The sequence below is a fragment of the Chrysemys picta genome, chromosome 14 (genome assembly GCF_011386835.1).
Source record: "Chrysemys picta bellii isolate R12L10 chromosome 14, ASM1138683v2, whole genome shotgun sequence".
Lineage (NCBI taxonomy): Eukaryota > Metazoa > Chordata > Testudines > Emydidae > Chrysemys > Chrysemys picta.
Genome location: NC_088804.1, coordinates 28,804,457 through 29,070,785, shown reverse-complemented (window position 1 = coordinate 29,070,785; position 266,329 = coordinate 28,804,457). Strand labels below are relative to the sequence as shown.

Sequence of the window (266,329 nt, the reverse complement as noted above, 5' to 3'; positions counted from 1 at the left end):
ATGGCATAGCAGAAAGGAGCTCCATCACACCCCCCCAACACAACTACTCTCTCTCCCGCCATGAGCTATATGCTGGAGGGAGGGGTAGCACAAAGAATAGATCCTGTTGTGCCCAAAAGAAAGTTTTCTCTATCGCAGGGGAATTTTCTGCTTGAAATTTGCAGCCTGATTATAACTCCTTTATTCTGCCTGAGCAAAGGGGCCATAGTGCACTACAGAATCTGGCCCATTGCCTAAAATATTCGGAATCACTGAAAATCTAGAATGTCAGCACACCCACTGCAAACAAAAAGAACAAAGGAAAAAAATCCCAGTCCCATTAAAATTTGTGGCAAAATTTCCATTCACTTCACGGGGGCCAGGATTTCACCACTTGCGTATATTTGATCAAGGAAATCCATTCTTTCTTGGGTCTCTTGTTTTCCAATAGGGAAGTACCATCCTCAGTCTTGTAATAAATCAAAAATTTGTTCTTAAAAGTTCACAGTAATCAATCCAGAATTTTAAGACAAATTGGCTTTCAGATATTGTAGTAATATTTTCTTAAAATTAAAGGGATAAACTGCATACATTACCTGGACTAATGAGCATTTCAGTGAAAAACAATAATAGTGCTTTATAAAGAGACCTCAGTGTCAAGGGCCTTTGTCAAGTTCTTTTGTAGATTATAATTATTTATTATTTTAAGGTTTTACTTTTTCACACTAGAGTTTTAGAAACGTAAAACTAACATTTCTGTCACAGTAATCAATTTTCCTTTTCCATTTTCTAAAAGTTGTGCCATTTTCAGAAAAGCAAGCACAAAAAATTGTAAATTACCCCCCCTTGTACCTCTCCTAGAGTACCATCATCCTGGTAGAGGGCGGGCAATGGAACTGCCTCCTCCGTCCCATAGGATTTGCCATAGGGAGAGAGAAAATGTAGACCTTCATTTTCAGAAGGATGACCACTAATTTGGGAGGCATCAGCTTTTGGATGCTCCACTTGAAACACTCAGGGCCAGATTTTCATAGCCACCTGCAGTTCTAACTCAGGCTTAGTGCCTCTGAAAACTAGGCCGTAGGACAGAGATGGCAATCTTTTGCATGCGGCCCATCCGGGTAATCTGCTGGCGGGCCGCAAGACATTTTGTTTACATTGACTGTCCGCAGGCACGGCCCCCTGCAGCTCCCAGTGCTCGCGGTTCACTGTTCCCAGCCAATGGGAGCTGCGGGAAGCAGCGGCCAGCACGTCCCTGCAGCCTGCGCTGCTTCCCACAACTCCCATTGGCTGGAAACGGTGAACAACGGCCACTGGGAGCTGCGGGCAGTCATGCAAATGTAAACAAACTGTCTAGTGGCCTGCCAGCAGATTACCCTGATGGGCCCATGGGCCACAGGTTGCCCACCATTGGTTTACACAGATACATTTAAATTAATGTTACTGATTTCTGAACATAGAAGTTTTTTTAAAGAATACATAGAACTCATAAGCGATAGCCAGCAGGTAATTCTACTACAGCTCCATTATATTTTTAAAAATAACTTGCCCTCTATTTTGACAGAACTCCCACAGAGTAGCTGAATAACAGAAAAAAGACATATAAATATCTTCTATACTTTCTGTCGATGAATATTGTTTTCTGTCATCACAATTGCACCATGAAATATGAAAGTTCAATTTCCTCTTCATTTCCTTTTAATAAAACTTCTGTTCATTTCATTTTTGAAAAGAGATTGGATCTAAATTACTTTGACTTCTTCTGGCCTAACTTTGGTGAATGTTCTAAAAAGAATCGAAACGCTTTTAAAATCCACCATGGAGATTAAGGGCTATATGCTGGCTTTTTTGAATTTACCTTCTCATATCTCTTTCAGTCCAGATCATTTATATTTAGAGATGACAGTATTGACAGTACCATGTTATTGCGAAAAAGCATAATGTTATGCTGGTGCAGTAGTTGCCATTTAAAAATTAATGTTTACAAACAGATACCATGCAATTATTTCTTATTCTAAATAGGGGGGAAAGGGATACTGTGGTGGTAAATCATCCAATATCTTGACAAATGTTAACTTTTAAATGACATCGGCTGTACTTTCTGGTAATTATTTGGTTCCCTTTATATGCAACATGATGTAAGCTTTTTACCATGTTCAGATACCAATAGGCCATCAACATTATGGAAGTCAATAGAATTAAACCAGGGATAAATGTAGCTCACTCAGTGTGCAAATGCAAATTTCACATGCTGGATCGTCACTGATGTGTATTTGTAAAGCTACGTGGGCTGTTTTCACTTGAAAAGGAAGATGCTCTGAGGTACGTAAAGCAATAGACTTTTCAGACTTCTTTGTCAACAGCATGGAGGCTGTGATCAGAATTATAGCAGTGACTTTTAGCATGTCCAGTAGTATTTTGAATACTTCACACTCACATATAGTGGGGGAGCCTTACATAATTAAAAAGAAAGGTCTTCCCCCCCCCACACACACAATTAGCACAAATTAATATATTCAGCAGTAAAGGCAATTTTGGTAGCCTCTACAGTTAAGGCAAGGACTGATTGGGCCAGGACAGTGGATTTCCCTGTCACTTCCAGAAGTGGTCTCTCATAGGTTAGGATAGTGTGGGAGAAGTTTACACTGATGCTCACATTATACCTGATCTGTGGATAAATGTGAAGACTTTAGTCTCCAGGTCTGGCATAGATAAATCCAGAAGGAAGGAGCTTGGCCATGGGGTGACACTTCATAACTACAAGGATGTATTCCTTGCCCATATCCTACAGGGAGTTTTATTGGGTGGCATCCACAGACACCCTTAATCTTTTCAGAATGTGAATTTAAGACTGGTGTTCTTTGGATGAACTGACCTGCATAATATCTATGAGATTCCATCCCAGAGTAGTAACTTTTTTCTTTACTGTACAAGATTGCAATCAATACATCTCTCTTTAGGCAGGTGTACTGCATGTACAAAAACATGTTTTGTATTAATATTACACTATAAAGCTTTAAACACAAGTATTCAATAAAGAATGTCATCCACTTACTCTATTAAATTATTTATATCAGTTCAGATTTAGCAAAATATCATGTAATATGATATATCCTCTCTGCAAGGATGTAATTATGCTGATGTTATGCCATTCCAGCAACTCTCATGTGCACATGGAATCAAACAAATTTGGAACAATATTCCATATCTAATTTCCAGTGTGTAATTAAGAAATGTACTCTTAATTTTCTTTGTTCCTTGTTGGCAAAATATTATAGAAACATTCATCTGAAACACCTGTTTTTTTTTTTTAAAGGACAGAAAGAAAAGCAATCAGATCTCAATTTCACTTATTATAATAAATCAATTTCATACTCATTTGTGCTTAATCACTATTGGAAATTTCCATTATCCAATCAGAACTGAACAAGTCCCTAAGGGGAGATCAAGTGTCACATAACAAATTCAACAGCAAATTCATGCAATAAATCAGTGAAAGTAGGACTGCATGTATGGAGATTTTTAAGCCCATCTAAATTCTATTAAAAGCCTCTAAATCCTGTTTTAGACAGACCAAGAAGGAAGCTTGGGAACAGTAACATCCCTAAGAGGCCCTCCAGAGTGCACCTAATATTTAATCATTGAAAAATCTTTATACATCCAAAATTAAGTAATTTAACTTTGGTGTGTATCACACATTAATTTTATATATTTTCTTGTTCTGACAAGGGGCAGTTTACATAACATCGATGAAGTTATGTCTGCAACGTTCTTCCAATATTAGCCCTTCACCAAATATTAATTCTGAATATCATAGCTGATCATGAGATAACTTCAGATGACTCCAGAATGGTCAACATAAAAAGAAATGCATCAGAAATATAAATTTTTAATGCCTTGAGTAATCTGGTATGTCTAACAACAAAGCTGTTATGATGTGCACTGGGTTTGTATTAGATGCCAGGAGTACTCTGTGAAAAAATGGATATGCCTTAAAGTTAATAGGCCTTGTACAAAAGATAAAAAGCAAGTTTTAAAAAAATAGGAACACACCTGCTGCGTGGCATACATTCCGTTTTACTTCTGTGAGCAGTCACAGCTGCTTTTCAAAGCAGCCTAAGGGGTTTAGGCACCTGCCTTTCAATTTCAATGGGAATAGGATGCCCAGCTTCCACAGGCGCCTGTGAAAATCACAGACACTAATTACTATTTTAATTTAATTTTCATCTTTGAGGTAAGAGTTAAGAACATAATTCAGTAATATTATAAAATCTTCCTTCCCAAAAGATCCCCATAGCATTTTTAAAAAGACAGTAAATAAACTCCATGAACCACTAGAATGTTGCCACCTCTGAGATGAAATTTGCGATATTGCTATGTTAAAAATTATATATGATATATTATGCCATACTTATTTGTCCTATTGAAAATACCTAAAATTAGATATAGTATTCTTTCATCTTTAATAATCTGTTTTCCACCACATGTGTAGTTTGGTTTCTTTTTGCAGTTTGTTCAGCTCAGTCATTAACTAGACTAGTCCATTTTATGTTCTGGGTCTTATGCAGCAGCACAATCCTGCAGTCCAGGAGAATGGTTAAAAGCAAACAAAAATAAAATGAAAAGGGTGTCAATCAATAGTAGGCTGAATACCATTTTTGAATATACCTTGTAACGTTATCTGATTAAAATATGACCATAGATGGATCATTGTTGCAACCACTGTTATATATTTGCAACAAATCTTGTACAAAGGTTGTCAAGTAAGGTGTCTATGGAAAGGGCATGATTTGCTAAATATGATTATACTATTTGTATTCATGTATCATTTTTTTATTTGAAGCTATGAGTATTGGCTCTATACCTGGATTTCAATTGTTTGTTCCTGGGGTAACACGCAGAAGGTATTTAGCCTGCATATCTTGAAGGGACTATTCAAATTAAGTGGCTCATCAAGGGACACTTAACTCACAATTGACCATCTACACTGAATGGACTTTCCTGTGGATATTCCTGAAGTATAGGTAATGGCTTCCTGCTATGACTAAGCGAATTCAGGCATGGACATGTGACTTGCCCATGTGACTCCAAACACTATCTTGTCACCTGTGATTTTCCAGTAGCTGTGCTGAGGGCTTTGTTTGGAACAATGGGTTTCCCTCCACATGATAGAAGCTATAAAAGGCCATGGAAACACTTCCATTTTGCCTCTTTCCTGCTCCAGTCTCTTTCTTTCCTGCTCAAGCCTTTGGACTTTTACTAATGGGAGCATTCTAACCAAGGAACTGAGGACCTTCCAATGATTTGGAAGCAACCAGAGACTGACTTAAGCCAGCAGTTTATTTGATCACTGCTACAAGCCTGAACCAAGAACTTTGCAACTGTTGTATGTATTTGATTCCTTTAACCAATTTTAACTCTTACCTTTCTTTCTTTCTTTTTTTATAAATAAACCTTTAGATTTTAGATACTAAAGGATTGGCATCAGTGTGTTTTTGGTTGAGATCTGTTCTATATTGACCTGGGTGTGTGGCTGGTCCTTTGGGATCAGAAGAACCTTTTGTTTGATGAGACTGGTTTTAAAGAACACCTGGAAGTAGTTGAATTTCCATTAATGCCTGTGTAGTCATGTTGTCCAACATAAGGTAATATGTGATCACTGGCCAATGCAATTCCCACTCCAGTCAATGACAAAACTCCCATTGAATTCAATGACACCAGGATTAGAGTACATCTTTCATCAGTCTACTTTTAATTTAGATACAAAGTGAATTTATTTTCTATACTAGCTAAATCCACCCTCCTTACATACTGTATTACTTCCTTTTCTATACTAGCTAAATCCACCCTCCTTACATACTGTATTACTTCCTAGCAAAGACACAGATGTTAATAACCTCAATTAAAAATGCATTTATCATACAGAAAAAGATGGCAAATGAGTGCCTAAAGGCTCTAATATAAAACTTTGAACAATATATACAATGCAATATGTGCTGAAAATAAAATACTGATATGAACAAAACAACTGCAATTTTATAATATGACTGCCAAAATTCAGATATAGTAAATAATTAACTTAATACAAATATTAAAATCTGAGGAGAAAGATGTGTATAAAACCTTAGAAATAATGTGTTTGTTATAAGCCATCTTGTACCATGCAACAAGCTGAGCCTCAATGTCTGTAGCAAGGATCCTAGTAGACAATATTCTGCGACACATCAAATAAATTAAAAATGAAGGATTTTAGTTAATTATATATGAAAATGAATAATTCACTTAATATCCTATGTTGAAAATAAATGCAATGTAATTTAGGATGCCCAATTCTACATCTTGTCCTGACCTGCCACCATGATATACGACCTTCCTCAGGCATCAGTATGTTGGTGACACTTGAGGGGTAATACTCCTCCAACCCAATACCTGCCCAAATCAGCCCATATCTGCCCTTTCTCAGGAACAACATCTACCACATGCAGGTAGGGTAATTGTGAGTATTAATTTGTATTTCTATAGTGCCTTCCATTTGAGAATCTCAAAGAGCTCTCAGTGCTGTTTCATATGTTGTTACTATATTTTGAAACTGTCTGAGTTAAACACATGAATACAAAAGATCCAAGATTTGTAAAGTTCTATAACATGGAGGGTTCCTGTTCATATGGAATCATGTCTTTAGCAGATGGAGAAAGGAACTTTGTTTTGTTTTCTTTGAGACCATTCTGCTTGGATTCTGGATAAAAAGGATAGTCTTATGGTTAAAGCCTGGATCTAGTTGACTCTGTAGCAGACTGCCTGTGCAGCCTTGACCAAACTGCATGCAGGCAAATGTTCAAAAGTGGCCAGTGAAACTTCTCCAGATCACGAAAGTTAATGAGAGTTAGGTGGCTAATTCTCTTAGGTGCTTGTCTAAATCCCACTAGGCTCCTATCAGCATCTGTAGACACCTAAATATGTTTGAAAATCTACCATAAGCATTAATGAAAATCTAGGCCTCAAGCTCTTTTTCTTGTCTTAGTTGCCTCAATTGCAAAATTAGGTTAATACCTACCAACCTCACAGGAGTGTTGTAAGTCTATCACTTCATTAATGTACATAATTAATTTTGAAATTCTTGGAAGGAAGGCACTGTACAAATGAAATATGTTATGTTGTTATTCTTTTTGGTTAATGAGAGGTCAGGGGTCAGTCACTACTCACTAATTGCTATGCAACTACTGAGTGGCTGGGTTTATAGGATTGGTCTCCCTGAGATCCTGCCTGTGATCATAAGTCCCAGCATAGCTGGAACTGTTGACTGTCCAAAGGTGTAATATTGTGAAGGTCAGAGGGGAGCATGTCATCTTTTGTCAAGGTCATGAGAGAAGACGGTGACTGAAATTCAATTATTTGGTTTCCTTTTCATACTTATGAACCAGTTCCTTTGTTTGGAGGATGGTTTTTTTTTCAGACTTCTCTTTCTTTGTGTACAGAATTTATAGGGTCATGTGGCCTTTTTTATTGAGCTGTGGTTATAGTTGTATTTTGTTAGGCGCCTAGATGCCTTCAGGACAGGTATGGATACCTTATAAACAAACAGTTTAGACTTACATTAGCAAAATATGATGCAGAGATGGAGAGAAAATTTTACAGGAGAAGAGTTCATATTTTCTGGTGAGGTATGCAATTTTATTGTTAGTGGGGGTCTCATGCAAGCTTAAGGGGGTGCTTTTTTATAGATAATCTCTTCGTAAAAAGCTCTGTTGTGTTTTCCCACACACACACACTCTTAAAATAAAAAGTGATCCCTTTGTTTGATTTAGGCCCTGATCCAACAATGTGTTGCGCCTCATTTCAATAGGGCTCAGTGCGGGGTCAGGAGGCATCTTTAGTGCAATGTGTCACAAAAGCAGGGCGTCAGGGATTCGCCTAGGTCTGAAAAGTGGATCTTTAAGTGCCCCACTTTTTAGAAATAGCTGTATAAATTTCTTCAGCACTTTAAATCACTTAGTATTATATTTTGATTATGCTGTTTCATGAGTTACAGTGGAGTCAGAGATGGGGTTGCCCTCCTACAATGAGCTCCATGCAGACAGATGCCTACAACCATTCAGAGTTCATTGCAAGATTGTGCCTGAGTTTGTGTTGAGCTGACCTCTGGGTTTCTAAGTAGTTTCTCACCTGTCACCCTGCTTGGCAAGAAAAGTCAGAATGAGACCATAGAAAAACTGTGGCATATTTCTTTTAATATAAAAAAGTGATGCTGGCAAATATCTCTGCAGCCGTACATTTAGAAACATCTTTGGATGATTGATACAGCCTTGACTCTGTCTAATAAGACTTCTGATTTATAGCCTTGGATTTAAGGTCAAGCCACGGTCTTTTTATTTCTCATCCAAAGCCTCCTTAGTTATTAGGTACATTCTTTGAAGACATCCCTGCAAAGCAGAAAACAGATACAACATAAAATCAGTAAGCCACCATAGCTAAAGGACTCTATACATGTGCACTATTTGGCTTTTATGGTGAGTGTGGTAAAGGACACAGTAGACTCATAATTTTAGCAAAGAATGATAGTTTAACTATGAACATATCATAGAAGAAAAAAGGCATAATTTAAAACACATTACTTGGACTAATTTGCATAGATTCAGTCTGAAGGACAAGACTGCAATACAATTAACCTCCTGGTCTCTGAATATTTACATCATTTAGTAATAAAAACAACCTGTAAATTAGTTTCATTTTCACTGTAGAGGAAGTTATTACAGTGAAGGCTCACGGTAATTGACACATGTGTGCTGCCACCGTTTGTTCATTATTTCCTGAAAGGTAAGTCACATGTAGTCAAATAGTAAGTTTGTTTGAGGAGACCAGGGGTGAACTAGAATATGTTAAAAAGAAAGCAGGAGATGCTATCAGTTGAGCTACTCAGACAGGGAATGGAGGCAATTGTAAATGTTAACATTTCACTGGAGACATACAATCTTTGGGGGTAGATCTTATGTTGCTGTGTGAGGGTTTAGGACCATAGCTAATTTGATTAATGGGATCTATGGCCCTGATTCCAAGAAAGCACTTATGGATGTTTTTAACTTTAAGCCCATGTTTAAGTCCCATTGAAATGAATATGTTTTAAGCACATGCTTAAGCATGTATTTAGAGGTTTTCTTGAATCAGTGCCTATGCAAATAAGCCCCTATATATTTAGCACCAGATGAGAATACTGTATACCTTGGTCACTTAGAACACTGTATTTGCTTAGTGAAAGAATATTTACTCAGCTTTCCGAGGTTCCCCCACAGGAAATCCAATCTTTATAACTCTTCCATCTCATTTATACACTTACCATCTCTCTTACTCTCTCCCATCCTTCTTATTTCCCCTCAGAATTCTTGCATTGCTCACAAAAGGAATTCTTGCATTGCTATTTCTGCTGGTTAGAATGAGAGAAACAGTACTGAATGGAATGTGCTTGTTTTGAGAAATCTGTTCTTGTCTGCTGATACAAAGCACCCACTGGAACTATGTCTGTTATATTGTACGTAGTGTGTACTGTGTAGAAAATTTGATCTAAATTGCTATTTTATTTTAATGCAAATGAACTGAATCTCCAAAGAACAAAATCAACAAGCAACACAAATTAATATTTCATTTTTGTTGTTCCAGCTTCATTTAAAAAAAAACATAATAAGCTTGACAGATAGCAGAATCACATTATTCTGATTTATTTACAGTGCACCCATTTTGTTAACTTGGCAATAAGTGATGATAAAGGGAAGTGAGTTACAGTAGACTGTAATCTGAGACAGTTATAATACAACCCCTTTTCTTTTTATCTCATGCTGTGAGTGAAAGTCTGCCAGGAGTGATAACAACGTTATGTTCATTTGAATCTTTTGACATGGTATTTTGAAATATATAGCAGCAGAATACTTGTGACAGAGATTTTTGATTTGGTGCAGATATTTCATATAAAACAATTATCTGTAATAGGGTTTAAACATTAGTAAAATAGTCATTAAGTTAATAAAATAATCTCTTTTTTTAATCTAGTAAAACCACTTCTATTGACAAGTAGAAATAGATTTGTGCCAAGAGAAAAGTTGACTATGAAAGAATGATGTATACAATGCCTTTTTAACAACCTGAGGATTTATAATCCTTCAATAGGCAAATTCTAAACTGCCTGTAATAGAACTCTCTAATCTATCACTTGTATGTAGGATTTAAAATTCAGACTACCTCAGGCTTAAAGCACACTAATATTACACTTGGCAGAGGCCAATGAAGCCGGATACTAGCAACAGATAAGTGGCCAAGTGGCTGGAGGGTACTAATAAATAAATAATGGACGTTTACACCAATTGTACATTTTAAGAGAGGCTGGGAAATTTAATTTTTCTCTGGCACTAAGCAAAACCAAACATTAACTTTTTCCCCCCAACTGGCTCAACCAAATTAATTGCATCTTGGAATTTTATTTTAAGATGAAAATGTTCAAATGAGTACAAAGAAGTTCTCTGACTAGTTTTTGTTTTATTTGTGTTTTTTTAATTGACAATTTAACAAGAAAATAATTAGCTAACTCTTCAAAGACTGTGTTTCAAGATAATTTTATACTTATAGGAGAATACATCCATTAATGGATGCAGAGGACAAACTTATTAGTAAAAAACTTATCTTCAGGATTGTAGATGAATAGATTTTAATTTGCCCAATGTTTTTATTCTGTATATTCAATAACTGTGAAATACTTGCTCGGGTTTACATCTTTTTTTCTGTATATCCGCTTTTTTCTCCATTGTGAGTGTATTCCTAGTATGCCATTATGTCATGCCTGGTGATTTTTTTTTCTTTCCAGTCTGCTACATTGTACCACATACATTTTTGGAAAATAGAAAATATAGAGTCCCAAGATTCTCCATCTACAATAGAGCATTACATTACTGCCTTTGTGCACAGAAATTGGGGAGTTCTATGTGCAATATTAGGCAAACAACATACAAATTTCTATGCACGAACATCAGGCTTTCCTTTCTGAAAACACATCCATATCTGTCAATATATGTGCAGAATAGTATAAAAAGGTCAACATTCCATACTGTTACATGAGTGAAGTTCTACCAGTTTGATCTCACTGAGGTTGTCAAAGAGTTCATCTTTATTTACCATATGTCTGTTTGCACCTCCTGAAAATGAGATATGCTATGAAACTATTCCAGTGAGCAAAACATTAAGTAATCATGCTTGGTTGTGCTAGAGGTCCTCTAAAAATGCCTGTCTTGAGTATCTCTTAATGCTGAGACTTTTCATTCCCTTGAAATTAAAGCCAAAGTTTTCAGGGACTTGAAGTGGAAGATTTGAAAAAGAAAATGATTTGCAGTGAAAGATTAACTTTAATATTTGCCATTTTACTCATCCAAGAGAGTAGAGCATTATTCCAACTTTCCAGGTGTTTTAAAATTGTTTCATCATAGGAACATATTTTAATTTAAAAATGTGGTCAATATTTGCTGGGTTATTAAATCCCAGATATTCTAGAGTTCTGGAAAATGCCCATCTAAAACTAAAATTAGACTGCACTTCTATTTGCTCCATCTGTTCTACTTTTATTACTGCCACAATGAAAAAAAAAAGAAGTATTAGGTTAGCTGTAAAAATCCTTATAAAAAGCACTAATTATTAGCTTTGGTAGTATGTCAGCGGGATAGTAGGCTGCTATGCAAAAAGAATCTTCTGTTTAGAAAGGAATTTAATTCAGACTATTGTCAAATAGATTCTGTAAATCTGATAGCCTGTCTGACTGATCCAGGTTGTGGTGCTCAGACCCCAATCATGAAAGGTGCCCTATAAGAACCCAGATAGAATTAGCATTTCTTTGCATTTATTTAATTTTGTTTTCCAAATATAGGAATTCCTCCTGTAGACCTTCTGCAGGCAAAACTCTCACAGAAATGATCTCCCATAAGAATACAGAATTGGCCACGCATCTTAGTCTGTGCCTCTTGTAAATGGTCAGTTGGCCATCCATGCTTTATAAACTATGCCCGTCAGTCCAGTGCACAAGTGTGTGTGCTGACTGGTGCATACTTTATATAGCATGCAGGATTGTATCCATGGATCAATAGGTGGTTCCTCATTCACTGTGTGACTTGTGTCGTCATGATTTTCCTGGACACTGTTTTACCCACATAGTTGCGGGGCATGTTATTAGAGTTAGTCAAAAATGTTCTGTCAAAAGATTTATTTATGAATGGAAAATGGCTTTTTGAAAAAATGGAACTTCTCACAAAAATAGTCAAACTGCACTTCACCCTTTTTGGGATTGTCCTCTCTCCTTTACGTTCCCAGGCACTTAAAATGAAACATGCATTTTCTCTGTAGGACACCTCATAGATTAATGAATCCCAGTTTGTGCCAATTCCTATTTTACATACTCTGCCACTTTAAACTTCATCTTCTTTAAAAATGTGCAAGATAATTAGTATCTGATGGCAGTTCAAAGGCTCTGTGTGACATGTGTTGGTGGTTATAAGCTATTCCTGCTGGAAGTGTATTGTTCGCATCGTAAGACATACAGCCAAACCTGGCACTAAGTGGCACTGTTGTTGACAGTCTCACTAGATAGACCAAGGAGTCAGTAAGTGTAGAAAATAATTTATCCCCTCATCTCACGCTCTGAAGATTAGTATCTAAAAATCACAGGAAAGGGGTTAACTTGTACTCTCAATGCCTCTTTGGTAAGTAGAGGATTTGAGTCTCCAGAGCTGTCAAACTAGCACTTTCCCTGAGAATTCCATTATTTCATTTGTTTTTAAATGAAGTAATATAATAAAGTTTAAGTGGTGCCTTCATCTGGTTTCTTCCTTGGCATCTGTTCTGCTGCTTAACTGTTCTGTGCTATGCTAATAGCCCGGTAGCCATATCATGGGAAATTTCACCCCCTGACTCCTTTGGCCTCATCTTGTTTGTCCCTGCAATGTTGCTGCCAACCTCCTATTCTTTGTAACCCTATGGGCTATTCCATCAAGGCTCTCAATTAAGTTCATTTGACTGTTCACTCAACAAGCTGTGTATATGCTCTCTCCCCTTGTACTTGGAAATCTAAAAATACCCAAAGACATTCAATTGCCTTTAAAAAAAAACAAAAAACCTTATTTTAAACTTCCTTGACTGGTGTGGCAAAGACACAGACTTAAAAGCTGTGAAGAAAATGTACTCTAATTTGTATTAAGTATATGGCCCCATACCATAGTTAAGCTTTTCTCTGCTGTTCACTACCATTGAGCTGAGATACTGCTATTTTGCATTTAAAAAAAAATCATTCGTAGTTATAGATCAGTCGTTCTCAAACTAGGGCTGCCGCTTGTTCGGGGAAAGCCCCTGGCGGGCTGGGCCAGTTTGTTTACCTGCCGTGTCTGCAGGTTCGGCCGATCACAGCTCCCAGTGGCCGTGGTTCATGGCAGGTAAACAAACCGGCCAGGCCCGCCAGCGGCTTTCCCTGAACACATGGTGGCCCAAGTTTGAGAACCACTGTTATAGATTATTTTTGTTGTCGATCAGGTTAGATTTGTTAGAGTTGAAATCTGTCATAGTTCAGGTCGCTACAATTCATGGGTTAGCAAAGGATCTGGGTAATCAATATGTTAATGCTCTGCACTATTAAATCGTATACATTTCTGACACCATCATTACTATTGGTTATCACAAAGTGTGGATTTAAGAATTTCAACAGTGACTTTCACCTTGAAAAAATATTTATAATAAGATGTAAAATGTTCAACATATACAGTAGTGAAAAGACAACTGTTTTCAATTGGGGGAGTGGGAGGGAAGAAGGAAAAAAGCATACTGCTTAGTCTTACTTGGCTTGAGATTACAAAAATGCTGTAAAAACTAATTTCGGGACTGCTCATTTGTTCCAATTCACATTAACTGGTATAACTGTAGAAAAACTAGTTAAAGATAAATTTAGTATTCTAAAGAAAAATGGATATGGCTGAGTCTTCCGCAAGTTTATAAAGGAAAAAAGTCTTTCTGAAATATTACTTTGTTGCAGTTATATGTCATTCTGGATGAAACCAAGATCATTTTAAACATATTATTCATAGGCATTTCTGGTATCCTATTAATAGCTATTAGAATGGAAGTTCTTTTTCTCCACTGGATTGCACGCTGTTTCATTTTTCTACAGGAAGAGACACTGCTATAAAGATATAGTGAACTTCTAATGTTGATAATTTCAGTTATTATGATAATCCATTGCATTATAGCATGCACAAATTTCCCTGAGTTTTGATGTCTATTAAACGTCAGTTTGGATGACCAAAGAGAGAATCTCACATCATTATCAAGACACAGGCCTACTATTCCATTAAAAAATGTAAATGCAACATATCAATTGTGGAAAATATGCCATACAAAGTCTTGAAATAATAGTATGCCAAAAAGCGCCTTCCTACTATTTCAGATATTTTTTTAAAAAATCATTACAGGTGCAAAACCAACATGCAAAGATTTGTGAAAAAGTTTTATGGATGGTAGCATTTTATTATCACTTATATCTTAAGCTCCATATTATAACACCAACCCTACACATTTTTTATTACAGTACCTTATGTCTGATAGTTCCAAAGAATTGCAATTACTTACCAAATGCAATACAAATGGTATCACATGTTCCATGCTTTTTCCATTGTCCGGCTATTTTGAAACAAGGACAGGAGACAATATATAGGGTTTTAATTAGGCCACAACTTTACTCTTAAATATTGGGGAGGGTCCGGTATATAAGATTGTACAGTGCAGGTAATTCCATCATCATTTCCATAAACTCAGGGGCTTAATCAGCCCTCCCCATTTTTTCCTTCAGGTCCCAGCCAACCCACTGCTGGGACCCTGCTATTCCTTCCCCTTGTATGATGGTTAAGGGAGGGACTATAAAGGAAGGGGAGTCCCGAACCAGTCAGAGGAGCCCTGAATCTCCTTTCTTCATTCCTTTACAGAATGCCTATTTTAAATCCTTTATCAATCCATTTTAATCTGATCACTGTACCCATTCCCTACAGAGTACCTGCACTGGATATCTGCCCCAAGCTTACATAATGTGTTGTGACCTCATAGCCTAACCCCCCTTTGCCTAGCCCTCTAGCACCCCCGCCCCAACTTGCTGTGAAAATCCCCACCTTGCCTTGGCCAATCTAGCTGTGAGGGAAAAGTTCCTTCACAGCCCCCGGAGAAAGGAGCGACTAGCATACTGCCTAAGCGGACTATGACAAAACTGGTATTTAACCATGGTGGGGGGTGCTGCTTGCCTAATCTGGGTAAAGGGGCTTCTGCTGGCACAGCTTTGGGTATAAGTAGCCACCTACTTTTCCAGTCACCTCTGAGGGAGTGGGGCAAGTCCTCCCATCAACCTGGTGTGGCTAAAGTGTTTCTGCATCTTCCGCAGATCAGGTACCCTCTTGGGGGAGAAAAGGGCCATGAAGGGGCAATGATCCCTTTCCTTACAGCCTGCTGGCCCTATCCTTCCAATTGAGGAGGCAATTCCCTTTTTCCATTAAGCCGGACAAAGGTCCCCCCAAATACTTCATAGAGGTGAGAACATTTTAATGTACAAATACCTGTAACAGAAGATTTTGCAGGTTTAGATTCTTAGAATTATATGTAGCCCACTGAAACATGCTAAAACTATACAGTACTAGAGTCCATTGTAGGATGACTTTATATCAAAGATTAATTATGTCCTAATTCTTTAATTGTTTGGGTGGAATTAAAATACTTGGTGATTTTGCTGCTGTTTTTTTCCCTCTATATAGTTCAGTGCAGGGTGACAATGAGCTATTGTAACTGGAGACAGTTGATTGGAGGAGGGGCAATACATGTAAGAAGGAAGGTAGCTTAGAGAAAGAGGGATTACCTGACATATGAGAGAGAGCAATGTAAAAACTAGAGGAAAACAACAGGATTATTTACTGATGCACCTATATGAGTGGGTCCATTTTATCCTTGCAGCCTTGACTTTATTTTTTTACATAGCTCTTGCGACATCTGATACGCATCACTGTAATTTCATTTCACAAACTGTTCTACTCTAGTCATTTTTCTTAACAGTTGCTTAGCATGGCTGGTCTGTTGTCTCACTGGTAATGCATCATATCCCTGGCCCAGGGAAGTCCACATGCCCTGGAGTAACAGACACAGGAAGCCCTGGATTCCCCAACCCCAGTGCAGCCTCCCTGGAGGGGCTGCCCAGGAGAGACAGACGCTGGAAACCTGTTCCCAAATCTCCAGGCTCCCAGTTTTGCACTGGAAGGACGGTGCACCCCCAACAGGGATTCCACCTGGAGAGCCAAGACACAAGCCCTAGCGATAGGCATAGCAGCCCTGTTCAATCCTCTTGCATTGCCCCTCAGCCAAAGGGTGTGCCTGGGCAGGGGTGGGGATAGTCAGCCACCACTATGGTCCAGCTGTTTTGGGCTTGTGGGGCAGCCAATAGGTAGCTTTTAAAGGCTGCTGCAACTTGGATCAACCTTTTGGCTCCTGTGAATTATACTAGGGTCCACACAGGCTCCAGCAAAACCAGCATTCAGAGGAAGCAAAGTTGGCTTAAAGAACACATGTGTGTCAAATAATTCAATTACCATAGTCCCTGATAGAGGCATCCTCACGGAAGAATATCCACAAGTTACGATGAAGTTTTTTAATATAGCTTCTCTGACCAATTCAGCCCATCTTCTGGTTATGTTTTGTCCAATTTGATTTTTAAATGTACCTCATTTGATAGAGTCCTTGAGTAAATCCAGCTTCTTAGTCTCAAAGGCAGCACAGATGGTTTCAGAGATCAAGCACAAGCCTGGGCTATAGAGAAACTAGCTTCAATTCCTGACTCAGCCACAAGCTTCCTTTGTGACGTTGGGCAAATTATACACATCAAATGGAGATAAAAGCCAATTAACGATTTTGAGGTGGTAGTGTAAGTACCTAGGTAGAATAGAAATCTACTGCATAAAAACCTCATATTTTCAAATGTATGCAGGTTTAAACATATGGACTTTGGTAACACTCCATATTTAGGACATTCAATAAAAGTGGCCCTGTTTCCAGATGTGCTGAGCTTATGCATCTCCTGTTGATTCAGTTTCAGATGAATATGGATGAAAGTGCCTAATTTTACATACACAATTGTGAAAATGTGGGTTATGTTTTTCACAATTTATCTTGTCATGTATACCAGTTAACACAGCAATTTATGTTTTAACAAAGATATGATCCTCCACAGCCCATAATTTCCTCAATAGCTGGTTTGAAAAGGGGGGGGGGGGAGGGGAAGTGAAAAAAATATTTGTTTCTGTTTTTCACCCAAATGTCGTTTTCACAGACTTGTTTTTTCACTCAGCTCTCATTTCCTTCTGTTTAATCCTGCAGCGAGGCCCCAATTCAATAACTTGTAACACATGAGCAGACCCCTGCCTTCACTCCAGTGGGGCACAGAGGTTTGCCCATAGGCAACAAGTTACAGCTTTGGGACCTAAAATCCCACTGATGTTGAATTTGTAATACCCCAGCCATTCACTTGCATAGCAACAGACTCAGTTCAAAAACTTCATTATGGATTATGACTTCATTGCAGGATAAAGTAGAAGCTGGCCTATGTAGAAGAAAGCCCTCCTTAAAATACAAATAAGTGCATAGGGCACACAGAACACTTACTGTCCAAGTATATTTGTATTTTTGCAAACAGCTTTTCTTCAAGCTGACTCCATAGTGTTTGCATTTTTTAAAGTATATCGTATTGGTGGAATAAATATAAAAGAAATAAAGTACATACTAGTAAGGTGCTACCACCCGTTTTATTATTTTATGTTTGTTAAAAAAATCTCTGATATTTAACCTGAAGAACATTATTATTTATAGTTTGTATTACAGTAGCACCTAGATATTTTAATGGAGATCATGGCCCCATTGTGCTAGGCACTGTACAAACATTTAGTGAGAGACAGTCCCTGATCCTAAGAGTTTACAATCTAAATAGTCAAGACAGACAGTGAGTGTGAGGGGAGAGTCACAGGGAGGTGAAATGCCTTGCCCAAGGTCAAGCAGCAAGACAGTGGCAGTGCCAGGAATAGAACCCTCATCTCCTGAGTCCTCTGTGCCACACTGCCTCTTTAATAGTCATGACTTCTTTTTAATCACAATTTAAAGGTAAGAGAGAGCTTTTCACTTGTGTAAGGAAATAAAATGTAAAAGGGATTATGAGGCAAATCTGACAGGTTTTATAACTGCAGATTAGTGAAGCTAAAAATGTCAGAAGAATTTCACAGGAAGTGAATGAAAATAATAAAAGAAGAGATCAAGAGGGGAAGCTATTGGACAAGTAAGATATAGTGGTAGGAAATTAACACAGGCTTGGAAAATAGCTGAAAAGTCAAACCAGTTTTTAGTGCTCATGAGGGAGTTGAGATAAGATGCCTAAAACAGAAACATTTTTTTTTAGAGGATGATGCTGTAAAACCACAGGCAGGTGCAATCAGACCTGAACATGTCTTTTGTAAGTTGAAATCACTAGAGAACAGACACAGCTTCAGAGTCTTCCCGGATACTCTGTAGAGTCCTACAACAGCAAGAGATTTTTAGTAGCTCCTCGGACAGAAATTGATATACTGAAGGCTTGGAGGAAAACAAATTCAAGAGAATCAGGAAATTAGAAAACAATAAGCTTAAACTCAGTTGTAGGCAAGATCCTACAGACTATTAATAAGGGATGAGATCACAAATTATCTGGAGCTATCGAGTATGTGCGAATAAAAACTAGCTTGCTTAGTTTCAGAATCAGATCCATCTTTTAAGCCATTTTTAGTCACATTTTGTTGACAAGATAATGTAAAGATCAGGCAGTGATAAAATGGTAGGTCTGATGGCCCAAATTTTCTTAAAAGTGCACATGCAAAAATGAACATGCATAATTTGCATGTTCAGTTCACCGGTAAGAATATGATTTGTGAACACAGATAACACACACTTCTATGCTCACAATTACTCATGCAAAATTATGGAAGCCTGATGTGATATACTAAGATTTTTTTTTAAAAAAAGAATATGTCAAATAGTAGAACTGCATAGCACAAACTAATACACAAGGCCACAATTTTCAGATGAGGGGGGAATGATTTGGGTGCCTCAGTGTTTGAGTGTCCAAACTGAGTCCAGCTTTCAGCACTTTCTGAAACCCAAGGCTATTTAAGGTATCTCAAATTGGATACCTCCAAACAGAGGCACCTAAATTCCCTAGTAACTTTTAACTGTTGGCCAGTGTCAGCATGTGCACCATAGAAGGGACCCATTATTTTCTTTTGTCAAAAACTGTGGAGGTGAATTTATTGTTCAAGAAAGTAAGGGGTAATCTGATTAGTTAGCCCTACCCAAAGTGCTGATAGCTGCCATTCGAACACCCCCAAACACATCAGTCCTGCTCACTGCAATTCTAGTCTCATCTCTATCTTGAGAAAACACCGATGTTTCTGATCCATAATGTGGATGTTTTATGATCTAGACAAATGCCCACTGGGGGATCAGGATGAGGTCACCAAACACATTTTTCTGTCTTGCCCTAACCAAGGTTTGTTTGAACCATGGTCTTCAGAGATACAACTAATGCTCTTATGTACTGAGTCCCTAAGGACACTCTTCCCGGAAACGGAGATTGTAGTTGTTAGGCAAATCATTCTGAAGAATCAGCAAAGTGATTTAAGCTAATGAAGGCAGGGCTGAACATTCATGTGTATTTTACTTTCAAGGCTACCGTGCTCTGCACTGAGTGAGTTAATTTTTAAAAAGTTTCTACATGCTGTCATACTTAATCTTGCAAGTCGATTTCTGTTGCTTCCTTTAAAACTGTGAAATATGTTTAATTCAACAGAGTCATAAGTATGGTGCAACTTGGGGACTTGTATTCATTTATTCATTTAATGCATATAAAATAAACCTCAATTCTACAAAGTGTTTGCAAATTTTTATTAATTTACTCCATGTCATTAGTTGTAGCCAGAACTGCTATTTTAAATGATTAAGCATAATGTTTGATATTTACTCTTGGACTGCACAAAAGCCAAAGAGAACAATTTGTCAGCTAGTTCATATTTTGCTTCTGAAGTCAGTTAACTAATCAGTCTAACAGAAAAAGAACTAAGATAAATTGAGGCCATTTTATTATGTAGAAAACTGTACATGAAGATAAATTTTGCACATTTTGCTTCATTTCCTTTGCAGTTATCATTGCCATAATTGTTTCTGAATACTCAAGGTGCTCTTCATATATTTGGTATATTATAAACATTTTAAGCTGTCTTGGTAGACTAGTAGGCTGTAACGATGAATTTTTCTTGACTCTGTTGTGCACATAATACCCTAATCCAATAAGAAAATCTATCATTGAAATGAAAGTTAATTTGGCAGCTATAAAATACAGAGACCATTGACTAGGGCTATGCAACAATAGGCTTCACGCATTTATGCATTCAAGAAATCTAGAGATTTTTTGCAAGTTTTTATAAAACTTGTTGCAATTTCCAACAGCATGTTCTATTTTTCGTAGTGAAAAATGATGACAATTCAACCTCAAACAGATCCCACTATTTTTTTTCCAAACTATTGACTTTAATAGGGTTGGGATTTCAACCTTTGCCTTATCTAAATCAAACTGGCTAAAACCATTTGGAGTTAGACAGTTGTTAAGAGTTTATCACAGCAATATAGTGTTAATCAATGGTAGAAAAAGACCTGAGAACTGCAGAAGAGGAAGCTCTGAAAAGCCAAAATGCATTCAGAAAGGACTGTGTATAGGAAAAAAGAATAGAGGTGAGATTTTCAAAGTTAAAGTCCTTGGGTTGCATGGGGTGCACAAATCACTACCAAAGAGGACCCTGACTATTGTAAAGTGCATTTCTAAATCCGCTGTTGTCCTACCTTGATTCTTTCAGCTTGACCAGAACTGAGAATTCCCTTTTAAAGCCTAACAGATGGGCTATAAAAGATATTTGTAATTTATCCAATTATGTCATGGTTTTGTGAATATTATACTTGAGTATATGGAAAAATACCCATCAGTCTTTGTATTATGGCTGAGATCTGTGTGATCCTGTGATTGATAAGAATTCATATGAAGAAATAGGCCTAATGTGCCTGAATTAAAGTTGTTTTATGGGTTTATTAGTTTTTTTTAGTAAGCCAGATTTCTTCTGATATAAGTCTGTGAAATTCTTAAATAGACCTACTCATCTTGGCACCCTGCATATATATATATTTTTTTTAAATCTCGTTCTAACAAAACCCAATTGTGTGCCAGAAAAATCACAAGAGTGGGGCTGGATTTCTTTTTCTCTTGTTTGTCAGAAATTTAATGTAGTTTTAGAACATTTTAATTTTCAGCTACTCCAGCTGTTGTAGGAAATATGTAGCTAAACAATAACTTCAGAAAGGTAAATGCACACGTGATGGTCTTAAATACTAAAGCCAACTGGGCTTAGTTCAGAATTTCTGATCCTACATCATTTGGGATGATTTAGGCACTGCAGGACTTTGTTTAAAAAGTTGCCATGAATTTAAATCAATATATTCCACTGGTAGTAGAGTTCATGCTATTAGCCAAAAATGTATGGGTCATCAAATACTTTTATAGCCACATAATGAAATTAATTAATCAATTATTATAAATATTTTTTTAAGTTTAATTTAATTATCAATAATTTAGTTCCACTTTTACTTCTTCTATCACTTAGTAACTATTATATTTTTCAGGTGCCTCTTTTTTCTGAAAAAAAAAATCACAATTTGGATTCAAGTTTCTATTTAATTATTTTTGTCCAATTTTAAGTAATCTAATTTATAATGAATCAAAATTAAAAAAAAGTGAAATTACAGTCCTGGAAAATGTGACACACTCAAGAATAGCAGGTCCCATGGAAAAAAAAATATAATTATAACATTCCAACTTACATACATGCCTAATGTTAAGCATTTGAGTCGTTCTGCTAAAGTCTAATGGAAGTCCAATGGGGCTATTCAGATGCTTAAAGCTAGACATATGCTTAAGCATCCTGTTGAATCAGAGCCCTTGATGCTGGTATGATGATTTCTTCATTGGCTCCTGTTCCGCATCCGACCACTGAAAGTGTCATGTTCATATTTGGTGTTAATTATGTGAAGAGTAAGTACCAATAGTAGTCAGAAGAGTGAAGAAACAACTGCCTTATTTTAAGTTGTATTATAACTGATAGATCTATTCATCATTTATCATATTTATGACTAATTTAGCCCCCTTTTGGTTAGTAAATTGTTCACAAACCGAGCTTGGTTTTTCCTTAAAATATTCACTGAATAGTTGGGACAAATAATTTTCAAACTATGGATTGTTCACAAACTCTTAGCTTCAATAGAAGTTAGTGCAATGAAAGATATTATCTAAGCCCCTGTCTCTGTCTAATATCCTGGGACCAACGTATCTACAACAACACCGCATCTAGCTTCAACTATTGGCAGTTCATGTTATGTGATTGGTTAGCTCTGTTGCACAATTTTATTTCTGTTCTTGGATTGGATAGCAAACAAAGCTTTTCCTATATGAAATTTCAGCTGGCTATGAATAATCATTTGTGCTGAAATTCATGTGTGGATATGTTAATATGTAGTGGTTACCTGAATCCCTATGACTAATAAGACCCCTATATATGATGATAAACTGAACTTGTCCATTTTATGTATTTATGGAGGTGTAAACAAGTCCAATCACTGTAAGGTGCCCCCTCATGGGCAGTCATGGTGCAGCAGCACTCTCACTTCTCTAGTGCCCACCTACCAATGGTTACTCCAGCTCTGGTGGCTTCGCTTCCAGTGTCTCAGCCCTCCGGCTAGGTCACCACCTTCAGTCCATCCTTCTGGGGTCACAGTTGTCCAAATTAAAAGTCCCAACATGTCTTTACAAACAATATCTTTTCACACTCTCTGGGGCTAATACTCAGCTTGTCTTCAGGGCTTAGCCTGCAGCACTGCTGCTGGGTTTGATAACACTTGCAATGGGCTTGTCCACCCACTTTGTTGGGGGCCACCCTTTGCTCTGGGTTCTGGCCCAGGACCCTGTACTGAAAAACTAGGTCTGCTCCTTCCCTTACACTGTGTCTTCTATGCTTTAATCAGGGCCTGTTCAGGTATATTTAAACTGTAATAAAAGACCCATGGCATGGCTCAGCCCAGGTCAGCTGACTCAGCCTCGGAGGTCTCAGATTGGGGGCTAAAAATTACAGTGTAAATGTTTGGGCTCAGGCTGTAGCCCCAGGTCTGAGACACTGCAAGGGGGAGGGTCTCAAAGACAAGGCTCCAGCTCAAGCCAGTACTTCTACACTGTAAGTTTTATCCCCACAGCCCAAGCCTTGTGAGCCTGAGTTGACTGACCTGGGGTCTGAGACTTGGTGCCGTGGGTTTTTTTTACTGAATTGTAGACAGAACCTCCCAGGCCTCTCTTACTGGAGAGCTTTCCTTCCTGCTCTGAGCTTCCGACCTGGCTCTCAGTCCAGCTCTTTCTCCAAATAGTCTTTGTCACAACTTTAGCCTGGCGCTTCCAATTTACTGCAGCTGCGTTCCACTCTTTATAGGGAATTGTCCGATTTCCCTATAATAGGCTCATTCTGGAATCAGTTTGGCTTAGCTCCAGGCTTTCCAGCCTATGGGACAGGCCACCCTGTTACAAGAGAATTTCTTTTATATGGCAGTCTTTAGTGGCTTAGCCTGTAGTGGAACTGACCCCTTAGTCCTGCAAAACACAGCATAATGTTTTCATATACATAGGCTCATGCTTTCTAATATATGGCTATCTCTAGACCCAGAATTTTCAGCAATCTGTATGGCAAGCTGCCACTTTCCCAGTGGGCTAGCCAAACATAATAGCTTATGAATGCATGGAAACTGAGCTAGTTCTGCACAGTTTTGTCCATGCATGGCACTGTTACAATTAATTACACTAGACACATATGTAATACTTCTAGGAAAACTCAGAAAAGATATTTTTTAAAGAAGGGAATTTGTTCTTTTGGATACAGGCAAGTATGGGCTGCTTTTTCTTTTCCCAAGAAATATGGTCCCTTTCAAGTAAGTTACATTTCTCTTTTGTGTCCTTTAGCCTACCCCAAGTGGCTTGCAGTGTTTATCAACTTTAATCAACATGACTGACAGGAAACCTGATAATAGAGAATAGCTGTCTTCGCTGGTGGGACAAAAATCTTTTGAAATGTCAGCAGTGAATACGTTGTATTTACATTTCTTTGGGACTCCAGGTCTTAAAAGATTTTCATCTTTTACACTGGAGGGATGAAAGGAAAGGTTATTTAACTATCCATTAGAAACTGTATCTTATGACAGCGTGACAAAATATTCTTGCTTTCAAATGTATAGAATGCCTGTCTCACACCTCCAGTGGCCCTCTCATTGGTGTAGCAAGTTCGTGGCCACTTTTTGTTCTCTGATAAAGGAAGCTGTTCATCATCCCATTACTGCCAGGCCTGAACTTTCCTTTTAAAACCCATTTTGTTTTTGTACATGATCAACATTTTAATTCCTACATAGAAAGTTATGGTAAAAGAAGCAAAGCAAGTAAGACATATCACAGGGCACTGTGAACATTTCCAGATTAGAACAAGATGCAGCATCTGTGAAATGAGGTTTTTAAAGAGAAATCTTGGGAAATGTATGATTATTTATCTCTGGAGCTAAGTTAAAGCAACTAAGCTCTCCAGGGCTTTCCCCCACCCCAAGCTTAGAGAAGCTGCAGAGCTCCTAATCCATAAATGTTCTTGGTCTCAGTCGATCCTAGAGCTGGCCAGGGTCCCTGACCAGCTTTTATTAGTCGCCAAATGCCATAGCCTTAAGTATATCTCAGATTTTATACTGTACCTTAGTTCCTGTTCCATAGTCTGAAGTAAGCCTCGCTTTGGGCTTCAATCCACATCAGGCCCACAGTTCTAGCTGACATAACCTCAGAAGCTCCTGAACAGTATGGGATTGTGTGCATGGATCAAGATATGCAACCTGAAGGAGTACTGGGAGCTGCGACGATGTTGTAAGTAGCTGATTTCTAAATGAGAGCACGTTTCCTAATCTCCATAGAATTGCTGTTGTGTGCTTCCTCATAGTCCTCATTATCCTATAAAGCTGCTCAATTACTGGGTCTCCCGGTCCTGCCAATGCCAAGCAGAGTTGAGAAGCTCAACAGCAGAGCCGGCCAAACAGGGGAAACAAGCAGCTAACAAATTGCAAAATTTGAAAGCTATTTTCCTTTCACATGGTTCAAAATGGATCCATTTTCTGTTCTGCTGTGAATTTCCTTCCAGATTTTGTTTACTGAAACTTTTACCAAAATCTGTTTTGAAATTTTTCTTTTACTGAAAAATCAGGTTTTCTGCACACCAAAAATGTTTAAATGTGATTTTGATAAAAAATATTACAGAAAATTTTGTAAAAACCTGAAAAATTCAGTAATGTTGAAAATTGTTCATACTTTTTTCAGTGAAAAAAACTTCAAGTGCGAAAAATTTCTGCTTGAGATTCTTATCCAGGGCAAAATTGCTTTCACAACTGAAGAGCCCTTAGAAACTGCAGTTTACCAGTTATTCACAATCATGTATGCTTTTTTTCTTTTTGATTCCTGAGGTGATATACAGTCAGTTTCAGCCAGCTATATCTACCCATTCCCAAGGAGTGGAGTCATAAAGGTTGCCACACACATCTGCTATATATGCCAATCACCATCTGGAGAATGAATTCCCAGAAGCCACTGAACATCCTTCAATTACTTCTTGAGCAATTCCACTGACAGCTTAGGTGCAGGAGGAGGAATTTTGCTAACTGTCTAATAGACAGCTGTTGAAGTCTTAAAGGGCCAAGGAGTCAGTAACTGATCTCTTTTGGCAACTGACAACTGTTGATAAGAGCTCAGCCTGGCAGAGGAAATGAAAGCTGGGCACATTGGACTGCAGAACTTTCCACAAAACACAAGTCTCAAGTTACCCACCAACTGGTGCCAAACACTCCCCACACTTTGGAAGTGTTTCTATCACATCCTTATCCACCAGAATATCTTCCCTTTATTCCAGACAAGTTGTGTCTACCCAGAAAACATCACTGATCATCAGAAATAATATGTTTTCAAGCCATGTCCTGCCTTTTGAATGCACACCTCTACAGGATAGAAAACAGGCACTTGGACAAGAAGAAGTGAAGAGAGATAATCTATTAAAGGAAAAAAAGGACTGTGGATGTGCATTCTGACATGGAAAAATTGGACCCTCTCAACCACTCTACATAAACTAATGTGGAGTCTTTAGTGAAGATGAATCATCACCCTGTTTACGTATGCTACCCATAGGAAGATTTAGGATGCCCAGAGTTGTTTCACAAATTCAGCCTTATTCCATTTAATCTTCATCAGTGCGTCTGTCTTCCATCTTCACTTCAAAATGTTTAATGAAAAAGAAAATGTATAATCAGATAATTTTCAAGAATTATTTTTGCTATTAAGCAGGCTTTCTGTTGACAACCGTGTTAACTATACCGTGGCATATATGCTGGGATTAAATGTGCAGTGCTTGGCAAATCAGGTACAGTGAGGTTTTTTTTTTTTAATAAATGTAGCCATCCTCATTTTCTCATTTAACAGTCAAAATTGTTCTTATGTGCAGCTATGTTTTTTTATCCTGAAGCCTTTGTAACTGCATACTAGTGTGGATTTATATGTGACCGTTTTTTGAACCACTTTCAATATGTCTGTAGTACTTTCCACAAAGAAAGCAGGAGACCTAGAGTTATGTGCAAGATAAAGATTAAATGGCAAAAAAGTCATTAATGTGGAGTTAAGGTTGCCCGGTGATAGTTTATGCCCTTCCAGGACAAAACTTGAAACAGATTTAAGGTAAATATAGAGTTAGCGTAAGCAACCTTAACTCTGCTCCCCTTGAGCTAGCAAGAGCCACTGGGAATCATTTGCATGCATTCCAGCTGCAAATTATTTTTAGGTGTAGCTGTGTTGAATGGTGGAGAAATAATAATAATAATAGAGAAAAGGATGAGTAAAGCATGTTTGTTGTGGAGTATTGCTTAAAGAGGGCAGAGTTAAGGTTGTGTTTATTCTAACCCTCCCTCTTGGTGCATATCAGAGTATGGGCTCCAGTCTGAGTGGGATATCTACACTGTCATTTTCACCCCATACACAAATCCCATAAGCCTGAGTCAGTTGACCGAGGTCCTGAGACTTGCTACTATGTCCCCTCCTCCTCCCCCTCCACACTGTGAAGACATATGCAAAATTTCCTGGTTTTCAAAAGTTTGAGTTTTGCTGACCTTCAAATTGGAAAGGCGCAAGCTACCACTGGGCTACCAGTGTGTTAATGAATGTTTTGCCATTTAAATCCCTAGCTTTTAAAACATAAAGAGAAATCTTTATTGCTAGGAGTTAGTGGTCATTCAAGCAGTTGTAGTCCTCACAGAGGTTTGCAGTTGACATGTTACTGTGGCTAGGTAATAGTCAAAAGACTTGTCTGTGTCTACACATCAGAGATCACTTGGCTTAGCTATGCAGGCATAACCAGTGGTGTAGAAGCCTACACCAACTGAAGGGATTTTTCTGTCAGTGTAGGAACATTACCTCCTCGAACAAGTTTAGTGGTGTCGACAGAAGCCTTCTTCCATCCATATAGCTGCATCTACGCTGGGGATTAGGTCGGCATAGCTATGCTAGGGAGATATTTTTTCACACCTCACACTGAAGTGCCTATCTTGACCTAACTTTTAAGTGTAGCCTTTTTAAGCCCTAGCTTTTATGTAGTAATTTTTGTCATTAGATATCAAATAACTTTACGTTATTATCCTCATTTTACAGATGGGAAACTGAGGCACAGAGAGCTGACATGACTTGCCCAATGTCACAAAGCAGGCCAGTGGCAGAAGTAGAAATAGTCCCAGTCCAGTAGTCTTTCCACTAGGCCACACGGTAGCTATGGGATTCCTAAGTGCTGCTCCCTCTCCTGTACATTTTGTTGTAGCAGAATGGGGAGAATGGTAATGCTTTGAATTGTTTGGGATGTATAGTTGCTAACAGAGCTGGTGAGTGAAATCTCATCTAGGAGCTATATCCCCTTGACAGTTTTTTTAGAGTAGATGTTTCCTACATCTATGGATTTTTTTCCCCATTGATGAAGTTAATCTACGCCCTGAGAGGCAGTACCTAGACTGATGGAAGAACTCTTTTGTTACCTACCCATGTCTACACAGGGAGTTAGACCTAACTGCCACACACAGGGTGTGAAATTTTTCACTGACCTGAGTGACTTAGCTAGGTTGATCCAATTTTTAAGTGTAGACCTGGCCTTTAATTGTGAGACGCGTGTGTCTCTCCTCATCCACCCGTTTATCCCATCATTCCGCACAACATGTAGGCCCCTGCCAACATTTCCAGCTCCCCCAGTCCATCCTGTCCCATTAAGCCATTAGTTGGCACTGTAGAAGCCAGTAACATATAATAAGTTGTTCCTTGCTGACTCCTGCCTTATGCTGCTGTGTACACATTTTGCAGGCAGCAGGCACAGGCCTTCATTATGTAATCCAAGCTATATACTGAGCTGGCTGAGCTATATGCTGAGTCGTGCCCTTGCTTCAGACAGGCTTCCCCAGCCATTCCCCAGGTCCACCCAGTCTATTCCTCTTCCAAACCGGGCCCTCCCCGTCAAACACACGCGGGCCAGCCCAGTTCACCGCATGCAGGGGTGATGTTTATCTTAACTATTCATTTTCTGGATTTCAGATGGCGGGGCCGGGAGAAGGGCTCAGATACCCCAAGAGAAGCAAGGTTCCCCAGATCACACAGTGGGCAGGAGGGAGATTCAGACCCCTGCAGAGAGGTAGTGCTCCCCCAGTTCCCAGTACACACGTGGAAGGGGAGAATTCAAGGCTGACAACCCCATCTTCCTCTGCTACCCCTCATATTCTTCAACCCATCCTATCTTCTACCTTTCCACCCCCCCCCGCCCCCAATTCTTCCCCTTACCAGCACCTCTTCTTTCCCTCACTATGAGCCCATTCCCATTTATCTTACCCACTCCTCTCTGCAAACACAAAATCCAATTACCACCTACTCTTGCATGCCTAATCATCCTCAGCTCCCAATGAGCCGTAGCATGTGCAATTTATTTTCTTTTCAATATCTTCTGAATATTCTGCTGTACTCGGACGATGTCACTAAAAAATCAACCAACCAAAAAAAAAAAACCCAACACAACCTTGACCTAAGCAGATGTTTACAGGTCATTCTTAGACTTCTATCCAGGGTGGGTTTCAGACTTTAAAGTTGCTGCAACCTGTGAATTTAATGAAATGCTGGTTTGTTTCTGGGACGATATCTCAGATGACCCCCATATTTTGGTCAGTGGCCCTAACCCAGGGGTCAGCAACGTTCGGCACGCGGCTCACCAGGGTAAGCACCCTGGCGGGCCGGGCCAGTTTTATTTACCTGCTGACGTGGCAGGTTTGGCCGATCACAGCCTCCACTGGCCGCGGTTCGCCATCCCGGGCCAATGGGGGGGGCAAGAAGCGGCGCAAGCGAGCGATGTGCTGGCTGCGGCTTCTCGCAAATTGGAAAGAATAAGGAAGAAGCAGAGTGGTGCTAATTGGTGATTGTAATTACCCAGATCTTCCTTCAACAGAGTACATAGGGTGGAAGAAATAAGGCTAGAGAATTGTCTGTGGAACAGCGCAGGAATAATTTAAGGTATATCAGCTGACAGTGAAAGAAGCAATGTTACAGTCAGTGCTAAGTGCCACATTTGAAGAAAATTAAGCTAAGGAAGATTAGGTTACAGTTTAGTTTGTTTTGTGATTGACAAAAAAATTTGATAATCTTAAATCTTAAATTTAAAAATCTTCCTTATGGAGACGTAATTTTTTGAAGTTTAATATAAAGTAAATATAAAATGAAAGCCAAAAGAAAAAAAAGTATTAAATTTTAAGAATGAAAAATGTGGGTAAGAAGCAGGAAACATTGAGCAAAATCATTAATAACAGTATAATAGTTTGTACTTACATAGCAAATTTTTCTCAGAATCTCAAAGCACTTTACAGATATTAAATAGCCTCCCACTCCTCTGTAAGGTAAGTATTATTTTTGTGCCCATTTTAATAAAAGGGTGCATTGAGGCACAGAGGTCACAGAAAGAGTCAAATTACTGGGGAAGAGAACCCAGTTCCCCTCTATCACCAATAAATAAACTTTATTCATTAGATGAGATATAATGGAAAAGCTGCACAGATTAATTGTACTGTAGCACATGTATAAGTCAAGAGTGAAATCAAATATAAATTAAATCCCTGAGCTCTGTGTTGATGTGGAAAGGCAGGTTCACACAGTGATTGAAGAGAAAAACAGTATAAGGAAGTTTTTCTTTTTTATTGCTCTTAAGTATGACCCAGGGCAAACTATTCTTTGACTTGGCACCTAATGTTCTTAAGTGAAAATGGTTTGTATTTCTAGTTGTGACTCTGATAAAGTAAAGAAAAATACTGGCCTATGATGAAAAGGTACTATGCAGAGTAGAATGTGATGAGCAAGAAAGAGTTACTTTAGGGGTTGGAGAATAAGACTGAGACATAAGACTGTAGGTATGTCTACACTTAAAACTTTACAGCATAGACACTATCTACAATGATTTTCACATCCCTCACTGAAGTAGTTAAGTTGACCTTATTTTCTAGTGTAGATTATGCCTTTGTCTTCCAGTTCTCTTACTGTCTTTCTTGGAGACCTTCATCCAGTCAGCTTGGGGAAAATTATCTCCCCAGCATTCAATACAGTTAGCTTGGCTAGGTGCTGAACATCTGCACCGGAAGAAACAATAAACTCTAGAATGGGGGCATAGTCACTCTATCAATGATACTCTAGTGCCCTCAATCACCTTTTCTGAGGGCAAGAACCATCTGATTCACTTGGTAGCAAATCCTCCATCCCCAAACACACCACTGCCTCATCCCCAACAATTCTGTGTCCAGCTGCACAGATGATTGCAACCCCACAGGGTCTCCCTAAATCTGGACCGCAATATACAGAGAAGAACCACAGCAGTACTTCTGGTGGCAATGTGGGGGGAGGGCTCTGAACCCACTGAGGAGGGTGTTTGTGCCTCAGTCTTCCCATCTATAATATGGGTAGAATAGTACACCAAACAAATTGAATATAGAAACGTAATAAGAAAAGTAAAAGTACCCAATTAAGTAAGTTCATTTAACAGCCAGACGAGACTGACATAATAACTGACCAAATATTATGTTTTTGCAATTGCAGCAGAGCAGATGAGGCAATTAGAACTATTAGGAATTGACAGTTCCCCAGCCCCGATAAATTACTACCCAGAATGCTGAAAGACACAAAGGGAAAGAGGAAGGCCTTTGATAGCTTGCTGCAGATGGCCCTAGGGCAAGCAGAGAGCTATACATTTTATTTAAGAAAGGGCAGCCCAGGAAATGACGATGAAGAAAATATAAGGGCAAGATCAGAAAACATTTACAAATGTGCATCTGAGAAGAAACATTTAGGGAAGGTCTATAATTGTACATAATATTTACCAATTTTTCAAAAAAGAGTCCTGTGGCACCTTAAAGACTAACAGATGTATTGCGAAGTGGGTATTCACCCATGAAAGCTTATGCTCCAATACAGGGGTTGGCAACATTTGGCCAGCACATCGCTCGCCTGCGCCGCTTCCCGCCGTCCCCATTGGCCCGGGACGGCGAACCGTGGCCAGTGGGGGCCGCGATCGGCCGAACCTGCCGCGTCAGCAGGCAAATAAAATTGGCCCGGCCCGCCAGGGTGCTTACCCTGGCGAGCCGCATGCCAAACGTTGCCGACCCCTGCTCCAATACATCTGTTAGTCTTTAAGGTGCCACAGGACTCTTTGTTGCTTTTTACAGATCCAGACTAACACGGCTAACCCTCTGATTCTTGACACCAATTTTTCAGTTTCTTCCAGAAGTCTTTGCAAAAGTAATCCTTGCAGCACCCCATGGTATTTGTCACAGAGAAAATTAAACAGAGAGGTTAAGTGACTTTCCCAAGGCTACAGAGGGTATCTGTGTCAGGGCTGGAATGAGAGTTCCAGAATCTGAGACTGCCAATTCTTCCTCTCTCTTGAAGAGTATGATAATGCTTACTCAACTGGTGAAAAAGAGGAAACTTAGTACTTATTTTAGCTGTATTTCAGGAGAAATGTCTTCGCTACAAAGAAAGTATGCTATTCTGGAGAGCTATAGCAATTCCTGGGAAATTGTTTTAGGGTGTGAGTAGAAAAGAATCCAGGAGAGAGTTAAATCAGACATCGGAAAGCACAGTATTAGGGCCACTTGTGTTTTCTTTGTAACTTACTGACCTAAATTTGCCAATGACATAAAATTAGAGAAGGAGGATAAAGCCAGTACAGAGCAAATAAATTCAAAATGATCTGGATAGATTCAGCTTAGAGTCTGGTAAGTAGCTTAGTCAGTTCACTTGTACAGAAGTGCAGAGTAATAAGATTAAGAACCAAAAATAACCAGAGAGCATAGAGCCAAAATAAAACACAACAAAAATAATTCAAAAAAGACTAGTGTAGATACTTTTCACTGTATATGGGGGAACAGAGGCAGCCTCATTAGGTACCACTGTACAAGAACTGTTTAGCTTTATAGAACAGTGGAGGAGAAATCCTCAACTTACTTTCCTTCCTTATCCACTGAGGCCTGCATTCAGAAGGATGTTTAAGCATATGGATAACTTTAAGCATAGGAGCAGTCCCATTGACTGCAACAGGATTTAATGGGACTGCTTGAACGATTAAAGCTCTGCACATGCTGAAGTATCTGAGTTAGGGCCTTACCATCTGATCCACAGTATGTGAAAGAGGACAGGAGATCTGCATAGCTATTGATCTTCTGTTCCCACAACTTTCCCATCTCCCCTCTACACCTCAGCCCAGTATGTTACTGTGAAGGCAGATTTTTTTCCCTGTTCCATAGGCAGGGGATGAGAAGGTCCAATACAACCCATTGAAGTATGTAGGCCAGATTCAGCAGTTGACTTGTACACTGGAAGTGTTATGTAATGAACAGCTGTAGGAGAAAGACAAAGAATAGCCATGTGCAGTGATTAGGGTGACCAGATGTCCCGATTTTAGAGGGATAGTCCTGATTTTTGGGTCTTTTTCTTGTATAAGCTCCTATTACCCTCCCACTCCCTGTCCCGATTTTTCACACTTGCTGTCTGGTCACCCTAGCAGTGACGCATTTACCTGGGGTTAGAGGGCTCGTAGCATGAGGCAACAGTAAATTAGGGGAACACCCAGAGTTCAAAAGAGGGAGAAAATGAATATCCAGATGATTTATTATTTGTTAACAAACAGGACAGCCTCTGCCCAAAATAGCTTACGAGTTTCATAACATTTTTCAATTCTCATTACAATTTGACTTCATAATGTGATGTTATGAGGCACTAATAGCTTTCTGATTACTAGAACATTGTGACCAATGCATTCTCGCATATCCTTGATGATCTGTTTGCCAAAATTGATGCCAGTATGATACGGAGCCAACAGAGGTTGAGGCAAACATTTTATTACTTACTACTGTCCCTACTGTACTACTGGAGTAGGCAGTTTGCAATAAGTTTTTATCCTTAGCAAAGGGAGTTAATTTGTCTCTGTCTCTATCCCTTCATAGGATTAAGCCCTTTCCAATGCAGATGAGATGCAGTTATAAGTTGTGAAGAGTGGTTGGTTCCTCTAGCAACTTTTAAAACATCTTTTTATGTTTCGGCTATTAGAAGTCTGAGTCAGCTTCAAGTCGGATAAAAGTCTCCTCATTGAATTATTGGGGCATTCAAAGATAGATGACACTATTACACATCAGTTTTCTTGACCAACAATCCTTTATCCAAATGATTAAAGAACCAGTTAGCCTCAGTGGTGTTCAAGTTTGGTTTATTACTTATATATTTGAGAGAGACTTTCTACAGGGTGGAGGAATTATACCAAGCATTTCCGGCCTATTATGTATTGGCAAAATAACACTTTGATTGGACTTGTTCAAGTAATGACAGCAAGATTTAAAACAGGGTTGACACAAGACAATGTAGTGTAAGAAGACCATTCTCTGTCTTCATCTGTCAACTAAAAGTATATTGAATTTTGCAGAGCAAATTCAAAAAAAAGTGCTGAGATTAAAAGTGATAAAGCACAACAGCGAGATCAGAATCCCTCCTAAAATTAGATTAATCCTCCTCAGGGCCAGAAAACCTTATTATCTTGATATGGTTTGATCAATCATTGCAAGACAATTATTTTAACAAGTTAAACTAGTGCGTTTGATTTGATACAGAGAAAGTTAGACCATTTGTTTTTTTCCCTTTGATTGTTATGAAAATAGAGTGTATGAGGTCCAGACAGTATAGAGCATAAAGTGAAACAGACGCATTACAACTTTCATTGTGACAAACAAGCCATAAAGTCTATCTATAAACTTCAATAAAGTCCTCATTTGAGCAAGCAAAGTTTGCATTATATTGAATTGTGAAGTACAACAGTAACTCTTGTCATTTTTTAGCTTATTGACTCTGAACATATTTACCACTGGTTTTATTTTTTTTACTTCCAGGTACTTAATTCCAGGTACCATTTTTCTTACGGCAATAATAATACTTTGCATTTCAGTAGTGCCTACTTTCTGAGGATCTCAATGCATTTTCTGAATATTTACAAGTTGCACATCATCTCTGTGAAGTAGGTAAGAGTATTAACCTTTTGGTGGCTTATTTCCACATCTGTACAATAAAGATAATACTGATTTAAGAATGGTCAGAGAAGAACTCTGTGGCAGAACTAGAAATGGACCCCAGATCTCTGGACACCCCATTCCAATCTGTTAGCCTAGACAATAATATTCTCAATGCTCAAAATGAACATATGTTTTGTTCATTTAATAGCTTTTAAACATACTTATTTATTTTTCATTTGAGGGTTTGTTTCCCTTAAATACCTAAAACATTTCTTTGCATTTTTTATGGTTTCTATTTAGGCTTTTGTGAAGCAAAATTTCTCAAATTTGCAACCATTTTATAAGTGTTTGCAACCATTTTGAAGTGTCAGTAATTTGGCTTTGAATACAATTTTTTTTGCACAGGTCCTTTGCCTAGAAATGTAATTCTAAGAGAAACCATAGTCTTGTGTCAAAGAAACTATCACATATGTACTCTAGATTCCAAGTGGTAATCTTACAAAAGGGAGAGCAAATCTAAGCATAATATCCAAATAAAATAAGTGTGATTTGTATTGTATGTCTTCCAAGAGCCTTACTAGACAGGTAGTTCTGCTTTAAAAAAAACAACACCATTTGAAAGTATCACATTACTTTCAATGGGGAGTTCTGATTAAAAATTGATGATATAGTATGGAATCAATATAGAAGCCAATTGGGAGTTCTGCTTAAAAAATTATGGATAATATGGCCCCAAGTGAGTGAATACAATTACTCTCTACCATAATTGCCTTCAAGTGATCATTACAAAAAATGAAGACTTTTTTAAGTTACAGTGTAAGAGCATGTAACTTTAACAATTTCAATAAAATAAAATAAAACACACTCTTCATATCAAATTTAATTTGAAAATTAATCCTGTGTTGGGCTATTGCAGGATATATTTTTCCTTGAGCATATTATCAAGTTATAAATTCTTGAAAACTGGGGTTTCATACACTGAAACCATTAAACAATTGTGGTAGTAGAGACAGTACTGAAATAAATGGCTTCATAGAGCCATGAAGGACCACTGGTATCAGATAACCATATATAAATAATAAATTTAACATTCTGTATTGGTACAATTCCCACATAGTTCTTCAGGTTTTATTAACCCAGGCAACTCAGAATAATTATGATAAACAGACATTGTCATTACAAATCAGCAGAAATTTGATAAGATTAAATATAATGCAATACATATTTCTTGCCAGCAGATTCAGTATAATAAATTACCCTTAAGTTTCAGAATGAGGCTTTGCTCAATTATACAAAATGGATCAATTTTTAAGGGTGCTTATTTAAATGCAAAACAGACTTTATGAGAATGGTAAACTTGATTAAAATCTCTCTTTAAGAGTAAATAACAAACAACAATATAAAATACTCACAGGCCATAACTATCCTATTAATAATACACTTTATTGTTCAGATGTAATTGTAAGATCTTAATGATATGGTAGCTCTAATCGACTTTAAAAAATTAGAAATTAACTCTGAAGCCTGCCAATGTGACTGAAATACACACTCTCATGTGCAACTTGCATTTCTTACTGAAAAACTTTGCATCAGATTTTGAAGGTTAATGCTTTTAATATGTGACACATATCCATTTCTCCATCCTTGATTTCATCTTCTCTAGATTTTGTTGTTGTTATTTTATTTATTATTATTGTATTATAGTAGTGCCTAGATACTCCAACTAGTACTGGGGACCCATGAGTTATACTCTGTACAAAATAAGAGACAGTCCCTGTCCCAAAGAGCTCGAACTCTAAGCAGGAAATTTTCAAAGGAACAATTGAGAATTGGGTGTCCAACTACCCATTTTGTAGGATGACCATATTTCCCTATGCTGAATACGGGACACCTGGTAAAATTACTCATATTCAAGCGAGTTTAATGGCAATCAGTTAGAACTATGCAGTACAAACATTCAAATTAACATTAAGTTGACTGAGTCCATGTTAAAAAGAAATATTGCGTAGTTGGATTCTTTTTATTTACCTTCTTATCTTTGAGGCTTTAGGGTTCACAATGGGAGGGGTGACACACACACTCCCATATACCTCTCTCACATGGTGTGGGGGGGCAGACTCTCCCTTCCCTGCCCAGTGCTCTCCACCCTCCATGCCTGGCTGGGCCCCCTGGATGGACCCGCCTCTCCTGGTACCTGGTGCTGCGTCTTCCCGAGGCAACATGGGCAGGGGGGATGCAGGGTCACATGCCTCTCCCCCCCCCCCAGATTTCTGCCAGGGTTCACATCAGAATGTGGCCAGCAGCAGCCTTTCGGCACTGTGCAGGAGGGAAGGGAAGGGAAGGGAAGGGAAGGGAAGGGATGGGAGATGCTTCCAGCCGCACGAGGAGTGGGGAAAGGATGGCCTGGCCCCTGTCTTTGCAGAGTTCATCTCTTCCCTCTCCTGGCCCCTGCTCCCTTGTGGCTGGAAGCAGCTTATTCCTTCCTGCCTGTACAGTGTCCAAAGGCAGCTAACACTTCTAGGCTGCTGCTGGCCACTGACATAACCCAGCCGCCTCCGGTCCCCCAGCTACAGCGCCTGCAAGGGGGTTAAGACGTAAGGACACATTGTGAACCAGGGACCACGGAACCTGATTGCAGGGGCTTCAGTGAACCCGGACAGAGAGGTGACTCAGCAGGGGAAGGTGTCTAGGGGATGGAGCAGGCCCGTGCTCCCTGGGGGCAGGACCTGGGTGAGGGGGGCTGAACAGGGTGCTAAGCCCTGGCCCGGGGGCTGCTTTGGATCCTGCAGGTTTGGGGCATGAATAGGCTGGAAATTGCTTCCTCCCCCACTCCAGACCTTAACTGAGGGGCGGAGAGGCTTCCCCATGCCAGGAACTGAAATCTAATCTCCCGAGTCCCAGTCCAGTCCCTGAACCACAAGATCATCCTTAATCTCTTTGTATATTTTTCTGTACCTGTCAGGCCATTTTTTCATTCTCTTGAGAACAAAATCTAACCCACAGTCCTTGGTTTCTCTAATGTTGGGAAGAGAGGAAACACTTAAAACATGATGCACCTGTGCAGCAGTTGTACCGGATTCCAATCCATGTGTTCTTATCATCACTACCGAGGGAAGATCTAAATGCATCCATCAGTTCACAACAGCCCCACTGGGGCATGACCTGCTGAACTGGGAGTGTAATTAGGCACAACAGACTGCTTGTGCATCTAGCTCCCGGTTTAGCAAAGCACGGTAACTCATGCTTAAGTGTTTTGCTCAAATGGGACCAGAATGACTTTGGCAATAGGACCTAGGGGAGTCTGTATGGCCACATGCTAACAAAAGACAAAGATCAAACAGAAGACATAAGATGTACAACGATCATTCAAAATCCAGCAAAAGGTACATGAAATGATCATCTTCCATTCATGGTCACTGCACTTTGACCCGTAATGGATGCATTAGTGTACATTGCCCCAGAACCCTAATTTATCCTGTCTTATACTGGCCCCATGTATTCTTCCATGGCTCAGTATAGCACAGGCAGGATTTAGCCCAGCTCTTTACCAACTGTAATATAGTAGGACTTAACTATTTCCCTTAAAACTCAGCATAATGTATTTATATGGAAATGTCATTAAAATCAGAAATGTGTGTTGATATATATTAAAACAGAAGTTTAGAGTTATTTACCTTATGGTATCCATAACTCCTATTGTGTTTGGTAAATCCTACTGCCTACTAGCAACTCCACAATTGTGCTGTTGCACATTTAGTCCAACAGCCTGCCACTTTCCATGAGTACTAAAATTACCTGATTTTTTTTTCAAAACCAGCGTTAATAGGTAAATTTAAGAAAAGTTGAGCAAGATAGGTAAGCTATGTGTCTCCCACTTTAATTAGATATGCAGGTTTTTTTTTTAAAAAGTGAGACTTTGAAAGCTTGGCCCTAAGGTTATAACAGGAAAGAAAAGCTTTGTATGTTCTCCCATGAAAGATATTGTGAAAGAAATTGAACATCAAAAGCTATATTTAAGTTATATTGTCATTAAGCTTCTTCTAAGAACAGACAGATGTCTGGAAATTCAACATTAACACTGACAATCCATCTTCAACTCAATCCCATATGAAATATAAAGAAAGGGCCTGGAGTATCAGTTTAATTCAGAATGTCTAGGCTTTTCTTCTTTTATATTATAACCTTAATGTTATTTAAATGTATATCTTGTATTTCATTTCCTTTATAATCTTCCATTAAAGTGTGTTATTAATTCACTAGACTGAAATAGCTCGAAAGGTTTGTGGATATACATATTTGGGATCCGCTAAATTCATATAGAGTTTTTACAGATTAGCCTGTTTAAACACATTTTTCCTATGTGAATTGTATGTAGCTCAAGAGGCACAATTCATACTCAGATGCCAAACACTCCAATGGTCAGAAATGGGGCTTGTCTTAAGGCGTGGCTCAGATGTTTAGCCACCACGGCAGTTCATGGGGATCAGATTTGTGATTTTCACCACAATAGGGCAGACCTTTATCGATTCAATTGAAGAACTCTTTTACCTGTCAGAAAGTAGTAGGCTATTATACTTGCTGGACTTAGACATTAAAGGGAAATGTATACCAAGCCAGTATATTACATTTGGATTCTGTCTCCAATAGTTAAACATTATCAATCATATTTTTAGAGGCAGCTTCTAATCTAGCTTACCCAGTTTTACATATTTGATATTTGTTAATACTGATTAGGGCATGCAAAAACATGAAACTCAGAGATAGATTTTAAAAGGCAGACCTTGTTTTAATTAAGTCAACCTTTATGGGAGAGGCTAATCTCGTCCCTAAACACCAAGTTTTTATTCATGTTAAATGGCCTCATGCCATACCAATATTCATGGTCACTCCACTTCAGCATAGCCCCTAGGATTCAGATCCCCTTTCAATCCTCTCACCCTCCCCTCTTTAAATGGAATGAGAATACACATGCAGGGTACCTCAGTCTGCAAAGACTAACAGTCTCCCTTCCTCCCTACAGGTTAATAAGATCCACTAGTCATCACCCTAGTCTCATGTCTACCTCAGGGAGCCAATCCCTTTGAGCCTCTCACCCGTGCTGGACACTGGACCCAAGTTGCAGTGAAAGTACAACCTCTGCTTATTAAACTTACTATAGCACTCTCCAGGGAGCTTGAAGAATAGAGCACAAGCTGCAGGAGGGAAGAGACTGGAGGAGGCACCAGGAAGTCAGTTTCTGTGCACAAGGCTAGAATGCTAGCTGCGGTTGCACCACTTCTGCACTTCTCTTTAGAGCTCATACACACGATCATTTACGCCTGGTTTACGCTACAAAGTTAGGTTGACGTAAGACAGCTTATGTCGAGCTAACTGTGTAAGCATCTTCACTGAAGTGTACCTCCTGCGGATTTAACTCCCCCATTACACTGACCTAATAACTCCACCTCCACAAGAGGTGTCTGAATTAGGATGATGTAGTTAGGTCAACACAGTTTCCATGTAGACACAACATTGTCTATGTCGCCTGTGGCTGCCTTTGACAGCCAGAACCCTGCTCCCCAGGGCTGACAGCTGGAGCCCCACTGCCCCAGCCTTGACAGCTCAAGCTGTCCGACCTTGGCAGTGGGGCTCCAGCTGTCAGTGCCCCCTTAAGTCTATGCAAGCACTAGGGTGACCAGATTACATGAACAAAATATTGGGACACATGGGGGGGCAGGCCCGGAGCACCTCTGAAGCAAAAAAAAAATAAAAAAAAGCCAGAATAGCAGGATAAATGGCATCCCGACCATACATCTTTCGGAACGTGGGACAAATGACTGAATATCAGGATGGTCCTGATTTTATCGGGACGTCTGGTCACCATAAAGCACACCTGGTAAGGACACACACCACTGACAGAAGGAGCATAGTGTCGACCTAACTTAAGTTGACTTAATTATATAGTATAGACATGCCCTTAGTCTATACCTGCACTGTAAGCTAGAGATGTGATTCTGCTGCTTGTGTACACAAGTTCACGCTAGCTCTCTTCGAGCTAGCACGGCTTTTAAAAAGCAGTGTAGAGACAGTAGCACGAGTAGCAACAGAGGAGGCATGGCTGAGCTGTGCCAAGTAGAAACCCACCTGACACTGGTGAATATGTACTTAGCGCAACTCAGCCAAGCCTCTGCTACCGCTACTCATGCTGCAGCATCTACACTGCTATTTACACATGCGTTAGCTCAGTGAGAGCTAACATGAGTGTGTAGACATGAGCAGGGGAACCAAACTCCTAGCTCATAGTGCAGATGTAGCCTTAGTTCATGGCACGCCAAGTTGTGAATTAACTCCGCACTAGCCTGCTGCTCAGTAAGTGCCCATGTGGACCCTGCTGCCTAGGATTGCCATCTGTCTGGGATCATCCCTTTTTTGAGGTAGCTGTCCCAGGAAATCTGAAAGACAGCTCAGGGTGAACTACCAGCTGTCCAGTTGTATGGGCTCAGGATTATCCCCCATGTCCCTTTTTTATACCTCAGAGGTGTCAAATCTACTGCTGCCACACACTAAAATTTCCTTAGTGGGCTTTGATCCACCCTACTTTGGAACAAGATCAGGTTAAACGCACTAGGGAATTTTTAGTGAGCAGCTGCATGGTCCACACAGACGCTTAGTGTGCTACAGGCTAGCAGTTAGCATGGGCTCATGTTCTTACCCAGCAGGTACTACGTAAAACACTAATTTTAAATACCTGTCCTTACATCTTACTAACCTAAAACCAGGCCATCAGGATGCTCTGAGGAAGGTAACACTTTCCAAAGGGAAACATTACTACTTGATCTCCAAAAATGTGGTCTGACCCACAACCTCTTATAAAACCCATTCAAACTGTATCTCAACTATACGACATAGAACAGCAACAGTAGCAGGGTGGCTGTGTCCCTAGAAGGGCTTTCATACAGCGGGGAGGAAGGGGGCACATGCACAAGAGCGAATCAGCTCTCCCCTTCTTTACTGTCTCCCTACCACGGCAGGAGAAGATGGAGACATTCTGTAATACATTCTGGGCAGGTGTGGAGAGGAAGGTGCTGGAGCAGCCAATCCTGCATCTTAATCCAGGAGTTATCCCTATTGGTCCAGTCAAACTGTACTCCCAACCCCTCTGCTGAACCGCAGAGAGGGGGCAGGGGATATTGTGGAAGTGCTCTGAAGTTGTAGTTAGTAGTGGGGCTCCATCACACAGAACTTGCATAGACCCATAGGTAGATATTGCACCAGCCCACTCACAGACAAGACACAGCAAATGAGGGCAAAAAAGAGTAGGAGGCAAGGGGGACAAAGCAGAAATGGGTCTTGAGAAATATGAAGGAGAAGCAGGTAGTGACTTTTCAGGTCAGTTCATGGAAACTCTCAGGGTGAAATCCTAGCCCAATGGAAGTTTTGCTATTGACTTCAATTAGGGTAGGATTTCACTGTCTCCGCGTAGGGGCAACAAGGGAGGTACTACAAAGATGATTGTGGCAGAAGTGACAAATCCTGCCTTGTTGTTAAAATGATGAAAGTAAGATTGGACTCAGGCTCATGGGTATGTAGGCATCTAACTACTTGACTTTTATAAATAAATGCCCAGGTTTGAAATTGTACAAATATATTTGTTCATGTTGGGAGGCCAGATTGAAGTCAGTTGGAAAATGTGGCCCGGAAATTATGGAAATCCAGAGAGATGATCAAAAAATGGAAATAATTTTCCATGAAATGTTTTGAATTAAAAAAAAAATAATTTCAATAGAAATTTCACAAGATTTTTTTCCAATTTTGATAAAATGTCTTGAAATATTTCATTTCCATTGGATTCAAAACAAAAATGTTAATTTCAGTTCAAATTCAACAGACTCATTTTTTCTTTTTCTTTTCAGTTTTTGAGACAGGAATCAAAAAACAATCTTGAAAAATTTCTATTCAAACAGTGAACAAAACAATTCATTTTAAGTAGCGTCACAGAACCATTGAACATTTTGAATTTTTTACATTTTTTGCATGTTTGAATCATTTGAAAAGTCAATTTTCATCAAAAAATCTCATTTGAAACATGTTGGTGATCTGTAGTAATCAGCTCTTTAATTGAAAAAAAACATTATTGCCTTTCGCTTGTAAATTTTAGTGCATCCTATTCCGTTTGATGTGTGTACTTTAGGCTTTGCCAAAGCCCATAAAAATCAATGGAAAGGTTCCTACTGACTTTAATGGATTTTGGATTAGGCCTAATTAAAAATGACAATGTTGCCACTTTGCTCAATAACGTAAAATAGAATCAACAGAATTTTGATTATTCCATTTTTTGATCAGCTCTCTGGATTTCCATAATTTCCAAATTTACCATGGTTTATTTTCTGTACTTGGGGAAAAAATAAGTACACATAATTTTAAATAAAGCTATTTATAAATGTGTATATATTTTTATATTTAAAATTAAACATCTTTTTAATTTACTACTTCCCTATTCCTTCTTTTAGTGATGATAATCTTTTTTTCTTGGAGTATTTTATAGCAGGTTTCCTCATTTCACCACTGGCACTGAGTGATCCTTTCTGTCTTCATTCAACAATCACATATGATTGGATACAAGAGAATATAACTGTTACAGCACTCCTCACACAGACAGGGCCATATTCATGTAAAAGCAGACTCAAACACACTAGGGAATTGTTAGTGCGTGGCAGCAGACTCCATACAGATATATAGAGGGTGGCAAGCTAGTGTGGGGTAGATTTGCTATGAACTAAAGTATTTGTGTAGACAAGCCCTTTGTTATCTGAGTTATCTGTTGTATTAACAGTAACAATGAAGTTAGTTTGACTTCATTTACACTGGTAAAAGTGAAAGAAGAACTTGTCCCGTTGTGTAGAATTCAAAAAGTTATGTTCTGAAAATTCATCTCTGAATTGATTTTATATCGCTGTCTCTAAATAATAGGGGTTTCTTTTAATAAAAATGACAACCTAAATGCCTGCTATGGATGATTAAATTTTTATTTCTATCACCTAATTAGTTTTTGAAGGAAAAAGGCTGTGATACCTCATTAAAACCCATAGAAGATATACAAGAAAAACTAAAAGAAAAATAAAGGCCAGTTGCATAGAAGTGTGATATCTGCAAAAAGTGCCAAATTACAAGCAGGTTTACCCATTTAAGTGGCCAAGTTAAACAGCTCCCTTTGGGTTTTGACTGACTGGGGCCCAGGTTGGCACCAGCTGTGTTTTGAAGTAGAAGAGCATTTATAGGGTAACCCTGTAACTATTTTTGCTGCTGTCACACTTCTCTATGGCTGACCTGCTTCGGTTTTATTTTGTTTTGTTTTTCATTTCCTAGCATGTAGGTTTTGTACAGATTGAATGTTTGTCACAGTTTATAGATACATAACTAACATTTCCAGAGGCCTGGCAATGATGTGTCTGGCATGTGATTTCACAAAACATTGAAGGATATGAATTTTTTTTATTAGTTGGTATGTCACTGTGAGAGATTGACTTTAATTTGTCAATAATCCACTCCTGATACAAAGCAGAAATGCAGGTAAGAGGCAGCTATGCAATATAATGTAAATACAGTCACTTTAAAGACAGAGCAATCTTGCTCAATCCAATAGCTACAGTCAAGGACAACGGCTAAGCCAGGAGCCAGTTACCTTAACCCTTTAAACTGACTAAAGTGTGGGAAAAAATAAAGGGGACTTTGAAATGCTAGGTTTTTGAGAGAGGAAATTGAAAAATGCCCCCAGAGTTAGATTGGCAGAGGAGATGAACAACTTGGAGGACAACAAACATTGTAAGGAGAACAAAGACTATTACCCTTCCAGTCAGCTAGTCTATTTGATCAAATGTGACATTGCAGAAAAGCTGACGTAATATTTTTCTGATACAGTAATTAAGCCTGTCACACATTTGCATTCAAAACGGATCACAGAGGTGTGTGTATGGGAGACACCAAAAATCAGAAGATGTCATTTTTCACAGGCTGGGTGGCTCAGAATTGAACTGTATCTAATTCTTTGGTGTCACACTTTAGAAAAGATGTGGATAAATTCAAGAGAGTCCAGAGGAGAGCAATAAAAATGATAAAACAGAAAACCTGATCTATGAGAAAAGATTTAAAAACTGGGCATTTTTAGTCGGGGGAGGAGGGGCGGAGATGGGGGGGTACCTGATAGTCTACAGGTATGCTAAGGGCTCTTATAAAGAGAATGGTGAGCAGTTGTTCTCCATGTCCACTGAAGATAGGATGAAAAGAAAAGGCTTTAATCTGCAGCAAGGAAGATTTAGGTTAGATATTAGGAAAAGCTTTCTAACTATAAAGGTGGTTAAGTTCTGGAATAGGCATCCACAGGTAATTGTGGAATCTCCATCACAGGTTTTTAAGAAGAGGTGGGACAAACACCCGTCAGGGATGGCCTAAGTTTACTTTGTCCTGCCTCAGTGCAGGGAGCTGGAATTGGTGACCTCTCAAGGTCCCTCCCAGCCCTACATGTCTATGATTCTATGAAAAAGAAAGGAGAAAAACAAGAGCACATTTTAGAAATATATAGTCCTTGTAAGTAAATCTAAGGGAACCCAGTGAGATGAGCATTGCAGAGAGCCAGTCTCACTAAGTCATGAATATTTCTTTTGTTTTTTAATTTGATTGTCACTTTCTGATCTTAATAAATCTCACGTCTTAATTAGACCACTTGAGTCCTAAGCTATTAGGCAATTTCATGCAGACCACCTTGGAGAGATGAAAAAACCTTCAACTTCTACAAAGAGATAGCAAAGAAGTTATCTGGAGTGTACATGGTCAAAGGAGCATGGTGAAATGAAGGAAGCCTGTCCCATAAGGAATGATGTTCCCATGGCTCGGGTCCATCAGAAAGGCATAAAAGACCACTGGTGAGACCCAAGTTTAAGAAGCAAATGATACCCATTGTGTACTTAAACTAAGTTATTGCTACAATGTCATTTCTAAACTGCAAGCATCTATCCAAGGATCTAAGTTATTTCTGATGTAGCAGCATCAGAAAAGCAGATGTACTTGGTTTTTTTAAAGAAGAGAGGCACTTTGGTGTTTCAAGTTTATATTCTGAAATCCTATGCACAAGCAAAATTTTGTTTAATGTAAAAAAATAAATGCATAGTAGTATTCTGTCCTATCCCCTTTCATTTAATACTTGCCAAGATGGGGGTAGAGGCTGTCAAACTGAAGAGCATTTTTTTCTCAACAGCCTTGTCTTTCACAAATCACAATGTTGTTGATAATCCCCTATCAGCTGCATAAATCTCCTCTCTTATATTTGGAAAACTAACTCGCTTAATAAGTATATTCTAGGTGTTTGGGGAAACATCTCACAGTGGAAAATAGATGACGAGCACTTGGATCCTGGGCTTTACAAAAAAATACAGGCGGTTCTTTTATTGCTACTAAACCCAGGATTATTTTTCAGTAAACAGCAATACTAATACCAGAGCTAAGGAAACCAATGTTTAAGCATATAATCCATTCGGTTTATGAGTCAGAAATCTGATAGAATCAAACACATGGCAGTTACTGCTCATTTTAACCCTTTCAGTGACTTGTGTGCTGTATGCATTGGTAAAGAACAGTATAAATAATGTGAACAGGAATTCATAAATTCTACTAAGAAAGGAAGGGGGCTATCTCAAAGGGTTTTTTTATAGCATTATGTTAATATAATAGACCGTTGCAGACAAATAGGTTAAATAAAACACCATTTTGGAGTACAAATCTACAATGCATTTCCTTTTTGGAATGTTAGTACCTCCTTCCAAATGTACATAGATCATATATATTTACAAACCATGGAGCAGATCATCCTGTCAGACAGATACGAGATGAAATCTGGACTTGGATTTTTCAAAAAGAGGATTCTAAAGGCTCCTAAAACTATGCTCCTCAGTAAATGGCCTGATGTTTAAAAGTGCTCAGCACTCAAGTGGGAGTTGCTGGGTGCTCATAATTTTCAAAATCGAGTTACTTCTTTAGGCCCAGCATTAGGTACCTCATTTCTGAAACCCTTGACCCTGGCTAGTATGTGTAGTGGAACATAGCTTATGAGATATCATCCTTCTTTCTGCTAAGGCTCCCAATGCTCTTCTGTGCACTCATTGTGCAGCTGAGCTCAACAGACTTACACAAGCAGCTACCTGATGAAGGCAGAAGGATTGAGCTAATTCCCATTTAATTCAATGGGATTTGAATGGGACTCAGAGTCAGAAGATAGCTCCTTTTTGATAATTTCCAGTGGCAATTCAAGCAGGAGCTGATACTCAGCGTTTCAGCACAAATAACCATTTCATAGCTTCCATCACCTTCAGAAAGGGAAGCTGTGTCCTGGGGGAAGCAGAGAAGGAGGGAGAAGTGTAGAGAGGCAGAACCCCTCTATTAATGGCTGGTCTATGTCCCATGCATAAGGTTTCAAACCCTTCCCCTGAGAATTGAGCTTGGTTATTGTTGGCTTCAGACTGATATAAGTGTGCTTGCTTCCCATTGATTTTGCACAGGAAATGATGATTTAACCTCATGCATCAGTAAAGCACATGACTATAAATGATTAATCTTAATTCCTCATTGACTTTCCCTTATTAATTCCCTATAGATTCTGGTTAAAAGACTTTTCAACCTTGTTAAATTATTTTAAACCTTTTAAATATCTGTTTTCATAAAAGAGACAAATCAGTTTCCTTTGTAATTAAATACATTTTAATTCTAATAATGAAGACTTCACTTCAGTTTGCTTTGAAAGTTTCACTCTTATTTTTTGTGACCTTGTTTGGTTGGGTGCCATTGATATGAACAAGAAGATTCAATACTTATAGTACAGAAAGTGACAGGTTGGAAGCAAGCAGAAAACATATTTCTTTAGACTTACCAGAGGTCCAGTTATTCATAGCTAGCTAGTAATAGGACCAGCTCTACAAACAATGGTAGAGCAATCAATACACAGAATCACTTAAGGCAGAAGGTTGTAAAGAAAGCCCCCATCCTGGTTCATAGTCCCTCACTGTACCTGTCATATGACAAGGATAATGAATCATTACTCTCTTTTCCCATTTTCACATTACTGGATTTTGCTATTATCTCTGATACTGAGGCTTTTATTGATCTCTCAAATCATAGCCCTTCAAAAATTATCCTCTTTTATTTCATTGAAGGAAAGGCTGCAAATTAGAAGTGTGAGAAAACATTCATAAAGCAGTCTTAATTAATAATAGAGGATTCAATGCTGAGGTGATGTGTAAGGAGGTGTAGCCGGGGTAACCTTACGGGTGCTTTTGGAATCCAAGGTGGCAGCTGTGACTTGTACTACTTATTTTCTTCTGTGATTAGCAAGGATGTTACAGGTTTTCCTTGTTTGTGCTGACCTCACCACAGTCATCCATGCCACGGTCACCTCCAGGTTGGATTACTGTCATGTACTCTTCTTTGGGCTGTTCTGAAGAATCAATGAGATGTTCCAGATAGAGATGGGAACTTCTGAGACTTCAACAATTTTCCCATTCCCTGCTGGGATAAAACAGAGGCCTTTAGAGATTGTTTTTCATGAAGAGAGAAAGACACCCCATACCAGAAGAGTTTAATGGGATGTTTTAGAGCTAGGTTCAAGCCCTGCTTTGGATCAGGGATTTGAATCCTGGTGAGCCTAGGTGAGTATGCTGGCCACAAGGCTATGTTGTATCCTGGGCTAGGTTTCCCTTGTTGGAGCAGTCCCACTTTGTATAAATAGTTAAATATGAATCAGGGCAGGGAGAGAACATGTCATTATAGCTCAGTATTAGGGCACTCACCTGTGCTGTGTGAGATCCAGGTTCAAGTCCCTGCTCCCATGCATAGTTATTTATACAAAGTGGAACAGCTCCAACAGGAGACAGTGAAAGAGACCTACCCCAGAATAGCTCATAATATGTTGGTTAAGGATGTGGGAGACTGAGGTTCAAGTTCCTGGTCTGAATCAGGCAAGAGGAGGAATTTTAAGCAGAATAATTCACATCCCTGACAAGTGTCCTAGTCACTGAGTTATTCCGAGTTGCAGAAGGGTGTGTCTCTTTGGTTTTGACTAGCAATTCTATCCGAACCAGAGAAACCTTTCCCAGTTAAAGCATTATTGAAACTCATATAATTCCACAAAAAGGTTTGGTTACAACTAATTGACATTTTCTGATGAAATATTTTTTGTTGGAAAACTCCCAACCAGGTACTGCATATTCCGTGGACGTTTGGTTTATGGGCAACAAGTGGGGGTTGAGATCAGGCCCCTATTTTTTTTTTTGCTATAACTGTGCAAGTACATCATTTACATGTACAATTAGCCATCCAATCGGCAATCTGTGCATTCATCAACTGCACATACAAATCATACATGTAATGGCGCATGTATTTTTTGTAAGATAATTTTGCAAATCAGGCCCACTGTGCCAATTCTCTACAAGAAAAATCTATTTTATCAGTTGTATGGGACATTTTGGGGGGCAATTAAAGCAAATCCTCTATGGTACTATTTTAAAAGTGAACAAGAATGAAATGCATTTTCCTTGTTAAATAACTAAAATCTACTCTAACATACTCATGTTATAACTATTTTAATGGCTTTAATTTGTTTCTATTGTTCTGTATGTCAAAAGCATATTACTGCTGGCTTACGCCTCTTTGGGGATAGATATTTTCCCCAGTGAGTTGCATGTTTTTCAATTCATTTTGACAGAAGCTTGTTGAATTTGTAGATGGTGGCATAATATCTATTTACTTCTTATTGTTAAGGTCAGCATCAAGATTTCATGTCTTCAATAGCTTGTTAGTATTGATATTACAGGCTTCTCACTGTAAAATATCACATACTTTGCTGTTAATGACTTTTTCTCCTAGCTGATACCATAAATATTCCAATCAAAAGAGGATGACAAGCATGTTGGCAGCCAGTATATCAGTCTTCATTTAAAATTTTAATTAGGCTTCTTCCAATCAGTTTTCTCCAATATTCTGGTAGTGCAATGGGCATACTGATAAATGTAGCCCAATTTTGAACAGTAACCATGTTCTAATTAAAAGTTTGGAGGGTTTTTTGGGGGGTGGGGGATATTTTTTTTTTTTGTCTTTTGCGGTGTTGACTTTTTTCACTTTAGTTGGAATTGTTTTCATCAAAAAAGCATTAAAACTGGTCCCTATGCCTGATTATTGCCTTCAACCTTATCTTATAAATGAGGAAAACAAGCAATCAGCAGTAAATCTCAGAATCCCCATAATATGTGATTTGTTGCCTATTAGATACACAGATGCTCCAAGTATTGTAGAAGAAAATAAAAAAGCTACTGATTAATCATTCAAAAGATAAAGGCATAAAAGATGGAAGTTCTGTCTTATCTGAATGCTGGTAAGTAAAGTAAATCAGATTAAAGAAGGAATGTTCGCCTCTTATCCCTTAGACTTGGTGAAATCTGGGTTTATCTGTAGAGAGTCAGCTATATTTCTGCTTCAAAATCCAAACATCTGTTTTCAGAGAATGTTTTCTTTTTTTATTAACTTCCATCACAACCTTTCATCTGTGCAGTAATTCTGTATCAGAGTTCTAAAGATTTTAAACATATAACATATGACAGAGATCAACCCAATAGCAAGGTTCAGTGGTCATTTCTGAATATGAAGGAAAAAACAGATAAAGCAAGAACAGAATATTAGCGGAGAGTAAAATTACATGCACTGCATGTTTCTTAATTTCTATAGGGGACATGTCCCTTTAATGTCTACGTGAGATAATGTGGATGCATCTTCATGATATCATGGTACTTCATGTCACTTTCATTGGAAACAATGGCATATGGCATGCAACGGTAAACAAAGACTTATACCACAATATGGCCCACGGGCAATGTGATAATTTGGGGAATCTATGAGCAATTTATGAATTCTATTTGAGATTATGAATGTCTTGAATATGTCTATGTCAGACTGCAAACTCCATTGTGATTGTAAAGTTGGTCTTTACCTTCTTGCTGTCTTTTTCTTTCATCTTGGCCTAAAATTCTAAGGGGTGGTGGCACAGGGCTAACAATTCTGAGGCATTAAACTTTGTCCATTGTCCATTTAATGGAGTACTCTTGGACAAAGAGATGGTTACTGCTGAGGGGAAAACAGTTTTTCAAACCTGTATTGCAAGGGAGTGGTAGCTAAACAATGGATCACCTGGGAAAGGATCTTTGAACACCAGATAAGGCTGATCAGCCATGTCACCTGCCAAAGGGGACTGGAGGTTATAAAAGAGAGGGTATCCCACCAGCCATTTTAGAGAGAGAAGGAGAAGAGAGACCAGAGAGACTCTGTGTTTGGAGGAGAAGCCAGAGGGCAAGAGGACAGGGGGTGGAGGAGTGATCCTGGAACTTTTGAGGACTCTGACATAAGCCTAAAGAATGTCAGGAGTGGTGAGGGAAATGTGTACAGGTGTGTTTATTGTTTTGCTTAGATCTGTGTATGTCTCACACTATCTAAGAGTAATTGTGTTTAGAAGCCTTTGCAAAGCCTATCTGTGTGTCTGTTTGCTTCACCTATCACATGCCCCTGAAGTATTAAACTGTAAACCCATAGTGCCCACAAGTTTGGAATTCTGGGAGAAGTGTGCTTAAGTAACTGGAGGGTCAGTACTGGTCCTGGGAGCCTAAGGCAGCTGGACTGCATAGTCCCATTTCAGTGAAGGGATAACAGGGTATGTGCTAAGGAAGTATGACAGAGGCCCGGGGGAGAGAGAGTGGTGCAGCTTATTGAATCCCAGGGAAGCATGAAAGCACATGGATGCAGCCTATGGAATCTCAGTCACAACAGCCTGGTGAGTGTCCAGCAGAGGGAGGACACGGCAGGCAAATAATGGCTCTTGCTGGCTAAAGACAAACCTAATTTCTGTAATTATGTAAAATGATTCATTTTCCAGAGAGAAAGCTCAAAAACATAAACCAAAGTAGAAAGAATGAATTGTCACTGAGATGAAACAAACAGCTTTTTAAGACCAAGTAAGTATTATAACATGGATTTATGTCTGAGGGTCATTAAACATGTGGGCGATATTTCCTTTTTTAAACCCTTTTCTGTTGTGATCTATGTAATACATTTTTAGATAATCCTGTATGCAAAAAAATTACAAATCTAATTTTCATGGACTCAGTGAGGAATATTTGCCTTCAAGTTAAAATGAACATAATAATAAGTTGCAAGGCTGTGGAGGTTCAGGCACAATATCTCAAAGAAACTGAAATATTGCTTGTAGTTATTGGCTTTGTGAAAGGGCTATAATTATGCCAGTATTTTTAAACATGGGTTCTAATTTAACAAATAGTTAAGCCCATGCTTAACTTTATGAACTCGGAATAGTCCCAGTGAGCTCTATGCCATTGGTGCCAAATATATGCACCTAATTCCATAGTTAGGCAGCTAATAAAAATGGCCTGATTCTCTGAAATGTTGATCACTCACAGCTCCCATGGATCTAGGTGCCTAACTTCAAGCACTGAAGTTTGAACATTTTGATTTTGGCTCCGTTGAAGTCAATGGGAGTTTGGGACTTCAATGGAGACAATGGTGCTAATTCTTTTCACTTTAATTTTCAGCTGACTAATTTTCTTTGTATTTGGTTTATGTTTCCCTGGTGCACTAAAATATGCTTATTGATGAGGTATTTTATTATTGTATGTCACCAGCATGAGGCAAAGAAGCGAAGAGACTCCTTACCCTGAAGGTCTTCCAAGTCTAAAAGGCAGACAAAGAAGACAGGAAAATCAAGGGCAGGGAATAGCTTAGTGAATGTAGTGCTTATTGCTATTACAGCAAAAGAGAGATTTGGAGAGAGATTTGAAAGAGGGAATTGGCGGTTGCTTGGCAAACGGGGACTGAGAGGTTACTACCTTAAAATATATATTTGCACATGGTATAGTAAAATATGGACTGTCCTTCTAATGGAAATATTTCATGGCAAGTAAGTACACAAGAGAAGTGCCAAAAAAGGATTGTATTTAGAAATTTGGTCACCCTTTTTAGTGTACTCAGAAGAGTGGGGCTCTCCAACAAGCAAGCCAGAATCTTTAGCTAGGTTATTTGAATATTAACTTGATCCTGAATAAGTAATAAGTAATGTACGATGTAGAATGTTAACGTTTTATTGTGACTTTGCCTTAATAAAAAAAGAAAAGAAAAAAGCAGGTAGGTCCTGATTGCTGAATTGTATCAACTGGGAGAAGAGATGTCTCCTAAGAAATATGTCAACCTATCTTATTAATTATTTGAAAACATAAAGTTACTAGGTTTACTAGGTTCCTTCAGTTTCATACAATGTTTGGAGATGAGGTTTGGGCATATTAGTTTCACTTTCTAATATGTTCTTTCTTTTATTTCATTCTTCTCTTTATTTATACTATTGATTATGTTTATTTCATCTGCCTGCAGGATCTTCCACTGTTTGGTCTTATTATTATTATCTGTGACAGGGAATAACACTGTTTGTAAGCCAGGATTTAGTTAGTTAGTTAGCTTGTTTGTTCATTGGCTGTATATCTCTGAGCACATTATTTGCTGCCCAGATATGTATATTTTTATTTGAAAATACAATAACAATTAAATTATCCAAATGTTAACCTATAACAAAGTTCAGTTTTAAAAAAAATCAAACTAAGTCAGAAAAAAGCATAACTTGGTGACCCTTCACTTAGACATATATGGACTAGGACAGAGGGTCTCATATTACGATTCTTGGACCACTGGTGATTCATGGAAAACTGACTGGTCATATGGAGCTGGCTATTCTCCTTATTTTCACATGCTATATTAAATTAAGACTTTCATAATGTTACTTTTCCATGTAAGAAACTGTAGTTGACCCAGGGAACATGTGTTTGCAAATGGGAGAGGAGATGGTTCACAACATCATTAATGGAAAGGAAGGTGTTTCATGAGATGATCTCCCTACACTTTCTACTCTACACTATGAAAATCCTGAGAAAATCCTGGCTGGTATAAGTACTTGTTAACCCTTATAATCTCGGCTTGATATGTAACTCTGTTCCATTGTAAGCCTTTTCTCTTATTTCCATGGCTGATGCTGATCATTCTTCTGATACTCTTAACTGATTACTCTTTTCCTCTCATAATATCTTCCTCAGCTACTCTTTGTGTATTTTTTGTGGGATTGGGGGTTGTTTAATGCTGTCCATTGTGGGGGATTTGGCTCCTCTGAATACTATATGGGTGAGAGCAAAAAAGATGAAGGAAATAGCTATCCTGTCCATTGTCAATGGGAACCTACTTTCCAAAGGTATTTAGTGCCTAAAAGAGCAGATAGTTGCCTAGTGGGATTTTCAAAAGTAGTTAAGCAGATGAGGTGTTTAACTCCCATTGAAAATCTGGCCCTAGAACAGCACCTAAAAGAATGTAAAGTGTTGGTGCAGGCTGGCAAATGAGGCAAGAAGTCATAGCAGAGAATTCCAAGAACCCTTTGTCCTTTATTCCTCTCCCTTCATACCAAAGCCTCTGAGAACCAGTCATCCTGCAGTAGTAACTAATGCTATGCTTAGTTTAACTGCAGTCCAAACAACCTGCCTCTAACTTCTATAGAGAGTGTAATAGTGCCTCCGAATTGGGACGGAAGTGGGAAGGGTGCCCCTCCTGCAATCACTGATCCAGTTTTGGAAGAGGATTTATTACTGTAGTTTGTGCAAGTGGGCATGTCAACACTTCACTATAAGACATGTGAGGATAATCTCCACAAAAGATATCTGGTTGTCTATCTAGCAGATACAAATGCCTATGTGTCAGACCTACACAGCTGTACTCCAGATGGAATGAGACATAGGTTCTTATGCTTAGCAACCTGTATGTTGCTTTATTGTTGGTAGGTTGGGGTGGAGAGGACAAAGAGAAAGAAATGATACCTAGTAACTGGAAAAAAAATAAAATTCTACCCCTATTTCTGTGCATTTAATCTTTTTTATGTTATGGTGATTCTGCTGAATGCTGATGAGATGATATGTTGTGTGATGACAGTCTTTGTTTTCTTTTATATCAGCTAGCTCACTAATTAAACATAGAGTTCATGTGTGCAAAAATAATGCAAACCCCTGCTCAGGTTCATTCGCTAGGGATTGTCAGTATTACAATCCTGACTTCCTTGATTACTGAAAGCATTGCTATAGATACCAACGATAATAAATGACCTCTGCAGTACTGTATATCCCAGTGTAGCCATGACTGTGCTAGCTAAAGAGCTTAGTAACGGGAGACGGGATTAACTCATGAGAGGGCAAAGTTCTGAGCCTTTAAACTTTCAGAAAATGTTTTCTTTTGGAGGTTTAGTGGAATATCAAAGTGATGGAGTTGTACATTGTTCTTTCTTTTCAAGTGGATTTAAAAAGAATTGGGGAAAAGTCAAAACCTTTGACTTGAGGGGGAGGAGGATATTCTGGGATGTTTTCACTTATTTAGCTTCTCAGTGTGGTATCAAAAGTATTCCAATAATTTCTATGGTGTTTAAGTAGAGGTGCTTCTGACAACCTCACATCCACGGCATACAGTACTTCTGCCTCCACACAGGGAAAATAGCAGTGTTCCATGGGTAATTTCCCACTTCTACCTGCTGTTAGCAAAACTGGCCGTTTCTTTAAAGCTGAAGCCACATCAGATTGCATTGTATTCTCATTGTTACTTTATGACACATGATGACAGGTAACCCACAGCAATAAGACAGGCATGTTATTCTAAAAACAGACCCCATGCTGTTTTCTTCTAACTGCATGTGAGGTATTCTGCAGTATGAAGTCTCTGCTGCCTGGAGTTAGGTGAAGTGGTTCCTAAAAATGTGGCACATTTGCAAGTTTAGGCATATGATAGAGTAGTACTTTTTTGGGCCACCAAATGAAATTAATAGGCAGCAGGTTTAAAACGAATAAAAGGAAGTTCTTCTTCACACAGCGCACAGTCAACTTGTGGAACTCCTTGTCTGAGGAGGTTGTGAAGGCTAGGACTATAAGAGGGTTTAAAAGAGAACTGGATAAATTCATGGAGGTTAAGTCCATTAATGGCTACTAACCAGGATGGGTAAGGAATGGTGTCCTTAGCCTCTGTTTATCAGAGTGTGGTGATGGACAGACGGCAGGAGAGGTCACTTGATCATTACCTGTTAGGTTCATTCCCTCTGGGACACCTGGCATTGGCCACTCTCTGTAGATAGGATACTGGGATGGATGGACCTTTGGTCTGACCCAGTATGGCCATTCTTATGTTCTTATCTATAGTAACCCTCCCCGTTTTAAATATAGCGAAGACTGGATTCTAGCACTCTTACTTGCACTCTGGTACCTTACTCTGCAAATAATGCCACTGAAATCAATGATGTTACTCACATAGTAAGGTAATAGCATGAATAAGGGTAGCAAAATATGGCCCTAAATTATTTTTCTGGTGCCATCTTGCTTTGGGCCCAGTTGTGGAACCAGTACTCAGAGTGAGGAGCACTCTCATTCATATTAGTCCCAAAGACTTGAATTTAATGGTACATCTCATACTAATGTTTGCTAATGTGAGGAAGGGTTGAACAATCTAGACATTGTGGTCTATTACACTTATTACTAAGTAACTGACATGAAAGATTATATTTAATTAGGGCTTAGTCCAGCATAATTTAGCACATTCTATATCTGTTTATTTCAATGAATTTTAAACATACATAGACACTACAGGATCAAGCCTTAAAAGATAAGTTGATTTCAAACTACTTACATCAGTGGTGGGCAACCTGCGGCCCATGAGTGGTTCACCATTGCCAGCCAATGGCAGCTGTGGGAAGCAGTGGGCCGCAGGGATGTGCTGGCTGCCGCTTCCCGGAGCTCCCATTGGCTGGGTACAGCTAGCTGCAGCCACTGGGAGCTGCGGGGGGGCCATGCCTACGGACAGTCAATGTCAGCAAAATATTTCGCGGCCAGTAATCAAGTTACCCTGATGGGCAGCAGGTTGTCCACCACTGCCTTACATGTAACTTTCATGTCTCTTTGCAATTAATTATATTGAGCTGTGCCACATCATGTAATATAGCACTACTCAGGGACAATTCCAACTTGCTTCATTCACACTAGTATCCTTACTAAAGTTAACGGGACTATTTGTACAAGGTGAACAGAATTTGGTCATGGGTGTCATACAGCACTGATCCACTGTATAGAAGATGTAGAGAAAATTGAAAGGTTTTACCAGCAGCAATGGAGTTTTTACATTGTTCAATAAAAAAATCACATGAGACATTTTTCTCTGAGTAGGATCAGCAGAACATTAAGTAGAGTAGCTTTTATTACCACTACCCACCATCTAATATGTGATCTCTAATCAGGCTTCTTTATTTTATATTTTTGTAAGCTCAAGAACTATTCAAACTACCATCACTAGATGAAGAATTTCATGCCCTTTAAGACTCTTACTCTACTCATTTAAAGATAAAGAACTTCTCCAGGAAGTTTTCCAAATTTGCAAAAGCCTCTAGATAGCTGTAATTTTAATGAGTGGCTGGGCAGATGGAACACTTCTATATTTTTTCACCTCTTTGTAGCTACATGTTAAATAGAGTCTTTTATATTATGTTTGAATTTCTTTCATATTTGAAACTAACTCCACATGAAATTCTAGCCTTCTCAAGCTACTTTACCATTCGGACTCAAAGCAGAGTAATTTTTACTGCCGCTGCTTCCTTTGTTCACTTGTCTTTCCATCAGGCTCTCCATTAGTTTGATAGGACTGCTATGATTTTTACTGCTGGTATTATATATGGACTGATTAAATAATTTGTGATTCTGCAAAACATATTTGCACATATTTTTAAATGTTAAAAACTCATCTCATATAAGTAATTGCACAAAATAATCCTGGGTAAAATGCACAGTAATTCAGTTTTGGGAATGTAATCCATTTTGCAGTTATAAAAAAATATTTGTTGGTAAGGTTGGTTATTTTTTTCTCTGTGCATACGTGGACATTTTCTCAGTGTGGAAATGAAGAGGAGACCAAAATGTAATATACCAGATACATACTTTATTAGACATTAATAATTAAATTGAGATATTGCAATAAATTTTATATGGACAAATCTTGATTACCTGGGTTGTGCACTGATGAATTCCATGGAATCCTCCCCTCAGACCACAGGTTAGTGGCAAATATACAACTGCTGCAAACCTGACCTACTAAGCTGAAGACCCAGTAGAGACTCAACTGTGCTTCTAGCCACAAAACTTCCATCTTCAGACAAATGAAAGGAATCCCTGTAGATTTGGAAATCCAGAATGGTGCCTTTCCATCCTATAACATTCCACAACAAACAAGGCCATTCATAACCATGGAGTTTGCTGGTAAGATTTTCCCCTATGCTAATAAACAATGAATTAAAGTTTTCTATGAACCAATAGTATAAAATTATGAAAGATGGTTGTATGTTTCGTACTTTGTACATTGACTATCTAGAAGGTTCTAAATAAGAACGTCACATTATTTTCAAATGACTATTTAACTGGCTCTTTTGAAACATTTGTGGTGAAAGCAGAATACTTGTTGAAAGTTTTGTCTCTTCAATTGGTGGAATTACTCTGTTGTCCATAGTCAGGCAAAACTCCCATTCAAGTCAAAATGGGAGAAAAAATTACTTAATTAGTTCAGATCCTAAATATCACTTCTACTTAAGATTGGTTTTAGAACAAGGATAATGTTCAAAGTGGTGCAAAGGAAGAGGGGATATTATCTTATAGGGATGAATTCATTTATGCCTAGTTGAACCAGTCTTCCTATTTCTAATTAGAATAACCAGTGAAAATTTATTAAAGGTCATGGGAAAAATTCTGTGCAATCCTCTTGACCCTAGAAAGATCACACAGGTCATACATTGCAAAATTGGGCACAATGTGATAGAACATGTCTGGATTTGTATGTTCATTGTAAATGGTATGTCCTATCCTTTTACCCAGTGCCTTATTTTACTTTTCAGTCCATAGAATCTCAATGGGACATAGCTACATGATAAACTAATTCTTTAGCACAAATGCTCAGGTTTCATTGGCACATATAAAAGAAGTTTACATCGCCTGCTCATATTCATATCAGCCTCATGAACAGTCAAGATCAAAAGTATTGTAGTTTTGCAGTTAATTCCTTGTGACACCTTGGAAATGTAAGAAGAAGCTTCAATACAATACAACCATTATCCACAATCCGAAGTAATGCATAGCATTTTACATTGTTAAGCCATGAGATGCAACTCAGCATAATACATCTTTAACTGGATGAGATTGTTTGATGTGTGATACTATCATAACAAAATAAAACAAACCAGTTCTATCAACCAATGTTTACTGGTTTAATGGTTGTAAAATCTCTACTTAAATCATATTCTAAAGTAAAAGATTAGGCATTATAGCTTTTATACATGAAAAATATTTCTTCTGTATTCTGTAGGCTTAAGAGGAAAGCCACTATCAAGGCCTGTTTTACGTTCTATTATACTTGCTGAGGCTATCAAGAGTCTTAATTTTTTTCAGGCCCCCGTTCATAGATTATAAAATCAGAATGGATCACTGTGATCATCTAGTCTGATCTCCTGCATAACGGTTCATTCCCTGAATTAGTTTCTGTTTGAACTAGAAAATCAAGCAATTTTGTTTTAAAAATTGCCAGTGATAGAGAATCTACCACAACTCTAGGTAAGCTGTTCCAGTAGTTAATTACTCTCTCTCTTGACAACTGGCACCTTATTTCCAATCTGAGTTTGCCAGTTTTACAAGGTAATTTATTCACATACTTAAAGTTAGGCACATTTATCTTGTTGAGGTGAAAATGCTTAATGTTTGCCATATATTAAGTACCTTGCAGAATCAGGGCCTTTGCCCCTTTGATTTTATATTTCTGAACGGCACAAGCATTCTTTTCACAAATGTTCTATCTACAATATATACAGCATGAGCAAAATTTTACCTTTGATTGAACACACAGGCTTCTTATTGATTTGTCCGATTATTCATGAAAAGATAGTGGCCCATATACGATACTCAGTTACTTCATAGCAACTCTCTTGAGGTCAGTTGAGTTACTCTGTGACTTTACAATGTTGTGCGCATGAGAAAAAATTGGTCTTCTCTATATGTTTCTGCTAGAGACAGGCTAAATTATCTATGGGAGATAGAGATCTCTCTAAATATTAGTATGTCTAAATACAATCAAAAGTTGTTCCTTGTCCAAAGAACAGATATTTGTTAGGGTTAGGTAGCTTGCATATTCCACCTACTTATAAAGTGTCATGTAGTATAGTCTTGGGTTTGATCTGCTTTCCATTAATAATGTACAGTACTTACACATTATGGTATCTCACCAAAGAGCTAACATTCTAAACTTGATTTCTTTAGCAATAAGATAATACAAAAACCCTGAGAACTTCCCGTACCACTGATGAGTAGGTTTGGATATTAGAAGCTACCAACATTTTAATCCAAAATTATTTTGGCAAGAAAAAGCAGAGTAGATCAAGGATTTATAATGTTTCTGAACTGCCAAGCTTATACTAGCTGCTGCTTTTATTAATTAGTTTGGGATAGACTGGATATGTTTTAATTTTCTCTAATGTTGTAGCATATATGAGGTAAGAACCTGCACCATGTAAGTCAGTGGCAAAATCACCGTTTACTTCAAAGGTAGAGTGGAAGATTGAGTGTATGTTTACTAGTGAAATATAAATACACCTCTACCTCGATATAACGCTGTCCCCGGGAGCCAAAAAAATCTTACCGCATAATAGGTGAAACCGCGTTATATTGAACTTGTTTTGATCCACCGGAGTGCGCAGCCCTGCCCCCCCGAGCACTGCTTTACCGTGTTATATCCGAATTTGTGTTATATCGGGTCGCGTTATATCGAGGTAGCAGTGTATAAATAGAGAGAGAGATGTTTTCCTAGATTCATTAACAGGAAAAGCTGCAAATCTACCATCTAGTTTTAATACCAGCCTTAAAATAGAGTATTTTCCTGTGCTTGCACCATATATTTCCTGAGTAGGAGATAATGATGATAAGCTTGTTTTCGAGCCAAATACAATGTATACTGGCTGTTTGTCACACAGTGAAAACATGTAGAAATATCAACAAAATTATTAATATTTTTAATTTAATTAACAGAAACTGGATGAACTCCTCCCACTGGGGAAGGTTAAAAAAATGAGGCCATGATTTTAAATGTCATCATTTTAGAGTAAATACTGAATTTAGGCAGACGTTTATAAAAGAGTAATTGACATAAGTTGACAATTGAATTATAAGCACAGTACAAATGATGCTAAGGGACAAATAGACATTTCACTCAAGAGAAATAGAGTTGAAATGTATAGGCCAGGGGTCGGCAACGTTTGGCACGCGGCTTGCCAGGGTAAGCACCCTAGCGGGCCGGGCCAGTTTATTTACCTGCTGCCGCGCCAGGTTCGGCCGATCGCGGCCCCCACTGGCTGCGGTTCACCGTCCCAGGCCAATGGGGGCGGTGGGAAGCCGCGACCAGCACATCCCTCGCCCGCGCTGCTTCCCGCCGCCTCCATTGGCCCGGGACGGCGAACCGCGGCCAGTGGGGGCCACGATCGGCCGAACCTGCCGCGGCAGCAGGTAAATAAACTGGCCCAGCCTGATAGGGTGCTTACCCTGGTGAGCCGCGTGCCAAACGTTGCCGACCCCTGGTGTAGGGTAAAGCTGGAAATGGCAATGTGGCTTTAGTTTGTCTGAATCAGTTAACATAGATGAATATTGGGTTAATTGGTTAAAGAGATGAATTAAAACAGATGTTTGTGGATGTCAATAGATAGATTTACAATTGCAGTATTTTGCAGCATTCAGGGAAATTACATTGCAGCATCAGCCAATATTAACAGTCTTGCACCTTGAGAGGCCTTGTCTATACTGTAACATAACAGTGTTTTTATAATCAGGTTGTGACATTTCCATCGATCTTGACAATACAACAAACATGGTTGAGTTGAGTCACACAACAGCTTTTTTCCTAATGGTTATGTGTCAGATGTATTTGTGTATCCATGTCTACCACTTCTGCCTAGTTATGTTTGAATCAGTCCATTCTAGGAAACCTGGGCAGCTACCTTATAATGCCTCAGCATGTGAAAAAGTGCCCAGAGGACATGCATAGAGTGGCACTAGCAGCATATAGGTCAATGCACTGCGTAATATTCAGACATCATGGTGATGATAAGAATCTAGGTAGATATCACAGAGAATGCTGGGAGAAAGGAGGACAGGCCAACCTAGTTACCCAGCAAGGGCTGCAACTGTGAATTTTCATCCTGCTAGAATACTGGGGAAAATACAATGTTGACTGTTTACAGGAAAAACTGGTTGCATTCATACACCTTAAAAAGAATATTCTTTAATTTATTCACTCAACATTTTCCTTTATATCAATCTAGACCACTTTTTTCTGTTGATATCATCCCAGCTGAGGATCTCTTTTTTCTGTCTACCAGCATAATAACAGTGTTGTGACAAGGCTGCTGGAAGACAAGCATGTGCCAGACTAACCTGCTGGCAGGTATTTATTACACATGGTTAGCTGCCATGATTGCTAAACTTTTGTTGCCAGTGGTCACAAACTGAGTTTAATACCAGCGTGTTATTAGCCAGTTACCAACTTGGTTATAATGCAGAAAGGTCAATATGCAGAGGCAATAGTTCTGGTTGTACTTTGCAGTTGCAGTATTGCCCCATGCTTTGGGGGCAGTACCCTTCGGCAGCTGGATGCATTGAAGTATGTTTTAGTCACATCTCATCTAAACCTAAACAGGGAAGATTAATCTTTTCAATGCTGAAAAAGTGGAATTTACTGAATACTAAAAGATTATTCTACTTTTCGCAAAAGTACAATTCAAATCTAAGGCAATGAAAAGGTACTGTAGCAGGATAGCAGGATCTCTGACTTTATATAAGGATGAAAGGATTTTTTTGTGTGTCCAGTGCTGTCGGCTGGGGTTAGAATCCTGACTAAGGAAGCTGAGTAAATTCTGCTAACTGTGGCAGGAGTGGCTTTTTAAGTCGAGGATATAAGACAAGTGTGAGTGACTTTGGTCAGTGGAAACTAGGGGCAGAGACCAGAAGCTCCTGCAGGAAGCATGAAGAACAGTCAAGCTTGGGCAGAAAGCTAGGCTGTGAATTCTGTTCTGTAGTTTTCATTTGCATTAGCAATAAAGCTAAACACCAAGAAGGGGGATAGTTTGAGATTATACAGCATGAGCACATTTTATTTGGAGAAGAGGGCCATCTGCTCAAAGGTACCCATATATCAATTGTAGATTAATATAACAGTAAGTTCACTTCAGACTTCACAGCTGCTTTAGTGAAATTCACATTGTTTATAATAAATGATAATATCCAAATAAGGCTAAACTTTAAGGCTAGAACTGTGCAAAACATGGTGGTATCAATTTCCATTTGTTCTTGCAAACATTTTCATTTCTTTGAAATTTTATACTATTCCACTTAAGATGATGTGGAATTTCCTCTTCATAACCATTTCTAAATACTAATTGTATTATGGTTGCCTCTCAGTCTGTCTCCAATGTCATCTCTTGAATCAACTTCTTCTTAGGTTGCGGCTAACAATAGATGCTTATGTATATGTTCTAAGTCATGTTAAAGTGAAATTGAAATGTTGAGTCTGAAGACAGTCAACCAGGAATGTTAAGGATGGTGGTGCTTCATTACACGCCCTTTGAAGTAGCAGAGGTACCGCAGAATGACTGTTGTTGAAAGTTTTCCTTGATTATTATTTCTACTGCCAGACTTTTAAACCATACAATATCAGCTTTCTTCAGATTTTGCTTCTTAGTTCCTTTTATGGTAAAGCTTAATACTGCGAACATATGGAGTAGTTGAAGGGCTGCCAAATATTTAAATGACAAGGTTATAAATATACAGCGAGCAAGGATTTTTTCCCTTCCCTTAATGTATAGTTTTGTTGGTTTGAGCCAAAGCAGACAATAAATCAGAATGTATAACTTGTTCAGTCATTAACTTCATAGATTTATGGAGTTTCATGGTACTGTAGTTTACCAAGACTGAAATAGTTTTTCTGAGTCCATGTTAACTATGAGGGAATTCTAGGGTAATTTTCATGCAGGGAGATTGATGTTCAGAGACAACAGAAAAACGTTTTCCAATGGGTTCTATGCAAATTCCGGAGGCCAGGATCAGATTCTTTTCTCCCTTGTACCCTCACCCTGATCTGTGCACAGAGAACAATTTCCATCTGCTGACATTCCCCTCTGTCTTCTCTGTGTTGCTGTCTCTGTTCCAAACCTGTGGAAGATGTTCCAAACTCTGTGGGCCAGGGGAGGAGGCTCTGTGGGCCAGGGGACTGGGCAATGCCCCAGGGGCACATTTCCCCCTCTGGAATTGTATTATCTTTTCCACGGAACAGCTCCTCTTCCCCCCCCCCCCACCATTCTTCCTCCCAAGTGTTCATAACCCAGGAGGGTTCCCTGATAGAGTACGTCCCTGGAGCCATTGTTCTCACATATCCCCTGGGATTTGCCAGATTTGAAAGGGGGCCCCACAAACCTGGCACCCAAAACAGGAGAGCCAAGAAGGAATTCCACAAGGGAGTCCTCAAGAGACTTCCTCCTTTACAGCATCCCTCTCCCTTCCCCTCCCCCCCACACACATGCACCGGCTTTCCATGTCAAGGGAGTTGTTAGCCATAGAACCTAGGTCACTAGGGACCTGATTCTTGTTTATACTGAGGTCACTTGAAGCAGCCTTAGTGCAGCTGAGAATCAGATTTGGATGGTGCCATTAATTTCAATGGGATGGCCCATGGAGTAAAGTACTAGTCCATGTGAATAAGGGTGGCACACTTGAGCCCAAAGACAGTCAACAGGGACTAGTTTCAGAAACAACTGTTATACAAAACTTCACTCCAGCTGTAGGCTATGTGTACTTCGGAAAGCAATAAAGTCTGCTTAGTAAAATCCAGCATATGTGATCTGCACTTTTGCTCTCATAATGCACTATACTATTTTGGACATCAGATTTTGTGATTACGTTTAATCAAAATATTGGGATTGTAAGGCTCTTACATTTTATCATCAGGATGTTTTAGAAGTGGAGGGAGTTTTTGTTTACATGTGTCTACCACTTGCCAATGTTTTTTGTGTCCCCTCATTACTAGCACTGCTACTACTATTACAATTACTAGTGTAGTAAGCTCATGCCATTGCCATGAAGAGCTAAAATAGAGCTGTGCTCCATCCAGGAACATAGGTATGCTAGAACCAGTTCTCAAAAAAAAAAAAGGATTATTATTTGCAAACAAATGGCTAAAAATGCATACATTTTAGCTTACAATTGTTACTTGTCCCGTCGACTGCCAATCCTCCGCTGCACAGGTCTTCGTTGCTGCATGCTAATATCCATTGAAATCAGTTGGAATGTCAGCATGTACCTGGTACACTCAGCAATTACACTATACGAAGGAGCAAGACTGGTCTTGTGGCTAAGGCATCGGGTTAGGATTCAGGAGACTTGGGGTCAATGTGTGGGTCTACTACAGATTTCCTGCATGACCCTGAGCAAGTCATGTTCTCAATTGCCTGTCTGTACAATAGGGGTGCTCATCCTTCCTTTACATCATAAGAATGTTGCAAGCCTAAATTAATTAATAGTGTTTTTCCTTTGGCAGAGTCGTAGCTGAAATTCAGGGCCTTGTAAGGTGGTTTCCATGTGGATGAGAAACTAGTGACCCAGAGGAAGTTTATTTTCTTAGTGCAATCTGTTTATTTACCAAAATATACAGCAGTCTTCTTTCCTAAACAGCAGCAGGATGCTTCTGTCCTGGCACCTCTGCCTTATCCCTTGAAACAGCCCTCTTGCCTTTACTTCTCTCCAGGGATCCACACAGACTCACTGGAAAACATAGACTGTGCTGACTCACAATAGCTTTGTCACAGCCCGGGCCTTGAAGTTTGAAACATAGCAAACCCCTTTAGTTGCCCTGTGGTCTGCCTGGTCTTTCCAGGGGATCCTGGGTATTAGCTCCCTTCTTTAGCCAAGGGTATTTTTTTGTTTGTTTGTTTGTTTACACACAGGAGTTTCACCGAGTACCTAATACGCCCATGTACTTTAGTGAGATCTTTGATTGCCTGTGTTTCCGGCCTCTTTCCTAACCATGTATTTGTGAGATGCTGGGAAAGCATGGTATTTTAATTATCAGTAATTGCACTGTTTCTGCATAAAGAAACATTTCCAACCCCCAACCTCCCTCCAACCCCCAACCTTCCTGCAGTCCAGCCACCCAGAGAGAGGTGAAAATATTATTTTCAATTTATGTAGAAACTGGTTGAAAAAAAAACATACATTAAAAGGCATTGGGTGAAATCCTCATCCTGCTCTCGTCCCTTTGTGCCAAAGTTAAGGGCTGGGACAGCATAAAAGGGCTCCTAAAAACCTTGGTTGTGGCTGAAGGAGCTCTCCCCCTTCCCCCGTGCAGGAACTGGAGGGATTAGGACCAGGGCCAGCTCTAGGCACCAGCATTCCAAGCATGTGCTTGGGGTGGCCCTTTTCAAGGTGCGGCATTCTGGCTCTTTGGGGGTGGCACTTTTCAAGGGGCAGCACTCTGACCTTTTTTTTTTTTTTTTTTGCTTTGGCGGTGGCACTCTGGTCTTTTTTTTTTTTTGCTTGGGGTGGCAAAAAACCTGGAGCCGGCCCTGACTGGGGCATTCCTTCAGTCAGCACTATAGAGATTCTGGGCCGTGGTATATCTCCCAGGGCAGCCTCAGAGATGTTCAAGTTATTCTGGGGGGCCTCTCCAGCCACCTCCCTCCGCCAAGCAGCCCAGGATCAAAGATGTCTTTAAAGCCAGGGTAAACACACCTCCTCTTGTGCTGTGAGTTCTGTATGGTGCACAGCACAGAACCTCAGCCATTGTTCTTTCAGTAGGTTGCCGTGTGATTAGTGTTACCATTAGAAGTTTTGTCAGCATTTTATGTTCCATTTTTGTATGTAAGGGAATGATAAAAGAGTTAAGGGTTATGTGCCTGTGTGGATTATGTGCTTATAGGACTGTAACTAGATCTGTGTGCAATTTGGATTTGGTTTGCAAGTGGGTTAGCAATTTTGGGGAAGGCAGGTCTGCATGTATCCGTCCGGCCTGAGTTTTGCTTGGAGTTTCAGATTCAAACAAAACTGAGAACTCAGCTCAGACTGCCAACTCTTCCTGTCTTGGGGATGAAACTATGCAAAACGTCCACATTTAGTTTAGTTTTGACTGCCTACTATAAATCCCTACTCATATTCCAGGAGGAGCTTTAAGATTCATTCCACTCTTGGCCCAGCTTCCTTTGAAACATTTATTAATTTCAAACCCTTTTGTACCTCATGCCAAGAGTTAGCTTGTAACAAAACTTGATATGAGGAAAGAAAAGGGCAGTTTTGCTTCTTTTTATGTTCCATGATGAAAGTCTGAGAAAGCTCTTATTGTGACAATGGAACAGCCAGAATAAGTAAGAGTGAAGTTTGATTTTTTTGTTTTTTGTTTAAAGAAGTCAAATCACTTTGAGCCAAATCTTGAAAACCTGCCTCAGGTACTCCCATTTCCCTTCAGGCAAACTCCCACTGATTTCAATGGACTTTTCTTGAGTAAATGCTAATGAAAAACTCACTCAGTACTGCAGGATTTGTCTCTTAGAAGCTTTTGTCGAGACGAGTGTATATAGAACTGTATCACAAACCAGATTACAGTGTAAATAACCTTTAGAATGCTTTGCCGGAGAAAGACCTCACCGCATGCGCATATATTACCTACCGCAAGACACACACATTACTAAAAATAATAGCCTCAAACTATACTCGTGTCATTTGTTCATTATTTAGTCTATTACCTCTGAAATGAGGCTGCCGCTCTCAGTCCTTTCTTGTGCGACTCTGAACATGCACAGAGCTGTTTATTAATGGCTCTTTTGTTTAAGAGGGATGACAGTGTAAGCTTAGTCGAAGACTTGAAGCTGCTCTGCAGCTAGGAAACAGCTACTTGGTGGTGTTTAACATTTGAAATCACTCCATGACCAAAGCTCGGCTACCTATAAATTATAGTGAATGCTGAAAAGCAGTCCTCAGCCCAATAGATCTCTGTGCTTGTAAATGTAAATTCTGTTTGTTAACACTCAATGGCTGTAGCTGTATTTTCAGGCTACAGAAAAATGTTATATTCCATTAATCATTTTGGCCTGGATCCACCCTTCCTGCAATAAAATCTACAGGAGGAGCGTCAATCTGGGGAACAGGTTTCAGAGTAGCAGCCGTGTTAGTCTGTATCCGCAAAAAGAACAGGAGTACTTGTGGCACCTTAGAGACTAACACATTTATTTCAGCATAAGCTTTCGTGGGCTGCAGCCCACTTCTTCAGATGCAACTGGGGAAGGAATTCTCTCTGAGGAAGCCCATCACAGAATTCCTTTTCTGTCTGTTGGGATTCGCTCGTTGGAATAAATTGTGTGGCCATCCCTAGACCTGAAGAAGGGAATTCAGGGCATCTTATGAAGGCTGTTTGTTTGCCTCTGCTCCAGTTTTGGCCCCTGTCACATCCTGATCCCTGGTTAACTAGCTGAAATGATGCCATGCTACCTGTGGCTACCGCAGTCCCCACTCCAGCTCTACCGAAAAGAGTGCAACTGGAGACTTTGCTATATCGTCTGGGCTTAGTTCCTTGGGCTCAGAGAAGGGAATAAGGCTCAGTCCTCAAAGATATTTAGAGGCCTAACTCCCATTAATTTCAATGGGAGTTAGGTGCCTAAATATCTTAGAGGATCTGGGCCTAAGTGCATATCCCCTACTCTACCATTGTTTTCTTCTTCTCTCCTCAGTCCTACCCCATCACTCTGCATGGACCTGGACCTATGGAACAACTTCCACAACAGCCAGAGGAGAAGGCAGAATGGTACTATGGAAGAGACCGATTTCTCACCCCCATTCCTCTATTGGGATGGGGGAAGGGAGATCTTTACAAGGAGAGGACCCTTCACAAGCAAATCTAGGGGAAATTATTTGGATCATTATTTTGAGCCTGTTTTATCTTGGTTAAAAAGTGTCTCTGAATTTGTGAATTATTCCATTGTGCAGAGTTGATAAGTTATTAGCCGAGTCACCAGCAATAGAATATATTGCAACAGAGAGAAAGAAAAAAGCAAAGAGGCAAAGTGAACAAAAGAGTACTGGAATCTTATTGTTGTCATGCTCTTGGGAATCCATTTTTTTAACTTAAAGAGCTACTAGTCAGAAATGTAACTCTGCAGGATCTTAGGTTCCAAATTTATTCTCTTTCAGTGATTTCCAGTTCAAATTCTCTATTTAAGATTTAAAAGATGAAATCCCAACCTGGTATCTAAATATCAAGCTGTGTTCTTTCCTTCCTGCTATATTTCCTTGGTAAGACAGATTCTGCAACTCAATATTTTTGGAATCATGAAATGGGATAGAATCCATTTTACTTTTTCTATCACTGCACTGGCTCTGCAGTGCAAACCATAATAAAAGTGATTTAAGAAACTATGACTTGAAGACACATGGGGAGCGTATAATCTTATGGTTAAAGCACAGGATGAGGGCTCAAGATTTGGGTTCAATTCCCTGCTCTGCTGCAGACTTCTTGGGTGTCCTTAGGCTCACAACTTGGGGACAGATTTCGTAAAGCTATTTAGGTGCCTAAGGAAGGAGATAGGCATCTAGTGGGATTTTCAAAAGCATCTAGCTCAGGGGTCGGCAACGTTTTGCACACGGCTCGCCAGGGTTAGCACCCTAGTGGGTCGGGCTAGTTTATTTACCTGCTGACGCGGCAGGTTCGGCTGATTGCGGCCCCTACTGGCCGCAATTCACCGTCCCGGGCCAATGGGGGCGGCGAGAAGCGGCGCGGGCGAGGGATGTGCTTGCCACGGCTTCCCCCCACCCCCATTGGCCCAGGACGGCGAACCACGGCGAGTGGGGGCCGCGATCGGCCGAACCTGCCGCGTCAGCAGGTAAATAAACTGGCTCGGCCCGCCAGGGTACTTACTCTGGTGAGCTGCATGCCAAACGTTGCTGATCCCTGATCTAGCTGTCTCACTTCCATTGATATAGTAGTTAGGTGCCTATCTGCATATTTAGGTACCTCAATACCTTTAAAAATCTAGCCCGTTATCTCTCTGCCTCAGTCCCCAATCTGTGAAATGGCAATAATAATGTTACCCCTTCTTCGCCTGAGTGGCTAGCCAGAGTTCAGGGCCCTGCATGTTGTTTCCATTAGGAGGAGACAGTGATGATGGAGTCGGGTATCTTTGCAATCCTGTTTATTTCTAAAGAATGTACAAATCCGGTTTCTGCTCTCGTGCTTCTCTCTCATACACAGACAAACACACCTCTGCCAAACAATCGCCATTGAAAACCCTAGTGCAGATTCCTGAACGGCCTCACAAGTGCCTTTGTTTTGGGTGCTGATATGTGTGACAAAATTTACTGAATTAAGTTAAACCTTATGGAATTCATCTTAAGTATTTTAGGAGTTCATTGTATTAAGAGTACAAATGTTTATCTATTATTGTGGGATCGTGTGTAACTTCTCTAGGGGGGAAACATGACTAATGTAAACCCTGGGAAGTGCTAGGAGTTTCAAAGGACTATTTGAAACAATGGTCCCACTCTGATTAAGCAAGAACTCAGCCTTTTGAAGCTTTGCCTGAGGAGGGACCATTGTCTGATGATCACCTGTTACATGAGGACATGATCAGAGGCCCAAACTGTCTAAAAGCAGTGACTCACACATTCATGGGTGTGCTTGTTCTGAGCTAACAGGTATGAACTTGTGATTGTTAGGATCACAACTGGGATGTGGTTGGTCTGGCCTAATGGTCAGAACCCTGAGGACATCCAGGGCTGGAGATTAGTATGGAGCCGAGCTTAGCTCGAGTCAAGAATCAAGGACATTGGGGGCGTAGTTGAAAGCAAGGCTGAGGGTCAGAAGTTGAAGGCTAGAACCAGTGGGTGAGCCAGATGCATGGTTGGAAAGCAGAGCCAAGGGTCAGAGCCAGAGGTGTCAAAGATGAGGAAAGGCAAGAACTGAAGCTGACACAAGAGTGAGCAGAGGCTGGATGGGAGCTAGAGCAGGCCCAGGAAGCAGGATCAAGTGCAGCTGCAGCATGAAACACATCAAGAAGCTCCACCACTCAGGAAGTTTAGTCAATCAGGCACCCCCTGCCAGGGTCATCTATGCCCAGAATATTGTTAGGAGACAGACCCTGTTGCAGCTGGCTCCCTGACAGAGACCACAGAAAAATCCCTTGGTGGGTTTGAAGGACTGACTCCATCAGAGCCCTTGTTGGAGTTGGGGTGATCTCTTATTAGCATGTGTGTAGGTTCTTCTATTGTTTTTAATAGGCTTTATTGGTATTGCTTTTACCTCTTAAGAATAACTGAGCTTGTTTAGGAAAAGCTGTGTGGTAACTTATAGCTATGGGCAATTATGCTTTTGAGCCCTCTGAGGAGAAGGCAAAGCAGGCCCACTGAAGCAGTCAGACGTGCTCAGGAATTCTCAGTGTAGACAAATAATTGTGCAGCCTCGAAATACCCCAGTCAGGGGTATGTCTCTGCCTGAGAGAGGTGACAGCTGGAGAGCCTGAGAGTGGGTGTCTATGGTGTACCGTAGAGGAGCATTGCATGTGCAGTTACCGGAACTGTGGCAACATGTTCCTGTGTTTTGTTTCGAGGTCCCCATTGTCTCTTACATTTATCCCAAATGAAGGCTTGTCTGTTACACTTAGCAGTTTCAATGAGGTTTAACCCCACCTATAATAATACTTCCTTTCTCCTACCTTTTGTCTATTTATTTAGAGTGTGAACTTTTTTTTGGATAGTGAGTGTCTTATTGTGTGTCTGAACAGCGCCAAGCATAATGGGGCTCTGATCTTGGTCGGTCTTTCTAGAGACTAATGTAATAAAAAGAATTAATAAAACAACAAGTATTTGTCAATTAGTTCACCAGACATCCATGAAATGCATTTCACTCTATTTTATGGATTTCTACACATACATGTCCTTTATATTCATAGAAGATTAGGGTTGGAAGAGACCTCAGGAGGTCATCTTGTCCAGTCCCCTGATCAAAGCAGGACCAACAATCATCCCAGCCAGGGCTTTGTCAAGCCGGGCCTTAAAAACCTCTAAAGATGGGAGATTCCAGCACCTCCCTAGGTAATGCATGTGACGGGTTGGATCACAGAAACCCCCTTGGGAGCTGCCACCTGACGTACCAAGACTACCCCTGCTTCTGTTTTCCCTGCTAGCTCAGGACTCCAGCACCCTGTCTTGTTAAGCCAGACACTCCCGTCTGCTCCAACACAGACCCAGGGTCTGAATCACTTGCCCCAAAGCTGCAAGTTTGCCTGAAAACAGCTCACAGAAGTGTGCTTGTCTTTAGCACTCAGATGCCCAACTCCCAATGGGGTCTAAACCCAAATAAATCCGTTTTACCCTGTATAAAGCTTATGCAGGGCAAACTCATAAATTGTTCGCCCTCTATAACACTGATAGAGAGATATGCACAGCTGTTTGCTCCCCCAGGTATTAATACATACTCTGAGTAAATTACTAAATAAAAAGTGATTTTATTAAATACAGACAGTAGGATTTAAGTGGTTCCAAGTAGTAACAGAAAGAACAAAGTAAGTCACCAAGCAAAATAAAATAAAATGCGCAAATCTATGTCTAATCAAACTGAATACAGATAATCTCACCCTCAGAGATGCTTCAGTAAGTTTTTTTCTCAGGCTGGACACCTTCCAGGCCTGGGCACAATTCTTTCCCCTGGTACAGCTCTTGTTCCAGCTCAAGTGATAGCTAGGGGATTCTTCATGATTGCTCCTCTCTCCCCTTGTTCTCTTCCACCCCTTTATATATCTTTTGCATAAGGCGGGAACCCTTTGTCCCTCTGAACCCCCCCTCACTGGAAAAGCACCAGGTTAAAGATGGATTCCAGTTCAGGTGACATGATCACATGTCACTGCAAGACTTCATTGCCCACTTGCCAGCACACACATATACAGGAAGACTAACAGTAAACACAGCCATTTGCAGACAATGGTCCTGGTTAATGGGAGTCATCAAGATTCCAAACCATCCTTAATGGCCCACACACATAATTACAATAGGTCCTCAGAGTTATGTTTTATATTTCTAGTTTTAGATACAAGAGTGGTACATTTCTACAAATAGGATGATCACACTCAGTAGATTATGAGCTTTGTAATGATACCTTACAAGAGACCTTTTGCACGAAGCATATCCCAGTTGCATTATATTCACTTATTATCAAATCTTTATAAAACTATCCCAGTTACATTATATTCACTTATTATCATGTTTTTATAAAACCATATAGACTACACAATGTCACAACGCATTCCAGTGCTTTACCACCCTCCTATTTCATATGTAAAACACATGGAAATAAATGTGGTTGATATGGTGAAAATCTTTTTCAAAAACTTTTGAACTTTTTCTTTGTTATTTTTCCCTTTATGTTTAGAGATATTCCTAAACTGCTAAATTTGGATCTGAACCTTCTTTCAGTCCAAACTCTTACTCAGTTAAGCTCCATCTTTAGTTGTGACAGTATCAGCCTTTTTTCTTCGTAAAGTGCAAAAGAAATTCTGCCACATAATGGTATTTTACTGTAAAGAAAATATATCAACAGTTTAAAAAAATCACATTCAAGTTTTCCCTGAGCTACTACTGTATTTGTTAAAATAATGCTGAAACAGATAATTGTCTTGATTTGAATGGCACTGTAGCTGTCTTAGCAATAGGGATAAACATTTGAATACCTCTTTTCTGAAAATATCTGTTGGAAAAGTATAAAAAAACCTACATTGCAGAATTAATTAAATGGAAATGGGAAAGAAAAGAAAACTTAAGAGGGAAACAAATGTTAATATTCTAGTTATCAGCCTCTACAAGGAGAAGGAAGCTTGTAGAAAGGTAATTAACACCCACTCATCACATTCTGCCAGAAGATTAAAAAACAGGTCCTAGCCCCAATACTTACCTTTACAAATATAATCTCTTCAATTAATCTAATTCAGTAGAGAACAAGATTTTTCTTTCAACTCACTTTGCCAGGTTTTTTTTCCCTCAACAAATTGTTTTTCTCATTTACCACACATGAATTCATATTTCATTCAGGGGTGAAAATTTCCTGACCTTGAAATGCACTCAGCTAAGCCCTTGGAAAAATAGATTGAGATTTCACAGATGTAGGAATTATGAAATCAGGGTAATGATGTATGGTAGACAAACCTCAGCCTGAGAAAATCTTCATAGGACAACCATTGGTTACTCAAACACAGGAAGAGCGGATGTTGTCTGGACCAATGTGGGTAAAAATATTCAATACATGGGAGATGAGACAGGCAAACAAACCCCTGAAGGTGCCAGAGGTAATCTTGGCTGTAGCTCTATGTGTTTTGTACACAAAACAGTCTTAACCAGGGGATTGAGATCTCTGCTACTGGTGTAATTTGTTCGGATTGTCAACTGGTTGGTAGAAAAATGGCAGTAGGAATGGGTGGCATAGAACAATTCACGCTATAAAACTCTGGATTTCCCAGTTTGGCTTGGATTTCTAGCCATCTACTGGCAGATATAATGAGACCGACAAATAGCTGCTATTAGAGTGTACCTATAATATCCATTTCTGAATAGAAATGCAGTGCAATGTTGTTGTGAATTTTTTCGTGAGTGATGGGATTTCAGAGAGTGCAGGAGATCATCTTGTGATGACGTGAGGAGCTGCAGCCTCCTCGTGAGGTTCAGCCCTGCCAGACGCTGACAGAGACTCTCTTGTGCTTGCTGTTTTCACAGGAAGGGAGGAAAGAGGAGGGTCCTGGGGGAGGGGGATGAAAAACCCCAGAAGGAGCAGAGATGAGACAGGATGAAGGTTGATGGGGAGATTAGGAAATGATGGGGGAGGGGGCACTGAAATAAGGGGGTAAGAGTTTATGGAATAGGGGGCTAAAATGAAGGGGATGATGGGGACAAAACTGATGGTGGATTGGGGGGCAGGATTAATTGCTGGACAATTGATTGGCAGATGTGGGAGGTCAGAGTTCCTGCAGCAGGGGCCAAAATCACCTCTCTCAAAATTTGAGAGAGTGGGTGACACTAATTGTCTCACCCCCACACACTGGAGATTAGAAAGGGGAGTTAAAAATCAGACAGACCTATATCAATCTCATCGTTTTGGAGACCAATCTCATGATTTTTAGGAGTGCGACATGATGTTTGATCTTTTGAGACTGGCAAAACTGTAGACTCACTGTATGTAATTCAGACTTCCCCCTTTATATTGGATATGCCTTACTGGCTACTTGAAATAGCAATAACAATACATAAACCTCAGGCTAAACTATCTCCCAAATCTTAACTGTTGCTGGAGTTTCCTTGCAGAACTTCTTCTCTGCAAGATCCATAGTTCCTTGTGCTCGCCACACCGTTCCTCTTATATCCTGGTTGGAGCTAGCACGAGCCATCTGCATGAACCAGCAGTAATTACTTTGCAGGTTATGTGGAGTTGTGGCACCACAGTGGCTCATCAGAGAAGTCCTGCATTCCTATGTAATGCAAACATGGAGATGGCTAGCTTCCGGAGCTCTGAACTGAGCCTCTAGAGGGCCCTGCCAAAAGGACTACAACTAAGATGGCTCCCAGCATGCTTGGAGTCAAGGATGGAGGCAGAAGGAGAGAGAGAGAATTTAGTTCCAGTTTGGAAGCTGGATGGGGGAGAGCAGGAGAGCGAGTGCTCAGCAAATCCCTGTTAAACTCCCACTCCCCTCCAAAGTAGTTTTTGTACTGCCCTGAGACTCTGCTGCATGCATAGGGCAGCTCTAGCGCTGCCGTGGCCAGTATCCAGAGAGCAAGAGATTGGACCTGGCACTGGCTATAGAGAGATAGTCAAGACCCGCAGGGGATTCCAGACCCACAAACCAGCAAGTCTGGTTAGAGTCAGGAGGGGACCCAGCCCCATCCAGGGGTGAAGATAAAGTCAGATGACCTGTTATGCCCCATCTCAGGAGACACAACTCCTGACATGCTATTTGCCTTGGTAAGGTGCCAGGAAGGAAGCTGGAGTTTGAGGAACTTGTGAGTGCTTAGAGATGGGGACCTGTCCTATTTATATGTCCTTATTACTTACTAGTTAACCTTAACCCTTTCCTTCCCCAGATCCTAGTTTCCTATTTGCAGGCAAGACCCTTGTCTTTATAGTGTTGTTTGGGGGGGGGGCAGTCTTTTGTTTTATATACTTTATTTTCCTGTGTATACTGGGCTTTATCCTCTTAGCCAGCTTGTAGTATTATCATTGATTTTTCAAGGGACAGCACCCCGGTGTATAAGACACAATGAGAAGCACTGCGTGGAAGCACTGAGCACCAGAAAAGAAGCCAGGATCCACCCTATGTGAGGAGAAGGGAGAAGCCACTATTAGTGATAGCAAACCCCAGGGAGAGAAAACGGAGGCGGCTAAATACATACTTTGGGGAGAGGCTACAGTTATGTAGGAGAAATGGAGTGGAACTTGGCAGTGGGGATTCATTCTGGCAATGATTCAGGCTTTTCTTACCTCCATCCTAGTTTCCAATCATCTTCACTAAGTAACCTCGTCACTATCCTCGCTGAGTCTAGTTTGGGAATTCACTTTTATTTTCGGTGGCAGATTGGTAAGCTCACTTACCAACTTCGGTGTAGAAAAGACCCCATACTCCTTCTATGGTTTTGATATGTCTTGTTGCTTTAAAATTAAAAAAAAAACACTTTGGGATTCACTTGCAGAGTCTGAAATCACAGCACATGCTTTCTCCTTCAGAGCGTTACCCTCATTCAGTCACCTGCTAAGGGTTTAGCTCATCCAGGTATTGTGGCTCCATCTAGATTTCAGATACTTTTGTTTATATGAACAGAACGGAAATCAAACTTCTCTGGTGCACCACTGAATGTAATTTGGTGCTTACACTCCTTGAACTGGGATGGATTGATTCTTGGCTGGTGAGGTTTTAGCTGAATAATAGCAAAAGCAGATATAAGAGGGGAATGAAGCTGATCATTAATGATACTATATACATTTGCTGGAGCAAAAATGAAAATTTCAATTTCCACATCATTACGAGCTTGAAGAACTATAAAAATGCCTTTTGAAATCTTCGCACAGGTAAATGATTGATGGTCCCAAAGACTTGACTGGAGTTTTAAAAAATAATTATTCGCTGGATCCCAGTTTTGGACCTTGCCTTTAGCAAAACCATTTTTTAAGCACATGAACATAAACTATTATTGAAACTACTCTTTGTATCCATTGCACATTACAATTGCTGATATAAAACATTTGGTTGAAAATGTCTAGAAAATAGACTGTCATAGGACAGGTTCTTTAATCTCTCTATTCTGGTGGATTTATAGATATGCTCATGTTGATTTATTATTGAAATTTCTTTTCCTAAAAGCAGCTTTATTGCGGAGCTAGATTGACACATGAAATAGCAAATTAAAGTACTCAAACAGTAAAATACAAAGAAGTGAGTAGTTATCATCTGATTATAACTGAGTGCGTTAGACAGCTCAGTATCCTTGTAAACACTTAATATATTAAGACGATCAGTCATCAGTACAGTTCTGAGAGTTTTGCTGCTATTATGAATCACTACTATAAGAAAATGAGCTCTTGAGTTCTGTCTAGATAGGGACAGAAAGCAGAAAGGAACGGTGAATGCTATGCATACTAAGCCATCCATGCCCTGATTCCTTCTCCCTGACATGGGTGTGAACTGGGGATAATTCCATTGGTGCTACAGGTGTAACTGCTGTGTAATGAGGGGTAAATTGGGATGCTACAATTGTGAGTGTATGAAGTTTGTTGCATGTTCATAATCAAAAAGAAGTAAGAGTGTTTCAAGCTAAAGGTTAGGTAATGCCCAGCTGCTCCACAAAAGCAAAAACAATGGGTGGGAGGATGTGTGAAAATTGCAGAGCAGCAGAGCACAGTTTCAGTCCCTGGATGGGCATGCCAAGGGCACAAGGATATAGCTTCAGATGCACTCTCTGAGTGTGCAGGGAAATTCAGATCTCTCCTGGAGCACCCCATGGTGCAAATATGACATATCTGGGTAACTGCCACAATAGCAGTTTTAAAGCAATATAAGATACGTATACTGAATCTCTGCCCCCATTGAAATCAATGGCAAAACACCCATTGATTTTGATGAGGCCAGGTTGTCACCCTTGGATGAGAAGTGTTATATTCATGTAGATGGTTATAGTATTATCATTTGTTAGTTTACTATTTGGGCATTCAAGATAACACTAGACCCCAAGAAACAGATTTTTCCAATGCATTTTTTAGTAACCAACACACATAAAACACGAACATACACTGGTGTTTGACAGGAGGAATGCAATTTCATTTCAAGATCAGAGACCATATGCTTCAGGATATGTCCTCTATTTAAAAAATAAAAGACCATGCCTTCTATTTCTCCATCAGCATTCAAACTCAGTGAAGCAAAACCATTGGACACCACACAAACAACACAGACACAAACTAATGTGAATGCCTTTACATACACTGAGCTCTTAACAGACATACAAGGAACAATATGCTATTAGTCACAGATAAGACACACATTTCAGCTATGGAGTATCCCAGAAAACTGCAAAGGATGGGGAGGGAAGGAAATGCTGAGCCAGAGAATCAGAAGATGTAAATCCGAGCAAGACATTTGACATCAATGGCGCTGTGATACTTTACACCAGCTGAGAATCTCGTGTTTACTCTGCATGAAAAGTAGGAGAGGATCTCGGCTTGGAATTACTGTTGAAATCTTTTGTTAGGCTGTCCACCATTTTGAATGATAATCAGATTTCCAGATTTGTCAGACTACCTCCAGTGAAGAACATAATAAAAAATGGAAGGGTAGGGGGTTTAGCTAATGTAAATTGGCTTCAGTTATACACCAGCTGAAGAACTGGCCCATTTTCTGAGCCGACAACTGTAAAATTGCAAAACTACAATAAAATAGTTTTTTTTGTAAATTATGCTTAGTTGAATGGAAAATAGGGAAAAGAAGGTCAATAGGGCGTAAAACTTATGTTTGACTTCTAAAAAGAAGATTAAAGCATTGAAAATAAAATTTTAGATGGCAACAGGAAATATCAGGAATTAATTTTTTTTAGAGGGTGGGAGTTAAATGAGGGATAGCTCAGTGGTTTGAGCATTAGCCTGCTAAAGCCAGGCTTGTGAGTTTAATCCTTGAGGAGGATCTGGGGCAAAAATCTGTATGGGGATTAGTCCTGCTTTGAGCAGGGGGTTGCACTAGATGACCGCCTGAGGTCCCTTCCAACCCTGATATTCTATTCTATATAATGGGCATCTTGGACTTGTTTTAGAATCAAAACTCTAAGGAAAAATCAAGGACCAGATCTTCAGATGGTATGAATTAGCAAAGCTGCACTGATGATTTTCACCTGCTAAGGATCTGTTTGCAAGTCTAATTTACAACAGAATCTCTTGGAATTCCAGTGTTACACTGGGCAATGCTGTATTATCTTTTCTGTTTTGATCGGGAATTAAAGTGTAGTGGAAACCAGTAACTATACTGTTCATTTAGTAATGACCTGTTTCAATGGATACATTCTTTTAAGACAGAATTTCCATTCCATTCTGTTCCACTTGAAAAATGTCATTCACAATTGCATCATAAAATGTGGGGTAAATGTAGTTTAAATGAATGCGTGCTTTGTTCAATCAACATACAACTTTCATGCTTTCTCAGGTATTAGACACATAATCCAGGGGAAGTGGGAGAAAAGGAAACTGTTATCTGGTTATAATGAATTTCTGCTGTAGTGATTATATTTTATGTCTAATAGGAATTAAGTAAAAATATATATATCGCCTTAGGGAAGGACAGTCATATTGCATACATGATTAAGGCCCCAATTTAGCAAAGGATTTAAGTATGGGTTTAACATTAAGCAAGTGAGTAATCTCATCTTTATTCTGCAGAACACACTGAATTGGGACCTTAAAGAGGACAATTGTCTACAAAAGCCTGGACATTAGCAGTGCCTTATCAGACTTAAAAGGTCTAATTACACATTGTTTGTGAACATAATCAGGTGTCATACTATATCAACCATAAAAAGTCACTTATGTTTTCTATACATCTCTGTATCTTAAATAATATTTCTAATTTTGATCAGAGATTTAGATAATTCCTGATAACATATTTTAAAATTCTAAGGTGACACATTATGTATTAGCATTATGTTTTTTTCCAACATTGCCTTTGATTTAACTTAATCAATTTTATTTAATTCCTATAGCAGGTGCCTTCCCTCTTTGCTTTAATATAGTTCCAGGACATAACAGAAGAAATACTTACCAGGAGAGAGAAAAGCAAGACAGAATATCCTGTATCACGTTTAACATTAGAGTGCCACTTTTATAGGTACTGTAATAGCATCAATGCTAGTTAATCATAGATACACATTGCTGATTTGCACTTTGCTATTCCATGTAAATTATAATTTACAAAACAAAATTAGTGGGTTTCTGCCCACTTATCGGGAGAGAAGATTCAATAACAGAGACCTGTCAGAAAGTTGCAGATTACCAAGGCTTCATTAGGTTTGTCAGATACACTATGGTACATTATTGTCAATAATTTAAACTTCAGTTATCAAAATACAAGGCCAACATATATTTTTGGCATGCACTGTCCTCATTTTTTATTGTGTTTGCTAATTCACAATCAGGCTGTCAGCCATTAGGGTGAATTAGCAATGTTGTACTGTTATTTGAATTCATTGTCAAGGAAAGTTGCCTCAAACTCTCAAGGTCCAAAGCTCTTCAGATAGTATGAAGATGACACAGCCTGAACAGATATGTGCTTTGAATAGCATGTTAATATAGAAACTAAAGTGTTTGTTATCTTTCAGGGACTAAACTGAAATCTGTGTGAGTTACTGTTTTCCTGTTGGCTAGAAGCACCTGGGGACAAACAAAATATGATATGTTTTTGCAACATGTGCACTGCCTTCATTTGTTTAATGAGTTTGGAGTCAGAGAATGCTGCTGGAGAGAGATCTGTGCAGGTTGTTCTGACTTTTTTGAGTGTTACGCAGTGGGAGCATTTAGTTAAGAAACCCTAAGTAGGTGTTTTGTGGTTCTGCAGCACACAGCAAATCCCTTCCATGTGTACCAGTGCATATATTAGGGCCCTATTCAGAACTGAAGATACGTAACATTAGTTGTGAAGCAGACAGCTCAGCCTGCTGGATGGGATTGCGGGGAGCAAACCCACAAGTTGCACGAATAGGAGTGATGTTATTGCCCAGAGGTGTGTAGTATACGTGAATGAGCTGCTGACCCCAGCATCACCACTATTCCATATTTTTGGCTTAATAGCTCCCTCCCGTAGGGCTTGCACAGGAGTTGATAATTACCACTAACATCTCTATGCTTCTCCAGCCAGGACTCAGTACTCCTCCCCCTGCCCCCGTTTCTTTTGTTTTTTTTAAATCATTTGGCAGTTGAATGACACTTGCTTCCATCCTTGATCCTGCAGGGAGTGGTTGGTGAGGACCTGTACCCTGTTTGCTTTTCAAGATATATGGGGCTTCTGCCCCAGTTCCTGGCACAAGAACTCTCCCAACATCTTGAAGCAGCAAGGAATCCGCATCCTAATGGGCCCTCTCCTTAGCTGTTAGGCTGTGAAATGATAGAATATCAGAGAAATCTAGACTGTCAACAGAGACACTGAGTCTCTTCTATGCACCTTCTTCCCCTGACAGTTGAGCGAGATGATGTCTGTAATTCTGGGATAAGGGGGAGGGGAGGGGAGCTATGTAAGGATGTCACCCGTAGAAGTGGCACCTTGCTCCATAACTGTTTAGCAGGAGGTGCTCAGAGCTACTGTGGAGAAGTAGCTGCAGAGGCAGCTGTAAGAGGAGTTGAGCACTAAAATATTATTCTTAATTCCTCTCTTTCTAACACACATTACCAGAGAGCAGTAAGCTCTCTGCATTTCTCAAAATTGCTAAAAAATGCCAAGTTTAGTATTAAGAAATCAACAAAACACTAGAAACCCTTCTTTACTTGAATTTTTCTCAGATGAACAATCCACATCTACTGCACTAGGCACATGGCTAATCCCTTACTATAATAATATGAACAGTTACTAAATGGAAGAAATAAGTAACCTCTATCCTTTCTTCCAAGTGGATTAGTAGAGTAGATGCAAGATCTAAAACAAGAGGCACCATCAGTTCATAAATCATGACTGGAAGAATATACACCTCTACCCCAATATAACGCAACCCGATATAACACGAATTTGGATATAACGCAGTAAAGCAATGCTCCGGGGGGGGGGGGGGGGAGGAAAGAGGGGGGCTGTGCACTCCAGTGGATCAAAGCAAGTTTGATATAATGCGCTTTCACGTATAATGCGGTAAGATTTTTTGGCTCCCGAGGACAGTGTTATATCGAGGTAGAGATGTAGTTGGTAATGGCTGTGCACAGAACTTCCCAACTAGGATTGCTTTAATCTCAGTCTGAAAGCCTTTCTTTTCTTTTCTTTTCTTTTCTTTTCTTTTCTTTTCCAAAGCGAGCAGTTCTACATCCTGGTCAGGCAGACTTCTTCAAACTTACAGATCCCTCTGACCTAGACTTGACCATTTCTTTGAATGGGTACAAAATGAACATTAATTGACAAAATGACTACAACCTAAGAACATCAGATGAATTTAAGCAGTCAACCATCCAAGAAAGAGATTTTCATGAATATATGCAGTACTTAGAGTGCAGTCGAGCAGATATGCAAAGTGATACTGATCTTAATCTGACAGAGAAGAAGTGTTCTGACACACTTAAGGAAGAAAGGAGAGGATTATTTTCCCTGCTTTTTTTTTTTCTCTCCTCCCTTGGATTGGGGATGTGGACATTTTATACTGTATAGTCTTTGGAATGATGCGGGCAGCTCTCATAAATTATCTTGTAATAGCACCAGAAGGAACAGCATGTCGTTCACTTACATTTCTGGTAGGTCAAAAGAAATTTTGGGGTAAAAGAGGTCTATCTAGTGGGTTTCAGAGTGCTGTTTCTTAGTGGATTGCTTTCATTTTCAGTGATACTGAATTGATTTTTTGATTTCTGACTTTAAATTAAATGAGGGAAGGAGATAAGGTCAACAAAGGCAAAAGCATAATTGTCACAGGATGTGTGGGAAGGAAAACTATGAATGGTTCTATGGCAGACCCAACACTCAATTGATGGAGAGTTTAAATTCAGAAAATATGGACAACTAAGATGACACACAGAAACTCTTATTAAGACCCCCAAAACATCCTTATGACATTAATATATAGGAGGCAGTCCTATAAATATTTATATGTGTATCTTAAAAAATGTGGGGTCACAGTTGTAGTCTGACAATGGGGCCGAGAGTTTTCAGTGAGCAGACTAACTTGGGAATTTTAGAGATGGGCAAAATGTCAAATAAAATTCTTTTTGAACCACTCAGCCTAAGCAATATTTTATTTGAATCAGTTTCCCCATCTTTAGCTAGAATTAGTCTCCCCCTTCTACCTATAGTTGTGCTGCTTGTCTGAACCACGATCTTCTCTGCAGATCACATAAGATGATGCGTGCCTTCAACTTCCACTGACTTCATCCCTCGTCTTCTCATTGTGGGTCATTACCTCACAGGACCAAGCCCATACACATAAACATTCAAAGGACTTTCAGTAAAAGCGAGTTACATAAACATTTTTTTTTTCCTTCTGAGAGGAACTGACAAATTGATGTTCTGGATAAACCGGCTCCAAAATATTCTTAAGCAAACTCTTTAAACTCCCTCCCCATGTACGGTGCTAGAAGGATACCTTGTTAGACTGTTTTTGGAATCTAGGATTTTCAGTGTCAGATCAGACACCAAGGCCTCTTCTGCTGTTTACTGACTCTAACTGATCATAGCTCTGGGCCTATTTTATTAAATGTCCGTCTAGCAAGGTGACCTCTTTCTATGATGTACTGGAGCAGTTGTGCAGCTATTAATGCAAAAGTGTAGATGCAGAATTGGTTTGAGAAGATAGAAATCAAATGGCATGAACAATAAAATATGTGCAGTGTTTCCAGCAGCGCATGCCATAGATAAACTGTCCTCTTATCACACCTTTAAAGCTCAGCAGACCACTAGAGAAGGTAATCAAGAAAGGATATTTTGGGGTGGAGGATTTGCATTTTTTGCCCCATTTTTTTAAAAAGGTTTCCATTTGCATTTTGATTGCTTCTTTCATAGCAGAAATGGTGTCATGACAGAGTACCAATGTGAAGCAAAGTTTTCCAGGTTGTTCAATGTTCCTTAGGTGGTTTGCTTAGATTTAACATACTTATTGATGTTCTCAAGTGAGCCTTCAACAGAACTGAACCATTTCAGGGTTCACCCTCATCTAGTTATAAATTAGTATTTGAATATCTATCAGTATGCAAAACATTCTTCTGCTACCAGAGTTAGAGCTCATTATTATATCAGGAAGAATTTGGGTTTTAATTAGCATTTCCTCTGGTGTACTAAATCCACTGAGATTACTACACTTAGTAAAATTTAATTAACTTGACAAAAGATCCTAATTGTTTTCATGCCACTGGTCCTTCGTGGGACTAAAAATAATACCCTTCAAATTAAGCAGCTACAACCAGCTTCCTTTTGGTTGTCCTATATTTAAAAAAAAAATACAAAATGATCTTTGGTAGGAAGTTTTGCACACTGGGGGAATCAGGTTTGTTTGCTCGCAGATGGAGAGTAGTAATGCAGAAATAATAAAAAGCTTGTTAGTCAAAAGATCCCAACCAACATTAATTCTTCCAGCCATTTTATTGGGATTTGCAAAGCAGGGAATAGGAGGCTGATTGATTTAAGTTGGTGCACAGAGCAATCACTAAGATATTCATTTAAATCAATAACAGTGATGTAATCGTGTGGCTGGGGAAGTGAGAGATGAATGTATCAATAGTGTAACAATGATAAACAACTGAAATGAACAACAGGTGCAAAATGCTTGAGAAGAATGTGGAATTAAAAAAAAAACACAAAAAACCTCTGCACCAATCAAGCTTTTTGTTGCATGTTTACCTCACTCTTCAATACAGCATGTAACATGGATGTAGTGAGGCTTAATTCCTTAATGTTTGCAAAGCACTTTGAGAGGCTTAGATTGGAAGAATTGTAGAAGAGAAAAGTACTACTGAGTAGAGGGGTTTTAAAATGTTGGAGGGCTCGAGTAGCCCAAGTGGTTCATTCTGTTAACCCCAAACATTACTTGCCGGATACAAATATTGAGAAGGCGACTGGGGTCCAGAGTTTCCTTTACTCCAGAATTTAAGATAATAGATTATGAATGAAAAGAGCCCAAGAACATTGCCACTATGTCTGGAAGGTTTAGGATTTACTCCTGGTTGTGTGCACACATCCTTTTGATGAGGATAATAAAATGCATTGGTTGTCATGTGCACATTTTCAATTTCTATCTCCAAATTTGCTTTGAATTCCATGGATTCAATCAGTTGTTGTTCCAGTTCCAAGCTTCTTAAGTTTTCTCAGGTTCCTTTATATCGCTGACATGCGTAGGCCTTGCCTACATGGGAAGGTTTTACCAGTTATATAGGTATAGTTATTAAATGTTGTGTAGACACACTCTTATTGCAGTATAATTGTCAGCCCCCCCAAGCAGCACAAACTATGAAAAAAGACCATATTATAGCAGAATAAGAGTCTACGCAGTGTGTGTGTGTTATACTGGTATTACTTTATCAATTTAAATTTACAACTTAACTCATACTTTTTTTCCCCCCTGTGTACACTAGACCTCCGTCTGTCTAGAATCCTCAACTCCTCTCTTTGTCTAAAAACTTGGATGCTTTATAATCTTGTTTATATTCACAGGTTATCTCAGAAGGTGATCCTGAGTGTTGAACAGTTATTGCAATCTTTTTTCTGTTTTTCTTGCCAAGTTCCTTCTGTTTCCTTCCCTCTCAATCTGACACAGAAAGTGCCCTTGCAAGCCTCCATCCTGCCTCAGTATTCACTGATGTAGGAACAGAACATACATCTCGTCTACTTAAATTATAAGTATCCTCTGAACATATTTGTAAGATAATTAACAAAATGTTATATATTAGTTTTAACAAATACACTAAGCTTAATGTGACCAAATGTTACCTTTTCACTAAACAAGATATAGGTGCTTTGCAGCAGCCTCTTGTAATGTAGAGATACACTTTGAGAACTGAGCTCCCAATAGTAACTCTCTGCAGGTATAATAGAAATAAATCTGAAGGCTGTCAGATACTATGACTTTATAGCTATAAGACACAGGGAGTGAGAGGCACAGTACATAGGAAGAGGCTATGGGAAAACTCCTAGAAATTTCAGTTTTCACAAAGGATTCACTACAAAAGACTGAGTATAATTGCCAGATTTTGATCAGAATATATTGTGGAGAAGAATTTACGCATTAAGTTTTTCCTATTACTGAAAATTAGAAACTAATTAAGAAGTTGGTTTGGACAAGAACCCACTTAGTGTTATCTTGAAGAGATTGGTTATTTGTATACAAATTTGTAGGGACTGCCATCTGGGAGAGAACATGTTTATTTTTGGTTCTAGTCCATTAACTCTAACTAAAGTGACAAAAATATCAGGAATACACTAAACTGTATATTGCTGCCCAGCCATTGTACTCATGGTATTCTGAAGAATTTCAGTGCAATATTAATCCTGATACTGCTGGAAATCACACTACAACATCAGCCAGCTTCAAGAAAATGGAAGGGAGGGGAGAGAGAAAGCATCTGAGGCTGTGAGGGGCTACAATTTTGGGGGGTTATAAGTTCTCAGGTTCTAGAACAGGGGTTGGCAACGTTCGGCACACGGCTCGCCAGGTAAGCACCCTGGCGGGCCGGGCCAATTTTATTTACCTGCTGACACGGCAGGTTCGGCCGATTGCGGCCACCACTGGGCGGCGAGAAGCCGCGGCCAGCACATCGCTCGCCCGATGCCTATTCTAGAATCTACTGGAATATGCCAAATTTATGACAGTATCCCATACAGCATCCCAGAATTTGGACAGCATAAAGGTAGTATATCGCCACCTTTCTCACCACCACTCCCCTCCCCATGTCCCTGAGATCCACCTTCTGTGCTGTCTCTCTCAAGTTGCAGCACAGAATCCTCCCCTTTCTCTCTGTTTGTGGGGTGTATGTATATACATTCCACTAATGCTTTCTTGGTTTAAAATAAGCCTGAATTCTAATGGTGATTTTCAGAATTATTAGAATACAGTGGAATGGCTGTTGAAGTTAGATAGGAAGCCTATAAGGAAGGGAAGATGTGGTTCCCATATAGGAATAGATGTGCTAGAAAACTACAGAGATCAATAGTTCAAAGGTCAATGAAATATCTGTTGTATTAAATTTCAGTATATCATCTGCTACTAATGAATGGGAAGTGAAAGAGTCCATTTGTCACATGTATTGGAATGAAACCTCTGTAGTCCTGGTTTGTGAACATAATCACATTGTAAATATGAAGGAAGCCCATGTTCCTTGTTTCCTAGTTTAAAAATATGGACTGGTTCAATTTTTTTCATCAGATAGCTAGACCATTCCAAGTACATATTTGACAATGCCATTTGAAAGACAATACTTTAAACAATGTATTTCCATTCACTTAGATTAAGACATACTAAAAAGGGCACTTGCCTGTACACTATAAGCACTGTTGATGTGACTTAAAATAACATACCAAGAAAAAACACAGCCAAACTGAACAGCAGTTGCACCATCCAATGTGAACTAAACCACCAAGCCAGACAAATTAAAAGCTAACATATCCTACCTCTCCATAAACTATATGTCAACTTCATGATCTCTCATCTCCCAATTCATTTTCAAATGGCTGTGAAAAAAAAAGAGTTTTGCAATATGCCCCGAAGGCCAACAGATTCAAGAGGCGGCTTACAGTGAAGAGATGGAGTGAATTCCAAAACTAAAGGTCCCTGACAGAGAATGCCCTACCAGCAGTCCCAGCCTGGGCTGTGGCTAGAGCACATCAGGACCGCCCGGGGGGGTGGAGCGGGGGGGGGGGGGGGGCAAGTGGGGAAATTTGCCTCAGGCCCCGGACCCCACAGGGGCCCCCACGAGAATATAGTATTCTATAGTATTGCAACTTTTTTTTTATGGAAGGGCTCCCCAAAATTGTTTTGCCCCAGGCCCCCTGAATCCTCTGGGCGGCCCTAGAGCACATCTGCTGTTCTGAACTGTGGCACTATGGCTCGGACAGAGGGGGGCCCTCTCAGAATGTAAGTCATAAGATAGGCCACACATCCTGGCCATGGATAGATGAAAAAAAGCTGCTCCGGCCATTGCTGCTGCCTCCTCTTCTAATGGGAAGTGAGAGTCTGACGAGAACCCTAGACTGTGACCACAAATGGAATGAACCATCTCAGCTTAAGCAGTAGATATTACTCTTGTCATGCCTTCCTAGTGCTATTACCACCAAAGCACCATCTCCTAAGTCTCCTCTGGATTGAGCCACAGCCAGCTCACTCTCATCATTACCCCCATCTCACCCAGTTATTGATCATTTTGGACAGGGTGGATGAAATGGAGACACAGTCGTGTGTCATCACCCCCACATAAGACACCACAGCCCATTTTTCCTCACTAATGCTCCCAGCGGCCTCATATACATGCTGAATAAGATGGCTGGCAAGGAAAGTTTGCCTGACAAAATTTCGGGATCACATCTCGAACTGGTTGAGCCACAGTCAAAATTCATCAGAGAAAGAGGTCACGTTTCAAATCAAGACTTTTTTTTGTTTATCTCACATCATTAGCTGCATGTTGTAGAACAAACAAGCTCTTTGGCTCAGAGATTGTCTTTTTGTTCAGTGCTTATACAATGACTCCCACAATAGGGTCCTTACTATGGTTCCTAGGCCTACCATAGTATAAAAAATAATCAGTAACAATACAAAAGTGATGGCAAAGTATTAAGTCTTGGATTTAAAAAAAACAACAAGAAATTAAACTTTTTATCATTATTCCTTACTCTGCTAAATGTCTTCAGCTATTGCAATAATTTCAGTGTACTAGTGCTCTAATGTCAGGCAGCAGCAGCCTAATAGGATGAGATCATACAAAAATATTTTTCTCCCATTCCTTCTTATTCTTTCTGAGAAGTTTGCTCTGATGGAGGTCACTTCTGATCTTGCAATGTTGTTGGAAACTCAAGCAGTAACAATACGTTCATGGTGGTTGCTTCATCCATTGCTCTGAACCCCTCACTATTAATCCTTTATTCCTTAAAAAAACAAAAAAAATCTAACAGCTTATATGTCAGAGCAGTTTATTTAAATTAGGAATTTGGATCAATGAAATGTGAAAATCCTCCCCTTTTCTTCAGATAGTCCTTGGTTTGATAGAGCATTTTAAACAGGAAGCCATCACACAAAGTCTCATCTGTATCTTGAAATGATTAGACACATAAGAGAAAGTGCTGTAATGGAAAAGACAGGGCTTTCTACAATCAATAATAGTTCTTGCATTTTTAAAACCATACTAAGAGGCTTTCCATCCTGAAAAATGTTGCTTGTATAAGTTTTCTTGTCATTGGGCATATGGTATACTGTATATTTTTGTCAGGCTTGACAATACATTTAAGAAAATCATATCCCTTAAATTTTAGAGTAAATTTTTTGCAAAAAGTGACCAGTCTTTATCTCTCTCTTTTTTTCGTTCCATTTGTCCTTTCTTTGTAGAGTTAATGAATCATTGATGACATTATATAAAGAACAGGAACTTTGTCACTGATTTAACAGTCAGGGAATAGCAGCTTGGAATACTCTAATATTCTCATCGTAATTTATTGGAATGCATTAGCTCATGAAAAAAAAACCCTGCTTTCAGCAATTTTCCATGACCTGACCCACTGTTCACCTCCAGCATTCAGTATTTAACATCTATATCAGAAAGGTGAGTATTCAATAAAATAATTAATCATGATACAGTTTTCCGATCCAGCATTTTCAGTCACCTTTGGAGCTTCACATTATACCATAATAATTTATTCATTTTGTAAATTAAAGCTTAATTGAAAAATATGATGTCTAAACGCAGTTCTTATTAGCATAAAGTACAGGCAATTAATAGGAATATTAAAGACTCAAGTAACAATCAAAATAAGCTCTTTGAAGACTCTGAAGTTTAAAATGCTGTAGCCAGAATACACTACACTGCTTTTGGAAAACACTGAAATAGTCTGTTTCTCATTATCTATGTGAATCCTGAAAGTTCTATTAGGATCCTGCTCTACTTATCTTGCACTATTCAAATATCCTTTCTTTCATTCATGTTTGGTGCATTTTCAAAAATGGAGTATTTTGACTGAGGCATATTTTATTTTAAAATTACATATTATTTATAAGGAGCTTTGGGAAAAGGAACAACTTAAAGGAACCAGTAATATTTTAGTCCTTTTCAACAGAAATCCTACATTAAGAGAATCTTTTAAATGAAGTTGAGTTTCTGAATATTCTTAGATTCAGTGTTGTTTTATTTTTTATCACACATTTAAGGTCTGATTCATTTTTTGCTGTTGATAACTTATTAAGGATTTATTTTTGCTAATACACTGTATTTATTTGGATGAGAGAATCTTTTTGGGGGGAAGTAGGGCATAATTTATTTTGGCGCAAGGAGGGATAGCTGCCTCTTCAAACTTGAATCCCCCCCACCACCGACTTTTCGTAGGTCTATATGCTCCATTATGTCTTCCACTCCTTTCCCTAATCCCGGCCATGCCTCTCAGACTTTTCAGGATATAATATAATCACATAGAATGTTTTATATGATGACACAGCTTTGCCCCTCCACAATTTTTCTTAAATGACCCCTGAGTCAGCATGCTTGGGGGAGAGGGGCATTAGCTAAATCCAAGGAGACAAAAAGTTAGTAATCTCTAATGTTTCATTATGAAGGATCTAAATACAAGTTATAGTGATAACCAATTTGAAATTTCTCCATTTTTTTGTAGCCTTCTTTCTTGGCTCCAAACAATAAAGATTTTTCACTTACAGCATCTGCAAAACAGAATAGGGGTCAGATCCTCAGATGATGTAAATGCAGTACCTCTGAAACCAGCAGAGCTATGCAGATTTACGCCAGCTAAAGATATTGCTCTATATTACTAAAATGGTACATTTTTGAAAGAAATCTGTTTATGTTATATTTAACCAGCTAATTACGCTGTTAGCCCACAGTGACAGATTTCTCTGTGAATACAGCATAGATATTACTTCCTCCTGGTACCAATTTTCTTCCAGTTTGATGCTGTTTCATAAAGTTTTGCCAATCATAAGCATTTCCTAGAAAACTGAAGAGGCAAGTTAATAGTTCACTAGGAAAACCCCCCACCAAACTGAGGGATAAAACAGCTGCAGCATTTAAAAATTGGTGGAGAATGTCAATGCAATAAAAAGAAGCAGTGCAATTAAAGAAAAGGGAAATGCTCAGAGAATGTAATTTGGGGAGAAACGTTATCAGATTTGTACATCTACTGAGGACCGTTTAAGCACTTTCTTTTGATCAACAAAAAATCTTGGTTGTGTTAGTGTTTTTAGTCAAGCTGAATGATTTCAACTGACAATCCACAAACTGGACAAGGTTGAAAATAAAGGAACTCAGGGCAAACCTTGTAACTCATGTGCTGCTGCAATAGGTTTTGATAGTAGTTTTGTTTTTGTTTTGTTTTTTTCCTGTAAGTAGAACTCTGCAAATAAAGTCATGGAAACTTGGTGCATATTTGTTATTTTCCAAGATAGTTCTCATGGATCATCCATACTGAAAAAGATAAAGGAATTGTGTAAATCCAATTTAATAGCAACAACTACCGAACAATAGAAATCTTCAGAAAAATGTTGGCCAAATCTACCGGGAATTTCTTCCAAACCCTGTGGAATTTTTGCCAATCGTTATGTGGTTCTTTGGGATTTTTGTTTGTTTGTTTTAATTTTCATAGGCCCTATCTTGGGCTTTTAGTACCATTTAAGATCCAAAATTCCTTATTCTGGTTATACTTTACTGTTTTTTCCATCATTGTAGCTATGTAGACTTTAGAGGGTTATGGAGGCGTGAGATCAGAGTCAAGCCTGGGAGAGGTGTTTGGAAACATGTTAGGCTAATAACCCTGACAATGGCTATGCTTAAGGCCCTGTGAAAATCACAGGTTATTTGTTGCTTGTTTTGGTTTTTTTACAGAAAATTCATGGCAATGTGATGGGTAACACTGAATTTCACAGAATAGGCACAGGGTGCAGTCAGCAAAAGGTCACTGCTGCATTCCTTTTCATAAAACCTACCACCAAATCAGCCTGAATTGCCATTTAAGTCTGTTATTAAGTGTCCAGGAAGACTGAAGTGTTCTCCGACTGGTTTTTGAATGTTATAATTATTGACGTCTGATTTGTGTTCATTTATTCTTTTACATAAAGACTGTCCGGTTTGGCCAATGTACATGGCAGAGGGACATTGTTGGCACATGATGACATACATCACATTGGTAGATGTGCAGGTAAACGAGCTCCTGATGGTGTGGTTGATGTGGTTAGGTCCTATGATGGTGTCCCTTGAATAGATATGTGGCCAGAGTTGGTAACGGGGTTTGTTGTAGGGATAGGTTCCTGGGTTAGTGTTTTTGTTATAACAGACTTAAAAGTGGCAATTCTTCAACAAAATAACTTCAGAAACAGACTCCAATGAGAAACTGAAGAATTGGAATTAATTTGCAAACTGGACACCATCAAATTAGGCCTGAATAAAGACTGGGAGTGGCTGGGTCACTGCAAAAACTAATTTCCCCATGCTAATTTCCCCCTACTGTTACTCACACCTTCTTGTCAGCTGTTTGAAATGGGCTACCCTGATTACATTGGCCTCATTACCACTACAAAAGTGATTTTTTCTCCTGTTGAGAATAGCCCACTTCCACTTTAATTGAATTGTCTTGTTAGCACTGACCCCCACCCCGCACACATACACTGGTAAGGCAACTCCCATCTTTTCATGTACTGTGTATATATACCTGCCTACTGTATTTTCCACTCCATGCCTCTGATGAAGTGGGTTTTAGCCCGTCAAAGCTTACGCCCAAATAAATTTGTTAGTCTCTAAGGTGCCACAAGTACTCCTAGTTGTTTTTGCTGATACAGACTAACATGGCTACCACTCTGAAACCGGTCTTTCTCTGAACAGCAACTCCATCTTGGGCCTTAGAAATCTCTTAAAAAATCAGCATTTTTCCAACCAAAAAACCCCAAAAAACCTTTTTATCAGAAGATTTTCAACTAGCTCTACTCCTGGTAAAAGCGAATAAGAATGCTGGTTCCTTCGCTCCTCAGCAAAACAGGGTCATAAAACAGGGGTATTAGAAGCTTACTGTAATTCATGTTTTGGTGTTTTGAGATGCTTAGGTAAAAGGCAAAATATAAATGCAAATTGTTATCTTCCTAGGAAGATAAGACTGTGTGTGCTTATGTTTATCTTTCTAGCTATCTAATCTGTCTGTATTCAAAAACAGTACACCACTGGAATTGAAATTTGAGCTCCCCAAAGTCAGGAAATAGAGATAATATTCTAGTTTATTCATCTCAATCTATGCTGGTTCTTCCAGTTGCCATTTCTTAAAAGCTACTGATCTCACAAGTTATGGTATTGGTGCCAGATTAGCTATTTCCCCCCCTAAGATATACATGCTCTAGGCCTTCATATGTCAAAGCAATGTGCATAGAATGTTGGAAGAAACAAGATGCAGATGGGGGGAGAGGGGTCTTAATGTATTGTGCATTGAAGAAGTTGTTCAGAACAGAAAAAAATACTTAATATTCTTAATATTAACTAGATCAGGGGTCGGCAACGTTTGGCACGCGGCTCGCCAGGTAAACACCGTCCCGGGCCAATGGGGGCAGCGGGAAGCGGCGCAGGTGAGGGATGTGCTGGCCGCAGCTTCCCGCCGCCCCCATTGGCCCGGGACGGCGAACTGTGGCCAGTCGGGGCCACGATCGGCCGAACCTGCCGCGTCAGCAGGTAAATAAACTGGCCCGGCCCGCCAGGGTGCTTACCCTGGCAAGCCGCATGCCAAACGTTGCCGACCCCTGAACTAGATTATGGGTAGTGAATGAAGGAAATGTGGATGAGAAAGTTAAATCTGGCTGGGGAGAGAGTTAATTTACATGCTTGATATTTCATAGATGTCTAGAGAAAAACACTTGCTCATATTGATTGAAATTAGCCCTTCAGAGACTCAGCACAACACCTATTCAACATACAAACTGGGCTTCAGTATGATTTATTTGCTGCATAAGCTTTCTGATGTCCCACTGCCCAGGGGAGAATTTGACGTATTTAACACTGTTCCTTTTCTCTGACTTTGTTTGGCTTTTGTAGGTCATATGGCCAAAATACTTTATATTTCTAGCTGGAGAGCAAAGGATTTCTCAATACAGTATGAATTAGAAAAATCAGGCTGTCCAGGAAAAGAAATTCTGACTCATTCTTAACAACTGACTCATTCCTGAAAGCCTAGCAGCTTCATTATTAAAAAAACCCAAACCCAAACCCAAACCCTAATGAGCCCCAAGCACTTCACAGTTTCTCGAGCAGAAAGATCTTACTTGGATCTCGACTAGAAACGATTTGCAGTATTTGTCCTAATATCTTGGACAGGTATCACTTAACCTTCTGTCACTGAAATGCTGCCACCTCTGGAGTGCAATGCCACAGCCATTTTAACAGCACACGACAACCACTTTACAACAGTTAAGGAAAGGAAGTGAAGAATAATATTCTATCTGGTTGTGACTGACTGCAATATTTAGGTAGAGAAAATGCAGTTCCCCAGATTGAAGTGCTCACATTAGTCAAACATCCCTTATGTTGTGAAAAGAAACATCGGATCTTTAATAAGCTAGGATTATATATCATCCATCCAACACACAGCACCTATAACAGCTCATTGCCCCTGGGGATTGGACTGACTTGCAAATAGCACTGTCTTCAGCGCTTAGGTTTATGTTGTACCAATAAGTCTGCATATTAATTGAACCTAATGATTACTTAGCTTTTTAGTGGGATCCAGTGAGATCATACCCCTAGATGACACGGCAGCTGTAAATTATTAATTATTATAATGGATATAGTGCCTGCTTTAGATGTGAGTGACAAGGTGGGTGAAGTAATATCTTTTATTGGACCAACTTCTATGGGTGAAAGAGACAAGCTTTTGAGCTATACAGAGCTCTTCTTCATATCTAGGAAAGGTAGTCAGGCTTGGTCTACATTAGAAAATTAGGTTGGTTTAACTATGTTGGTTAGGGGTGTGAAAAATCCACACCCCCGAGCAGCACTGTTAAGCCAAACTATGTAGACAGCACTAGGTTGCCAGAAGAATTCTTGACCTTGCTACCACCTCTTGGGGAGGTGGATTACCTACATGGATGGGAGAACTCCTCCCATCTGCGTAGTTAGAATATCTACACTGAAGCACTACAGCAACACTGCGGCAGTGGCACAATTGTACCACTGTAGCATTTTAAGAGTAGACAAGCCTTCTGAGCTTCACAACTGACTATAAGGTGGAACACATTGTTTAGCATAAAAAAGTAACATATATTCTAAGAGACCATTCAAGGTGAAGTTAACATCTCTCCAGTCATAGGCCAGCAAGGGGGCGGTTAGTAGGTCTATAATAAGTCATAAATCCAGTGTCTTTATTAAGACCATAATTTTTAGTGTCTAGCAAAGTTATGAATTTAAGGTCACAAGCTCATCTTTTGAAGGTGTTGTGCAGGTTTCTTTTGAGGATGAGTACTGAGAGGTCAGATATGGAGTGATCGTTTTGTAAAAAGTATTCGCCCACAGGTGATATGGTGGTTTTGCTTTTATCATTTTTTGTGTGAGTTTATTGAAGGTATGAAAGGTGTTTTACAGGGATGAAGCATGACAGATCCCTGCTCTGAAAGGTCTTACAATCTGAATAGACATACTGACAAGAAGGGGGACAGATTCCTCTTTTATTTTCTTGTTTCTGTTTTCTCATTTCCTGTGTTTTTTATCCTCTTTCAATTTTTCCTCTATAAAGGTGTGTTTTAAATTAAAATGTGTCTGAGTAAATCAATGTGGCATTTAGAGCAGCCCAATGCCCTTCCCCAAAATGTTATGAAAAGGCTCTTGCCAACAGTGAAGTTGTTCCTCCCATGTAAATTTAAAATATGTATTTCAATACCTTTCCAGGCCTCTAAGACATAAATGTTTAATTCTTAATATTGTCATCAATCAGGTTAGATGATGTATGAACGATGTCGCTGGTAAAAACTTCCTTGCATTGTTTGCACTAGACCTCTAAATGCACTGTGGGTGCAGGGAAAGCTTCTAAGAAACTGATGTCAGAGTGGGGCTGTTGATTAATGGTTCCTTGGGACATTCTGACACCTTTGTATGGATCAGAGAGATAGGAGACAGCTAGAGTCTGCCAGGGTGCATTGCTTTATAGAAGTAAGGCAAAGGTTAGAAGCATTGTAGCATTCCAGAGAGAAACATTAGATACAGAGTTTCCTCTGGGGGAGGATAATGGTCTGCAAAGGCTAGTAATAGAGTGAAAGATCATTTTGTAGTACTCAAGCAAAAACAAGAGACAAGACAGATGATGTTAAAGGGTAAGAATAAAAACAAGAATAAGAATCCACAGAGAAAGGAAGCTTAACGTATCAAGATTTTTAAAAATGACAACATGATTTAATTTGTCAGCAGTAAAAAGGGGCTTTTGTCATAAGTTTTCACTTGTTCATTTTTTGTTATAATAATCTACCACACATAATTAAAATGCACTTCACAGTTGTGAAAACTGTGGGCCTAGTGCTGCAGTTTATTAAGGTCATGTCTACACTCCAAAATTATGTTGACCTAGCTTACGTTGGCATACAGCCACCACTGTTATTAAATCGCTTGTGTATACACAGTTGGCTCCTTGTGTTCGTCGTGCATGTCCTCATCAGGAGCGCTTGTACCAATTGTATTGTCAGTGTGGGGCATTGTGGGATGGCTCCTGAAAGCCAGTAACGGTCAATGTAAGCAACACAGTGTTTACACTGACATTGAGTTGACCTAATTACATTGCCTGTGACTCTGTCCTGCTCAGGGAGGTGGAGTTACTAAATCTGCATAAAGAGACACTTACGTTGGCAGGAGCCAAATTTAAGGGAAGACACTTCCACAGCTATGTCGACACAAAGCAGCTTCCATTGACCTAACCGTGTACTGTAAACCAAGCCTCTGTCAAAGCTCCTGTTTACTACAATGGGAATTAAAATTGATTAAGGACTAAAGAATCTGCACTGCAGAATTCACAGCGCTATTTTTAACATGCTACCTTAAGCCCCACAAGTCTTCCTACCCTGGGTGGGAGGCTTGCTCCCACCTGCAGTCAGACATACCTTTATATTCCAGGGAACCTCACTTTGTGACATTGATAATAATCTACACATAGGACAGGTGTCTCAGCAAAGATTTAATAGCAGAGAGAGAGTGCAGCAAGCTATCTGAGCAACATAGTGAGGCCTCATTTAACACAATGCTGATGTTATAATTCCTGCCATGTAAACTGAAAATGTGTGTCTGAGCCTTCATTAGGAACATAGGAACAGCTCAGACCTCAGGTCCAGGTGCCTCTCTCTAGGAGTGACCAGTACCAGATGCTTCAGAGGAAGGTGTAAGAACCCCACAATACACAGATGTGGAATAATCTGTCCCATACACTAGGTCTTGCCCTGAGCTTTAGTAGTTAGAGATTGTCTTGAGCCCTGACCATGAGATTTAATATCCCTGCCAGAACACTTATCATTAATTATGACAACTCTGGATATTTTTGATATCCATAAAGCTGTCCAGTTTTGAATCCTGTACACTCTTGGCCTCAATGACTTCCTGTGAGCGTGAGTTCTTATTTAATTACGTGTTGTGTGAAAATGTATTTCCCTTTCATTAGTTTTAAATTTGCCACCTTTTAATTTTATAAAATGTCCTCTTGTTCATAGAAGACAAAGAGAACAGATGTTCCCAGTTTACCTTTTCTAGAACATCCATTATTTCATATACTTTTCTCATGTCCCCTTTTATTCAACTTCTTTCTAAGGTAAACAATCCAATCTTTTCAATCTCTTTTCATAGAAGAATTTTTCCATGCTTTTGATCATTCTCGTCATCCTTCTCTGACCCCCCACTTTTAGTTCTGCAATATCCTTACTCAGATAGGGACCACTATTGCACACAGTATTCTAGATAACACACCACTGATTCATATAAAGGCATTATAATCTCTGTATTATTCACCATCCCATTCTTTATGCAACCTCATATCTTGTTTGCTTTTTTGGCACATCTGCACATTGAGCAGAGGCCTTCATTGAGCTGCCTACAATGGCACTCAAGTCCTGTTCTTCATTAATTTAGACAGCTATAAGATGTAGGAGTCGTCTAAATGCATATCTCCATTACTTTAATCCATATTCTAAAGACAAATTACCTACCCATTAAATACAGTTAAAGTACTTAATGCGCTTTACTGCTTATTGTGAAATAGTGAAGTTCTATTGCATTCGTGTTTGAAACCAGTTTACTTTTTACTGCTTACCACACAACTGTAAAAATTTATTCTAAATTCTGGCTTGTCTTATTAAAGGCTTAATCCAGAATTCACTGTATTGAAGAAAAAAAATCCCATTAAGTCAATTGGCGGTTAACTGAAACCTCCTGTTGAAGTCAACAGAATGTTTTCTTGCATAAAGGGCACTAAATGGGTTACACGTCTCTGACAAGGAGAGAGTTTGTTATTTATGAGTCTGTGAAAAAACAAAGCCAAGGAAACCATAGAAACAAGTCTGGTCCTAAGATTGGCAGTTGTACAGAGGCTTCAAGCAGAATTCTGCAAATAGGGCCTGAATCTGAGACCATTGAGATCAGTGGGAAGACCTCCATTGACTTTAATGGGCTTGGATCAGGACCACAGACTAGTACAGTTTGACAGCTGAGAGATGGGGTGAGATTTTGCCCCATAGCAGGTGGGGCAGGATGCGCCTATTTTCAAGGGAAATAAATGTGATTTTTTTAATGGTGTTGGACTGGTATGCTTCTCACTTAGGAGACCTCACAGGAGTGGGTCCTAATATTTATCTTTTAAAATGAGAAAAGGTCAACCATCAGGTAAGTGGTGAGGTAGATGTGTGCTAGAAATGGGTGTTAACTGTCTAGGGCCACCAGAAATATAGAGCTTTCTGCAGCCTCATACTTCTCACATGCATAGCATGAGCACTGTGTAGTAATGAATGATCAGAGACACTTATCTCCTATTAATGCACATAGCTTTGTTATATAAAGTAGATTGCAAATGGTATATTGTAATGACCTTAGTTAGTTATAGAGAAATGAAAAAAATATCACATGCAGTTCTTGGCACAACTGTAAAAACAATATAAAAACAAAAATCAGATACAGAAACTTCAGAACAAAATTTGCATGGACCAAGAATAGATTTCAAGAAGATCCCAAAGAGCCATATTAGGAACAATCATTTGGAGATACTTAGTAAAGCTACAATAGTATTTAATTCAGATAAGTGACGTCTATTATTCATAAGCGACCATGCACAGCCCACATGTATTTTGGCATTGGCTGCAGTATAACAGGAAAGAAAACAACAAAAATAGACTTTGAAAACAGATTATCATGGTACTTTTGTTTTATTTCACTATAAGTTGCAGATGATTATACATTTCTCCTACAGGGACAAACTATGCATGAAGCAATAAAGTTACAAAATACTGTAGTGCTTTTCTTTCTTTCTTTCTTTCTTTCTTTCTTTCTTTCTTTCTTTCTTTCTTTCTTTCAAAAATAAATTAGTTTTTTTATTTAATTACTTAGAGATATTGACATTATTGAAATAAAAACATGAAACAAAATGGTGACAGGGTATAGAAATTGGAGGAGTTGTTACTTAAAGTGGTATAACTGAAAACAATTACACTCTGTGACACGCTTCCTTTCCTTGTTAGAGAGGCCTAGCTTTTATCAACATCTCCGAAGGAAAGAAGGTGGTTGAGGCCAGGCTTTTAAAGGTATTTAGACACCTAGAGATGGAGATAGGAGCCTGCTAGCATGATTTTTCAAAACCACCCAGATACCTAAGTCTGATTTAGTTCAGAGGGAGTTAGATGACTAGGGGGTTGTGTGAACTGGGGATCTCCTACATGAGACGAGCACCCACTCCAATAGGCATAGGGTTATAAGTGAGCTTCTTTTCTTCTTCTCCAACCCTCCACCCCCATTTTGTTTCAGGCCTCTCACATGATTTTAGGCAGACGAACACCTATCTTCCCCCCGGTTTGTGGACTGTAAGTAGAAATAATCATCTCCCCACAGCCTGGACTTAGGTACCTATCTCCAAAACAAGGGGCAGGACTTTGGACTCACCCCTCTGGTTAGCATCTCCCATTGGCTATCTTAGGCAAGGAGCCGCCTGGTGTGCTGGTTTTGTGGAGCGCAGCCTAAGGGCCATCACTCCCCCCTCATTGTCTAGGAACCTAGGTGTCAAACTCAGTCTTTGTGGATCACAGTGTTGTTCCTGTGATTTTTCTAGGTACCTAAAAGTTAGACACCACAATGCTCAGCATCACAATGTCCCTTTGTTGATCTGGGCCTAGGTGCTTTGAAAATCCCACTAGACTCCTAACTGCATCCTCAGACACCTACATATTTTAAAACATCTGGGCAACACTATCTTGGCCCAATTCTGTGAGGTGATGAACACCACCACCTAATAGAGAATCAAGCCTGTAATGTCAAGGCTGTAGTGGCTGAAATGCAAAGTTATTAGAGGAGTTTTACTACTTTAAAAAAAACAAACAAACACCTTATAAGTAAAATCCCACTAGGGAGAGGAGGTTAGGAAATAAAAGGGAAAGCTAATTAGTTTTAATTAGGTCAGAATGGGTAGGCTGATTGCCATAATTAACATAGCCTAATGATTGTCCTAAGGGATTGTACTTGGATGCACCAGGTGAAATCTGGTGAAAGTGGGGATTTGCTTGGCTCTTGTGGTGTGAGAACACTTGCAGCTTCTGACTAAGGCAAATGTGTAAGCAGAGAACGTGTGTGGGAGGCTGGGAGTTTTGAAGGCTCAGAACAGAGCCTGCTTTAAAGAGCTTAGGGAAAATGTAGGTTAGTGTGCTGAAAGGCTGCATGGGCTAGGTTAAAGGCATTCCCTCTGGAGGGAAATATGTGTGGGCTGGAGAAGCACTCATGGTCTAACAGCAAGGGAGCTGGGTGTAGCCTGTAAATGGTTAGAAATCTCTGTATCAAAGCAAATTGCAGTTTTACTTAATTTAAGCTGAATCCCCAGAAGCTAGCGGGAGAACATACGCTCATGCTTTGGCATCCAAAATCTGTAGATCCATCCTGAAGCCTTTCTTGCAGGCAGGTGTGAGTGAGTCTAATAAACCCATAAACCTGAGCATGTAAATAATTTTTTTACATATAGTGACTCCAGTGCATTAGAATTACCAGAAAAACACCCCACATGTGGTATAAGCTTAAACAGAATCCTACAATATTCTGTTGTGAGCCTGCTGACTCATGTGTCCTGGTTACCTATGTACCTCTATCATCTCTCTTTTAGAAAGTCTCCCACCTTTAGGTCAGCTGGTCTCTTTGACCTTGCAGTAATTTTGTGAAATGGGCATGGATGCTGGCCAAAAGGATAGAGGCAGCTAACAGTTAAGCTGGATGTGATCAAGGGACATAAAGTCTTCTCTACCCACTTGAGAAACAACTAAAGCTCTGCAGTGCTTTAAGCTCCTGATATCCTGAAAGGAAGGATGCACATTTGAGCCTCACTCTTGGCCTTACTCTGCTCACCCTGTTCAAATGAGCATTCCTACTGGAGGCAATAAGGGTACTTGCATGAGTAAGATACCATCAGACCTTGTACTGATTTCCTCCATTTTATTTTTTTAATTTAAATACAAAGGCTTAAGGTGCTTGACAATTCAATGTTATACCATAATACCCCCGTAACATTAAAAAAGCAAACAGTCTGTGAGGGACAAATGACTCAACTCAGCCAGCTCAACATTTCCTGCCAGTAGCCAAGAACAAAACATCTCCTTTCCACTCCCACAGCGTATATTAGCTTTGAAAACACCTCAACCTGCCCCAAATCCTGTCAAACAGATGGCTTTTCAGTGTGCCCAGATCGTTATCAAATTGGGGCCATATCAGACCAAGCTCCAGACCTCTTAAAGAGACCCCCGCCCCTACCAAAAGCCCCCTTATTTATAATGAGGATCTGACTTTGCTGACCAAAGCGCTAGTATCCAGTCCTTCCAGTGAGATACCCAGTTCAGTAAGCAAACCGCTGCATCTCCACCAGCATCAGTCTCTGAAAGATTTTAAGGTAAAGCCCTGTGTAGAGTGCATTACAGTAGCGTAATCTTGAGGTAACAAAAGCATGAATAACGGTAGCACGGGCCATCCAAAAGGAAAGTTTGGTAAGCTCTGGGCCAGACGCAGATGTTAACAATCTGACTGGGTTATTGCTGTATTTTGGTCATCCAATAGTGCTGGAGGTTTAAAATTACCCCTAAATTGTGGCAGATGCACGCCCTCAGACAAAGGAACTGATACTACGTCTGCCATTTCTTCCAGCAGCTTCTAACACCCCACCATCATCACTAAGTCTTCTCTTTGTTGAGATTCAGCCAGCTGATTCCCACCCATGCCCCAACTTGACTAAAGACTTGTGGCAGGATCAAGAATAAGGGATGTAGGCATTGTAGGGCCGAGCACCGCAACTTGTAGGCACCTAGCAAATAACAGGAACAGCACTACCACAACCCACACAGCCTGAATTAGTCATCTAGGCTCACTGTACAATACATGGGGGAGAGATAAGTGTCTCAGAATTTGATCAGCAAAGCTAGTATGCTAGGGATGGAGCAGCCTAAGCCAGCCAATGGGAGATGCTAACCAGCGAGGTGTGTCCTTCGCCTCACCAGTCAGTGTCTTGGAATTCACGGCCTAAGTCTGGGCTGCAGAAAGGCACTTCTCTCTGCTTGTGGTTTATGAAAAGGGGGAAAATAGGAATTTGACCACTTAAGTCATGTGTGGGGCCTGAGTCTGGTAGGCTGCCTATCAGATCGGGCTCCTCACACAAAACAGCCAAGGTATGGAGGAAGGAGGAGGCAGAGGTCTTCCCTTATAACCTTTAGTGGTTAGGGTACTCCCAGGATGTGGGAGACTCTGATTCAAGTCACCCCTCTGCCTGATAAGAAGGGATTTGAATGGGGAACTTCCCCTTCTTAGGTAAGTGCCATAACCACTAGCCATTAGAATCATTCTAACTCTTTCTCTGGCCCAATTAATAGTTAGTTATAGATGAACAAGTTCAACAGGAAAGATTGAGGGCGAGCCACATGACAATATTTTATTGCTTAGTATCTAGTGGTTAGGCCATTTAGCTAAAAGGTGGCAGACCCTTGTTCAAATCCCTTCATCCCTTCTCCTTGTAAGGCAGATGGGGAACTTGAATTGAGGGTCTCCCACATCCTGCATGAGAACCCTAAGCATTGGGCTAAAGATTATAAAGGAGCTTCCCCCCCCCTCAGGTGTTTTGTGTCAACATTCCTGAAGGTCCCAATCCAGTAGGCGACCGCTGAGCATGACTAGTGGATCGGGCCCATCAGGCATGCTAAGCAGTTGCCTACAGGATTGGGCCTCGCATGCAATTTAGGTGGTCAAATGCCTCTCTTCCCTGGTTTGTGAATTGCTCTGGGGCTTAGGCAAGGGACAGGTGCTTGAGCACCTAAAGTGATTCTACAGTGTATATGATTAAAGTCAGAAATATAGGTGCCTAGGTAAATTTTACTACAAAAATGTAGGCACTGAATTAGTTTAGGAACCTACAGGGTTTGTCAGAAGTTTTTTAGATCACAGGGGAGCTAAGAGTGGGACATAGGTACCTAAACTCAAGATTTAGATACCTTTAGATGCCTAAACACCTTTGTGAAGCCCAGCCTTTTAGCTCCCACCACATTACAAGCTTTCCTGCAAGAGTAGGCCCAAACTGGGCCCAAATTTTTTATTTGTATATTGAAAATTAAGACACACATGAAAAGCTATTTAGCAACACAAAGGAGGAGCACTGTGTGCATCTGCAGTCCATCGTCGGCGATTCCTTGAGGTCGAGTATGATCTCTTTCACAGATTTTATTTTTCATGGGTCCTTTGGTGACTGAGGAGTCTGATCCTTGAGCCAAAGGTTCATTGGCAGATATTGCAAGTGGTGTTGGCAGACAGGGTTGGGCTACGATTGCCGTGTGACAGTTTTCTTTCCTTTCTTTTCTGGCATTTTTCTGTGACAAGGGCAAGGCGATGTTCCCTCTCTGACAAGTCTCTGCCAGTTAACCCTATCCTGGGTTGCTGTCTCCCAGTGTGTGGTGTTGATGTCACATCTCTTGATGTTTATCTTGACGGTGTCTATAAAGCGTTTCTTTTGACCTCCCCATTTCCTTTCTCCTTTGGTGAGTTGGGCGTACAGTCGTTGTTTTGGTAAGCATACATCAGGCATGTGCACACAGTGTCCACTTCACCTCAGCTGGTGCTGGATAATCAGGGCCTCAACACTGAAGATGTTGGCTTCTGTGAGGCCCTGACATTAGTGCGATGATCCTCCCGCTTTATGTTGAGGATTTTCTGAAGAAAGTGCTGGTGCTGGCATTCGAGATTTTTCAGGTGTTTTCTATAGGTCACCCAAGTCTCTCAGCTGTAGAGGAATCTGGAGGTCCACAGAGGTGTTTGACAGGATGACAACCCCATGTTAAACTCAAGGAGGGTGCGGCGATCACTGAAGAAACTGAGAACTAACATTTAACTAGCATAAGATAGTTTATTATAACAAAATAGTACCTTCAAATTTTAAACTAATGATGTCTTTCAGGCACGGCATAATTATTGCACCAGTGGGATCCCATATGTTATGGAACTTTCAAATGTAAAGGTTGTACCTACAAAATGAAGCCATATATTCCTATTAATTGAAGCCATTGATTTCCAGTTACACAATATTAGTTCTAATGCTAAGCCTGTTAGGAAGTCTATGGATTTCTTTTTTATTATTGATTTGTAGTGTTAAGATTGCACATTTTAAAATGATCAAAGCTAGTGAGAGGGTGACATTCACGCCAGTAATATTATAAATAAAGGTGAGACTCTTCTATTTGTCCTCGGGACGTTAACAATAGAATAACCTTGGAGGGATGGTAGTTTTGTGCAATCAGCACTAGCACAGGCTAGATAGAAGAGGACTAGCCAGAGAAATTTTGACGTGGTTATTTATTAGCAACAACTGACTTCAAAATTGCCTTTATCTGAGGTTTTCAAAACAGTTTATATTCATTAAGCCTTACAAAATGTTTGTGAAATAGGTAAAGTGTAGAAAAATGCAGGTGATGTGTTGTGGAACATACAGCAGTACTGTGAAAGCACACAGCAACGCTACACAACAATTTGAAGAAGGAATTGCAGGATTCCAGCATGAGGATGTAATTATCTGAATTTGAATTTGACCAGGATCACAGGGTTAACATTCTCACTCTGTCTGAAAGTGCTACAGAATCTTCAGTGACCAGTGCTCAGAGCTTCTGTTTTACATCTCAGCTCATCTCTATAACGCAGTAGTATAAAATAACCAAGTCAAACACATTGGTGACGTCTGGTTTTTTTTATTGTAATGACAGCTGATGTGTAAGCTGCCAGCTCCAAGAATCCAAAAATCATGATCCAGGCCTTTGAAAATGATGAGTTTGAGTTTAAAACCCAGAGATTTAAAAACATAAGAATGTGCAGTTTTGTTTTTTGAGCATTTAGAATCACATTTATTTCCAAGTTTTCCTCTGCAACCATGAAACCTGAAATTCTTCTTTGAGTAGTGTCCCTATTGGTGCTCTACTTCAGATGCATACAAGCCTCTCAAGTCCTTGATTAGAGATTTTCTGTTAGTAGTGTCTTTTCAGCCTGCCATGCATCCTGTATATCTTCGTGCCAAGCAGCAAGGCCATATAGCGCTGCAAAGGTAAAACACCCCGGGTTCCTTCTAAACCATCTCAGTCTGAGCTGGCTGGAGCCCTAGAGTGTCTGCTTTGAGTGTGACTAGGCTAAATTTTTGTTTATAATTTAGTATTCTATGGATATATAGTAATTAGATAAGTAGTGAAAAGATTAATTTTGTTCCTCTCTCTCCCTCCCCTCTCTGGCAGTGCATGCCTGGCTCTCCAGGATTCAAACATTACCTTTCTTGCAGGGAAGCTATCTCAGTTAGTGATGCCCACTCTCAATGTGTACACTGCCTGGGAGAGTCACCTATCTCCCAGAAGTGTAATTTTTGCTTACCCCTTAAATCCAGGGCAAGGCAGAAGTAGGAGCTCACGTTGAGCTGCTGCTGATGGAGTGCTCCCTTCAGAGTCCCCTGGACATCTGTCTCCAGGAAGATCCAGAACCCCTTCGACCTTGGGGCAAATTTCTCCTAAGAAAGAGAAGACTCTTGAGACCTCAGTGAAGGCTCCAAAGAAGAGACGTTCTGACACCAATCATAAGGACTCTGCTCTCAAAAGATCTTGGTCCATGGTATTAGAAGCCATGATATTAGAAGCCTCATGGTATTAGAAGCCTCAACCTCTTGGGTGGTTCCATACAGCCAAAAGATTCCCTCTCTGGTATTGGCAGGACCAGAAAATCTCAGCATTCTAAGGAGAAACATGATTCTGACAGAACTCTGGTACCATCTACAAGGGTCAAGGAGAGTAATGATAAACATCTCCTCCAGAGTGGTACCACTGAGCACAGTTCTGTCATTGGTATCTCCCCGGTTGGACCCTAGGTACTGTGCAAACTGAAGTATCAAAGACCATTAGCGCTGCTTCAGTATGGTACTGTCTTCTTCAATTGCCAAGCATGCCACCACATTGGTACCGCCACTTAGTACCACTGGAATTTACAGTCAAAAGACTTATCACTGGCAGATGAACCAGGCTCTCCACTACTTATGGGTACCAAATGGTTCTCTGTACCGAGACCCCAGTCTCTGGACTACCATCACTCTCCAGTGCTGCCGGACTCTCCACCCTTTTCTGCTGTTTCTCCCACCCATGTTGAAGGTTACTGAGGAGGATGAGGGAGACCTCCATTCAGTATCTTCCATCTCAGTTCAGGGTTCTCCTACCTATCCATATAGGTACCCATTTTTTGACACCCATAGGGAAGCCCTTCATGCATGACATGAAGGATGGTGGGACCAACCCTGGATGCCACCCCTTCTCCTGCATGGGCACCCCGCAAAGGCCCTTCTGGGCTGATCTACTGGTGACCTTAAGCAAGTCACTTCGCTTGTCTGTGCCTCAGTTTCTCCATGTATAAAGTGTGTATAATGATGCTTACCCCATTTGTAAAGTGCTCTGAGATCTGCTTATGAAAAGCATTATATAAGAACTGGGTATTATTATTAAAGCCTAAAGTCATGTCTGCAAAATATTCTGTGGTGTATATATATATATATATATGGCCATAAATATGTGAGGTACCATAGCATCTGAGTACCTCACAGCTTTAACATCTAGGTGAGTACTATTTATCCTCATTTAACTGATGGGTAAAGGTGGCACAGTGATACTTAGGGCCAGAATTTTAAAGTTATTTAGCCATTTCTCCACTTGTAACGTCTGACTGGTATTATGAAGATAAATAATGAAAGATGGGCCCTAAATAATAGATAGCTGAAGCACCTTGTTGACCCATATGAACAAAGCCCTTTCAATGCTATTCTGTAACATCTGTTACATATGTTGGAAGGTAGATGAGTGATTTTGAAAAGTAGCCTCAAATAAAGTTAATTATGCTCATAGACTCATAGACTTTAAGGTCAGAAGGGACCATTATGATCATCTGGTCTGACCCCCTGCATGATGCAGGCCACAAAGCCATCCCTACCCTTTCCCTTGACTCTGCTGTTGAAGTCCCCAAATCCTGTGGCTTAGAGACTTCAATTGGCAGAGAATCCTCCAGCTAGCGATCCCTGCCCCATGCTGCGGAGGAAGGCGAAAAATCTCCAGGGCCTCTGCCAATCTGCCCTGGAGGAAAATTCCTTCCCAACCCCAAATATGGCGATCAGTAAAACCCCGAGCATGTAGGCAAGAGTCTCCAGCCTGACCCTTGTTAGCCATTATACTGTTTACTTGCCATGGCACGGTATTCCTTTGACTAAAATCATGTTTTTCCATTAAACCATTCCCTCCATAAACTTATCTAGCTTAATCTTAAAACCAGACAGGTCCTTCGCCCCCACCATTTCCCTCGGAAGGCTGTTCCAATATTTCACCCCTCTGACGGTCAGAAACCTTCGTCTAATTTCAAGCCTAAACTTCCCCACGGCCAGTTTATATCCATTCGTTCTCGTGTCCACATTAGTACTGAGCTGGAATAATTCCTCTTCCTCCCTGGTATTTATCCCTCTGATATATTTAAAGAGAACAATCATATCCCCCCTCAGCCTTCGTTTCGTCAGGCTAAACAACCCGAGCTCCTCTAGTCTCCTTTCATACGACAGATTTTCCATTCCTCTGATCATCCTAGTGGCCCTTCTCTGTACCCGTTCCAGTTTGAGTTCATCTTTTTTAAACATGGGAGACCAGAACTGCACACAGTACTCCAGATGAGGTCTCACCAGCGCCTTATACAACGGAAGCAGCACCTCCTTATCCCTACTAGATATACCTCGCCTAATGCATCCCAAGACCGCATTGGCTTTTTTCATCGCCACGTCACATTGTCGACTCATAGTCATCCTGTGGTCTACAAGGACCCCGAGGTCTTTCTCCTCCTCGGTTACTTCCAACCGATCCGTCCCCAGCTTGTAACTAAAATTGTTGTTGGTCATCTCTAAATGCATCACCTTACACTTTTCACTATTAAATTTCATCCTATTTCTGATACTCCAATTAACAAGGTCATCGTGTACTTGCCCTGCTTCCAAACCTTATTCTCCAAGAGATACCCTGTCATCAAGGACCGTTGCCAAACAAGCAAGATTCTTGCAACAATCCGTTTTTTTACAGCACTTTCCACAACTTGGAAATTGGTCTTTAATGTTGGAGTAAGTCATAGTGTTGCTGCCTAAATGTCCTGGGCCATTCAAATGCCATGGAAGCAGTTGCTAGAGGACCTGTGTTTAAGCAACATCCATACAATTAGTCAGTATTATAAAATGCAATTAATTTAATAGTATTTAAGCTGGGAAACTTAAATTATATGGGAGTTGATGGGCTGTTCATAAAAGCAGTAAAAGTAGCACATTTTTACTGAAAATAAATTCTAGAAAGTGCTTCAGAATAGAATAAATATTTTGAGAGAGGGAAATGCTACAAAAAATAACCCCCCCCCATTCAGATTCAGCTACACCCTGTGAGTAATAAATACAGGAATGTTCCTGACATCACAAGGTACCATTGTATCAATATCAATAATAATTTGCCCTGACGTAGCACTTTCCAGCCAACAATTTCCAAGGACTTTGTAAAAGTCAACGGGCAGAGTCTGCTACCCTTACAGTGAGTAGAACGTTTCTCTGTGAGCAGTCATATTGAAATCACTGAACTGCTTTGCCACCAGATCCTGAGTAGGGGACCATCCATAGTTGTGCTGCTCCAGGAGCAGTTCAGGAACCAAATTGTGGCTTGGTGAGTCTGGTTCTCCCCTTGCACTCAAGGAAAAGAAAGGGAAGTAATCTACACAAGCCCAGGCCCTAGTGCTAATGACTTCCCCTTGAGCACCAACTGGCCAGCGTATTGGGATGGAAAGTCTAGTTTCCTCCCACTTCCCAATCAATTCCTTGGTCAGATGTGCAGGATGGGAAGTAGCAGGCTGATAAAGGGGTAGTCTGTGAGACGGGATAGACTGCACCAGGCTCTAAGGGCCTTATGCCCGTCACTCTCCTGTGGCAGGGGCACCATCCAGCCCAGTGTAAGGTACTACACAGTGTGAGCAAGGGTATCGCAATCTGGCTTTCATTAGTAAGGTAGTAAATTTTGTATCCAGTTTATGGATTTATGGATTGGTAAGGAGGCTAAACTAGGGTGTAGGCTGAGCACATTGCACCTACCAAGGGCTCCTTGCATCCCTCCATCCCTCTCTGTGGAGCCCTTCCCCTCTCAGGGACTCCTACAACTCTCTGCACCCCATCCCTTATGCCTGGGGCTCTTGGAGACTTCATAGCCACCTCACTCCAGGGTGGTGCCCCATGTCCCCTGTATACCAGGGTTCCACACTCATGAGCATGTCTTTGTGTTCCCTACCATTCCCTCCTCCAGGTCCCTACTTCTCCCTCACCATCTTTATTCACCCCTCTCTGGGTCCCTGCTTCTTCGCCATCACTATGCGCCCTAATCTGTGACCCTACTTCCATGAGTTCCCATATCTCCCCCTCCTAGTCACTACTGCCCCCCCATTCCCAGTTCTTTGTGTCCCTGCTGCTTCCTGCCTCTACTACCCCACCAGTCCTTGCGTGCTTCCCCCCACTACTTGTCTCATCCTTCAACTTCCTGTTGCCACACTCCCAGTCTTGGCCTCTACCCCTCATGGTTCCCATTTCCTCCACCCATGCTGTGCTCCCCTGCCCGATTCTCTCCTACAGACTGTCCTCTTTTTTATTTTTTCCCTTGACAGAGTCCAAACTACAGACTCTCCTCACTCAGCAAGTTAAGCTGCTGCCTCTGATTTGTGTGGGTGACAGATTCTTCTTCCCAAAGCACCAGGCAGTCTGGGGACCCTGATTTTTCCTATGAATCAGGCTTTGCTAATGTTCCAATTTGTATCAAAACCAATAGGCTTGTGCCCACTGATGCCTAGAACATTCTATGCAGTTCAGTCATGGGTCAGATGCAGCATCCAAAGTGAAAGCATTACAAATAAACAGGCAAATGCCACCCAATAGAGCGCTTGTTGCTGGCGTTGCTCAGCCAGTGATGTATATATACTCACATAGGAGTTGCTGGCCCAACCAAAACGGCAAACTAGGAGCTTTAGCTCTTGGGTTGCTTGCTGTAGTATCCCCAATGGTGGGTCTATTTTGTGAGTGTTCTAAAGTAAGGAAAAAACTTCTCAAATGTCAAGTGTTACCATGCTTGCTCTCTTTTCTTTAATTGTTTTTCATTACTTTTAACTGCTGCTAGACTCGGGCTGGTGGGAAAGATGAACTTTCAAACTATTAGGTGCTGATTGGAATTGGCAGCATATCAGCCTGGGTAGCATATCAGCACTTGATAAAATTGACTAAGCTCTCACAGAGTAATCCATCACTTCCTTCCTGGGTTAATGTGCAAAGCAAGGAGCTTTACTAAAACCATTACGGCTGCATCTTTTATAGCTCACAGGGCCCAATTCCAGGAGGTCCTAAAAACTACCTATGAGGTGCTGAGCATTTGCATTTTATTATGCAACAGCGTATACTTTTGGCTTACAAAAATATTGTGTAGGGACAACTGCTGTGAAGATATTTTAGCAGAAATTGGGTGAGATACTGACAATATCAGGTGCAGATGTATAACCCATCAGTTAGTGTTCTGTTCTATGTACCCTTTATCCATTTATGATATGCAGCTCCTACAGCAGCCATCTTGGGGGGCTTATCTCTCTAGCTCAAACTGTAGAAGTTCATTCTTCAGCCCTGGAAAAAATGAGCTTAGTTCCCAGTACTGTCCAAAATACTTCTCATAACTATGTGGTGAAAATAAGAGAAATAAATTTTTGCATGCGTACATATATTACAGAGCAACTGTGTGTGCTTAGTATGATAATTGCATAATTTCTGCTGTTACACACACCTCCCGTGTGGTGGGCACATGGAAAACCCATTGCCATAGCTGAGATTTCCATGTGAAAAAGTCTATCACTAGTACACATGGATTAACATTTTCTAACTGTGTGTGCAGGTATTTGTGTGCCCAACTACACTAGCCAGTGTATACCCATCTTCACTAGTGAAGACATGGCTTCAAACCACAATGGAAATGTGGCCTTTAAAAGAAAATGCTGGTTAATCCTGTAGCTAAATTCAGATGTGAAATAAAATTGAGAAAAAATGGTAGGGTACAGGACGGAGAAGACACCAAACAGAAAGTGATCATATGTCTTCAGTTCTATATGGCATTGTGACCTTCTGTCCCAGTTCAGCAAGCACATATGTGTAGTGAATATGTGTAGTGACTATATGAAGAGTCACACTCAAGTCCTATTAGGTTCAATAAGACTACCTGCATGCTTAACATTAAGCATGTGTTGATGTAGTTTTATAGCAGGCAACCTTTTACTGTCCTGTGCTACAATATTCTAGCCTGCCTTGTGTATGCAACTTGTGGTGCCAAGAATGTTCCACACATCTTCCGTTGGTAGCATTACTTGTAAGTGCTTGTTAAGTTTACTTTCTTTCTTTTTTTTTTTCCTCCCATATGATTGTAATGTTAAGTAACAAATCAGGCTGAGAGGAAGCATTTTAGTTCCTGTCTAGCAATAGGCTGGATAGCAGTAAAATGAATTTCAGTTTGCAGTGGTCCTACTGAGTAAAATATTCTCATTCTGTAGAGTTAAGCTGTTTTATAATAGTCTGGTTCTGGATATTGAAATACACCATAAGACTTTTTTTTTTCAGTTTGATTCACAGCACTTTCAATTATTTAGATAAGAACCTGGTTAGTTTCACAATTAGGGGGAAACTTTCAAAGTGGTGCATAGAGGTACAAACTCAAATCCTGATAAAGGGAGAAACCTTGAGCAATGCTTTGAAAATACACCCCTCAGAGTTTGGTGGGCTTATTTAAAATCCTACAGTAGGCATCTGCAGAACGCCTTTGAGGGGCCTTTAATTCTTTCTTTATATATTCTTGGCACAGAGAACTTTTAAAGTGCACAACTAATTTTTAATCAGAGATACGAGAGCTGATATAATCGCCATGTGGATTTCTTTTACGAGACTTACCCAGTATAGGGAATCAGCTGATTGAGGAGTGACATTTGTAGTACTAAAAGTGGCACTTCAGTGACTATAATAAGTAGCTTGGCCACAAAGCATTACCTTGTTGTAGTTATTGTTTGTATTACCGCTGTGCCTGGGAGCCCCAGTTACGTACCAGGACCCCACCCATTGTTCTAGGCACTGTACAAACAGAGAACTACACTGGAGATTAGGGCTATGATTCCTAGCTCATGTAGACCTACTCATTCTAGCTGTCATCTAGCTAATGTGCTAAAAACAAGAGGGTACCTGGGATAGCCTGGGCAGTGGCAAATGGCCACACAGGCTAGCCATGCCAAGGTTCAAATGGATCTGTGTACTCATTGCTACCCCGTGCGACCATTGAGTTCTTATAATGGGAAGTGACAGTGGTAGCAGCTCTGCCTATAATGGATGACTCGCTATAAGGAGACTAAGGCTAGAGTTTGCAATGGCACCTAATGGAGTTAGCTACTCACATATTTGACTAGGAGATAGGCAACTGACTACATTAGTCCCTTTAAAAACACCAGCCTGATTGCATATGACTCAGTGTATTGTCTCAAATGTAAATGAAGCGCTTAATGACCTCTTTCACTCCAAAAGAATATGCAACATATATAAGAATATGATGGCAATATAATATGTACTGTTTATGTATTATTGCCTCCAACATATATCCTTTCCATATGGGCTTTTCTCATTGCACAGAGCACAGTATAATTCAATGAATACATACAATGAGTTACACCCCCCCCAATCTGCCCCACCCCAAACTATCATAATCATTTCAACAACCTACAATGAAAGGAAATTCCAGCTTGTGGGAGCAATCACTGCCAATCTAAATAAGGCAGAACATAGATGGCAGGGAAGTATCTGTACTAGTTGTATTAACAGAAGCCTTGACCCTTACACGTGCCAAATGAAGCCATATGGGCCTTGGATCACAGCAAGAGTTCAAGCAAAACCCCTGCATCATTTCTAGCATAGGCAAAATGTCCAGCTCAAGACCAGTGTTAAGACATACGCACAAGAAATCTTAGCCCATAATGTCCTCCATTTCTAAAGGAGGGGAGTGTAGGTTTTGAGGCAACTGCTCCTTAAAAGCTTCAAATCCTTGAACAAAATGTTTGTATAAATGTTGGCCTATCAGTTGTTTAGGATGGAAAACAGATGGTCTGCAGTTTACAATTCCATCAAGAGTTCAAATTAAATTCATTGGCTTGTTCTTAGTAGAATTAATAAAAGTTGAATAATATGAACTGGCAGCCCTTAAAGCCCTCTGATTGTTGGCAGTGTGAGAGTACCATGCATTAACTACACATTCTACCCTGGTGTTACTTAACTGAATACAGTGGCCTTACACCGGGGATGACTTTGCTAATCGTATTTCACCGCTCGGCCCACCATATGCTTGATGCTTATCTGTGAATGAGAAGGACTGGTGGAGCTGAGTGATGACATAGCACAGGGGCTGTTTATTCATTAATGCTAGAGAGGGGCAAATTGTACTGCTCCTTGACAACACTGATATCTAATTAAAACAAATTAACCTACTGCCATACATTTTCCTGATGGAGAGTAATACACTGACTTCTGAAAGCAGGTGGCAAAGCTATTGCTGGAGTATTCAAGGCAGTAGGGGTGGCAAATAGAATAAATTTTAAATGTAATCTACAAGCGATCAGAAAAGGGATCACATCTTTGGGGGCAAAACACAAAGAAAAGACCAAATCCAGTGTGTGTGAAATCTTTACTGTGACTAGCATAAGTAGAGCTAAAACCATGCTGAGCTATGCTCAAAGAATCTCAAATAGCTGTGTAGTTCTTGGGCCAGCAATTCAAGTCTAAGGAAAGAATCTGAACAATAAAGTCCACAAGATTTAAATTATGACGGTTTTGAAAACAACAGCCCAATGACCAATTTTAACGAGTCAAAGAAAAAGAATCTGAAGCCTTTTGTCAGATGAATAACTGACAGTTTTACCATTAATCAATGTTGATTCTTAACGCCTCAGCACACCACTTCCCTATTATTCAACTGTGCATCAGTTGAAAGGGTAGCTTAAGGACATCCAGTGTCTAGATCCACTAAAATGTTATGCCCCCCCACCGACACTTCCTCCCAGCAGCCCTCAGAATAGATGCTTCATAGCCAGCACCAAGGAACATTTTACACTCAAATGCATCTTTTTACCACTGCTGACTCTGTGTCTAGTGCCAGTGATGCCCTTTGTGACAGTGTATCCCAAAAGGCTTTATGGGGGAGGTGCTTATAAATGTATGTATGACATAACTGGAATATGTTTTGTGCTGCCTGTGCCATGTAATATATCTCCGTAAAGGTTATGGTCTACTATATCTATTAATCCTTTCGGTACATATATATCATTTTCTACTTGAGGTTAAGAATATGGGCTGTATACTTGCTTGGTTTCTAAGGCCTGGTCTACACTACCGGTTTAGGTCGACTTTAGCAGCGTTAAATCGAATTAAGCCTGGACACGTCCACACGACGAAGCCCTTTCTTTCGACTTAAAGGGCCCTTTAAACCGGTTTCTTTACACCACCTCCGACGAGGGGATTAGCGATAAAACCGGCCTTTGCGGGTCGGAATTGGGGTAGTGTGGACGGAATTCGACGTTATTGGCCTCCGGGAGCTATCCCACAGTGCTTCATTGTGACCGCTCTGGACAGCACTCTCAACTCAGATGCACTGACCAGGTAGACAGGAAAAGACCCGCGAATGTTTGAATTTCATGCACAGGTGACCACGCAGAGCTCATCAGCACAGGTAACCGTGATGCAGTCCCAGGATCGCAAAAGAGCTCCAGCATGGACCGAACGGGAGGTACGGGATCTGCTCGCCATATGGGGAGATGAAGCAGTGATAGCTGAACTCCGTAGCAGTAAAAGAAATGGCAAAGTATTAGAAAAGATCTCCAAGGCCATGAAGGACCGAGGCCATAACAGGGACACACAGCAGTGCCGCGTGAAAATTAAGGAGCTACGGCAAGCTTAACACAAAGCCAGAGAAGCAAACGGAAGGTCCGGGGCAGAGCCGCAAACTTGCCGCTTCTACGCGGAGCTGCATGCGATCCTAGGGGGTGCAGCCACCACTACCCCAACCGTGTGATATGACTCTCTCACTGGAGAAACACACAGGGAAGACGGTTCGGGGAACGAGGAAGATGAGGATGGAGGTACTGTAGGTAGCTCACAGCAGCAAGGAAGCGGAGAAACCGGTTTCCCCAACAGCCAGGATATGTTTGTGACCCTGGACCTGGAACCAGTAACCCCCGAACTCACCCAAGACCCTCAGGGCACACAGGAGACCTCTGGTGAGTGTACCTTTGTAAATATTTGTAAACATTACACATGGTTTAAAAGCAAGCATGTTTAATGATTAATTTGCCCTGGCAATCGCGGCCAGTACATCTACTGGAAAAGTCTGTTAATGTGTATGGGGATGGAGTGGAAATCCTCCAGGGACATCTCCAGAAAGCTCTCCTTTATGTACTCCCAAAGCGTTTGCAAAAGGTTTCTGGGGAGGGCTGCCTTATCCCGTCCGCCATGGTAGGACACTTTACCACGTCAGGCCAGTAGCATGTAGTCTGGAATCATTGCATAACAAAGCATGGCAGCGTATGGTCCCGGTGTTTGCTGGCATGCAGACAATATCCATTCCTTATCTCTCTTTGTTATCCTCAGGAGAGTGATATCATTCACAGTCACCTGGTTGAAATGGGGTGATTTTATTAAGGGGACATTCAGAGGCGCCTGTTCCTGCTCTTTTGAACAGAAATGTTCCCCGCTGTTAACCACGCGGTGGAGGGGAGGGGTGAAGTGATCATCCCAGAGAATCGTGTGTGGGGGGGGGGGGAGCGGGGGGGGGTTTACTTGGGTTTGTGCCGCATGTTAACCGGGAAACCGCAGCCCCTCCTTTTACATTGAAAACCCATTTTAAATGGACAACCCAATTCATCCTTGATATGGGAAATGTGCTGCTGTTTGCAACCTTTCCCGCATGTTAAGAAGGTTAAAAAAGCCAAAACACTGTGGCCTACCATGGCTGCCTGCAAGCCGAAATATGCGACCTTGTAATGAAAGAGTGTACCCATCGTTCTCTAAAATGTGTCTTTTTTAACCACCTCTCCCTTCTCCTCCACCAGCTGCAAATGTTTCTCCTTCGCAGAGGCTAGTGAACATTAGAATGAGAAAATATAGGACGAGGGACGATATGTTCACGGAGCTGCAGATGTCCTCTCACGCTGATAGAGCACAGCAGAATGCGTGGAGGCAGTCAATGTCGGACATGAGAAAAGCACAATATGAACAAGAGGAGAGGTGGCGGGCTGAATGGCGGGCTGAAAAGAGCAAGTGGCGGGCTGAAGATGATAGGTGGCGTCAGCTTGCAGACAGACGGCAAGAGTCAATGCTCCGTCTGCTGGAGCATCAAACTGATATGCTCAAGCGTATGGTTGAGCTGCAGGAAAGGCAGCAGGAGCAGAGACCGCCGCTACAGCCCCTGTGTAACCAACAGCCCTCCTCCCCAAGTTCCATAGCCTCCTCACCCAGACGCCCAAGAACACGGTGGGGGGGGGCCTCCGGCCACCCAGTCACTCCACCCCAAATGATCGCCCAAGCATCAGAAGGCTGGCCTTCAATAAGACTTAAAGTTTTAAAATGCAGTGTGTCCTTTTCCATCCCTCCTCCCCCACCCATCCCAGGCTACCTTGGCAATTATCCCCCTACTTCTGTGAGGAACTAATAAAGAATGCATGAATGTGAAAAAACAATGACTTTATTGCCTCTGCAAGAGGTGCTCGAATTGGGGAGGGGAGGGTGGGGTGGGGTGGTTGGTTTACAGGGAAGTAGAGTGAACCGGGTCGGGGGGGGGTTTGGAGGGTTCATCAAGGAGAAACAAACAGAAGTTTCACACAGTAGCCTGGCCAGTCACAAAACTCATTTTCAAAGCTTCTCTGATGCGCACCGCACCCTGCTGTGCTCCTCTAACCACCCTGGTGTCTGGCTGCGCGTAATCAGCGGCCAGGTGAGTTGCCTCAACCTCCCACCCCGCCATAAAGGTCTCCCCCTTACTCTCACAGATATTGTGGAGCGCACAGCAAGCAGCAATAACAATGGGGATATTCTTTTCGCTGAGGTCTGAGCGAGTCAGTAAGCTGCGCCAGCGCGCTTTTAAATGTCCAAATGCACATTCCACCACCATTCGGCACTTGCTCAGCCTGTAGTTGAACAGGTCCTGACTCCTGTCCAGGCTGCCTGTGTACGGCTTCATGAGCCATGGCATTAAGGGGTAGGCTGGGTCCCCAAGGATCACGATAGGCATTTCAACATCCCCAACGGTTACTTTCTGGTCCGGGAAGAAAGTCCCTTCCTCCAGCTTTCGAAACAGAGCAGAGTTCCTGAAGACGCGAGCATCATGTACCTTTCCCGGCCATCCCACGTTGATGTTGGTGAAATGTCCCTTGTGATCCACCAGGGCTTGCAGCAGCATTGAAAAGTACCCCTTGCGGTTTACGTAGTCGGTGGCTTGGTGCTCCGGTGACAAGATAGGTATATGGGTTCCGTCTATGGCCCCGCCACAGTTTGGGAATCCCATTTCAGCAAAACCATCCACTATTGACTGCACGTTGCCCAGAGTCACTACCGCTGATATCACCAGGTCTTTCATTGCCCTGGTAAATTGGATCACAGCAGCCCCCACCGTAGATTTGCCCACTCCAAATTGATTCCCGACTGACCGGTAGCTGTCTGGCATTGCAAGCTTCCACAGGGCTATCGCCACTCACTTCTCAACTGTGAGGGCTGCTCTCATCTTGGTATCCTGGCGTTTCAGGGCAGGGGAAAGCAAGTCACAAAGTTCCATGAAAGTGCCCTTACGCATGCGAAAGTTTCGCAGCCACTGGGAATAGTCCCATACCTGCAGCACGATGCGGTCCCACCAGTCTGTGCTTGTTTCCCGGGCCCAGAATCGGCGTTCCACGGCATGAACCTGCCCCAGTGACACCATGATTTCCACATTGCTGGGGCCTGTGCCTTGTGAGAGGTCTATGTCCATGTCAATTTCCTCATCACTCTCTTCGCCACGCTGCAATCGCCTCCTCGGGTGGTCCGGGTTTTGCCTTGGCATGTCCTGGCTCTGCATATACTCCAGGACAATGCGCGTGGTGTTCATAGTGCTCATAATTGCCGCGGTGATCTGAGTGGGCTCCATGATCCTAGTGCTAGCTATGGCGCCTGGTCAGAAAAAAGACGCGAAACTAGTATCTGATGGCCCAGGAGAAGGAGGGAGGGCGGGAGGGAGGGAGGGAGGGCCGAGTGACGACATGGTGTACAGGTACAGGAACAGGGAATTAAAATCAAGAAAGGTGGCTGTGCATCAGGGAGAAACACAAACAACTGTCACACAGAATGGTCCCCCCAAAGATTAAACTGAAAACCCTGGGCTTAGCAGGCCGTTGATTTCACGGAGGAAGGGGAAGCAAATGAACACAGAACAAATCTATTTTTTACATCTTAAGCTGGCAGCCGACGGTGCAGCATGAGTGATAGCCTCTGCAGTATGATGATGACGGATACCAATCATAAAATACCATCATCTGCCAAAAGGCAAGGGGCTGCTGCTGTGTAGCAATGCAGCCCCACGTCTGCCAGCCCCACGTCCGCCAGCACCCAGCATCGCCCTCGGCCTCTTCTGGGTGCTTAGCAGACAATACTGGGCAATTGGCAGAAAATAGTATACTACGACTGGTAGTCATCATCATCGAAACTGTAGCATGTCTGCCCAGGTGGCCATGATTGAAAGCCACTCCAGTACGACGATGATGGGTACCAGTCATAATATACCATCACCTACCAAAGGGCAAGGGGCTGGTGCAATGCAGCCCTACGGCTGCCAGCCCCACGGCTATTACTCATGCTACACCATCTACCGCCAAAAGGCAGTTAGCAGCTGCTGCTGTGTAGCAATGCAGTCCCAAGTCTGCCGGCACCCAGAGGACATATGGTGACGGTGAGCTCAGCTGAGCTGAGTGGGCTCCATGCTTGCCGTGGTATGTTGTCTGCACAGGTAACCCAGGTAAAAAGGTGCGAATCTATTGTCTGCCGTTGCTGTGACGGGGGGGAGGGGCCTGACGACATGTACCCAGAACCGCCCGCGACACTGTTTTGCATCATCCGGGCATTGGGATCTCAACCCAGAATTCAAAGAAAAGGCGCGAAAGTAGTATCTGACGGACTAGGGGAAGGAGGGAGGGCGGGCCGAGTGACGACATGGCGTACAGGTACAGGGAATTAAAATCAAGAACGGTGGCTGTGCATCAGGGAGAAACACAAACAACTGTCACACAGAATGGTCCCCCCAAAGATTAAACTGAAAACCCTGGGTTTAGCAGGCCGTTGATTTGACGGAGGGAGGGGGAAGCAAATGAATACAGAGCAAATCTATTTTTTACATCTTAAGACGACGGTGCAGCGTGACTGATAGCCCTCGGCATCTTTCTGGGTGCTTGGCAGCAAATACTGGGCGCTTGGCAGTTAGTGTATTACGATGGTCTTCAGGCCTATTGCACGATCTGCTGCTCGGGGAAGACTCTGCTAATGTGCGATGACCCAACTTGTAATAGGATGGTTAACAGTCGTAATACACCTTCTACTGCCAAAAGGCAAGGGGCTGGTGCAATGCAGCCCCACGGCTGCCAGCACCCAGATCGCCGATGAAGGCTACCAGTCTACTGCACCATCTACCGCCAAAAAGCAGTTAGCAGCTGCTGCTGTGTAGCAATGCAGTCCCACATCTGCCGGCACCCAGAGGACATATGGTGACGGTGAGCTCAGCTGAGCTGAGCGGGCTCCATGCTTGCCGTGGTATGTTGTCTGCACAGGTAACCCAGGTAAAAAGGCGCGAATCTATTGTCTGCCGTTGCTGTGACGGGGGGGAGGGGCCTGACGACATGTACCCAGAACCGCCCGCGACACTGTTTTGCATCATCCGGGCATTGGGATCGCAACCCAGAATTCCAAGGGGCGGCGGAGACTGAGGGAACTGTGGGATAGCTGTGGGATAGCTACCCATAGTGCAATGCTCCGGAAGTCGACGCTAGCCTCGTACTGTGGACGCGGTCCGCCGACTAGAGCACCTAGAGCATTTTATGTGGGGACACACACAATCGGCTGTATACAACCGATTTCAATAAAACCGGCTTCTATAAATTCAAACTAATTTTGTAGTGTAGACATACCCTAAGTAAGCTTTGTGAGGCATTTGATCAGTTTCTTTAGGACGGAATTTGCAGGGTTAAGTACCTGATCAGGAAGCACTTGGGGAACAATGCATCTTGGAATGCTCCAATCCACATAAGAAGTCTTCCTGGAGACATAAAAGATACCATGTGGACAATGGCTTCAGCCTGTAAAGACTGAGTCAGGCAGGGACATGTGACTTGCCCAGGTGACTCCAAAACTCCATCTTGAAGCTGGACTTTGCATAGGAGGGAGGAGGGTGGTCTCCACCCACAAGAGAAAGTCTATTTAAACCCGTGGGAGACCCCTCCGTTTTGTCTTCAGCTGGCTAAGGAAGGAGCCTCTCCACCCCCGCAGGATACTTGAAGGGAACTGGAACAAAGGACAGTAACTACAGGGGGTGTGAGTGATTGCTGGAACCCAGGCTAAAAGGAGATTAGCCTGTAAAAGGGAGCATTCTGGAACTGGTGAGGAACTTATCTGTATTTAGTTTGATTAGACATAGATTTGTGCATTTTATTTTATCTTACTTTGTTCTGTCTGTTACTACTTGGAACGACTTAAATCCTATTCTCTGCATTTAATAAAATCACTTTTTCCTTATTAATTAACTCAGAATATGTGTTAATATCTGGGGGAGCAAACAACTGTGCATATCTCTCTATTAGTGTTATAGAGGGCGAACAATTTATGAGTTTACCCTGTATAAGCTTTATACAGGGTAAAACAGATTTATTTGGGTTTAGACCCCATTGGGAGTTGGGCATCTGAGTGCTAAAGATGAGCACACTTCTGTGAACTGTTTTCAGGTAAACTTGCAGCTTTGGGGCAAGTTATTCAGATCCTGGGTCTGTGTTGGAGCAGACGGGAGTGTCTGGCTCAGCAAGACAGGGTGCTGGAGTCCTGAGCTGGCAGGGAAAACAGGAGCAGGGGTAGTCTTGGTACATCAGGTGGCAGCTCCCAAGGGGGTTTCTGTGATCCAACCCGTCACACCCTTATTGCTCTGTGAGGTGTGGCTGCCTCGCCCAAGTCACTGTGGTCATCATGGAGATGTGGTCACAGATGCCACTGCCAACATCTAACAGGCCCCCTACGGTCTTTTGTGTTCTTTATGCTGTGACCAGGTCTCCTCTTTGTCACTCTTTTAATGCAGCAAGCAGCTGTGAGGCACTATGCCTGCTCCTTTCCCCACTTCTCTCAACCAGCTCAGAACATGACATGAAACAAGGTGCATTGGTAGGAGGAGGTGGGGTGTCAGGAGTACTCCTTGCCTCCTCCCATCTTTGCCCTAGAGGGGTTATACAATATTGCAGGTCCCTTAGTCAGCTATGAGGTGCTCTGCGAGCTGCAACTCTTCCTCCATCTACTTGCTGGCTAACTGCAGTAAGTTCCTACAACCTCTGAGCTTGGAGCCTGAGGAGCCAAGAATATCACACTGCTTTTTCCATCAGGTGCTATTTGATTGGTTGCAAACTGTGCTAAGCAGTCCTCAGAATCCATCTAGGGAAGTCACAAAGAGGGGAAGAGACTGGGTTATGGTGGGCAAATTATTAGTACATGGCCTCCATGAACTCAGCTGCATTGGCATAAGCATGTGCGTCTGGATTGACTGCCACAGGACACTACAGTAATCAGTTTGCTTGCTGGGATGCAGGATCAGGCCTTTCACATGACAATTAATAATGATGAGCAAATCGCTAACTCTGTTGAGTTATTAATTGGCATGTGACGGACCTGACCCTGCATACCCCAGCAAGCGAACTGCTTTCTGTAGTGTCCTGTAGACATCAATCGAGGAGCACACCCTTTGATAGGCGGCTAATGTACTTTTATTAGCTCCAGCAGTGTGCTTCATACCACACTATCTTCCACCTAAAAGTTTGCGTTCTCTGATTACAAAGCCAGCCAGGGACTAATAAACATAAACCACCATCCTTTCCTTACTCCGCATTAAAAAACACACACTCTCTATTACAGTCCTCCACACCTTTTGTACTGGTTAGCTTCTTACTAAAGTCACATTCATAAGTCTCGTTTATGGGAAATGAGGTTAACAAGGTGGTTTGCTATCAAAAGGTTCTAATAAACGGCTATGATTTGGAGATGTTTTACAATCTCCCAGGATTTTTTATGGTTTTGTGGAACTTTGACATCCTTAAAGAACTTAATTTCCATGCTAGTATGGTGTCTCTGCCTGACCTGGAATGATGGGCTCAGCCCTTATTAGGATATTTACTTAGTGTAATCTGCCATAGAAATTGGTCCGTATTTTTCCTGGTATTTGTCTCACTTGCCTGAAGACAAATGTTTCAAATACCTCCTCCCCACGCCCACACTCCCCCAGAGGAATGTTATTTAGAACACTAAGGGTTTTTTTGGTTTGTTTGTTTGTTTTTTAAAGGGGAGCTTCATTTTTTGTAAGGTGGTTTGTTGGGCAAAAGATCGTAAATATCTTTTACCTCTTCACCCACACAACATGGCAACAGAGCCCTTGTCATGGTTTTCTCAGCTGAAGGGCAGCCAACGTATTTCTGAATATTCTTCTGCATTTCTGCCACCACTGAGCCTCTTGCTAGGAATGCATGTAACACAAATACCATGTTGCTTATGTATGTATGTAGCTACAGTTTTATTTTCTCGCCGTACACCATTGCCCACAAAGATGGCTGTCATATATTTGCTATTAGCATCTTTGGCCCTCAGGAAGACAGATGCTGCACATCCAACACTGTAGGTGCAGGCATGCAGCAAGGACCTTTAGTTTAGTAGCACAGTAGGGGAAAATAAAGAAATAGGTTATTTTTTTCATTAGTATGTTAAGGTAGCTTTGTGTGGGTGAACTGTCTGACTGCAGAGTTATGGTGCTTCCTGGTTACTGAATTTCTTCTGTTTAGTATTTTTTGTTTTACATTCTTTTGACTTTATTTTCTTTCCCTTTTGTTTGTTTGCTTTTCCTTTTCTTATCACAGATCCAATATCCCTGCTACCAGCTGTAGTGTCCTGCAGCCGTAAATCAGAGCACACACACACACACACAGGAACACTGTTCATGTGGTTGGTTTTTTTTGTTTTAATTTAGAAGAGCTTCAGCACATTGCACTATATGCTAACAGACAGTGCTCGAGACAATATTCCTGTAGTGTGGGCTTTTTGAATTACAGTACAGTAATTTTATAGATGCACCTCATTATGCTCATTACTACGAATACTCCCATTTATTCACAGCACTAAACATTATGCCTGAGAGTGGGTCTATAGAAAATAATATTAGAGTTACAAGTAATGAGCAAATCTCAAACATGTCTTCATGGAGCTGGACAACTAGCATTAGCAGGATCATGCCCTAAAGATGTTGAAACAAGGCAATATTTTCCCACATATGTTACAAGCTTTTCAATTTGAAATACAGCTCGGTCAACTAAAGTGAGAACAGAAATGATATTTTCCAAATAAGGTTACACTCGGCACTAGCAAAACTCTAGTAAGTTATTACAAATGCCCTAATATTATTTCACATTTATAAAAGCCCCAAACAATAAGAATGTGCAGAAAACTTGTTCAAGTCTATAAAATATTGTCATTTTTGCCATTTTTTCATACTCAAGAGTTAGTCAATAAGTGAAAAATATTACATGACATTTGGAATTTACCTCTAACCCTCAGTGTGGCCTGTGCTGCTAGGGACATGCAATACTGTTATTTTATACAAAACAGTTGTACTGGCAAAAAACATTTTTCACTTGTGGTGAAAGGAGTGAACTTACACTGATGAAAAGCAAATATTTTCTGTCATAAAACAAGCAAAAAGGCAAAACTTGCCTCATAAACTATGGTCCTCCAGCACTGAGCTTAAGGTTTTGCTTTACTGCCCCATAAATGTGTCTCATTCCTGACCAACTTTGCAACATTCTTCATCCATGTTCAGTCCTTGGTGGGCTGTGGCGTCTGTAAGCAAGGGAGCACATGTTGAGACCTTTGGAATGTAGATTCCTGTCCAACTCGCTAAACACAGGCCACCTAACATCCATTCGTTAGCTACAACTTTCATTTATTACTGACATAGCATGGATTCATGTGAGCAAATAAACTAGAGGGGCAAGGTGTCTTAATTCAGTTTCAATATCCTGAGCCACCCAGCTCTTCAGCCAAACATGCTTTGAATGCAAACACTGAGGCCTGGTTGTCTGTATGACAACTACACAGCTCCATGATCAATAGCAGAAAATGTTACTAAAATGTCCAGTAAAACCAGAACGAGATAATCTGAATCAGCCATTAACCAAAAGTCACTATAAAACTAATTAAGTGAAGTCTTGGTGCTGTCATACAACCTAAAGGTTGACATAAATTTTTCATACAAGTTGAACTTTGCTAAATGTGCTTCTAGTTGATTAATGATGACTTTCTTCAGTTCTCAAACAAGAAAATATGAGAGTGTGCTGTAGCTGGGAAAATAATCTACTGTAAAGGAGGACATCTTCAGCAGTAGAGGAACAATAAGACCTTTCAATAGAGCCCTGCTAAGCACAAGAGAACGTTTTCCTCCTTTTGAAATATTGCTCCAACCTACTCCATGACCAACTGCATGAAATATGAATAGTGCAGAGTGGAGCATAAAGACTCCAGAATTGTGGCAGTTATGGCCGTGAAACCATTAGGGCCAGTTAGATGTGAAGGCAAAATAACTTGTGAGTGTTTTGGGGGGGGGCCTTAACTGATGATTTTGTTCACAAAGGAATTTTTTAAATTACAAAAATGCTTTAGATTATTGATAAGTATTGTGAGCTGATTGTGTGCAAAAGCCTGCTGGTGACAGAACTGGGATTGGGGAAATTTGCCATGATAGGAAGGGGGAGGGAGAGAGGGAGATCTCATTTTCAGTTTTATAACCCAATTTTGCTGTTTAAAACTGCCGTTTGGAAGGCAGACAAACATGTCTGTGGCTATGTTCTTGAGCAAATGTGTGTACCTTTTTTTCACATGTGAAAAGTCATGAATGACGTCATGAAATGAATTATTTACATTGGTGTTCATGGCTGAGGATGTGAGGGAGATTCCCAAACCTGAGCCATTCTTTTTAGGTGACAAATCTGAGGAACCGTCGCAGATTGAGGTATCATTAGAGGAGGTATTGGAACAAGTTGATAAACTAAACAGTAATAGGTCACCAGGACCAGATGGTATTTGCCCAAGAGTTTGGAAGGAACTCAAATGTGAAACTGCAGAACTACTAACTGTTGTGTGTAATCAACCAAACGACTGGAGGATAGCTAATGTGACACCAATTTTTTAAAATGGCTACAGATTCTGGCAGTTGTAAGCTGGTAAACCTGACATCAGTACCGGGAAAACTGGTTGAAACTATAGTAAAGAAAAAAATTGTCAGACACAGTCATGAACATAATTTGTTGGGGACGAGTCCACATGGTTTTTGTAAAGGGAAAAATCTACTAGACTTCTTTTAGGGGGGTCAACAAGCAAGTGGACAAGGGGGAGCCAGTATATTTAGATTTTTTCAGAAAACCTTTGACAAGGTTCCCTCACCAAAGGTTCTTGAGCAAAGTAAGCTGTCATGGGATAAGAGGGAAAGTCCTCTCGTGGATTGGTAACTGGTTAAAGGATAGGAAACAAAGGGTAGGATTAAATGGTCAGTTTTCAGAATGGTGTGGTAAATAGTGGTGTCTCCCGGGCGTCTGTACTGGAACCAGGCCTGGTCAACATATTCCTAAATGATCTGGAAAAAGGGGTAAAGAGTGAGGTGGCAAAATTTGCAGATGATAACAATCTTGAGTAGTTTTGTAAGTCCCAAGCAGAATGTGAATAGCTACAAAAAGATCTTCTCAAAACTAGGTGACTGGGCAACAAAATGGCAGATGAAATTCAATGTTGATAAATGCAAAATAATACACATTGGAAAACATAATCCCAACTAGACATATAAAATGAAAGAGAGCTTGGAGTCATTGTGGATAATTTTCTGAAAACATCCACTCACTGTGCAGTGGCAGTCATAAAAGCTAACAGAATGTTGGGAAGCATTATGAAAGAGAAAGAGAAAATATCATATTGCCTCTATATAAATCCATAGTATGCCCACATCTTGAATACTGCATGCAGATGTGTTCGCCCCAGCTCAAAAAAGATATATTGGAATTGGAAAAGGTTCAGAAAGGGGCAACAAAAATTATTAAAGATATTGAAGGGCTTCCATATGAGGAGCGATTAAAAAGACTAGGTCTTTCAGCTTGGAAAAGAGACTACTAAGGGGGATAATATATATATATATATATATATATGGAGATATACCTATTTCATAGAACTGGAAGGGACCTTGAAAGGTCATTGTGTCCAGCCCCCTGCCTTCACTAGCAGGATCAAATATTGATTTTTGCCCCAGATCCCTAGGTGGCTCCCTCAAGGATTGAACTCACATCCCTGGGTGTAGCAGACCAATGCTCAAATCACTGAGCTATCCCTCCTCCCTAAATAATAGACATCTATAAAATCATGACTGGTATGGAGAAAGTAAATAAGGACATGTTATTTATGCCTTCTCAAACACAAGAACTAGGGGTCAAATGAAATTAATAATCAGCAGGTTTAAAACAAACAAAAGGAAGCATTTTTTTCCCACACACCACACAGTCAACCTGTGGAATTCTTTGTCAGAGGATGTTGCAAAGGCCAAGAATATAATAGGGTTCAAAAAGGAAATAGATAAGTTCATGGAAGAAACGTCCATCAATGGCTATTAGCCAGGATGGACAAGGGTGCAAAAACCACGCTGTGAAGTGTCCCTAGCCTCTGTTTGCTAGAAGCTGGGAATGGGTGACAGGGGATGGAGTACTTGATCATTAGCTGTTCTGTTCATTCTTTCTGAAACACCTAGCATTGGCCACTGTTGGAAGACAGGATATTGGGCTAGATGGACCTTTGGTCTGACCCAAAAGTATGGCTGTTTTCATATTCTTATGACATAGCTTGTTTCAGGAAGGGGGTTCTAAGTTTTACATAAGCTTTGGAATCTAGTTGTTGTCTGATGTGTGCCTCCTGTTTGATGAATTGGTTTCAAGGCTATGTACCATGAGGAAGAATCAGAAGAAGCCTTACTGCAAACCCCAAGGAGTCACAAATCATGCCAGACCTCTAAAAATCATCAGTGGCTTAAAAATCATGCAATTATTTTTTAATGCTGTTTGGGTTCCTTTTTTTGCAGAATTCTGGTTTTTGAGATTTTTTTTTTTAGGGTGAATGTTTTCACGCTCATCTCTGCCCCTATGAAGGCAAGAAACCTACTTTAAAAAAAGAATGAACACTGAGAGTCTCCTGAAATCACACAAATGCAGGTGTGACGTCTTTAAAAAACAATCAAATAGTGTTCAACTGTGATCAAATCATGAGTGTTGGCAACACTGAAGAAGTTGGATGCTCTCTCTTCTCAAAATGTATGTCCTCTAATCATAAGGGTCCCCTGGCTCATGTTGTGCTGTAACAGCTTGTCTGGCTTCTGCTCCTCTGCATGAATGCACGTTGCAGTTCTGGCAGGGTGGCAAGCCTGGTATGCTAGCACCGGGCTGGAGGCCTTTTAAAAATTAGTACATTATTCTACCTGCATATCTTAGTTGAAGGTTGATGAAGCAGTTGTTCTGATGGCAACATGCGGTATGGCAGAGCAGACAGGCAGAGTTTACAGACAGTGACTGAATTGCTAGATTTTGTAACATATGATGGGTTTAATTTCTACCAATGATCAAATTGGGGTGGGCTGAGGAGAGGACTTAAATCACGCTTGTGGACTGGTTGGTGAAGAGGCACTGATGTTCACATTGATGGTGGTGGAAGGTAGTCTCTCCCCGTGTGTGAATCAGCACTCCTTACCCAAGGACCTTTCAGAAGGAACAGGGGTCTAGATTCACAGAGGTACTCAGGGAAGTCATAGTTCCACATTAGGTACAATACACAGGAAAAGTTAAGTGCCTAAGCAAGTGATTGGCAGAAGCCAGCAAGCTGAGCAGTGAGCTGTCTAAGCTAGCCAGCAGAGAAATGCAGAGGAAAGGTCTGGGGCTTAGGGCCCAGATCCACTACTGGCTATAGGTATCTGACTAACAGGCCAGAGGGAGGTACCTAACTGCACAGAGATTGCCCACCCCCATCAATAGCCCAGTGGTCAGGGCACATACCTGGGATGGCAGGGAGCTTCTCTTTCTGATTTGTTGGAGGAACCTAACCACCAGCTTATTTGGAATTCTGGGTGGGGCTCTCTCTGCTGAAGATGTTCCACTTTGTATAAATAATTAAATAGTCATTGAGCCAGAGAAAGAGACAAAGTGAGAGGCTGACTCTGTAGTCCTGTGCTCAGGGCACTCACTTGGGATAGTGGAAAGCCAGGTACAAGTCGCTATTCCAACAGATATTTAATTAGTTATATACAAAGTGGTGCAGCATCAACAGGGGAGGTTGAGAGATGGCCATGTTGGAGTACCTGATAGTTTGTTGGTTAGGGCACTCTGCTGGAATGTGGGAGAGCTGGCTTCAAGTCTCTGCTCCAAATCAGGCAGAAGGACTCAAAGCTGGGTCTCCCGCAGGAGGGGGCCCAAATTACTGGGCAGACTGGGACACATGCATGCCACCCTCACCACCCAAATTCTCGCTCTGCTTACCCCTGCCAGTCTCCTGTACCCTGTACCACAGCTGGCCCTGCAGGCAACATAGGTGGGACAATGCCTACTCTGATAATCATTGTGGGGCCTGCGTGTGAGTTAGGGCTCCAAGCAGTTTGGTTGCATCAGGACTTTAGGCACCTTTGCAGATGCCTACTGGTGAAAACGTAGGCACCTACCGCATTAGATGGCAGCTGAGCAGGAGTTTTGTGAATGTCAGTAGCACTTGGACACCTCAATCTTCTTTGTGAATTGAGCCCAGGGTACCCGATTCTTTCCATGGCGGGGAAAAGCAGCAGTCACAGTGTGGGCTGGCAGCACTGCAGGGACTGATGCCTTCCCTCAGCAACAGCATTACCTCTCACCAGCTCCTCTCCTCTGTTCTGGTGACCTAAGGCAGCGACAATGGAGAGAACAGAGATGCTGCTGCCATACACATGCTTCTTGGAGCACTGGCAACTCAGGAAGGGATCGGCAGATGCATTATGTTCTCTCCTTAGTATGGGCAGAGAGGGGGGTTCCCTGCCTCTCCTAAACAATCTTTTTCTGTCGGGGGGGCGGGGTTTGCTTTTGTTTAAATGGTTAAAGCCTGTGATTAACTCCACTGCCAGTAGGACAGATGTTTCAGGAATCCCATAGCATCAGGAAGCTTTCAGGTAGCCTGATGGGTCTCCTGACTTCCTTTCAGCGTGTGGCTGTCCCTCCCCCTCCTTCACACCAATTGCAGAATTCTGTTTCTCTCAACAGACCTCTGTGCCCTGGCAGAGTGATGGGAATGTGTTACCTTTGATAGTCTCCCTAATACTACCCCGGGAATATTTTCTATCTGTTCTCCGTTTTTCTAGCGCAGAGAGAATAACTCCAATGAATCTAACCCAGTGTTTCTCAAACTGGGGTCGTTGCTTGTGCAGGGAAAGCCCCTGGCGGGCTGGGCTGGTTTGTTTACCTGCCCCGTCCGCAGGTCCAGGCAATCATGGCTCCCACTGGCCACAGTTCACTGCTGCAGGCCAATGGGAGCTGCTGGAAGCGGCGGCCAGGAAGTCCCTCAGCCCGTGCCGCTTCCAGCAGCTCCCATTGGCCTGGAGCAGCGAACAGCGACCAGTGGGAGCCGCGATCGGCCGGACCTGTGGACGGAGCAGGTAAACAAACCGGCCCAGACTGCCAGGGGCTTTCCCTACACAAGCGGCGACCCCAGTTTGAGAAACACTGATCTAACCTGTTTCTCTTCTAAAACAATCTGCTGGAGATGTTATACTACATGGCAAAAGAGCAATATGTGAGGGGAAGTACAAAGAATGATTAATCACATAGGAGTTAGGGCCTTCTGTTTAAGTGGACTTATTAGGCCTTGGACAGTTGAGATGCTTTGAACAAGTGGCAAGTTTGGGAAGAGACTGAGGTGGGTGTCATTTCCCCATTTTTACTCCAGCCAAGATATGTTGCCTTTTGGAGTTTGTGTTGGTTGTTGAAGCTGTAATAAAGTTTTGGACACACAGACAAAATTATAACAGTAGTGTCCCTCATAAATCAGACTGAAATCAATGGCAAAACTCCTATTGACTGTAATGGGAAGAGTATTAATAGCACTAGAAACTTAGAAAGATTCAGCTCCAGTAAATTCAAATTCGTTACTCTAGCAACCAAGGTTTCTGAACATTCAAGTCATTCATTCAAATTTAAAAGTGATTTTTTTCTTCAGCTCTGATTGTGTCCCTTTTGCATTCATTTGCTGAGAGCATTTGAATAATCTCACTTAAATGTGCCCAGAAAGCAAATATTTAGGCACGTGCAAGTTTGAGTATTCACATCTGAAGTAGTATCCTTTACATGGTAACAGGAGGTCAGGGCTCCCAAATCCATTCACCAGAACCCTGACATGAAGCAATTAAAGCAAGCAGCCTAGGGTCTCATCGCTCCCTTAGCAACTAGCACTATCCTGGCATACACAATTACTTTGTGCTGTTGCTGACAGGAGGGGACAGACCTCTGCATGGCATGCACTATGGATATTTTATCATCAGAATAATACCTGACATAGCTGGCATTCAGTTTTTCTGAAAGACCTCATCAGAACTTGGGCACAAGCACAATCACAGCAGCCAGACAAAGATCTGGCTGCACCCTTTGTCAACAGGAGAACACATGCATGTGCTTAGGTGACTGCGATGAAGGAAAATTAAATGTAAACACTGCACGTGGCTAATGGATGTTACAGTAGCCTGTTTTTCTAGGAATGATGGGTCAGGCAAGGTTTGTGTGAATTAAAGGGTTAACATTTTCTAAAATGACCTAATCCAGTATATCTGCTATGCTTCCTGCATCATTCACTCTCTCTAAAATACTCACAGCCACACTGATTTCTTCAATCCCTCTTCTAGACTGAGACTCCAATCCAATGCTCATGGAAGTCAATGGGAATCTTTCCACTGACTTCGATGGATGTTGGGTTGGGCCCTCTGAGAATGTATACACACCACACTGTGCATATCATGTAAGTAACTACAACTAATGCCCATGTTCCTCAGCTCCTTACGGCCATTGTCACAAATTGCAGTAGCCCACAGTCTGCTCCAGTACATCAGGAACTCCAACCCAATCTACAGTCACCTCAGGACTGAGGAAACCGATAGGCATGAGCTGCACAAGCTCTAAGACACAGCCAGCAAGCATCTGGGCTTGAGAGTCACGATTTTTCCCCACAAATGAACCATTTGTGGGAGTTCTGCAATTGTTAGCTAATTAAACACCATTCCCAGAATTATATAGGTAGCATCAGTTAACCAATAAAGAACTATGCTAATTTCATATTCACTCGAAGGGGTGGGGGAAGAGGCCAAATGAAAAAGGACAAAAATCAGCAGGGAAAGAAAATTTATTTCCAAGCTTCTAAGAGAGAGCTACAAACAACAGAGACTAAAAACCAAACACTTAAAACTATTTTTTTAAAAATTAGTTGACAATGTCCTTTTAAAAAAAATTAAACATAAATGTAGAAAATGCAGTTATTAATTCTAAAACTTGCCCAATAGTGAAATAAAAACACCAATGATAAGGATGGAAACTTACCAATAGTTTTATTTTTTTCTATGTTAATTTGTAAATTGCTATTTATTATTAATTATTATTATTATTTAAATTTATGTTGGAGAAATGTGCAAATCTAGCAAAATATTCTTTGGATTATAAACATAGAAAAAATCAACAAAAAAGGAAATTTGAACCAAGTTAAGAAGTAATAAACTATGTAATTATATAGAATGCATATGCATATAATAAAGTGAAATATTACAATAAAACATTTTATAGTGAATTTGCTCCTTCAGCAAACTAAAATAGGGTTATAATGGGAAAAATGAATATTTTATGAATATATGCCTGAAAATATATATATTTTTTAATTTTTAATAGTTAGATTTAAATTTAACTACATATGGGGATTTCAGTTAAGGAGTACATCAAAAAAATAAGATTTCCTCTAAGGTTATGCAGTTTGGTACCTGACTGCAATTCAAGGATGGGATTTCTAAAATTAAAGATGGAAAAATTTATATCATTGCTATTTATTGCCTCTTCTCATATTGCAGTTGCTGATCGCTGACCCTTACCAGCAAACTATATTAAATTTAGCAGAATTACAGCTGCACACAGATGTTGAAAATGTTGATGCACAGAACATATTTTTGTCCCTTGCCCATTCCAAACTAATATAAAAAAAGTTATAGATCAATTTTATTAGATTAAAAACATACATTACAAAGACCAACTCTGAAAATACTCAATATTTCGCTTATTAAAAATTAAAATATCTTGTTAGCTGTAGATGAGGCAATTCTACTGAAGTAAACTAAAAACATTTCTAAGTACCAGAACCATAATTAATGCTCAGGTAAGGTAATTGTCAGGTAGAACAGTCTTTAGGGAATTACTAACTAAAGTGGGTCAGATTTAAGTCTTTAGCAACTCGCAGAGCTTAGTAAAGATATTATAATTAACAAGTGTGGAGTATACTGTAAGCACAGTGCACTCCTGTTCATGTATGAAGTTGTTTCTGAGATCCATGGACTTTCTAGGCTATAAGATAAATGCATATTACATGGGAAATATTTAAAAGGATTAAATTTAATTTACTCCCAGAGTACAATAATTTTGTATGAAAGGTATTACTGTACTCTGGGAGCAGCCACAAGCTGTAGATAGAGAGGGTACAAAATGTTCACCAGACACTACAGATTCTTATCTAAAAACATTTGTAAAACATCTTTGATTTTAAATAATCACTTAACAAGGCAATAAACCAACTACAAACACATAATAAATAGGGCTATTAAAAGGTCACAATCGTAGTAAATTAGTTAGAACTATAAATGGAACATTAGAAACACTACATGTTTTCTTAAATGCTTAATAACCAAAACAAGAATTAAAAAAAGAATCATTTTATTTCGAAGTCTGCTTCTTATATTGAAGCACATATTAAAGCAACAGTACAATGTTCATAAAATATAAGTGTGATGCTGTAACATTTCTTACATGTCAGAATACTGATATTTGTATGTATACTAAAATAAGAACTTTAAAATTGTACAAATAGATACATTAAAAATGACATAGAAATAGGGCGCCTCCCACTGCAACAAGACAGAGTTTTATATCTGGCACGTATTAGTTCAAGATGAAAGTATAAGCAAAAAGATTTACAAGAATCAGCAGTAACAAGTTTGATGCTCAAGAGACATTATAATTGTACATTGTACTGTACATACATCATATGGGTTTAAGCTGGCTGAATATTATATATTTCAAGTTTAAAAATGCACTACATATACGAGTGTCCATAGTTTAAGGCGAAATTACAGCTCAGAACTGTTATCTTTTTCTAACGTGTGGAAGCTTCTTTGACATAAAAGATTTAGATGTTCATAATACATAAAAGATTTCCCTCATTTGTAGGTTCACTTTTAGAATTTTCCTTCCCTTAAATATTTTGTACTTCACAAGTGGTTTTTTTCTCTAGTGAAGTTGATAACCAACTTCTATATTTGCCTTTTGTAAGAAAAGGTACTTCACAGTATTTACCACTTTTATGTCCTTTTCATTATTATTAAAGGAATCCTCTTTGTCAAACTTAAATGTTTTAATGAGCCTTTTCTTGATTTTTAAAAAAATACCTGCTTACATTTCTTCTGGATTCTTCAAAACATCAGACACAGTTCTTAAGGCCAAATTTGTAACTTTATTGTTAAGAATCATCATCAAAAGTGTCTTTGGAACCATACAAGTCTGCTAGTTTCTTAAAACGAGGTCCCCAGTTTTGTAGATAGTCATAGTCCAAATCAGAATCTGTTGTCGCCGATTCTAACGAGCTAAGTGAACCAGCCACTGAGCCTCTTCCTTCATAGCCATAGATCTGAATAGAGTCATAAGGAGGAGCAGTTGGATCATTATCAGCCTCTTGTATTCTTGTGTTGATGAAATCATCAACATCAACACTGTTAGGAGCTGGCCGAAGCCCTGGTCTTGGCATATATTGATACTCGGGTTTTATGTCTTTACGAGGAATAAACCCATTGATGCCATCAGGGTTCTGCAAAGTAGCAATGTCAAAGGCTTCAGTGTCTTCCTCTCCACCACCTTCATCATCATAAGTTATAATGTTCTCTCTGACATCTTCTTCTTCAAAAACAATTAAAGGTTCTTTCTTCTGCCTTTTCAGTGTTACAAATAACACTACAATGACTACAGAAAAAATAAGAAAGAATGTAAGTTAGGTTAATTTCCAAACAAAGTCTATTTTTATAAATGATTTTTCTCTAAAGAGAAAGATCATGCAGTGACTAAAGCATATCACATTCTTGTCATAATTATTATGTTTACTATTAGCTACTCTTGATGGCTGCGAGACACAAAGTTTGGATACAGATGGGATATTTCCCTAGTTCTGAGGGGTTTCAGATCCAAGGTTTTGGACCGGGTCCATTTGTTGCTGGATACCAGTGCTTATTACGTGATTACTTTAAGGCTTTGATTTGGGTACCACACTGATGGATTCCTAGTCTGCACAGATCTCAGATCGCAGATCTGTGACTGTATGGGAAGCCAACTATTCAGAAGAAAGGTGAACCTGCTTGAGATATGAAGCCCAATCAGCTGCATGACTGCAAGGTAGAAATGAACCTTTGCTGTCCTGCAACATGCAACACTGAATTCTAATTCCACACCCTGGTGCCACAATGAAATAGGAATTATTCTAGCTCCAGATTTCAATAACTTTTCTTTGATGACATGAATAGGTGAAGGGGCAAAGGCAAACATGACCTGTTCTTTGTCACTCATTTTTTAAAAATAAATGTTGCCTTGTAGAGTCATCTAGTGATTTATATAGATACTTTTAAATACTCAGGACATTTATGATGCTTTACAGCTCTTCTCTCAATGGCAGGTCTTCTAAGTCATCAGTTTGTCTTTATTTCTCCTTCAACAGTAGGGAAGTTAAAGGCAAAGAGCTGGCATGAATTATTATTCCAGGCTGACCTCAATAAGCAATGGGTCATCCAGCAAAGGGCACAAAACCAAAAACTTTGTGTCATGGAGTTAGTATAACTCTCTCAAGCTGTTATATAGAGTACTTTAGCTGGGCTTACTCAGGGTCTCAGCTCTAGTGAAAGGGAAGTGAAGAATACTAAATAAATTCATCTTTATGAGGGAACATATAGTATGTCAAATGTGGCCAAGTCAGGGTTAACATTGCAATATAATCAAAAGCAGATACATAGGTAGGGAATTTCCTTACCTAACAAAATCACAATGCAAGCGAGAATGGCAATTAAAGCTCCGGTGCTAAGTCCAGCATTGAGGATGTAAGCTTCAGCATTACATGAGAGCATGGAACCATTGCTGTCACAGCCACAGACTCTAATAGTGAGGGTATTGGTGCTGCTCATTGGAGGGATTCCACCATCACTTATTACAATAGGAAGAAGGTATAAATCCTGCTTTTGTCGACTAAAGCCACCACGTCTAGCATAAATACCCGCTGTATTATCTGTTTAAACAAACAAGACAATCTTTAATCATCCAGTTTCTTCTCAGACTCATCATCTTCATAAATACTGAGAAACTACATTTTGCTACAATTGCTTTCACTGTTTTAATGCTGTATTTATGTACAGTAAATTGATTGTCCCATTTCTAATGACATGAGAAATTAAATATCATAGTTCCTATATACAGTAGTGCCCTATTTATTTAAATTATTCCAGGGCGGGATATGGAATACAAGGAGTACAATACACCCCCGGCCTTTTTTGGTTGCATTTCACATTTCTTTTCCTGCATAAATTACTCTCATTTACAATTTCTGTATATTTCTGTTCACCTTTTAATTGTCGACCATAAGGGAATACAGCACCACAAGGAAAATCAAAGCATTTATTTATAAGGCAAAAGTATTTATGACAGTTTTAAAAGAGGTTGCTGCTGAATGCTTAGATTATTAGGAACATATACACCAGCAATTCACAGTGGGTACTGGCTAAAAACAGTGTAACAAACAAGTACTACTGGTTGTGGTGCTCAGTATAAAGAGAAGCCGTAATGGACCCCATTGGGCAATTCACAGTACTAAGCACTAAGGCAAGTAGTAAACATCTGTAGATTTAGGCCTTGACATTGTACCTATGCTGATTCTGGGCCTGACCCAAAACCAATGGAGTCAGTGGAAAGCAAATTGACTTCCAGGACCTTAGGATCAGGTCCTTTGTACTCAGACTATCCCCTTAAAAAATTATAAGGATTAGATTTTATATAGATATTGCCCAAAGATATTCTTATAAGAGTGCAATTCCCACTGAAATCAAAGGAAAATGCACACAATATATCATGGCAGAATTGGTCCCTGATATTCCACATGGCCATTTCACTAGAACATATTTAAGTAAACAATATTCTGACAATCAATATCTCCTCAGCACTCTTTGATCCCAGAAACCAGAAAGCTTGAAAGTGTATATTGATATAAGATGCTTCTTAGTGTATGTGCAATGTGCCTTGGGTGGCACATGATCAAGGTTCACCACTGAATTTGGTCTGCTACTTGGATCATTAGTTTCCCTGCTTGGGTCGGATACTGATGGGGAGTGCAACATGACCACTGAGCCGTGCTCCCTTATAAGATGCCTGAACACACACAATGAATTACACAATGATGCTCAAAAATTAACAATTTTAAGTGGGTTTGGAGCTATACTTTACACTGAAAACTTGCTCTTTATCCAAGTTTCAGTTTGAATAAGTACCCCAGCGTTTGGATGTTTATTCAAATTCCTTAGGACAAAAAAAATTAGGCAGGAGAGTATGTAAAAGGAGACCTTCTGATGAGATTTCCAGTGTTTCCTGTTTCTGGTCAGACAGGAAATACTAAGAAAAACAAAAACAGTGCTTCTTTGTGGCATTTCTTGTGCTTCCAGACCCAGGACACTCAAAACTCAAAAACACTGCGGTGAGTGGAAGAAGCAATTTTATCCAGCTTTTTCAGATCCTCAGAAAAGTTTAGTTTGGCTAATGTTCAGTTCAGATCTCACTTTACCCAAACTTCGCTTTCTTTTTCTCACTTTTCCAAAAGGAAAGAAAAAGGAAAATAGGATGATTCTTTTAGTCTTCTTTCTTAATCAAGACAGGTTAGTCACCTTCTGTGGCATCCATTTTGCTGCTGCTTTGGGATACAGCAGAACGGAACAAAGACTAATCCTTTCCTATTGAAAACTCAGCATAAATTCCAGAATAATGCCATTCATAAAACTTCTTTTAATGATCTGACCAACGTTATTTCCAGAGAAACCTGTGAATAAATTAGACCTAATGGGGCAGAATCTTGCTTTCTACATGCAGAGGGAATTTTTGGAAGAAAATCTTCATGAGGACTTCCTTGTGGAAATCACCCCACATTGTCCCACGTGTTGGACAATGTTTGCTGCAACCCCAAACCTGGTAGATATGTAGGGATCTGTGAGAGATTAGAAACATATCTGGACCTGATATGGACCTCACCCCAGCTCTCTGGAAGTCTGACTGCATTACAAAACAGCATGATACATTTGAATTTTGACAGTAACTGGGTGATAATGTTTTGCTTGAGATGGAGAATATCATAGAATCATAGTCACATAGGGATAGAAGGGACCACTAGGGTCATATAGTTTAACCTCCTGCCAAGATGCAGGATTTTGTTGTGTCTAAACCCTCCAAGAAAATGGCTATCCAGCCTCCTTTTGAAAACCATCAGTGAAGGAGATTCCATGACTTCCCTAGGCAGTCTGTTCCACTGTCCTACTGTTCTTACTTTTAGGAAGCTTTTCCTGAGATTTAATCTAAATCGCCTATGCTGTAGTTTGAAACCATTACCTCTTGTTCTGCCCTCTGTGGCAAGGGAAAACAATTTTCATCCATCTTTTTTATGGCAGCCTTTTAAGTATTTGAAGACCACTATCATGTCCCCCTTAATCTCCTCTTTTCCAAACTAAACATACAGAGCTCCTTCAGTCTGTGCTCATGCGGCTTGCATTCCATCCCTCTGATCATCTTTGTCACTTGCCCCTGGATCCTTTCCAGTTTCTCTACATCCTTTCTATACATTGATGAGCAAAATTGGACTCAGTATTCCAGCTGAGTCCTAACCAGTACTGAACAGAGTGGTATTACCACCTCCTATGACTTGCACACTATTTCTCTGTTAATGTGATTCAACATTGCATTTGCCCTTTTTGCAACAGCATCACACTGTTGACTCATGTTGAGGTTGTGATCCACCACAACTCCCAAAGCCTTCTCAGCTGTGCTGCTGCCAAGTCAGCTATCCCCTGTTCTGTATTTATGCATTTTTCTTCCCAAAATGTAGCACCTTACATTTGTCTGTAGCCCAGTTCTCCAATTTATCAAGATCCCTTTGAATTTTAGCTCTATCATCTAAAATGTTGGCAACCCCATCTAGCTATGTGTCATCTGCAAATCTGATCAGTATGCTCTCTATTCCTACATCCAGGACGTTAACAAAGACACTAAACAACACCAGACCCAGAATAGATCCCTGTGGAACCCCACTCGAGACGGCCTTCCAATCTGCTATCGTTCCATTCTGCCATCGCTCCTTGTTTATGGTTGTTTATCCAATTATGTATCCACTTAATGGTAGTTCCACTGAGCCCACATTTCTCCAGCTTTCTTATCAGAACGTCCTGTGGGACTGTGTCAAAAGCCTTGCTAAAGTCCAGGTATATTATGTCCACCATATTCCCCCTATCCACAGTTACCCTGTCAAAGAAGAAAATCATGAACAAAAATGTACAAATACAAGGTCTGATTTTTTTAGTATTTGTAGCTTTGGCAGATACTGTTTAATCCATTTCAAAACCCATTTGTGCTGCTAAATATTTACACTTTTATCATTTTATAGGTGGCAGTGTCTGTGTAACAGTCTTTAAATTTCAGGGGGTTAGAATGTGGTCATAACAATTTGCTGTCAGTTGAAATGTGGCATCCAATGTGTATCAGCCTTGTTTAACTCCTTTTTACATTTTTTAGTCTAAAAAAGTATCCACTAATATTAGTCTAATGTACAATATTTTCCACATTAGGAATAATAGTCCATTTCTTCTCAAACAACCAAATAAAAGCTCACAAGATGTCAGATCATTTTTATGGTGAAAGAGCTTGCAGACTGATGGACGCAGGGCTACCTTTCCTGCAGTGGACGCAGTTGCTCGGAGATTCCAGAAACAGGACAGAAGAGATTTTAAGAGCCCTGCTTCCAACCCCAACAAATGCCAAAATGGTACTCTGTAGACAATCTAAACTCTGACAACTGATAACACCCGACTGTCCCGTTACTTTTCTGATTTGATTATCTTATGCCAAGATCACAACAATTTAATTACCAAACAGATCTGCCTAACCCCAAGCAAGCCTAAATCTCCTTTCCCTAGTATGTCATAATGTGAATTGCTTAGACTTGTTTGCTTGTTTTCTGCTAAGTAAGAAGTAAGTAAGTTTAAGACAATTTAGGCAATCTTGTATGTTTTTCCATATTTGACCAGTGATCAAGGGCAAAGATTTGGAATTTGCAAGTTTCATAAAAGAATTGGGTGAATGCTTAAAATAACTCAAAGATACAGTAATGCCTCAGCAAAATAGTTTTCAAAACTATACTGGAAGCCACACGGTAGGGATTTAGGAAAACTCTGATGCTCATTTAAATGACAGATAAAAAGGGAAGCCACTCAAAAACACCATGTGAAATATTATTAAGTCCACTACCTGTCACTTCTTCCTCTGCTCTAGTTGTGACCAACTCTCAAATCCAGTATATAATGCCTTGGAGACAACAAAACCTTAACCTCTCAGGATAAAGGTAACATGTAATCCAGGGTAATATTTTCATCCTTGCTTTTTCATCATTTTCATGCCCTTTGATTCCAAAACAGAGCCTAACTGTAATCCGGGTACACAGTATTAGAAACAGACGTTAAATATCCATGCTGGTTAAAGTTGGATTCTTTAATCATTCCGCAAGAACCATACTGCAGCTGCTTGGCTGGCAATTTCAAGGACTACAATGTGCCATAACACATTACAGAAGGAGGAAAACATCCATCCCAAATATCTTTGCAGTCCATTCTGGAATATACATGTTTTCATTTTCCCAGTTGCTATTCCCTGGAGAATCCCTCTAGCTAGATATTACTTCAGGTGACTAGATGACCAATGCTCTTTGTGAAATGGCTGGTATTCACAGATAAAATTGGATCATATCCACCAATATTTATTTTTCCATTTTTGATTTTCTTCTTTGCTTCTTGCAGTCTTACCAAAGCTTTCCAAATTTCTTTCTCCATGAAGGTAGCTGTTGCTTGGTTTCTATTATGTTGTTTATATGCACACGCAGAAAAGCAAATAGTTGTTTGACAACAGAAGCTTATTGCAGAGTGAGCATTACGAGCTGCTGCACCAGAGGTGAAAGTGTTGACAGAGCAGGGAAGACCAAACAGACTTCTGGTTGTAACTGCCTAGAATCTGCATCAGGCAGTGATTATTACTGGGTAAAATTCCATGGTAAGAACAAGGAGAATTGCACTGGAGACCATGTCTTTTACGAGGGCCTCAAAACTCATTGATCAGACATGTGGCACTGAAGATCAGAACATGTTGCCATTGAAATAAAAGCAGCAGAACTGGACCATGAGTCTTCCAAAAGTCTTCTCTTATATTTGGGCATTCCAGAACATTATATTCCATCAGTGACAAGCATTAAGAGGAAATTCCCCCACATGTAAAGGGCCCAACATAAGGCCAATGCACCAGTTTCAGACCAACTGGCTTTGTGCTTGACTCTGCACAGGGTGAATCTCTGCCTAACAGTATCTCAGTGCAGGATGGAGCGGGGATGAAAATAAGGAAACATGTCTATTAATAATCTGTCACTCTTTTCTTTTTATAAATATTGTGGACTGGCTACTGCTCTTTTTGAAGTCAATTTCAAAACACACACTGACTTCAGCGGAAGTAGGATTGGACACCAAACATATACGTAGTCTGGGAAAATAAAGTACTGTTTATTTACATGGTATAATGTAAGTAAACACTCAGAGCAAAAGTAATTTGATGCTTTATCACAGCATGAGATACCCCATTATCTCATGTTTTCTATGGAAAATACCCTGAGCTGAAAAACTTGGTAACACAGAAGGCTTTTAATAGGATGTAGAATGTGATTACTTTTTCTGGATTACTGCAATATGTAATTACTTTTAGGAGTCAGGAGAAAGAAACTCTATTAAATGATAATTATAGGACTGTATTCACTTTAAAGTTCTGTAATAGACCTAAACATTGGAGTTTTCATTAACTGTTCTCCAAAAGTTAATAAAGCCATTTTTTCTTTGAAACTAGCAATTCCCTGTGAAAGAGGTGGCATGATACAAAGATTACTCTGATTTACAAATGAAAAAAGAAACTTTAAATGATTACATAAGTTATTTGACTTGCAAATTGTAACACACTCTGAAAAGGTTCACTATCTAGAAGTACCTACAATTTTAACCTTTTCACTTTCATCTCTAACTCCACCTTTTTTAATCAGAAAAGAGTTACATTAACCACTCTGTTCAATTTGTCTTATAAAATGTACATGAATATATTAAGGAATGTATGAAAATGATGGAGAGACAGTAAAGTATGAAAAAGAAAAAATGAAGGAAAGATTTCAATATACTATGTATCCTTTCTAAAAGAAAATTATATGGACAGAGATTCAAGTGACCTAAAACAACATTGTCTTGTTGAAATAATGTATTGCAGTGGTGTCATATAAAAACACTGTATTCAGTGGACTATCTGCATTTCCATTATAAAAACCTTTTTTATCTGGGTTAACTTTTTCATTAAAAGACAAAAAAAGAAAGAAAGATGACTTTGATGCTTGTAGAAATGAAGGACTAATAGAACTGGCTCAAACCAGAGACTATGCTAGCTTCCCCCTGAAGCTGTTTCAATGTAGCTCAGTTCTGACATGAGATGCCCCTGCTATATTAGTCCTGAACCTCTCTTGAATAGACTGCAAGTTATGCCAAATGGTGCCAAACTCTGTGGTGGGTTTCTGATGCACACGAATATCCATTAGAGATTTAGCTGATATTACCAAACTCACTGCTAATCTCAGTTTGCAGCTAGGTCTCCAAAGGTGAAAGGCTAGTCCATTATCTTTCTATGCACTCTAGCCTCTGTTGATATACTGCCCCTAGAATATCTTTCAAGGTGAAACACAGCCTAGAAGGAAAAGAGCACATTTTCAATTTCTTTTTAATGATGTTCTTATTTTTCTTTAAAATATATGCTTCAAACTAATTTTACATTCCTTTTTTTTTCTTTCTTTTTTTAAATAAAGGAAAGTAAATACATACTTTCTATGGGGTCCTTTACCCACTTCGTTTGAATGTACAATTGCTATGTTGAGGAACCTTGCTGTAGATATCCATATTACTTTTTTTTTAATGCATCAGAAATTTGGCCAGGGAGTTCTGATAGTTCTGATAATTTTCTTCAGTGTTCAGAAAGGAAGAAATCATGCCAAAATAATACAGGACGTTTTGTAAATGTCATAATATTTGAGATAAAAAGTTCATGTTGGATGTAAGTAATCAGATCCTGTTCTCTTTTATCCTGATGTCAATCTGGAGTAATTCCGCTGGCTTCATGATTTAAACCAGTGCAACTGAGATCAGAATTTGGAATGCAAGCAAGTTTCTTCTCGAGTATTAAAGCTCATTTTTAATAAACAGTTTCCTGTAAGTTTGAAGAATTTTGCTTTTACAGGGAAATTACCATGTTAAAATGAATTTGCTAAATACTTATTATTACAATGTATTATGCTCTATGCACTATTGTAATTAAGCAATTAGCATAGAGATATTTATAAAGACTGGATATGTCTTTGTTCTGTTTCTCTCTCCCCTCCATCCACAACCTTCCCATGGAGTTTTTGCTAGGGGTCACATTGCTAGTCCAGGATTGATGGTGTCACACTCAGAGATTAAGTGGGATTGTGGAAAGACTGGTCCTGAGGATTTCTCTCATTTTATTGTGGCTAATGTGGATACAAGAACATCCCACATTTTGTGCATTGGAAGTTGGAAGTAAAAGGTGGATTTTTGTGACTGGTCCTCATCTAGATAATGGATCAGACTGAAAATCTGGATCTGCACTCCCCTCCCCTCAGATAACCTTGCAGTGGCAGGCTTTTTACTCCAGATTTAAATCCCAGGAAATCCACAAATTGACAAACACAACTGAATCAAAAAATCATCCCATACCTTCCCTCACAACTGAGCCTAGGGCCCATGCCAAGCCCAGTATGGGTCACAGTGAACTCCTAAAGTTGTGGTCTACCTATTACCTTTAACTAAGTAGAATTGTGAATCTTCGGTTTATTGCCTGTTCTTGTGGCTGTAATGCCAATGCATTTATCATATAGAGTATCATGTAATTTACAAAATATATTTATGAATCTGAAGGCCAGTGAACATGCACTAAATTATTCCAAAGAATATCTCCGACTGTCAGTTATATTTTCTGCCTTTTTTGCAAAACTCAAAAGCAATCAATCAGTCAAGGTTAATGAAAATACTGTATGAAATTATAATACCCATATGTTTTCTACTTTCGCTGATCTGAACACTAATATATGGTGAACTTTCATACAAACCTCTGTTGTCTATGAGCGTAAAATTTGGATTGTGAATAATTTCAGGTGGTAAACTGAAGATAAATCTCGGTCCATTGGCTGCATCATCCTTGTCATCAGCAGTAATTGTAATAAATGCCTGTATAAAAAAGGTAGCTTGTAAACAAATAGTGCCTTTCTTGGGTACATAATATTGCATTCAAATAGGGTTTTTTTCAATATTGTGAATTTTGAGAGCCAAAGGGAAAAGAAAGAAAAAACATCATTTACTCTTATAAATATACTATGGGTATAAAGCTCAAATAGACAACTATTTCTGTTACTATATTTAGTCAATACAAATGTTTTTATAATATTATATAATAATATAACATTGTATATAATATTGAACTTAAATTTGGTAGGTCTGAGGAAATAGCATAACCTCGCCCCTCCCTTCCCCCCAAACTGGCAAACATATAGGCAACAAAAGTAGTGTTAATAAAATAATTTAAACTCCCAATTGGAAGTAATCCTTTGCTCCAGCTACTCCTAGCAGTAGGAATATCTGCACTAGGATAATACATACACAGGGTATGATTGGATACATTTGTGGGCTACACCCTGTAAGCACCACTCTATGCTTCCTGTTATAGAAGGCAGAGTGTCTCTCCAATATTTGATGTGTGCACATGATTTTGAAAACTAACTCCTACCCTTGCTTCTACTGTAAATTTGCTGGTATACACCTGCGGCCATGGCCAGCCAAAACTCAAACCTTGAAATGTTGTGTGTGCATGTGCGTGCACCCACCCATTAATTTAGTTCAATTTTGATGTCAAATTAAAAAAAAAGTGCCTCTCTATTGGCCCTAGACACCTTTGCCAAAACTTAAAAATAGCAACCCAGCTTCCAACTTCCTAACAAAACTGAACTCCAACCCAGGAATAAGGAACTTCCCCCATCAGGGTAATGTAACAGATAGAAGATACCTTGTTGCTCTGACCATTTTCACAAATAAATGCTTCATAGGTTGATGCAAATTTTGGAGCATTGTCATTGACATCAAGGACCTTAATTGCTACAGGAACTTTGGCTTCCTGATGTCGGTTGTCTATAAGAATAAATGAAAAACAAAACAAAATGGAGACAAAACAAAACTATAATACTTTTATTAAAGTTAAAAAAGAAACAACCAAAAACAAAGTATTCCTGCTATGTATTATTCCAGCTGTTATACCCCACGTAAACAATGTGAGGAGTGTAGTATTTATATCACTGAGTTGTAATCCTCTGTGGAATACTTACAGACTTCAGTTGCAAAGACAGAGATATTATGCCAAGCAATTTCTTCCCTATCCAGAGTTTTTATGGTCTTAATGTAACCATCTTCTGGACTGATACTAAAATATCTTTCAAGGTCAGTGTGACGATCAATTGAATACCTTGAAGGAGATGAAAATTGAGTATTAGACAAAAGAATTACATTGCAGCCTGATGTTTCAGTGTTTGTTCAACAGTATATTTCATATTATTTTAATATAGTTTTTCAGTAGCATGCTTGCAAGATGGACATATTAATGGAAATGTATTTCCATTATTTATTAATGTCTATGTATCAGAGGCATTTTGCACTGTCAAGTTCTTATATAGTATAGATAATAAAAATATTTATTCTTTGAAGACCTTAAATGATAACCTTTGAAAAGTGTCTAAATTCCTTTAATTTGTATGGAATATTTTGAGATATTTATATTTTCCACCAGTTCCATATTTATTTCTTTTAATTTTCAGAACACTCATAACATTATAGAATTTATCATTTCCTAGATTATTTAAAATTATTAATTGATTTCCTAAACATCTCTGTATTCTTATACAACAGTCTGTTTTACTATGGCTTTCAGACATTCACTTTGCAACTCTTTGGAGCATATGTTATGACAACAAAGCATTTTAAATAGCTTCATATCTTAATTAATAGTAGCAAGATGATGCCAGAAAACACACATAGCAAATGCTACTTCATACCTCTCTCACTGTATGTGTGTGTGTATGTGTGTGTATATGCAAAGACACATAGTGGTTGTCATAAAAAGTTAACAGTTGACAATAGTAACCACACAGTAGTATCTGAGCTATTGCAGTTATTTCTATTCTAACTTTATTGAAAAATTGATGTATTTGATAATATTGCAGTAAATATACCTTGTAATAGTGACCAATATGAGTTGGTATGCAGACATAGCTATAACAAATTGTACATGAAATATGTCCTAAATATGAGAAAATGTGCAAAATGAATAGCTACGAAAAGACACATGCAAATAAAAGAAGATAACTGACTAGGTACCCTTACATCATATTAACTAAAAAGTTATCTTGTTTATTTCTATATAAACAATAGGACTAGATTAATAAAGCGTACCTTATAGCACTATTTGCAGCATCAGGGTCTTTGGCATGTACTCTCCCAACAACAGCACCAGCTGCCGCGTTCTCTTGTACTTCAAGAATATAACTTGGTGCTAAAAATATGGGGGGCTCATCAGCATCCTCAACTGCTACCTTTACAGTTACAGTATCCTTGAATGGTCCATTGCTGATGAACTTAGGATCAATATGTACATTGGCTGCCTCTACCTTCAGACTGTAGGACTTTTTGGTTTCATAATCTAGGAGCTGTAAAAAATAAGCAGACGATGCATCAGTTGGACAGTGCCAACAACATTGAAATGTAAAAGCTAGTTCCTTAGACTATGATAGCAGAATCCCTATAAACCAGATGTTTGCATAGCACTTAATATGCAAAGACTCAAAAGTCTGAGACCTTTAAAACATGTGCTAAATAGTCAAAGTGAGGAGCTACCCACTCCATCTACAGTAGAGAAAAAACCTCAACATACTGGGCCAGATTCCCTACCATGCCCTGTGCCTGTTGTACTGCTTAGGAAACCACCCACATCTCATCAGCTGGGGATTCCTCCAGCAGCAGGAGTCCCTGCTGCTACTCCAGCTAGAGCCCCAACACAGAGAGCATGTTGGGGCAAGGAGCAGTAAGGAAGGGATGTGGCTGGAGCATGCTGCGCTCTGTCTATCCCCAGCTAGCAGACAGTCCCTTGGGGATAGTTGGAAGGGAGCCTACTTTAGGGCAGGGGTAATCAATTATTTTTTGTCAAGGTCCAAATTTCTCGGTCAAGGTATAGTCAAGGTCCAGACTCAAGAGAAATTAATACAGTAATAATAATGATGATGATTATAATAGGTAAATAAAAGGATTTTTGGTCCGTTCAAAATCCCGCTTTGGCCCGTGATCCACCTATTGACTATCCCTGCACAAGGGGCTGAATCAAAGATACAGAAGTGACCCTTTTACTTGAGACATGCCTTCTACATTATGGTCATGGTTCATACATTATGGTCAAATGGTAGTGTAGGAGGTGCTATAGTGGCCCTACACCAATTAGGAATTTCCCCACTGTGGAAGAATTCTCCAGAAGTTGGATCTGTCTGCTTTATGGACACGGTGTGGTGGTCAGCTGGCACCCAATGGCCATAGCAAGGGTCAAGATCTGGCCCATATGAAGGAAAGAGAGGTTGATGTGAGTCATATGACATAGTGAATAAATTATATGAGTTCAAGTTGATGATAAATATTGTAATAGAATTACACTTGTATTTGGCATAGTGTCTTTCTAACTCATCTACTCATCAAACACTTTTCAAAAAGTAAATAGAAATAACAATTAATGAATAAATATCATAAACATAATGGTGGGGAAAGTGTGAAGATTATTCTTTGCACTTCTATAGCTCTTCCATCCAAGGATCTCTGAGCACTTTAGAAATATGAAGGGAATAAGCCTCACCACAGCCTGTGAGGTAGGAATTCTCCTCCATGATCCTAACTATGGTGTACCTGCAATGTCTCACTGACATAGAGAGATTGCAATGTTTCAGTACCGTAATCCACAATATGGTTATGTCCTTAAATGTCTGAGAGGCAGGTGCCAACTATGGCTATCAAACTATGCTAACAGCATAGAATGGACTGCAGGCCATGATAACATACCAGCTACAGCTAAAAAAGCAGTGCAGACTCAGTAATCGAAGAGCTATTAAAACAATGAGCAATCAAAAAACATCACAGTAGTGCAATAACTACCAGTATTCTGAGCAGTGACTGCCTCACCATCTCAAAAGTAAAGCACCATCTCCAAGAAATATTTTTGTATTAGCTTGAGAGACAGGAAATTCTATGTTACATACATAAAACAGGGTGTTGATTTATTTGCGTTTTGTGTGTGCTTGTTTGTTTGATTACAGGTATGCACTTTGTGATGAAGTATTATGACAGTTTTGCTGTACTAGAGGTTAACTGATTTTCTAGCAATTGCATACTCTTTTTATAGTTGAGACTTTATTGTGCTGGCAGTTCTGTGTCATGGCAATATTTACAAGAGACCCCTCTCCCTGATCAATGTTCCCATTTTGGGAAAAGTTACGGGGTGAACTAATATTACTCAAGTCCCTTATGAAATTGACTTAGGATTGGGGCAGAGGTAAGAAATACTCTGAGGATAACTGCTCAATTCCTCCTACACAGAGCAGACATTTGGGGTTTGATCTAGCATAGCATAGGTGCATGGTGAAGAAAGCAAAAGGTGAAAAGCAAAACAGGGAGTTCATGGAATATGATCCCACTAATGAGATGCTGCTTCTTGCCTGCACCCGCCCCCCACAAGTAAAGTAGCAAAGTGCCACATGAATGCAGAGTATCACACATAAGCCCATGTTGCCATGTTGTCCACCCACACCACACCCCAATTTTACCCTTTGTTTTGAGAATAAAGGAGTGAGTACATAAGGGACTTCAAACTTCATACACTAGAGTGAAGAGGAATGTGCCTGGTATTTACCAGTATTGTTGAAGCCATGTAGGTCCCAGGATGTTAGAGAGACAAGGTGGGTGAGGGTAATATCTTTTAGTGGACCAACTTCCATTGGTGAGAGACAGAGGCTTTCGAGCTTACACTCTTGACCTGAAGAAGAGCTCTGCGTAAGCACGAAAGCCTCTCTCTCTCTCACCAACAGAAGTTGGTCCAATAAAAGATATTACCTCACCCACCTTTTGTCCCTAGTGTTTAATCTCACTTGTGCACATGCACAGCCTCCTCTTACCCATGTGTTGGAGGAGGGCAATGATGCCATGGTCCATATTTGAGACCTCACTCTCGTTGGTAATGTAGTGGGCACAGAAAATGACCTGGGGTCATCAAGGTATACCTTAAAACTACAGGGAGTGTTTGCTAGGTTTCAGTGTTGTGCAAGACTTTGTTACTAATGAAGTTGAGGCTGTTGCATTTCATCATGACTTGCTATCAGGTGTTCATTGTGCTATGTGCAGTGACTTCAGCAATGTAATACAAGGAAACTGTTTTTGAATTGTGGGCACAAACCATTTGAAATGATCTTAGCTAGTCAAATGGCAGAATCCTTTGATGGGACTATAACATTGTTCTACATGACTTTCTATTCTTACTTGCACACTACTTCATCCTTTTCTTTCTATCTACGTAGAATGTGAGGGAAGCAATATTGATATTTAAAATGATTTCTTTTATCAGAAATGCAGACAAATCCTCGATACTTTGCACTTTATCTTAAAATTCTTATGACACTGCCAACTTGAAAATGAATGCTTGGTTAAAACAACTAAAGCAAACCCATCATTTATTTCTGTGGTAATTCTCAGTATGCTTCGAAGAGTGAAAGGTGTTGATTTCTCAACTGGTAGATCAGTACAGAACGCTGTCACTTTATATTAATAAACACCATATAGAGCTTTTTTGTAGTACTGCTTTCCATTCAGTTACTTCCTTCCATTTTGGCTCTAGGCATTATCAGAGAACAGTAAAATGGGAGCTCAGAGGTCATCACAGCTTCATAAACAAACTTATACACACATTTTTCATAATTTTAACATGGACACTAATCTATTGCTATTGTATCTTCTGTGAGAAAGAAAATAAAGTATGTTGTGTATATTAATAGGCTTGAAACGACAGGATTGCTCACCTTCTTAAGCTTTACAACACCTTCCTGAGTCTCATAATCTGTAGTAATTTCAAACATCTCCACACCATCTCCATCAATGATGCTGTAAGTCACTAAGCCATTTTCTCCAATATCTGGATCTTTGGCCTTCAGTCGTCCTACTTCTTCCCCTGGTATGGATGCTTCTGATATTGACATCTGGTACACACCTAGGCAAAAAGCATTCAGTTGTAATTGCACAGTTTGCTTCTTCAAGTATTTGTATTTTTACCTGTTTCATTCATACATGCAAATATAGCACAGCAAATTTTAAAACTTTCAAATTATCCACATACACTAATGGAGTTATTCACTGAAGGAATGTTTATATTATAAAGGTCTAGGTTACTTTGAGATTGAGGTCATTTGTGAAATCTGAGGTCATATTGCTAATCTGTATAAAATTACCTTCCCAATTACTACCGTCACCTCTAGTGTTCTAGCAGGAGTTAAAAGGCCAACTGATCATACAATCAGAATGCAGAAATTATTGTGACATCAAGGTTATAATTCATATTGGAGATGTTATTACAAAAATCTAGAGAAAATTACATTTCAAATGATTCATGGTATGAACTTCAACTGCAAGAAGCCTAGGAGGGTAACTGACATTCATTCAAAAGCCACAAATTATATAACAGGAACTGGATAAAATCTTACTGCTGTGACACCTAAAAGAATAAATCTGCTGCTTTCCATGGTTCTCACCTGAAATGTCAAATTGCATTCACTGCAAAGTAGTGAAATTTAGCACCATTCAGTACATGTCGTATTATGTAGGGCCCCAGTACAGATCCATAGAGGGGAGAAGAACAGGAAACTTTCCCACCCTAACTCAGGGACTATACCCTCTGTGGGGCCCAGTGGCACAAATCTCTGGAAAGGGCGAGTATGGTGCAGTGTAAGCAATGCTCCTGTGCACCAGGAGGCTCCAAGCAGTATACTGTGTCCTGAGGCACAATTCTCCTGCGGCTCTTTCTACAGTTATGCAAATCTCTGTGTGCCTTCCAACCCAAGCCAGAGTTTAAATAGCACAGCCTGCCCCTAAATACTGATTAACCAGTTTGGAATTCTTTACATTACCCATAGCATCAACGTTGACCTGAACAAACCCAGGAAAGCCAGGGCCGGCTCCAGCCACCAGCCCACCAAGCTTGTGCTTGGGGCGGCACCTGGAGGAGGGCGGCGCTCCGGCTCCGGTCACCGGGGAGAGCGGAGCTGCAGCAGGCTCGCCGCCCTCCCCCCCGGCGCTCTGGCCGCCAGGGAGAGCGGAGCCCCAGCCAGGCTTGCCGCCCCCCTCCCGGCGCTCTGGACGCCGGGGAGAGCGGAGCCCCGGCCGGGCACTCTGCCCTTCCCCCGGCGCTCTGGACGCCTGGGAGAGCAGAGCCCGGGCCGGGCTCTCCGCCCTCCTCCCGGGGCTCCGGCCACCAGCAGAGCCACGGCGGGCTCGCCTCCCTCCCCCCGGCGCTCTGGCCGGTCGGGGAGAACGGGCCCGCAGCTGGGCTCAGCGCCCTCCCCTGCCGCGCTAGGGGGCGGGGGGGCGGCGGCGTGAGGCTTTTTTGCCTGGGACGGCAAAAAAGCCAGAGCCGGCCCTGAGGAAAGCATACACCCAGCAAGATAAAATATAATGGGCTAAATCTAACCCCTGCCCTGAAGTATCATTTGAGGAACATCAGTGGAGATATACCAGGTGTGGACTTGCTTCATTCACTGTAAACACAATAGATATATATGATAGAAACAAAACACTAACTCCAGTCACAAACAAGCCTAAATTAAAGCAGGTTGCACAATAACAGTTTGATCTATTGACAGAAAGTCACTTAGATCTCAAATGAATGCAATGTGTTAAACTGGTAGACTTCTGCAAATTTAACATCTTTCTTTTCTTGCTGGACAAGTGAAACTTTTTTTTTTTTTAAATACAATGCAGTGCAATTTGTCCTATATGGTAGAAAATCCCCTCCAAGATAGGAGTAATTTTAAGACTCCATGCCTGGACTTCCATCCAGCCCCAAAGTTTGAATGAGCTAAAATAAACAACTAAACAAGATGAAAATACATGTGAAAACCAAATAGCCAGCCTGGCAACTAAAAACTAATGCACTTTACTTGTAGTAACTAGCATTATTTGTCACCAATCTGAAAATTTAATTGAGCTAAATTTTATTTGATCTGCTATCTGTGGATATTACGATTCACAAGGGAGTAAAGGTCCAATCCTACAATCTTTAGCCACATGAACAGTCCTTGACTTCAGTGGGACTACGCATACAAGTGAAGGATGCAGCATCAGGCCCTTAAATTGAAAGAATACATGAAATAGAAAGTGATGCTCACTCAGCTACAGGGCTGTCAAAGAGCTGAAAGAGCATAACTATGAGTTGTAGCAGGATGTGCAATGCTCTTTCATCTGTGGCCAAAGAAAGCACCTCTTGCCTGAGAAACACCTTAGACAGCGTAGGTGCAGCGGAGGTTAAAAGATCAAATAGATCATCTGCCATTCACTCATATTTATCAATAGACAGAAGTGGATTTGCAGTTAGAAATGACTATCATAAACTACAACTTGGAAATAGCTATGAATAGAGAGAACTGTATAAGGGAAAGCCATTTTGACTCTTCTTTAGAACAGTGTTAGTCTCACTGCAAGAGCCTACTGGTGTGTGTAGACCCAGGTACTGTGGGAACCTCATATATATTGTACATCTCCAGAAATAGAATAAACTCCTGACACGCAGTGGAGGTGAGAATTTGAAGATCCATTCTTTTAACTCCTCCTGGTTCTCCATCAGATTTTTGATAGAATCTCAAAGATGTTTTTTCTGGTAATGTTATAGTCTGAACAGAATGCAATGCAAAATGGATCCTGCTTTTTCTGAGCAGGCGTTTGTACATCTGCAGTGTTAAAAACTAGAGTTGGAAAACACTTATTAAGTAATCTTAATCCTTTATTGCCACAGGGCAAGTCTTTCCCCTAAAGCATATTTTCAAGGGCTTTCTCCAGCCTAGTTTTAACTGTCTCAATTACAGGGGCTTCACTTCCATAAAAGTCTAGACGACATCACATTGATCTCACCATAGGTACGTTTATAATACAACATGGTTCGATGGTTTTCAAATGAAGCACGAAGCAGGAATCCCCTGCCTTCTAATCCTGGCTCTGAAAACGACTCACTCTGTAGCACTAGACAAATCATTTAAGGACTCTGTATAAAATAATACTTACCTATCTCACATTTCTGTTGTGGTACTCCATTCGTTACTTTTAGTTACTATTTGTTTGAATATACAAAGCCCTACACAAGTGTTAAGTATAATTAGTAGTAACTGTTATGTATTAAGGGACTTGTCACTTACTCTGTGGGAACTTTGGTGGATTGTCATTGACATCAGTAAGTGTAATTGTCACTTTGGTTGTCCCTGAGAGTCCTCCCATATGTCCTCCCATATCTTTTGCCTGTATTACAACATGATATTCTTCCTTGGCTTCTCTGTCCATGTTGGGAAGAGCAGTTCTAATAATACCTGTACATTCAAAGGAAAAATGTTATATAAATATTTGTAGTTATTCAAAACTGGTACCTGCATATTATACAGTGTATTTAAGATGTATCATACATGATGTGTAGAGCAACAATGGCCCAGAGTCTCCCCTGGGTTCTAGCCACTATGCACCATACCATGAAGGGAAAGCGGCCCTAAAATCAACACAAAAGTATCACAAGGGTAATTCTTCAGCAGCATTGAGCCTGCAAATCAGCTTCTACACCATTTCTCTGCAACTCATCAAGGGGAATAGTCCTGTCTCAGGGATACCTCTCTTAAATGCCACAGGACCACCCTACTGAACAATTTGGGCAGAAGAAGGAGAGAACGAAGGTGGCTTAAAGCTATCTGTATGCACACCCCAAGATGAACCGCATTGCCCCTCAGTTGCTACTGAGGTTCTGGGCCAAAATATTTAGTTATTCATATTGATGTACTCGAAAAAGTGATGGTGTTCCAAACAAATAAGTCTGGCTCAGTCATACCTGTTTGTGCTTCCACGGAGAAGTAGGGCTGACCTTCAAGAATACTGTAAACCAGTTTGGCACTGTTCCCATAGGTAGGATCATCAGCATCCGAAGCGGTTACCTGAATAACTGATGTACCTAAAAAAGAAGAGGAAGGACATTTAAAAAGTAAATGTGTTTGCTAAAGCCACACAGAGCTGCTTTCAGTCAAACCATAGAGAAGCCTGTTCTATGTGACTATTTCCACTCCAAAAAAACAAAACAAACACATTTCAACAATTACTGAGATCTATTTAGCAATTTGTGCTTTAGAAAATACAAGCCCTAGGAAGTCACCAATAATGATAGGGATTATGGGTCATCTCCATCCAATACATTATACAGCCTAATATACACTATTTCCACAGGTTTTATGTTTTCCTTGGCATTATACTACTTTGGCATTATACAGCAACCCAAGACTACCTCCATCATATGGATAGCTACACTCTCCACAAGTAAACTCACAGAAACGCTGCTTGTAGTGATCCCCAAGGCAGGGGTGAGCTCTTCTCTGGCTGGCTGACTGGAAAAATGTAAAGTGGCACCATGCCCTAGCTCACAGCGATATTACATAGCTCAGCCAAAATGAAGAGTACTATACACCCTGTAGATCATTGCACCTCTTGCACCACAGACCTTGGTTTGAGCCCTCTCAATTGGGGGAACCCCCCCACGCCTCGACCCTCATACAGGCTTGCAGAGTCTCCACAACCATCAGTCTTGTAGCATTGCCAACTCTCATGATTTTATCTCAAGTGATTTCAGAGGGTTTTGGAGCTCGTCTTGTGATGCTCCAGCCCCCTCAAGAAGTTCAGCCCTTCTGGAAGCCAGCAGAGTTTCTCGTCTTGGTTCACCGTGCTCAGAGGAGAGGTGAGGGGCAGAGGAAGCAAAGAGCCCAGCAGCCCTGTGTGGCTCAACTCTCTTCTCCCTCTCCCCTCTGTGAGAAACACAGACAGGATGGTGCTTCTTCTCCTCCCCCCTGCAATATCAGCCTAGGAATGGGCAGAGGGGTGTGAAGAGCCCCCTGGAGCTTCCCCTCCCCCCACCAGCCTGGAAAAGGGGAGATGAGAGGGGACGCTGCTGCTGCCCCCCAGGCCTGGGCATGAAGAACTGTAGGAGGAGCAGAGGTGAGACTGGGGGTGCTGAACTGGGCTGGGAGGCTAGAGGATGCTGCCAGGTTCGGGGAAGGGGAGAAGCCCAGGGGCTGCGGGAAGGAAGAATAATTAAAATAAAATGAATTATTTTTAGCTCTTTGGACTATTAATTAGGAGGGTTTTTTTAAAAAAAATAAATGTATTGTGATTGTGGGATAGTGAAGATATTTACATGGTTATCAAATTATACAAAGAAAGAAGAATGACAAAAGTTATTTTTGACATATTTTGAATATAACTGTATTGATTATTTAAAAAAAAATATGTAGGGCCTAAACATAATTACCGCACTGAAAAACAGAAAGCTCTGAAAGGTGGCTGATGTTGTAAAGGTATTCTTGCATGTACACCTCTGCAGCTCAAATAAATCTTTACTGAAAAATAACTGGAAAACTTGATACATAGAGGGAGTGCTGTGCGTGATGAGTGTTCATTGTTCATTTCTCAGCTCCATTTTATAGGCCTTCTACAGTATGTTGCTAAATATGTGTGATTTAGGTTTTTCCATCATATTTTAATTTTATCAAACCATTGAGCTCTCCACTGAGCGTTATCTTGGGTATATCCACTTAATACAAGTGCTCCCTGTTTTTCCAACCAGCAGTGTTGCCTTCTTTCTGCCCTAGCTCTCCATTTTTGAAGGGATACTTTTGAGATACCAATAACAGAAGCATCACAAAATTATCTTGAAATGAGTCGTTGCTTAGGACTAGTCCCCACCCCCCAAAAAAACCACCCAAAACAACCATTCTGCATCTTCTCTGTTCTAATGCTCCTTCAATATGCATACACTGAGTCTTCATTTGAGCTGCCATAGAAAGGTATGTGTGCATTAAAGGTTGACTTTTCAATCTGAAATTATCACACCCACATTTCCAAAAGAGTAGAGGCGGTGTTAAAAAAATCAAGACAGCTTAAAATACATGGTTTGATGGTGGTTTTTAAATCTCATGATTTCTGAGACCAGTCTCATGAGTTTGATCTTGTGAGGGGTCTGACTCAAGATTTTTGATCTCTTGTGGTTGGCAATACTGGATTTACTGTAGCAGAGTTTGAATCCTTCAGCTAATTAGAGCAAATGACAGAGAATGTTTAATTGATTAATAGAGGAACTGAATACATTTTACCTTCCAGACGTTGGGAAGATGTTAATTAGATTTACCTAAGATTCACTGTCAATGTAATTTACTCCAAAAAATGTAAATTGGCATGCATTTATCTGTACCTACCCACGTTGGACCTCTCTGGCACATTCGCATGATAGTTTTCGTGTAGGAACTCAGGTGGGTTGTCATTTATATCTTGAACTTTCACAATGAATTCAGAGGGTGGTTCCAAAGGTCTGTTAGTGTTTCTGTCTACAGCTTGTGCCGTTAGAATATACTGAGCTCTCTCTTCTCGGTCCAGTGTCTTTGTTGCATGGATGTTCCCTGATTTGTCATCAATAACAAAAATGATTCCTGCGCCTTCACCTGAGAGAATGTATTTAATGTTTCCATCTCCAGAATCGATATCTGAATGAAGCTATAAAACGATAAACATACATATTGTAACAAACCAGTATACACTGTATTTCCAGCCATTAAAATGGTAATTGAATTACTGTACATTACTGTCTAGCCACTGCTGACTCAACTTTCTTAACTTTCATGACTAATGCAAACTTCAATTTCATGAGTCAGGTGCACAATGGACCAGATTTGTTTTTGCTTACACATGTCTAACTTACATTTAAATCAACAAACTGATAACAGAATTTGGCTCAGTGAGTCTGACTCTCCACTCTATTACACCGGTCTTAAACTAAAATAACCCGAATGACTTTGGAGGCGGTAAAATAAGTGTAACAGAGGGGAGAGTCAGGCCCAGAATATCTCATGCAGTTTAACATATTTAATCTTACTGAGTAATGTCTTAAAATCTAGATATACAATTAGAGTATGTGTTCACTGCAACTAGGAGCTGTAATACTCAGAGCAGGTAGACAGACTTGCATTAGCTCTCCTCTAAAGGTAGCAGCATGGCCACGTGGCACAAGTGATGGTTCAGGCTAGCCACCCAAGTCCAAGCCAGTTGGCCCAAGCTGCTGCTTGTGCCACATAGCTATTTTTAGTGAGCTCACTATTTTTAGTGAGCTAGTCAGTCTAAATGCCCTGGGATTCACATCTCCCAGCTGCTTTGTAGACATACACTTACATTTTTCTTTTACTTTAGCGTGTCAGGTCAAATCTATTTTTAACCACTATTTTAGAACTTTTACACAAATTGGTATTCTCTAGGATAGTCTTACAACAGTGAGAGCTATGCTCTACTGACTGGACACCAAAATTAAGATTGGTATGATGATTTACTGGGACACAGTGGCCAGTTTGGGGATCAGGCTTGTTGTGCAAATGATCCTTTTGGTCCTAGCAGTGAAGATTTCAACCTACTGCTCTCAGGCCTCAAGTCAAAGTGTACTGAAGTCAATGGAAAGACTCCCCTTGATTTCAATACACTTTGGATCAGATTCTTATTGAGCGACAGATGACATGATTAATACCAGAAGTTTCAGAGGGTGCTGATTAGGCAGCTGGTATGAAAAAAGTACTGGAGGAAAAAAGCAGCCCACACCGCAATGAGGCAGGAAATAGTACCTATTAAAATACAAATGAAAACGTAGAATACATTTCTTACCTTGCCAACTAGTACAGGATCTGGTCCTGTGTACTCTTCTATTACAAAGAACTGATTCCACACCCAGCCTCTTTTTGAACGATGCAGAACTTGCCCTTCTTTTCCTTTTTCATGGTGACCATGGAGTGACGGCCTTAAATGGTTAAGTTTTTCTGTAGACATGGCATGGCTGTAATATAGCATGCCCAGGCAGATAAGAGCAGCATGTAAACAACTGTCCTCCTTCATTTTTGGTTAATTTATAGGCACAGGAGTATTCGAGAATCTACTCCTTCCACCCAGAGCCACCTCTGAAATAAGAACCTTGGAGCTACTGGAAAACTTCAGATGTAATGTTCTGCATATAGGATGCCACCTCTCATTAAGTGCATCACTTTAATGCTCTGCAGGTTCCCAGCTTAATTGCTGAAAGAAAGAAGAGTGTAGAAAAGTGTCAATCTTTTGAGAAGTGATAATTATAAGCCAACTGCAATTTCTAAAATGAAACTATTACCAACATAGCACAGGTGTAATAGCCATTGTCCACTTAAGGAAAATAACAGCATTCAAAAACTAATGATTTAGTAGGAAAATAATACTTTGAAATAATTACTACCAACTATGACTATTCTAGATAAGGGTTATTTTCTGGTGCTTTTCCAGTAAAACTCCTTGCTTTTTTACTGAAGAGTCTGTCAGTTATAATTTCCCCCTTCTCCTAATTCAGTAGAAAATGATGCACATGATCGCAGCTTGCATTCAGTACTCTAATAAAATATTGTCAGTGAATGCTTAGAAGCATTCCCAAACCTCAGTGCTTCCCTTGTCACATCTCTACCAACCTTCACCATCATCAATGAGTAAAAACACCTAAAGACTCTTTGATAATGTGACCTTTGGCAGTAGCACCCATTCCAGGTGTCTCTAAGGGTACGTCTACAATGTAATAGAAGACCCATGGCTGCAAATGGCCTGCGTCAACTGACTCAGGCTTAGGCTGCTGGCTAAAAATTGCAATGTAAACATTTGGGTTCAGGCTGGAACCCAGGCTCTGAAACCCCATGAGATGGGTGAGTTTCAGAGCCCAGTCTCGAGTCTAGCCCAATCCTGAATGGCTAGACTGCAACGTTTAGCCCCACAAGCCAAAGTCAATTGACCCGGGCTCTGAGACTCAGAGCCACGGGGTTTTTATATTGCAGTATATACAAACCCCTAAGATTCTAGTTGGTCAAATGACATTGCCTCTTTCTTTATATCTGATCACCTTTATGTACAATAGGTCAGGGTCAAAGTTTGACCATGAGATTGTCCAATACAGTGAAACTTGCACTAAGGACTACATCTCCAGTACTAACAACCCATGTTAAAGAACCACTTGGATATATCCTTGGGGCTTCCCATACAGTGTTTTTCAGCCTTTATTTAAAGAACACCTTTACTCTGTGATGCTGGAACAATTTGTATAGTCGGGGTGCTGAGAGCCATTGAACCAAACTGTAAACCCCGTATGTGATGGAAACCAGCACCCCTAGTTCCAGCACCTATACCTGTATTAAGCAACCAACTTTTACTGTTCCTGGAATGTTTATTTTAGGTTTCTCAGTAATTCACTTTGTATCTGCTACAAAATACTAACAAAATACTAACTTAAGGCTATATTCTATTCTCAGAGGTATATACATACACATATGACATTTGCCAATTCTCTCTCTCTCTCTCACACACACACACACACACACACACACACAAACACTGTTCTGTGTTAGTTAAGGATGCTCACACAGCTCACTATTAACAGAGCCATACCACAGAGAATGCACCCCACTCTTAGAGAATGCACCCCACTATTAACTCTCTCCCACTAGAAATGCCACACATTCAGCATCCCCTTCCCCAAACCCTATTTATACCCTCCCCTCACTGTACTTTTTGTACAGTTCTGTTCAAACACATACATTCAGGTTTGAGGAACAGGGTGTGCTAAACATTTGGGGCAGACACACTGTGTATTTCATATAAAACAAAGACGTTGATCTTCCATTTTTAGTGTAAACCAGAAACAATCTTAACTATGACATTGCAATGGCTCCAGCCTAATATATTCAATGAGGCTTATGCATATATTTTGAGAACATAATCTGGTGCAGAAGAATTTGACTTTTCTTTCTCGGGCATATTTAATAAGACCATTTTAAAGTAACGATTTTAATTTTTTTCAGTATTATTTTCTCTATGCCATATTATGGAAGAGTCATGGGAGACGGGAAAGCCAAGAACACTATTCATCCTTTAAGGGAAACCCCCACAATTTGACTCTGAAAAATGCTTTAAAATTTCAGAAATCTATGTTAGGTATAAACTGTGGATTGTATCAAGGAACAATGGATTTAGTCAGAGCTGTCCTTTCTGAGCTTACTTATGTTTGCTGCCATTTTGCTGATAAGTGAAATTATTTTTGACACCAGAAGCGCTGGAGCCTGAAATAAGAGACTGAAAACTAGTTTTTATTCTGTTTTATTAGTGGTTTATTCATGAAAAAAAAACCTTCATCATGGAACGATCATTTCACTTCTTTCTCTGATAATAACTCATTCTTAGAGAAAATGGAAACAGATTATTTCTCACTTTTGTGTAGAAAAGTCAAATTGCAGGACCTATTACTTGATGATTACTGGCTAAGTGTCACTACCATTTAAGTAAATATCCATTCAACTTAGCTCAAAGTTTAGAAATGTCATCATAAATATATAGACAAATTCTTCTCCAGTTACACAGGTGTAAATCCAGAGTCACTCCAATACACTCAATGGTATGACTTTGGATTTATACCAGAGTTGAGAACTGAATTTAACCCAGCCTCTAAAGTCACCTCTGTACATGGGGATATTTTTGTCCGCATTCATCTGTTTTGGGCACAACCAAAACTCTAAATACTGTAGCTGGCTCAGCTTGATGCATAACTGCATTCACTTAACCTAAAATATGGATGTGTTTCAGGAGCAGTTTCCTATGGAGTGTCCTTTCAAATGAATGGAGCACCATGATGTGCAAGTTATAGCTAGTTATACTGGTCACGTACACTTGCTGGAAGCATGCTATTCTGAAATGCAGCAGTTAATAGCACTGGCACATTTTTATAATAAGGCCCCAACTCTCCAATAAGATGAATGGAGATAGTTGCCCTGTTTTGCTGCTGGTGCATTGTCTCACCTTATTTTACAGCAGGCTTAGCAAGTGAACAGTTTGCATTAACAGAATTTCAAAACAAGTTTAGAAAGAAAAAAAATAAAACAACTGTATATTTGAATTCTGTTCTCCAGATCATTAATTTCAAATCATGCCACCAACAATTAAAGTAAGTAAACAACCAAATATTCCATAATACCCAAAACATCGTATAACTTAATTACATAACAATACTGGTAATAATCAGCAAAGGCTTTATAAAAGATGCTTTAAAATAATGGAACAGACATTCAGATACATACAAGTGTTTGCTATCAGTTATTGAAGTGTGAAGCACTAGATACAAAACATTAACCACACATCCATACTTAATTTACTAATTAGGATTTAAAATGGTAATTGCCTCCAATCCTTTATTTTTAAACCTCTTTGCGAGAGGAATAGGGTTATGTATTCCTAATACAAAGGGAAGTATTGTATCTAAATGGGGCTTTTTCTAAGAGCCCAATTCTGTAAACACACAATGGGACTGATCATAGCAGTATGGTCTTTGCACACTAGTAAGTAAGATCCAAACCTATCTTAATAAAGAAAGTTAATAACTTTATATCAGATCCTCAGCTGGGTAAATTGACATAACATCAGTGAAGTCCATGAAGTTACTCCGATTTAAACCCGCTGAGTACTTGGTGCTTTATTTATAATGTGCTTCCTACCAGCCAAGTGTATGAGATGCTGCTAAATGAAGGTATAACAACAACAAATATAACTAAAAACCAAACTACAGTGTCATCTTTAAAAAGAAAGGAGACTTGCTTCCAAAACAATTAACTCAAGTCATTTCAACCATTTAAAAGTAACTTCCAGGTTGAAAACAAACAGTTTATTTCTTCAACCAGCCAATATGGAAAAACAGCTAAACAATTTATAAACCAATTATTGTCTTTTGGCCAACACTGGAGGAAAAATACCTCATCACTCCCCAAGCATGGCATGCAGATCTGGGAACTGAATTTGCAGCAGATGATTGGAATGTGGCTCTGGTTAGTGTCCAGAAAGCCACAATTTGCAACAGATTGATTCAGATGCTGTACTACATCACATGTAGATAAAACAGTTAGAATAATTCATTGTGAATTTTGCCTTTCTTCAATCAATGATTAGTTGGGAATAACTATTTTAAAATGATTATGATTATTCAACTAACTCCACAGAAAGATTGTACCATTCCGAAACTAAGGCAAACAATATGGATGGCCATCTATCCAGATTGCCCCAAATAGCATATCCTATTTTTTTCACTATTGTTTGGAATTTCATAATAAACAGTTTCTGATTTCAACACCATGTATTTCCCTTAGAAACTACTAGAAACCCAACCTTATTCTCCTTTTTTATACCTGAGTAGATACTGTAACAAGGTTTGGGACACGATGGATCTAAGAGGAGATAGTAAATTTTAACTGCTAACAAGCAAATTCTGATATTTTTTAGAAATGGAATGCTAGTCCCACCATGAATACATAGAAACAAGAATTAATCAGCTATCTCACACTGTTAAATCAGAAAATAACCCTTTGTCAACAAATGAATAGCATGGTTTGCTTTTAGTTGAGATAAAACTTAAAACTAAAAACAATATATAACCTGTATTGCAAATATTTAACACATAGTGAAGTCTCCCTGAGCCATGGAGAGGAACACTTCTCTAAAGGGCACTTCTAACAGCATGATCACAAAAGAAAAAAGAACAAGATAGAGTTGCAAGTACTCTGCTTTGCATATGCAATTTGTTTGTCAGATGTAAAAATGCAATGAAACGTGTACCTATAAAAATGGAGGCTGGGCTTCAGCCCTTTTGAAAATGCAAATAAAAATATATACTTTATTAGAAATATCTTTAAACAAAGCTTTCTGTTGAGCCTATTAGGCACTGATCATCCTTAAGCCCTGAGTCACATTCTACCAGTGCAATGTACTCCCCTGTGTACTGCAGACCTACTCCATGGGCTGCTGCAAGGTTGGAATAGGGCCATGGTCCTTCCCCTTTTGGAGCAATATACTCCCCAGAATGCATAAATTGAGCAGTCCCTGTGCTCCCCAGAGCCCAGAATTGTAATTCTGATATGTTCTTGCAAACGGTGCTGAATGGAGAAGGGATCTATTCTTTCTTTCTCCTGATCACCCAGTTTAGGGTCTGTCCAAATGCTACCCCAATATTGCTTACATCAATACCATTCTTAAATTGAATAGCCAGTCTAAACAAATGTTAACTATATTGTAGATACTTTGAATACTACCAAACTGAAAACACTACCCAATTTTTGCCCTCTTTTATAGCAGAGCAGTAAAATGTGTTTCAATGCAGTGAAATGTGTTATCCCAGAGTAACAAAGCACAATTTGGGTCCACCACACTAAAATGTTTTTCTTCTAAAAAGACAGCTTTCCTCACAAAACTTCAGTTTTAAACTTTCTTGGACAAAAATTGTGCTGATTGTTTACACATGAATCATAGACAAAACTAAGGCATCAGCAGAGATTATTTTAATGACAAAGCCAGAGTCTTGGAAGTTATGTCTAGCCAACTTTAATTTTTTTTTTCTATATATAACAGAAATAATCCCAATAGAGTCAAACTTACTTCCTGTGAGTACCTCTATTAAATGACTATATGTCAAAGTATTATAGACTAAACAATTCCTTTGATTTGTCTAGCCCAGAACTTCTGCATGACACACTAAACTAGTAATTGTTCCTCCGGGATACATTTGATAACGTATATTCAAGAGTACACTGTAGTGACAAAATGATGGATGATAGTATTTTGAGAAATTTTACAAGAACATTGAGTAAAAATTCACAAATTCCCAGTCTAAATGAGCTCTCTGTTTTAGTCAGAATTAGTGAAAAAGAGAAATGTTCTCTCAATCCCCAGGGAGTACTTTGACAATTTTATTAGCATTGTTATAGCAGAATTTTAGTACTGTCAGATGAACAAATACATATGTTATTTCATGATTGAACAAGTATGGTATACTGCTCCAGATTATCTTCTGATGAGTTTAAGGGTTTCAGTTTATAAAATCTCAAGGGTTCAACTGTAAGTCACATTGTGAGTCGTGCACAAGAATGTGAGTTACCCCTTATATGAATGGGCTACCCACATTGCGGGTCAGAGCACAAGCAGGAGAACTGCTGGTGGAACTGATATGACTATGCTACACCCCTTACTGCTCAGGTAGGCAGGGAATGGCTGAGCACAGGTGAGGAATGGGTAGGGCCTTAATTCCACCTCCCCAAACACACCCATCAACATAGCTGAGCAGGCACACAGGGAGAAGTTGGACTCTCATCTTCTCCTGTGGCAGTGCAATTTTACACTGCCCTTAGTCAGGACTCATGACGACTCCATGGTCTAACTCAAAACATTCTGAGGCCTGGATGCCTAAGAGATAGTCTCTGTCTTTGATTCATATAAGCACAGATGCACTCGTCAGAGGCACTCAAATTAATAGTCTCTCAGTTTAAATGGGATGTGGCTAGTGTCATGTTTGGATCTGGAAACCAAAGTGGTCAAACAGAGCCCAAATGTGTTCATCTTTAGGGAACATAATGAGTCTTTACGTATTCTTGCAGGAGATTAGTTGAGGAATACAGAATGGCCAGGTATATGTGGGCATGTTGGGGGGGGGGGGATAATTTTATTTATACATACATACATAATCCATTCTGCATTCCTCAACTCATCTCCCTCAATAAAACATAACAACAAGTTAAGATTCATTATGTATATATCCTGGATTGGTCTGGTGTGGTCAGTTCATTTTGTGATTTTTTTTTGAGGGGGGGGGGGGAGGTTGGCTTTTATCCTCGCTACTAATTCTATAACACAAATGATAAGCTCCTAGAGCTATTTTAAAAAGCATTTTAAAGATATTTAAACAAACAAACACAAACACAAATCTTGAAAACTGACAGGATTATCCATTCTTACTGCAGGAAAATGAAGTTGCAAGAGGAATAGCTGTAACCAGAAAGTATCACTGCACTTCGATTGATAGGTATTCAGTTTTAATTTAAGGTTTCTTCAGCAGAAAACATATTCTGTGCTCCTGCTTTTGTCTCAGTTAAAGAAAATGTCACATAAAAGTAGCTCAGTAAATCTGGTCTTGTGCTGAGAATTTTGATTAGGCAAAGTAAAATATACGGATTCAAGTAGCATAGCACAATGGCACGTTTAAATGTATTCTCTCTTTTCTACAACATAGTTGCACTGTCAGACCAACTTATGAATCCTTGTTACTTTAGGAAACCTCACAACCATGAGGTTTCCTAAAGTACCTATTGTCTCAGATAGGATAGTATTTGGGTAGCTGCCCTTTCCTGCACCTCATGGCTACGTGTCAATTTTTAATCAGAACTAGCACAGGTATGTCTACTTGTGTTGGAATTCATACTTCCTCTAAGAGTGTTTAGTCCAAAACATCCAATATTTCATATTTATTAGTAACTGGGAGATAAAAATGTCTATGAGGACTTCAGCCCGTTCCAACTAAAGCAGTGGCAAAACTCCCATTGACTTCAATGGTTTCAGAATTAGACCATAAATGATTATTGCCTTAATCACAATATTGGGAGTCCAATCTTGCAAAGATTTATGCACTGTGAATAGTCTCATTCTCTTCAGTGAGACTACTCAGTCTGTCCTGTATTTGTACTGCATCTACACAATAGGGTCCTGTTCCTTGAGTAGGGATCCTAGATGCTTATGGTAATACAAATAAATAATAATACACAGTCTTTGCAGTCTCATAGAATATTATTCCGTATAGATTTATGCAAGGAACCTGTATTTCTAAATTATGTTTTACAGCACTGTATTGAATTACTGAGATGTTTAAAGCTAATAATCCCGAGGTTTTCCCAAAAATTACTTTTGAAATGCAGCCATTTTTCCCTTTGACAGTTTTGAGATTCAATATCAGGAAACCATAGACTAAAATATATACCAGTGGCTCTTTAGAAATAAAAATTATTCAGTAGGAAGGAGGAGAAAAAATAAGCATCCTGACTAATGGGATGTGATATTTCTTTTCAGTATCTACCTCTGAAATCAGCACAGAAGGAAATTATTTTCCTCTGAATTTAGTTTAATTTGTAGTCATTCAAGGAGAGTGAAATTGCCAAGCACTGTACCCAATACAAGCAGTGAAAGAGACAAGACAACTTAGTACATTACGAAGTGAATGACACAGCAATAGGCCTGAGAGACTGATATTAAAAGGCTTGGGAAATGAAAAATGGTTGTAAACAGAGTTTTACATTTACTTGCTGCCCTAGGGAGATCTGCTTGAGATAAATGTGACAGAGACTGTCTGTTTTTAAGCATAAACTCTGCAGGAAAACAACTAGCATAAGAAAGGTAGTCTTATTAAAGAACTCAGTGATTGATAGAGTCATTTGAAATAATGACTACACTCTTGGAAGAGTTTATTTTAAATAATAATTGTGTACTTGTGCATCTCAGAGTAAAGTGGAAGTCTCATCATTTACTATGTGCTCAAAATCCAATATAACCATAGCTTAGGTTCACTCTAGTTTCAGTATGGTTTGCTATTATATAAGTAAGTGATAATAGATGATGCCCAGTGGGGAAAATAACCAACAACTAAAGTCAAGTTACTTCCAATTATATGTTGTGTTCAGGTTTTAAACTAGCTCTGAATATTTCTTTACTAAGCGCTTATACCAACTAAAGGCAAAATTACACCCAAATTTTTCTTGCTAGCTAATTTGATTTATGCAAAATAAAACATTGAGACAGAAAGTCAGAATCGAAGGCCAGATGAAGGATAATTCTGAATGCCTTCAAAAGCTAAATATTACAAGCAGACCCATCAAAACACACACATTATATGATTCTATAGACGTTTTCTATGATTCCACAGAAGTAATGGGCTTAAATTGCAGCAAGGAAGGTTTAGGTTGGACCTTAGGAAAAACTTCCTAACGATCAGGGTAGTTAAACACTGGAACAAATTACCTAGGGAGGTTGTGGAATCTCTGTCATTGGAGGTGTTTACAAACAGGTTAGAAAAACACCTGTCGGATGGTCTAGAGAGTCCTTCCTCAGTGCAGGGCTGACCTGTTAAGGTCCCTTCCAGTTCTACATTTCTATGATTCTGTATGCACTTTGGGGCAAACTACTTTCCTTATTTCAACCTGCTGAAATGAATAGTTTTGAGGTACCTCCACTAGTTCAAAATTTAAACTGAGCCAGCAGGTGTGCTGTTTGTAGCACTACCCTCTCTGAGAGATTCTGCCATTAGAGGGCAGTTTTAACATTGCTGTGGGGAGTCCATTCAGACCATGGCAGTTAGAGAGTAGCTAGGGATGTGCTGAATCAGTGCATAGCCTGCTATTCCCCAATTAGTGCCATCCACTTTGGGTCAGCTATAGGACCCTTAGTAGAGTAGAAGCCATTGGCACCTTGCCTCCGCACCACCATCCCTCCAGGAATCTTTCTGCTGTCAGGGCTCTTGGATTACTATGGTGGAAGCATAACTCAGTGGTGAATTTAATCTAATACAATACAAATGGCTTCCCATCAAAGAGATAGCACAAACACATCATATTACCTGCATTTACTGTTCTTTACCCTTTTGTCTTGTCTACATGGGGGAAATTCACCAGAATAGCTATTCTAGCATAATTTTGGGAGAATAATGCCACTGTGTGAACACTCTATTCCAGAATAAAAGTGACTTTATTCAGAATAAACACTCCACTTTCTGAGAGTTCAGTGAATTACTAGGAGTCCTTGTGATTCTCAGACATGTTTGCAGGAAGGACAAAGGTGAGAGCTAAAACTCTAATGAAAGGACCTGTAGCTTTTCTCAACTTTCATTGAAAGAGTACTGGAACCCAAACTTTGATTTCAAATTATGAATAGTGATTTTATACAATATGTTCTAAAGAAATATAATGTCAGAACAGAGGAGTATGTGAAGAGTCATCTCAGAAGTGTACGAAATCGAATAAGCATGGATTTAGGAATTCCTGAGTTGTAAGGTGGCTTTGCCATTGACTTGCTGGATGGCCTTTTTCAAATCACTTAGTTTCTTTATGTCTCAGTTTATCGTCTTTTAGTAGTTGGACAGCTGTTTTAACTTACCTCACAAAGATACTTGTGAAATTTGTTTCTCCTCAGCTGACGAGAAAAAGCACTACAGAATTGCCAAATATAAGGTCCTACTTATAAGTTAATGAAGGCCACAATTTAAGTTTGTTCAAAAAGGTGTTTCAGGCCTTAAAGAGTATACAATGTACTCTACAGATGGTCAACTCTGCCCATTGGGATACAGAGGAAAACTGAGAAGCCTGTGTAAAAGAAGGAGCTTTAGGAGGGAGGAATTGGATACATTTAGAAGTATATAATCACATGGCAGACATGATGTAAAAGCTTAAATATATGGAAGATTCCCCAGACAGCTTTCATCAGGTCAGTGCAAGACGTTAGGGTTTATTCTGATTTTTACTTAATTTGTCAACTGGAGTGTAAGTTTCTGTACTAAAAGACATAAGGACTGACCTTAGAACTTTATGAACATGTGAAAATCAATAGTTAATTTTTCACAGAGATAAGACTGGCTGTAGATGGGAGTATTTTGGGGACTTGCAGAATAGTACCCATACAGTCAAATATTGTGCTAACTTAACGACAATATCCAAGACAAAGGAAGCCACCAATTGTTGGAGTACCCAATGGCAAACCAAAATAGAATGGCTTGCAACTTCAATAGAAAACAGCTACATTCCACCAAACCATTTGGACTAAAAACTGTCACTCTGGCAACATTTAGATGTGTATTGATATAGTTCTTTTAACCTGGCTTGTTCAGTGTAGTCTCCACTATCACACTTCACTTCCTCAATCCTTAAAGGTCTACATTTTAGCAACATTTGCTCTGGCTGAGAAATCCTGATGTGGCTCCCTTCAGAGAGTGCCTGTCCTGCTCTGACATTAACCAGAAGGACTCAGCCCACTGCCTTTTCAGTGTTCCCAGCTCTTTGGACCCTAGGCAGGCAGGAACAAAATGTGGGTCCCACTCTTGTATCCTGGAATGCTGCCAAAAAATCCAGTTAGGTGATAGACATGTAACTATCAGAAGACAGACCGACCATCCAACCACTTGGGCCCATCAACCTGTCAATAAAATTAATATTTTTCTTATGAATCACACACTTCCAAAAAAGGAAAAAATAATGAGGTATGGTTTTTTCACTGGTTCTAGTCTGACCTAATCCTATTTAATATATAATCCAGCGGGGACACTATCATATCCCACATATCACTACTGTTTGGCTACTAGTTCCTGACCAATTACAGATGATTAAATCTCTCTTATTTGATGGAAATCTAGTCCAGACCAGATCTATTTGGGGTTTTGGTTGGCAATAGTCAGGACAATGCAAGTATTCTAGAATTTCACTTTGACTATATGAGTAACATTTAAATGCCTTCAAGCTCAAATTCCTCTTGTATAAAATCCCCAATTTACCAAGGTGATATCTCACACTCAGAGGGGCAAGATCAGAAATTATGCAGGGGAATTTGCAACAAAAGTCCATCCAATATTTCTAGTTCTTTAAAGAGACCATCATTATTTAGAGCAGGGGTCGGCAACGTTTGGCACCCTAGGGTAAGCACCCTAGCGGGCTGGGCCAGTTTATTTACCTGCTGACACAGCAGGTTCGGCCGATCGCGGCCCCCACTGGCCGCGGTTTGCTATCCCGGGCCAAAGGGGGCGGTGGAAAGCCGCGACCAGCACATCCTTCACCCGCATCACTTCCTGCTGCCCCCCACTGGCCCGGGACAGACCGAACCTGTCGTGTCAGCAGGTAAATAAACTGGCCCAGCCCACCAGGGTGCTTACCCTGGCGAGCCGCATGCCAAACGTTGCTGACCCCTGATTTAGAGTAATTCCTGAAGCTCTAAGTCAACTAAAGTTAGACACCTTAAGGAAGTAATATTTTTGGATAAAATATTTTAGCTTTGGCCCCGATCTCAATGAATTCAAGGGTAAATCTCCTATGGTGCAGAATCATCCCTGTTGTCAACCTGGGCCAGAATCTCATTTCACTAAAGCCCCTTTACACTGCCAGAGATGGGAAAAGGTGAATAAGACTACCTTACTAGTGGAATATTATTGGTTCTGAAATGACAGTAGGTAAATTGCCTTCCAGCATATGTCAGCCTACTGTCATCAAAAGAAGGACGCTTGTGATGAAGAAGCACAAAAACAATCTAACACCTGAATGGTACATCACAACACTTTATGTCATTCCAGGTTTGAGACCAGACCAGCAAGAGGTTGTGTTATGCTTGTCCTATAACCCTGGGTACCTTGAAAATACTCCGCTGCTGTAGCTCCCAGACAGTGTCTGTGTGATAAACAGGTATGGTTCAGTGCTCTGACTCCAGAAGCCTGTTTCTTAGACCACAGCCACATCCTGAATTGGCTCCCTACTTGTTACACCACAGCCCCACTACCGATTTCCCCAAAACAGTCTGCCCTAAAGTGTCCAGCCCTCTCCTGGATCACTCAGAAATAATAAGGTCCGTTTGTGCCTTTAAAGAGTCAATACCCAATAGCTTACCACATTAACTGGAGTCAAGAATTACTTCAATTCAAACACAGGACTGGCTTGGTTTAGATTAAACATAAAACATGTTTATTAACAACATCTTAAGGGATGCCAACAAAAGTAATAAACAAGGAAATAAAAGTGAAAACACAAATCTAAACGTCTAAAACTTAATCTGGCAAGGTACAGTCTTTGGTTAAGATGGCTTCTCTCACCAATTATTCTTTGTCCAGTATAGCTGACTGTGTCTCAGTCAGGACTTTCCACAGAAGTATGAGGAGCATGTTTCCCTTTTCATTGTACACAAAAGATAAAGAGGAGTCTCTCTCTGTTCCATATATTCCAAAGAATTCCCAAAGAACCATCAAAGTTAGGAAGGCCTCCTGGGGATTCAGTCTCCTGTCTCTCTGGGGCATGCAGAAGCCAAGTTTCTTCTCTGTCTCTTGAGTTCAAGCTCAAGACAACCACCACTGGTTTGCTTGAAAACTTTGTTTATGGCTAATATGTAAATCGAGGTAAACCCAAATTCCTTTGTCTAGGACAGACTTGTTTATCACCTTTACTGACGCTTGGCTGTCTTCTTAAACATGTTCGAGGAACATCATACAGAGGGATTTTATAACTTCACAAATAAGGATTAACACATGTATTTTACAATGATATTAATGACTAATGTGTTATTACTTTTCAAATGAAATCTTACAAGGCATATTTTGCACAAACATCATTGCAGTAGTGCATGGAGTATGAACACGGAGGTTGCTTAAGATCACAACCTCCTTCCACCAAGCCTACAGTCTCTTCTTTGTGCAATCACTGTGCTGGTGGGAATCAAATGGCTAAGGAAGGGATACAGTGTAGGCCAGTAGTGGGCAACCTGCGGCCCACGGGCCTCATGCGGCCATCAGGGTAATCTGCTGGCAGGCTGCGAGATAGTGTTTACATTGACCATCTGCAGGCATGGCCACCTGCAGCTCCCAGTGGTCACAGTTCACCATTCCCAGGCAAAGGGAGCTGCGGGAAGGCAAACCGCGGCCACTGGGAGCTACGGGCGGCTGTGCCTGCGGATGGTCAATGTAAACACTGTCTCGCAACCCACCAGTGGATTACCCTGACAGGCCGCAGGTTGCCTACCACTGGTGTAGGCAGTATGAAAGAAAAATCCTCAGATCCAGCCTAAGACCATGGGAGCATCTGCGTGACTAGTTGGCCACATTTCTTGCTTGACAGCAAAGTCTTTTGGAGTGGGCACTGCCTCGAAAACGTCACATGGAGTTATTAAGGCAGTTTTCCCATCCCAGGGATTTTCCTTTGGAAAGTGGTGGTGATAAGCTTTTCACCTTGAATTATAAATGGATAAGTGAGCTCAGAATTAGCCCAAAGAGGAGAAATTTATATTTTAGAACAAGCAAGAATTTTATCCCATAGTTTCTATGTAGCTAAGATATTCATTTATATTTATACATTCACATTTCCCAAACTATATATGCATATATTAGATATACAAGGTATAACTTCTTCTTCAGGTAGGAGCTCTGTGTAGCTCGAAAGCCTGTATCTTGCATTACAAGATAAAAGATATTATCTCACCTATCTAGCTAAAATATACAGATTTATACAACTATATAACTTCACACTTCACCTGGACTGGTCTCTTGCAACATGTGTTAACTCCTTATCTGTTCCAACTTGTATTTAGCTATGAAACCCTTGTACCTTTCCCAGACCTGAAGAAGAGCTCTGTGCAAGCTCAAAAGCTTGTCTCTTTCACCACCAGAAGTTGCCCCCCCCCCCAAAAAAAAAGAGATAAAAAGATTTCCTCACCCATCTTATCTTTTGAATAGCCTGGGACCAGCATGGCTGCAACATCACTACTATCTATATTTTAGATAGACTTAATATACACATACGTATATGCACCTCATACAACCTTCTTTATCTAGATCTATATAGACCAAGATATTGTTTTCATCCTGTAAAACAAATTGACTCAAATGCATGATGTTGGAACAATGAGGATGCACAAATAAGTGTTCACTTGCCCACCCATTAAGCAGAGTTTAATTAAACAGTGTAAAATTAATTGTTTTTCCACCAGCAAATTATGAAATCTTGTTAAAATTTCACAGCTTACAGTTTTATATCTTAGAGATACAATAGTAATGCTATGTCATCAGAACAAACGACATTGATGTAGACTGTCCACAATCTCATGTACTTTAGAGAAAGCAGATTCTGTATTTGAACGCAATAAGTGAATGTGAAGGATGCAAATAAAGGGAATAGTATATCTTATATTTATGCTTTTGATGTTTTCTCATTTACCCAGATTCTGAAACCCACTGTCTTCAATGGGACTCCTCATAGAATTCTATTCATGAGTAAGTTTATCAGAGTCTGTCTCCTCAGTGACTTTATTTCCCCCCAAAGCAATACATTGAAATATTTTAATGAAGGAACTGTTAGTAAAATGACCCACACTGCAGGTTCATAACAATGATACATGCTAATTCTGCGGTAAAGAATCTTTCTTAGGGCCCAGTTCTGCAGCCCCTCAACATTTAAATGAGAGATTAACTTGAGTAAGAAACAGGCCACCAAAGAGCCACATATGAAGATATCCTAACAGCATTCGGCATTTTCTACACTTTTTTTAATACAGTGTTAAAAGAAATATTAATTGTTCTATGCTCTACTAATAAGTTTCTCTAATAAAATATTTTTGTATTTCTTCTACATTTCTTAAACAGCCGCCCATCTTTTAAATAACTATAACTTGCTGAAGGGATATAATGGAATAAGAGAGGGACTCAGCAGCTAAAGTAAAGTCCATTGCAGGCCCCTTGAATTCTGTATTGTTTTGTTTATGCTGCAAGAATGCAGCAGAGCATCACTAACTGCTGGGCTATTGGCTATGCAGTGATAGAGCCTAACAAAGACTCTGTTGTGCTATGCTTGGAACAATTTGTGCATTGTGATTCATCAAAAGAAAGGCAGCTTCCTGGGATAGTGTATTTCTCTCCTGTGGTTTTAGGTAGGAGAGAAGGGAGCAGTAGCCCCTGTGAAAATTTAAATAAAACAAGTAGCAAGATAGGATTTGCAGTTAGCATCTAACCCCTGAACGTGGAAACCAACAAAAGAACAGTCTGCCCCAAATGAGATTATTTCCACAACATTAACAAACACTATATTATTTCCACAAATATAGTGATTTTTTCCAAGTTAATTCAGTTCTAGTAATCTTAGGTGACATCTGTAACTATAGTAGGCAAAACTCAGAGAGAAGAGTAACTTTTTAACTGTTTTTTAAGCTGGCAGTATATCTATGTTTGGTTCACTATAACCCCAAACAACTTATACAATTAATAGATAATAAGCATAATTATAGTAAAGGTTGATCTTATCCCATTCAAACAAGTCAGGTTGGCTAGGAGGCCTCTCAGACTGAGTAATCCTTCTTGTTGGAGCCTGTGCGCCGTCATGGTACCAGACACAAGAGAGGAGAAGCAGAAATACATGGCTTTCCACCAGAAATCATTTGTCTCCAGTATCAGAGAGTGGGGTTACAAATGATCTCTTCTGATAATTACGTTGTCTTTGTAAGGGTGGGGGTGGCAGTGGTTCCAGCCAATACTCATGGCAGAGCCCACCAGCCATCTGCCCCACACAGAAGGCACACACCATCTCATGGATAATTTGTTAATCGCACTTAGCAACCTTTTATAGATTACATATTCCTATATTTCATTTTCAACACAAATGAGGCTCGATTTCTTGGGCCCTTCCAAAATCCAACTGTCTTCAGTAGAAGATTATGTCTCTTAACCTAAAATGACAGTCAACGTATCATAGAATCTATTTTGTGTGAAATTTCCTTTGAAAATGGAGTTCATAGCATTGCTGTAACAACACTCGTACATTCCTATTGCAATATATTTCTACTGCACTGGCCAATGAGTGAGGGGATGGAGCCATGACTGTGCCTATTCCCTTCCCACTTGCTCTGGGTATTCGCAGGAGATCATCCAATTAACAGTTTAGCTCTTCTTGGTTAATATATTCTCTTCCAACATATATTATGTTTATTATTGTGTTTTCAAAGTTTAATGAAATATGTAATTTCTATTATGGTAAAAGCTACATACTAGTCTTTTGGAGAAGTTTCAAAATACTACTTTTATGGACCTTTCAGGTATCTCAGACATACAGCTTTTTCTTGCAAAGGACTAGACGGACAGGCTTTGCCTAAAACCTTGGAACAAACCTCCATTTATGAGCCAGGGGAATCATTTTTATCCCACTACATGCATTCAGTGGGCTGCCACAGGCCAGTCATCATCTGTTATTGTTTCCCTGCAACCCTTGTGCTATTAATTTTTCTTTTTAATGAACTGTCCAGTCTAGTTTAGCTATGGGAACTATGATGGAGTTGCAGTATAAATGGTTTATGTCGTGCCTTTGTCAAAAACCTTTTCCCTACAGCACTAGAATATAATTGAAAAGCCGTTTCAAAATAAAATAGCTGAATGGTTGCAAATGCAGGTTGTCAAGAATCAACTGGGAAAATCCTATTTCAGAAATGCATTCTATTAGATTTTACCAATCCCTGATCTGAGTGATTTACAAATTAGTAAAACTGCAAAAATCACTAGGTTTGTAAGTTCTATTAGTGTGTATTTCTGAAAGATTCCTGAATATATTTTAAAGAAGTTGTTCTTTAAACTATGACTAACAATGCAATAATTGGTCTTGGTAAATGTCTCAAGTGAATTAAATGTACATGCTGTATAGTGTGTAGTGTTCTTTCTAATATGCAGCAAAGCTCCATGCTTGAGGCAGCAAATTAGCTTCTAGGAGCAATTCAAGGTATTGTTTATTATCTATGAAGCCCTAAATGGCTGAGGATATGGCAGACTCTGAGAAATCATCCATCTCTATGCCCTATGAGCAGTTATGATTGGATGGGACATATTTCTGCTGAGAGTCCCTGGGACTGAGCTTTTGGGGACTAAGTGCAATCTTGGTGATAAGGAGGGGCTACTCTATGCTTTAGAAATCACTTCTAGCAGTCTCAGATCACATGACTTCCTCCCTTTAGGACATGGTGCAAGATACATAGCTTTCATTTCATTTTTCTTTGATCATATTTTTCTAGTTCATGGATGGCTTGGAGCAGTATTTCTTTATTATCTAGTCTTGGGTAATATTAATAGTATCAGTATATCATGCATGTGTTTCACTATATAATGACATCATTTATTTCTTGAAACTATCCATTGTGGAAATCTGAAAGGGACCATTATGGAGATATTAGTTTGCCAATAGTAAAGACTGAAGCTAGCTTTTTCTAATAAGCTATGTAATGAAATAAGTAGGCTTGGTTGAAAATTTTCCATAGAAACATTTTTGACAGAAAATTTGATTTTTGATTAAACAAGGTTTGGGTTTTTTTTATAAAAAGTGTTTGCTTTCAGTACACATTTTGATTTTTTTGTCAAAAATAAAATAAATGCCCCAAAAAGAGTTTTGTTTTTTTTCTGTCTGAAAAACAAATATTTTGACTTGGATATGATGCTGTGCAGCCTGATGGGCAGTATAGTTTAGTTGCCCCATGTCCCCATCCTCCTTGAGGGGTCAGGCTCCTTACCTGGACTTCATTTCCTATGAAGCATTGTGGGTTCCCTCTTTGACTCAGCCACCGCAATGCATCATGGTAGTCCTATGCTTGCAGTGCATAATGGGAGATGATGTCCAATCAGGGATCCCAGCCCAAAAGAGACTGGGAACATGACACATGCAACACTATAACTCACAGAAGGCACTGCGGCTGCTCAGACAGATGTAGAGATCAGTTTTGAAATGACTTGAAACAAAATGTTTAATTTCTGGTCAACGTGACCTGAAATTAAATATTTTGATTTAATTTTTTCAACAGAAAATCTAAAAATGTGGGGGGAAATCAACATTTCACTATGGAAAGTATCAATTTAACAGAAATAACATTTTCCATAAAAAAAAAAAAAAAACATTCACAGAAAAATCTCACCCAGCTCTACTAGGAGTTAACATGATTTGTGAGAAACAGTGTAATGTGAACATATTTTCTTCTCACCATGTTTTTCGTGGTTTTCCTACACATAGAAAAAATATGCTACTGATATTTTCTTTCATAATGCTTCGAACAAGATAAATAAATTGTCCCACATCCCTTTTAGCTGTATTTCCAAAGACGTTACTTTAGCCCAAGCAATGCCTGATGTCAGTGTTTACACATTTAGACCCCAACTTGTCAAACTATGCATGCACATTGGAATTGGCATAAACTAATTCATGCTTTTGAAAAACTGGCCAATTTACATATGTGTTGAACGGGGGGATGGGGAGAGTGTTAGGATCAGCATTCATATCACACTCCCAGTCCATACCAAGACCAGCGGATGAAATTTGGTGATGAATGCTGATCATGTGCCACCTGAGGCATGTTGCGCATATGCTAAGAAGCATGTGAGCAGTTCCAATGAAGTCAACTGGACTATTTGCATGACTTACGTTACTAATGTCCTTTAATGTTTTGTTGGATCATACCCTTAATATACAACTGAAGTCACCTAATTCTGCCTAAATGACAAGTGTTTATTTATGTAATTGAGATTTTCTTTATATACTGAATATAGAAGACTACATTTGGACAGTGTGAATATGTGCTGGACACATATTAATGGACATGTTTTTGCCTTTGTGTTACAGGGTTCTGTAGACTCTTACTTAAATACTCCAAACATGGCAGCCCAGAATATTGAACTAGACTCCCTTAACGTGACTGTGGAAAGGCTGTTTTAACTGACTGATGAAAATTCATAAACAAAGGTTTATGAAAACTATGTAAATTACTGTTACATTAAAAAACAGAAGGGTAAACATGGGGTTTTTGTGTGTGTAATGTGAAGCAGATTGTGAGAGGCACAGTGCATTATGTATGAATATATTAGTCTACATTCAAATTTGCTAACACTTATGAGAGGATGAACATTTTAAATATCTGAAATCTGGCCTTTTTACCACGTGGCATTTGTACAAAAAAGATGTGAAACTATTTCTTGACAAGATCATATGTTTGGGACCCTCTGTCACAGTCTACGGTTTACAATACATATGAGCACTAAAAAGATGTATATATGACCTGCCTGCTTTATATTATAACAGTGAATTCATAAATATAGTGGGGGTACTAAAATTTTTTCTATCAGTTTGAGAGATACTATTGGTTTTACCAATATTCTTCATTTGGGGCATGAAAGAATCCCAGTGAATTCAGTGAGCTCAGGTTAGGGCCTTTAATTTCAGGAAATGATTCTCAAACTAATTTAATCTTCCCTTCAAAAGGAAAGGAACATTTCAAGTGTGTCCACTGCTTTCTCCCCTTGAAATGTGAGTGCATAATTCCAATTAATGACATGCAAAAATGAACGGGAAAATCTATATACCAGGGGTCGGCAACGTTTGGCACGCGGCTCGCCAGGGTAAGCACCCTGGTGGGCCAGGATAGTTTATTTACCTGCTGATGTGGTAGGTTTCGCCGATCACAGCCCCCACTCGCCGCAGTTCACCGTCCTGGGCCAATGGGGGCGGCGGGAAGCCGCGGCCAGCACGTCCCTTGCCCGCGACGCTTCCCGCCACCTCCATTGGCCCGGGACGGTGAACTGCGGTGAGTGGGGGCCGCGATCAGCCAAACCTACTGTGTCAGCAGGTAAATAAACTGGCCCAGCCTGCCAGGGTGCTTACCCTGGCGAGCCACGTGCCAAACGTTGCCGACCCCTGCTATAGACAATAGACCCAAACTTAGCAACACCAATGGCAACTAGTCAGGACTCTGGAAGAGGCATCTAAATTACACACAGATTTACATAACCACAAGATACGTGCCTAGCCATAATGAATGTGGCACAGAAGACTCTACAGTTTCTCAATGCGTGCAGAGGAGTCCACTATACTAGAAAAATACTCCAGTGCCATGTATGATGGCTTTAGGGCAGCTTTCTGATGGAAGACTGACACAAAACTGCCCTAAGAAATCAGATAATTTGGTACAAGATATAGACATACAGTAGAATCCCATTTATCCGACCCTCCATTATCTGGCTCTGTGTCTTAACCGAACAACCAATATACACAGGTCCAAAAGCAGGTGATCTCGCCTGTGGCCACTAGACAGCGCTGCAGTCCCATTCTCTGGACTATCTGAATTTTTGATTATCCAATCTGTCCCCGGTCCCAATTAGATTGGATAAGTGGGATTCCGTAGTATATAAAATGATGGCATAAACATAATGAGACTCCCTACCTCACAATAGAGTTGTGAAGATTAATTAGTTCATTTTTGTATGGTTTTTGGAATATGCTGAGCCCTGGGCAGCTCTTACCACTGCCTGGCTCTGGCTTCTGGTCTGCCTAGGGGCTGGGCCTCAGGGGGAAGAGGAGGAGCAGGGAGCAGGGCCTCCTGCATATGTCCTGATTTTGCATTTTTAAAAGGTGGTCACCCTAGCTGATTTGCAGAGCAGAAGAGGAAAGCCAGTCCTCAGGCAGAGTAGGCCAGGTCTGTATTATGGGAATACACTGATTACAGCTCCAGTTTGCTGCTTTGTTTCAATGATCATAATTGTACATGCATATTTTACCTTGATTACTCTTGACGATTTAGATACTGAAACAGAAAATGTGCATTTCTGAATAGACACAGCAGGAGCGAAATTATTTAAGAAAAAAATCCTCCAAAATGAAACAGAGAATTTAAGAACTATCTGGACACACAAGTTTACATGACAATCAACAAAAGCTGTGTTTGTTCATTCTCTTTGCAGCTCCCTTTACAGAGAGACAATGCAAATACCTTACAGTGGACATCCTAAAATCACTGTGCAGGAAGTCTTACAGAAATGATTACATCTCTAACTTCCCCTAACTCTGAAATGGAAAAGCACTTAGCAAAACCAATGGGGCAGCTTTCAGTGTAAGATATTGCTTAATTTGAGTTAATTTAGATTTGGGCCCCACATTCGCAGTTTTAAGTTTCTTCTTTACTTTTCCTAAGCACATGTAGTTGGCATTTTGTCCCCATCCAAGATTGTCATTAAAATACAATCTGCTTGTGAGTGTAGCTCTGAGCCAAGAATGAAAAGAGCAGGAGTAGGCCTAGACTAGTCTAAGAAGCCAGAAATGAGAAGGGGTGCCAAATTGAAAAGAAAGCAGATTAGGCTTTATTCAGAACCTTAGTGATGTGAACACTAAAGTTCAGCTACTGGCGTAAATGTGCATAGAGAGCCCAATCTGCCTTCCCATTAAATCAGTGGCCTAACTCCCACTGATGAGCAGGGGAGCAGATTCGGGTCTGTAATTAAGACAAGGTGTGGGGGTGGGTTGCTTATTTGGTGGTGTTGTTTTTGCATGCATGCAAATCATGCGGCCCTTACTCAGGCTAAACTAACTTTACTGGGAATTTTGCCTGACCAAGGACTGAATCTGGATGGCAACATTTGGCCATTGAGTTTTAATAAATAACAAAATAAGAAGCACTGCTAGACACAAATATATAGAACAGCTTCTTCTTAGTTTGAACGTGAAGAGGCCTATAGATTTCCTAAAGAAATTAAGTGGAGTGGTGTCAGTTTAACGGTTGAAACCATTCTATTGCAACTGGATACTAATTGCTGCAGTCTACACCTTAACGACTCAGCGAATGTTGGACAGGCACATCCATGTAGCTGTTCATAAGGATGTTGTAGTGTTTTGCCCATTTGGCTGCCAGAAATGAGATCATCATCATTCAAGGACATTTCCACAGAAATGAAGCATCTGTCAAGCAGGACTTTAGTGTACTGAATATAAAAAGATGTAAATGAATCAGATAGCTTCAGAGCTTTAATGTCACAGTCTTGCAGACTTTTTATAAACATCACAATTCAAAAGCGATCTTACATCTGATGCTGCTATAAATGACACTTCTTATCTATTATTTATTACAGATTTGATAATTGATCCATTACAGAAGATAGTGGATATTTCTGTCTAAGAATTCTCACCTCTGAGGAATCCCTTGTTTCATTGGTAAATCAGAAAAGCACAGAATGAGAGAGGTTAAAGGCTGATAATAAAATTATGGAGGAAGAATAATAGAACCATTGTTTGGAGTCTGAGGTTTACCCCTATCACCGTCTCCACATTTTCAGCAGCATTTTTCAGTTAAGCCTCACAGTGAACAACAAAACCTTTTGCAGCACAAGTATGAATGGCTGTTTCAAGATTAGTGACATTACATGAAATGGTACAGGTGAAAAATAAATACAAAAGTTGCTCATCCATGCAGACTTAGAAAAACAGCAACACAGAGCCCATTTTTGGATTAATGTAATATGGTTACTCTAATTGTTTTGGAAAATTCTTGACTACAGCTTACCATCACTCCAACCCCTTCATGCTAAATTCCTTTTTGTGTGTCCTTAATAAGAGCTATGATGTTATAAATGTAAATGAGCATGATCTGAATAGTGCAGCTTGTCAAACAGTGTGTTACAGGATAGTCACAGCAAGATGCTCAATGTCCTAAGGCACCAGGTCTCTGAGTGGCACTGAAGACCAGTGGACCCACCCTATGAAAACTCTGAGAAAATCTGGCAACAAATTGGCTTAAACAAGAGGTTACTAATCGTTGACATGCCACAGTGTATATATGGCATGTCATATAGAGCAACAAAAAGAGAGCAACATATACCTAAATTGTCAATTATAAGCTCATGAAGTCAGACATCTTACTCACCTTTACCCACTGGAAACTTGTTGCCAATTTATGTAACATATTCCACCCATTTGAATGGCCACTTAATGAGTCCGTGTTGACAATGCAGATTTAAATTTTGTGCTGCCACTTATCCGATATTTCAGCTCTTGCTGCAAAGAATGAAAAGTTCATTTGAAATCAAAAGCAACATTACAGTCACAATAACAGGGAAAACAAACAAGCAAACAACAAACGCTAACTTTTAAGTTACCCCAACAGCCCAATGGGATTTTGGAGACAGAAAAATATCTATAGGCCGGGATAGAATTTACAAGTAACTTTTACTCATATAGACCTATTATTGGAAGACTGTTCCCATAATTAAAGTGCTGGAGGCCATGTCAATATCCCTTCACATCTTTCTCTCTACCTCCTAGACAAATAGAATCTCATGAAAGAAAATATGCTCTGGGAACATTATCCAGATCAAGAGACACTTGTAGGGGGGAAATAAACAACAACCCAGCTACAGTCACATGTCAGGTATCATCAGCCAAACAAGATGTGCTTCCAGCATTTCTACGTGCTCTAAGACATATTACAAATCAGATAGCTTAGTATCATGACAGAATAAGGAAAAGAGGAAACTGCCTCTGGAGTAGTGGAACTATATGCTCATGATAAGAGTTACAGTTGTATTGGGAATGTGAAAATTGGCAGGGAGTGGCTCTCCTGTTTTGCAGGTTTATTGAGCACATCTTTCCTTGGGTCAGTGGTCATGGGAGGTTCCTTCATACAACAAGAAAATTAACTTTATTTTCAGGCCTCTAAACCATATTATTTTATAATGTGTACATTGTAAAATGTGTATTTTCTTTCTACTAAATTTCCAAGCCTACAGGTTGTCTTCTTGATGCTGTTATATACTTAGGCTGGGCAGAAATCCACTTTTTTAAAATAAATTTGACAGAATATTTTGATGTTTATTTTAAGCATTTTTTTATTTATTTAAATTTTCACAGTTGCGGGAAACTATGGGAAGGTCAGACCTTAATTATGTAATGACAGCAGACATTGAGATTCAAAAAGTTTTATAACTTAAAACACAAATTATGAACATCGCATGTCAAAATATATAAAGTAAATATCCTTAAATGAAACTAAGTTCTTAAGCTGCATTCTTCCTTCTTTGTCTATCTTGATATTCTGATTATTATTGAAGGAAATACTTTTTTCGCTGGTTTATGTGTGTGTACTTTGAAATTGACATTTACCAACATTTACCAATAAAAATTAATTCTTCCAAGCCTATACACACATACATACACACACACACACACACACACACACACACACACAAACACACACACACGTACATGGAAGTATAGCCTGGTATTTAAAACCAGTTATTTTCAGCTACTTCCCTTCCCACTTTACAGTTTACATTTATAAGGAACAATAATCACAAGGTGAAGGAAGGCACAAGTATTCCTGTTCTAACACTTAAAAACTAAATAGGGGCAATAAAAGTAGCTGGGAATTAAAAAACAAAGCCAAAACAGGTGTTTACAGACCTAAGCCATTCTAAAGGTGCTATAAAATTTATTCACAACAGACACAAACAGTCTCAGGCACCTAAAAGAGCTCCTCAGGCTTTTTAGCTGAATAATTGAAGGATTCCACAATGTTCGCCTTTTTTTTTCCTCTTGGAAGGAGATACATCAGCCTTCTCCTAAGGGCACTCATCACACACAGTTTTTTCCTAACATTTCTTCTACTCCTTGGAGAGTTAAAATGCACCTCCCGAACTCAGTGAGCACAGCTTATGGTGTCTGTCTCTATACTCAGAGGTTTCACCCATTCATTCTAAAGTCCAATGCACAATTGGACTGGACTTTTGGGCCCATTAAGCTGGTTACAATAAACAGAATTAAAATTGGGATTTGTGTTCCTGAAAATATATCTGAAGGTCACCTTTCGAGCAGCCAGCTGGAACTGCCTTGCATTGTGGTGTTTATGTTGAAGTAGACACAATTTAATATTAAATGCAGTCATTGTTATGATGCTTAATTTGTATGCACTCTGGAAAATGTCTCAGATTAGGCCCCATATCTTTCACGTACATTAAATGATGAAACTAACCAAGATGACGGAGGATGACTACATTAGTTTACAATGGAGAGCTACTCGTCCAAGAAATATCTCAACATCCCTCAATAGAATCTGCCCTCAACAGAATATGAATGCTGCCTTTTTATCCAGCAAGCACCTATAGTCTGATTCAGCAGTATTCTGGATATTTATGGCTGTGTGTATACACGTTAACTGATATCTGAAGTATGCTACTTACCATCTGCCCGGAGCAGGAGAGAATAGCAGAGGTACCTTCCTCAAGTTTTCAATAAAATACCATACAATTCTAAACCTGTTTTGAATGTTTTTAAATATCTTGTTTACCTCTTTCAGTAAAATCCACATTAAAATGATCAAAGCCTCATGATAGCACTTTACAATTATTAAATATTAAACTAGTACTAAAGTAGGGCTCCATCTTTCAAAGGGATCCAACCAGTGCTTCCTTACACTCATGCAGAATCCCACTGAAGTCAGTGGGACTCCACCAGGAGCGGCGCCAGGGTTTTTGGCGCCCTAGCCGGGGGGTCCTTCCGCGCTCCCAGTCGTCGTCGGCAATTCTGCGGCGGAGGAGTCCTTCCGCGCTCCTGGTCTTCGGGGCACTTCGGTGGCAGGTCCCAGAGCGAGTGAAGGACCCGCCGCAGAATTGCTGCCGAAGATCCGGAGTGCGGAAGGATCCCCCGCTGCCGAATTGCCGCTGAGGGCGGCAAAATGCGGCCCCCCAAATCCTGGTGCCCTAGGCAACCGCCTAGGTCACCTAAATGGAAGCACCGGCCCTAGACTCCACACACGTATCAATGTCCAACCACACAGACAGGTTGGTTGCATCATCATCATCATGTTCCTATTACGCTAGGGCCTTAAACAGGAGTTAGATAAAATACCCACATTACAGAGAACGAGCACATGATTATTAATCTATTACCTAGTGACTATTACTAAGAGATGATCAAAGGGTGCTGCATCTTCTATTCTCAGAGCTTCTGTTATGCAGTTGATAAGAATTATTAAGTATTTCACTGTGAGATAATACCAGTGCAAGCTGAGTGTAATCAATGGGTAGCATAGATATAATGCGGGGAGTAGAATGACCCTGTGTGTCCCCAACAAACTGAATTACTCAGAAGAAAACTAAGTTCCCATTTCTACAAGAATAAAATTTTCTGCTTCTATGGTTCAAACCTTTTCTTTCCTTGTCTTTACAGACTTCAGTTTGCTAAACATTTAAATAATAAAATAAGTGTAATATAATTGTGATCCATTAATAGATGTTTCTCTTTTTTGTAAAGCAGTTAAAATATTTTGTGTAGAGGACTCAGCATTAAAACTAAATGAAATGAATTGCTCACATGCTGTTTTTCCTGTGAATATTTATATTTGTGGTGAAATGAATACATTGGCTCAGGAGCTGCATTTTACCCTAGCATTTTTGCACTGCTGCGGAAGATGGCCTCTGTGCTCTCCAGACCTGGCTGGCTAAATGCTGGGCCAGTCTCCTGACATACCTCAAAGAAGCCTAAAAGTTTATCTAAATTACACTAGCTGCTAATGGCCCACGGTGGTGATAGGGCAGTCAGGGATCCATGGAATTTAGCCTTCTGTGCCAGCAGTATGGAAGCAGATGAGGGGGAAGGCAGCAGGGTCCCTCTATAATGAAGTAAGTCTTTGTGCCTCACTATTCTGGCTTTAAGTCCAGAATATGCAGCAAAGACCAGGCACACCACATCCCAGGTTCTGGGCAATTGTATTCCATCCACAGAGTAGTCAGACTGTATTCGCAACCGGTAAGAGTTTTGCCAATATTGTACTTGAATGAGTATTTCAAATATAGTGCATGTACATGGGGATTCCTTGTGATTATTAAAGGAGCCCATGCAAGTCTGCCAAGGGCCCAGCTCTGCAAGGAGTTGAACACTTTCCTGGAGATGCAGAGAGCCCTTAACTCTGAATGGTCAGCAGCTCATAGGATCAGGCCCTAAGCATGCTGTACTTTTCAAAAGATATGTTGCCATATAGAGCTACCAATGGATAAAAAAACATAGCTATTTGGATTCATGGCTAGGTGGTGATAGGAGACTATATTGAGGCTCATACTTCTGATGCCCACCAGATACTTTAACAGCCCCTTGGGCTGCTACCAATGAACACTCCTAGGAAATCAGACTAAATTGCATTCTATCTTCATTATCCAAGTACCCAAAAATTAAATGAAAACTTTTAGGGAAATTATTACAAAATACTCTATAATGTGTGTTGATATGATTACAAACATGTTTCTAAATATCAGAGCTCGGTAAATAATGCAAAAACACTATGAATATTCATTTGGATTTTAAAATAAATTTGCTTCAGCTATGTTCGCTTTCTCCTTTTGTGTGTGCTTTCCGACCGCAGTAGAGCAATCAAATTTTACTGGCAAAAAAATGTTCACAGACTGAGAGCTAATTTAAGTTGCATGCACGTGTTCATGGATAACAAATTTTGACTTGCATAAAATATTCACACCAGAAATGCTTCTCACCAATCCCATCAGAGAACAGAAATGAAAACATGCAACTCATCTGGCCAATCACAACTTTGGTAACCAACTCAACTTACAGTTTCAGATATTTATGGTCAATCTATAGATTTAAAAAATTGGAAAACATGTTCACCAACTAAATTCAAATTATGACTAAGTCCTAGGAAAGCGCAATCTGCTCATGGATATTTTGCAAACAGAATAAGTTAAATTAATTAATTATTGTAAAATATTCACTAAAGCTCTAAATAATTATATGATAGAAAACAAATGTAAGCTATGGATGATGATATATAGTGAGCAATCATTCAATAACTAATATGCTAAAAGCATGATGCATGAAAATACATTATGTAGACAAGCTGTGGATGTTGTTTACTGAGAAGTACATATCACACTCTTTAAATACGTGGGTTTTTTTTTTTTACAAATAAACTTGTCTTTGCATTTGTGTTTGAAATTACACAAAAATGAAGCACAGAAAAGGAATAACATTGGAAAGGGACTAAATTATGCCATTTTGATAATTTGCTTATATGGCTCAAAATTTACACGGCTGCCTTTACAGGACCAAAGTAGTGCCCAGGTAAGGCTATCTTGCTTTTTGGAAGATCTGTATCCATGGAGTTGGAAGTGCATGGGTTTCAATCTCGGCACACAGTTATACACCTACATGTCATCAATTCTTAAAACCTAGTTTTAACTTTATGTGGGGTGAATAGAGTTGGGATTCAAAACCCTTATTCTTATTCCCAGTTTCCAGCTCTAGCCACTGTACAGTGAAATTTCCTTATGTACATAAACAGAAGACAATGGACCCTCCTATATACACGATAGTTTAACTGTCAAACAAGAGCTCCATTACCAGTAACACAGCATTTATGCAGGGTACATGGGTTTCAAATCAATATTTCTTACTAATACCCATCATTCTGCGTAGCAAATACCAAATAAATCTGCATTTTCACCTCAGGGAAGGAATGAAAAACGCTGTGATCAATGTTTTTCATGACAAACATGATGGAAAGCAACTGTAGAGTTCCCATCTAGTACATCAGTATAAAAAGCACAGAGCATAGCTTATCTTAGTAATCTTTATATGTATGCAACAGGCATTACCTGCTATATTTGTATTTGTTATTTTTTTCCATTGTAAACATTTTTGCTACATTGAATATTCAAGATCTGCAGTTTATAGGAAAAACCTCAAACAAAAAACCAAAAACAACAACCGCAAATAAGTCAAGAAAAAGTCCCACTAATTGAAAAAAAAATCTGCTGTATTTACAGAATATTGTGTTCAAAGTCCAATTATAATTACAAGAAAACTCCAATAAACAACCAATAAACAGTTCTTGTGCTTCAAATGGATTTGACATAGTGGCACCTTAAATAAAACTCCTAACAAGATTATTTTATTTTTTGTAAAGTAAGCCATGACTTAACATTTGGGTTATACAAAGTGACAACCCTAGAAATTTTGAAAGTGTTGCTGGTTAGATGCAAAAATCCATTGTCACTATGGTAATTACCTTCACAATGCCTGATGTTAAATGGGCAGTCCTGTGGCCCAAGAAGCAGCTGAATCCTGCATTGTCCTTGCATGATAAAAAGATTAGAGAGTCTGAAAAGCAGAGGAACGGAATCTCACAGCTTCTTAGACTTTGCACTGAAAGGGCCATTGTAACATCATCATAAATCCTGGGTTCCCTAGGCACTTGACAACTAAAGCAGTGGACAATAGAATTCTTGTGTTGAACAAAACACTCCTTGTCTGCCAAAGGGTTTATCTGCTTCATTTACAAATGTCTTTCATTGTACCAAAATAATTCCCTATTAGAAACACTATTAGGCGCAGAACTAAATAAATATTCACAGCTTTGGTATGTTTTCTAGAAATGAATAAACCAATACAACCAACTAGCATGCAAAATATGAGTCTTAAAAAAAAACTCCTTTGCTCCATTCTGTGAGTCCCTCTTCTCCTTACTGTATCTATCCATTCATGCACCCTATCTATCTTTTGCTACAAGGAAAATGCCTATCATACACCACATTTACTAACAGAAGAGAAAAATATTGGTGAACTGGAAGGATTTCAAAGGAGAGCAGCAACTGTGATCAAGGCGCTATACGCACTGACTTCCACAGAAGGATTTTGAAAGCTAGGTACTTATAGCTTTGCTAAGAGATGATACCTACAGCTTGGCAATTAACAAAATATGAGTATGTAAATGTCTGACGGTTTATAAGACAGACAGAGAAAAATATTTATGACAATAAAAGGGGGTAAGGATTAAATTAAGAAAGGGAAAATATAAAGTAAATAGAAAAAAAATGTCCTGTTAGTGATGGATACCAATCTGTGACCAAGTCTCCCAAATGAAACAGTGCTAACCAGTTTCTTACTATATTTAAAATTAATCTGGTCAAAATATTGGAATATTTAGAGTAGAAATGAGTAAGTAAATAAATAAAAATAAATTATACAAAATATTAATTTGCATTTTTTTAAAAAAATGCTTCTGCCATAGTTGCACCTCTTTTGTGTTTAGTATCTGCAAATATTTAATTAATGAAGTTTTACTAGCAAAATGCTCAGGGAAAGAGAATTTCTAATATGCATAAATGATTCATGATGAAAAAGTTTAAAAAAATATTGATCACATAAAATCAGTTAGTGAATGCATTCAAGGAAAATCACAATGGTCCGTGAGAGTAAATTCAAAGGCAAAATAGGTTAGCATTTCTTGAACAAATTATTTATCCGGATATTCTGTCTAGCTGCTATTAGTTTATAAAAATACAACAACTATTTCCAGATGCTCACTCAGAATGTTAAAGATAGCTTGTTTAAAAAAGTGACCTGAATAAAGTACTTGGCTTGCACACTGATCAGTGTAAGTATGATTTTAAAAGGTCTTGGACAGTTTAATAGAATACCTTATAAATTCTGAACATAACAATGATTTAAGCTCGCAGCCCCTATAGAAAGATTGGGCGTTGGAATATCTATGTATGTGTGTGTGTGTAATTTATTTGATGTAGAATACCTGTACACAAATGCAATATGAGAAACTCTGAAGGTAATATATATATATATATATATATATATATATAGTAGAAAAAAGTGCAACACACATCCTTAACCTCAGAGTTACTTCTAAAACTGAGCAAAATTATGCCATGCAACATTTCACCTATAAAATGATGAACAAAAGCATAGTGACAGGTTTCAGAGTAGCAGCCGTGTTAGTCTGTATCCGCAAAAAGAAGAACAGGAGTACTTGTGGCACCTTAGAGTCTAACAAATTTATTAGAGCATAAGCTTTCGTGGACTACAGCCCACTTCTTCGGATGCATATAGAATGGAACATATATTGAGGAGATATATATACACACATACAGAGAGCATAAACAGGTGGGAGTTGTCTAGTGTAGTGTATAAAAGCATAGTGTAGCTTTGATTTGTGGGGAAATCTGTTACTGGCTGCTGAAATACACCAAATCTAAACCCAGATTTTAATGAACATCTGAGATGGTACAATGTAAAAATAAAGAAAAAGGAATTGTATACACAGGTCAGAAATGTATACCTACAGGTAACTTCATCTATGAAATGATGAAGTTAATCTTAACATTGGGTAAGTGAAGTGCAACATAAGACAGAAAAATAAATATGGTAAAGTAAGTACTCTGTTTTTTATGCCACAAACTATGTAAAATTATCTGGAGCAAAAATGCCGAGCAGATCAAGTAACAAAACTATTCTCTAAAAATAACAGGCTTCTCAAGAAGTAACCAGATACCATCAGGAAATCAAAGATCAAATAGATTGGCAAATGAATGAAAAATAAAATATTTGCAGAATTTCATGTGCACACAATATAATGCACACATATTGCAATTAACACAAATGTGTGCACAATCTTGGTTCTTGTATGTGCCAAGTATGTGCCTGTCTAATTCTGAAAATCCAGACTTCATTATAAAAATAAATACAATTAAATTAAATGCCCAGATTATAACAACCAGTTCATATTTACTATATGAATACGAATTAGCCAATTATATAAAAATACAAAATTAACAACAAGGTGGGTCAGTGGGTTAATGAACAAGTGGAAATATATTGGGTAGTTTCATCCTAGTCCCTGGCATACACACCTGGACATCACAAACCCACAGCACAATTTGACTGTTAGTAGTCTCTACCTCTGAGCCGCCTCTGACTAAAACAAAAAAAGGTGCTTCTGACCAAAACAGAGGTGGCTTAATATAATCATCCGTAGCATCTGACCACACTGTCCCCAGTATTATCAAGTGACAATAGTCCATCACTTTTATAGGTATTAAGGGCCTAATCCTGCAATGTGCGAAGTACTTTGTGTGTGTTTAGTGAGAACTGAGAGTGCATAGCATCTCCCAAGAGATGCTCCTCACAAGGGGAAATATATTCTTTAAAAATGTTACAATACAAAATCAAAATTATATACAAGAAAGGACAAAATCTAAGAAGGACAACCAGGTAATCATCCCATCCCTGCCTTGAAGATAACTGTTTCTACATGATACCACACATTTATGCAATACCTAATATTTTGATGAAACAGAGAATACATTACATGTGAGGACAGAATGCAGACAGCAGCATAAATCATACACACAAATGCAAAGCACTTAACAAAACAAATAATAGGGCAAACACTGAACGAAAGAGGAATAAATATCACAAAGGAAAAGAAAATAATTATATGACACTTAAAGGAAGATTTCTGTATACGTATCCTCTCCTACCATCCAGCCTAATAAAACTACTACACCACCAGAAGAATGACAATTAACAATATGGTATAAATATAAAATAGTTCCTAGAAGTGGAGACTTTGTTTATTCTCCAACAGCTTAAATGGGAGTTGGGAGTAAAGAGAAAGATCAACACCAGGAAAGAGTAAAAGCTCCACATTTGTTTTTGTTTCTTGCATTGAGAAATAATTTTTGCTCCACATCCCAGCTGAATACAAATTCATTATTGTTCTTCTTTACAAGGGATAACAGAGCCAAAGGAACATAACACCCAAAGCAAAAATACAGGCAACCCCAAGTTATGCAAATCAGGTACATACACATTAATTAACTTGTAAATACAACTACAGAGGGCCTAGAAACAACAGCCCTGCATTAGGAGTTCAGGACCATGGCCAGAAGGGTCAGCTGGGGACACTGTCCTGGGACTTGGCTTAAGGGGGGTCCAGGCCCATCAGCTGATCTATGGTTTTGTGTACATGTGCATAGTAGAATCAGGACAACTGTGGCAGGACCACTCAAGAATAAGGGGACAGCACTGAGGCACACATAGCTCTTCCCCCGCAATGAGATGGCTGAGTGGAGTGCCTAGCCACCGCAGTAAGAAGTGGGCCAGAACATAGGGCAAGGGAACAAAAACAAGAGAGAGAGGGGAATTAACAAACAAGAAGAAGGAGGGGTGGGAAATGGAAAGCAAAAGATTAAAAAAAAGAGGGAGCAAATTGGGAGGGGGGAGACCAGAGAACAATGAGAAAAGCAGCCAGAATCTGGCTGCTTTAAATCATGGTATAGGGAAAACTGGTTAATAGCAATGAAAATTAAGTGAAGTGAGAAATGAACACGAAAAATACATGATTGAAATTACAAACTGGATAGTGGAATAGGTACATTTTCATAGAGGGCTATAGTAGACCATGATTGTTTTTTACAATACCAATACTTAGTATGTCCTGAAGGCCAAATCCTCTGCACAGTTCAAAGTAAATGGGAATAAGCCAGGGTAGTTCCATAGGGCCCAGAACGGGACAAACTAGCTGCACAACAATATCCTCCTCTTCAGATCACAGCTCTGGTGTACAGAGATTGTGCCCCCTCCACCCCACCCTTCACAACTTTCCCATTGCAGCAGGACTTCATCTGTTCCCCTCTCTTTTGGGTCATGTGGGCTCATGGGCAGGCTATGGGCCTTTGAGAATTAAGTCTATGTTAATTAAACCTGTGCTACTCCAGCCTAATCCTGTTCAGGTAGGGTTACCATACGTCCGTTTTTTTCCCGGACATGTCCGGCTTTTCGGCAATCAAACCCCCGTCCGGGGGGAATTGCCAAAAAGCCGAACATGTCCGGGAAAATGCCGGCCGGGCACTTCCCCTCCCACGGCTGCTCTGCTCCTCCCCTGACTCTTCGGCTCTGTTTAAGAGCCGAGCTGCCCGAACGCTATGGGCTTCAGGCAGCCCCCTTGCCTCTGGACCCCAGCCGCCGGCCGGGCACTTACCCTCCCGGGCTCCGGCGGCGCAGGGTCCGGAGGCATGGGGGCTGCCCGAAGCCGATAGCGCTCGGGCAGCTCGGCTCTTAAACAGAGCTGAAGAGTCAGGGGAGGAGCAGAGCCTCCGGCCGCGGCGGCTCTGCTCTTCCCCTGACTCTTCGGCTCTGTTTAAGAGCCGAGCACTACAGGCTTTGGGCAGTGCCCGGCCGGGGTCACAGGGTCTGGAGGCATAGGGGCTGCCCGAAGCCCAAGCGCTACCGGCTTCACAGTTTGCCGGGCAGCCTCCAGACCCTGCGCAGGGTCTGGGGGCTGCCCGGCAAACCATGAAGCCGGTAGCGCTCGGGCAGCCCTTTTCGCGTGGCTGGGAGTGGGAGGGAGGAGGGGGCGGAGTTAGGGTGGGACTGGGGTGGGAAATGGGCGGGACCAGGGCCCCGTGGAGGGTCCTCTTTTTTTATTTGTTAAATATGGTAACCCTAGTTCAGGTATCAAGAATGAAAGTGGATTCAGAGATTTCAGGCTCAGTCCTATTAAATATCATAGATCAAATTTGTTTCCATAAATCCAACCTCTCTGAGTTTTTTCTAAAAACTAAATGTTTGTGGCTATAGCAGACGTATAGCAGATCTGCAATCTGAAAGATTTTAAGTGTGTGCACTAAAACCCAGCTTTTCTATATGGAATTTTCTACTAGACTAACTGAAAAAAAATCCTCAAATCCCCAGGGGCAAAGCTCTCTTATATATTTTCCCGTCACGTAAATAAAATTGATATAAAATATACAAAACACACACTACTGATTATCATCCTTGCACAAACACACAATGGTACTCTCAACCCACTGAATTCTTTCCTTACTGAGTCACACTTAACCCAGGTTCTCCAACGGTACAAACCATACACTACCAGGACGAGATTCTGATCCCAATGAAGTCATACTGTAGTTTTGCTGTTGACTTCAATGAAGCCAGGATTTCGTGTTCAATTTCCATAAAACTTTTTCCTAAACAGTCAGAGCGTCTGAGACATCTCCCCCCAAAGTCGAATATCTACCTACATTCAAGCATACATTTTAGCATCAAATTTCAGCACTGTTACTTATTTGGTTTCTTCACTCTTCTAATCTCTGTCCTTTCTTTCTTTCCTTCCATTGTATATCTAAGGGCCTGATCTGCTCCCATTGTGCTCAATGGCAGAATTCCCACTGATTTCACTGGGATTTGACCCCTATTGTATCTTTCTTTCCTGTTGTTTTCAGTGTCTGTTTTCTCTTCCTTTCTTCTTGCTTTCTTCTATTTCCTTTTATCAACCTCTCCTCGTGACCTGAAAACTAAACCTAAAAAAGTGAGAACCACTGAACTATGTGCTGAATGCCCCCATTAGTCAAGCTGTAGGGGACAGCCAGCACAGAAATAAACTTCAACTGACCTTTCAAAAACAAATCTTTATATAATGTCCCATAAAATCATCCTGCTGGCTCCAGGTCTGGTAGAGACACTCAAGAAAGTATAAGTCTGGGACATTCGAGATACCAGAAAGGACCTTTAGCTCAGAATTGGTCCAAGGCGAGCAAAGAGATGGGGTTCTTTTGTCTAAGGTACTTTTTCCTCTGACCTTCACTCTATTATTAATAAAGAAAAGAGGAATTGTTTAAAATCTTTACAGATATCTGATGTTTCTGAATTCGTATATGCCCGATTCAACTAACTGAACGTCTATATCATCACAGAAAGATATATGATTCATTCTGGAGCTTATTTCAAACCAAGTGACTCTTTAAAGAATCTTTTTATAGTTTAAATTAAACTTATTTCTGTGTTTATCATGCCCACACCATAGTATATTTGGCATTTATTTGCATGGTAATCTTATTTTTAGGTAACCGTTAAGCTTCACTCTCTCTCTCCTCTTTTCCTCCATCCCAATTTCTCTCTGTGTGTTCTCAACAGGGGAAAGTTGACTCCCCAACCCAGAAGGGAGGAGGTGATGCAATATATATCTTGTTGATATATAAATTAATAAAACTCTAGGAGTGGGAAAGAGAATACTGTTGATCTTAGCAATCTCCTTTAAAATCTATGTTTCTTATTAAAAAAATTGAACAATGTTGATTGGTTGATACTCTGAAATCATTCTTAACACTGTAACACATTTAGATTGCTATTTCCAGGACTAAAATTAAAGATATGGCAATATATCAATGGATAAGTACAGTATTTTGAACTATGTGCAAGAAGTAAGAGTTTTCAACTATATAAGAGTGTGCAATTTTCTCCAGAATTAATACAGCACCCAGATTTTCAGGAATGTTACAGTGGGGTGATATGATTTTCCATCTCCCATCAGTTGAAGATATTTTATCCTGGATATTACAATATACTTCTATTTCTTATGAGCAGTTATTTCCCCCATATTTCATAACATGCCTACCTATCTAGTCTTGAGAGTTAAGGCATAAATAATAATAATCTACATTTGAATTGTGCAACATAATTAAATGCTCATAAAACTGAATTTCACAGCTAAAATTAACCAAAATGTCTACTATATTAATATTTAACATTTGTCTGCTGGCCATTATGTCTCCAAATACTAGTGAGACTTTAATTTTCTATGCTACATTTACTATAAGCTATGAGTAAGTGTATTATGAGATTTGTTCAAAACAATGGTGGTGAAGTAGAAATATATATAATCAAATAATAACATAGCAAGCACATGGTATATACAAGGAGTCAACTATGCATTACACACTTAAGCCCGCAGTGTATTACACACTTAAGCAAAACTCCCGCTGAAGGTAATTGGAGTTTTGCCTAAGTAAGAAATATCATATCAACCCTAAATAAATATATTAATGTTAATTGGTATCTCTGTAACAGGCCACTAACCTCAAGCCAACTATGAACTTCTCATTTTGCAAAGGTAGATGATAAGTTTCTGAAATGCTAAATTTTTTTTTTTTTAAGTGAAAGAAATTGGACAGTCTGAAGCTGAGTCCTCATCAGTGCTGATCTTCAAGTTATTCCCTGGCAGTGGGTCTATCTTTTAAACCTTCTAATTGCATAGCCCCAGAATGTTCTCTAAATACCCAACATCCTTGGGCTACAAAAAAGAAAGTCTGTTGTTAAAATGACAGCCTGGATAGCTGTGTGACTTGAAGAACAGTACCTGGGGACAAGCCTCTGGCTAATAATAAGTTAATATAAGATCAAACTAATAAAAAGATCCCTTTTGGCAGCTGCCCAGCAAACTGTCTCCCCAACGAGAGCAGGAAAATATATATTTGCAAGAAAGCTGAAATAAAAATAAAAGTTGGATGTAATCCATGTATTAGTATTTTTTCCTCCCGTTTAAAATGTAAATTGGCCTACAGATGGGAGAATATTCTGCCTTAGAACTCCTGTGTGGCCTTGGCAAATCTGTATGTCTCAGTTTTTTCATCTGTAATTTAGGGATAAAAATAATTACCTACAGTACCTCATAAAGGGGCTGGGAGGTTCGGTTAATTCACACTTCCAAAGCAATATTAAGACCCTCCCTTGATAGGACTATGTAAGTCCAAACTATTTATTAATAATTATTACTTTTTATGTGTTCTTGCTGGCCTTATTCCTAAATATATCTTAGGTTTTTCCCTACTTTAAATCACAGTTACATTGATAGAATGTTCACACATACTTAACATTAAATTTGACTGGCAGCAAACTGTTGGTAAAATAAATAAGGTTACTTTCATGCCTCCACTGTTATTTTGCAAATGAACCAGAGATATCGGTAGTTCTACAGCTCATTATCTTGAATTGTGAAGGCACTAAACCAAAGGAGTTTCACTAAAAATAATTACCTAGTAGGTTCCACTTGATAGTGGGTGGACATATTTACATCAACCAGTTGCTGAATTTCCATTCACTGTTCATGGTAATCATAATCATAATTACCATGTAGCCATGTTTAGTAGTTAGACAGTCATCTTAACCTGCAGTTATTCTTGCTAAATTACAGTTGTATGGTTTCTAAAACCACTATTAGAAATTGAAAATGTACATATGTGGTAGTTTGAGAATCTGTCAAATTATCAGTTAACTTTTTGCTGATTATCAATTATATCAAATAATTTGGACCTCAAGAAAATGGATAATGTATTTGGTGACTATGTGTTATAATAATTGACACTACATATCTTTGTGTGCATACACATGGAAGGTTGAGGGGGGAAATGAAAATGCAATAATCTGAAAGACAGTAGACACTTTCTCTGTGGTAGCTCACCTTGCAGAGAATCTGGGTTAATAAAAACCAATCATGTTTCTGAGCCAGACTTCCTATACTCAGTATGTTGTTGGGTTTTGTTTAAAATTTTTAATTAATGTGGTAGTTTAGTGCACAGAAAAAAAGCCACTCCTAGTGGAATGACTAACCCACCAGAATCCTGAGAAATCCCCAATTAACTTAAGCAAGACAATAACATTTTCATTTATAATTGTTATGAATTATCTTCTATAGAACTTTGTGATGCTTCCCAGCATATCTCTGTGACATCCTGTGGTAATGTATATGTCACACAGTAGCTCAAAAGATAATAAGTCACCACTGTATAATGTATATAAAAAGATGTTTTCATGTACTCATGCTTGTGCATGGTATAGTATATCAAATAATAATCACAATTATATACAGTATCAGGCTGAACTGGACTGCACAGGGTGAGAAAGGGAGGAAGGAGGAGGGACAGTGCAGGGAACCCAAAGTATATGTCCATAAATCCAGGGCAGCATATCTGTTGGTATTTTCTTCAGCATTTGTGTAAGGACCCAAATTATATGCCCACAAAGAATTATGGTCTGCTAGTGTGGAAGCACAATCGCTTCTGCAACAGCATTCCCTGGAGCTCAATGGCCTAGTCAAAATCTCCACAACCAACACCACTCTTCTTCCACCTATCATTTGCATGGATACAGGAAGGGCAGAATGCTGCTTTTAGTGTTACAAACTGCACTCACGGCTTAAGTACAGGTAGAGTAAAATGTGTAATTTTTTATATTATCCAAAATGTGTGAGTGTGTATGTATGTGCACATGCACACACACACAGAAAGTGTTAGGTTAGCTTTTTCACCTGCAAAATTTCACGGTCTGATAGCCCCCAATGTAGTAAAATACAAGAAATGATTCTCTGTAGGCCCTCCTGGCCCCCTACCAGGAATATTTTTAACAATTAAATTTAACAAAACTAATAAGATACTTAACAAAACTAATAATAGTTATATTCTCATGGGCCCTACTTAACTATGCACATGAAATTTATGGGGGAGATTTTCAGAAATACCTAAGGGATTTAGGAGCACACATTCCATTGACAGTCATTGGGGCTTGTACTCCTAAATCTTTAAATTCTATTGATTTTTAGATGGAACCCGTGCTCCTAAAACACACAGGTACTTTCAAAAATCTTCTATAACTGCAATAAAATATCATATTTGAATGCCATAAACACACCCATGTGCAATGAAAATAACTGCATATACAATTACCAGATATGTTTGACCACATGTATTTTTTTCCATGTACAAAATGGATTCACTTGTAAAATGTAAGGGCATGTTCCATGGTCCTGAGGAACAATGAAAAATGAAAAATGAGGAAGATGACTAGCTTTGGTGAGCCAGTGTGTTCCCATGTTTGCCATATCCCTCTCACTGGTAACACTGCTCCTCCAGTTCTAGTTTTAAGAGAAAATATTACATGGTCATAACACTCCCAAACATTTGTTATCATTTTATGATTCCTGCAAGAGTTTAGTCATAGGGTAATGTTTAGTTCCATGGAAGAATGTGTAATTTCAATGAAAAGCAGTATTTAGCTGCAAAACATCTTAGCCACAATTAACTTTTTTTTTCAAAAACCCAGAAATTTCTGTTGAAGTAGAAAAGCTGCATCTTACCAGTTTAGTTGGCACTGTGAAATATTTTACACTGTCCTCCTCACAAATAATATTTAGGACTGGGATGTCAAATCAAAGAGATATGACTTGAATTTATATTTGGAGAGAAAGAGGCAGAAAGAGAAAGAATATGTGCACTGAATGGAAGCAGGAAAGTTATTTCACAGCCTTGTCAAGTCACAAACAGCTGCCAGTATTTTGAAACTGAAATGAGGAACACTTTGGTGATAAATGTTGTGCACCCGTGGGGAGGGTATGGTAGGAGAGGTGAGGGGAGGGGAAGGGAAAGTACTTGCAAAACATATTTTTTAAATATTATTAAAACAACACTGCTCTTACAATCAGAAAACTAAGGAACCAGTTGGCAACACACTTACAATAAGTACACTTGCTCAAATTGCTACCTGAGATGTGGGTACTCAGCACAGGAGAGTAAAGGGCCATTCTTCAATCCCCTTTCATGAAATCCTTTGATGGGCCACAGTTTGATCCATTAATAATACAGCACAATGTTTAAAATGAATAACGTGTTCAATGGAGAATAGAACCCTTGTAGGGAAACCTAGGAATATCCCTCCTTTAAAATATGTTTATAATACCACCCATTTGTAGCAATCAAATGCTTTCCAGAAGCAAAGAATTTACAATTGATCAAGAGATAAAAGCCATCCCTGGCAGTGTGGGTTAGCTGGATGAGTAACATGGACAAGAGACTGTGGTATGTAAGTAACTAGTTCTTGCGATCAGTTATAGTAGACATCTCATCTAGAACTAATATAAGGATTTAAGAGTCAGAGTATTTTGATTGGATTTTTGCATGAGTGAAACCATGCTACAGAATTTTAAATCAACGCTGCCTTTAAGTAGGCCTCTCTGGGATACTAGAGAAGATTATATTAATTGAGCCTGAAGGAAATAAAGGGATGCACAGTATGAGTATCTCCAATACAGATAATAAAAGGTTATATATATTTACAAAGGAAATTTGAACAAATAAATAGAACACATCTCTTTATCAGGAAGTTTCAAAAGGATACATGCAATATGCTCTTTATATGAGCTTCCTTGGAAATAAATTAGGTGCTCCTAAGTGTTGGTTGGAAGTTTAAAAACTGTTCATCATCATGTGTTGTTGATTTGTCCTAGTTACAGTATATAACATACCGTCAAACATCATAAAGTTTCAACTCAGTCAGATGACATAGCTAAATGAAGGTGCCAGTAAAAAGCTGAAATATATTATTTTAATGACAAAAATAGAATTGAAGAAGGATATAACAAGCAGGAAAAAATCACAGGTCCCTTAGCAGAGCATTGAGGATTTGCACAATCCAGAACAGAGACCTAATTTCAGTCAGACTTTAACCAAAGCTTTGATTTGATAAAAAGCATGTGTTTGTGACCACATTTTAGAGCCTGCAATTAAATTCAGGAACAAGTATAGTACTCTACCAGAGTTGTGGATACAAAGGCCATCACTGAAAAATAGGCCAAAAGTATTGAATTGCTGAATTACACCTCTACCCCGATATAACGCGACCCGATATAACATGAATTCAGTTATAACGCGGTAAAGCAGTGCTCCGGGGGGGGCGGGGCTGCTCACTCCGGCGGATCAAAGCAAGTTCGATATAACGCGGTTTCACCTATAACGCCGTAAGATTTATTGGCTCCCGAGGACAGCATTATATCGGGGTAGAGCTGTATTATTAAACTGGGAATAGTTTTTAACAATATTAAGTCTGGAATCAAGCCAAAAAACCCACTAGAGACTTTTCTAAAAAAAAAAAAAAAAAAAAAAATCAGATGTTCTAAGAGTCCCATGACTAGATGAGTTAGTAATGCACATTCAATGCCAGTAAATCCGTCCAACTACAATTTTACCCTGTGACCAAGTATGGTCACAGCTAAACATGCATTTCAGTACCACAGCCAGGCATAGGATGAGGCAGGATTCAGGGGCCTGCCTATCAGTGCCATGTGCTGAAGGAAAGAAGTTGATGGATTTGCAAGGTTTAGATCCCAGGATCCCTGGGACAAGGCCAACAGCACAAAACACCAGGGTTTTCCATGGAATAGCAGGGTCTTAATAGGGACTAGGGAGACAGGAATGCTATGAGCACTTTTGCAAGGGAGGAATGGTTACAGCTTGACTATGTAATTGGAGCCCTGTGGTTTATTAGGGGTCCTTTGTAAGGTTTGGATTCAGACCTCATTTAGGTCCTGATCCTGCATGTATAGCATGCAGCCAGACTGCTGCACATGTGCAGAGCCCCTGTAAATCCAACAGGGTTCCACACAGACACAGAAACCCGCCCATGCACTACATACTGCAGGATAAGGTCCTCTCACTGCATCCATCACTGACTGCAACACAAGGATCTCACTATTACAGCACTCTCCCTGTTTTAAGGGTCAGGGATTTTTCACAGGGCACGGTACAGTTACCACGTCTCAAAGTGTCAGTTGTATTGAGACACAGTTATCTGAGTCTCCGACAGTGAGATGCTATTGTTATACAGAATCAGGAAAAGAACCCGGGTCTGATGACTCATAGTTGTACTCTGTATTACACAGATGACATGAACTGTATAGTTTAAAAGAGACCAGAGTTCTGCCATATTGAACTTTCCCTTCTATATCTATGAAATATCAGGGAAGCTCCAGGCTCTATTTTCTATGCCTCATAAAAAAAGAAAATCTTTCCAAAAGATTTTTTTTCTTATATTGCATACAAAAAATATCGATTCCATCTCCTTGGTTAGCTAGTTATTGTATCTTGTTATATTTCTAACTATCTATTCATCCATGTCTTTTACAACAGAAAACAAAGATTTTCTGATAGATCCCTGGGTAATTATAGACGCTGTGCAAATACTGCCAAAAATTCTATAAGTATTCATTTTAAATTAATTCTCTTTGACCATGGTCACACACCATGTGTTCTGTACCTCTGAATATTCTACCGAATGAGTTACTGCCAGGAATGTTTGCTGAAACAGCAAGTGTTAAGTAACCATTAGAGAATAGTCATAGAAAGCAGATTTTGAATTTCTAATTGCCAATATTCACATTGGAAACCTAATTTTAGGAATTACATTTCTCCAAAAATGAGGCAGAACATTACCATGTGATTTATATGGCCAATCAAAATGGCTTAAAATGCATCAGATTTCTCACAAACAAGGAACAGATTTAGAGTATTATCCCTCAAACAATGTACAGCAGTGATTTTATTCTGCAAATCTACTCAGGTATGTAAAGCTACTGAAATACATAAGTGTTCATAAGATAGTGACCTAAGAATAATTTGCAGAAATTAAATGGTGAATAGTTTTGAATGAATAAATTAGAGGACAATTTATTAGTGGACATTTTACAAACGGAAAAAAGAGATGAATTTCACAGAATTATTTGTTAGAAATTAGCTACCCAATTCTAATAAATATTCAATAAATATAAAATTAAACCCATGCTAAATGGCTGTCATATAAAACATGGATTCAAAGTGTAATTTTTAAAAAAAAGTTTGGGGAGTTTACAAATAAGCTGAATATCAAACTACAGCCAATTTGATTTTAACATTCTCTGTAAAGGCCTAGTCCCACTGAAATCAATGGAAGGTGACTAAGCACTGGTTCACACCCTAAAAGACCATCCAGAACCTTAGATAAAAATTTATATTTATTAATAAAATATTTTTTATTTCACCTACTTATAGTGGTTTTCAGTTATTTGAACTGATCACTGACTAGATAGCGTCAACTACACACATACAAAGACAAAAGAAACCAGAAAAGGTTAATTTAGTTCATATTTACAAATACAACAAAAAATTCTTCAACTTTTATGCTTCCACACAACCTTTAGGGCAATATTTGTATTTCTCTGCCTACTCAGCATCTTATACAAGTCTGAAACACACTACTTTGATTTCACAAATGAGCTGGCTCATAGGTGTTACTTTCTTCTGCTGCTTTGTTCCCTTAATATAGCCCATTTAACTATACATACTTCCAAAATTTGTCTTCATTAAGAAGTTTATGATCAAACTAAAGCCTCAAGGAAGTTTTTATTGAAATCCCTTTCCCCCAGCTCCCCCAATGCATTGGCTGGTCTCCTTCACTTCAGCTTTTTGTAATGAACAGGTTATGATCTTTTTCTTTTCTTTATAGCAAACATTTTGTTGGCATAATTTGTGCCTGCTGTAGTCTGCTTTTCTTTGGCACCTGCCATAGCACTAAGAAAAAAGAACAGGAGTACTTGTGGCACCTTAGAGACTAACAAATTTATTAGAGCATAAGCTTTCATGGGCTACAGCCCACTTCTTCGGATGCATATAGAGTGGAACATATATTGTGGAGAGCACTGTTTCATATACATTAAATGCCAAACATCATAGTTGAGGATATGAACCTTCATATCATCACCTGTTGAGAAATTCTGTGATAATGGATTTCCAACTTAGGCACAGTTTTGACAATGAGGTTACTTCCTATTTTTGTAATTTATTTTATAACTGGAAACTGAAAAGAAAATCACAAAGCTGGAGCATGATTTAGTGTCAAGTTAGGAGGATTCTTCAGAATAGTTGCAATAATCACAGCTAGAACGTCTGTTTAGCACAGTCCAGCTTGTTACTCAACATTTCTGGATGCTCCCAAATTGTAATTAACTGCAGCCCTATTTCCCGCAATAAATGAAAATTAAATATGAACAACCCCAATGGGTACCTCAGTTAATGTTACAGTCACAAATAGTGTCCAGTAATCTCAATCATAGCTCTTGGGTTAGTGTACAGAAGGTGTGTCCAAGCAAATAAGGTTTTTACTAAAATGAAACCTATGTATGTATCCAAAACAGATTTCAATTCAATCAAATTCTTCTTTTTCATTATCCAAAAGAAAATATGCCATTGAGCCATCCAAATGACTATCTGAGTGCACAATGGTGGACTTCTTAATGTAGACAATCCCCACTAAATCAGGGTGAAGCAAATATGCCAAGAATTTTACCAGGAAGGTTCGTCCATTTTTGGCCATCTTGAATTCTCATCAACATTGGCTTGTAATTCTGTCTAGGTAATGGCAAGCTCCCTTTTTGATACCCTGTTACTATTAAGGTCATTCTCACAGTCTCTAGAAAGCACCCAATTTGGGATTAATTCAGAGTTTGTAGCTGCAAATCTGATACTTGACCAACAACTTTCTGTAGAATTCAGAAATAAATCTTCCTGGTTCTAGGCTCCTCCAACTGGATACATTGGAATTAATATTTTTTTAATCCTATAAAATAAAATGGGAGCACTGAGATTGAGTGCATCCTCAGGTTTTTGATCTTGGGAGATTAGCACTTCACAAAAGATGCAGGAGTTTTCCTTTGTCTAACATGATCAGAGAATTATACAAGTCTATCTGGAAGGACTGAAAGACTTGGTTTATTATTTTTGTGAACTGAACACAATTTTTGTCCCGAATGGGTGATCTGCTAATATTAGAATCTATTTTATTTGACCATTTTTCACCAAGAGTCAAACTAATTTTAATTAGAGGGGAAAAGTGGATATTTTCTTACTATAGCATTTCGTAAACTCAAATTTCTTCTGCACTTTCCGTTGCTCAATTTTATCTGTTTACCTTGTACAAACTCACCTTATTTCTTAACACTGGATTTCAAGAACATGGATTTCTTAGCTTATGTTTTTCTTGTACGTAGAAAAACTGACAAATAAAAATCCCAAACAATGCATATTATGCAGAACAGTGACAATATAAGGAGCACATACAATCCACATTTTGATCTATTTCTCTTTCTCATACATCAACACAAGAAGCCAAGCTTTAATCACTATCATTTGCATAAAGTCCAAATTTTGGAAGAGAAGAGGGCAGAAGAACATAAACAGGAATAAAAAAGTAAAGAACAGCAGCAACTGCGTATAATGTGTTTAACAAGTGTCTATACTTGAAAATTCAGGACAAATTTAGCATCAAATGCTTATTCTCCTCTGTGAGTGATCATTTATTTTGTACAATGGAAAAGCCCCAAATTAAAAATTCACATGTAGATTCATGTGAATCTACGATGGTTAACAGGAAACAAATTCACAGCTATGTCCATTGGCTGGAGTTCTTCTGAGTCTCATGGCTCCGACCACTTGTAGTTTCACTCATCTTCAGCATCTCATTTCTGCTGGGGGATTTTGAGAAAAAGCTTGTATGCCTTACCCCACAAGCAGCTGTAACTGAGATAACTCTAAGCTTGGTTGGACTGGACTCTAAACAACATGTCCTGGAAGCTATTAGCCAAATGGCAATGAAAGAGCAAGATAGTAAATTTTATACCTTGGCACTGTTGCCTTTTCAGTTATCAAAGAAAATAAAGTGGTTTTATACACAGTAGAAAAGTACTGGAAAATCAGGTGTGCTGCAATAATATTTGCTTTCTTGGTGGGCAAGGAGGGGAAGAGATATATTGATTTCCTTAACTCTCTTATCCCTGTGTACTTAATATTGACATATCTGAAGATCCAATATATAATCACGTTTTTTTCCCTCACTCCTTGAAACAACGTGAGTGCTCAGGTCTGCACTATAAACTAAAAAGAGAGGGGCGGGGGTGGGAAGAAAACCATAATACAAAACATCACCGAATGCATTTCCCTCAGTTAAGAATTCAGATTTCCTTAGACTATTACTGAATGAGCAAGCACTAAGAAAAGAAACAGAAAAAAACCAAGTTGTTATTGATCCATACATAATAATGTGTTGCACTTAACTATTTAGACATAGAACTCTAAAAGTAGAAAAAAAGTATGTGCCTATGTAGTTAAGTACTATATGGTAATATGCAGGTACAATACATATGTTTCATGGACAACCTTACTACTCTCATTTTCTAACTTCTGAACGCTTGATTTTTGCAAATTTAGTAACGCCAGTTTCATCTTTGGCCATGCACAGCTGCCCTCAGATTGTACTACGTCCATAGGCTTCACTTCTGTTACGTGAGGTTTGTATGTAACATGCATGAAAAGCCTGAAGGGTCATGTAAGTAATTTCATAATAAATCTTATTATATATTATATTTGCCTAGAGGCCCAAACACCTAGATGACGAGGCTCCTAATACCCTAGATATTATGCAAATGTATAGTAAGAGACAGTCCCCATCTCCAAGAGTTTACAATATAAATAGACATGACAGACTAAGGATGGAAGACCAACAGAGATACAAAGAGGTGAAGTGACCTGCCTAAGCCTAAGGAATAGAATCCACATTTCTTGACTACCAGTCCAGTGCTCTACCCTCTACATCAGATAATACAACCATCCACCCACTTACTCTGTTTATTTTTCAATCTTTTTCCCTCAGACTTTTGCAGCCTTTGAAATCCCTCTCTTCTTTAAGCTAACATCATTTGATAGCTTTATCCTTATCTAATTCTGGCACTATCAAGTTTTTGAAATGAAGTCATGGTGTAAAACAGTTTTGAACAATCAGTACATAACTGAGAGATGGTTAAACAAATACGATGGTTTTCCAGGTGCTTGTAGCAGCTCTGGAAGTCCTAAAAATCTCATTTAGACCTGGTCTACACTTGAAACATTTGCTGGCTTAGCTATGTCAATCAAGGGTATGCTTTTTCACGTTCCTGAGTGACATAACTATGTCAACAGAAGTCCTAGTGTAAAGCAGTTATACCGGTCAAAGGGGGGTGGGGAGTCCTTTTGCTGGTATAGAATATTTTGTTCAGGGAACTAGTAGAAGCTATACTGACAAAAGTTCAGTATAAGTTATAGGTACACTAGGAGGGTTTGCCAGTAAATCTATATCATCATAGCTATATCAGCACACACTTTCTAGTGTAGACAAGGCCTAGGAATTCTTACCAAATTTATCTTTTCACTAACAGCATTTTAACATTTTGAACTGTAAAAAAGTTTAGTCTTAAGACCAAAATGTTTTGAGGTAGTCAAGAGGGAGAATTAATTTGTTTAAAAGAAGAAAGGTTTACTTTTAAATGGATTTATTTTGTTTTGTATTATTAACCCAAGTGAAAATCAATTACAAATAGGAGCAGGGATTAAAGAAGTTATTTCAGATATCTTATCTGTAAAGTGTTTTTCTATATTGTGCTACTCCACTAATCTGGGGCTGATGGGTATTTCTTTTCTCAGAATGCTAAGGAGAAGCAGTTGCCATGACAGCACAAAAACATGTAAGCATCTTCCACAGATTGCATATAAAGGGCGATATTCTCAATCTCAAGTATGGAAGTCCTTCGGGGCATCAGTACTAGTATGGTACCTCTGCACACCGCTAGCCAGGTGGGGAAAGTCCATGCAGGAGATTTGAACTCCATGTGTGCTGTGGAGTTGTGCTTCAGAGGGGGCTCCATCCAGTCTAATGTGAAGGCATTTGTGAAGATGGGGCAGGATGTGACATATATGGGGCATGGTTAGTGGATCCACATCTACATGGAACTCTTCTGGAGGAATACAGGGCATATACAGAGATGGCTAAATAAAGCTGCAGAAAAATAATATCTTTTAATTTCACCCTTTAACTTGTCGTCAGCTGAGTCTTTAAGAATATCATTAGCCTCAATAGGTAGGGCAGATGTGTTTCCTTTGACACTGTTGCAGAATCAACTTTTGAAGAGGCAGTTCACAAGTGAGCTTTAGCAAGTGGCTGGCTATATAAACTTCTGCAACACAGAAGAAGCTGAAAAATTTCTATCAGGCTCAGCCCAGGTTTTAGTAATTAAAGCTTGCACAGATGAATGAGTTAGAAGGACTTTATCAGCTTTATCTTGATCATTCAACAGGAGAAGCAGCTTCTGACATCTCCTTAGCCTTAATACCTTTTTAATATTCCTGCATAAATAATTCACATCCTCTTCATTCAGCTTCCTGACAGCAATAGCAGAATATGGGTACTCTTTATAAGACCTCAAGTGGTCTTTCCTTCTGCAGATGATGAGGAATATCTGCCTTCTCTTTATTGCACTTTTCCTTAGTGATCTGCAGATCATTTATCTTTAATGAAACTTTGGAAGACATTTTCTTACATTGATTTCCTTTAATTTTTAGAACCACAATAGGAGTAAGGGGATCCTTTATTATTTGCAATAGGGTAGTTCCTAAAAGTGTACAAATACATTCTGTGAGATCCTAGGCCCCATTGAAGACATTGGCAACGTTCCTTCTTTGGTCTTCAGTGGGACCAGGATTTCATCCATATTGAGAGACAATCCCTGCCCTGAAGACCTTATAGTTTGAATGGACAAGCCACCCAAAGGGTGAGAAGGTGGAAGACAGAGAGGTGAAATGGCTTGCCTAATGGCCCAGTAGATCACTGGCAGAGCTAGGAATAGAAACCAAGCATCCTGACTCCCCCCTCCAACCACCAGTCCAAAGGAAGGTTTTATCACAAGGCATAAAGTTCCCACCTACTAGTATGGCATCCTTTAAAATATCTCTTGGTTTACGTGTTTAAATGGAATAATAAGTATAACTTGCTGGAAAGCAGAAGATTCTTACCTTCAAATTAGCAAGTATGTTGCATCTATGGTTCCCCCCACATACACTCTGCTCCTCAGCTTCCTGGCCCATAATTTCCTGTCCCCTCCCCAACAAATATGGAATAAGGTTCCTTGAATACTCAGCCTTTTCTAGGGATAGACAAGGTCTCTTATCACTTGCTGTCACAGTCCTAGGCTCTGCCGAGATTCACTAGTAGTATTGCAAAAATAAACAAACCAAGCCATGGATGGTGATAATACCATTTTTCCTGAGCTGAATTTTGGGTCAGCTTTTCTTTCCCTTCTCTTTCTTTTTCGCTTTGAAATTAACCTCTGTCACAAACAAATTCTTTGGAAATTTCATGAAGAGCATTGCTGCGTGACCTGCATTCAGTGAAGCAAAGCAAAGCTGAGAGACAATTATCTTGGGAGCATGGAGTCAGTGCAGTGTAAAAAGGTGCCAAAAATTCCAGTGGTGTCATTAGCTGCTGTTGCTGCTTGTCCTTCTGAAAGCAGAGAACTACCCATCAGTCTGTAGCCTGAGAGATCAGAACATACCTGGTTCAACACTGGATATTTATAAAATGTAATCATGCTGGGAAAAATATGAATTGTCTTACAAAGAGTTGTATCACTTATTCCAGTTACATGACATTTCATTTCTCTCTAAAATCAGCAATGTCATAGCTCTGATCCTTTTCTGATTTAAAACCAAGAGTTTCCAAAAACCTATTAAATATTGAATGTTGGTGTATTTTCTGAATTGAAAAAGGATAAAGGAAGGAAAGAATCAATGAATTCATTAGTGGAATATTTTGTCTGTTTCCAGCAGATCCATTTCATTTGAAATAGAAAGTAAAAAAAAAGAAAACTGTCAACTTATTTTTTTAAATTGATTATTAAAAAAAATCCAATTTGTAGAGGAGCACCCTTTAAATAGTAAGACCTAATCTTAAATAATGGTTTAATTAAGAGTTTTTCTGCTCCCATGCTATTCTTGCTATACAAGGGACCAGTGAAATCAAAGTGCTGTCATAGTAAAAAAAAAACAAAAAAAAATCCTGAAAAACGGGAAAAGGTGAGTTTTTGTTTTGGTTTGGTTTGGTTTTTTTTAGCTTGGTTCTTTCAATTATAGAAAACTTAAGTGTTACTTTAACTACAGTAGGTATGGTATTTTCAGACAGAAATATGACTCAAGTTGATAATTAAATTATATTTTTTTGAAGAAGAAGAAAATTGTTCATGTTTATTTACAAAACCCCAGTATTGCCAGTAAGTATTTTTAAAGGACTTTAAAGTATATTTTCCCTTGGTGTATGTAAGTGCTGGCCAACTTCTGCACCCAACTGCTGAGACACACAATGTTAAAGCTTTAACAAACATTTTTACTTTAACTCATTTTCCCCAGCATCTCATATCAAGCAGATTTGTCTTAATCACAAGCAGGGTCACAAATCTAGATTCCAGCAAAATCTGATATATATAAAAGCCAGCTACTGAACTCATAGTATAGGAGAACCAAATATCAAATCGAATGAAAAGGGGAGAAAAGCAATAGGCACTTCCAAGTGTGGGTGGATAGGGGAATAGTGGATCAGCAGCTTTGATTAAAATATATTGCTTTTCCATTTGTATTAGAATGCAGAAAAAAACAGGTTAATTTTAGATCGAGTATTTTATCTATGAAACTGTTTATTCTGTGGAAGCAGGTCTTGTTCTACTGGAAAGCTCACATCAGAAGGGCTATGAAAACCCTGAGGTGTTGGTTTATAAAGGGTTTCCTGAACTAAACATAGCAGTTGAATTCACAGGTGTTGGAAGCAAACATGTAGGTTTGCTTAAAAGTTCAAGTTCAATTAACCCAAATCTCCACGTGGAATTCCCCTCCTGGGATAGAGCTTTAGTTGGTATGAACTATCATCGTTCCATTGACTTCATATGCTCCGTTCCTACACGCACCTTCTATCCCCACTTCCCAGATACAACTTATGATGTCATGAGGCAGTTCCCTACATTTTGTTAGGCAGGAATGAGGAAAACCTGAGAGACACAGCAGCATAGTGTCAGTTCCAGCTGAAGTGTTGTCAGCTCATGTTTAATCAACAAGAACATGCTGACTTTTGGAAACATCAAACCTTAAAATCAAGTTGCAATTCAGGTTTGATGGAAATATTCTGCAGAACTCTCAAAATCAATTCAGTGTGTCTACCAGTTCTCATAATTGTGTATATAGTAAAGGAGTGGCTTAAAAGCTACCGCACACCAGCCCTTTCCCTATTTCAGATGGTGCTCAGATATTACAGTGATGACCATAGTATAAGGACCTGAATAGAAAGTGAAGACATCATTATGTCTGAGAAAAGAACTGAGCGAGCTGATGATTGGTCTTGCTCTCATTACTGTCCCCTATAAGGACAGCTCTTCTCTCATGCTGTCTCATGCTTTGTCCTTTAAATCATAAGATTAGAGGGAAAAAAATTCTCTGGACTGCCCCTTGTACCGAAACCACTTAAAAACAGATATGGAGGAAAAAGGAAGGTAAAATGGTGGTCAGAGAAGCTCAAAAGGTGAATGAGGCAGCATATGAAGGGATTTATGCAGCATAAATATCAATTTATGTGAAATGCTGACAAAAGATAAATAATGTGGTCATTTGCAAACTGTATAATCACATTAACACAAGACCCTGGCGATTGATGAATGCATAATCTCAAACCCCATCTTTTCTCCTTGGCTAGATTCCTAGCATGCATGCTCTCTCTCCCTCTCTCTCTCTCTCTCTCTCTCTCTCTCCCCCTCTCCCCACATTTAATTGGCTTGAAATTTGGTCTTTGTACCCTTCTTAGCCTGCCATGCTTTATCTACAAACGGGGTGTGTACATATTATAATCTTATTTACAAATTATTTGAACATGCAAACTATAGTTGGCTATTGAGTTGGCTTTTGCATAAATGAATTCATTTCTATATGAAAGAAGTTATGTTGTTTAATGACTTCTCTTTTCATTTATGAAGTTTTTGCACTAACACTATCTACTCATCGGTTTGTGAAGCATTTTGGAATGCTTTGAATATAACAGGTATTATAAAAAAACAAATCCTGTTCTAAATATATTACAAAGGTCAGAATGCTCACAAGTGTCAGATATTTTACTGCTAATGGGGTTACACAGCTTTTTGAAATATAAATCACGACGTCTGTAGCACACTCATGTTTTTCTTAATTTAATCTGGGCTAAAAACATTCATATCACAGACAATTTCAGTTTACAAGTAAAGTACAACAGTTACAAACTGGCTACTAAATTAATATCAGACATATTGAATTATATATTAGTAATACCATTTTTAGTGAATGTTTCCATGAAGCAATTGAATCAATATCCTAAATATCTTTAATATTTAAATACGTTTGAGTACTAAACTATACACTAAAGAACATTTTTATATAATCAGGTAACCACTACACTATTACTACGATTAGTAACAACTAAATACTTTATTTAATAAAATCCTGATTCTGCCATTCTTGCTGATGTTGAGTATATCTCTACTCTACAAATACTCTGATTGATTCCAAAGAAGAGAAAATATGATGGGGGAAGGGGAAAGGTCAAGCTACAAAAAAATACAAAGAAATAAAGTTTGATCTTATTCAATAAATTGTATTTGGAGAGCTGACTGCAGGCTCCACAATTATCTTTTCATCCACCAGTATAATGCCAAGGAGTATGAATGTCCATTTGTATATGTGTCCTTCATTTGTGATGGCAGATCCTCAGAAAGGATTTTGTTTGACCAGAAGTGGGCACATGGAGCAAAATATACTACTTCTTTGTATGCCAGAACAATTTATCACATGAAAATGGCAGCCAACTTTGCTAAAATAACTTTTGTATTTTATTTATTTTAATGAGTATGGAACATGGTATGTACCACTGCACTTTACATCCAATTAAAAAATATATAACAAACAAATGATGCTATTAAATTTCTTTCTTGAGTGTTCTTCTTTGAGCAGTAAATAGGGAGCTGTCTAATGCATGCATTTTTAAATATATCTCGGCCAATTCAAAGATCCAAATGCAAAATCTCATACTATGTCTGGATTTGTGGCAATCCGCAGAGGCCTTAGATACATAAACCAACAAATGGATTACACTGATCCCTATACGTAGCATTTTCATCTGTCACAAATATTATCAAGATCCTATATTTTTCCTGTTACTTAACAGTAGCAAAGTTCCTCCAAAAAATGTCTTGTTAAGCACTTTTATCTTTCAAAAAGCAGAGTTTGACCCTAATAGGTGAAATTAAACTATGGTGATTCATATTTGTGGTATTTTCATTTCTTTACTGGTTTTATTCCCAAACTTAGATTTGAAATGTCTCACAGGATGGCTCCAAGTAATAACTGCCTCTGCACATTACGAGTAAAATAGGTATCTTTCCTTTCAATAACGATAACTTTTAACTTCAGTGTACAGTAGCAACCCAGACCTGAATAGGTTTATACCACCTTTCTCTTAGAAACAGGACAATTAGTCCAATTCTGAAAGCTTTCCCTTAGGCATTTTCATCTTTCAGCATTACAGTTTTTTTAAGGACATTTCTGTTAAATAAATGCTCTCTGGAACTCAGAAACTGGTGAAACTGAATTAGGAGGTTTATAGAAAATAAGTTATCACCAATATTGCAAAGGTGGGGGAGGGAGACAAAGGTAATATACCAGCAAGATGCAGCCTATTATGTAAATTTGTCACCACATGCCACACATAATGAATAAACCTTGTGCTCTTAACACTTTGATTATAGACTATACAGACAATGCAAATTAAAAATCCTGCTGCTGTATAAATGCAATGAGGGGAAATTATGTAAATTTTAACACATTAGATTGATTTGGTTGAAATGAAACCTGTTCCACTTGATGTTTTAGGGAAAGAGCCACAATTACTATGATTGAGAAAGTGCAGTGTTAATGAAGTGTGTTATTGCTAATCAATTCCTCCTTCTCTGGTAATGGCACAGGCATGTGCACTGTCACTATATCATTCACAGATGAAAGTAACCACTCATACCTCTGCACTGATTTCACATTGAAAATTTAGGACTGCATATTATTTCTGCTTAAATTAACTCTACTCACAACAGTGAAAATAAAATAGACATTACAGAAAGGTGTATATATAAGTTAATTAGTTGGAAACACTGTGTAACAAGACTACAATGCAATCTGCAATGATATTGCACACTTGTTTGCATTGATACCAACTAATAACTTTATTTATGTTTGAATCAGTATCTTTCATTAGGTCAGTTCTGTTGAAATTATGGTTTTAGGCTACTTCATGGTAATAATTTAAATGTGACTATTTAAAACTAGAGACAATATGCTACCATTTTATTAAGCATTCGAACATAAAAGATTCTGCACTTGAAAGATGAATGGCTTCAAAGGCATAATTTGGTCTTATATTAAATGTATTACCTCAAGCTTATGTCACCAGTTTAGAATCTGCTTTGGTACTATTGTTTATAGCAGGGGTCGGCAACGTTTGGCACACGGCTCGCCAGGGTAAGCACCCTAGTGGGCCGGGCCAGTTTATTTACCTGCTGACGTGGCAGGTTCGGCCGATCGCGGCCCCACCGGCCGCGGTTCGCCGTCCCGGGCCAATGGGGGCGGTGGGAAGCTGCGGCCAGCACATCCCTCACCCACGCTGCTTCCTGCCGCCCCAATTGGCCCGGGCCGCGAACCGCGGCTGGTGGGGGCCGCGATCGGCCGAACCTGCCGCGTCAGCAGGTAAATAAACTGGCCCGGCCCACTAGGGTGCTTACCCTGGTGAGCCGTGTGCCAAACGTTGCCGACCCCTGGTTTATAGTTAAATTTCATTCCGCATATTGACTTAGTGAGGCTATAAAGCCCGTGGCTGTTAGAGTTATTTGGTAACTGAGCACTAGTTTGTAAGAGTAGATTCTGTCACTCTTAACTTATGCTGAGGAGTACCTTACTCTGCAAGTAGTCCCACTGATTTCAGTGCAACTACTCATGCACTAAGGTACTTGTCATCATGAGTAAGGCTGGCAGAATCTGGCCTAAGACATTTTGTATTTTAAATATGGGACATGTTCTATGAGATAAGTGATGTCAGTATTTAGAACAATTAAATTCACCCAAGTTTGGCAAATATGTTATACTGTAACAATTGTCATGACATTTCATAAAATTATTCAGTTTGTCAAAGGCCCCATTATATTAGAAATCTGGGGCACCTCTATCAGTTTACAGTTAAGCATGAGAAGCTAGGAAGAGCCTACCATATTTTATTTCATTTATATTTTGTACTTTATCACTTTGGTTTCATGTTCAAAAACATTTTTCACTATGTGTAGTAACATTTATTTCTTGCCTCTAGCGGCTTGCTTCCTGCTACTTTAATTTCTGTCCCTGCTGAAATATATAGATAGAGGGGCCCAGGCACTCTGCACAAAGAGATCCCTCTGACTTCAATGGGAATTTGATGAACGGACTGGTTCCAGGATCAAACCCATGAATACACACACACACACACACACACACACACAAATACAATAAGGGCAAATGCAGGCATTGAGAAAATATCAACATTTCTCATTCAGAGATCATACACCATATACACATCCAATATCTGCACTGCAAGGCCTGGTCCACTACCTGAGAAACTTTACTTATGTCACGGTTCCCAGACAATGGGAGCTGCGGAGCCGGCCGCTTCTGGGAGCCGCGTGGAACTAGGGCAGGCAGGAACCTGGCTTAGCCCCCGCCCGCCAATTGCGCCACCAACCGGACTTTTAATGGCCCGGTCAGCGGAGCTGACAGGAGCTGCTGGGGTCCCTTTTTGACCAGGTATTCCAGTCAAAAAACGGACGCCTGCCAACCTTACTTATGTGAGTAGCCTATAAAAGTCAGCTTTTGCAGCTTTCTACCAAAACAAAACAAAATCACTTTTAAATATATCTATCTGCAATATTTTGGGTGTTAGTAATGCCAGCCAAGTGATCTGAACTCAGTCCTGAACTCAAATCTCGGAAAGAACAGGAAGGAGGTATAGATTATATGAATTTTCAACACTTATGTGCTCTCTCCTTCCTCTCTTCTTCTGTCCCCTCAACACTTACTTTCAGTTGGATTTCTTGGAACATTCAAGGACCAATACTGACTCAAAATAACTGCCACTGAATTCAATAGAAGTTCTGTGCGATAGACAGCAGACTATTCTTTTTTCAGAAATACTGTCACCAGACCTCTTCTGTCTTTAGGCAAGAGCCTCTGGATAATCAAGTAGGTTTGCGAGCTCTTCTTCCACTCACTCTTAAGACAAGACAGTTTACATTAGATAGTGCCCTTTGGAACCAGAAAGTATGATAAAGTTACTTCACTCACTTAAAATTTAGTAAGTCTAGGACTGATTTACAAGACACAATGTAAGACACAAAGCAAAATCATGCAACAAGAAAAACAATGTTAAAATAAAAAGGCCTTACAGGAGTTGGGGGAGATCAGCATTTCACTCGGTACCTGGTATGGTCAAGTTCAGATGTTTAGTTACACAAAATAAAAACAAGAAATCACTGTGGTAAATATCTCACCACATAGGAGTCAGGTTAATTTCCAACTCACTTAGGTGCTCGGGAAATGAGTCGCATCTGCTTGCTTCACTCTCCAGTCCTTGCTTGAGTTCTTTGACTTCTGACTACTTTGGTTATAGGACAAACTCTCTTTGATGTTGGGATATCAGAAGGAGTGAAACAATAAATTCCCCATATTCTAATATCCAGACATCCTGGGCTTGTTCAAGGACCCTTGTTTCATAAAGGAATATAATTAAATTACCTGAGCTTTGATCAAGGAATTGCTGCAATCATTTTTTGATGTAGAAGTTGTCTGCTTGAAGCTCCAGGCAGGTAGCTGGCCCATGCCATGTTTAACCCCTTCTCTGCGAGCTGCAACTGCTAGCAGCAGCTGCAGCATTTTGGAAGAGCCAATGTTCCTAGCTAGCACTTCAAAAGGGACATACAGTATCAGCTTTGCTATTCTGCACAAGGGGGTCAGTTTTGTAACACACCTGGTAGGTAGTTCATTGAAGAAGGGGTTAAATCAAACTCCACTCTCTGTGCCTGAAAAAAACCCTCACATTGAAATGATTTTCCAGTTGAATTAACTTGTCTTCATATTTACATTACATACCTGATATGGAGCAAAATCAGTCAGTAGTGCCTAAAAACAGCTCCTCATAACAAAGTGGTTTTCTGACTGAGTTAACTAGGTTTTAATGTAAAAAAATGAATTCATATTTAGGGCCAAATTTTTCAAATATGATACGTACTTCTATGTATACAAAATATGTATGCGGGCATGTATTGTGCATGTCAATTAGATTACTGCATGCAGAAACAGTACACTACATGTGCAAGCCCATCACATTTTATTGCATGCAGAAAGCTGGCTTTGCAGAAGAAGTGTGCATATTATGGACACATAGAATGCCACCTTCTTTGAAAATGGGGCCCTTATTGACAGTTGTGCGCAAAAGATATGAGGAAATACTACATTTTTGTTTTAAAATGTAAATGTATTTGGAATGTTTAGGTTTACAGGTGGGGCAGAATCAGTCAATAACAGATCCTCATAATGAAGTGGCTGTACAACTGAGTTAATTAAGTTTCAGTGTAAGAAAATAAATCCTTAAATCTCTTGAGGTGAAATTCCACCCCTCTCTGCACCAATCCAGAGTCAATATGTATTGTTAACCAAAGTAGGGGGTTGTATGGAAGGAATGAAATTCACGCTTTCAGCTGCAGCTATGCTGCTGTAGCACCACAGCATAGACTCTTCCTACATTGATAGAAGGGGGTTTTCTGTCGATGTAGGTAATCCATCTCCCCAAATGTCAATAGTTAGATCAAAGAAAGAATTCTCCCATCAGCCTAGCGGTATCTACACCTGAGACTAGGTTGGTTTACCAACTGAACTCAGGCACACAAATTTTTCACACCCATAAGCAACATAGCTAGGTCAATCAACATTTTAAGTTAAGACCAGGTCTCAGCTTGCTGGCAGGCTCTAGGACTGCAAGATAGCTCCACTGCACCACTTATCAGGAATTTCCCAGACAGAAGATCTTCCTAAACCTAAAGTGGCTCCAACCCTGTCTCCTCAGCCTATCTGCACTCCTGGAATAGATGGTTAAGGGTTCACTCAGAGATAGGGAGCTGCACCTCTCCCCATGCATTCTGTGGTCTCTTCTTGAGGGTGGAGAGATCATTAAAAAGGACATATAGATTACAGAAAGCATAACTACTGTACCGGGAGCTATCACCTGACACTCTTGTTAGCATTGAGACTGACTGTGGAAATAGCCTCACCAGGCTGTTGAGATACGAGGCAAGTAAGTTTGAGGGAGGACTTCCATGGTAGCATCCGTGGCAGAAAGCTGTCCTTCCTTCAAGGACCAGGGGTGAAAAGGAATTGTGTCATTCAGACTGACACCTCAATTCATAAGGGCATAGACTTAAGAAGTCACAATGAATATGCCTGGCTTACTAAAGATAACAGGCACATAATTTTGTGCATGTGTATATAGATAGAAATCCATGACTGCAGTTAAAACATTTGATATGTTACTAATTTGCTGGATAATAAAACTTGTGGCATTTTGAGAAGCCTCAAAGGAAAAATATGTATGATTTTGGGAGAATGGTAGAACAGGCTAATGTTTAATGTGATATTTTATTTATTCCATGGTCACAGGTGCTGTATACATAAGTAAACAACCGGTGATATAGGAAACTGTCCAAAAGAGTGACTCAGAGAATAAAAAGTTGTCAGAGGTATTTGCAGGTGGTGAAATACTTCTAAGGAAATTAACCTCTAACATTAAAGGTTTTATGCATTTCATATTGAACTTGAAAATGGGCCCATGTCTAATAAAATTGGACTAGTTTTCAGGTGAAAATAGACAAATTTTGAAGAAAAAATAGGACTATTTCTTAAAGCAAAAAAAGTATTCAAGCTCTGGAAAAAGCATGCTTTTTGTAGACTTTTAACCTGAAAATAGTGTCTTTGTTCACATTTTAAATAAAAAAAAATCAAACAACAATCCAATTATTAGACAAATCTCCCTACATCTACCGCCCTCAAAAGGAAGAACATGCTGATTTGTTTTATTTTTTAAAAGGAAGTTCAAAAAGGCTGAATTGTCAATTAATGTTGGTCATAAAAATAGCATTTAATGGCTATGAGAATAAAATATAGATTGGTACCCAGTTAGTCAGTAAGTTGATATATGTAGACAATCTGGTTCAAGTCTGCTGCAGACTATGGCCTACAGAACCTTATGAAAGGAGTAATTACAGTTAGCACCCTTTTCAACCTCTAGCTAAACATTAAAAACCCAAGGTCAAGACAACAAGCAACTATCACATCTTGGTAAGTATCAGAGTTGGCATTTTCGCTATAGACGTGATTATTTCAGCCAAACTCATTTCTTGTTCAATTTGATTGGAAAATTAAAGTTATATTAGTGCAATTTCTCACGTATGATAGTGTGTGGATTGCATGCCTAATGCAGCTAGCATTTTAGTCATAAAAATATGCCTACATTTAGGTTATTATTGTAAAAACTGAGGTAATGTAATAACAAAAAATGGTTTAAAATACTGGACCAAATTCCCTCTTCACTAACACTGGTGCAAATCAGACTAATTCCACTAATGTCCAGAGAGTTACTCTGATTTACACCATAGTGACTGTAGGCAGACTTTAATCCATTTACTATTTACATAAATAGATGCCAATAGCATAACATACCGTACAAGTACATGATATACTGCTCCAGGGGGCTTTGTTGCAAACTGCATAACTTTTTTCAATAAATGAACTTCTTTTTAATATATTTTGGTCTATATAATTGAAGCCTTCCCTAATCATGTAAAAAGAAACAATTATACTTATAAGTATATAAAGTATGACATTACAAAAATAAGGAAATTTGAGGGTGGTTTGTTTTCAATATTGAAAAACTAAATCCAGGAGTAGTTCAATTCTACATCCTAATTTATTCTATTGTTCATGTTGGGAAACAAAGGGAGTTCCATTGTTGACCCATCTCTAAGAATGGTGATATATTTGTATCTCTATCATAATCTCTTAGTTTAAATAAAATTAGGCTCTGATTCAGAAGAGCACATAAGCATCTGCTTAGCTTTAAGCACACACTTAAACGCTTTCCAGAAAAGAGATTTTTTTTTTGCCTTAACTAATGATGATTACATTTCTTTTCTTTTAATCAATTTGACTAATTTTAATTGATGAAGTGTAAAGATCCGTTGTTTCAAAGGCTCTCTTCTGCTTATATAATTAATTTAAAAATTCAACTTGTCCAATAATTGGAAGCCTATCAGTGCACTGACATAGCTCCTTTTAAAGAGGACTTCTGAACATAAAGTGTAAAATTCTGTTATTTTCCAAATATGTGCTGAATATCTCCAGTTGTCAATCTAAAAGGAGTATTCAACATATTAGCATTTAAAAATGTGCTTTGATTTTCATCTTTCAGAATGCTTACATATCTGATAGTCCCAGTTTCCACCTACTAGCATAAGATGCCTTTGCATAAGCTACAGAATTAGTGAACCCTATTGGGGTATGGAGACAGCCTATGGGTTTCATGCTTCAATGGAGTTCATCGGTACTGGTGGTATTACAGCATGGTATATGTTCCAACATCACTGAAAAGCAGCAAACAAATTGATAACCGTGATGCATGGGTGAAACTATATCCATAATTTTCTGCCATTCTAATTGTAAATGTCCCAGTTGAACCACATACGGCAAAGAGAAGGCTTCAAGATGTATTACGTAGACACAACAGATCAATTTAAGAATGATGGGAGAGTGAGTTAAGGTGGAACACCATTTTTTTCTGTGATTGCGTCATCATTTATCAGTTTGCATCAATATCATATTACTTAAAAGTGGGGTTTTGTTGGTTATTAATTAAGATAGGAATTTATTAAAGCACAATATAAAGTTATTATTTATTATTTCTATCTGCACCTGTTAACTTGCAGGCACCTAGCAAAATAGAAAGACAACAAGGACGTTGATCTTTGGAGCCTACAACCTACACAATGTGTAGCCACAGATGGGTAACAAGACAATAAAGAAGTGTAGAGTAGCATCTAAGATTACCCAAATATCCAATTATGACCAGTGCACAACGTGCTGTACTGAAAAGATGAGCTTGAGGGGTTTCATATATCAATTTATTTATTTCATAAAGTGATATCCTGGTTCATTTCATCTAGGTTTGATAGCAGAAGCGGTTCTTAAAGATGGGCTTGAAAAAGGAGAGGGTGGGAACTTTCAGATCAGCTTACCCAGGACACTCCACACATGTTGGGGACAGGAGAGCATAGAGAAAGGCACAAAAGATGTTTGCCACTGAAATGGATGAATAGGGTATTGAAGCTGGTATCTGTGATGGAGAGACGGGAAGGGAGGGTATGCAAAAAGAAACAAGGTTGGCAATGAAGAGGGGCAAAAATTATGAGATCTTGAAGGTGATGACAAGAAGTTAAAACTTTATGCTCTAGAGAAGTGGAAGTTAGTGGAGTTATCGGGGGTGATGTGGGTAGATCAATTGGCAAGGAATATGATCTTGGAATAAGCATTTTGAATGGACTGAAGAGGAGTAATGTGGGAGTCTGGGAGACCAGAGAGGAAGTGGTTATGTTAATCAGCAAGATGGAGGGATGATGACAGCCTGCACCTGCAATCTGGACTGAAAGAAAAGGATGAGTCTTATAGAGAGCATGCAGAAAGGAGTGGCAGCATTTGGACACACTAGGATGTGCAATGAAAGGGAGAGGAGTTATAGGCCAGGAAGAATATTGGCGGTATCTACAGAGAATGTGGGATTGAGTGAGGATATGAACTCAGTTTGGCCATGTTATATTTATGTTACTAGTGAGACATTGAGGAGTAGATGTCCAAGAGATCGGTTGAAATCCAGGATTGAACTGAGAAAGACAGATTATGTGTGGAGAGATAGATTGGTAAGGCAAAGAAGATCAAGTGCCATGAAGGGCTAGCTTCACTGGGGCATGTTAAAGAGGAAGGAAAGGAAGTCCCTGAGTGGATAACAAGGAGGAAGGTGAAAAGGGTGCTAGAGAGGAGGGGCATAAGAGGCGGTCATAGTGGATCTTGTCCATCTTTTCTTTGAAACTGTTGGCAAGATCCTATGTGGAAAAGAAGAGGACACAGAAAGAGTGCAAGAGAAGGTTTCAAGATAGATCTAAAAGTTGCAAATTTATCTTTTTTATAGTGGCTTGGCACTAAGCGATTTTTAACAGATTCTTTCCTGAAACGCACAACATCTCTCTTTCTCTAAAAAGTGAATAAATTCATTATTTGAAAGTTGACTATTAGGCCCAAATAGTCAGTGGGCCTCCATTGTTTGTGACTGCATCATATTTCACATGGATATTAACCAATTCTTAAATTCATAGATTCTCAGGTCAGAAAGGACCATTATGATAATCTAATCTGACCAACTACTGATCTTACTACTTGTTCCGGCCTTTCATATGCAAAAACATATTGCTGTTGCAGTACAGTGTGTTTCACTTTAGAGCAATAAATAGTATGTAGCATTGTAACCCCACTGAAAACTATTGCAATACATATTGATCAGACTTGTTCTCCAGGCTACAAGTTCTAACGAACTGGAATATGATGAGGATTGGAAGGATTAGATTTTTATTAGTAGATGTCAGTAAACGATGTCAACAAAAATATTGTCATCTAAAATAATTGAAATATACAGCCAAAGTAAAAATAATATTGCTTGAGAACATATTAGAGTTTGATTTAAACGTATTTACCTTATATATATTAATATGTGGTGTTGACAATGTGTTTTAATGTTTATAAAGCTTTAGCTTTTTGAATCTCAATGTCTAATGTCATGAAATAATTATTATCTGACTGACCGCACCCCCATAATTTCCAACCACTGTAAAAAATGTAAATCAATAAAAGTAAAACAAATTTAAAACCCATAATTTTGCACAACTGTAAAAATGTAAATCAATAAAAAAAGAAAACAAATACTTTCCAATCTGACTGATATTAGCCACTCAAACCCCTTCAAATTCTCTGAACCTCCTATATCTGGGCTTGAAATCTTGCAAGAATGGTAAATCTCAACAATTTACACTATCACGTCTTAGGCGGACATTTGCAAAAAAACATGCACAATTGGAAAATAGTGAGGGAGTCAGGGTTATGCTCAAATGATACTCTGCTCAGGTTCACTGGAATTTTGGATGAAATTTGAATTGATTTGTATTTTAGCTATATCAGTTTGCTCATTCTTAATGATAGAATGGGGAGGATCACATGCAGTATATTTGGCATGCTGGATTAATCTGACAGCATTCTGCCATTTCAACCTAGTATTGTCTATTCCTCACTAAGTGATTATTAGAGTTCCAAATTATTTCCAGTAAAGAAAAACACAAGTCCATCTTGATTAGTGAGCCAAAATGAGCTTCATGGTAGCCATAAGTGACTAACTAGAGGCAGTATATCACCATGTATACCGTAAATAAGGACTGACTCCTTGCTTGGTAGAAGCAGTGATCTGAAAACTTTGCCTTCAGCCAGATCCACAAAGATCCATGAAAATCCAAAAGGATGATTTGCAGAAATTCAACTGTTACTAAAGGGCCATGATTAATTTATTCATGTTGAGCTGTACCTTATGCCACAGAAGTCTCACTGAAGTCAGTGGAACTTCTTGTGGAGTTAAAATTACTAAGGGTCTCAAAAGCTAGCCTAAAGTAACCACACAGCTGCTGAAATGTTGCAATTAATCACATGGAACTTAAAAAAAAATAAAAAACAAAACACCAAAAAACTTAGCCCTAACTATTCAAGAAGAACTTTTTTTAAAAAAATACCAGTTAGAACCATTTGCTCTTAATACTATTATTACAGGTTCAAATACCAAAATGAGGAGACATGTTTACTTAAAATCCTTATATCACAAAGTTTATTAGTTCAATTATTAATTAGTTAATTGGCTAAAACCAAGGCATAATTGTTGAATTTCACTTTTATAGAACAAATTAAAAGTTGTCTAAGTTAAGAAATAATTGCCTTTGAATTATATATATATATATATATGTGTTGAAATCACCTTAAAACAAAACAACAAAAAAACTAGAAGGCTTGAATCTGAGACTAATTATCCAGGGACTAATTATAGTTTAAATTATTCTTTGAACAGTATTTTTTTTAATTTGGTACTAACATTTTAACATGAAATTCTAGACTAAGTTTACACAAAATCCATTTATTGTGTTTGTTACAAGTCCACATATAAAATTAAATTAGTGGGTGAAAAAAGGCAAAGGGAATAACATAGGATTTATTCATTAGGGGCAGCCAAGATCTTTGAGATAATTACTTTCAATCAAGGTGGGGCCGACCATTTAAATTTATGCCGACATGTGTGTATTACTAAAACAGTTTAGCATTCATGGAAATAGGGTTTAGTCTGATTCCAATAGAGCTATCACATCTGGTTTACACTCAACTGTGATTTATTCTTGGCAGAATGATATGCATGCATGTAACTAACTATTTAACTTAACCACTGAGACTCAATATGTTTCTGGATTATTTTATTTGAAAGTACACACCAGTAGACTCACTGGGATAAAAATTACATTTCAACAAGGGTTCTGTAGCATCCGTTTATGCAGAAATACAAAAGCAAACAGATAATACTTATAAGCAGGTATTATGCAAAATTTATGACCACTGAAATGCAATACATTTGAAGCATCTCTTCAACAGACTGGATGGCTCTGGAGAAAGGTAACAGGATAAGGGAGGAAGGGAGGGAGAGATAGCTCAGTGGTTTGAGCATTGGCCTGCTAAACCCAGGGTTATGAGCTCAATCCTTGAGGGGGCCATTTGGGGCAAAAATCTGTCTGGGGATTGGTCCTGCTTTGAGCTGGGGGTTGGACTAGATGACCTCCTGAGGTCCCTTCCAATCCTGATATTCTATAAGGCATCTTTTTTAACCTGGCCCAAATTGGCAATGACTAAACACCTGGCGACGTGACCTTCAGGCTGATAGCATAAAAATGGGCTATACCTGGAACCAGCTAGAGCAAATGGCCCAGGATCAAGGACTCTGGAGATCTGTGGTTGGCGGCCCATACCCCGATTGGGGTGACGGGCATGAGTGAGTAGATATTAAATGGTGCTCTCAGTCCTGTTCCAAGCAGACACAATGTCCGTATTATAAAATCCCAGTTGGCGCCCCCAGTTGCCAGTTTCATTGGGGTGACCGAGAGTTCTGAGTGTACAGAGGATGAAGTAACCTCTTAGATCTAGACTCTCCCTAGAACAGGACTGATCCATGCTTGTGCAGCATGGGGAAACTTGCACTGTCGGTGCTGTACATGTCTGGTGGATAAATGGAGCTGAGTTCTTAGTGTTATTAAACTGTCACCTTGCACAAACCTTAAAATTCTGCAAATTGTATTTTAAAAGAATGTTGAACTTCATTCTTTCTCTATTTTATCCCAGCCTTTGAGCAATGTGGTCCCTCCCTCCTATTGGCATCAATGGGAGCTCTGCCACTGATTTCAGTGACAACCAGTACGGTCTCTTACTTCTCCAGTAACATGAAATCTCAAATGCATTTACATCTTAGATATATTGATGTTTTCTACACTTGGGTTCATTCTGTTTAAAATGTATCAGCAGGAGTTCTGTTCAATGGTGTTTGCTTTACAATAATATTATTTAATCTCTAATGAGTCGCATACTTAGTTCTGTATTTCTGCCCCATTGTGGTATGTTTTATTTTATTTTTATTTTTTTGGGTGATGAGCTACTACATTATACTTATAACAATAATTTATTCTTGGAAATGTACAATAGTGTTTGACCAGTACTATTTCAGAAAACCCTGCATCCTCTTTTCCACCCTTCATTTAATCCTTGCTCCTATAATCCATTTAGATTGATTTCTACTACTTCAACTCAGTATCCATTCCAATACAATTAAGAACTTTGATGAATTCTTTAGCTGATTCAGAAGGGAGAGAACTCTTGTTCATTGCAAAAGTTTGAATCAACAAACTAGCATTTGCTTAAGACAGCATTTTAAAACTGAAGGGCTAAATTACAGCTCCTGGAGCCAGCTGAGCACTGTGGGGCCTGGAGGTTTGGAAACCACTGCACCACCCAGCCAGTTACAGTAGAAAGTATTATGTCTTTGTCAAACAGAGGAAGGGATAATGCCTTCTTCCACAAAGGAGCCAGCAGCAGTCCTGGCTGCTCCACTTGAAATCAGCCTCTGAATGTTAGCTGGCTTGCAAGGTGGGGAGGCACTGCAGATGAACCAACCACACCTCGATGTTCCCTTGTGGGCCTTTGAGCACCACTGGCAACGTAAATTATCCACTTTGACAACAGCTAAGAGCATTATGGATGCTATAGGTGCACTGGGGATGGGGAAGGAAAGGGACTCTGCACCCAAGTATGTCTGTGCAGGGGCAATCACCATTTTCTCTTAAAGTATGTACAAGCTCTCTCTAATCATTACACACTACTATAGAATAACTTATATGATTTATATTTGAAGTTAACTGACTGATATGATTTAATGAGACCTTGTAACTATCATTAAACTGTATCCATGAGAATTTCTGGTTTTGCAATCATATGCTAAAATTTCTGAAAGTCATCTAAACTTCAGGTTATGTGTCTGAATTTCAGCGCAAATAGAGACAAACACTGGAATCAGAAATTGTATGCATAGTACTTACTACAGATTGATTTACAATTTCACATGCCAATAATTAACATTTTAAAATCAATACTTTGTTATATGCCATTTCTGCATGTTATTAGTAATGGCTTATTTTTCAAGTATCAGTAGGGTTACCAGATAGCAACTGTGAAAAAAATGGGAATGGGGGTGGGAGTAATAGGTGCCTATATAAAAAAAAAGTCCCCAAAAACAGGACCATCCCTTTAAAAATGGGACATCTGGGCACCCTAAGTATCAGTTATATATGTTTTTGAATTCTGTATTCCAAAGTGTTTTGCAAAATGACAGCTGGGATGCTGTGGGCCATATACTGTTCTCAGTTACACCGATGTAAACTCAGAGGAACTCTAATGACACCAGTTTACACCAGTGTAAATAAGAGCAGAATTTGGCCATTTGAATATAAAATGCATGCCTGTTTCTTATCTAAAGTGTCTTTCAGTCTTTTTCAAATATCCTCCATCACTGGGAAGAATGTGCTAAGACATTATCCAAGTATTACCAGTAATTTTTATCATATTACTTTTTCCCCTCTCTCTGTCTCTACATTTGTTTCCTTTCCCATAGCATGAATTGATGCTTTTTTTGGAAGACAGAGGAAGAAGATAGCAAATCCCTTAAAAATCATTGCTGCTGGGAGAACAGATACTGTTTATTTTACACCTAGACTCCAGCTGTGTCACTCCTCATACAATTTAAAGTTACATGATTTCAAAACTTTGTAGTGAACTCCAAGGTGGTAATATGATGCTGAAGGTAACACGATCCACTGACTAGAAAGATGTTAATCCTGACAAACTGCCTGAGCATTAGCCTGAACCACAGCTAGATTGAATTCTGTCTCCCCTGAGAGGGTCTGCAATGCTGGTAGTAACAAAACGTCTTTTCATAGTGCCCTGAGAAGCAGATGGGCCACTAAAGTGATTTAGAGAAGAGCATCAGTGCCCTCTAGTGCTCACAAGTGTAATGCCTTTGAAAGAACAATTACCAAATTTAGAGTGCCCCAAATTTCCAGCTACTATTATACATGAAAGAAACAGACTTACAGCTATAATTTCTTTACTACCACAGTTACTTCAGAGACATTAAACTACATAATGTCCAGTTTAGTAAATCTGGAGGAATTTGATATAAATTCCTTCTTGATTTCATACTTCTATAACTTTAAAAAAAACCATAATTTTTAAACTGATCCAGAGACCCTAACAAATATAAGTACTGTAAAAACTACATCCAAAACTTGAGATCTTTTAGTCAAATCAATCCTCTGACTTATAAATGTCTCAAATATAGTCTTATAACCATCTTTTAATGACTTCAAACTATTTACACGAAAACAAACAAACAAAAAAAGGGTTTAGTAATCCTGTATATGCAGTTTTGGAGCATAGTATTCGAAATGAAAAAATAACTAAACTTTCTAGGAGAATGTTTTGGAACCCCCTGATCTTCAACAATATAACTCAAATACACAATTAGAGACACCCCCCTACCTCCACCTCTGCACCCTTATGTCACTGGGATAATTTTAACAATATACACTTGATACATTCAATATTGTTCAACTTATTAGTAGTACCATTGAGAAAAAAAAATAATGCGGAGAGTAAGTTAGACAGTGAAATGAGATGTCAGTACTTAACTATAAAATGAAGCCCTCTTAAATCACATGCATCAAGGCCAGATCCAAAGTCCATTGAAGTCAGTGGGAATACTTCCGTTTATTTCAATGGCCTTTTAATTTGGCCCAAGAAAGGGACCGTGAAAACTGAAGTGCCATTTTTTTTAAAGTTGTCATGTTATTAGAAATTGCCTATAGATTCTGAGATTTACATACAAATACCAAGGTTTTGCCACCAAGAAATATGTAGGTATGTTGCTTAATGGTTTCAGGTGAAACAAGTGAAAATATTATTTCTCACACACTAACATCTGATGGCAAAACATCCATTCAGAATGGATTCAAATAATTTTAATAGAGACACACTAAACAAAAAAGAGAACTAATTTTTAAAGAGGTTTGAAATTGCATTATATTTTTATAAAAAACGGCTCAATACCGGAATTAAAAAGAACATCCTTTTAAGAATACTGTAGTAAAAATATTTTCTGCTTAGTCTCATTATTTGTTTAAATGATCTGTGGAAAATGTAGCCTCCTAAGCTACTGCAACTCCAAAGTTGATACATATATCCTGAACTGAACAAAAGGCAATACTTCAAACTTTATTAAAATGGTATGCTAATTGCACTTGAACTCACATAAAAATGTTTTTGCAGAAAAATCATGAGATTCTTTCTAACTCTTATAATTGCTCCAAATGTGTTGTGCAACAGAAATCATTTCATTTTATCATCCAGTCTCTCAATCAATATTTTTCTATAAAGGTCTTCATTCAAAAATTGCCAATCACAAATTGCAGTTATTTATCCTATCTATTAACACAGTTTATTATAATTGCTTCTGTAATAATGGTCTAGTCCAGATCATCATAATTTTTACAGACAAAAACACTTATATAAGCAGACTTTGTGTATTTCAGCAAAGTTTAAGCTGCTATGAAAAGTCTACAAATAGCATATTCCAATCATACTTACTTCTTCATATTAGAGTACCAAGCTTCATGTTTAAATACAAATTCAATATTTCAACCAGAAAATCCTAATCACAAGGTGATTTCTAATTTGTTTTCCTATAGAGGTCTACATTCCTTGGTAAGATCTGTAGTCCTTTGTTTTGTAACTTTTTTTTTTTTTGTTCTCTTGCTAATAGCAAGGGAAACTGCTTTGGGAGTGCAATCAGAAACTTCTTCTTTTCTAGGGTTTAATAAGTAGAAGAAATGGGGGCGGAGGGGGGCAGGCTTCTTGGAATAAAGATATGAAGCTTGGTTCCTTTGCTCTAGCTTGCATTATTCTCTCTCCTGTTCTTTATTGCTTATCTCCCAACATCAAGAATTGTGCTGATGTTGTGCTATAAAATTTTTGCTCATAATAAAACATCTGCATTTGCATTTCCATATAAAAAAATCCAAAGACCCAAAAGATCATTGACTTGTGTTTCAAATCCCAGTGAAAAAGGAACTGATTTATGCCCACTTCAGATTAATTATTGCAAAACCCCCTAAATAAATACAACATTTATTTATTAACATTTTAACTGGACTAGAGAAAAAATGTGATATTTACCTAGGAAACCACATAAATCTGGAAATATTGCAAGCTTTAAAAAAATAAGTACATTGCCTGCTTCACCAGACATGTCTCAGCATCTCTGTTTTGGAATTATTTATTGCTTTTTGCATTCAACAGTTTTATTATTAAATAATTATAAATATTTGATTTCTTAATAGAGGTTTGATGGTCTGTGAACTTCTTATATCATCAACACAAATCAACAGGAAGAAAGTCCTTTCCAATGAGTTACAAACCATTGGAATGTGAAAAACAAATGAACTTCCCCCAAATTAAAGCCCATTTTCTGAATTAGTGACTCCTGTTGCTAAAGAGAATCCTTTGTCGTAGATACTTCGTTAGGTAAATACTATATTACATAGTCACACTGTGCCCTTTTTAGCAACGGTACAAAGAGGATTCCCCAGCATATGCTAACTGGCTTATTTCAGTCCTATCCTGGCCAAATTCATATTTTTAAAAGGGTGGATAACATATGAGCATATCTATGAAAGGTAAAGTCATTTACTATGATGTCAGACTGCAATATGTGGTCCTGGAGGATTACACAGGAAGGGATTTTATTCTAAAAGTTAATGGTATGTATGTGGACGTGCAGCCTTAAAGCTTCACCTAGTTTACCTTCATTGAGATTGTGATTACATATAGACCATAATGATTTTTAAACTAACCCAGTCTATAGATACCATCTTAGTATCTTGTGACTACTGCTGCATGAATTTAAAAACAAGCAAAAAATCAAAGTCTTGCTCGCTTCCCTTCCCCCCCCCCTTCCTATTCCTGAGAAGGCATCTTTCATTTCATGCACTCCTATTTTCGCTTGCATTCTGCATATCCATTTCATGATTGGGAGCTACCATGGCAAGGGAAAAGCTGCTTTTCACTTCGTTTCTTTTGATGCCTGCTTATCCGGAGGACCGTTTTTTGAACGCGCGCGCACACACACACACACACACACACACACACACACGCAAAGATTGAAAAAAAATACTGAATCGCAAGGAGATTTCTTTCCCCTCCGGAACGATCACTTCTTCCCCTTTTGGAACCCAGTCAGCTCCAGTCGCACCGAGCTGGTGCAGAGAAACGCAGCCAGACTTGCTCCGGAGCTAGGGATAAGAGTTGCCAGATGTGGCTTGTGCTTGCCCGGCGATTGCTCCAGGACCCTTTTGCACGGCTTTCCCAATACTCAGCCCCCCCGACCAAAACCAAAGGGTCTATGTTGGGTGTGCGCGTCTGCCCGTGCTCTCCAGGGGCTCGGGAGCGCTCCCCACAGCACAGATCTCCAGCAGCACACTCCGACCTTAGCCTTTCGCTGCTGTCAAGTTTCTAGCGCACACAGAGGCATCCACCCGGCTCGGCTCCCTCCACCACTGGGCAGGGGAGCTACAGACAGCGACTCCGCTTCTATCTACCACCCGAAACGCTCCTTCTCTTCCCCTCCACCTCGAGCTCCTTTCCCGGCAGCAGCCTTCACTTAGTACCGTCCCCCCCTCACCCCCAAAATACCCATCCTCAAAGGCAACCCCAGCAGCAAAACCTCCCTCCCCGCTCCCCCGGGACAGCGGGGGCATGGCCCCGAGCCTTACCTGGGAGTCCAGCCGGGCTGGCTGCTTCCCTTGGTCACCTGCGGCGGAGGGCGAGGAGGCAAGTCCCATTCACAACTAGACACTGAACAGACACAGCGGCATCCTCAGCCTATTACACTCCACTGGCGGCGGCGGCTGAATGAGGCTCGGAGCGAGCGGCAGGAATTAGAAGCGGGGGAAGGAGGGGACGGGAGGAGGGAGGGAGGAAGAGCGAGGGGGAGCGAAGCAGGGTTAGAGGAAGGAATAGGCTGGAGGCTCCTGCTTCTTCCCGGGCTCTTCTCTTCCCTCCCAAGGGCGATTCCTCCCCGGGCGCTGGGCGTGGGAAGCTCTGAGGAGGAGCCCGGAGCCCCGTCCTTCTGCCCAGCTGCCCCAGAGGGGTGGCTGCCAGCAGCCAGGGCTGCGGCACGGCCGTCTGAGGCGCTCCCCGCACCCCGCCATGGGGGGGGGGGGGTCTTCTGGGACCCTGGCTCCCCCCACACACACCCACAGACACACACACGGGTGTTGGGGGCGAGGCCACCCACACTGCTGGGATTGCGGCTGGGGCCACCCGCTAACCCACTGCTCCGTCTCCTCAGGCGGGGGGAGCCCACCTAGGGGGAGGGAGGACTCGGTGGCTAGCGAAGCAGGGGATCCCTGGCTGTGTGGGGGGGCCAGGGGACCCCGATTGTGGGGGGACTCCCAGCCCAGCAAACGAACCCCATTTGTGGAGGGAGCCCCAGCCCAGTAGGAGGCCCTCATTGGGGGTGGGGGGGAGAGGAGCCCTACTGCCCCACCCCAGCCAGCGCTGTTAGTAGAACTGGGTAAAGCCTGGGGGTGCCGACCCTATCAACTGCTATTTTTCCAAGTTACAAATTTTCCTAGAAAGGTTCCTCAACATTTTGCCATTTGGCAAGCCCTGGCCAGCTCTGGTTGGTAGGGCGGAGAGCGAGTAGCCCTACCATCCAGGGCCCTCTGCTGGGGGGGAGTTTGCATGACCCCCTGCTCTAGCAGGTGAGGTGGAGCTAGAGATCGATCCCTCTTCCAGACCCCTCTGTCCACCCTGTCTCTAGTTGTCTGAGGACGACTGGCAGTATTTTCCCCACAACCAGAGGCCATGGTCCCCATCCCAGACTGTTCAGTGAACAGCAGAAATGGCTGAGTCTTTTCACTTTGTGGACCTCCAGAGAAAAGTACAGCCAGGGCCACCCTTCGAAACCTAATGACAGTGGCCTTACTCCCCACCCCCAAACACACACAGTTAGGAACCATGGCCCAAGTTCCCCTTTTCTATCAGCCTTAGAACCAGTGGTGGTGGTGAAGACCTGTCTGCTCCCTGGATTCCCAGTGAATGCAAGGTGTAACAGTCATAGAATATCAGGGTTGCAAGGGACCTCAGGAGGTCATCTAGTCCAACCTGCTGCTCAAAGCAGGACTAATCCCCAAGTACTGATTTTTTGCCCCCATCCCTAAATGGCCCCCTCAAGGATTGAACTCATAACCCTAGGTTTCGCAGGCCAATGCTCAAACCACTGAGCTATCCCTAAAGCACCTCCTTACCCTGTCACCTGTGCTCCAGCAGCATCAGATCATATATGGCCACCTAATATCCAGCCACCCAAAAATAAGCACAGCAGAAGCAGTTGGGTGGTCTCTAATCCCAGGAGCTTACTTTAGTGTTTGGGTTGGATGGATCCATCCACTGGAGCCTGCATCTGGTGAAGATAATTTGCCCATGCCTCAGTCTGTTCCACAGGTTCTCACCAATTACACTCACATTGTTCTGTGACTTTATAGCCAGACCCCAAAGAACATTACTCTTGTACTTTGTGGTTAATTCAGCATTACCAACAACTCTATGCAGAGAAAAAAATGGCACAGGCACTCCATTGGAGAAGGAACAAAATGTGGAAGGGGGCAGCCTGGTAAGCAGATGGACTAAAGCACCCTGGGCTGGGAGGGACACAATGCTCACGAGCCCAGCAGATTAAAGCTACTTCCTCCTGAGTACCACTGGTCTCAGGGAAAGAACAGGGAGCCTCAGGCACTCTGGGTTGGTAGAATTAGGTCCTTGGAGAATTAAAGAAAAAAAAGTATTCAAAGGGCCATTGTGAGTTGGCGATTCAATTCACAATCCCATTGGGGCAGGGTTACCTTTGTGGGGAAACAGTTTTTAGGGGGTAGGAATGTTTTAGATTACATATGGAGTAAGATCATCTGATATTATGATAGTACCTGAAAACCCCAATCCAGATTTAGGGCTTCATTGTCTGGACACTTTACAGACAAGTAACAAGGAAAACAGTCCCTGCCCCATGGTGTTTATGATCTAGGTGAGACAGGAGACAAGAAGTGAAAGAAAAAGATAAACATTGCAGGTGTGAATTGAAAGGAGTAAAACAAGCTAATAAAATATTATTTATTTACTATTTTATTTTAATGGGAAAAGTGTTTTCAGGTGGCAGATATCTAGTGAGGAGGAAATTTGTTTTGTGGAAGAAGTGGTTTGGGGGAAAGTTTTATAAGAGCAAAGTTGATGTGGGGAACTAAGTGAGAGGAAGGTGTTTTGAGGGAAGAAAGTTTCAGAGAAGTTGTTTGATGAGAATGTATTTTGGATGTGCTTTGTGAGGGGAATTTGTTTGGGAGAGCGAAGCTGTGAAGAAGTAGGAATTTTGTGAGCATTGTTTTGAGGGAAGGCAGCACGTTGCGAGATTTTTATACAAGTAAGAGTTGGCTAAGTCATATAAAGTCTGGTCCCATATACAGAGCAGAACACAGAGTTTACTTTTCTCACAATGGGCCTGATACAACTCCCAGTTAAATTAATGGGACTCTTTCCACTGATTTTCATGCAAGGTGGATTAGGCCCTAAATCCTCTGGAATTGTGACATGGAAATAAGCAATTGTTTTCCTTTGAGTATATACTGTAGTGACTGATACCTAGTGTGGTTCTGCTGTTGTCTCTAGTGGTAACTGAATTTCCATTTGGCAAAGCTCAGAGCTGGAGAGTTTGCTGGAACATGTTTTCTTCCCTTTTCCATTGCTAGTTTGGGGAGCATAGGTGGAGAGATGATTGTTGAGATTTTCTTTTTAAACTGCCGAGATCAGATTTTTCTTGAATATAAAGGAAATGTGAAAGCAATTTCAATCTAATTAAGCATACACAAAAGGTACTTGTAATACTCTGTAGTCAAAGAGCATATTGATCTATAATGTAAGGGTGCATTAATTCTATTCAAGAAGCATGTTAACAAATGAGTGTGTCAACATTGGATCTGGTGATTGGCTTAAATTTGCCCCCTGCTTTCTGAGCTAAAATTTCAAAGATTAAAACTAATCCACTGTTTCTATTAGATTTGTCTTGTGTCATCCTGTGCCTATAGCAGTTGTGGTTGGAGGGTCCCATCCTGCAGGAAAAATTAAGGTGAAATTCCCATCCAAATCAACAGTCCCAAGCTCAGTGCTGCCCTTTGTGCATTCAATAGCATCAACAGTCAGCAGCCAAACCACAAAACAAGACATATTAGGTCAAGTTTTGTTCATGATTAGAAACTGAAGACAGTGGTTTGCATGGCTATATCTGAGCGCAGAATATGGCAAATTAGTATTAGCCACTCCATTTTGTATAAATAAAGGAACAGTTCCTAATTACTATGTCACCATTTCAGGAGATTTATTTTGGAAGGGCAACATCTTGATATCCTTACACAGGAAAAACTCCCACTGAAGTCAATGGGATTTTTCCTGTTTATGGACCAAGATTTGGCAGATAAGTCCAGAACACAGAGTCCAGCCTAGACCAAATACTAAAGGGAGATGTACAGGAGGCAAGGGAAGAAAAATCCCCTGGGCAGAACAGCAGAATCTACACCATCTGGATGGTTAAAATAGATTCTTATGTATCCTCCCCTCATGGGATGTAGCATAGGAGGATCCACATGGATTACCCAAACCATTCCCTCCCAACCCTGCCACGTACAGGGCTCTGTGCCATGCAATGTCTTTCCATAGACCAATTCTGCTGCTTAGGGAACCTCCCTCCTCACCGATGAAAGCTAGGGCTGGATGTTAGGAAGTGTGCATTGTGGCCAGTGCTCATTAAATTTATCACATTTAACTCAAAGAAAATCTGACTAGAGATGACTTCCTCGAGAAAAAGTTAGGAGTGAAAAAGTAGCAAGTGTCTGCCATGGACATTGGTCTTGATCCTGCTCCCACTGAAGTCAAAGACAAAGTGGCAATGGGAGAAGAATCAAGCCCATAATTACCACTTGCTTCTGCTAGAAACCTATTGTCAAAATGCAATCAGTGTCAGGTATAAATAAAGTAAGTTTATGCATATTTTAAACATTATTAAGCATTATTTATTTGTACATATGTGTATATTTCAGTTAGGAACATCTGTGATAACAGATCTGCAAAATTTAAGAGAAGGTTACTTTCTCTACTGTGGGTTTAAATGTACAAAATCTGGAATTGGTTAAAACTCTGCTGGTTGTATAGTAAGTTAACACAATTTATCATTTGAAAATAAGCTAGCTGATTTGTTTTGTAAGCATCTGAAGAGTTACATGCAGCTCTGCTAATTTAATACTTGTTTTGGGAAAGTGAGGACTGCACTTCAGTTCATGAAACTTAACCCACACATTCACAAAAAAACACATTTCAGATGGAGCTAGAACAATTGTTTTGCTTCTAGGTTAAAAAAGTTAAAACTGGAGTTAAAAAAGTTATAACTGGACATATGTTTTAGTCTGCTCAAAATGGTTTGAGAGGAATTACTGACTGGTAAATTTAAAAAGATTCAGTTCAGATAAGCACTTCAAAAGTTCCGAAGGTTATCCCTATACCTTATCCATTTGGATTCTTTGGGATTATTGCTGCATTCATATGAAAGATTTGCCTCTTTTCCTTTCCCCTCCCACCCTTCTTCTCTGGTCCCCAACAGACGACTTCCTCCCTATGGCTTCCAGAAACCCTCTTTTCCTTCTTAGTTACCTATAACAGTCTTGCAACTCCCTTCACTCTTTCTGCTGGAAAGTATTAGAGGTATAAAAGCAACATGAACAGGGTTCCCACATTGCTAGCAGCAGGAGTTGGAAAGAGCTCAAAATGGAGAAAGATAAGGAACAGGTGAGAGAAAAGGTGTCAAGAAGAAGATGACTGGGGAGTTAGGACAGCTAACAGAGGATACTAGTGACCAAAATTACACCACCAACTTCAGTTCAATGCGGTTTCACTGAAACAAAGCAGAATTTGGTTCAGTGTGAGAAACCAAAGAGCAGCTGGGATTGGAGAAGAGAGAAAAGAAGTATTCTCATGAGCCAAGAGGTAGGAAAAGGAAATAGCAACAGCTGCAGCAGCACAGTGAGAAGAGGAATGCCTAGAGGGATAGTGTATTTTAGCAGAAGTGTGCATCTTGGTGGGAGGGACATGATTAGAACTTAATTCATTTATTGCACACGTGAAAATTGGCAGCCCTCAGAAAACATCCAATAGCCACAGCCATCCTTGCAGCCACAACTATCTTCTTTCAGGAGATGTGAACTTTAACTATGGTTTCTTTTTTGAGAAAGGTTGAAAAAATATAGAACAGATATCATCAGGTTAAAAAAATCATCTCATTTAAAACAACTGATATAGAAGCTGCTACCACAACAAAGCTTGCAAGTCTTGGTATTTCTCCATGGCCATGAGGGTGAAGTGTGGGACCTTGAACCTGAGGGTATTAAAAAAAAGAAGAGAAAAGACAAAGGCTCTATTTTTTAAAGGGTGGGGGGAATGAGGATTAGGGGAAGGAGAGGAAACAAACTTCTGATACAGAAAATATTGTATTTCCAATCTGTATATTATTATCTTTCCCCCTTGTGATTTACCAGTTGAATACTGCACAAGTGTCTTCTTGTAAAAATTAAAATTGTAATGATGAATACTGATCTGTAACAGGTACTCCCCAAAAGTGCATTCCACCTCTATACCAAATGGCACCCTGAAGTAAATGGCTTGCATATGTTTTCATTCTGGTACATCAGTGACTAAAAAAAGTTTGTTTTCATTCCCCTCAGTGTATCATGTTAGTGAAAAATTGTCCAAATCTGGAAGAAAGAAAGGAAAAAAGTAAGATGGAGGGGACATCTGCTGCTGAGCACAAGTATATCTAAGTACTGAGAGTGAGTTCACAGTGGACAGTGACTCTTCATCTAGAACACAAAAGGAAGATATTTTGGTATTGCCTGCATCTCAATGTAAAAGTAATTGGTTAGTTGTTATTGTTATTTTTTTTAATGACATCCTGAAAGATTTATTTCTCTCTACCCCAGCTCCCCTGCCATGCCTGTGGTGGCAGTGTCCATCCTCCATCTCCACCATGCCCACCCCAGCCAGGTCCAAGGCAACTCTGGTGGTAGTGCCCACCCCCCCTTCTTCCACCTCACTCCCCATTTATGGGCGATCAAAGGCCCTGAACTTGCAATCCAATCTGTGTGATCAGACCATTGGGGATAACTTTAGTGGGACACCATGCCAGTATAAGGATCCACTACTAGAGACCTAATTACAGAACCGGGGCTCAAATTTGTTCATGTTATAATGGGAGGAAAAAAATCTTTCTGGTAGAGATCCTTTTCCATTTTTATCAAATGCCCTTTTAATGGAAAGTCTGGTTTTGATTAAGACCTTTTGCAACAGGAGCTAAATCAATTTATACCATCAGGAGATCTGGTTCAACATGTGCTGAGCACAGCTGAGTATGGCCCTTTCCAGATCCATGATCTCTGGGCCCATCCTGTACTTATTCAGTCCCCAGTATGGTTTAAGACGGATCAAAATTAGGCCAGCTGGCTATCGCTCCAAAGGGCTGGTATGCTTGGTAGGAATTTCTGGGATGCAACAGCACTCTGACCATGTACCCTTTCTGTTTCCCTCACCTCTACTCTCAACATGTCTGTCAAGTCGGGGGGTAGGTAGGGGTTGGCATAGTCAGCTCCTATGCCAGTCAAATCCGCAGGTAAACATCTAAGCCAGTTTTCTGCCAGCTTTATACTTCAGAACAGGTCAACGCAGTTGATACATCTAAGGATCTGGCCCAGAATAATTAATTAAGTTGGGTTATTTGTCCTTACAGGACTTAGACTGAAATACATTTACAGAGAATGCCATTCTAAAGTAAGTGAATTTGTTTATATTAAAGTACTGCACACTGAGGATATAGTATGTACTCCACTGTAACTATACTATTTGTTTATATATAGTCAAGTATCAGGGGGTAGCCGTGTTAGTCTGTATCTACAAAAACAACAAGGAGTTATCTGTTAGTCTTTAAGGTGCCACCAGACTCCTTGTTGTTTTTATATATATTTTGACAGACCCAGACCAGTGGGGTACAGGAGTCTGGTAGAGGGCAAATATACTGGTTACTGGATGAGTAGTTTTCTGTTCCCCGAGTGACCAGAGAAGGGGCTGCACTAGAGTAATCAGGAACCTGCTAGAACCAGTTAAGGCAGGCAGGCTAATTAGGACGCCTGGAGCCAATTAAGAAGAAGCTGCTAGATCAATTAAGGCAGGCTAATCAAGGCACCTGGGTTTTAAAAGGAGCTCACTTTAGTTTGTGGTGTGGGTGTGAGTGTGAGGAGCTGGGAGGGTGTGCTGCTGCTGGAGGACTGAGGAGCACAAGTGTTATTAGACACCAGGAGGAAGGTCCTGTGCTGAGAATAAGGAAGGTGTTTGGAGGAGGCCATGGGGAAGTAGCCCAGGGAGTTGTAGCTGTCATGCAGCTGTTACAGGAGGCACTATAGACAGTTGCAGTCCACAGGGCTCTGGGCTGGAACCTGGAGTAGAGGGTGGGCTTGGGTTCCCCCCAAACCTCCCAATTGACCTGGACTGTGGGTTCTTCCAGAGGGGAAGGTCTCTGGGCTGTTCCCCAACCCACATGGTGAATCTCTGCGGCAAGAAAATCCGCCAATAAGCGCAGGACCCACCAAGATAGAGGAGGAACTTTGTCACTATATATATTACACACTTCACTGTAACAATAGTCTTTATTACCTAATATCCATACAGCACAGAAAAATTAGAAGAAACTGAAATGGTATGTCAGATTAATTTTAAACTTTTAAAAGCATCTGTGTCTTTTGCTAATGTGCTTTTAGGGATACAGGTCAGAAAGTTAGATTTCTTATTTTGACAAGATATGATTTACAGTTAGGAACTTGAGACGCTAACACCGCACCTTAACAAAAATTATCATCAACATTGTATAAAGAGAATTTACCTTTCAATGGCACTGTGATTAAGTGGGCAAGCAGGATCGGGCCCTTACTGAAATTCCAGATCCTGGTTGGGGTGTTTAAATGACTCGGGAACTTGGGGGAAATAATTTGAATAAAATTCATTTTACATTAAAACAATTGTCCAAGGAATCATTTCAACTTACTAGATAGCATACACAGTTTAAACATAGACAACTTGACAGAAAAACATGATATAGCTTAATCCTTAGTACCAATATTTATGTTCTAATTTCACTTCTGAGCATCATTTCTTTTGTACAGCATGCACTGTATAATTAATAGCTTTGCTTATTCCCACTCATGACAAAAGGATATTTAAAACCTTTACAGTTTGACATTTCTAGGTTTTCTTGTGCTCCATTTAAGGAAAATGCATGTTATGATTCACAAAAGATTTCTTATTTAGACAAGATATGATTTACTATTTGCAAATAGTCCAAAATGTGGCCAAGTAGATTTAACGGAGAATGATGTTCCTGTAATCTTAGCAGCTAACCCTTCTGTACTGATGAACACCAGGCAGTCATGCTTATCTAGCACAAAGATCTTTCTTCATTTAATGCCCACAGCTTGAGATAGTCAATCTTGCCCAGCATGCGCCTCAAGTATTTCAGATTTTTATTTGTGATTTTTGTGTATGTCCCTGTGCTATTTCTGCTACTATGAGTCAATAGCTACTTATCTACCCATACAAGGCCATAATCAGAGGCACTGTTATACTGGTGTATGAATGACCATATTGCACATATCTCAGTGCACAATCACTATCACAATTGTAGCTGTTGGGTAAACAATTATAAATGGAGCCATTTGTTTATAGCCCAACAAAATAATGATAAAATGATAAAGCTTTAGCTATGATTTTTACTTTAAACCATAAATAAAGTTGAACCAACTGAACTACCAAAACTGCATTAACATCTATTTGATGTTTTAAACAATCCATAGCCACTTCCATCTAATAAGCTCAAGTGAATAAAAATGGATATACAAAGAAATACGTTTGCTTGACTCTTTAAACTCCATAGGGCTATAATTCTTTAATACTGCTTTTATCATTAGATAAAAATATTATTAAACATTATAATTTTTTTAAGTCGCATGATTTATAACTAAAACATTAGACGATTCACATAATAATCAATCATAAAACAGGAAAACAGTCTCAGTTATGAAATGAAATGATCTATGTTGCTTTAGTAAAAAACTCTTCCATTTAGTTTTGAAAGTTCATCGATCATTGGATGCAATATAAGATTTAGGCAAAACTCCCATGTGTAATAAAGCACCAATTTGCTTGATTATGGATGGTTATTTAAAGAGACTGGTATTTATTCAGCATTTGTGGCAGATTTTTTTTTTAAATCATTTTTTTTTTAATTGTCATATACTAGTTGGTCAAGGGGTACAAGTGACTCCCCGAGAGTGAGAAGGCTGGATGAAAATGACAGGTTTTGCTTCAAAGAAGGTAAGATGTGTTTATTCTTAATTGGTGGATGTAATAGAGAATCTAGCAAAATAGTTTCAGTCTCTGACTTTTAAAGGGTAAAACACCTTCGGCAGTTACGTTATTCAAAAATCAGCACAAGCAATAAGGTTCCAATGTCTGGAGGCACAAGATATGGAAAGTTCAGAGTTCTCATTCAAATCAATAGGAGTCTTTCCACCAACTATTGTGACCTTTGGATCTGGTCCCATGGTGTCTGCAATCCCTGTGCCCCAGGAGGGTTCTTTTTTAGTATCATTCAGGGAGTGTTGGTATAAAGACATGGAATGGCCATTAGATCTTCAACTAGGTGGCTCCACCAGCCAAACATTCATGCATAGGTATTGCATGCTGAACCACCATCACATACCCCTACAGATCTAAGGTCACACCACAAATCACAGGGTAGGGCTTCTACTACTCTTTGGCTGGTCTGGGAAGATTTTGTCCTCTATAGAGCACCCATTTGAAAAAAAAAAAAAACACTATTCAGATTTTGTGACTAAGGAGAATATTTGGGGCTAAGACTTAACTTGAGATGAACTAAAATGGAAAGTTAAGCAACTTGTTGTTTTATGGCATTTTCATGGGGGGGTGAGGGGGAAGACTAATCAAACAGCTGAATTTATCCATGCTTCATCACTGAGTAAATGAGGCGATGCCATTTTCCAGGCATTTATATAAGCAGGCCAAGAGACCATACAGCTTTCAAAAACAAATTGTTAGTAGCTGTTCTTCTGTTGTTTTAGTAATTTGATGCTTTTGGTTATTTGTTTTATTTAGTTGGGAACATTAGTTATTGAGAAGAAAAACATAGCACAAGAGAAGAAAAACAAAGCTGAATCTTCTGATGATTCAGTAGTGGAGACCTGGGACAACTTGTCTTCCATTTCTCAAAATGAGAAACTAAAATAATAAAAAGCCTTAAAACATCAAAGAATGCCCGACATTTTAAGCATGGATATGGTAGGTATTGGTAAATGGTGGAAAGCATTTTCAGGCTACTCAGCCATGCTACTGAATAAAATCAGTGATGAATCTCAGTCCCGCCTGAAAATTCCCATATACTGTATCATTAAAAAAACTCTAGAACAATTTAACATTTTCTTGACAACCCAGGCCTCTTTCAGGTTTCACAACAAAAATAAATCCTATATGGGTCACACAAACAATTCACCCAGTTTCACAAACCTGAGCAGCAGATTCCTGGGACTGGGAGCCTCAGAAAATATTTCAGCTATCTCCAAACTGACTATATAGCCCTTAACTTCTGAGAGAAGAGCCTTAATTTTCATGAGAATTCCACTCATAAGAAAGCTCAGGATTCCTCTCTTGCCTTTGCATTAGTTTAGGGGTGGGGAGGTAGTCCTCTCTAATCTGACCCATGCATTCATATTGCACTCATTACCTCGGTAACCTATGGATTGCAAATCTGCTTCCCCACTTTGTTGCTTTTAAGGGCAGGAGTAGCTTACTCCCTTATCTTCTATTTTTAGGGTAGCATCTGTTATTCCTGAATGAGTCTTGTTTGGGGATGAGCCTGTCAGCTCCCTTTTTTCTGCAGGAGCAGGGCAAGAAAACATCTTATTCCATTGCTGGGTACTCTGGAATCAGCATAAAATATGCCAGATTGCCTTACATGACAATCTGAAATGTCAAGAGAAACTGAAAAGATGGAATGCACTGAAAACTCAGCCAAATGACAGGTTTCTTAGAGCCCTAGTGAGTAACACTTCAGTGGAGCTTCTCATTTGTCTCCTGCAAGTAAAGAACTGGATCTGCCCATAAGTTGTTTTTTAGAGAATTTCTTTATGGTTTTATATATTGCCACCACCAATAAGTTTTGTTTTATTTTGTCAGGGCATGGTAGAATGCCCCACTATCCCCTCTGTGTGATTTTTTTGCTGTCATGGCAACATAAAAGAGAGATTTCTTTACATCAGACATGATCATTAACACAATAACAGAAACCAAACACACTCAAGGGCACACATATAAGGCAAACAAGTAAATTAGAGAGTCCCTTGCATTCTCCAACATTTATAGTTAGATATTTGTGCCCTAAGTAATTTTGATCTCTTAAGAATTACTCCATCAGTTGGCCTTCATACTAGGTCCTCTCTGAGTTGTTTTCACTCTATTCTTCATCAGTATGGAATACAAAGGTCTCAATTTCACCCTTCTTAGAACTCACTTTCTGAACATAGGGAAAATCAATGTCCAACTTGATCCCCAACAGTTATGTTTGTTCCCAGCCCACGATCCCTTCTAGAATTAACCACCACAAAAACCATACAGGAGTACCCATGGTGTTACAACAATGATTCCTGTAATCACCTCTAGACACATCTCACAGCAATAGGAACTAGCTTCAATAGTACGTACATTTTCTTATCACTTTACAGAAAGTCTACACATGTCATAGGGCGGCCCCACCCTGAATGTCCTCCTGCTCTCCTACTGCAGGCTACAGCACAACCAGTGTGCCTGCTGCAGTTTTCCCAGTAACTCGACACGAGGGTCTCCTACCTCAATAATACGCTCTTTAGGGCTGGTGCAAATGGGGCAAAACATAAGTCCCAATACACGGTCCATTAACCATCCCAGTGCAAGCAGTCCTTAAAATCCTGAACCATCTCATTTATTGACATAACCTATCATCCTCTACACACAAGCTCCTCATTGGTCCTCTTCTGTCCCTCTGCTGAGACAGCCACCTGAGCCCTTACAAGATAGAAACTGGAGTGAAACCCTGATCTTCCCCTCAGTCTCTGTGCTGGGAGCACCTCTCACGCCTCCTGGTCCTCTGACTATTTGCCAGGATCCCACTCTCCAGCCCTGGAGATGTCAACAGGTAAGCTCCTCCATTGCTTTCCTGCCATGTCCAGTCCTTGGCTCCAGCTCTCTTGCTTAGAAGTCAGCAGGCAACTCCCTTTGCTGCTCTCTGGCCCTCAGCTCTCTCCAGTTCTGGTTCTCTGGCTTGTGGAGGTCAACAAGCAAAGCCTCTTGGTACTCTTCTGCCCTCAGTCTTCTCCCATGAACCAAATACAGTGTCCTTCCAGAAGCTTCCACACTCCCCCTGCTCCCACCTGCTCTTTCCCGAGTCTCAGGGAGTTCTGACTCACTAGATCTCTTCCTCTGATTCTCCATGGTTCTTTATAGCCCCAGGTGCCATTCTACCCTCTTAATTGGCCATCTGACATTGGGAAGCTGGACCTGCTTCATTTACAAGGGCCAGCCACCCTGGTGACATCACCATTTGAATTTGTAATTAGAATGCAGGAGGCTAAGAGAATTATACCTATCTCATAGATCTGGAAGGGACCCCGAAAGGTCATCGAGTCTAGCCCCCTGCCTTCACTAGTAGGACCAAGTACTGATTTTGCCCCAGATCCCTAAGTGGCTCCCTCAAGAATTGAACTCACAACCCTGGGTTTAGCAAGCCAATGCTCAAATCACTGAGCTATCCCTCCCCCCGATTGAAATGCTGTCCTGCAGAAGATTTTATCGGGACTGTCCCGATATTTGCTTGTTTGTCCCGCGTCCCGACCGATGTTCAGTCGGGACACTGAACAAACAAGCAATTTTGCCCTCCACTCCAGTGCACAGGCTCTCACCCCCCCCAGCCCCGCCCCTCCTTCCCCATTGGATCCCTCCCAGAATCCTCGTCCTGGCCCCACACACAGCCCCGCCCCCCTCACTGCCCCATTAGATCTCTCCCCAAATCCCCGCCCTGGCCCCGCCTCTTCCCCAAGTACGCCACATTCCTCCTCCCTCCCAGGCTTGCGCTGATCAGCTGTATGGTGGCGCAAGCCTGGAGGGAGGGGGTGGCCCCCAGCACTCACCCTGTGAACTGCTCCAGTCCAGCTTCTCCAGAAAGGTGAGCACAGGGCCAGAGATCCCGCAGCGGCTCCCTCCGCCCGAGCCCCCAGTACAAGGCGAGGCAGGCCTGGGCCTCCTGCGCTGCGCCTATGGCTCACAGAGCAGCCTGGCCCAGCCCGGGCAGGGAGGGCAGCCGGGAAGCGAGCCAGGCTGCCCCCGGGATCTAGCGCAGCTCAGCTGTTGGGCTTGGCAGCTCCAGGCCCGGGACGCGCTCAGCTGTTGCGGCCACCATAGAGTTGGGTGGAGACGGGATTGTGTTGCCTGGCAGCGGCGGCGGCAGCGGGGCGGGCGGTGCTCCAGCTTTCCCCCCGCCCCATCCCGATATTTCATCTTTGTCATCTGGTCACCCTATGTGCCAATGAAAGCTACACATGTATTTAAGGACGAATAGATCCAATATTGCTTTTGGTTGACAGACATGATACCATTTTAGCTGAGAATACTAAAAGCCATTGTACTGATGGTCTAAATAGATAACCTAGGGTATGTCTACACAGGGATAAAACATATGTGGCTGGCCCATGTCAGTTGACATGGGCTGAGGCTCCAGGGCTGAAAAATTGCTCTGTAGATGTTTGGGCTTGGGGTGGAGGCCTGCGAGAGAGGATTGTCCCAGAGCTCAGGGGTTAGCCTGAGCCTGAACGTCTAAACAGCGAATTTTAGACCCAGAGCCCAAGCCCCTGAACTGAGCCAGTGGTGAGTCATTTATCCCTGTGTAGATGTACCCCTAGAAAACAAATTCAGATTAAGATGTGTCCAGATGGTTGGGATTCCTGACAACATGAAGACAGGAGAAAATTTTTTCCAAATGATTCTGGCAAAAAAATAATTCCTGGTCTTTTACCTAAAATTACATAGCAAATTTTCCCAAAAGCACTGTGGGCAAATTAAGGCTGTGCTGGAGTGAAAATTTAAGGAGGCAAATAGATACAGTACTAAAAGCTAAAAAATATATTTGCTGAATCACTAATACAATTACTCTTGCTATCAAGTTCAAATTAGAAACAAAGATTTTAAAAACCTTTTGGCCACCAAATACTGTTGGATGAGGAAGCAAGTCTGTGATTCAGGTGCTTTTACACTTATTATTGCAATGAGTTAAAACATAAAATCCCAAGCCACTATTCTCTTACTAAATCTGAAGTAAGACCTTCGACTTATGTTTTGCATTGAGTTCAATGGAGTTACTCTGAATGTACATCACTGCAATCAGGATCTAACCACTCAGAGGATATTGGAAGGAGATTAAACGTGATCTTAATCAGCAATATCCCAGAAGATCCAAGGATTTTCAGTTTACAAGATTGTATAACTGTTGGAGAGTTGGATAAATTTCAAATGCAGTTGTTAAGAGATTTGCAGCAGCCTAAAGGATCTAGTTTTTAAGGACCTGAAAGTTGACAAACAAACCGAACATCATGGAGGAGTGAAATAGAATGAGTGAACCTACAAGTGAGAAGGATATGTTCTGTTCCAGATGGAATTCAGAGGATATTTATGAGATCTAGACCTTTAAACTAGTTTTATATGATTAATTTGTACTTTATTAGATACATTTATGACATTTTCTTTTAGGCCCCAATTTAGCAAAGTACTTAACCACATTTAACTTTCAGATATGCAAATAGGTATTTTGATGCCCAAGGAATTTTGCTTTGAGTACTCAGATGTTGGCTATTCAGTTTTTGAGAATTCTGGGCATTCAGTTTTTCAGAGTTTGAGTATTGAGCATACAATGTTATATAGTAATGGTCTGATCCTGCAGTCCTATTTTAATCAAGCGATATTCCCATAGAATTTAATGTAAATTTTGCCTGAGTATTAGCTGCAGAACTAGCTGCAAGACCATACATCTTGAGGGATACCCTCTCTAATGTCATCAGCATGGCAAATTCAACAACCCAATCTGTAATTCTTGAGGCAGAGGACGATTTCCATTTCATTCACATTAATGTCTCGTCCAGCATAAGAACACATAAAATCCATCTTCCTGATAGCTCTAAAGTAATAGGAATAGTTGATACATATTCTGGAATAAATGAGAATCCCCCAAAATGATTAACATAAAATGAATTGTATTGGTGCTAATCTATGGATGAAAGGTTTTGATGCAGAGATTAAAGATTAGAATTTAAAAAGTGGGGCATATAAATGTATATACAAAAATAATGTGTGCATGTATTTACTGTGACAGTGTATGAAATGACAGTAATTATGCATGCAATTAGTCATTTATACATGTAACTGATTCTTCTATGCACTTACTACAGTTGTGTGTGCAAATTTAGTAAATATGTGTACTAATTAGTCATGCAAATTTGGAAAGCTATGCCTTTGGAAAATCAAGCCTTACATTTTAACCTTCTCTATCTTAGGGTTGGGTTAACCATAATGGATCTTGAGGGTACCAGCAGAAATTCTAAATAACCAGAAATGTTCTAAAATATGTGCTGGAATTTGTAAAATAATACGCATTGTTTGGTGGACTGTATTTCAGGATTTCTGCTAATCTTCTGAAAGCTATTTCCAAAAAAAATTCTCAAATCCTACTAGGTTTATATCTGGAAAAAGAGCTATAAGATGGTGTTGTCTTAATTACAGAAGTGAGTTTTCATTATTTGGATTATATACTGCGGTAACATTCTTAGACCTTGTTTAGTATAATTATAGAAAACCAACTAGACATACATCTAAAAATTATAATGGTTTATTATGATTGCCTGGAGCAATTAAGGCTTAAAATTAGAATTAAAGGTTGTACAGTTTGAGGTAGAAGACCCTATAGAGTATTAAAATTTTAGCATCACTTTGTTCTCCAGGCAAAAAGTTGTCATTAGGAAATATAATACTTATTTTTTGCTCGATTAATTATAGCAAAGGCATAACAGAATATACACCAAAGAATGACCAGTATGTTATTCATGAGTCATCAATTAAATGAAAAGTGAATCTACTATTCACTATAGTATTTTCAGTCAGTGTTAGTTTGAAGATAAATCCCTGGCCTATGCATGTTCCTTCTCCCTATCCTAAACTGCAGAGCTTTCCATGGCACAAATGGGATTCTGAGTCTCCTCGGCTGGGCTCTCTGCTAGATGAGGTCTCCTCCTTGCACAGCTGACACACAATTTTTAAGCCTCTTTTGGGACTTGTATATCCCCAAAAAGCACTCCAAGATTTGTTCTTCAAGCTCCATGCAGAACTCCCATTAACATCACTAGAAGATTCATGAATAGGAGAAAGGAAAAAGGTACAATAGATGCTTTCAACACAGATCTAAGAAAATAATGTTGTCCTAAATGTGTATATGTCTTTAAGTGCTTTGCTGAATTGTGGTTTAACTGACTAATCATATACTTAACTTCAAACATATGCTGAAGAGCATCCCTTTTTAGCAAAGCACTTAAGCATATGCTTGAAGTCAGTAGGACCAGAGGTGTAAGTGGGCCAGTAAGGGCCGGTACGGCATACCGGTAAGAACTGGCCACTGGTACCGGTTTGTACACAGCTGATGTTAAAGCACTTTAACGTCACTGCCCCTTTTGCCCCCCTCCCCCAGGTCCACCAACTGGGGGCGGGGAGGAAGGGGCAGAAGGGGGTAGCTGCCCCGGAGCCCGGAAATTTAAAGGGCCCGCGGCTCCCAGTTGCTGCTACCACAGCGCCAGTTGGAGCCCCGGTCCGTTTAAATCACTGCTGGAGCTCCGGGTGGCATAGGCAGGGCAGCATGGAAGGGCTTGCTGGGGGTGACTGACACCCAGCCCTGTCCCTTCTGCCGAGGTCCCACCCCTTCCGCCCGCCCAGAGCCAGGCCCCCGTACCGGTAAGTCTTTTATGTGACTTTTACCTGAGTAGGACCCAGGTGCACTAAGGTGTTAGTCTGCACATTCACCTTCGTTTTATTGAATGCAGTTTACTATATGACTTTCTGTAAGAAATTTACTCAAAGTTTTCTTGGCTCCAAATCCTCCAAACCTTCATCTTCCCTACAAATTTTCATAGCCAAATTAAAATAAGTCTTAAATAGATTTTATTTCTCAAGGAAGATTAACAGTTCTGTCTATTAATAAGAAAATGGTGAACTGAAAGGTATTCGGCTGAACTTTCAAATAATAATAAAGTTCCATGAGCTATTACAATTTGCTTTTGCAAACTTTGTCAGTCTGGTCTCATGTTAATATAATCAAATACAAAAATCTCCTTGCAATTTACATCTCCCTGGAAAACAAACTACCTATTTATTCAAGTCTCTGCACATATTAATCATGCGAGAGAGAATGAAACATGAAAAGGCAGTGTTTAAAATGTGTAAAACAAACATTTATAAGATACAATCAAATATGAGCACAGATTTCAACTTATTCATGGTACACAGTACATGACATGTGAAGATTGATGGGGATGCTTAAGGGAAGTTCTATTAGAAGAAGAGTGATGTTCAAGATAACAAGGTTACCACACCATTATGCATTTTCTGCATGGAGGAGCAGGTAAGCCTCATTGACCATCAAAATACTGTATCAGTAATCAAAGTCCTTGAAGGCAAATATTAAAAATATTGTACTGTATCTTAAATGAGACCAAGGAAAGAATCAGAAAATTCATTGCTAGAAATGGTTATATAACAAGAAAATTTTAGAAAATGCATGGATTTAAAAAAGAAAAAAAAATCAAGGGAAATGGGTTTGCCAAGTGCCATTTATATCCAGAATAATTACAGAATGCAGTACATTAACAAAAAGCAATAGTATTAAATTGTTTTGTATTCTCTATATACTATGAGAGATATACTCAGAAAAATGAAACTGATCCAACTGTCAACAACTAATGTTGGCAGGGAAAAAAATGAAGAAACTGTTATACAAAACACAGAACAAAAGGCCATTAAGAGCTCTGGTAATACATGATTTCTGCTACAAGTTCAAATAAAATAAAATGAAATAAAATAAATGGTCAAGGAAAAATAAAATACTTTCTATTAGTGGCCAAATACAGGTCTGCACGGTAAGTCCATTTCAGTTATTCACATAATTTAAGTCAAGTTCCTTCATATGGAGAAAACCATGACGAGGAAAGATCCATAATCACGGAGTAAAATTCCACAATATTTTTCAGAGAAAAGACTCAAATACCTTTGGAGCAACAACAGTGTCAAGGAGAGAAAAAATGTGCAAAGTAGCAGCAGATTCATTCATATCCAAAACCACAACACTAATCTGAAAAAGGAAGATCCAGACCAAGGGAAAAAAAAAGGAAAGACATGAATAATTCATTGATATACTGTAACGGGAAATGTTACATGTACCATATGTGGGCTAAAATAAGTAGCAATCCATTAAGAGTTTATATGTTGTCTTCTTAACAACCAATATATTGTAACTCTACTAAAAGTAAATGGTAAATAATTGTCTCAGTGACACAGTCATTTATCTAATTCACAACGGTGTTGTGAGCCATGATTCATTAGGTTTGTAATACGCTTTGAAATCCTGAAATGAAAAATGCTAAAGATGCTCCGAATATTATCATCATAATACATAGTATTATTCTTGTCATCAAACAACATGCCTTAGGAAAAGGCACTTTTACATATCAATTAATTTGTGAATTAATAGCTTAATTATTGCAGTGTAAACTCTCTCTTATAATTTGACCTGATCCTGAATCTAGTTTATAAGGCACTAATGTGTTGGTAAGCCCCTGGAGGCCATATATACTGGCTGTACTCTGTACAGTACAGTTGGTGAAAATCACTCAGATGCGTAATTCAAACCTAAACATGCTCTGTGGGTAGGCGCAGGAGCTGTGGAGACATTATTAGAGCTGGTCAGAGAAACCTAGATGGAATTATATTCAATCAGAATATGCATTTCTGGTGAAATCGAAACACTTTATGAAATTGGGTCAATTTAATCAGATTTTCATTTTGGAAGAAAACTGGAGTGGGGGGGAGGGGGCAAGAGGAGTTCAAACAGTGCTGAAAATGTCCATCTTGATATTTTGGAATAAAATGTTTTGATTTTACATTTTGAAATGACTTTTCATTTTGAATTTTTAAAAATGTTGTATTATAAAAATTAGATATCAAATTAAAAAATATTGTGAATTTTCAAAAGAAAATATTGTGATTTGTCTAAATAGAACATTTTCACCAATCCAAAACTAAGCATTTTTTTTCAAATTTTTGCTTTTGTGGGGAGTTTGGAAATGTTAGGTTTTGTTTCAAATCAGAGTGAAAACTAAATTTCAAAAACTCAATCTTTCATGAAAGGGAACTTCTGTTCTCCGTACAGCTCTAGAAATCCTGTATCCTCTCTACCTTTCCCACCCCTAAATTGCCATCACCACATAGATAATCTTCATCCTAAGAGGTCCTAACTTCGACAGCCTCCAAACAATCGTTTGGCATGGGAAGGCTATCTTTAGGCTGTGTCTGTGAATTCAATACTTCCTCAGGTCACTGAGAACCAGCAGATCAAGAACTCCTCTCACGCTGGGATAATGGGGAGGAAATTCACATGCTCATTGTCTCCTCTGATGTTATTCCACTATACTCATACATAGCAATTGACATGGGCAAAGTATGAGCAGATGCATGTGTGCTACATCTCTAGAATGTTGTCATGGGTCATCACCAGAACTTTGAACCTTCAGCACCAAAACAGGTCTCTATTACCAGACTAAAAGGAGAAATCCTGTTATGTGGTATCAGTCCAAGCTCTCATCATCTGTGGAACCACCAGCAGACATACACAACTCAGTGTTAACATATGCCACTTTGTGGGGAGCTTTTTAGTTAAAGATCAATGTTAGCCTCTTCAGCTACAGAGCTCTGATGAGCCACATGTATTGTGGCATTGCTCAGTGTAGCCCATGATACTGCTTGAGCTTGGATAACAACTTGGGAAAGAGAGGAGTAGAAGAGTAGGTATAAAGCTTGTCTTTCCAAGAGAATAGGAAAGCATCTGTCAAGGAGCCCTGCCCTGGAACAAAATAGTTGGCCCTTTCTGTTGAGATGAACAGCTTATAGGTCCCTGAGAGGCCTGAAAAATGAATCGCATGACATTCAGCCTGAGACACCACTCACCATCTCCGCTGACCAATCTACTCAGGTGATCCCCCAAGCTGTTTTTAACATCAGAAAGTTAGGACATTTTGAGATTCATTGCATTGCTGATACAAACTCCCAAATATGTATTCACTCTTTACAAAGTCTCATTCAGCCTCTTCCTGCCTGTTCACATAGAACATCACTGCTGTGTTATCTGCGAAGATAGAGAGGATGGAGTTTTCCACGAAGATTTTTTTGTATTTATAGTTTTGCATTAGTTTTTTTCCAAATACAACAAATATTCCAGAATACCAGATTCATCATAATATACAAAGTAAATAAAGAGAGTTAGGATAAAGGGAAGGGAGGAAAACCAACATATTTATCTTCATGGTCTAAGTTAATCACAGACCTTTAAAAAGTCTGCCCAAATTTTCTTTTTTGGGCATTCCCTTTTTGCAGAATGCCAGTCATTCATTAGATACAAAGTCAGCCATATGACTGAGACAAGCATCAATATTTGGTTGTATTGACTTTTTCCATTTTTTCCGGGTTAATTTTTTAGCAACCAAAGGTTTGGCACCACAGAGGGGGTTGGCCTCAATGGCCCAGAGCTGGAGTTGACAGCCCTTAATCAGAAGAAGTTGGTACCACAGCGTGTCTCATTCCAGATGACACGCTATCTTTTCCTCTTGGTAGTTTACCAGTGGACAGTACTGGAGACTTTGACCTTCTAGAGGAGCTCAGCTCCTTTAAGGAACAGTGTTCCGATCTCTGCTTCTTCCTTGGCACTGGAGAAGGGGATTGGTGATGAGTTTCCAATACAATGTCCAGAGAGGCACTCCTAACTGAGGAGCACTAATGCTTGCACTGAGGGTGGACGCAGGGCAGCCTCCATGAGAACGTGACACAGTCTCACCTCTCCATCCTTTTTAGTCCAAGGTTTATAGTCCCTGCACATCTGACAGTGGTCTCAAACATGGCCTTCACTGTCATTGGCACTTTAGGAATTTGGAATGATGATCACTTACTGCAGCCAGCAGAAGCTTAATGCCCACAGTCTGAGGCATACCCTTGTACTGAGCGACCATACCCTTTGTATAAAAGAAGAATCCAATGCTCAAAGTCAGAATAAGGAAATAACAAAGAAAACCTACTCATTTACACTATCAAGAGTACCTCTAGCTATTTTCAGAAGGGAGATAATTCCTCTGCAGTTGGAGAAACCTTGCAGTAAACAAGCCTATGTGTTCCGACTACCAACCATGGGCAGTAAGAAGAAACAAAGGGTAGAGGCACTCCAGGTGCCCCTCTATACCATGATGCAGCAGCATGAGACTCCTGAAGGTGCCCATGTGCTCTGGCAGGTACTGCTTAGGGAAAAATCTCCAACTCTGGTGCACTGGGTGTGCACACACCTGAAGTGGAATGGACTTGTGCAATCACTCAAAGAAGAACTTCCATTAACTTTAACACACACTATTTCTTCCTACATGGGGAGAATTGGAGTGTAATCGTTTTCCCTCCGTGCAATTCCTATGCAATCCCATGCTGTCCACTCTTCATTTATTTGAAGTCTGGTAACCTATGTTAGGCTGATTGGATAATCTTATTTTAAATCAACTTGGCCAGATATTCTCTGCTGATATAAATTTACAAAATTCTATTGAAATCAGTGGTTTTGTGCCAATTTATAGAAGCAGAGGATATGGTCCATTATTTCTAGAAAAGTAGTGATCACGCAGTACTACCAGGGACTCTTTTTTTTAAATCAAGCAATATTTTATTTGAATAAAGTGTATTGAATTGTAAAACATTTTAAAAAAGCTAAGACAGTGTAAAGAGCTCTGCTTATTAGTGTATTACTTATACTATGAAGGTGTAGCTTCATTTTCATGTAAATTTCCTCAAAGGAATGATGGGGTTCATATTACCTTCACAGCATTCAAGGTAACTGCAATTCTTCCTGAAAACTTGACATCAGAAACACAGAAAAGGCTTCCATTAGCACACAGTGGAGACTAACATAATGGTTACTTTAGTAGACTAGCTCTGGAGCAGTTTCTTTGTTTTGATATTGTTTTTGCCACTTCTGATGCTCCAAGAACAATTCCCTCAACACCCTCAGCTCTTAACTTGGATAATAAGTCAAAGAACACTCTCTCTGAGAACAGGGGCTGGGGAGGAGACAGGCCCACAGCTACTTAAACCCTCCCACTGGCCCCTGAAGCTAGTTGGGTGCAACAAGGAGGGTGTTGCATCATCCAAAGGGTGTTGCATCATGCCCTGCCCATGTGCCAATAGACTAAAGATTCTAGCGATAATGTCATAAATATCAACACCCTCTCCCCCACACAAAACTGCACTGAGGAAATAAATCAATGCTCAGAATCTTCAGCTACACGTTCCCCAAGTCCACTCTACAGGAGCAGTATGGAATGGGTAGGACAGGGCCCCAAAAGGTAGGAGGCAGTCCATGGAGATCCTAATTCTCAACTGTAGTGAGGTGGAGGTGCCACTGAACCAAACTGTAAACCCTGTATATGATGGAAACCACTTCAAGACAGGGGGTGCAGCACAACCCTAGTTCCAGAACCTGTGACTCCACAGATATCAGGCAGCTGCACAGAGGGAGTCCAACTCTGGCAGCACGGATGGACTAATAGTTCTGTTGCCATTGGCTCACGGACCTCAGATTTGCTCTGTAACTGCAAAGAAAAGTCAGAGAATTAATGCTGCCTCAAGCAGAATTCACTGTCCACGTCTCTGCATTTGGATCGACCCACAGATTTAGAGTGTATGGGGTGCACACAGAGCAAAAAAGATGGATATAGTAATTATAATAGAAACCTTGAAGTGTTGCTCCCACAAAACCTTAAAGTAGTACAAAAAAGGGACTAGGAGGTGCAGTATAAGTCTAAAATGGTGGAATTAAAAGCTAAAAGCATGAAAGGAAATTATGTATTTCTAGTTTTGTTCAAAATGTAAAACTATTTGAAAGAATCCATTGTGAATGTAACATTGAAGTGACCTACAAAAATCAAACACCTGATGTCTAAAGCACACAACAAGAGAAACCTAGGTAAAACATCAAATACAGTATACAACAGTGAGTGTTATAGTTACAAGGCAACATAAAAAGCTGAAAAGGGAGACATTAGAAAAGAAAGTAAAAATAAGAACAATGTTAATTGCCATGCAAAGCCTTAAAAAAAATCCAAAAACCATAAAGCAGTGAGCTGTTCATCAGCAGTCATCATATTGCCTATGTAGCTGTAAAATCAAGTCTAATCCAGGTAAATAAGGAATGCTGTGTCATTAGGAAAAATCAGAATTTCAAAGTAAAAATGAAAGAGCTGTTGATTTTAAGGCCTTTAAGGCCACAAGGTTTAAAAGAATGTAAATTTTCTAGGCATTCTAACTAGCTATAACATTCAAAGTTACAGTACTGTATGTACTTAAGCAGTGAAGGGGTGGTGGAGGACGAGGTGATTCTGAATAAATCTTAAACTCTAAAAGTCAATCAAAGATCAATTTTACAAAAACAAAACTAGGGACATACTTTTTAATACCTAATCCATTGTCATTTATTACATCAGCCTTCGTAGCAATGTTTTAGTAAGCACGTTAACGGGATTATTTATATTATTTAGCACAACCCCGGAGAAATAAACAGCATGTTTATTTTAAAAGTCTCATGGTTTATTTGCTATAAAGTTTGCCATATAGTTTTGCATGTGCCATCACCTTGAACAGCTGTTTGTTTTCAAATAACTCTTAGATTTTTACATTGAAATATATTTTCTTAATACATGCAATGTGTATAGCCTTCTTTGCAGTGAATAGAAATTATGCCAGGGATATACCCAAAGATGTATGGGTTCCAATCAAAGAAGTACAGCACTGCAACCCTCCCCATAGTCCACAGCCATGATTCATCAGCTGAAACCACCTATTAGTTATAGCCTCAGAACACACCAGCAGGACTTAACATTATTGTCCACTCCTGGAGGAATCTCATGGAGACAAGCTATCCACTCATCTAGGCATTTAAAATGCAGTCATTCCTCTGTGTGTTTGAACGTCTGAAATCTATTCTGGTGTTTGAATGTGTTCTGGTGTTTGAACGTCTGAAATCTGCACAACTTCTTGGGCATTTTCACACAAACCTTCTCACATTTAGGTGCAGGGATTGAACTTTCCTCCACTGATTGCCTAAATGTGACAGACTGTCTAAGCAAATGTTTAAAAGTGAGACATCCCAAAAGGGCCAAGAGGATTAGAGTGTGATATCTAGGGTGGGAAATTTTAAATCAAATGGAGAATTAGTTTCCTCAATAGAAGATCAGGTTTATTTTGTTATCTTATTATTTTTTAAATGTAGGAAATATGACCTTTACTTCCTTATGGTGAATTTTTCAGACTGAATAAAATATTCTTTGTCCTGATCTCTGTCTCTATTATAACAATTCTTAATTCTGACCTTTATTTTGTTCCTTAGAGCAGAACATTTGGAGTCATACTTGGAATCATGCATATACTCTACTTACTTTTCCCATCTACTTCTCCCTTCCAGTAAATTTTCCTGTCCTGAGAACGTTACCAGAATCTGTCCTTACCTTAATCCTAACTCTGCTGAAGTCTTTATTCATACCTTAACTACTTCTCGTCTCACCTATTGCGATTTCCAGTTCTATGGTCTTCCTGAACCCTTAATTCAAAGCTTTAGAGTTCAGAAAGCCACAACATGATTATTCTCTTGCTTCAGAAATAAAGCCATATTGTGATACTTGTCCACTGCAGTGTTACTGCTTAAGGATTTTTCAAGACGGATTCAACCAGGCCTACAGGTTATCTCACAAATCCAAGGACAGAACCACCACTTATATCCATAGACCAGGTTTTATTTGCATACTTACAGAGTACTACATCCCAGTGATCATATGGAATATAGCAGTTCAAGAAACTGGATATTTTCAGAAACACAAAGACAAAGACTTTTAGTCTCAATACAATCTTTTATATGCAGTATGACATGTTTTCCTTTTATTAACACCACCTTCTTTTCATTCACTACTCCCAAAGCTTTCCTTCCATTTGAAAAATATTTATTATATACATGATGTTCCAAACTACTTATACATTGCTAATCTTTAAATAAAGATTAGGCCTTTACCATGTTATATAGGGTAAGATCACCTAACCCAGGCTTTACTACCTTATAACTGCCCTGGGCCCAGGATGATCAGGAAAAATACACTGCCACCATATCTCACCTAAATTTTCTTGTCTAAATTATATCTTATGAGTAAAGCCATAAATAACACATGGCCCACAAGTGACAAGTAAACCATATATAACAAAAGGAACTCAAGGCTTTTTGTCAGTCTCAGCATTTAGTCTTTCCATTTGGGGGCATACAATCTTCCAATTTTAGCACCTTCAAAATTTTTGTGTGTTACAAATATAAGCACCAGGAACATACCAAAAGACCAAGGGAAACGTTCTACAAACACACTGGCTACTCTAGTCATTTTTATTACAGCCTCCCACTGTTGCCACCACGAATACAATGCAATGTGGCTTACCAGAGTAGATGGGCTGCTAGAATTGTATCTTTGTTGTCTAACACTGTTTAGGGGACATCTAGACAAAACAATGGTTAAAATATCAGGTATACCAGAGTTACACAACTGCTGTAGTCGCTAGTGCTCCTGTAAGCACAAATAAACTGTGGGGAATCCAAAACAGAGAATTTTTTTTTTAAATGGGTCATGAGGCTCTTTGAAAAGTATTTTTTTTTATTCTTTGAAGAACAATACGTAAAATACACTTGATTCTATACTGTGGCTACGGCATCATCTAATAGTTAGAACAAAAGACTGGTTATTGGATTGGCAGTTTATAATTATTGGATGATGATAGGATATCTCATAAAACCTCCCAGGATAAAAATAATAATTGATCCTGTTGATTCTTTGGAAGATAATTCTGCTCTCCCTCTCTCTTTCTCTTCCTCTGGTTCTTTCTCGCTCTCTCCCCCTTTTCTTTCTACCTTATGATTACTCTTATTTAGCCTTCAGATAACCATTTAAGTAACCCACTACATAGCCATAATAAGCACATTAAATCAATAATGTGGTACATAATCTCCTTGCCTTTTGTGTTAATATCATTTTCTTTTGCTTTTTAGACATAACATTCTGTATGCTTCCAGTGTGTTAGGAATGAATTTTCTATTGTATGCGGTTGACTATTGTTACTGCACCTGTACTCATTAATTTCATTAATTTCTTAAAATAAAGCTAAAATAAAATGTGTGGCTGAGAGTCAGTTCTCCTGGCTTTATTTCCCAGTTCTGCCTGTGACTCACTGCTTGGCATCGGGCAAAGCACTTAAGTGCTCTATGCTTCAGTTTGCCTATCTGTTCAAAAAGTATTTTATTTCCTATCTTACAAAGGTGTTGTTAAACTTAATTAATGCTTTTAAACTTTTTTGAGTCTATCAGAAGGAAGGTGCCAAATAAGTGCAAGGGGATTAGTATAATAATTATATTGCATCCCTGGCAACAATGAGGAGATACTCTAGCCTTGGGAAGAAACATACTTAGTCTAATGTTGTTCTGCATTTCTGGATTCCTGTTATACTCCCAGCACAATTAGGTAACCTCACTTCTGCTTGGCGTGCCCACAGAGCTAATATTCATAAACAGAACTGGGCAAATACTACACCAAATATATTATATATTAAATTAAACTTATAAAACAAAATCAGTAATTTTTTAATGAATATAAGAAAAAAGTCTTCTCTTGACTTGTGGCACTTACCATATTGTCTCCTTTGCATTTTATTTATAAACTTAAAAAAAATGTTTCCTCTACCTCATTATGATTTAGTAGTAAGCATCTGTGATAAAGAGAGGTGGGATGGATACAATGCTTTACCATAAAGCAATGAATGAAATAGATTTTTGGAGATAGGATTCCAATTTTATAATGTGCATCAAGTACATATTTGTGGGTTGGAAAAAGAAAACAAATTGGCATCTACACATGCAGCCAGTTTCCTTATAAATTAAATAAAATTGTTTCAAAACTCCATTTTTATTCCCAAATATATCTGTGTCACAATGCAGCAGAGAAAAGGCTATGGTCAGACATGTGGCTAAAGGTCCTGAAGCTGTAAAAATTGGGAAGGGGAGAGACAAAAGCAGCTTCTGTTTGAAATCTTATCATTTGAAATTGGAAGCATAGCATAGTGACCTCATCACCAATCATTTTTAAATTCATCTCACCAAACCACTTATTGTAAATTAAAGTAGATTTTCAATGGCATTGCTTATATCCTAAAGGAAGGGGTAAGTGAATCCTGCAAGGTATACATGAATTAGAACTTGCAAGGCCTATTTGCTATGGACTACATCCAACTAACCCCTGCTGGTTTGCTTGGAAGCTGTAGTTCTATAGAACACACAACTCTGAGAAAGCTTCCATGCAGAATGTCCAGTTGCCCTCTCCCAAGTCATTTTTGCCATGCACCCTTCCCCTCCTCCCTCCAGCCTCTCAACCTTTGCTGCCTGGCTTTTTCTTCCATTCACTTCTGGGTCCAGAAGACGCCCACCTCTGGGTTTTCCAGGGATATTAGGACACAGCTACCACAACATACCGGGGGACTAGCAGGGAAGTTGCCCTACTCACCAAAAGGGTCACTGGGGCAGAAAGCGACTAGACAATCTCCTAGGGGAGTAGGAAGGGAAAATATTCCCTCTCCCACTGTGAATCCCGGTACACTTTGCACAGGGACAGCTAATGTCCTCTTTGAACACAAAAGTAAACTGGGACAGGGCCTGGGGTGAGTTGATTAGCTGGGCTGCATCTTAGAGATTTGGTAAAGGTAACTAGTACTGTGTGACCAGCATCAGCGTAGGCCTGCCACATGTCCCAATATTTACTGATTGCACTTAAACACTAATTTACTTTGAACGTGGATGAGTTCAAATAAAAAACAATCCAGACAAATATATCACATTGTCCTACTTCAAGTTGGATTAGATCCTGAGTTATAGTACACTGACAACTGAAAAAGCCTGTTTTAGTTGTCAAGCTCCCTGATTTTGAACGTTTCTGAACAAGCCTCCAGTGACTAACTATAGATATGTAATACAAATACAATAACTGTCTAATAAGTAGGATTTTTGTAATGTTAATTTGCACCCAAATTCTGAAAAAAGCCTGCTCAGCTACCTTGGGGCAAGGATAAATCACACCAAACAATTCAAATGGGGAATATAACACAATACAATCAACTTTGATGGGCCAGCACTGTCCATTCTGAGGGCTTGGCTACACTTGTGAGTTAGAGTGCATTAAAGCAGCCCCGGGCACCTTAACTCATGACGTGTCCACACTGGCAAGGCATGTAGAGTGCCAGGACTCTGCGGCTGGAGCACTCCTGGTAATCCACCTCCACGGAAAGCATAATGCTTGCTGCGCCCCGGCTGGAGCGCTGTGGCACCAGTGTGGACGCCTTGGTCTATTAATGCACTCTGATCGGCCTCCAGAAGTGTCCCACAATGCCTGTTCTAGCCACTCTGGTCATCACTTTGAATTCTACTGCCCTTCCCTCAGGTGACCAACCATCAGATCCACTCTTTAAATTCTCTGGGAATTTTGCAAATCCCCTTCCTGTTTGCTCAGCCAGGCATGGAGTGCTCTCAGCGAATCTTTCCAGGTGACCATGCCTCCACGCACCAGGCAATCCCCAGTATGGAGCAATGGCGAGGTGCTGGACCTCATCAGTGTTAGGGGGGAGGAAGCTGTCCAGTCCCCGCTATGCTCCGGCTGTAGGAATTATGATACCTTTGAGCAGATATCAAGGGACATGTTGGAAAGGGGCCATGAGCGGGACACACTGCAGTGCAGGGTTAAAGTGAAGGAGCTGCGGAATGCGTATCGCAAAGCGTGCAAGGCAAACCGCCGCTCAGGTGATGTCCCCGGGACGTGCTATTTCTACAAAGAGCTGGACGCAGTACTTGGGGGCAACCCCACCTCCACTCTGAAGACCACCATGGACACTTCAGAGCCCAATTCAACAAGGCAGGAGGAGGAGGAGGAAATCACATCATTGGACTCCTCACTGTCAGTTTGTAGCTTAAGGAGTAACTCGACTGCAATTCGTGATGTGCTGGCGAGACCCATCAACATATTCCTCAGCAGTTCAGGATCCATTCCTGCAGACCGAAAAGGAAGACAGAGCACGCAGTACAAATAACGTTGAAAGATGGCGCTAAATGTGGACGGAAACACAGGGATTGCCCCATCACGGGGCATTGGGACAGAATGCCCCTCACCACCACCCCCAACCCGCTTCCCACAAGCCACAGTGCCAGAATGAGAAGAGGTGCTCTGTGGGATAGATGCCCATAATGCACCGCTCCCAATGCCGCTGCAAGTGCCGCAAATGTGGCCATGCCAGTGCGCTTGCAGCTGACAGCATGAACACACTGCAGTGCTTTCCCTGCTGCGGTCTCCAAGGGCTGGTTTAACTCACAGCACTCTACATCTGCAAGTGTAGCCATGCCCTAAATCACACCCCCCGAGTCACCTTGCTTTGTATGGCTAGACTTGTGAAGTGCCTGTCCACTCTCGGATCACAGCAGTTATGCTCCTGGTTTTATCTCAGAAGCATGAGGCTAGGCATATGAATGCTAACATATGTAGTTTGTCTAACACATTTCTCATGCTGCTAGCTGAACACAGAGCAAGAGAGCCACACTGGTCTCTCTCATCCCCACCTAATGCAACATTTATTAACCAATTGAAAGAATAAAGAGCTGTCCTTTAGCTGAAAGGTTTTTTTTTTTATTATTATTATTCTCACTTCTTCTTCTTGTTCTCTCAAAACCAGCAAACCTCTTCTTAACAAGTAAAGCAGATGTGTCGAACATGTGGACACCAGGAATGTGGTTTTAACTAACCACATGAAAGGATGGGATATTTTACCATTTTGTAGTGGAGGGTTAAGAAACACATGCACCAAAATATGGTCTTGAGTTGCAAGGAACTTGGAAGAAAGCACTGGATACAAAGTGATGTATTTTAAGAATGATTGTATCCTACCTGGTCCAATTATTTCTGGAAAGTTTGTGAAAACCTATGGGCCAAATACTCTGCTGGTGTAAACTGAATTCAATAAAGCAGTGCCAATTTACTCCAGCAAAGCATTTGGCCCTATAAGAAGAGCATAGGAAAAATTTAAAGGATAACAATTCCAAATGTAACTTTTCTGACTTAAAAACTAATAGCTCCACTGGAAGTTGGCAGCATTCCCAATGACCATATTTAAACAAAAAGTGGAAATTATTATACACGGCAACATTATACATTGAGCCAGATTTTTCAAAAACTCAAGGCCAGATTTTCAAGTGTCCAGCAACAACAATGGAGGCCAGATTTTCAAAAGAGCTCAGCCACCATTTGGGCACTTAAATAAGGGACAGGTTTTCAAAAGTGTTCAGTGCCCAGCAGTTCCTACAGAGACACTTGAAGGCTACACTCTGCATGAAGGAGAACATGGAGCTGCACAACCCCAGAACACTGGGGAGATTGTGTCTCATGCAGGCACCGTTTCTCCTTCATGTGTAAGATGGACAAGCTTCAGGCTGGCACAAATTGCTTCCCATGGTGCACTGACTTTGTTCTGAGTCTGATGTGGAAGATGCGAGTAGAGCCTGCCTCCTCTCTCTCCCCTTTCTGGTTATTCGCTCTGCAGGGAGAAAACAGTGCCTGCACTCCGCAGGGCAAAGGGACTGCTTTTGATGGAGGCCCCCCTGTGAGGCCACACAATGGGCTGGAAGTTTTTTGTGAAGTCACTCAAGAGTAAGCACCATTTGACCCAAGCAGAACTTCAACAGTGCACACGTTGTCAGATATAAGTCTTTATCACTGAATCCCAACACATGGCGTAATTGGAAATTTTTACTCTGACAGAATATTTATAGGCTCTCTCTGATACTTTGAGATGAAAAAGAGTTATGGCTACATATTGGACTTTTCAAAGTTTTTTTTTTTTTTTGGTCATCAAAATAAAGCGAAACCCATCAGTACAGACCAGTGGGTAAGATTAGATATGTTTTTTAGGTCGCAAGCTAAGAGCTTGCTAATGCTTAAAGGCATTCCTTGTTGAGGAATGTTTGTTAATTTGAACTCCCCTCCCTTGCTGTGTTTCTTTAATCTCCCAACCAGCTGTCTCCCATAAAAAGATATTTCTGGTTTTAGTTACAAATCTGTTTAGAGATAATACTTGCTCATAAATACACTACCACATGCATGGATTTTTAGCTGACAGTAGAAAACTAAGTCCAGATGAAAAATAGTAAAGTTTGTTTAGGAACAGAAAATGCATTATTCTACTTGCTTAAAGTGTGGCACATGTTTTAAAGATGCACAAGGTTTTAGTTCTAGAATGAGATTGTGCAAACAAGTCATCGAGAGAGCCATATTCTGTCACCTTTTCAGATTTAGAGCTCATCACCGGGATAAACTGAAGTGCACACAGTTCACCAAAGTACTTTTTGCCTACATCTGTATGCACTCTTCACGATAGGAAATAGATGAGAGTGTTAAAAAAAAAAAACGCAACAACCCAGCCTTTGCTTTTTTACTAGTGGTAAAACCACAGGTAATTTCTAATCTTTACTTTTCAGTTTCCTTTAAATGGTATATGATATTAACCCCATAACTGCTGTGTTGTGCATGAAGGGCCAGGAACCAGAATGTGGTGCTGTTCGTTTGAGAAATGTGTCAGAAGTCTAAGCAGAGCAGTTACCTAGGGCATATACCGCTCAAAACCCAAATCCTTTTCCAGTTCTCTCTAATGCTGTGCCACAGGTATAATGCTTGATAAATGTATGTAGAGTGTGCCACTTGGCAGGTTGGCAAAATTAACACAAAACAAAAAAGGAGTTTTGGAAGAATACTCAGAACTATGGAACTTGATATAAATTGCAGCTCACTAAACCTTTGAATGACAACTAGCTAGAAAGAAAGAAAGAAAGAAAGAAAGAAAGAAAGAAAGAAAGAAAGAAAGAAAGAAAGAAAGAAAGAAAGAAAGAAAGATATGTTCACTTTATGGTACTTGAACTCAGGTTCCATAAGGACTTTCATAAACTGTATGAGACTGATGTCCTATTGACCTTGGCACTAGAGTGCTGGGCACTCTATAAATGCCTAAGTACGACTGATAACCCTAAAGAAATTTTCAAAGAACATTTTGCTATTCTGTGTAAGACTGAATACAATAAGCTATACAGAAATCTATCTATATTTACACAGATGTCTGCAAAGGCTAAATTTCAGCAAGAGAACTATAAGAAATACCCACTGTACTCATCTCAATCCACAGAATAGTTCTACATTATTGGCAACAGCCTTAAGAAGGGAAGATCATAAAAATAAATGAGGGTGTCTGAGGTCACAACATACACCACAGAAGGCATTCAAAAAGTTTTGGGAGGTGCAAGGCAGGGTTCTACAGTTTGCCTCATTCCATATCGTGATCCATGTAAGGTTATCTGCAAATGTCCATTCAATGGCCTCAGTTCACATAGTAAGAGATGTTGAGTTATTTCATAAAGATGTTGAACCAATGAATCACTACTCATTCACGTTTGAGACAGATAAGTGTGGGACAGTGCTGCATTTCTTCTGGCTGAATTCTAGTCTCAGTGAAATTTACCAGTTGGTTCAACGGTAAACATGCAACATACCACAAAATGCCCCTTACACAAACACCAACCTTGTGCACATTGAAGAACACAACTGAATAGGATTTTTTCTTCAATACTGAACCAAAAACTGTATTCCTCATTTTGTCGAAAATCCCACTGATGTCCCTAGGAATTCTTACTGAGTAATATTTCAGAATTCATCCAAGAGTGTTTTACTTAAAAAAAATAAAATAAAATAAAATCCTGCCACTTTCCCCAACCCACAAATCTTCATCATTCAAAGTTGATGCCAAACACTTTCATATGTACTCTTCTTTGAGTTAATTCATAATAAGATTCAGCATACTTTCTATGACAAATTGGTACAATTTCTTTTTATTTGTAAAATATATATGAGAGTGGGATTATAGCTATCTCAAAATGCCAAGCTTTTACACAGATAAAATTTCCCAGAGGGTTCCCAAATTGTGTGTTACACTGCTGAGTGTTAATATTTACAATTGGATTTATACATTAGTAGTTCTGTGGTGTTGGATGTATATAATTTCACAAATGGCTTCACAATGGATGAGGCTGTAGGCTGTCAGTTTTATCTTGGAGATGTTTTATCTTAACTGCTTTTCATGGGAGGTCCATGCCATTTATATGCTGAGGTGATAGGTGCTTTTAAATAGCTTACATAGATGAAGAGGTATGAATAGGACCCAAGAAGAAGGGAAGAATCTCTTCAAGTCGGGGACAGTTTCCTTGGGCTCTGTCTTTTATTGACAAGGAAATATGCCCTGACCTGGAAACTTCCCTTTGTGTGTGAGCGTGCTTTGTCACCTTGAATGTCGACATTTCCAGTTGTTTGTTCATGTTTCAGGTTTGGTAGGGAAATTCAGGAATCAGTCCTAGGTCCTGATCCTTAATAGCGCAAGCTTGAACCATAAAGTAGATGTACTGAACCTGAAATATGTTGGCCAGCTGTCAATGCCTCAGATTTTCCTCATGGGATCTCATAATTTA

The 266,329-nt window shown here is 39.7% G+C and overlaps 1 protein-coding gene across 4 annotated transcripts; it reads right to left on the bottom strand.

Annotated features, from left to right (window-relative positions):
• Positions 1-134,464: 134,464 nt before the first annotated feature.
• CDH11 (cadherin 11) lies at positions 134,465-232,204 on the bottom strand. 4 transcript variants are annotated; one of them, XM_024110035.3, is made up of 14 exons: positions 231,912-232,052; positions 182,862-182,992; positions 173,876-174,024; positions 159,237-159,641; positions 157,790-158,084; positions 155,383-155,502; positions 154,709-154,876; positions 151,331-151,518; positions 147,681-147,934; positions 146,561-146,697; positions 146,245-146,366; positions 145,295-145,412; positions 136,835-137,086; positions 134,465-135,780 (listed from the first exon to the last, which is right to left on the bottom strand). In XM_024110035.3, the coding sequence occupies exons 4-14, from the start codon at positions 159,462-159,464 to the stop codon at positions 135,284-135,286; spliced, it is 2,379 nt and encodes a 792-aa protein (XP_023965803.1). In that variant the 5' UTR covers positions 159,465-159,641; positions 173,876-174,024; positions 182,862-182,992; positions 231,912-232,052; the 3' UTR covers positions 134,465-135,283. The 4 variants fall into 4 exon arrangements, with proteins under 4 accessions (XP_023965803.1, XP_005294097.1, XP_065423326.1 ...); XM_005294040.5 differs by lacking the exon at positions 173,876-174,024 and having other exon boundaries at positions 231,912-232,204; XM_065567254.1 differs by lacking the exons at positions 173,876-174,024; positions 231,912-232,052 and adding an exon at positions 231,314-231,769.
• Positions 232,205-266,329: the final 34,125 nt, after the last annotated feature.

Excerpts from the sequence above, each read along its gene's own strand:
- CDH11 (XM_005294040.5), bottom strand. The coding sequence starts at position 159,464 with ATGAAGGAGGACAGTTGTTTACATGCTGCTCTTATCTGCCTGGGCATG. Across the intron at positions 158,085-159,236 it reads ATCCTGTACTAGTTGGCAAG|CTTCATTCAGATATCGATTC; the intron begins GTAAGAAATGTA and ends ATCGTTTTATAG. Across the intron at positions 155,503-157,789 it reads GCCAGAGAGGTCCAACGTGG|GTACATCAGTTATTCAGGTA; the intron begins GTAGGTACAGAT and ends CTTCTTTTTTAG.